Source organism: Diospyros lotus, chromosome 1 (assembly GCF_014633365.1).
Source record: "Diospyros lotus cultivar Yz01 chromosome 1, ASM1463336v1, whole genome shotgun sequence".
Lineage (NCBI taxonomy): Eukaryota > Viridiplantae > Streptophyta > Magnoliopsida > Ericales > Ebenaceae > Diospyros > Diospyros lotus.
This window is the reverse complement of record NC_068338.1, coordinates 49,256,069-49,469,543: the sequence shown is the minus strand read 5'-3', so window position 1 is coordinate 49,469,543 and position 213,475 is coordinate 49,256,069. Positions and strand designations below refer to the sequence as shown.

General features: G+C 36.5%; 12 protein-coding genes and 1 pseudogene across 23 annotated transcripts; 4 read left to right on the top strand and 9 right to left on the bottom strand.

Moving 5' to 3' along the window:
- Positions 1-633: 633 nt before the first annotated feature.
- Positions 634-60,189, top strand: LOC127810690 (protein ORANGE-GREEN, chloroplastic). Its single transcript, XM_052350293.1, has 8 exons — positions 634-964; positions 1,499-1,613; positions 4,979-5,095; positions 5,266-5,352; positions 34,221-34,297; positions 35,168-35,295; positions 58,928-59,064; positions 59,885-60,189. The coding sequence occupies exons 1-8, from the start codon at positions 765-767 to the stop codon at positions 59,960-59,962; spliced, it is 939 nt and encodes a 312-aa protein (XP_052206253.1). The 5' UTR covers positions 634-764; the 3' UTR covers positions 59,963-60,189.
- Positions 60,190-60,706: 517 nt separating this feature from the next.
- LOC127790751 (ATP-dependent DNA helicase SRS2-like protein At4g25120) lies at positions 60,707-107,928 on the bottom strand. Of its 4 annotated transcripts, none has more exons than XM_052320409.1 (29): positions 107,630-107,928; positions 106,331-107,135; positions 106,186-106,227; positions 105,851-106,014; positions 103,592-103,790; positions 102,077-102,133; positions 101,883-101,988; positions 101,667-101,800; positions 101,482-101,556; positions 101,206-101,331; positions 100,967-101,098; positions 100,794-100,877; positions 100,217-100,330; positions 99,958-100,058; positions 98,895-98,961; positions 98,435-98,485; positions 97,452-97,529; positions 85,175-85,381; positions 85,014-85,052; positions 83,864-83,935; positions 83,088-83,174; positions 82,951-83,007; positions 69,285-69,490; positions 69,058-69,151; positions 67,021-67,071; positions 62,934-62,996; positions 62,775-62,834; positions 62,071-62,227; positions 60,707-61,009 (listed from the first exon to the last, which is right to left on the bottom strand). In XM_052320409.1, exons 1-29 carry the CDS (start codon positions 107,791-107,793, stop codon positions 60,939-60,941), a joined length of 3,663 nt encoding a protein of 1,220 aa, XP_052176369.1. In that variant the 5' UTR covers positions 107,794-107,928; the 3' UTR covers positions 60,707-60,938. The 4 variants fall into 4 exon arrangements, with proteins under 4 accessions (XP_052176369.1, XP_052176387.1, XP_052176378.1 ...); XM_052320427.1 differs by having other exon boundaries at positions 62,165-62,227; XM_052320418.1 differs by lacking the exon at positions 67,021-67,071.
- Positions 107,929-108,176: 248 nt separating this feature from the next.
- On the top strand, positions 108,177-112,089 carry LOC127797023 (uncharacterized). The gene is made up of 6 exons (XM_052329481.1): positions 108,177-108,476; positions 108,576-108,671; positions 109,161-109,410; positions 109,525-109,621; positions 110,386-110,451; positions 111,750-112,089. The coding sequence occupies exons 1-6, from the start codon at positions 108,317-108,319 to the stop codon at positions 111,936-111,938; spliced, it is 858 nt and encodes a 285-aa protein (XP_052185441.1). The 5' UTR covers positions 108,177-108,316; the 3' UTR covers positions 111,939-112,089.
- A 10,477-nt stretch (positions 112,090-122,566) lies between these two features.
- LOC127795504 (glutamate dehydrogenase A) lies at positions 122,567-126,799 on the bottom strand. 2 transcript variants are annotated; one of them, XM_052327233.1, is made up of 8 exons: positions 126,590-126,793; positions 126,356-126,469; positions 125,225-125,521; positions 124,990-125,106; positions 124,414-124,664; positions 123,559-123,634; positions 123,396-123,482; positions 122,567-123,114 (listed from the first exon to the last, which is right to left on the bottom strand). In XM_052327233.1, the coding sequence occupies exons 1-8, from the start codon at positions 126,695-126,697 to the stop codon at positions 122,929-122,931; spliced, it is 1,236 nt and encodes a 411-aa protein (XP_052183193.1). In that variant the 5' UTR covers positions 126,698-126,793; the 3' UTR covers positions 122,567-122,928. The 2 variants fall into 2 exon arrangements, with proteins under 2 accessions (XP_052183193.1, XP_052183202.1); XM_052327242.1 differs by lacking the exons at positions 122,567-123,114; positions 123,396-123,482 and having other exon boundaries at positions 123,559-123,698; positions 126,590-126,799.
- Positions 126,800-130,986: 4,187 nt separating this feature from the next.
- Positions 130,987-133,709, bottom strand: LOC127794268 (uncharacterized; annotated as a pseudogene).
- A 250-nt stretch (positions 133,710-133,959) lies between these two features.
- On the bottom strand, positions 133,960-137,284 carry LOC127811161 (probable beta-D-xylosidase 5). Its single transcript, XM_052350869.1, has 7 exons — positions 136,902-137,284; positions 136,238-136,543; positions 135,889-136,058; positions 135,693-135,793; positions 135,264-135,617; positions 134,767-135,180; positions 133,960-134,678 (listed from the first exon to the last, which is right to left on the bottom strand). The coding sequence occupies exons 1-7, from the start codon at positions 137,202-137,204 to the stop codon at positions 134,068-134,070; spliced, it is 2,259 nt and encodes a 752-aa protein (XP_052206829.1). The 5' UTR covers positions 137,205-137,284; the 3' UTR covers positions 133,960-134,067.
- Positions 137,285-144,701: 7,417 nt separating this feature from the next.
- Positions 144,702-149,030, bottom strand: LOC127790717 (uncharacterized protein At1g28695-like). Its single transcript, XM_052320339.1, has 2 exons — positions 148,475-149,030; positions 144,702-145,349 (listed from the first exon to the last, which is right to left on the bottom strand). Exons 1-2 carry the CDS (start codon positions 149,000-149,002, stop codon positions 144,849-144,851), a joined length of 1,029 nt encoding a protein of 342 aa, XP_052176299.1. The 5' UTR covers positions 149,003-149,030; the 3' UTR covers positions 144,702-144,848.
- Positions 149,031-151,175: 2,145 nt separating this feature from the next.
- Positions 151,176-175,799, bottom strand: LOC127790692 (uncharacterized protein At1g28695-like). 6 transcript variants are annotated; one of them, XR_008020807.1, is made up of 4 exons: positions 175,251-175,799; positions 171,402-173,351; positions 151,886-151,970; positions 151,176-151,406 (listed from the first exon to the last, which is right to left on the bottom strand). XR_008020807.1 is itself a non-coding variant. In XM_052320325.1 (3 exons), exons 1-3 carry the CDS (start codon positions 175,797-175,799, stop codon positions 162,593-162,595), a joined length of 1,050 nt encoding a protein of 349 aa, XP_052176285.1. In that variant the 3' UTR covers positions 162,466-162,592. The 6 variants fall into 6 exon arrangements, 2 of the variants coding, with proteins under 2 accessions (XP_052176285.1, XP_052176266.1); XR_008020810.1 differs by lacking the exons at positions 151,176-151,406; positions 151,886-151,970 and adding an exon at positions 170,623-170,844 and having other exon boundaries at positions 171,317-171,847; positions 173,079-173,351; XR_008020806.1 differs by lacking the exon at positions 151,886-151,970 and having other exon boundaries at positions 171,317-173,351.
- Positions 175,800-177,558: 1,759 nt separating this feature from the next.
- Positions 177,559-182,650, bottom strand: LOC127791949 (metacaspase-1-like). Its single transcript, XM_052322175.1, has 5 exons — positions 181,961-182,650; positions 179,878-180,208; positions 179,605-179,725; positions 179,295-179,498; positions 177,559-177,848 (listed from the first exon to the last, which is right to left on the bottom strand). Exons 1-5 carry the CDS (start codon positions 182,631-182,633, stop codon positions 177,789-177,791), a joined length of 1,389 nt encoding a protein of 462 aa, XP_052178135.1. The 5' UTR covers positions 182,634-182,650; the 3' UTR covers positions 177,559-177,788.
- Positions 182,651-185,427: 2,777 nt separating this feature from the next.
- On the top strand, positions 185,428-189,178 carry LOC127808071 (probable pterin-4-alpha-carbinolamine dehydratase, chloroplastic). The gene is made up of 3 exons (XM_052346417.1): positions 185,428-185,915; positions 188,157-188,349; positions 188,805-189,178. Exons 1-3 carry the CDS (start codon positions 185,532-185,534, stop codon positions 188,894-188,896), a joined length of 669 nt encoding a protein of 222 aa, XP_052202377.1. The 5' UTR covers positions 185,428-185,531; the 3' UTR covers positions 188,897-189,178.
- A 926-nt stretch (positions 189,179-190,104) lies between these two features.
- LOC127808063 (superoxide dismutase [Fe], chloroplastic) lies at positions 190,105-194,805 on the top strand. The gene is made up of 9 exons (XM_052346405.1): positions 190,105-190,237; positions 190,315-190,352; positions 191,665-191,739; positions 192,809-192,997; positions 193,274-193,445; positions 193,618-193,736; positions 194,076-194,102; positions 194,227-194,250; positions 194,387-194,805. The coding sequence occupies exons 1-9, from the start codon at positions 190,126-190,128 to the stop codon at positions 194,483-194,485; spliced, it is 855 nt and encodes a 284-aa protein (XP_052202365.1). The 5' UTR covers positions 190,105-190,125; the 3' UTR covers positions 194,486-194,805.
- A 2,417-nt stretch (positions 194,806-197,222) lies between these two features.
- Positions 197,223-200,695, bottom strand: LOC127813283 (cell division cycle 20.2, cofactor of APC complex-like). 3 transcript variants are annotated; one of them, XM_052354182.1, is made up of 8 exons: positions 200,578-200,695; positions 200,329-200,427; positions 199,625-199,810; positions 198,847-199,116; positions 198,650-198,752; positions 198,226-198,548; positions 197,765-197,926; positions 197,223-197,671 (listed from the first exon to the last, which is right to left on the bottom strand). In XM_052354182.1, the coding sequence occupies exons 1-8, from the start codon at positions 200,665-200,667 to the stop codon at positions 197,528-197,530; spliced, it is 1,377 nt and encodes a 458-aa protein (XP_052210142.1). In that variant the 5' UTR covers positions 200,668-200,695; the 3' UTR covers positions 197,223-197,527. The 3 variants fall into 3 exon arrangements, with proteins under 3 accessions (XP_052210142.1, XP_052210157.1, XP_052210149.1); XM_052354189.1 differs by having other exon boundaries at positions 197,525-197,664; XM_052354197.1 differs by lacking the exons at positions 200,329-200,427; positions 200,578-200,695 and adding an exon at positions 199,978-200,095.
- A 958-nt stretch (positions 200,696-201,653) lies between these two features.
- LOC127793585 (translocase of chloroplast 34) lies at positions 201,654-205,766 on the bottom strand. The gene is made up of 8 exons (XM_052324366.1): positions 205,563-205,766; positions 205,192-205,293; positions 204,566-204,673; positions 204,364-204,488; positions 203,944-204,208; positions 202,553-202,621; positions 202,302-202,463; positions 201,654-202,145 (listed from the first exon to the last, which is right to left on the bottom strand). Exons 2-8 carry the CDS (start codon positions 205,288-205,290, stop codon positions 202,068-202,070), a joined length of 906 nt encoding a protein of 301 aa, XP_052180326.1. The 5' UTR covers positions 205,291-205,293; positions 205,563-205,766; the 3' UTR covers positions 201,654-202,067.
- Positions 205,767-213,475: the final 7,709 nt, after the last annotated feature.

Sequence of the window (213,475 nt, the reverse complement as noted above, 5' to 3'; positions counted from 1 at the left end):
ACTTTTATTTATAGATAATTTGTGTTTTTTCTTGTTTAATGAATTTTTATTTACAGGAAAAAAAAGATTTGAATCTTAATCTCAACAGAATTTATTTATTTATTTATTTTAAAGTTATTTACTTTGATTGTGAGTGTTTAATATTAAGATTATCCACACTCAAATATGTGAGATAATTAGTACACAAGGTGAGACCCACCTCATAATTTGCCAGTTGCCAAAAGCCAAAACCAAAATCACTGTCACTAAATTATACCAGATTGCATTATCTCTTTGGAGCTCCTCCACTCAAAATCTTTGCTTTATATAACTATTACTTATTTATGCTCATTTATAGTGGGTGGACCAAAGCATAAAAGGATTTTATTTTATCTCTACTTAGTTGAAATAAGTAATAATAATAATAAAACTAAAGTTAAAGGGATACTTGTTGTATATTGAAGCATATTCTCAATCCCCCATCACTCATTAAATTTTAATTAATAGAATTGTTTATATAATACCAAGTTGAAATTAATGGACTTTAAAAAATGTGGTTATATTTTTCATTTTGGTGGGAGAAATTGAAATTGAAAACTCAGTCCGAGTGGGCCTGGAAATAGCTAATTTGTGCCGAACAAACGCGTGGCAACCAACCAGAAAGATTCGAGCCGGCCTGAACGAACTCTAAAACGATACTCCTCCTCGTCTCCACTATCGAAGAAAGAGAAAGACATGCTTTTGTAGAGAGAGCCAGAGAAAGGGGGAGCTCTGTCTTCGCAGAGATGATTTGTTCAGGTCGAGTTTTGGCGGTTTCGTACCCGACGACGCCATTCTTCCCGCTCAGTTACCGGTTCTCGAACTCGAGATTCCTTGCGGGAAAGCTTAAGCCCAAGCACCGATGGCGATCGATGGCGTCGGAGGCCGAGGGCTCCTCCTTCGCTCCTTCCATTGATTCCGACTTGCCCGACATGAACGCCTCCGGGTATTCAACGTTTCTCGCTAAGAAACGCTTTTGATTTTGCAGACGTATGCTCAAACCTATTTGTTATCATGTTTTAATTTGAGCGTAAAACTGTTATTTTTCGCCAAGAGTAGAGAATTCAGTTATACACGGACTTGTATATGCATATTGTTTTATCAATATATGGAGGTCGTTGAGTAATAGTTAAACTGACTTCTTCTCGACACAATTAATAAAATTAGAACTAGTCCGTTGGGCACACGTGCAACAAAAGACATTCGAAAATTAATACAATGCAAAAGGAAAGTAGGTATAAGACAATGAGATGTAGTTACCTGTGTTTGTATCCTTATCCGTAACTAAATCAACGAGAGAGGAACTTCCTTGAGCGCAACTAAGAATTGTTTTGCGTAAATTAGGTATTCAAATTAGTGATAGGGTTTCAGGCAAGGCGGACGCCATACTGTTGTTTTTCCTTTATGTAATTGTATTGATAAGTATGATTGGGTAGAGCATTTAAGTTCTTGGCTGTGTGTCTTCTGTTATTGGATGCAGGTTTTGTATCATTGAAGGACCGGAAACCGTGCAGGATTTTGCCAAGATGGAACTGCGAGAAATTCAAGATAACATTCGCAGTCGGAGAAACAAAATCTTTTTAAATATGGAGGAGGTGAGTTTCAGGGCTACAACTTGCTGGTCATTGGTGGGTGGTGGTTTTTATAATACAGTCATTTTTTTGCAAGCTTTTTGCAGGTAAGATCAATGTTGGCTGATTTTAAATTCATTACCGACAATAAATAATGTCCTTTCCTGCATAATTTATCAAAGGCTTATTATGGTAGCATTATTCTTTTATCTTTCTTGAAGTTACTGAGTGGGTACATTTTATACATAGAAGCTAGCGCTACCATGAAATACATTACACTACATAATCATTCAACAACTAAGGACAATGTGTCGTTTATTGATGATATGGGTGCCTGGCTTAAAAGGGGAAGTCAAAAAGTAGTTGTGCACCAAATTAAACAATAAACTACCAAATTACATCTAGTAATAGCTATTCATATGAATATGTTATGCTGCATGGGTGTTTCAACATGTGGCGTGCTTGTACACTCGCCACTTGATGCTGGTACAAGTTCAGATATGTCGAATACGTATCTGTCATTGCTGATGTTGCTTTCCTTGGAAGGAATAAAGATACACAAGTTGATTCACTTGCGTCAGACACTTCAACATGCCACAGATATGTGTTGGACAGGCCCATGTGTCCCAACACTTTTTTTGTTTTTGTTTTTCTTAAAGGACACACGAGGGGACAAGTATAGAACACACGTATCCCCTCTGCAGACACTTTGAAGACATTAAAAACAAGGGTTTTTGTTAAATGATTCTTCAATATTTCGACTTGGCAACTGCATGGCTCTTCAGTTTTCCTACATTTCATGGTCATATCCTCTTTGTCTTTTGTTATAATTGGGAGCACCGACAGCCTTTAATCCTCTCAAGAAACCGATCAAACACCCCTCACAATCACTCACAACTCATCGGCCAACAAACCACAATACAAACAAATAATAAGGAATAGAAATTTGAAGGCATAAAACTGAACAAGAAAGAAATACGCAAACCACATGAGACAGCAGATTTATCCTCGTTCAAGCCAATTGAATTGGCTCTACATCCAGCCTCTAAAACCTCCCGAGAGCAGCCTTTGATTCAGAATGATCATTGTACAAATCCTCACTCTCATGATTACAAGACTTCAAGATTACAAAGACTATTTTAACACACACAGGCTTTTCTCTCTTTTCTTTGTCGTGAGAATGAATAATGCATCCCTATGCCTAGACTGCTGTCCTATTTATAGAAAATAGGGCGCGTTAACTTCTAGGAACTTATAATCGGCATAGACATTTTTGGTTTTGCCCCCCAACTTAAATCTATTTACAAAGCTAAAAAACCGCCTATCTATACCCCCTAAAATTCAATGCATCCTTATTGCAAATATGCTGGATTTACTCAAGACAACATTCTAACATCTTTGAACATTGATTGGATTTTGACATGCCTGTATCCACTTTCAGTTTGGGTCTATTTATTTCCGAGTTATAGTCTTTATTTTCTTTGAATCTTAAATACTTTCTTTGGCATTTTGGTGTCTGAGTTTGAAATGAGTAACGACTTGTAAGTTAGTTGCTAATTAGATTGGAGATATTCATTCGGAATTTTGAATTATGAATTTTAAATGCATATTTATGAGTTTGGAATATAGTTTTGATCCTTTATTATGCCATTAGAAATATAAAAAATTTATTTTATTAATTAACGTATTCCGATTTTGTTGTGTCTCACTTTTTTGAAAAAATATCATGTCCTTGTGTCCCCATGTCTGTGTTTCATAGTTCACTTGCATAAGGTAAAGGCTATTCCCCATAAATCATCCTTCCTAATTGCTGTAATGGGAAGAGCTGTTTGGAAACAAAACTAAGCTTTGGCTTGAAATGGACATTGAGATTCTTCATTTGCTATATTTGGCATCTTGAATTTACTATCCCAAGCTTTTGCATTGCAGTGAGCAACACCCTACAGGTTTGCATAAGAAACTTTATAGATTTGTGATTCCATGGAAATGAGTTTCCATGTTTTTAACATTGTATTAGCACATTTTATTCTATAAAGTTTGGTCTTGTTTGTTACTCAGTGAATGTTTTCCGTTGTTTTCTAAGATATAGGGTTTCATGAATCTGACTTTTGGGTCTACTCGCATCTAATATGGTACCACACTATAGATTAATATTGTCAGAGCTGATATGTCCTCTTCTATGAGTAGTTGATATGGTCTGTTAAGTACACTTCACTTGATCTAAGCTTACTTTCTTTATCTTTCTGAGTTCATAAGGTTATCTTTAGCGGATGGCATTTGGGCATCATTGGAGAATTTTTGAAAATATCTCCATGAACTATTTTACAATTATATGATATACGTGTGGACCCACAATTTTGCTGCATGAAATTTTAATTTATTTCCTACCTAGTTTCTTTGTTTCTTTGTCCTACTCAACTCTCTTTCCCACTTTACCTTGGAAGAGATAGTTCTCTTGTGTTGATGAGGTATTCTCCTGCAACTTGCTTTCTTATTGTTTTCTCTTTCTTTTCATGAGTTTCATGTAGTTCATATCTTGATTATTTGCCACAACCCTCACTTTTCCTTACCTAGTGGTATAGTTTGAGGCATTTCTAAGATATCAAAAGAATGTTATTCCTATAATGAGCCTTCTTTTATCTTTGCTAACTTGTTTTTTAAGAGCTCATTCTGCTGATCCCTGGGCATTTTCCTATTCTTGATATTGTGGTCTACAAAGTAGTCAATTGTTCTGTATCATTGCCTCTTAAACTAACAAGCCGTAGCGAGCATGTTATAAAATGCTTTAGCTCATAAGTTTCTAATTAACTAATATTGATTTGAGTTGAAGTTGTATTTTGTGATCGCCATTTCTTTTTCTCTCAATAATTTGTATCTTGTCTCTCTTGACTCTTGCTTCACCCTTCGTACTGTTAATTTTTTATAAGTAGCTTAATAATTGAAAGAGCTAGTAGATTCCAACCAGGTCCATATAAATAGAGACTGCTACCAGGTCCATACATCATGAGATTTACAGAATGAATTAAAGATGCTACCAGGAAGAGTGAATATATGAGATATGCAGCATCACAGTATGCTATTCTGGCCTGATTTGAGTAACGCTGGTGGATCACTGTTATTGTTGCAAAGTGCACTTCCCTTTGAAGTAATACAGAACCTAGCATTCTGTGCTTAAGCTAGATTTAACTTTACAGTTTCAGATTCTCCTAGAAGTGCAGTATGGTTATTATTCTAGTTCTATCATTTAAAAAATCTTATTACTAATTTGTGATCCTGATACTCGTGCTTTCAGAATTTACCATGAAAACGAAATATTTCAAATTATAACCTTCATCTTTTGTGCTGATGCAACATGTTGCTAATGCTTGCATCCTTGAAAACTTTTATAGGTCCGGCGGCTCCGGATACAACAGAGGATTAAAAATGCTGAACTTGGAATTCTAAAGGAAGAACAAGAAAATGAACTTCCAAATTTTCCTTCATTCATTCCATTCTTGCCTCCATTGGTACAACATAAATTCTATTTATTTTACAACAAACAGCTGAATGGCATGAATTGTGTTTCCCGTTTTATCTTTATCATTGCCTTTGAATCTTAAATTGAAAGTTTTGAGGTCATTTGCTTCCATTTAAGATATTCTTCTTATAATAATCATTAATTGTGTAATTCATGCAGACCTCAGCAAATCTTAAGCAGTACTATGCTAGTTGTTTCTCTCTTATTGCTGGAATTATCATTTTTGGTGGTCTTCTAGCACCTACTGTAAGTTTTCTTGCTCTTAGAGGTATTAAGATGCAAATCTGAATTAAGTAGTGTTTTGAGAACAGTATCCACTGACTCCTCTTTGTCTTTTGATTTTTGCCGTCTACTTCGGGTTTTGTTTCAGGCAAACAAACTATCAGCGAATTTCACAACCTTATCATTCTACAACTTTATCTGCTATTAGTTAGCCCCTGTGTGCTAGTTCACTTATTAATTTGGACGTGTATATTATTGTCGAAGATAGTGTGAAAAATGTTTGGCATGGAAGATCTGATCTATAATGACATTAGTCACAGATAAGAACTCTAGGTCTAGGATTTTTTGGTTTACGATCCAAGCTGTCTTTAGTTCCTTTTGCTATCATGGTTTCTACATTAGGCACTTGTCATTGTTTTGACCTCTCTCTTGAGTTTGAATTGTTTTTGCCATATTCTACCAAGTGACTTGGTTTACTGCAAGTCCACCAGATTAACTCCATAGGTTTCTTCCCATTTTCAGTTGGCACCTCGGTTTCTTGCACTGTGTAACTTAACTCTTTTGTAAAATTTGCACTGGAACTCTTTATTAATCAAATACATTCAACATCAACCTAAAGTATTATAATGGTAGTTACCTTGTACAAAATCTGGTTTGGCTAAATCTCTCAAGTTTTTCTTCAAGGCTCCTATTGAAGATAAGATATGTAAGATGCAATTAAGATGGTTTGTTCATGTGAGAAGCAATGAATAGAGACTCCTATGAGAAGAATGGATGAAATGAATGAGTCTTTTAGTCAAAAAGGTAGAGGAAGATGTCACAACCCTAGGGTTAGTTAGGGTTGTGATAGGAATTGGGGGAAGAAATCAGAATTGTAGGAAGGGGGAGAAAGAGGGAGAGATATTAAGAGAAAGGGGGAGAACTTGAGGGAGATTGGAGAGAGTCTTAGAGAGAAGTGAGAATTAAGAATTCATTCAAATCAAGCATGCCTTCCATCCTCTCTAGCTGTGGCTTATATAGCCTCACAGCCTTGCACATACCCATGTGCAGTTACAACAATGACTATAACTGCCTATAGCCAAAACAATTAGCTATAACAGAAAGAAGAAAGGAAATTACAAAGTATAGTAATGCATGTAAGCTAAATACTATTATATTTCCTATTCTATTCTTGGGGATTCTCGGGGTCATGACAATTCCCCCCTCCTTGAGAAAGTTTTTGTCCCCAAGAACTTCATCAATTGGTCACTGTTCTTACCCAATACCAGCTCTCTCAATTTGTTTCATTCCTGTTTCCTTCTTTCTCCTTCTAGACCTCTTCATCTTCATTCTTAGGTTTCCAAGATCAATTCCAGGCCCAAGTTGACCCAAAACTTCCATAGGAAAAACTTCATCGAGTTCAAGCCCAAAACAACCACTCCCGTTAATAGTTATCCAATCAAGCTTGGTCTCCCATCAATGGACATAATCAACAACTTTCGGACAAACATACTTAGTAGCTGAAACGTGGAGTCCAACGTAAAGACTATCCGTATCCGTGACCTCCATTAGTAGTTCATTATTGTCCAATACAAGTAAGGGTGACAGATGTACATCCATAGTTGCAGTTATTGTCTTCCCTTTCAACCCACAACCATGCTTTGTTGCAAAAATATCAACAACATCCTCAAAATGCAGCAATTGAGGATTGTAGACTTGCCTTGGATACTCATACCAAGGCTGTTTGTGAACATTAGCATTAGGAGCTATTGCAACTTCAATTCCAGCCAACGATTCATCCCTCAATGCAGTAGACAACAACTTGGATTTGCCAGTGGAAGTAAAAAATAGCATAGCAGCAAAAGTTTTGTTTCCTTTGGCAACCCCTTTGGCTTCTTTTGCTATATCCTTTAACTTTCCTCCTACTAGTGCTGTCTTCACCTTCTCGTTGTCCATTTTATCCCAAGTTAAGGACAGTTCAGCCTGCCTTGGAACCAAAATCCCATAGAAAGAATGCCTTTGCTTAACCTCCAGCTTCTTCCTTACTACCGGTCTAAGTTCATTAGCCTTAGGGTCAGTTTCCGTAGAGCCAATATAAGATTGTTTAGGTCCTAATTGTTCAATCAGTAGGTCCTAATTGTTCAATCAGACCTTCAATTGTATGTGGACCTTCACAATCTTGATCCCGCCTAGGGTAGATGTTACTAGCATTGCCATTCTCAGCTCTAGCCTGTTTTATAGTCAGCTTATCTAATGGATCCCTGTTTTGTTCCAAATTTGATTGTTCCTCAGATTTTGATAAGTCTAAAATCTGAGGAAAGGCTCCAACACCATCATCCGCACCGATGGGGTGGTTTTTCAATCGGATTTTCCTGATCCCATGTTGTTCCATCAGCATCTCTATCTCTCTGTTTCTTCTTCAGTGCTTCCAATGTTAATTCTTGGAGCTTGGCACTATCAACAACATGCTCAAGAGTCTTGAGCTGAAGCACCGTCACCATTGGTCTCAACTCTTCGTTCAAGCCAATTAAGAAGCTTGAAATGAAATAGGACTCTGTCAAATAGGGGTTATGAATGAGCATCAAGGCCATCAGCTTTTCAAACCTCAATTGGTACTCCATCATTGACCCTATGTGCCTAATTTTGTTGAACTCCTCCACCACATTGGACAAGCTTCGATCTCCAAACCTCTCCTTATGTTGCCTCATTTTAAGGGACTCATCTCGATTAGAACTTGTTGAATTATGACTTAAGACACTGCTAATTCTAGTTTGAATAAGTCAAGTGTCAGTTAGATTTGGTTTGAATAAGTCAAATATCAGTTAAACTATGACTTGTTATTTATGCTATTTTGTAGGAAAATATTTTTTGATTTGTTAGCAGATTATTCTATAGATTTGTTGATCTTTTGCTGTATAAATAAGTGATATCAATGCTCAATAAAATAATGAGATTCATCCCTTCTCCCAATCTATTCTTGTACGTTCCTTCCATTTTCTTCTTTCTCTATAAAAAACCAACAGATGGTATCAGAGCATATTTTCTTGAGGGACCTGTGAGTATGGAGAATCATCGAGAGCAAGACCAAGAGCAAGAGTATGAAGTGTACGGAGGAGAGATTCCAGACGAAGCAGAGATGGATGCCAATGTCGACATGCCTAGGGCTGAGGAAGAAGAAGACCCTAATGCTAAGGACTTGCAGGAGATGAAGAAGAGACTCAAGGAGATAGAAGAGGAAGTTGATGCCCTTCGCGAAATGCGGGCCAAAGTTGAAAAGGAAATGGGCGCTGTTCAAGATTCTTCTAGTGGGTCTGCTACACAGGTTGAGAAGGAAGAAGTGGACGCCTGGTCAATATATGTTGACAATGTTGACTATGCATGCACACTGGAAGAGGAGAAGTTATTTTAACCCTACTCAAAATCATATTCATGCTTATGCCCCCCAAAATGCCTATGCCCCAAACCATATCTATGCCTCATAGCCATAAACCATAAAATGCCCATATGCCTATATCTAAAACATGCCAAAATTAAAAATTTACATTTGCAGCCTCAAAATCAAGGAGGAGTGTTGAATTATGACTTAAGATACTGCTAATTCTAGTTTGAATAAGTCAAGTATCAGTTAGATCTGGGTTGAATAAGTCAAATATCAGTTAGACTATGACTTGTTATTTATGCTATTTTGTAGGAAAATATTTTTTGATTTGTTAGCAGATTATTTTGCAGATTTGTTGATCTTTTGCTGTATAAATAAGTGATATCAATGCTCAATAAAATAATGAGCTTCATCCTTTCTCCCAATCTATTCTTGTACGTTTCTTCCCTTTTCTTCTTTCTTCATAAAATACCAACAGAACTTTCGCCATAATCATCAAAGAATTCTGCCGGGAAGCTGTAATAATACTTCTGAAACAACATCACCCTAAAATTCTGCATCTCCTCGCGTATAACACTGCCTATCTCCTCACGCATTCGGCTGACCGCGCCCTCAAACTTCTTTTCCATCGCTCTTCAATAGTCAAATCTGAATTAGGCGCAAGTGAAGTTAATGGTCACAGAACAAGCAAAATTTGCTTTGGAACTGGCTTCTATGAGTTGGCGGAATCACAGCCAAGAAGCCTGTGCCAATGGACTACAGTGACTAAACCTAGATTAGCTCCAATTTTGCCTTCAATACTCGCCTAATCCAGCTGCTCCATTGCGCCTCCAAAATCCGAGCCTGACCATTAAGAAATTGTCGGAATCGCAATCAGAATCACCAAACCTTCTTCTCGCCTTCAAAATTTGTACAAGAGCTCGCTGCTGAGATCGCTTGGCTCATCTTGTTTAGAAATAGTCGGAATTTTCCGATGATCTACTATGACCTATTGTGATGATCACAATCGCTATCTGATTTCCGACCCAATCGATCTGTCCTGTTGAAATTGCCACAACGCCTCTGACAACGATTTTGTACCTCGCATTCGACAACCTAATTTGGCCTCCGAGATTCACTCGCCTTGCCTTCTAGATCGATTACAACAACAAATCACCCTGCTATTCCACCTTCAATGTCGCTCTGTTTTCGATCTCATACCTACTGCCCCTCTCTGATTTTGACTTCAAATTCAACTCGGTATCACCGTCGGCCTCTCTTGGCTTGTGTTGTCTTCAATTCTGCTGAGTCCTGATTCCAACACTAATCACCGTCCAACACTCCAAGTCAGCCAATTGTCCGCCTATGATAGCAATTGCCGTTGATCATCAATCGCTCAAGAATTTGGAATAGCCTCAATTGCACGTCTTCACAATCTGGATCTCACGCACTGATAACAAAACTTCTAGATCCTTGGCAAAAAATCATCGAAATCACTTACTGGAATTAATTGGAATTGTCGAACTCTAGAATTCCCTTGAATCGAATTCGCAATCACGACTCTGCTTCTCCTTCCTTGTTCGACTGCAACAACATTTCTTGTTTTGATTGCAAATTTGAACGCGGACTATCAGAAATTAGCCTAGCTCGCTTGGATCTACTTCGCCTAACAACCAACGTATACTCGCTTGGAACATAGGGATTGAATTCGCTAGACCTACTCCTGAGTCGCCCCCTTGGATCGCCAATTGCTCTATGCCTTCTTGAACTGCAACTGAAACAGTCGAAGTCCGTTGTTCCTATTGCGGCTAAGGAACTTTGCCGAAAATCAATTGGAATTGCCTGAATGTAATATCAGTGGAATCGACGATCGGAAATCTGCTAGTCCACCCTGCTTTTGAGTCTCAGATAAGAATTGCCAATGTCACAACCTAGAATTGATTGAAATCACAGCCAATGATTGACTGCTCTGATATCATTTATCAAAACCCTAGGGTTAGTTAGGGTTGTGATAGGAATCGGGGGAAGAAATCAGAATTGTAGGAAGGGGGAGAAAGAGGGAGAGATATTAAGAGAAAGGGGGAGAACTTGAGGGAGATTGGAGAGAGTCTTAGAGAGAAATGAGAATTAAGAATTCATTCAAATCAAGCGTGCCTTCCATCCTCTCTAGCTGTGGCTTATATAGCCTCACAGCCTTGCACATACCCATGTGCAGTTACAACAATGACTATAACTGCCTATAGCCAAAACAATTAGCTATAACAGAAAGAAGAAAGGAAATTACAAAGTATAGTAATGCATGTAAACTAAATACTATTATATTTCCTACTCTATCCTTGGGGATCCTCGGGGTTATGACAGAAGACCTACAAAAACTTGGTGGGAAACTCTTAGGTACAGTAAGAGTTATGAGGGCGTTATAGAAGATATGATCATAGATAGAAATGATTGGTTAGGTAAAATTCATGTATCTAACCCCATCTAGTGGGATTAAGGCTTGATGTGTTGTTGTTGATGATACTTTCGAATGAAAGAATTTTGTAGCTTAAGAGGTAGAGGAAGACCAAAAGAAACAATTTGTGGGAAATTCTTAGGCATGATGCCGGATATACTGGCCTTGTAGAATATATGTTCATGGATAGAGCTAAGTGAAGAGTTAAAATTCATGTTAAGGCTTTGGATGTTGATGCTTTGGAATGTCCATTATCTGTTCTCAAACTTGATGAAATTGGATTCTTTTTTTTTTTTTTTTGGTGTGTGTGTGTGGAAAGAAGCTATTTCTGTGATTTTAGCATCTTTGAGAGCATCACTCCAATATCCACGTATCTGTTCTTCAAATTCATTAGGAAGTATTGAAATATTGCTTTTGAGTTATGCCTGAATATTTTAAGAAGTATTCATTTCTTATGCTAATTTATGAACTACATTGGGCACAGATCATCTAGGAAGATTGTCTTGTCAAAACCTTTGTACTTTGAAACTTTCTATTGGGATCACTTGTGTTTTAAAATAACTTTACTCTCTCAAGTATATGTTTAATTGGGGATTAACTATATTGTGTCATGTACCTAGACTACTAGACTGTAATAAGGAAAATATTGTAAGGGCAAGATAGTAATTGGGGAGGTAGTTAGGCGAAACAAGTTGTATGGCTTGTAACTGTTTGTGGAGCCTATTTTTAGCCGTGGAACTTTTTAAAAGCAAAGTCCCGACTCATTTGAAAGGCATCTAATAACATTTGAATTGCCTTTTCTCTCAATTTCCCTTTGAATTTCTCTCTCTTTTCCTCTCCTTCTTTGTTCTTCACCCTTAATTCTTCAATTCCCTTCCCCCCATCTATAATTCTCGCCTAGTTCTCCTCTAAATAGACGAGAATTCCCTCAGTTAGATCCGTGATCTGACAAATTAGTATCAGAGCTCCTTCCTGGCCAACGTTCCAGTGACCTTCTACGATGGCAGACGGTACTTGCATGAAGCAGATGGAAATGCAGCTGCAGCAAGTGTCTGCTATGGTGATGGAGGTGTAGTGGCGAATGGGATCCATGGAGGATACAATTGGAGCCGTGGTGGATAAGAGGTTGGAGGTGGTGGCGGATCGGTTGCAAGGGGACATGCACAACCAGATTCGCATAGAAATGCGAGAGCAAAGTAATATGGTTCGAGAACAAATGCAACAATTCATGCTGATGTTCTCGAACTAGGCTCAGGTACGAATATCCCCCGATTTTCCTGCTCTGGAACACTCAGATCCGATACTCCTAAGTATTGGAGCGAGCCAGAGAGTGGTGGAGTCTTTGGAATTGGGGGGGGTGATCCGATAGATATGGGAGAAATTGGAGTCGAAAGAAGACCAAAAGCTCCGGCGAATTTTGGACATACGCACTTCCCGATAATGAAGTTGGAATTGCATGTTTTTGATGAAATGAAGCCATGGTGGTGGATCAGAAGGTGTGAAAAATTGTTCAACATCCATTGGGTAGCTGACGACTAGAAAGTTACTTTGGTCGCCACCTTCCTGAATGATGTGGGAGATATTTGGTTCCAAGGATGGTCGGGCATGAGAGGTGATTACAATTGGGAGGAATTTGCGAGGAATCCATCGGTTTGGAGAAAGAAGAACGGTGGATATCATGGAAGAATTTAATTAGCTGAAGCAGAGAGGCACGATGCATGTGTATTGGCTCAGGTTTGAGGAGCTGAAATCGTTAATGCTCAACCGGAAGCCATATATAGCAGAGGGATATTTCGTATTGAGCTTCATTAGCGGTTTGAGCAATGATCTTAGATCTATGGTGAAGATGATGAGGCCTCAGACAATACAGAAGGCTGTGGAGGATGCCTTGTTGCAGGAACTAACAGTTGAGGGCTTGATGAGAAAACGGAGCCCAAGGAAAAGGAGGTGTTTACGGAGTAAATTCCCTAGGAGGGAAGGTGCAGGGGAATGAGATAGTTAGATTCGAGACAAGATCTAAATTTCCAGTAAACCCTTCCCCGGGGCAACAAGGAGTTGGGCAGTGGGAACACCGGAGGCCAGTAGGGTTATGCTACTGGTGGGAGATAATACCTTCCGTGGCACTAGTGCAAGAGGCAACTTCTCTTGCTAGGAGGGGGGGGGGGGGGGGGGAGATTGACGAAGATGCATAAGGAGACATAGTAGCCATAGCTGATGAATTAGAAGAAGAAGACAATGGGGTTATTTCGTTGCATGCAATTAAGGGGATGGCAGGCAGCAAGATCATTAAGGTGGAGGGAAAGTCTCAAGAGAGCACTCTCATGGTGCTGATTGATAGTGGGAGTACCCACAGTTTCATTGATGAGGGAATCGCCAGGAAGTTGAATTGTGAACTATCTAATACTCAATCACTCTCGGTGACAATTGCTAACAGGAGTAAGGTCCTAAGCTAGTTGGCTTGCTTGGGATTTTGTTGGACGATGCAGGGGGAGGCTTTTATGGCTGATTAGAGATTGCTAAAACTTGGGGGGTGCCACATAGTTCTAGGGGTCAATTGGATGAAAGGAGTGAGCCTGATTAGTTTTGATTTCAACAAAATGGAGTTGACGTTGGAGAATGAAGGCCGAAGGGTAACCTTACAGGGGAATGTGGAGAATGGAATTTGTAAGATGATCAAGGGCAAGAAGCTTCAGAAGCTGTTCAAGTACAAAATAGCCCAAGTAACCCAGCTATTCTTGATTGAGGCCCGTGAAGAAGAAGAAAATCAAGAGGGGTTGGGAAGACAATGCATGATGCCTAACAACAGTTAGAAACCATTGCCATGGTAGGTACATGAATTGGAATTGCTAGATATATTGCTGATTGAATTCCAAGACTTATTTGCAGAACCTAGGGAGCTACCTCCTACCAGACCCTTTGATCATTCTATAAACCTCCAACCCAATTCAGCACCCATTAATGTTAGATCCTATCAATACCCACCAAAACTCAAATCCGAGATTAAGAAAATGGTGAAAGATATGCTAGCCAATTCTATCATTAGGCCCAACAAGAGCCCTTTTGCATCACCCGTCCTTCTAGTTAAAAGGAAGGATGGCACCTGACGCTTTTGCATCGATTATCGTTAGCTTAATACCATCACTATCAAAGATAAATTTCCCATCCCCATTATTGAAGTTCTATTAGATGAACTTAGATATGCTATAATCTTTTCCAAACTTGACTTAAGGTCCCGTTATCATTAGGTCCGGATGAATCCAAATGACTGCCTTCAAAACCCATTATGATCGCTATGAATTCACAGTCATGCCCTTCGAATTGATCAATGCACTAGCCACATTCCAAGCCTTAATGAACCACATATTTGAACCCTATCTTAGAAAGTTTGTGTTGGTGTTTTTGGATGATATTCTAATCTATAGCCCTATAGTTTCTAAACACCTAGACCACCTTAGGGCTTCATTCCAAGTCCTTCAATTCAATCAGCTATACATCAAAAGATCCAAATATGCCTTTGCCCAGTAGATAAAGTGCATGGGGCATATTATTTCTAATGTTGGAGTTAGCACAGATCCAAAGAAAATAGCTGCAATGATTGCTTGGCCGAGACCCACTAGTGTCAAGGCCCTGTGAGGCTTCTTGGGTTTAATCGGATACTACAAACATTTTGTGAGGAATTACGGAGTAATAAGCAAGCCCCTCATGGAATTGTTGAAGAAATATGAGTTCAAGTGGGGATGAGAAGGCTGACAGAGCTTTTGAATAGTTGAAAAAGGCAGTAAGTGAGGTTCCTATCTTGGGACTTCCTGATTTTAACAAGCTGTTTATTTTGGAGACAGATGCTAGTAACACAGGGGTGGGAGCGATCCTAGTTCAAGATGGCTAACCATTAGCCTTTTTAAGTCAAGCATTAGCCCCAAGACACCAAGGCCTCAGCATCTACGACAAGGAGTTACTAGTAGTACTTATGGCAATAGAGAAGTGGAGGCACTACTTAGAAGGAGGACAATTTATATTTAAAATAGATCATGAGAGCCTTAAGTTCCTCCTTTAACAATGGCTGCACACACACCTCCAAAGAAAAGGGATGGCAAAGTTGATGGGTCTCAATTATGTGATCTAATTTAGAAGGGGGAAGGAAAACGTGGCAGCTGATGCCCTCTCACGATGCTTTGAAGAGGGATCAAACGCAGCCATCATTGTAGTGGTACCGGACTGGTATCAAGAAGTGGCTGCTAGTTATGAAATGGGGGAGTGGATACGACAGCTAGTGGAGCAACTAAACATAGATGGAAACAACAGACCAGGGTATACTGTAGAATAGGAGAAAGGGAAGCGGTATTCCCACATGTTTTATTGATATGAATCAGAAATATTTATACAAGTAGTTTCCTAAGAATTCTCCTAAGATTTAGGACTAGATTACATCCCTATTATCTAGATTACAACACTAAAAGATAAATCTAAGAAATAATACAAAGCAAGAAGTAAATAAAACAAAATAAATAGGAAGATGATAATGGATGATTATCTTGGAATCTTCAAAGCCCTGGCCCAGTCCTGTTTTTACTTCTTCAACACTCCCCCTCAAGCTGGGGAATAGATATTAGTCATCCCCAACTTGCTCACTAAGGCTTCAAACTGAGGACTATGGAGACCTTTGGTGAGGACATTTCCCACTTGTTGATTAGATGGAACATAGGTGATTTATAAAATACTTGAGTCCAACTTTTCTTTCAAGAAATGCCTGTCAATCTCTATATGCTTAGTCTTGCCATGTTGAACAGGATTATGAGTTATGCTGATAGCTGATTGATTATCTCCCAACAATTCGATTGGCTTTGTCACTAGAATCTTCAAGTCTTCTAGGATAATCCGAAGCTATAATAGTTTACACACACCCAGGGCCATGGCTCGAAATTCAGCTTCTGCACTTGATCTAGCAACCACCCCTTGCTTCTTACTCCTCCAAGAAATCAAATTTCCTACTAGGAATATGCAATATCCAGTTGTCGATCTCTTGTCCACAAGAGAGCCCTCATTATCAGCATCGGTATATCCTTGGATCCTTAGGTCTCCCCCTGAAGTGAATATAATCCCTTTGCCTGGAGTAGCTTTAAGATAACTTAGAATCTTTCTCACGGCATGCATGTGTTCTTCAGTAGAGTTATGCATAAATTGGCTTACTAGACTGATTGCAAAGGATATGTCAGGCCTAGTATATGAAAGATATATCAATCTCCCTCATAGGCATTGAAATTGTCCTTTATCTACTTCTTTGTTGCTTCCAGTATTAGCCCCCAATTTTATATTTGGATCAACTGGTATTTTTGACCCTTTTCCTCCTAGCAATCTTGTTTCAGAAAGTAGATCAAGTACATATTTTCTTTGGGATAAGAAGATACCTTCCTTTGAGTGCGCTATTTTAATGCCCAAGAAATACCTCAATGGACCAAGGTCTTTTATTTCAAATTCCCAGGCTAGATTTTCCTTAAGACATCCCTGTTCATGTAAATCATTCCCTGTTACCACTATATCATCCACATATACCAGTAGTGCTGTCACCTTATTTCCTGTGTGTTTGATGAATAAAGTCTGGTCCCCTCGACTCTGGTGATACCCCATAGATAATATGGCCTTTGAGAATCTACCAAACCATATATGTGGGGATTGTTTGAGGCCATACAAGGCCTTCTTGAGTTTACACACGTGGTTGGTTCTTATTTGCTCTTGCTTGAATTCGGGTGGTATATCCATGAAGACTTCTTCTTCAAAGTTGCCATGAAAGAATGCATTCTTAACATCAAGTTGTTGTAATTTCCATCCATAGGTAGATGCCAATGCTAAGAGGATTCTAACAGTTGTCGTCCGGGCAACAAGGGCAAATGTTTCCAAATAATCAATGCCATAGGATTGAGTATAGCCCTTGGCAACCAGTCGTGCTTTATACCTGTCAAGTGATCCATCAGATTTGTACTTTAAATTGAAGATCCATCTACATCCCACCGGTTCTACATCCTTTGGTCTAGTTACCAGTTCCCATGTATGGTTCTTTTCTAGTTCCTTCATCTCTTCCATCATGGCTGCTTTCCAGTTGACATCTGTCATGGCTTCCTCTACGGATTTGGGAATAGCAATTGCATCCAAAGAAGTCAAGAAGCTTTTATGGGCAGGTGATAGGCGATGGTAGGATAGTGTTTAGTACATACCCTAACCCTTTTTCGAATAGCAATGGGAAGGTCGAGGTCTGTATGCTCCAAGAACATTGAGTTTGGGTTAGGATTGCTGGATGTGGGGTTCTCACTCGGTGTGCTATCCAAACTCAGGTTCGGAGTTGATGTCAAGTGTGGTTGAGGATCATCAATGGGCTGCTGTCTCTTATAGACATAAGGAGAGCCTTTGTATTTAATAGTATCAACATGTTCAGAACCTTCCTCCTCCCTAGGAGAATTGGGTAAGATTGGAGAGGCAGGAACTGAAGGGTGAGAGAAATCAGTGCCTGATATAGAATAGTGTCGTGAACAGTAGCGGTGAACAGTGCGTCGGTGAGCAGTACGATGAACAGTGTCGTGAACAGTAGCGGTGAGCAGTGTCATGAATAGTAATTACAGCATAATTCTATTTAAGATTATGTCTATTTTAGTCTTTTTTCATGTTAGGATTTGCTATTATGATTGCTTGTTGCTAGGGTAGTATTTAAAGTCTTTTTCTTTTCTCTTAGTGGCAATTTTTCTAATAGAATTCTGGAAATTTCTTTAAACTTTCTGGTGGAATCTAGTTCCCTTTGATTTCTTAGAGATTTCGCTTGAAATCTTTTCTTCTTGCTGCGTCAAGTGGTATCAGAGCACGGTTTCTCCGTCTCCATATCGTTGACTGCTATCTTTCTCCATCAAATCGACCATGGGTGATGAGATTGCTGCCATGAAGGCTGAAATTAATGCCCAAAACCAACGGATTGACAATCTATCCACACAACTTGGAGAGATTCGCCAATTGCTGTTGCAGGTTGTTGGAAATAGCGGAGGAAACGATGTTGGAAACCCTCCACCAGCCAACATTGGCAATCCGCAACGTCCTAACCAAAGGAATCATCGCGATATAAATGCCCATGGTGAGAGACAATGAGGAAACAATAGGCGGCCTGCAATTGAAGACAGTGAATCAGATTTCAGAGAGGATTTTGAGGATCCGCCTCAATACCACAATCGTCAACACCAACACCGAGGCACCTGTGACGACTATAGGATTAAGGCGGATATCCCTCCTTTCTCGGGAAACTTGAGGATTGAAGAGTTCCTTGACTGGATGGTGGAAGTTGAGCGATTTGTGGAGATTATGGAGGTCCCTGAGGAGAAAATCGTTAAGATGGTAGCTTTTCGTTTGAAATCTGCAGCTGCTGTTTGGTGGGATCAGTTGCAGAAAACTCGCCAGAGACAGGGAAAGAATAGGGTTTGAATCTGGAGGAAGATGAAACAACTTATGATGGATCGGTTTTTACTCGCTAACTATGAGCAGATTTTATATCGCATGTATTTGGGATGCACACAGGGCAACCGATCAGTGTCGGACTACACTCATGAGTTCATGAAACTAGCCGAGCGCAACAATTGGACCGAATCTGAAAATCAGAAAGTAGCCAGGTATATTAATGGACTGAAAATTGCTTTACAAGATAAAATTGGGTTGCAGAATCTTTGGACTTTACAGGAAGCCATTAACATGGCATTAAAGGCTGAGATGATTGGAGTTGAGAGAGCGGCGACCAACTATCGTAGGGCTGCCACACCTATTGAACAACCACTAAACAGTGCTATTGACAAAGGAAAAGCGACTGCTAGCTCATCTAGTTCCCAGCACAAGGCTAATATAGAAGAAGGCAACACCAAATTTGCTAATAAAGGAACAGGGCGAGTTCCACCTCAAAGGGAGAATCCGTATGCCAGACCTTCAGTTGATATTTGCTACAGGTGTCAAAAATCTGGACATCGCTCCAATAATTATCCAGAACGAAGACAAGCTAACTTGGTGGAGCATGAGGCGTTTTCAGAGGTAGAAGAAGTGGCGGATGAAGGTGATTATGATGGAGTAGAGTTTGCTGTTGAGGAAGGATTGGAGAGACTAAACTTGGTGCTGCAACGAGTCCTCTTGTCACCAAAAGAAGAGGGACAGAGACATAACATATTCCGTTCGCTTTGTTCCATTAAGAATAAAGTGTGCGAAGTGATTGTGGATAATGGAAGCTGTGAGAACTTTGTATCAAAGAAATTAGTAAGTATGTTACAGCTACCAACTGAGAACCATCCCAATCCATATTCCCTTGGCTGGGTGAAGAGGGGGCCTTCTGTTCATGTTACTGAGACGTGTAAAGTATTGCTCTCCGTTGGAAAACGTTATAAGGATGAGGTGATATGTGATGTCATTGACATGGATGCATGCCATATTCTTTTGGGTTGCCCTTGGCAGTTTGATGTTGACTCTACTTTCCGGGGACGTGACAATGTGGTGTTATTTATGTGGGACAGCTATAAGATCGCTATGGCTCCTCTCAAACAGACGGGAAGTACGAACAAACAAAGGTCAGAAAGTTTTCTTACTCTCATAAGCAGCGAACAAGAAATTGTGAATTTTGCAAGGCACTCTGACTGCATCTGCCCAATAGTGGTAAAAGGGCTTATGGTGGTTGGGAAGGAAGGAGACATGGTTTCAGTTGAAGTACAACAAATATTAAATGATTTTCAGGTTTTGATTTCAGATGAGCTCCCAAATGAATTGCCTCCTATGCGAGATATTCAGCACCAGATTGACCTCATGCCAGGAGCTAGCCTTCCAAATTTGCCTCACTACAGAATGAGTCCGAAAGAGAATGAAATTTTGAGAGAGCAGCTTGAAAACTTATTGAAGAAGGGGTTTATCAGAGAGAGCATGAGTCCTTGTGCAGTCCCCGTTTTGTTGGTGCCTAAGAAAGGAGGGACTTGGCGCATGTGTGTTGATAGTTGCGCCATCAATAAAATAACTGTGAAGTACAGGTTTCCTATTCCACGACTTGAAGACATGCTGGATGTACTTTCGGGGTCTAGTATGTTTACAAAGATAGACCTTCGTAGTGGCTACCACCAAATTCGAATCAAGCTCGGGGACGAGTGGAAGACTGCATTCAAAAGTAAGGAGGGGCTCTACGAATGGTTGGTAATGCCCTTTGGGTTGACCAACGCTCCTAGCACCTTCATGAGATTAATGAACCAGGTACTTAGACCTTTCATTGGCTCTTTTGTTGTTGTGTATTTCGACGATATTCTCATTTACAGCAAGAACAAAGGAGAGCATCTCACCCATTTGAGACAAGTCCTGGACGTGTTGAAAGAAAATCAGCTTTACATCAACCTGAAGAAGTGCACGTTCTGCACCAATAAACTCCTATTCTTGGGCTATGTGGTTGGTGAGGATGGTATACATGTGGATGAAGAGAAGACAAAAGCAATCCGAGATTGGCCGACTCCAAAATCAGTGTCCGATGTGAGAAGCTTCCATGGCTTAGCCACTTTCTATAGGCGATTTGTACGACATTTCAGCACCATAGTGGCACCACTCACTGAATGTCTGAAGAAAGGAAGATTCAGTTGGGGAGAAGACCAAGATAAGAGCTTCGCCCTCATCAAGGAAAAGTTGTGCACTGCCCCAGTACTAGCCTTGCCAAGTTTTGACAAGGTATTCGAGGTTGAATGTGATGCTAGTGGTGTAGGTGTTGGAGCAGTATTCTCTCAATAAAAGAGACCTGTGGCTTTCTTTTCTGAAAAATTGAGTGAGGCCAGACAAAAATGGAGCACTTATGATCAAGAATTCTATGCAGTTGTGAGAGCCTTGAAGCAATGGGAACACTATCTTGTGTAGAAGGAATTTGTGTTGTTCACTGATCACCAAGCCTTAAAGTTTATTAACAGACAGAAGCATGTTAATAAGATGCATGCTAGGTGGGTAGCTTTTCTACAGAAATTTCCTTTTATGCTCAAACACAAATTTGGGAGTTCGAATCAAGTTGCTGATGCCCTTAGCCGAAGAACCTCTCTATTAATCACACTTTCCCAAGAAATTGTGGGATTTGAATGCTTAAAGGAGTTGTATAGAGGTGATGGTCATTTTGGGCAGATTTGGAGCAAGTGTGTGAATCACGAGCCAATGGCAGATTTCCATATCAACGATGGGTATTTGTTTAAGGGCAATCAACTTTGTATTCCTACCTCTTCCTTGCGTGAGAAGTTGATTCGGGACCTACATGGTGGAGGTTTGAGCGAACATTTGGGGCGTGACCAAACCATAGCTACTTTGGAGGAACGATATTACTGGCCTCAGTTGAAGAGGGATGTTGGCAGCATAATCCGAAAATGTTATACGTGCCAAACGGCAAAGGGTCAGGCGAAGGCATATGGCAAGATCTCACAATGGATTTCGTGTTGGGATTACCACGGACTCAAAGAGGAGTTGACTCAGTATTTGTGATAGTCGATAGATTTTCCAAGATGGCTCACTTCATCGCTTGTCGAAAAACTTCTGATGCCTCGAATGTAGCCAAATTGTTTTTCAGGGAGGTTGTTCGCTTGCATGGGGTTCCCAAATCCATTACTTCTGACAGAGATACAAAGTTTTTGGGGCACTTTTGGATTACATTATGGAAATTGTTTGGGACGAAATTAAATAGAAGCAGCACTGCCCATCCTCAAACAGATGGACAGACAGAGGTCACAAATCGTACACTTGGGAATATGATTCGAAGTGTGTGTGGAGACAAACCAAAACAGTGGGATTATGCATTAGCTCAAATTGAGTTCGTGTATAACAGTGCAGTTCACATAGCTACATGTAGATCTCCATTTGCTATCGTGTATACCGAAGTTCCCCATCATGTTGTTGATTTGGCAAAGCTACCTAAGGGTAAGAGTACGAATAAAGCTGCTGAACAGTTGGCTGAAGAAGTGGTTTCTATTCGTGATGAGGTAAGACAAAAGCTGGAAAAGACTAATGCAAAGTATAAGACAACGACCGATTCTCACCGTCGAAATAAGCAGTTTCAGGAGGGCGATTCAGTGATGGTGTTCTTGAGGAAAGAGAGGTTTCCTGCTGGTACCTACAACAAGTTGAAGCCTCGAAAATATGGTCTTTTCAAGGTGCTTAAGCGGATTAACGGACAATGCCTATATCCTTGATTTGCCAGCCTCCATGGGAATTTCTAGTACCTTCAATGTGGCAGACTTGTATGAGTACCATGAAGATTCCGAACCCCTCTATCCAGAATATAACTCGAGGTTGAGTTCCTCAGAGGTGGAAGGGACTGATATAGAACAGTGTCGTGAACAGTAGCAGTGAACAGTGCGGCGGTGAACAGTACGATGAACAATAGCGGTGAGCAGTGTCGTGAACAGTAATTACAGCATAATTCTATTTTAGATTATGTCTATTTTAGTCTTTTTTCATGTTAGGGTTTGCTATTATGATAGCTTGTTGCTAGGGTAGTATTTAAAGTCTTTTTCTTTTCTCTTAGTGGCAGTTTTTCTAATAGAATTCTGGAAATTTCTTTAAACTTTCTGGTGGAATCCAGTTCCCTTTGATTTCTTAGAGATTTCGCTTGAAATCTTTTCTTCTTGCTGCGTCAGTGCCTAATGGTGTTGTTCCAAGGGTAGGGTTAAGATTTTCCCAATCTAGGTCAGGTTGATCAATGATGGCTGGTTTGATTGGGGTAGACTCAAAGAAAGGCTGTGATTCATTGAATGTGACATCCTTAGAGACATATAATTTTCGAGATTTAGGATGATAACACTTATACCCATTTTGAGTAGGAGAATACTCAAGAAACACACATTTAAGAGTTCTAGAGTCCAATTTATCCCTGTGAATTTTAAGAATGTGGACAAAGCAAGCACACCCGAACACCTTTAGGGGCAATAGTGTATGGTGATTTATTTTAGGAAAAAAATGTCATTAACTTTTGGAAAGGACTGAGGCCATTAATAACCCTAGAAGACACCCTATTGATGACATATGTGGCTGTCAGAACTGCTTCCCCCCAAAAATATTTGGGCACATGATGGTGATGAAGGATGCTTCGTGTGACATTGAGAAGATGCCTCATCTTTCTCTCTGCCACCCTATTTTGGTGAGGAGTATCAACACAAGATGACTCATGAATAATTATTTCTTTCTGAAAATAGTTATGCAAGTGGGTGTTAAAATAATCCCGGGCATTGTCAGTGCGAAATCGTTTGATAGGAGTGCCAAATTGGGTATGGATCATTTTACAAAATGAGGGTAACACTGATCCTATGACGGCCTTTTCTTTTAGAAATGCGCATGCAATCATCAATAAATGTAATGAACCACTTTGCTCTAGAATAATTAGGTATTTTGGATGGCCCTCAAACATCAGAATGAACCAAATGGAATGGCATAGAAGCCAATTTATTGCTAATAGAATAAGAAACTTGATGATGCTTTGCAATAATACATTCATCACATTGAAAATTGCTAGGATTTAAGGAATTGAATAAAGACGGAAATATTTGTTTTAACATAATAAATGAGGGATGCCCTAATCTAAAATGATGAAGCCATATAGCAGAAAGGTTAGAGGCAGACTGAGAGGAGGAGTAGGCCAAACTATGTTGCTTCCTCATAGAGCCTTCACCCTTCCTATCCAAGATGTAGAGCCCATTGTGAAACCCAGCCACACGAATCGTCTTCCCCGTGCCCTTGTCTTGAAACTTACACGTGTGGTGAGAAAACAACAAAACAATTTAAATCACTGGTTAGTTTGGTAATAGAGATCAAACTTGTTGTTAGGCTTGGGACATGAAGAACTTGGTTAAGTGGCAGCCAAAAAATTGATGATACTTTGCCTTTTCCTACGATAGGGATAGTAGTACCATCGGCAATTGTGATTTGTTTAGTGGGTCCAAGAGCTTTATATGTTTCAAAAAACTGAATGTTAGGGGTCATATGGTCGGTAGCTCTCGAATCTAGGATTCATATGCTATTCTTATCAGTTTTAGAAGCAATGAAAGACTCAAAGGAAAGGTTACCTTGCTGCACCAAGGAGCATGAGGCTCCATCTTGGAACGTCCGAAGGAAAGCTTTTAGTTTGCCTAATTCCTCTGGATTTAGTTGTGTAGATTCTTCCACTTCTGAAATATCTTTCTTTGTTGCCTCCTCTTCTGGATCTTTGTTAGATAAATAGCCTTGATGCTACCCCATGTTCTTGAATCCTCCTATCCTGCTTAACACGGCCTCCTTTTTATGTAGCTTAAAACAAGTTTCTCTAGTGTGCCTTGCCTTCCTACAAAACGTGCACCACTGTCCATCATGGTTAGAGGTTCGGTTCTGACCCCCAGGTCTATAATCCGACCTTCTAGGAGCCTGGTATGCTGTTTTTCCATATTTGTTGCCACCTCCATCTTGCTTGCTAACCAAGGCCGATCCTTCTGTGCTATGGACATAAAGCATGGCAGATCTTCTATTCTCTTCATTCCTATCAATAGAAAAAACTTCATTTAAATTAGATAACTTATCCTTACCAAGGACTTGTACTTGAACCTGATCAAAGTCGGGATTTAGTCTTGCTAGGAACTCTACTACATGGTCTCGTTAAAAAATTTGATTGAGAGTGGCAATGTCCTCTTGGCATACCATCTTAATGGCTTGATATTGATCAAGCTCTAACCAAAGATCTCTCATCAGATTGTAGTATTTGGTGACAGTTGCATGGCCTTGTTTGGTACCATTGATCTTTGTTTTAACATCAAAGATCACTGATGCATCCCTGACTTGCGAGTAGGTCTTCTGTACGGTCTCCCAAACTTCATGGGTAGTATTAAGGAACATGAAGTTCTTGCTGATCTCCGGCTGCATCGAACTCTACAACCATGACATGATGCGGGAATCTTTCACATCCCATGTATTGAAGCTGGGATCGTTAGCTGCTGGAGGGTTTGTTGATAGGTGGTTGCTTTTTCCTCGCCCTTTAAGAAGTGTCTTGACCAACTAAGACCATTGGAGGAAGTTCCTACCATCTAACCGATAGGATGGATGAATGCCTGGTAACTCTCCAGCAATAAGGGGCTGATCCAATGGAAGGATGTGTCCGGTGGTGACTGTCGGAGTTGGATTTGTTGTTGTTGAAGTGTTTGACATGATGGACGAGGGAAACAGACAATTGAACACAAAGGTACGAACATGAAGGAACACGAACACGAATGATTTTGACACTAGGGATGGGCTTAAAAGACGTTAGAGGATAAATCTGGAAGAGCTAGAAGCGAATGGCCGGCGGACAGGCCTTCACGTGCCGACGCATGGGGTCGAAGCGAGATTGGACAGCGGTGCGTGGCGACGTGTGGGGTTCCGGTCATCGGTGATTTTTTTGGGGCTTGCCGATTTGGAGATAGCGAACCCAATGGTGGTGGTGGTGATACAAGATGATGGCCGGATAAAGAAGTTCCGACTTGAACAGTGCAATGAAGGCACTTTGGACAGAACGAAGTGGCTGTGCAATGAAGGCACTAGGGTTTACTGTATCAACCTATTAACAAGGCTCTGATACCATGGAGAAGAGGAAACGGTATTCCCACACGTTTTATTGATACGAATCAGGAATATTTATACAAATAGTTTCCTAAGAATTCTCCTAAGATTTAGGACTAGATTACATCCCTATTATCTAGATTACAACACTAAAAGATAAATCTAAGAAATAATACAATATAATACAAAGAAAGAAATAAATAAAACAAAATAAATAGAAAGATGATAATGGATGATTATCTTGGAATCTTCAAGGCCCGGCTCGGTCCTGTTTTTATTTCTTCAACATATGCTATGACTAACAGATTACTAAGACACTAGGGCCGCTTGGTGATTGGAGAGTGTGAACCACTAAGGAAGAGAATACTCCAAACTTTACATGAGTCGCCTATAGGGGGGCACTTAGGCATCCAGAATACCTACAGGAAGGTGAATCAGGTATTCTACTGGCCTAATTTGAAGAAATTTGTCATGGAGTTTGTCCTTAATTGTGATTAAGGACTGTATTTTGGTAGTTGTGGATCGGCTCACGAAATTCAGCCATTTCTTAAGCCTTTCTCATCCATTATGTGCCCAAGAAGTAGCCAGACTCTTTGTGGATAAAATTGTTAGTTTACATGGAGTGCCATATACCATTATATCCGACAAAGATAAGGTGTTCACCAGTCTTTTTTGGCAAACATTTATGAAATTCCTAGGGTCCAAGTTACATATGTCTATGGCCTACTATCCAAAAATGGATGACCAATCAGAAAGAGTCAATTAATGCCTAGAAACGTACCTAAGATGCTTCTATTTCTTAAGGCCCAAGGAATGGCACAAATGGCTTGCATTGGCTCAATGGTGGTATAACTCAAGCCACCATAGCTCTATCAACATGACCCCTTTTGAAGCATTGTATGGTTACAAACATAATTTGCTACTGGCAGCCAATGGACCTATTACAGTGGCAACAGTGGATGATTACCTACACCATCGACAACACACCCTGCAGGCTCTCAAAATTGAGCTAGCCAAAGCTTAGAATCAAATGAAGCAGTTGGCAGATCGAAGACCAAGTGGTAGGGAGTTTGAACAAGGAGAACAGATGTACCTGAAACTCAACCCTACTCACCTCAAGTCACTATCGAGGCAAACGGTTTCCAAGCTGAGCCCTAAGTTCTATGGGCCCTATCTCATCATTTCTAGGGTAGGGAAGGTGGCCTACAGGCTACAATTGCCAAATGGAACACATATACACCTAGTGTTCCATGTCTCATTACTCAAAAAATCTGTCGGGAATAATGTGACAAGCCATGCCCTGCCCCCTATGATAGAAGACGAAGAACCTGTAGTGGTCCCGATAGCCATCTTGGATAAGAGGATCCTGTATCAACAAGGCATCCCCTTAACCCAAGTGTTGATGCAGTGATCGATCCTTCATCTGGATAACAACACCTGAGAGTATCTTCCAGATCTCCTTAGACGGTTCCCCAGCTCGACCAACCTATTGCCTATTTCTCGAGGACAAGAAATCATTCAAAGGGGGGGATAACTGTCATGTACCTAGACTACTAGACTGTAATAAGGAAGATATTGTAAGGGCAAGATAGTAATTGAGAAGGTAGTTAGGCGAAACAAGTTGTATGGCTTGTAATCGTTTGTGGCGCGTATTTTTAGTTGTGGAACTCTTTAAAAGCAGAGTCTCAGCTCATTTGAAAGGCATCAAATAACATTTGAATTTCCTTTTTTCTCAATTTTCCTCTGAATTTCTCTCTCCTTCTTCGTTCTTCACACTTAATTCTTCAATTCCCTTCCACCCATCTATAATTCCTGCCTAGTTCTCCTCTAAATAGATGAGAATTCCCTAAGTCAGATCCGTGATCTGACATATTGCTTTCCTATATTTTTAATTTGAAATGGTTGTATACTCCAACAAACTTCTCTCTACATGCTCGACAAATTGTCCTTTAATTTCTTTGAATTTTTTCAATGGTTTAATAATCACATTCCTGTGATGTCTAGAAATACAAGATACCAAGCCTTACTCCCTTCAGATGGGGTTGGTCTTATGGCTTATAGATCACCAATTATATCTATCTATGCCATATCTCTTGTTAAAGTCATTATACCTCTTGTCATGCTTTAAGGGTTTCCCACCAGTCTCTCTTTTACTGTAATCCTCTTTTACTTCATCCACTATCCTTACAAGAGTGTCTATTGATCTTCTTCTCATATAACCATACTATTAATTGCTTTAAATAAATGTATCTTATGCTCAATAATAGCCATTCTAACCTTATTATAGATAACCTTATTTCTAATCGTCATTTCTTGCGTGGTTGTACAACCACCATAACATTCTCATGGTAGATAGAAGGTCAACATCATAGGTGGAGTTGGCTATATAGATTCTAGCTTACTAGCCATCTCTATCTTTGGCCGTATCTTTCTTAAGGTCATTGTGATTCATGCTATGCTTGAAAGTTTCCACCAAGGTTTTTGGGTCTTTCCCTCTCTCTCCCCAAATTTCTTTCATTTTCATCAACTGCTCTTATAAAAGCATTTATTTGTCTTTTTATCACATGACCAAACAATTTTAATTGTGTATCGCCATCTTATCTTCAATAAAAGCCACTTTGTAACTTTGTTATGAATTACCTAATTCTAATTTTGCCATTTCTTGTATGGTCACACATTCACCATAACATCTTTATCTCAATTCATATTTTGTACGTGTTGGGTTTTTATTGTCCAATTAATCATGTCATATTATAGAGCTGGTCTTATAGCCATCCGATAGAATTTCCCTTTAGAACATGATGCCTGCAAATATTTAAAGTTTTCTTCCATATTTCTCTAAGGGCTTGTTTGATTGGTCATATTTTTCATGGTAAATGACCATTTTTCATCTAAATTCTAGTTTTTGAGGCGTTTGATTGGTTATATTTTTCAAGTAAATTAAATTCTAACTTTTGGTCACGTGATGGCCTCTCACTTTTGCTAGAAAAGAAATTCGGGGAGGGGGGGGGGGGGGAGAGAGCAATTTTTTTGGGCTATTCACTTAGTCTTTGACTCCCAACTGTTCTTTCATCCTCGAGGGTTTTTCTCTTCCATTCGGTGCTTGCTCTTGCCATGTCCACCGAAGACGAGCTCTAATTCTGAGTTCCAAACTGTTGTTCATCTTTTGATTTTCGACTTCCCTGAAGATCTGGAATCAGATTTGCAACGAGAGAGGGGCAGCGAGCGAGCGAGAGGCAACGACGGAGTGAGCGAGAGAGAGGCGGCGAGCGAGAGCGATGGTGAGCGGTCGAGGGGTTTGGATTGGGTTTGAAGGGCTCTCTGTCTCCTCCGTTTCCTCTCCATCATCCCCTTCCCCCTTACACGGCTCTAGAACAACCCTAAGACCCGACCCGACCCACAAACAAGCCATTGCTGGTCCTGTTCTTCCACTTTTCTTTCTTTCGCACGTACCAACTCATATTCTTATACTTTCTTATTGGAAGGTAAGTTGACTTTCTTTTGTTTGCGGTAATCATGTGTCTTATTTGGAGCACTTGTTTATGGGATAGATAGGACTGTTACTCCTCTGATAGTCTTGTTGCATTTGTGTCTTCTTGCTTGTGGGATGGATAGAACCATTTCTTCACAAGCACTTCACTTCATTATGGTGTTGTCTGTTTAATTAACTTGTTATTTGTCAAAAAAGAATAATGTAGGATAACGCATAGAGTTGTGATAGCCACGGGGCAGATGATGATAACATGTTCATATGTGCCACTTCTTTTCTTACTATATTCAACAGCCATACCTAGTTCATTTTTTATGCGATTCCATGCATACATTTCATTCATTTGTTGGAATATAGAGATTAGGCTCTTTGCTGAAGAGAGTTACAGAAAATCTGCTAGAATCTATATGAGGATTGGAACTTTTTTTTTTAAAGGAAATATATCTCTACTTCAGCTTTCTGCTCTGTATCTCAATGTTCCCATTCAGCTAGACTTGGCCCTTATAAACAAATATAAAGTGTTTACTTATGCTTGTCATAATTTGGCATTATGAAATTAAGTTTTGTAGAAGTGGCTCTGCATTGGTGAAAGGGCTATACAGAAAGGTTCTCATAAGCTTTTTTTTCTGTGCACCATGCTCATAAGCCTTGTATGGGAGGTTTTAAGATTTGCATAAAAGCAGTGGGAGGTTACTAAAGAAATATGGAGAATCTTTACAAATTATACTCCAAATTTGTATGACTCCTTTAATTTTTCTAGTTTAGTAAATCATTTCAGATTTTAGCTATACAGATTAATTAGGTGAGGGATTTAATGAGGTGAAATAGCAATGATCAGTCAAAGAATACCTGCTAGCTGTAAACGGTTGTGGAGTGTTTGTGTTTTAACTTGTGGGGTCATTGCAAGTTAATCTTAGGGTGCATTTGATTACTAGCATGGAAAGAAAATATTTTCTAGGCAATTGAATTGCTTATAATTAAATTTCAGGAAAAATGTCAATTGAAGGTGTTTGATTGGCTTAATTTTTTACCTAGAAATTGTTATACTTTTCTAACTTTTATTGTTTGATTGCTATTATTTTCCATAGAAATAGTCATTTTTTTTAGTTTTTAGTGTTTGATTGTTATTATTTCCCTTGGAAAATGGACATTTTCCATGGAAAGTGTACCTTTTTTACCTTGAAATTTTTCCATTTTTAGTATTAAATTTTTTATTAATACAATATATTAATAAATTATACACAATTATTTATCAAAATTTTATATTAATGCAATATATATATTGATGTCCAACTGATAAAATTTTATCATTGATGTTAATAAATTATACATAATTATTTATCAATATTTTATATTAATACAATATATATTGATGTCTAAATGATAAAATTTTATCATTAGATGTTGATAAATTATACATAATTATTTATCAAAATTTTAGAATGATGTTTGTAAATTTAAGAAGAATGGAAACAAATATCATTTGAAGTAATCATTGTCTATCGTTTAACAATGTATATAGTCTGAACTCCTCGTGTTGAGGTTGTCAACATCCAAACAAGTTATGAAAATAACATACATGTTACAAAATATATAAAAATACGTAGTTACGTTTTGCTTTACAAGTTAAACAGTGTTTTCAACAAACATACTAAACACCGTCCACTAATTAAGCGGAGGTGGATCATGACCAAGCTTCTCAAAAACCAAATCCCGCATAAATGCTTCATCAGTCAAGCTCATAAAGATTCTAGCAAAACTTTCATTCGCTTGAAATACCTTCATGACTTGCATGATATCATGCTTGTCTATCTTTATGCCTTGTAGTTTTTCTAGAACCAATTGCCAATTGATGCGATTTTATTTATCTAATGTTGCTTGAATCTCCATAGCATTAGCAATTCTATTCGATGATTCGGCAATGCTTGATGGGCAATAATACTCTCATCCATGGGTTGGGTACGTCTATGCCGGCTTTTGTTAGTTCCTCCTTCGACGTTACGCTTAGGAGCATGAATTTCTCTTGGATTTGTATCTTCATTTTGATTATCAACCTCATTCACATTTTCATCCATTACTAATAAAAAAAAAAAAAAAAGAACTTGTTAGAATCTTTTATATAAGGCATATTATGAATAATATATTTTTATTATTTACTTTTAAATACCATGAATGAGAGAGAAATCATCATTACCCGTTACCGAGCGCTCTCCTGTAGTAGCACCATTTCCAAATTTTGGTTTTCCTTAAAAAATTTTGGACCAAATTATGGTTTTCCCTAAAAAATTTTAGACCTAGATATGATGAGTTGGAGGCTATTCTTAGAAATGATGCTGCTACAAGAGAGCGCTCAATAACCAGCAATAACGATTTCTCCCCCATTCATGGTATTTAAAAGTAAATAATAAAAATAATTATTCATAATATGCCATGTATAAAAGATTCTAACAATTTTTATTTATTTATTAGTAATGGATGAAAGTTTGAATGAGGTTGACAGTCAAAATGAAGATACGAATCCAAGCAAAAGTTGTGCTCTAAGCATAACGCCGAAGGAGGAACTAATAAAAGTCGGCGTAGACGTACCCAACCCATGGATGAGAGTATTATTGCCCTATCAAGCATTGTCGAATCGTCGAATAGAATTGCTAATGCTATGGAGACTCAAGCAACATTAGATACACAAAATCACATCAATTGGTTCTAGAAAAACTACAAGACATGAAAATAGACAAGTGTGATATCAAGCAAGTCATGAAGGTATTTCAAGTGGATGAAAGTTTTACTAGAATCTTTATGAGTTTGATTGATGAAGCATTCATGCGGGATTTGGTTTTTGAGAAGCTTGGCTGTGATCCACTTCCGCTTAATTAGTGGATGGTGTTTAGTATGTTTGTTGAAAACACTGTTTAACTTGTAAGACAAAACGTAACTGTGTATTTTTATATATTTTATAACATTTATGTTATCTGCATGACTTGTTTGGATGTTGACAACTTCAACACGAGGAGTTAAGACTATATACATTGTTAAACAATAGATAGTGGTTGCTTCAGATGATATCTGTTTCCATTCTTCTTAAATTTACAAACATCATTCTAAAATTTTGATAAATAATTATGTATAATTTATCAATATCAAATGATAAAATTTTATTAGTTAGACATCAATATATATATTGTATTAATATAAAATATTGATAAATAATTATGTATAATTTATTAAAATCAATGATAAAATTTTATCAGTTGGACATCAATATATATTGTATTAATATAAAATTTTGATAAATAATTGTGTATAATTTATCAAAATGTAATGATAAAATAATTGTGTATAATTTATTAATATAAAATTTAATACTAAAAATGGACAAATTTCAAGGTAAAAAAGGTAAATTTTCCATGGAAAATGTCCATTTTTCAGGGAAAATAATGACAATCAAACACCAAAAGCTAGAAAAAATGACTATTTCTATGGAAAATAATAGCAATCAAACACCAAAAGTTAGAAAAGTATAACAATTTTTAGGTAGAAAATTAAGCCAATCAAATACCTTCAATTGACATTTTCCCTTAAATTTAATTCTAAGCAATTCAATTGCCTAGAAAATATTTTCTTTCCATGCTTGTAATCAAACGCACCCTAAGTTAACAACTTTACTGTCAATTTTATTTGAGAAAGAAGAAAAGAAAGAAAAATTAAGAGAGAACTGAGAAGAAAGAACTGGAGATTTTAAATTCTTAATCAGAATCTCAAATGATAAAATGAGACCAGTTGAGTTTATATACTACTCAACGGAATCTCTAACAAACTAACTGTTACTGACAGCTGGCAGTAACAAACAGCAGGTGACTGCTGTTTGTTAAAACAGAACAAACTAGCCACGTAAGCAACTGAAAATAAAGCTGTCTACTATTAATAACAAAACTGCATCATCTTCTCTTCTGTCCTTTTATTAGTACGCAGCAAGAAAGAAGTAGGACTATCCTTAACATTATTTTGACCATGACGTAAATTTATTAATTTTTCAATCACTATGCATTAGACTTCTATTGCTAATAAGTACCCAGGGTGGCTTTGAGTGCCAATAAAAATTGCTCTTTTTTTCTTGGCAATCATGGTTGTAAACAATAAAAACAGTCTTGGCAGTCATGGTTTTAAACTATATAAATAGCCTCCCTGCACACGAGGGTAAGGCTACTTACATCTCATCCTTGGTCCTTGCAATGGTGGGATCCTTAGGCAATTGAGTTGGCTTCTTTTTTCCCAAGGTCTGTTTTTAGTGGTTCTAGGCTTCATTACCTACTTTGAGAGCACACAGAGTCCCATACTAATTTCTTATAGGTAAAGTGTTACTTTTGTATGGCCGCAAATTGACCACAACCCATGTATTGGCAGTACTCCTTGCACGTATAGGATTATGTGTTACCCTGGACTTACAGATCGTATTGTGAATGGGCAATGTTACATCAGTAGGAAACAGCTGCAGGAAACTTTCAGGCTCAGATTGAGCTAAACTTGATTAATTAAGCTAGCAAGTTAATGTACAATTCTCTGCATTGTACTTTTCATTTTTACATGTGCTTCAAGTTTCTAATTATTTGTATAAAAGTAAAGTTTTACTTTGTGAAAAAAAAAAAAAGAGAGAGTAAAATTTAACCTTGTGAAACTGCATACAAACTCAATGTTGTGTGTTACCCTGGACATACAAATCTTAAAGTAAATGGGGAATGTTATATCAGTAGGACACAGCTGCAGGAACTTTTGAGGCTCAGATTGAGCCTAAACTTCATTAATTAAACAGCAAGTGAATGTACAATTCTCTGGTGCTTCAAGTATCTAATTGTGTGTATAAAAGTCAAGTTTTACTAAGTAAAAAAAAAAGAGAGTATAATTTAACCTTGTGAAACTGCATACAAACTCGTTGTTGAACTAGTATGGCTATTGAAGCTCTGTATGAAAAAAAAATTAATTTAATTTCTTTTTTATCACAAAGAGACTTCAGGCCAATCAAACTTCTTACCTCTTTTAAATGCTTATCTCAGTTGGAGCTAAAGTTGGGACTTGGAGGCACATCATATGCAGATTTTATCCACAGTATGCATCTGCCAATGCAGTTGAGGTATGTTTGTACTGTTCTGGTCTGTGTTTGATCGACAGCTCTTGTACCCAGTCATTTATCAATATGTTTGGCCCTGGATCTGAGTTCAAACTACCTGTTTAGTTTGAATAATTCGCTGGAGAAACTACAAGAAAGATGTATATCCTGTCACTCTCTCCTTTCAGAAAAATAAATAGATAAAAAAAATAAACTATCATTCACAGCATAATAATCATACAGGCATCTGTTGTTGTTCCTTTCATTTGGGCTAATAGAAAAAATGATGTAAAAAATAACTAAGACAAGGAACTGTTAGCTCACCTGTTAATACCATTCAGAAATCAAACTGCACTTTATCTTTGAATAATATCATTCTTTATTGACTGGGTGGCATGGGACTTTTATCTCACCCACAAAAGCCACATTATAAAAGTTTCAACTATCATGGAGGTTTATGTAATTAAATCACATGGTCAAACATGATGAACATGGTATGAACCTGATAAACTTGTAAAACCTAAAAACTTTTATGGCATACTATCCTTGGGATGTCTTTAAGTGCTAAATGGTCTCTAAGATGTGACCCCCCCTTTCCTATTTCTGCTTTGGCTTATCAGAGTATATTAATGGATGGAATCAATTGGAAGAAATGGTCTCATGTAGTTCAACCTTAGTGGTTGAGATCAGAACTCCTTTCCTCCTAAATTTGGGCACTATTCTTATCAATGCATGTGGAATTTGTAATTCGTTTATCAGTTTCTGGAGCTTCTAGAATGTCACATCTAAGATCTTTGTAGTTTGTACAACTTTTCCTGATATCATTTCTTTAACGAATGCAAATAGACCGTTGCTTCTTGTTTGTAATACTTGTAATTACTGGTCCAATTGCAGTCAGGTTGACCCTATTGTAGCATCATTCTCTGGGGGTGCAGTTGGAGTAATCTCAGCTTTGATGGTGGTTGAGATAAATAATGTAAAACAACAGGAGCACAAAAGATGCAAGTATTGTCTTGGAACCGGTATGCATTTAAACAAATCCTCTTGCTTTTAAGGTGTCGCCATCACTTTAATATCCGTTTTTGAATATTCTCTTTATCTAATACTTAATCAATAGCCTGACAAGCTTCAGTTTACCTTATTGGGATTTGAAGAAAAGGTTGAAAATGGTTGTTTTGCTTCAGTTCATTATTCCCATTTTCAAATTTTTATTTCATTTATGTTAAATCTAATTGGTGGGAGTCCAATTCCTTGCGGAAAACCCAAACTGAAAACCACTTCTCTTGGGTGATCTGACTGCTGTTGTGTGATTAGACAACGTTTTGTCCAATTTGAAAGCCTAAGATTATTGTCCTTGCAATGCCTAAGAAGAAGAAAAGTGTCCATGGTACTGTGTATGTTCTTGATCTTAGTTATGTGCACTTTACTTCTGGCAATTTTTGTTAACGTTTTCTTGTGTTTTGTGAGTCAAAGTTAGGTACTTTTTGGAATTTCTAGACACAGATTGTGTTTTTGCTTGCTTCTTTTTTTTTTTTTTTATCTCCTTTTTTAGGCAACTGAACCATACTGAACTTGAAACTCTCCATAGCCTAAACTGCTGGTTCAAGTAATAACATAGGTGAAGTTATTTTCGGCTTTTACTTCTGATCTACAGCTCTAAAATATTCTGTACTAAAGTTTTTCCTGCTTTGGGATATTAATTCTATTAGAATTAGTAGAGTAATCCTCTGTACGTATGCACAGCCCTTTCTTTCTCCACCGAAGAGTTGAGTTCAAGAAGCTTTTTGTTTATTTCTTCTGACAAATGAGATATGATCAGATTACTTTGAAGGTACCAAAGGGGTACCGTCCATTTGCAAAAAGAGGTACAAAAAACCTTTCTTAAGTCGATACTCAAAGGGAATTATATAGTTCAGGTAGTGCTCCAAAGAGGGATCAACTGACAAACCAACCATACAAGTGGGCAACATTTCAATTTGAAAATGGGCTCCTCATAAGCTATGAAAACTCTTCGTTATGCTGCTCCATACATGAAAACATGTGGTACCAATGGAGATAGCCTTTCTCCCTCTCGCACAAGCTTGTTGCTTTTTATGCCAGTGGTGTCTCTCACATACTTAATTGAGATGCCTGAAATTGAAATATCCACTCCATCCAAATTGTTTCAACACAAGAGTCTACAAATAATTTGCAACCGGACAATTTACAAGCAAATGATCAGCTGACTTCCCATTGGCTGCACACATGCAACACCAGCTCACAAGATCAGTGATCTAACTATGAGGTTATCTACAATGAGGATCTTTTCAAGACACTAGCCCATGCAGAAATGCAAACCTTAAAAGGGGCCATAGAAAATCTTTCAAAGAAGAGTAATGTCGCACTCTTCCACAAGAGCCTCATGGAACTAACTTGCTTCTAACTTCCCCAATCTCAAAAACATTCACAAATTGAACTCCAAAATACATTTTCCATCCAAGAAGTTTGACTTCGAAATACTAAAACATTAAATTTTATGCAACATATCATTCAATTTGGAAGCCCAAACCAAATAAGACCTCAAGGAGGTTCATCTCTGCTGTTCTGATTCTCCACGCCTTGACTCAGTAAGCATTCTTGTAATGCCTAAACATGCAAAACAAAGTGGAAATGTATTAGCATTCAGGAGGAAACTAATTTTAACTAACAAATCTAAGAGGAAAGGGAAGAAGAAAGGCAAGGTGATTACCGTGACAAAATTACGAAAAGAAAAAAATATCAACTAAGGGATGATTTCGTCCTATCACGATTTCTCATAAAAGAACAAGAAAAAAAAATGAAACTCTCTGTTTGATCTAGGTTCCAGTAATTATATTTTTTAACTAGAACCTTTAGCAGAAACAAATGAAAGCACTTGAGAAATGCCATCAATCACATCAAATACCTTGTGCACTTCTAGGCTTCTTCAGAATGTTCCGAGTAAGTTCAAGTTGCCCAGGTATCCTATTCAGTTGGAACATAAAGACCAATTTTCCATATGGCCCTCTTTGTTGTTTACAACTAGTCACGATGTATAACCCATCGTAAACATATGCAAAATTTCTCTGACTACTTGTCCCCGGAACATTAGAAGTTTGCAAAGTTTGGTGACCACGAATAACCCTCACTGGTGTTCGTTCATCCATACTGTTCTTCAGTGCAAGGTTACCTCGTCCAAGTTTTTGATCTTTGGGCTTCTTATCGACAACCAACGGATTTCCACCTTGACCAGAATACATGAGAACATCGGCAGATTCTGCATCATTTTCATACTTACCAGAGGCAACAATACTTGTGGCGAGAATCTTCCCATCTTTCTTCATGTAATCTATACCACCTTGAAATTGATGATGAAGCCCAATAATAACAAGTTCTACCCTGAATCGAAACTGGTCACCAACTTCAACACCAGGGACCGATCCTAACAGCTTCTCAGTGTTAATCCATTTGCGCTGCTCTTTGAGGCGCATTGCTGCTTTCGCATGAACTAACTTTCCAGAATTTCCCTTTCCCTTTGACTGTGCTTCATTTTCCGCCAAGAGCTTCTGAAAGATATCCTCAAACAGATCCAGTGCCTCCTTGACTTTATTCCGATGAACAAGAATGTTATCAAAAGGAATAACAGCAAGATTGTTCGACTCAGAATTTATATCCTTTGGCAATGAAATTCCAGTAGGCATGGCTACCACTCCTGAGACAACTTTGCTTGATATTGCAGTGGTTCTAGAGGCACGGGAACCAGCATTTTTTGGAAAGTGACTGATGGCGTCAACCTTTGGACACTTGAAGTTTTCTGGTGGACTGCTGGTATACTGACATCCACCATGGTCAATTGGTCTCTTCCCAAGTGGCTTAAAACGACTTGTATCAGTTAAGAATGTCATTGTTGGTAGTTCAGCTCCTACAGGATTCACCTCAACATAAAAGGGTATTAGTCCATGAACTAAATAAACAAAGAATCCAAAAGTCACAAGATTTCAACACACACACACACACACTGGTATGTGCATGCATATATATAAATCACAACCAGAATGTATGATAGGGATAGCTACACATCCATATAGACATAAACACAAACAACGAAGAAGACTATATACAGCAAAACAGACCCAAACCAACAGCAATCACTTTTCATCAGCAAATCAGAAACATAAACTACAGTTACATATACCCACAAGCATAAGGAGCAAAAACACAGTTATACACAAAAAGAGACTATATGCAGATGAAATAAGAACACCCCTAAACAGTACTGATAAAGGTGATGATACTATGGAGACAAGTACCGTGAGAAAATAAAATGCAATCGGATTATTAAAGGAGGAATGTAACTACAAGGCGCAAAAGAAGAGCTACTAATCAGCTCACTTGAAGTGGGTCTTCCAACCTTGGAGAGAGAAGCAACGAAAAATCCCTGAAAAGGAATTTGAGTCACTTGTGACGTTGGGGTTCCTGATTGTGAGAGAGAGAGAGAGAGAGAGAGAGCACGGTGCTGATGTGGGTGGGGGCCAAATGAGCAGGGAGTCCTAGTATGGGATGCTTGGGAGAAATTTCATATGAGAAATTAAAGTGGCTTGGGAGAAAATGTGGATTTTTTCTTTTCTTTCTAAAAAATCTAAGATACCAAATAAAGATAAACAAAAAAGGAGAAAGAGGTGGAGATTATTGTGGGAAAAGAGATTGGAGCATTAAATTAAGAGAACAACAAAAGGGAAGATTAAGAGGACAGAGGTCAAAGGAGAAGAAAAAATTAGAGAAGGGTGAAAAAATGGAGGGGAAAGATGATTGATATAACCAAAAGGAAATATTATTAAACTTCAACATAAATAGCTAAAATGACAGATTTTGAAGAACATAAATTGTTTCTAGTTTTTAGTTAATTTATATTGTCTTTAGGGATGATAAAATTGTTAGTAAATTCTATACGAGGGAGGAAAGTGAGTCAGGGTCAAATTCTGATAAAATCTATTTTTTTCTAACATTTAACCATATTAAATCCATGCTAAGAACTAGAAATTAAAAAAAAAAAAGGAATTAATTGCAAAAATAAAAAGCTGATGTAGATATGTGTCTTGTTCAGGTTCAGTCAAGTTGGGTCCAAGGAAATCCACCATGTATAAAATCTATTGTGATCCTTAAATCATTGTGTACCTTCTTTTCATGTTATTCATATTTCTTTTTATGTTTCATAACTACTTGCATGTTACCTTAATTTCTGTCTGATCAACACAAATTTACAATCTATATAGGTTACTGTTAGATCACCAATCTGATAGTAGGGGTTCTAGGTGAAGAAGGAAAAATGGAGGGAAAAGAAGAAGACGAGAGAGAGAGAGAGAAATTAAGAGGGAAATTTGAAGAATCAATGATTCGAATTTCATTAGATGTTTTCCCAAACAATCGGAACTTTGTTTTTAAGGAGTTCTTAGCTGAATTGGCGCCAAAGTCTATTATAGCAACCAAGCCATGCCAGCGCCTAAACACCTGCTATTTCCCTATTTACCCTTACAATCTCTTCTTTATTACAATCTGGTGACCTAGGTACCTGACATTTATTCCCCCCTTTGAGTGATTTCTTGTCCTCAAGAAATAGGTAACAAATTTGCTGAACCGGGAAATTGCTGCAGGAGGTCTGGAAGATACTCCCAGGTATTGTTATCCGGATGGAGAGACGACCATTGCACCAGCACTTGGGTCAAAGGCAGTCCTTGATGGTAGAGGACTCTCTTATCCAAGATGGCTACTGGTGCCACCGTAAGGGCTTCCTCGTCCACAATAGATGGTAACTCTGGACTGGCCACATGATTCCCAGCTGATGGCTTCAATAATGAAACATGGAATACTAGATGTATATGTGTTCTAGTCGGTAATTGTAGTTTGTAGGCAACCTTCCCAATTCTAGCGACGATGGGATAGGGCCCATAAAACTTCGGACTTAGCTTCGAAAGCGGTTGCTTGGACAGTGACTTTAGGTAGGCTGAATTGAGTTTCAAATACACTCGGTCCCCAAGTTCAAACTCCCTATCCGTTCTCCTCCGATCAGTCATTTGTTTCATACGATTCTGAGCTTTGGCAAGCTTGGTTTTGAGAACTTGCAGATTGTGTTGGCGGCTGTGCAAGTAATCATCCACGGCTGCGACTGTAATGGGGCCAGTGACTGCTGGAAGTAGATTAGGTTTGAACCCATACAAAGCTTCAATAGGAGTCATGTTAATGGAACTATGGTGGCTGGAGTTATATCACCATTGAGCCAACGCCAGCCATTTGTGCCATTCCTTGGGGCGGAGGAAGCAGAAGCATCTCAGATAGGTTTCAAGGCATTGGTTAACCCTTTCCGACTATCCATCCGTTTTAGGATGGTAGGCTGTCGACTTGTGAAGCTTGGACCCCAGAAACTTCATCAATGTTTGCCAAAAAAGACTGGTAAACACTTTGTCTTTGTCAGAAACAATAGACTGGGGAACTCCATATAAATTAACCACTCTGTCCACAAAAACTCTGGCTACTTCTTGAGCAGAAAATGGGTGAGAGAGACCTAAGAAATGGCTGAACTTTGTGAGACGATCCACCACCACCAAAATACAATCCTTACCTTCCGACCTTGGCAAACCCTCGACAAAGTCCATGGTAATGTCTGCCCATGCCTGAGTTGGTACTCCAAGTGGCTGTAGGAGTCCAGGTCGCGCAATGGTTTCATGTTTACACAGTTTGCATATATCACAATTAAGTACAAATTCCATGACATATTTCTTCAAGTTAGGCTAGTAATTCTTTGTCATAAACACTGAGGCCTTGGTGTCTTGAGGATAAAGCTTGGCTTAGGAACGCGAGTGGTCTGCCATCTTGAACAAGAACTGCCCCCACTCTTGAATTGCTAGCATTTGTCTTCAGAATAAATGGTTTGTTGAAATCAGGAAGTCCTAGTGTAGGAACCTCACTGACAGCCTTCTTCAGTTGTTCAAACACTCTGTCAGCCTTGTCGTCCCACTGGAAACCATCTTTCTTCAACAATTTGGTGAGAGGTTTGCTTATGACTCCATAGTTTCGTACAAAACGTCGATAATATCCTGTTAAACTAAGGAAGCCGCGCAAGGCCTTGACACTAACAGGTTTTGGCCAAGCAGTCATTGCCCCTATTTTCTTTGGGTCGGTACTAACCCCAGCTGCTGAAATAATATGCCCCAAATACTCTATCTGTTGTTGGGCAAAGGCACATTTGGATCCTTTGATATATAGCTGATTGAATTGAAGGACTTGAAATGCAATCCTAAGATGGTTCAAATGTTTAGAAAATGTTGGGCTATAGATGAGAATATCGTCAAAGGATACCAACACAAATTTTTTGAGATAGGGTTCAAATATGTGGTTCATCAAGATTTGAAATGTGGCTGGGGCGTTGGTTAGACCAAAAGGCATGATTGTAAATTCATAGTGGCCGTGGTGGGTTTGAAAAGCTATTTTGTAGATATCTTTTGGGTCCATCCGAATCTGATGGTAATCGGATCTTAGATCTAGCTTGGAAAAAATCGTGGCATATCTAAGTTCGTCTAGTAAATCTTCAATAATAGGGATGGGAAATTTGTCTTTGATAGTGATAGTGTTGAGCTGCCGATAATCAATGCAAAAGCACCATGTACCGTCTTTCTTTTTAACTAGAAGGATGGGAGAAGCAAAAGGGCTCTTGCTGGGTCGAATGATAGAATTGGCTAACATTTCCTTCACCATGTTCTCAATTTCAGATTTGAGTTTTGGTGGATATCAGTAGGGTCTAATATTGATGGAAATTGAGTTGGGCTGAAGGTTTATAGAGTGGTCAAAGGGTCGGAACGGAGGTAGTTTCTTAGGTTCTGCAAATAAGTCCTGGAATTCAATCAACAATAAATCTAGGGATTCCAGATCACGTACCTGCCACGGCAATGGATGCTCACTGCCATGGAACATCCTGCACTGCCCGCTCACCTTCTCATGGTCCTCGTCTTTGCAATAGGTCTCAATCAAAAACAGTTGGGCTACTTGGGCTATTTTATACTTGAACAGCTTTTGTAACTTCTTACCCGTGATCATCTTGCAAATTCCATTCTCCACATTCCCTTGTAGCGTCACTCTCCGACCATCCTTCTCCATTGTTACCTCCATTTTGTTGAAGTCAAAACTGATTGGACTCACACCTTTCATCCAATCGACTTCGAGCACTATGTGGCACCTTCCGAGTTTCTACAATCTCAAATCAGCTTTAAAGGTTTCGCCCTGCATCATCCAACAAAATCCTAAGCAAGCTGATCTACTTAGGACCTTACTCCCATTAGCAACTGTTACCGCAAGTGGTTGAGTGTTGGAGAGTTCGCATTTTAGCTTCCTCGCAATTTCCTCATCAATAAAACTGTGGGTACTCCCACTATCAATCAACACCACAAGAGTGCTGTCATGAGATCTTCCTTCAACCTTAATGATCTTACTACCTATCATTCCTTTAATTGCATGAAGCGAGATAGCCCCGTTATCTTCCTCTCCCAACTCCTCTACTAACGTGAGTGTGTCTCCTTCATCCTCATCATCCACATCCCCTCCTTCCAACAAGAGAAGTTGTCTCTTGCACTGATGCCTTGGAGTGTATCTGTCTCCACACCGATAGCAAAGTCCTGTCGGCCTCCGATGTTCCCATTGCTTAACACTTTGCGGTCTTGAGGAAGAACTAGCCGGAAACTTAACTCTCTCCTTCGATCTAACCATTTCCTTTCCCGGCACCCTTCCTCCTGAATAATTTGCTTCGTAGGCATTCCCTCTACCCTGAGTCCTCTGTTTTCTCAGCAAGGTCTCCACAGTTAATTCCTGCAGCAATGCATCTTCCGCAGCTTCTTACACGATACGGGGTCGCATCATCTTCACCATAGATCTAATATCACCATTCAGGCTGTTTATGAAACTAGATACAAAATATCCCTCCGTCATGTACGGATTCTGACTGAGCATTAACGACTTCAATTCCTCAAATCGAAGCTGATATTCTTGCACTGTACCTCTCTGCTTCAACTTATTAAATTCTTCTACTATATCCACGGTTCTTCTTTCGCCAAACCTCTTGCATAATTCTCTCGCAAATTCTTCCCAATTGTGATCACCTCGCACGCCGGACCATCCCTGGAACCAAATATCACCTACATTGTTCAAAAATGCAGCAGCCAAAGTGACTCGTTGGTCGTCCGCTACTCGGTGAATGTTAAACAATTTCTCGCACCTTCTAATCCACCACCGTGGCTTCGATTCATCAAAAACTGGCAATTCCAGCTTTGGCACTGGAAAATGCGTAAGTCCAAAATTGGCTGAAGCTTCTGGTCTCCTTTCCATTCCCAATTCTCCTACACTAATTGGATCACCTCCCAATTCCGAAGGCTCAACCACTCTCTGTCCCACTCCAATACTTGGTAATATTGGATCCGAATGTTCCCGAGGAGGAAAATCGGGTGAAATTCGTACCTGAGCTTGATTCGAAAACATCAGCATGAATTACTGCATTTGTTCTCGAACCATGTTACTCTGTTCTCGCATCTCCGTCCGGATCTGGTTGCGCATATCTCCTTGCAGCTGATCCGCCGTAACCTCCAATCTCTTATCTACAATGGTTCCAATGGTATCCTCCATGGATCCCATCCGCTGCTGTACTTCCAACACTGTCGCTGACACTTGCTGTAGCTATAGTTCCATCTGCTTCATGCGAGGTCCATCAGCCATCGTGATGATAATGGGCGAATGCGAGGAAAGTGCTTTGATACCACTTGTCAGATCACCGATTTGATAGTAGGGGTTTTAGGTGAAGAAAGAAAAATGGAGGGAAAAGAAGAAGATGAGAGAGAGGAGAGCGAGAGAGAGAATTTAAGAGGGAAATTTGAAGAATCAATGATTCGAATTTCATTAGATGATTTCCCAAACAATCGGAACTCTGTTTTTAAGGAGTTCTCAGCTGAATTGGCGCCAAAGTCTGTTACAGTAGTCAAGCCATGCCAGCGCCTAAACACTCGCTATTTCCCAATTTACCCTTACAATCTCTTCTTTATTGCAATCTGGTGACCTAGGTACATGACAGTTGCCAACAACACTGAAAATTTGGAAACAAAAGATGATTAAACCATAGAACATAATCTAAGAGTTAGAAGCTATGACTTACAAGAAAAAGAAGAACAAATGAAGAATGGTGACTCAATGCTTCTAGCTGACAAGAAGAAAGCCAAAACCATTCAGCCTCCCCCCCCCCCCCGCGTTTTCTCTCACCCACACCCCACACATTTATCCCGGCTTTGGAACTCATCTCTTGAAATCTCAATAGTAAGGATCAGTGTAGTCATTCAAGTCTTCCTATAGGGACAGAAAATATTTTCTGAGTACAAGAATCAAATTATAGGAGTCTGATTTTATGAATATGTTCAACCTAGTCATTAAATATGGTACATTACAGAATTGACTAGGATATGGATGACACAGTCCCGCCAATAGTAGTCTGGGTTTGGAACACAGCATGATCTATTATAATCTCAATGCTGTCAGACAAAGTGACAACAGTTTGATTTAATTACTTGTGATCTATCTATAGGGTTGTAAACAAGCCAAGCTAAGCTTGGCTATGAATTGGGCCTGGCTTGTTTTGTTAACATGTGCTCGGTTTATTAACATGTTTTTGTGTTAGGGCTCAGTTTGAACTTGGCTTTTTTAAGTTAAATGAGCTCAATTTAAGCTTGTTTATGAACAAGAAATGGGCCTATTAATAAACTTTTTTGTGAACAATAAATGATTTTATTTGTGAACAAAAATAAAATATATTTTATCATACCTTTGAAATTATCAAAATAAAATATAAACTAAAAAGCTACAATCTAAAATATAAACAAAATATATTTTGAGTAGGCTTTTGAAATTACCAAAATTAACTTTCAAGAATAAAAGATAAAATATAAATTAAAAAGTCCAAAAAAGCAAAAAATTTCTGGACTTTTAAAACAACCAAAATAAACTACTTAAAAGAAATAAATTGATGCCAAACAGAGCAAATCCAGAAGACTATACTGTGACTCGGAAAGCAGAAAAGGGCATCAGTTTGCTGCTTGCTCAAGAAGGTTTGGCCTTTAGATTGATTAGGCATGATATGGGGTTTCTTTAAAAGTTTCTTTGTTCCTGATGCGAACATAAATCAAGACCCGGCCCAAGCCAAGGCCGAGCCAATCACACTGGAACAGTAGCACCAGAACAATATTTTAATACTTCATATATTTTAGGATTCTATTTGATTTATGATTCTGCTTCATGTTTCTACTTGATTTAGGATTTTATTTCATGTTTAATTAGGATTTATTTCTATTAGGATTCTTGTTGGATTTTATTTACAGATATTAGATGGATTTGGATTAGCCAAATACTATAAATATGCCTAGGATCTAGAGTTTGTAATCAAATTTTTCTCAATTAAATTTCAGCAACCTATTTGGGTTTTCTTACCAAAACAGTCTTGTTTTTGTATTTTCTTGAAAGCCAAGTTTCGACTATTGAAGTTTGTTATTTCAAGGGTTTATTTTGGTGTATTTTTTCATACACGCGCTATGTGCTGCGTCAAGTGGTATCAGTCAGATAGCCAATCTTGAAGGAAACGATAGCAACCAGCCTCGTGATGGTGATCAGGGGTTGTCCACGGTTTGGAGAGCAATCGAAGAATAGCGAGAAGTAACTCGTACCATCCAACAACGATTGAAGCAAATCATCAACAAATTGAGCACCTTACTACGAGTTGATGATGACAGGAACCTAAATAATGGGGTGAATCAAGTTGGAGCGGGAAGACCACCCATTAATCATGTCCTTGTTAATCCTAGAAGACCAGTGATTGAAGATAGCGATGAAGAGGATGATTTTGATCTAGCAATAGCTAACCCTGGTGGTAGAGGGGTTAGAAGGAATGCGCATCAGTACAACCATTGGGGCAACGATGAGTATAAACTAAAAGTTGATATTCCTACCTTTAGTGGAGATCTTGATATTGAGGGTTTCTTGGATTGGATCACTGAGGTTGATCGTTTTTTCGAATACATGGAGATCCCAAATGAACGACAAGTGAAGTTAGTGGCTTACAGATTGAAGGGCGGTGCATCTGTTTGGTGGGAACAATTGAGAGAGACGAGATTGAGGGAAGGCCGACAGCCAATTCAGACATGGAGATGAATGAAGAAGCTGTTAAGAGGTAGGTTTTTACCCCCTGACTATGAATAATATATGTTTGAAGCTTATCAAAGATGTGCACAGGGAATGAAGAGTGTTAATGAATATACCTCCGAGTTTCTGCGATTGGTGGAGAGAAACCAATTGTCATAAAGTGACAATCAACAAGCAGCTCGTTACTTGAATGGATTGAAGTCTGCAATTTGTGATAAAATTGGGGTTCAGATGGTTTTGAGTGTGCAAGAAGCAAGAAACTTAGCTTTAAAGGTTGAGTTAATGTTGAGTGAGAGAGCTCGTAATGACAACTATTGTCGGTATAGTGAGAATGAAAATAAACAAGCAGCTTTTGAAAAAGGCAAGTTGGTTCAGGAAGCGTAACCCTCCAATCTACCTCATACAGTCAACCCTAATAAGGCTACAATGGGGGAAAACATTCGAGGTACTACTTTTAATCTTTCAAAATCCCCTAATTCTTATGCAAAACCTATTCTTTTAAAATGTTTCAAGTGCAGTGAGGTTGGGCATTAATCTAGTGATTGCCCAAGGAGGAAAACAGTTAACATTGTAGAAAGGGAGGAGGAAGATGTTGCTGAAGACGAAATATATTGCGGGCCTGATGGGAAGGATGATGAAGAAGATTATGGACATGGGAAATATACTTGTGTAGTGAGGAAGTTAATGTTATCTCAAAATAATGAAGATACTACTCAACGTCATGAGCTTTTTCGCACGAGGTGTACGGTGAAAGGAAAAATCTTTGAGTTGATTATTGATAGTGGAAGTCAGGAGAACATCATAGGAAGAGACGTGGTGGCAAAAATGTAGTTAACTCCTGAAAAACATCCAAGCCCTTACATGATTGGATGGATCAAAGAAGTTGGTGGCATACATGTGAATGAACGCTGCAGGGTGCCTTTCTCTATTAGTAAGTACTCCGACAAAGTCTATTGTGATATTGTTGATATGGATGCTTGCCATATTTTATTTGGGAGGCCTTATCAATTTGATGTGGATGCTAAGCACTCGGGTAGGAAAAACACATATCAGCTTGAGAAAGAAGGTGTGCGTTATACTTTGTTACTCATAGTGGAAAAGAATCAAACCAAAGCTTCTAAAGTGGAGGGGTGGAATTTTCTTACCATTACACATAAGTACACTGAGTTTGTGAGGGAGTGTAAAGATACTCGAGAGGTTCACTTATTGGTTGTCAAGGGAGAGAGCGTGAATGAGCCACTGAAGGTGAATCAAATTCCAGTAGAGGTGCAAGGATTGTTGGAGGAATTTCACAATGTGGTTCCTGAGGAGTTGCCTAATGAGCTACCTCCTATGAGGGATATTCAACACCACATTGACTTGATTTCTGGTGCTAGTTTGCCTAACCTACCACACTACAGGATGAGTCCTAGGGAGAATGAGATTTTGTGTGAGCAGTTAGAGGAATTGTTGAGAAAAGGGCACATTCAGACTAGCATGAGTCCATGTGCAGTGTCAGCATTATTGACACCAAAGAAAGATGGGAGTTAGAGGATGTGTGTTGTTGACAGTAGAGCCATCAACAAGATTACTATTGGGTACAAGTTTCCAATTCCTAGGCTCGATGACATGCTTGATCAACTTGATGGGGCTATGATTTTTACCAAAATTGATCTCAGAAGTGGTTATCATCATATCAGAATTCGACCTAGAGATGAGTGGAAGACAGCTTTCAAGACGAGAGATGGGTTGTTTGAGTGGTTAGTCATGCCCTTTGGACTAACCAATTCACCAAGCACTTTCATGAGACTAATGAATCAAGTATTATGTCATTTCATTGGTGAATTCGTTGTGGTGTATTTTGATGATATTTTGATGTACAATAAGTCTATTGATGAGCATGTGGGGCATATTCAGGATGTATTGAGTGTGTTGAGGGAAAACAAACTTTATGCTAATTTGAAGAAGTGTACTTTTATGAGTGAGCCAACCCTTAAAAATGTTAGTGATGTGCGGAGTTTCCATGGGTTAGCAACTTTCTATAGGCGATTTATCAAACACTTTAGTAATAATGTGGCTCCAATTATTGAGTGTTTAGAGAAGGGAAAGTTCCATTGGGATGAAGAACAAGAGCAAAGTTTCGCCTTGATAAAAGAGAAGTTATGTACCGCTCTTGTCTTAGTTTTGCCAAACTTTGACAAGTTGTTTGAAGTTGAGTGTGATGCAAGTGGAGTGGGTATAGGTGTTGTGTTGTCCCAAGAGAAGAGACCAATTGCATTTTTCAGTGAGAAGTTGTGTGAAACCAGAAGAAAGTGGTCTACTTATGATAAGGAGTTTTATGCAGTGGTGAGGGCTTTTAAGACATGGGAACATTACTTGATTGCTAAAGAATTTGTTCTTTACACAGATCACCAAGCTCTTAAGTACTTGAGTAGCCAAAGGCAGTTGAGGAGTGATATGCATGCTAGATGGTCTGCTTTTATTGATAAATTTCCATATTGTTATAAGATAATCACACAGCTCTCTCTTAAGACACTCACTTTCAATAGACCTACCCACAGAATCTCTCAAACCCTTACAGCAACAAGAATCAATGGAATACAGAAATAAAGAACATGAAACCGAAAACAAGAACAACACCAATTTATCCTGGTTAAGTCTTCTAAAGAAGACCTACATCTAGACTGCCTTAGGCACCTTATCTCCACTATCTTGAACGATCAAATCAAGGATTACATGCACTATATCTCTTCAACAGTCTTATGCCCAGAACTGTTAAGAGTTTCCCTACCCAAGAATACAAAGATATACCCTCTCTGATCTCAAGTAAAAACCTCATGCATGCTCCTCTCGCCCTCTCGAAACAAGACAGTACAATGCTCTGACTAAAGCTTCACACCCGACCTCTATTTATACAACATAGAGGTGGTAAAATAGAAAGCTATTTAAATCGGTAGTTACAACCAACTAACCGTACTAAAAACCGCTAACTAACCCTTCTAGAAACAATCCTTCTAGAATAACACAAGTGATATACAAATGCTAACAATATAAGAAACCCTCCCGAGATAACCAAAGCTAATCTAATACAAGTGATTACAACAAATTCTCCCCCCACTTGATTTGATTTGCTTCCTCGAGAATTCTTTTCTGCTACTTGTATCTTCACATGGTGTCTTGATTCTGCTTCAGATCTGACATAATCAATTTCAAAATATCCAAGCAATGCTTTAGCTTTGAAACTGGAACAACTTCTGTAAAAATATCTATTGCATTTTCCTCACCTGAAACTTTGGTTAGAATAACAGTTTTCTTTTCAATTACTTGTCTGATAAAATGATATCTTATGTCTATTTGCTTTGTTCTTTTATGATGAGCTTGGTTTTTAGACAAATGGATTGCACTTTGACTATCACACATCAAAGTAGTCTTAATATCTACTCCTAGAATCTCACCTACTAATCCTTTTAGCCACAAAGCCTCTTTAAATGCATCCAAAAGGGCTATGTATTTTGTTTCGGTAGTTGATAATGCTACCACATGTTGGAGACTCGATTTTCAACTAATAGTAGAGTTCCATAACCTGAACACATAGTTAGTTGTGGACCTTCGCTTATCTATATCAGCAACATAATTTGCATCAACATAACTTAGGATTTTAGGTTGATCTTCTAGACTTTCACCACTATAAGACAAAGCATAATCAATTGATCCTCTAAGATATCTGCACATCCATTTAATAGCTAACCAGTGAGGCTTACCTGGATTAGCCATGAATCGACTTATGACACTCATTCCATATGCCAAATCGGGTCTTGTGCAGACCATTCCATACATTAAGCTGCCTACTGCACCTGAGTATGGAATATTGGCCATTTCCTTCCTACTTTCCTCATCCTTTGGAGATTGATCCGAAGACAATTTAAAATGAGATGCAAAAGGCACACTAACAACCTTTGCATTTAACATTCCAAATCTTGATAACAATTTGCTAAGTATGATTTTTGAGATAGATAAATTTTCCTATGTTGCTTATCCCTAGAAATCTCCATCCCTAGAATTTTTTTTGCCTCACCTAATTCCTTCATCTCAAACTCAACTTTTAGCATTTGCTTAAGAAGCTGAATTTCTCTTGTGGATTGACTTGCAATAAGCATGTCATCCACATATAACAATAGATAGATAGAAATACTAGGTGTGACATGTTTAAAATATATACAACAATCATAGGAACTCCTTAGATAACCTTGATTTATCATAACTGAATCAAATTTTGTATACCACTGTCTTGGGGACTGTTTAAGTCCATACAGTGATTTCCTAAGGAGGCACACTTTCTCCACCTTTCCCTTAGCTTCAAAACCCTTTGGTTGGAGCATATAAATTCTCTCTTCAAGGTCTCCATGAAGGAAGGCAGTTGTGACTTCCAATTGCTCTAAATGAAGGTTCAATTTAGCTGTGATGGCCAGCAACACCCTTGTAGAAGAATGCCTTACTACAGGGGAAAAAACTTCATTAAAATCTATTCCTGGGACTTGGGTAAAGCCTCTAGCAACTAGCCTAGCTTTGTACCTAGGTTTAGAGTTTTCTCCAGCCCCTTCCTTGATTTTAAACAGCCATTTGCAGCCTACTACTAGCTGCCCTTTAGGTCTCTCCACCAGCTTCCAAGTTTGGTTTTTCTTAAGGGAAGCTATCTCGAATTGCATGGCTTCCACCCACTTATCAGCATCCTTAGCAGACACTACTTGCTCATATGACAGAGGTTCTTCGCCTGTTATTTCAAAAGCACTAAATAGGGCATAGGTTACTAAATCTGAGTAGCCATATCTTTGAGGTGGCCTGCAGACTCTAGGTTGATGGTCCCTAGCCACACTATACCTATCTGGGTTTGGTTGGTCTACTATGCTTGAGTCCACCTCAAATTGAGAAGATTCATGGACATGGTCATCTTCAAGATCTGGATCAGGGTTATGTTCAGGAGAGTCAAACTCAACTTCAGGGATGTTTTGGGGTAAATCTGGAGAGATTTATGAGATCTCCACCTGGACTGAATCTCTACTTTGATTCTCGTCTGGTTGAGGCTTATCTTTTCCTGCTTTCATGAGAGAATCCTCATCAAATGTCACATCCCTTGTTATTATAATCCTCAGCCCTTCTGATTCCAAATTCCAAAGCTTATAACCTTTTACACCAGATGGATACCCTATAAACAAGCATTTCTTGGCTCTAGACTCTAGTTTTCCTTATTTTATATGTGCATAGGCAAGACATCCGAACACTCTAAGGTGGTCAAGGTTTGGCTTATACCCTGTCCACCTTTCATATGAGGTTAGCAAATTTATAGCTGTAGATGGGGATCGGTTTATTACATGGGCTGCTGTTGTGACAGCTTCCCTCCAAAATGTTTTAGACAAATTTGCATAGTTCAACATACATCTAACCCTCTCTAAGAGGGTTCTATTCATCCTTTTTGCAACACCATTTTGCCTAGGATTTTCGGGTGCAGTTAGGTGTCTAATAATTCCCCCATCCTTACACATTTGGTTGAAATCCTTATTACAAAATTCTAACTTGTTATCCGTTCTAATAATTTTGATTTTCCTGCCTTTCTAGTTTTCCACCATAGCCTTCCATGCCCTAAAAGTTTCAAATGTGTTATCTTTTGACTTTAGGACATATACCCATAGCATTCTAGAAAAGTCATCTATAATTGATAGAAAGTATCTAGAGCCACCATGGGATTCAATTTGAGCTGGACCCCATAAATCTGAGTGAATATAATCTAAGGGTTCTTTTGATGAGTGTATGGCTGATTTACTAAATTTTACCTTTGCTGCCTTACCATATATACAAGACTCACACTTGCCTAAGCCTATGGTTTGACCTAAATCCAATATACCTTGCTTTGAGAGCTCTCTAAGAGCTCTCTAAGGCCTTGCTCACTGATATGAGACATTCGTAAATGCCATAGAGTTTCCTTAGATTTGGGTTTAGGGCTTATTGTTGCAGCTTCACCACATAATGTGGTAGCCTGCAAAAGGTAAATTCCATTTCTTAGTTTAGCCTTCATGCACACTAAGGACCCTTTAGTTATTTTAACAACTCCTCCTTCACCTTTAAACTTTAAGCCATTTCTATTTAGCTCCCCAAGAGAAACTAAGTTTCTCTTTAATTCTCGAATATACCTAACAGCTGTGAGGGTTTTATGGGAACCATCATGCAATTTTAGCCGAATGTCCCCTATCCCTTTTACCTCACATTCATGGTCATTACCCAGTAAGACCTTACCTCCATTAAAGTTTTTAAAGTTTTGCAACCAGTGACGTTTTGGAGTCATGTGGAAAGAGCAACCCGAGTCTAGAACCCACTCCTGGCTTTCTACATTTTCACTTGCAACTAAAGCTTCAGAACTATCATAACCACTATCACAAAAGTTCACCCCTCCTCCAGAACCTTCCTTCTCGGCTAGATCCTTCTTTCTTTTCGAACACATCCTCTTAATATGGCCTTCTTGTTGATAGTAATAACATTTTATTGGCCCTTTTCCATTCCTAGATTTAGACCTTGACTTACCCTTATTTTTTCGATCTCTTTTAGTGTTTCTTGATCTTGCTGTTAAGGCCTCACTGGGGTTAGATTTACTGTCCATCTTAATCCTTAATTCTTTAGAATTTAGAGCCCCTATAACATCTTCTAAGGAAAGTTTGTTCCTACCGTATTGGAGAATATCCACAAAGGTTTCATATGACTTAGGTAATGAATATAGAAGAACTAGGGCCTTGTCTTCGTCATCATACTTCACATCTATGTTTTTTTAAATCTAAACATAGTTTGTTAAAGTCATCTAAATGCTCTTGAAGTTTTTTATTATCATGCATTTTAAGATTAAAGAACTTGGCCTTGAGGAATAACCGACTAGATAGGGTCTTCTTGAGATAAAGATCTTCCAGTCTTTTCCAGATTTCGGCCGTTGACTTTAACTTTGATACCTCCCTTAGAACTTTGTCTCCAAGGCTTAGAATCAAAAGGCTGTAAGCCTTTTTCTTGATCTTCGCCTAAGCCTCTTTCTGCACACAGTTGGAGCTGGTGTCTCAGTCTCGCTCTCAGTTGATGTCTCGATTACCTCTATTTCCAGCGCCCCTTCCAGACCTTGACTGCAGAGGAATGCTTCCATCTTGATCCTCCATAGACCGAAGTCATTAGACCCTTCAAATTTGTTGATGTCGTATCTTGATGCAGTTGGTGCCATCGCGGTTGAAAGCCTTTGATTCTGTCTTCTTAGGTTTCTTGAAGAATCTTGAATTCCACAGAGATTATAGGCTCTGATATCAAGTTGTTATAGGATAGTCACATAGCTCCCTCTTAAGACACTCTCACTTTCAATAGACCTGCCCATAGAATCTCTTAAACCCTTACAACAACAAGAATCAATGGAATACAAAAATAAAGAACATGAAACCAAAAACAAGAACAACACTAATTTATCCTGGTTCAGTCTTCTAAAGAAGACCTACATCCAAACTGCCTTAGGCATCTTATCTCCACTATCTTGAACGATCAAATCAAGGATTACATGCACTATATCTCTTCAATAGTCTTATGTCCAGAACTGTTAAGAGTTTCCCTATCCAAGAATACAAAGATATACCCTCTCTGATCTCAAGTAAAAACCTCGTGTATACTCCTCTCACCCCTCTCGAAACAAGACAGTACAATGCTCTGACTAAAGCCTCACACCCAACCTCTATTTATACAACATTGAGTCGGTAAAACAGAAAGGTATTTAAACCGGTAGTTACAACCAACTAACCGGACTAAAAATCGCTAACTAACCCTTCTAGAAACAATCATTCTAAAATAACACAAGTGATATACAAATGCTAACAGGATAAGAAACCCTCTCGAGATAACCAAAGCTAATCTAATACAAGTGATTACAACACATAAAATTTTGCATAAGTCGGGATAGCATAATCGAGTGGCGGATACTTTGAATAGGCGTGTGGATTTGATCAAGACCCTTAGTGTTGAGATTGTTGGGTTTGAGTGCTTGAAAGAATTATATGCGACAGACGATGATTTCAAACATTACGTATAAATAACTATATCCAGATGCCCATGGAACAAAAATCTCAATTTTTCAAAGAAGAACAAAGACCCTATCTCTTAGATACCATAAAAATAAAAATTCAAAGCAGAGTATATGAAATACAACAGGAAGCAATAAAAGATTCCTTTCCTATTACTGGGTGGAGAAGGCAAATTGATAGCAGGAAAATCATATGAAATCAAAGTATCCAATAAACCAACACAACAAAATAAAAAATAGGGGCTGTGAGAAAGATAAGATGCAAAAAAGAGAAACACTTACCCCAATGTGGAACTCAGATTTGGGGGGTAAATCAGAACAAGATAACTGGAGTGAAAGAGGGAAGAGACTACGGTGGTCGTCAGTCACCGATCAGTCGCAGGCGAGGTAGAACGATGGTAGATGAGTGTCGGGTGTAGGGTTTTTTGAGAGAGAAGATTTGAGAGTGAATGAGGAATACCTAAAAAGCTATATATATGCCCCCTTTTGAACAAAGAACAAATGAGCTTTAAATAAATGAATTATAAAACAGCTAAAATATAAACAATAAAAGAGCTTGTTTATGAACATTATCAAATTGAACAAACCTATGTTTGACATTGGTTTGTTTAAACAACCTTTAAAATCTTGTTCAAATTCATTAAATTAATTAATAAATGAATATAAAACAAGTAAAAATCAAGTTTGTTCATGAGCTTTTCAGTAAGCGTATTGGATCATTTACGCCCTATCTATCTCAATCCCTTGAGAAAATTATGCTCAAATTTAAATATTATTATTATTATTTTTTTCATCCTCTGATTTCATCGTGACTAGATTTTATTGTATTTTCTATTTTTTTAAACAGCGAAGTAGAAACTTTTACCGGAGGGAGGTAGGTAGGTGATGGATGAGAGAATTTTTGCAGCCATGATGACATATATTTCTTTTTGGTGCTAGTTTTAGGAATCAATAATGAGTAGTATTCGATGAGTCAAGTAGATAGTTGAAAAAAGAAGACAAATTAAACACTTTTCATAAAGATTCATTCATTTCTATAATTGCTTTAAACGGAATGATTTTAATAAATCAGTTCAAATTTTATATTACCTTAAAAAAAATTTCTAGGTGACTAGAATACATGTACGTATAGAAATTTCTAGATGCATCTCTCCAGTGTAATATTATGCATTGATGGTTGTTGGAATATCTTGAGAAATTGTTAGAATATTTTATAGATCTTTTATGGTTATTTGGGGCCTTATTTTTCTTTCTTTAAAAGTAAAGGATCAGCCCAACGTGGCTGGCCCCTATCTCTCATTAGCCAAAGCCCATTAGAGTTCAGCATACTCACTATCTTCTCTAAGATCCCTGCACTTTGTTTATTCCGCTGCTTCTTCATTAGCTCCTTAGGAATGAATAAAAGGGGAAGGAATGCCTTAGCAAGGCACCCTCCTCATGATCTTGATTTGCCTATGGTTCTTTCCAAAGGTACTCGGTGGTTAATCAACATCCCATTTTGAATTTTGTCAGTTATCATTCTGTCCCTTGGATATACTGATTCTATTTCTTCTATTTATTCCCAAAACTGTTACAGAAGCCCTCTCATTTGAGGTGGCAAATTGCAATGGTTGAAGAAATGCCTGTCTTGCATTCCAATGGGACTTGGTACCTGGGAAAGTCTACTGGAGGGTGTGGCTGGATGTATACGGTTAAGGTTGATCAAAATGGCCAGTTTGATCAACTCAAGGCCTGACTTATTGCCAATTGGTACACTCTGATTTTTGGCCTTGATTATGGGGACACTTTTTCTCCTTTGGCCAAGATAACCTCTGTTCAGTCATTCTTATCTCTTGCTACCATGTTCCATTGTCCTCTCCATCAATTGAATATTGAAAATGCTTTTCTTCATGATGACTTAAAGGACGAGGTTTATATATGGAGCAACCTCCTAGTTTTGTTTATCGCCTTTGAAAATCCTTATATGGCCTAAAATATTCTCCTCAATCTTGCTTTAGTAGATTCAATTTAGTTGTCCTAGAGTTTGGGTTAACTCGAAAGGGCGGCTGATCATTCAAGCTTTTATCGCTCTCGTGTCTTCTTGTCACATTCTTTTGGTGGTCTATGTTGAAGATATAGTTATCATAGGGGATGATGATTTTTGTATCTCTGAGTTGAAGGCACATTTTCAACAACAATTTTAGACCTAGGATTTGGGTCAATTGAAATATTTTTATGGTATTCAGGTGGCATGATCAAAGTAGTGCATCTATATTCCTCAGAGGAAGTCTGCTTTGGATATGTTAGAAGAGATAGAGATGCTTGGATGCATGTCGGTAGATACCCCTATGGATTTGAATATCAAATTGTTACGGGGACATAGGGAGCCTATTTCTGACCCTAGGCACCATCTTTGATTGGTTTATTGGTTAACAAACTTAACTATCTCACAGTTACTTGTCCTAATATCTCATAACTATGAATGTTGCAGGTCAATATATATAGTCACCCTATGACAGTCATTGGGAGACATGGATTCATATCCTTCGGTATATTAAAGGTGCCCCTAGCCAAAGGGTGTTATATTGAGATCATGGACATAGTCAGATTGTGAGATATAGAAATGCTAATTGGGCAAGATCTTTGAGTGATAGATGGTCCACATCTGGATATTGAGTATTTGTTGGTGGCAATTTAGTCTCTTTGAAAAGCGAGAAACAAAGTGTCGTTATTGGGTCTAATGTAGAGGCTAAATCTAGGGCAATGACCCTAACAACATGTGAATTAATGTGGTTAAACCAATTTGTTGTGGAGTTAAAAGTCATTCAAATCAAGTCTATGTAGTTGGTTTGTGATAATCAGGTTGTAATGCATATTGTTTCTAATCTTGTGTCCAGTGAAAAAAACAAACACATTGAGATAATATCGCAACATTTGTGAATTCTGATGATCAGTTAGCTAACTTCTTCACTAAGTCGCTTAGAGGCCTCTTCTGTGAGCTATGTTTGTACCATGCTGGGCATGTTCAACATCTATGTCCCAACTTGAGGGAGAGTGTTAAGAGAAATATGATCTTTAGATTAGGAAACTATATATCTTGTATGTATTCTTAGATGTCTTGTATATCTTTAGAATGTATTCTTTCCCTTCATTAGAGTAGAACACAAGTATGTAATCCTTGTACACCCCATTCAAGAGACATGAAATATAAGTACATTCTTTTATATTTCCACAAAATTCTCTAACTTCAACAATGTTCATTCTTCATTTGCTTTATGTTTATATAACTTTTTTTAAAAATATTTTTAGTATTGTTTCTACCACTACAATAATGGCTTCTGAATATGTTTCATTAAGTGGAAGTGGAAGAAAGGGTCCAGCCTGGAACTATTACTTTCTGTAAGATTCCAAAGATGTTTGTATGAAAATTATCTATTTTTTGCAGGATCCCAAAGTCATTTCTTTGAACAAGGTTAATTACCAAAAAGTTACCTAGTTTTGGTTAGTTTATCAATTCTACAACTACAACAAAATCTAAGACTTACCAATTTTACATTTGAACTTTCAAGTTTGTATCAATTCTACAGCACCATTAAAACTTAAATAATTAATCATCTTTTGATTTATTAATTATTATTTTTCTTCCCATTTCCAAACTTGCCCGTGTACACAATTAGAGTTGGTCATTATGTGCATGGTCAAATTTGAAAAATAGGAAGAAAAATCAATAATTAATACATCAAAAGAGTATTATTATTTAAGTTTTAATGGTGTTTTACAATTGCTACAAAATTGAAAATTTAAATGTAAAATTGATAAGTTTTGAACTTTGTTGTAGGATTGATATGCTGGCCTAAGTTTGGTAATTGACCCTTTGAACAATATTAAAAGGATTTATAATTTAGAGTATTTACACATTATTTGATTATCTTTTTCACTTTTTATATGTTTATTATTATTATTTTTATGTATGACATTATAATTGAGAGTATCTTAGACCCTTCCTTTGCTTAGGTAGGTGTTACCTTGCCCAGGGATATAACGCCATAGTGCAATGTGTAATTTGGTGCTCGAAACCTGTCCCAATTTCAGTGACCAAAATCCTTTTTCCTTTTTGAACTGAAGTACCTCAAGTGAGGCATCCACTGCGTTTGAGCTGCTTCACCCATAAACTCAGCAAACTGATAGCTTTAGAGTAGAAAGGTAACGTGGTCCAAATCCTCCGTAAAGCTGATAATAGGCAGCTTATCCAAATATTTTAAAAGCTTTAACATTATGGTATGTTTGAAATGCTATTGAACTTTTTTCTAGTTTGAGCCTCCTACATTCTATTCTGTGACTCCTGCGTTATATATATATAATGTTCTTAACATGCTGTCATCTGACTGATGCAGGGTATCTTGCTTGTGCTCGCTGTTCAAGCACAGGTGCACTTGTCCTTATTGAACCATCATCGACAGTCAATGGCAGAGATCAACCCCTGGAACCACCAAAAACTGAACGGTGCTCAAACTGTTCAGGTTCTGGAAAGGTTTGACCCACCCCTGCCATTTTGATCTCCACATTTTTTCTTATGAGTATCCGTAGGCTATTTACTAGGGGTGGTAGTTTAGCCATTCCACTAGTCCACACAGCATGTAAAGCATAGTTAAAATCAATTCCATGGTTGACCACCTGAGGATTTACATTAGTTCCTAGAAGTCGCTTGTACCACTAGGAAAGATCATTAAGGCTCCATCAGTTTCAATGTAAAACAGTAAAATATTTTACCTAATTTTTGTCCGGTTACAAAAAATATGTAAAATATTTTTGTAGCAAAAATTATTTAAATAAAAAAGGGAAATGAATTTTGGTGAGTCATTTTTTTTTACGCATGAAAAACCATAAACTCACTTACCTTCCATCAAAACACCTTCATCTTTTCTTTATGCCAAACAATAATGACCAAAATGAATATTTTCTTCTTGAAACTCAAAAACACTAAGGGTTAAGAATGTGAAGTGTATTTTAATTTTGGTTTATTGAATATCTTATAAAAACTCCAAAGCTCTTATCAGGTTGGATTTAGCAAGTATTCTTAATTTGATTATTCTTTATGTAAATTCAAAGATAAAAACTGAGCCCATTTTTGGAAAATATTTTTCTTTATGCCAAATTTTCGTGTGAAACATTTTCATATGAATTTCTTTTTCCACTGTAAAATGTGTTTTGTTGAAACTAATGGAGCCTAAGATGCTTATTTAGCTTGTAAAAGCGACAGTGATACCGTGAACTTGAACCTGTGACCACGGAAATGTTTAAAGCTCCATGCTTTGGCCCAGGGGTTTCTCAAACATCTGTTCATTTTGCAGGTCATGTGCCCTACGTGCCTCTGTACAGGGATGGCGATGGCCAGCGAGCATGATCCACGGATCGATCCTTTTGATTAGAAAACCTGTTATTATTTTCCCGCCTAATTCTATCCTAAGATGTAAAGTTTCCTGCTACATTGGCATGGTAATGACATGGTAGCACTCTTGTTGTAACTGTATATAAAAAGTGCTGATAGCGCGACAAGAATAAGCACACGTTTGTAATTGTGGCTGTACCGCAAAGGGTCGACCCACCCTGTTTTCTAAGCATAAAATGATAAAATATTATTTGTTTCGAGATTGAATTTGCTTTCTAATCTTACATAGAGCTGATGAAGGAATTTTGGAAATGGGTCGTTCTTCCAATCGTTATTGTATTTTGAGATTCTCCAGCTGAGCAGTTCGGAACTCTATTTCTTGATTTCAGGATGGGAAAGAGCCCCTTAGGCCTGAAGTTGAAGTTGAACTGTTAAAAGAATCTTTAAAATTCTCCAGAAATGGCTAGAGAAACAAGCTATAGATAGAATGGTTTCCACCATGCTCTATCAAAACCGAGGACTATTCATTGGTATGAAAAGATTTAGTGGCTCAATTAGTAACTCCTCATGAATTTATTCGCATTTAAGAATGAAAAGATTTATAACAAGTCCCTGAAATTTAATAGATAAAACTGTTAATTTCATATGACTTTTGGGCACTCAGTGAAGAACCAACTCCCCAGGCCATTTAATTGGTGAGCCAAAAGGCTAAATGAATTACTCCTACACAAGGTAATTTTTAGAACATAGATGTACTTTTTTTAGTTAAAAAAAAAGGACAATTTAAAACTAGTGGAGAGAAATAAACAAATGTAATGTTAAAAAACAAATGTTATTTTTTCTTTTTTTACCAAGGTGAAAACCAATTGTTCTTTCACTGGTTTAAAAATGTTTAACAACATAAGTTATGTTGTAATTGTTTATTTATGCACATTGTAAACATGCACGCAGGCAAACTTATTGCAGGGACTGACCACCAAGAATGGCCGTCTCTTTGCTACAGTGATTTGTATTCCTCAATTAAACGAGAGGCATGGAGACGGGAAGAAGGGACCACTGTGCATCCCAAGTTCTGTAGATAAGCAATCTGCCATACATTAAGTAAAAAGCTTCTTGTTAGATTACCAGCAGTAGACAGGCAATGTTGATGAAGCTTTAATGCAGAAAAGTACAGCCATAAAACATCTTCCCTTGCAATCATCTATAAACCTAAAATTTATTTTTCGTTGCTAAGGGGAAGCTTATCGAAAAACAAAATGCAAAATAACATAAATTTATGGTAAAAATAAGTGTGGATAATTAGTGGGTAAGTGTGTGTGTGTATATATATAGAAGTGCAAATGATATGGTAAAATTTAAAATCAAGTTGTAATAAGAAAATAAAAAAAAAAACATTTAAAATTTTATGTAATAGTATTATGTTTAAATAAAGATGTGTGAGACATAATTAAAATGATTTGATTATGTGGAAAAAAAATTAATAAAAGCTCTTGTGAAAAAAAAAAAAAAAAAAGAAATGAAACAAGTATTCCACAAAAGAAACTAAGAAAAATTTGATGAGAAACTTTTAAGTATAATATGAATTATAAAAAATCTATAAAAGATAACCATAAATAAAAATCATTGAGGAGATAAAATTGATATAGCTAAAGTTACATGGAAAAATTAATGCTTGATGTGTTATTTTTCATAAAAAGTTGACAAATTTATACATATAAGTGGATTTTATCCTTCCAATAATAATGCCAAACAACTTTTCGTGTTCATCTAGCAAAGAAATCCAAAAGAAGGTTGACCTTAATAGGCAACTTTAAACTTTTAAATATAGTGAACCAAATGGGTGTCATAGAAAAATATCTTGAAACTACAAGGTGATATGGTTTGAGAGCAAAATACTAGACATCTTTTAATAAATCTTTTCAAGTGATATAGTCCTATTATTTTTTATTGTACGAGCTCATTGCTTAAAAATTAAATTAAAGGACCATCTTCTGATAAATGTTCTATTTATATGAAGTTACTCAAACACATCATAATAACACCTACAATTGGGCTTAATCAAAACAGAACAATGCATCAATTATGTAATTGGTTTGCATGGATTCTCATGGTTTTAGACATGTATAAAGTAAGGAGGAGGGCATGTACCACAGAACCTGAACTCGGTGATGATTACGCCCATTATTTGCCATGAAAGGAGAACTAATGCGAGACAGATAATCCAGCAGCAACTGTATATTACCTGTTTGGAGGTGGGGGCGGATGAACTCATAGCGTTCTCAATCCTTAGTTTCTGAAAATGTTCCTAGAAGATAAAAGCAAGGCAATTTAGTTCAGAACAATAATGACGAAAAAAAAAAAAAATCTTATACAAAATGCAAAAGGTCAACAGCCATTTTTTTGGAAGGACATACTGTGGCACTTCATTCAATCCATAGAAACAAGATATAAAAGTTTATGACAATGGTTACAACACATGCTCATCTGCATGTGAGTGCATGTTTGTACAAGCATGGATGCTGTAATCCGGATAATTATGTTCTATCATGTATCATTGTGGACTCAATTACTTGAATATCTTTTGGAAATCCACTGGCATCAGTATATGGAGAATTACATTAAACACCAAAGGTTTTATTATGGCTCTTCATTGCCGATCAATGATACACTGTAATAAGCCTGAAGAAGTCTCGGAAAGTCGGTAAAATACCTACGAAAAGCGTGGCATGGATTTGTAATAAACCATATCTGACATACAGTCTGAAGTTCCCAATCTTAGTAATCTAAACACTTAAACTGCACATGCATATGCTTCAGAGATACTGCAGTGTGTTACTAACAGAAAGTCATACCTGTTTCTCCCTCATCAAAAGGGCACGCTTATCAGCAGGAATTTTCTCCCACATCAGAATCTGTTTCAACAAACAATATAATAATGAAAAAACAAGAATATTCTCCTTTTGACATTATATGGCAAAGCTGATATTTTCTGGAACTAAAAACGAACTTACATAGTTTGCATATTGAAATGCCTCATCACACCCCAAGCAGGTCCTCAGCACACGCATGACATCCTGGCATGTTTCATGAGTCATTTTGCTGATGCTATCTACCAAAATATCTATTCATGAGTAGATACATCATACTTGTGCTCCTATCAAGTGCATTTATGTGCGTATAATAGTTCAACACAAGCTTTAGATGATCCATAATGTGATTCTTCTCCTTGCCGAGGACCACTGACTAACAATCCACATTATATTCCAGAGTTTTCACCCTCTATAAACTAGTCTTATACTATTAAATGTGTTAAACCTGAGAATTTATTTTCTCACATTTCTTTCCCCTTTAGAATGGCCGAGGACAGCCAAAATAATTGCCTGGAAAAACAAATAACTCGATCACAGAAAGATTCCTTTCCCTATGCTCTCTCTCCAGTTTTGTTTAGAGACCATCCTTTGCAGCCATAAAGGAGAAAGCCAGAATCTGAGTAATGATTTCTGAAAATGGACAAACCAATGCACAAGTTAAGGAATTCTATCTCAGGTAAAAGTCTCTGCTTGAAACCCTGCCTCGTAAACTTCTCTTTTTGTGCAGTTCTTTAAATGGCACCATTGTCATATGTGAAGGCAATTGTTTCTAATCGTATTTTTCTCTTGTACAAAAAAAAAAAAAAATTCCACAAGCAAATACAAAGATTAGTGGCTTGCTTTCAGATTTTTATACCTATTGTTTCAGAAAAATACAACAGCCAACGAAGTCTTATTTGGGCACTGGCACATAATTTTTGAAGCTGAAGTCTCATTGTCATGACTCCAAATTTTCCTTGATGCAGTTTATTTCTTCATTTCGTATGTAATAAACACTGCCACAAATTAATACCCTTAATAAGCTAATAAAGATAAACATTCAGAAGCACTTAAGAATAGCAATTCAACATTCATTACCTTGACACTGACAAATGACATTTACAGTAAATCTCATAAGGGGTAATCTTCAGAAGAACAGAAGTCATCTTGTTAATTCATATGATAAACCCTTTCTTAAAACAACGAGAAGAGCACATTCTGTTAACTTTTTGCTGTCTGAATATACCCTGTTGGCAAATTATTAGTATGGAATCTATGGACTTTTACCAATTAACTGCTGTTCAGTGTTCTAAAAGGTGACCTAGGGTGCTAGGTGGCCCTTGGCGCCGGGCCCGATAAATAGGGTCTGATTGGCGCCTAGCTGCCTGGGCCGATTATCATTCCCTCTCTCTCTCTCTCATCATTACTCTCTCTCATTGCTTTCCCATTCTCTCTCGTTTTCCCGTTCACTCTCTCTCGTCGGACTTGTCGTCATCTCCAATCTCGTCGTTTCTCTCTCTCGCCGCCGATCGGGCCATTCTCTCCCTACAAGTTCTCGCTCTTCTTCCTCCAGTACGTATGGCCATCTTCCTCCTTGCTCTTTGCTGCACCATCTTCGTCCAAGCCAACAAGCCATCTTCCTCGCAAAAATTACAAAAAAAAAAAAAAGACAACATTTTTCCTAGGCGCTAGGTCCCCGTCTGACACTCAACTAGCGCTTAGCGCGTTTTAGAACATTGTTGCTATTGTCAAACACCATAGCATTGTGCTTCATAAGGTGCATTTGTTGTTCCAGGAGAACATGATCTTTGGCTATTGTACAACAGTAAGCTCTCTTAGCACATGTGAATAGTTATCTAGCTTCTCAATACATCATAACTTTTAAAGTAGCAGTTCTTGTTGTTGATATATAGAGACCAACCAAAGAAACCTTCAACTCACAGGCCATGAACTCTCCTTCATCATATTATTTCTCTTTCCCAGGATTTGTGCTAGAATTTTAGGGTGCGTTCTCTTTGCTTTTCAATTTTTAGTTTTGAGTTTTGAATTCATTTTCAGTTTTCTGTTTTGGTAATCTATTTTTAGAAAATTAAAAACGCGTTCTCTTTATCATTTTGAAAAACTATTTCTCAAAACAGAAAATTAGAAAACGCGTTCTATTTGAAATTTTAAAAATAATTTTTTAATGATATTTTATTCAATAAATTTGATTATTTAGTAAATTAAAAATATTTAATGTTTATAAGTTATTAAAAAAATTCTACATTTAAAAGTTAATGAATTTTGTAATATTTTTTTTCATTATAATAATAAAATATGAATAAATAAATGTGTTTTGAATTTTGAGTTTGTTTTGGATGAAAACACTCAAAACAACTTTTTGTTGTTTTGAGTTTTCTTTATAAATATGTTTTTTGTTTTCAAAAATACATTTTTAAAAACAGTAAAGAGAACGCGTTTTCATTATTTTAGAAAATTAAAAACTAAAAATGACTTGAAAACAGCGAAGAGAACGCAACCTTATTCTTTTGGGTACATGTCCACCAGGAGACTTCTACTAGCCAAGTCTTACGTGTGTATGTTCACGAGCAAGTAGCCAAGGGTCCATGAAATAATAGCTGGCTAGAACTCCTAAAGCATAATATTAAACAGGTTTCATCCTATAGAGTAGTAGAACCCATTCTGATTACGTTTAAATTAGGTCTCCAACTCAAAGTAAACCTTTCTCTTAAACCTCTAAACCACTAAAGCTCAAGATTGCCACGATAAACTTTGAAAACTTAAGGGGTTGTTCTATTTGTGTTTCAGTTTTTAATTTTGTGTTTCAGTTGTTCTATTCGTTTTGAGTGTCTGTTTTGAGATTGCTGAAAACGTGTTCTTTTTTTCTGTAGTGTTTTGAAAATTTTGAGCGTGTTTGTAATGAAAACAACTAAAATGACTTTTCGTTGTTTTGAGTTTTCTTTATAAAAATTTTCCTTGTTTTCGAAAATGCATTTTTAAAAATATGAAAGTAAACACATCTTCACTATTTTGAAAAAATTGAAAACTAAAAATGACCTGAAAACAACAAAGAGAACATGGCCTAAAACAACAACAACAACAACATATCCAGCCTTTATCCCACTATGTGGGGTCGGCTATATGAATTCTAGACTTCCATGTATTTCTATCTTTTGTCATATCTTCATTGAGATCCATACACTTCATATCAAACTTTAATGTCTCCCTCAAAGTCTTCTTAGATCTGCCTCTACCTCTTTTTTTGATTAATTGTTCTATTTCATCAACTCTCCTCACAGGAGCGTCTCTTGGTCTCCTTCTCACATGACCAAACCATCTTAGTATAGTCTCTCTCATCTTCTCCTCTATTGGCACTATTCCTATCTTATTACGAATAACTTTATTTCTTATTTTATCTTTTCTTGTATGGCCGCACATCCATCTTAACATCCTCATCTCCGCTACACTCGTCTTTTGCTCATGTTGGTATTTGACTGCCCAACATTCTGAGCCGTACAACAAAACTGGTCTTATAACTGTCCTATAGAATTTTCCTTTCAATTTTAATGGGATTTTATCATCACATAACACCCTCGATGCATTTCTCCATTTTAGCCAACCTGCCTTAATTCTATGTGTGACATCCTCGTGAATTTCTCCATCTTTTTGAATCACTGATCCCAAATATCGAAAATGGTCTTTTCTTTGTAAGATTTGGTCTTCCAATTTTATTATAACATCCTCCACTCTTGCATTCTTACTAAATTTACGTTCCATATATTCTGTTTTCTTTCTGCTTAATTTAAATCCCTTAGATTCTAAATTGTTTCTCCATAACTCAAGCTTAGTGTTCACTCCTTCTTTTGTTTCATCCACCAACACTATGTCGTCTGCAAATAGCATACACCATGGCACAATTTTTCCCAATTTTTCTCCAGGAGACCAAGTTATGAGTTGATTGCTCAAAGTTGCCCAACTAATGAACATGTACAACCATTAACCAAATGGCAGAACACTAATGCAATCCAAAAACCTAATACAGGTTACCACAAATACCTGCCACCTAATGGAATGATGGTAACCTTTACATGTGTATCCCTTAGGCTAACATATGAATATCCATCTTAATGTCACATGATACGTACATGATAGATTCTTATGATCCCACACTCAAAGAAAAAAGCATATTCAAAGAGCAAGAAGAAGAGATAGAGAGAGAAAAAAAAAAAAAACTAATAAGATGAATAACCTTGTGCGTGCTTTTCTTCACTCTTAGGCGCTCATCAATTGCAAAGGCAACCTATATCTCAGCAGGGTGAAATGTAAAAGATAAACCATGAGTAAATGTAAAGTAAAAAAAAACATAAATAAGTTAACTCGTGTATCACAATGTGAGAATCAAGAAAGACATAAGAGAGACTCAAGTGTTAAGGTATTTGGGGGGGGGGGGGGGGGGGGGGGTTGCGCAGGGATAATAAGATCATGGAGAAGATGTAGCACAATAGACCGGAGCCAAATTCTTGGTGTGAAAATGTAGCACACATTATGAGCCAAAATCAACAAGAAACACTTCAAGGTTTTACAAAACTTGAAATGGAATTCAATATGCTACATCAAATGCCAATATATGGAAGCTGAAACAGGGGATTGACTAAAGACATTAGTAATCCAGCCCCCAAAACACCAATGTAATAGGATAATGAACTAATGAAGTCAAAATCTTTCTTAAAATGCCACAACTGTCAACAAAAATATGAACTAGCAACGCTGCTCAGCACCATATAGTGTAACTTTAGTCAAAGGGAAATGAAGCAAGAAAGAATGTTGAGGAAACCCATCAAGTGAGAAGAAAAGATAAATGGGTAACTATTGAAGCAAGGCAGTAGACAAGCACCTACAAAGAATCATGGTGGAGATCTCAAGACTATGCAATTACTTGGAATAGTCTGAAGAAAATGTGAACAAAGTTCTTATATGAAAGAACTGTTGATAAGCAATAATGAGGTCACAAAAGCTAGAAGAGAGTGAAAACTAGAGGCAGAAGAAGTTGGGTGATGGAGGAAAAAGAGGAAGCTGGTGAGTCGAAGAAGACAGTGGGAACGGGAGAGAAAGTTAAATCAAGTGGGAAGATAATCAGATACTTTTTCGAACTCAACAATATCTTTTTTTACATAGAATAACTTCTAATAGACTAAAATCCTATCACAAAATCTATTCAAATCCAAACTACTTATTCAAACAAAAATGTACTAAAACCCTATAATGGAAAGTAATCAAATCTAAATTGCACAACATATAAAGCCTTTATCCAACTATGTGGAGTCAGTTATATGAATTCTATACTTTCATTCATTTCTACGTATGGCCTCATCTCTTATAAGGCCCATATAATTAACATCAAACCCAAGTTTTTTTAATCTTCCTCTACCTCTTTTGCTACATACTAAATTTCTATTTGTGGTCCTCTCACATCTTAATCTCTTTCTACTTCTCCAAGACACTCTTATTTAGAAGTTTGATCACTGGTTCAAACCAGTGAGAATTCTGGTATCAAAGATAATCAGATAATATCTTTCAAACTCAACAATATCTTTTTGTTGGATCAAGAATACCTTACTACAGATTATAATCTTATTACAAAAGCTATTTTATTGCAAACTACAAAATCACACAAAAGCTACTAAAATCCTTTCACAAAAAGTTATCAAATCTAAATTATAAATTAAAAAAAATTAATACCAGGAATTGTGATTCAGTAATTCAAAATTTCTTACAAATTATCAGTCTACTACCAAAGGGCAATAGGTTAGTTCAAGGCTGCTCAAAGGAATAGTAACCTTCAACAATACAAACTAAAACAATAAAATTCCATTTGAAGATAGCAACCTAACCCACAGTAATCACTGCATGAACTATGAATGATTTCAACGTTAAGGCCAAAGTCATAATCTTAGACATAATCTATTCTATTTAAAAATATTTCTGCCAGGTTCTGCAAGCTCAGCATAAACCACATAATATTGACACGTAAGAGTTTTCATGCAAATTCAAAATTGTTGGTTCGTCTCTTATGTTTCCTTAATTACAGGGAAATGCCAAAGAAATTTGAACAAAATAGCATAAAATAAACATTATATTAAATAAGCATACTGTGTGCATCACGTGTGAGAAAAATCTTAAATGGATATAAATGAAGATAGTTCAAAATTTTCTCAAGTTCTGGACTTGAACAGAATTCTTCCTAGAAATTGAAAAGAAGCATACAGAAAGAAAATAAATAAGTCACCTTGTCAAGTAATCTCTTTGGGTCTTGAAATGCTGGCTTCCTGGCCCATTGACGAAACAAATGGGAAACAACTGCTCGGTCATCCACACTGAACCTGTGTACCAATTATATTTCAGCACCAAAAAGAAAAGAAAAGAAGATATTAATCAATATAGAATTCTTATCAAAATGTTGTGATTGGTAGACAAATATTAATCTATGAATCCCACCACCACTTGGAAAAACACCTTTTCAAAAAACTAGTCCCATTGCATGTCACATATGATTCCGTAGGCACTCTAGAAGTTTCATGCGCCACAATCTTGACAGTATCACTCGGCTCCATATCTGCTTCCAAAGATAACATTTCTTTTCGAAGGCCAACAGTTAAATCAGAAGTTACGTTCTGAATTTGTTGGTCCTTTCTTTGAGGGTCTTCTGAATTCAGCTCAGCCTTAAAACCCAAGAAGGAAAAAGGAATAGAGAAAGAATGAATGACAGATATAGCAAAACTAGGAAGCATTTAAACACAATACACAAATCACCATCAAATGAAAACGAACACATTCTTCTCAACTACAAATACATATTATAGATAAAAGATAACTCTTAACTTGTATGCATGTATCAGAAACAATCTGGAGTAAGGATTGAAGGTCTGTAAATCCAAAATAATCACAATGTTCTATCAAAATTTGAAAGCACAAAATCCAGACACCAATAAGTACCATGATGTCATGTACCACCTAAATAACTGATTGTAATTTGGGAAATTAGGAGGGAAAGAGAATAACAACATGCACATGCTTGTTGCAAGTGGCGCTGGGCAGTTAGGATGCAAGTGGTCGTTGGGCAGGAGAATTTCCATTTGATTGTGTGACGATCAATATAAATGGAGACTGATCTCACCCGAGAAAGGCATGGATGAATTGAATCTTGAAATTCCCTCTAAATTCTCTCTCTCTCTCTTCTTATTCTCTCTCTTCGATCAAGTCTCTTCTACACAATTCTCCATAATTCCTTGTGGAATTCTTGAGAAATACTTGTTAGATCCGTTGGACCTGACACATGAGCCCATTACAGCTTGAAACCATCCTTTACTATTTTACGATGATGCTTTTCTCATTGGTAATAATAAAATGTGAGTCACTTGCTAACTCCATAATCCTCCATAATGGGAGTCACATGAGCCCATTACAGCTTGAAACCATCCTTTACACTTGCTAACTCCATAATCCTCTCCCCTAAAGGCTAAAGAGCAAATAAGCCAATATTTGAGCCACGAAAATTCATTGAGTAATAAACCTTTCAATTTACTTTTACATGCATAAGAAGGAATTTCTGTTGATTACTAAAATGGGAGGTCATCATACTTCCAAAGAAAGAAATGTCACAGCACCAAGGCCAAATTTTGCTACGGATTTATTTACCTGTTATGTCTCTTTATTATTCCATAGTAATTCTCTTTTGTTCCAACTGTTAGTTAGTTAGAGAGAATGTCCAGCTATAAAGGTGTCTGCGATAAGACAAAATAATTGGTTATGAGGGCTGCAATCTGCTGTGACAACACCCTAGGACAGCTATATAAGCCCAAACGGCTCCTGTAAGTTGGCATCGATTATCAATTAACCAATTCCAGATTCCTACTCTCTGCATTCTCTCTACCTCTCAACTCTTCCTTCTTTCTTTCTTCTCTAAACCTTTCGCTTCTCTTACAATTCTCTAGCGAATTCTAATTCACACCGTAACGGAAGGTTGACAGCAGTCACAGCGCAACTATGACATTTGGTATAAGAGCATCGATTCCGACAGCAGAGTAACAACGCGAAGTAATGACCGAAGGAACTCGCATGAAGAATATGGAGTCACAACTCCAGCAAGTCACCTCGACCATGGGGGAGTTCCAACGTCGCGTGGATCATTTGGAACTGGGATCTGAGAAGAACAACGAGGCTATCGGAGGACTGGAGTGTAGGCTTGAAAATGGGTTGAATCAAATGAGGGAAGATCTCAACCAGATGAGAGAGGAGATGGGAAATCAGCTTCAGCGATTCATGCTGATGTTCACCCAACAAAACCAGGTAAGAATAGCCCCTGACTTCCCTCCTAGAACTAGAACATAACCTATTTTACATAATGAAAGGATGAACTGAGGAAATGGGACCTCAGAGGTTGAGGTTGAGCAGGACGATGAGATCGAACTGAAACAAGGAGAGGAAGAGAGGACAGACTTACTTCACCCCAACTAGGATTTCCAATGCCTAGAATGGAGATCCCGGTATTTGAAGGAACTAATCCTAGGTGGTGGATTAGGAAGTGTGAACGGATGTTCGAATGGTATAATGTACCAGCAGAAATAAGGGTGGCCCAAGCTGCGGCTTACTTTGACGATACGGTGGATGCATGGTTCTAAGGATGGACCCGAACGAGGGAGAATTATACTTGGAGGGAGTTTTCAGAAAAGCTATGTGAAAGGTTCTGGGAGAGGACCATGTCGGACACTATAGAGGAATTCATTAAGTTAAGACAAGCGGGAAATGTTGGGTCTTACTTGAGACGTTTTGAGGAGTTGAGGTCATTGATGAGTAACAATGACCCCCACCTATCGAAAGCTTACTTTGTTTCCAGCTTCCTCAGCGGCCTCAATGAGGATTTGTGACCGATGGTGAAAATGATAAGGCCTCAGACGGTGGAACAAGCGGCAGAGAGTGCCAAACTGCAGGAGCTAGTGGTTGAAGCCCTTATGAAAAAGCAGAGACAGCAACAGAAAGTGATAACTGGGGCAAATTGGCAGCAAAGGGTGAGCAGTAAAGGGACTTATAGAGACTCGGTGAAAGGAAATACAGGAGGGAGAAATATAGGTGGTCCGTATCAAGGGGGACGGGTGGAGGAGACTAAGAAGCTTCCTGGCGCATGTTACAGGTGCGGGGATAAGTACTATCCTGGGCACCAATGCAAACGCCAACTATTACTGCCAGAAAGAGATAAGGAGGGTGAACTAGAGGCGGAAGAAGGAGATGAAGATTTCAGAGAGATTAGAGGGGAGAATGATGGAGAAATATCCCTCCATGCCCTCAAGGGGATCACCAACAACAAGATAATTAAGGTTGAAGGGAAGGTGAAGGAAGGCAGCTTGTCAATTCTAATTGACAGTGGGAGCACCCATAGTTTCCTTGATAATAGCACCGCTAGGAAGCTAAAGTGCCAACTCATTGGGACACCGCCCTTGAGTGTGGTAGTTGCTAATGGAAACTGGGTAATGAGCAATTTGGCCTGCCTGGGTTTCATATGGGAAATGCAGGAAGAAAAATTTGAGGCAAACCTTAGATTGTTGCAGCTAGGAGGGTGTGATGTGGTGTTAGGAGTGGATTGGATGAAGGGAGTGAGTCCCATAAGCTTTGATTTCAACCGAATGGAAGTCTCATTTGAAAAAGAAGGGAAGAGGATGACGCTTACCAGTGGGCAAGAAGTTGCGACCAGCAAGATGATCACGGGAAAGAGGCCGCAAAGGGTCCTCAAGAGAAAATGGAGTCAGTTCACACAGTTGTTCTCCATTGTGGAAGTGGAAGAGAATCCTAATGGGAGAGGGTTGGGGGAGCTACAACTCACTGTCAGCCACAAGCGTAAAGGTGTCGACCAGGTATGCACATTACCCTTTATTGATGAATTGCTGGCAGACTTTAAGGACCTCTTTGTGGAACCAAAGACCCTTCCTCCTAACCGAACTTTGGACCATGCCATTAACCTAAAACCGAATGTAGAGCCCATCAATGTCAGGTCATACTGTTATGCTCCCATCCAAAACACTGAAATCGAAAGGATGGTAAAAGAGATGTTGAGCCAATCCTTCATTAAACCAAGCCAAAGCCCATTTGCTTCCCCCATCCTATTGGTAAAGAAAAAAGATGACAGTTGGCGTTTTTGTGTAGATTATTGCCAACTTAACTCTCTAACCATCAAAGACAAGTTTCCCATACCCCTTGTTGAAGACCTTATGGATGAGCTACACCAAGCCAAGTTCTTTTCCAAGCTAGATTTGCGCTCGGGCTATCACCAAATAAGGATGAAGCCCGAGGACATCCACAAAACGGCCTTCCAAACACACCATGGTCATTTTGAGTTCTTAGTGATGCTCTTTGGGCTCACTAACGCCCCAGTCACTTTCCAATCTCTAATGAACCAAATATTTGAACCCTATTTAAGGAAGTTCATCCTTGTGTTCTTTGATGACATCCTTGTATACAGCCCCACCTTGAACCAACACCTCATCCACCTAAGAATCACTCTTGAGGTCCTTAGAAGAAACCAGCTATTTATCAAAAAATCTAAATGTGCATTTGGCCAGAACCAAGTGGAATACTTGGGACACTTAATTTCAGAAGAAGGAATTAGCATCGATCCCAGCAAGGTGGAGGCCATGCTCAGCTGGCCAAAACCCACTACAATCAGAGCTCTTAGGGGATTTTTGGGGCTAACTGGTTACTACCGCAGGTTTGTTAAAGGGTATGAGGTCATGAGCAAACCACTTACAAACCTGTTAAAGAAAGGAAACTTTCAGTGGGGGCCGGAGGTAGATTCTGCTTTCGAAGGGCTGAAGTTAGCAATAAGCAGGGTACCCACACTAGGACTGTCAGACTTCAACAAGCCCTTCGTGCTTGAGACCGATGCTTGTGGAGTCAGGATAGGTGCGGTGTTGATGCAAGATGGAAGACCATTGGCTTTTCTAAGCTAAGCCCTCAATCCTAGACACCTTGGGCTTAGTGTTTATGAGGAGTTCTTGCTGTCCTAATGGCTGTGGAAAAGTGGCGCCATTAGTTGGAGGCAGGAAGGTTTGTTATCAAAACAGATCACGAGTGCTTGAAGTTTCTACTCCAACAAAAGCTTCAATTTCAACTCCAAAAGAAGGGGATGCCCAAACTAATGGGCTTGGACTACTCTATTCAATACAAGAAAGGGAAAGAGAACCTAGCAGCGGATGCATTGTCCCGGTGCCAAGAAGAAGTAAGAGCCGTCACCATGACTGTGGTAATTCTCGAATGGTGTAAAGAGGTGGTGCACAGCTATGAGGGAGATGACCAAATTAAAGGCCTGTTGGAAAAATTGGCTCTGGGAAGTGGGAAGGCAGAAGGATACACGATGGTGGATGGGCTGTTGACGTATAAAGGCCGAATAGTAATAGGCCACAAGGAGGAGCTTAAGAGGAAAATTCTGCAGTCACTTCATGAGTCCCCCTTAGGGGGACATTCGGGCATCCAAAACACCTACTTGAGGGTGCGACAGCTTATTCCACTAGCCCGGGCTAAGGGGAACGATCAAGGACTTTGTTTTGGGATGTGATACATGTAAGAGATGCAAACATGAGAACGTGCCATACCCAGCGCTTCTACAACCACTGCCCATTCCAGAACAGTCATGGACAAGTGTGTCCATGGATTTCATTGAAGGACTGCCACGTTCTGAGGGCAAGGATTGCGTAATGGTGATTGTCGACAGGCTGACTAAGTTTGCGCACTGTGGGGCTAGCACACCCTTACACAGCCAAAGAAGTGGCTAGGGCATTCACTGACCAGGTAGTAAATGCACGGGGTCCCTAAGACTATCATATCAGATCGGGATAAGATTTTTACCAGCCACTTTTGGAGGGAGTTGATGAAAAACATGGGCACGGAACTCAACCTATCGACTGCCTATAACCCTCAATCGGATGGGCAAACAAAAAGGGTGAACCAAAGTCTCGAAACCTACCTCCGCTGCGTGTGTTTGCTGCAACCTAAGAGTTGGCATAGGTGGCTAGCTCTAGCACAGTGGTGGTACAATTCCAGCCACCATGCATCAATTAAGATGTCACCCTTTGAAGCTGTATTCGGGTTTAAACCTCCCATTCTACTGGCCATCAAAGAGTGCACCTCAGTTGCTGCAGTTGAGGAGTATTTTCAGCAAAGGAGAAGGGTGATACAGCAGCTCAAGCAGGAGTTGGCATCAGCCCAAAACCGGATGAAGCAGCAGCCCGATAAGAGGAGGACTGACTGAGAATTTGGAGTAGGAGAGAATGTTTATCTACGGTTGAGATACCCCCATCTTAAATCCATTTCTCAAGGACCAGTCTTTAAACTCAGCCCTAAATACTTCAGGCCCTTCCCCATAATGGCTAAAGAACGAGTGAACCCAAATTTGCCCGTTTTACCTAGGGAGAAGGAAGTCACAAAGGAGCCCGAGACTATATTGGACAGAAAAGTCATCTACCATCAAGGGGCTCCTCTTATTCAGGTGCTAGTCAAATGGCAAGGAGGATCCGTGAGGGAGGACACCTGGGAGTACCTTCCCCAACTACTACGACAATTTCCCCGAACCGCCAGCCTCCTAAACATTTCTTAAGCACAAGAAATCGCTGAAGGGAGGGGTATTGTCACGGCACCAAGGCCAAATTTTGCTGCGGATTTATTTACCTATTATGTCTCTTTATTATTCCATAGTAATTCTCTTTTGTTCCAGCTGTTAGTTAGTTAGAGAGAATGTCCAGCTGTAAAGGTGTCTAGGATAAGACAAAATAGTTGGTTATGAGGGCTGCAATCTACTGTGACAGCACCCTAAGACAGCTATATAAGCCCAAACGGCTCCTATAAGTTGGCATCGATTATCAATTAACCAATTCCAGATTCATACTCTCTGCATTCTCTCTACCTCTCAACTCTTCCTTCTTTCTTTCTTCTCCTTCTTCTCTAAACCTTTCTCTTCTCTTACAATTCTCTAGCGGATTCTAATTCATATCGGAACGGAAGGTTGACAGCGATCACAGTGCAACTGTGACAAGAAACTCCAAGTAAAAGTTCAGAATGAAATTTCATAGAGTTTACATGGTGGAAAACTCGAAATTTCATAGGTTTTGAGGATGTACTTATCCTAGAAATGAATGATTTACTCGAATTGCAGAATAGATATTCTATCTAAAAGACAGAGATGAGGAAGATTGTAGAAGGATTCATGAAGGACTCAAAAACCCACTTGAAATTTGCAGTGAAGCTAGCTGTAGATTTTGCAAGTTATACGGCTCCCATTAGTGAGGCAAAATCATATTCATGTTCCATGTGTAAGAACTCAATAAACCCTAGGATAGATGAACAAACAAAAGAGAAGAAAACTGCACTAACTTCATAATTCTGATTAGAGAAAGAAAAACCACACACGAATTAGTTAGCTTTGCTGTTTATATGTAAGACAACTAAAGCTCTTACACCGACATAATGAAATAAGCCTATACAACTTAACTTAAAAACACAACACAAGTTACAGAAAACAAACATGCTACTGTATGCCACAGTACAATACTTAAGAGGCATATGAGAATGAGCTAGTATAGTTAATCCAATTTCAACTATATGACAATGTTTTTTCTCAGCCACACCATTTTGTTGGTGTGTGTAGGGACATGAAAACCGAGATTGAATCCCAGAGCTTCTAAGATAAGTTAAAAAGGCCTTAAATTCTACCCCATTATCAGTTTGTAAAGCTTTGAGTTTGTGTCGGTAGTGCAGTTCAACAAATTTGTGAAAGGTTACAAACATAGGTAGAGCATCTGATTTGAGTTTCAAGGGATATAGCCAAGTGTATCGGGTATATGCATCCACAAATATCATGCAATATCTATAACCCTCAATTGAAAGAACAGGTGATGGTCCCAATAAATCAGAATAGACTAGTTCTAAAGGTTTAATTTGATTTGATCTCAGAATGAACAAATGGCAATTGACTTAATTTCCCAAGCTTGCAGGAATCACAAAAAGGAATAGAAGAAAATGGAACTTGTATTTTATTCAATATAAGCTGCAGTACACGAGTTCATGGATGCCCCAAGCGAGCATGCCATTGTTTACAGACATCAGAATTAGTTTGAACTACATTGACACAAAGATTTGGCAACTCATGACAAAATGAGTGCTTATTACATGTATTTTTGTATTGTTTATTACATGTAGAAAAAGAAGTAGACTGAATAGAATCAATAGGCTCAATAGGATGAACAGAGTGACTGGGTGTAGCTAGAACAAAAGTTGAATTCAGTCAGTAGAGTCCATTCTTAAGATGTCCTTGAAGTAGCACCTATTTGGAATCCTTGTCCTTGACAATACATGAATGTGAATCAAATTCAGTAACAACATTATTATCTCGAGTTAATTGAGAAACACTAATCAAGTTTTTCTTCATTTGACGAACATAAGGTAAAGAGACAAAAGATTTAGGATCAGAAACGGAAGAAATTTGTGCAATACCAATAGCTAAGATAGGTAAAGACTTACCATTACCAATTGTTACTTTGTCACTACCATGATAAGGTGAATGAATGGACAGATTGTTAACACTGGAAGTAATGTGGTTAGTGGCTCCAGAGTCCACAAACCATGAAGGATCAGACTAAACATAAGGTAAGAATGAAGGTTCAAATGGTTGAGGTGTGGTGCCATAAGCAGTGCCATGATATCAATCTAAATCAGCCATGTAGCTTGAGAATTGCTAGAGTCACAAACAGAAGCTCGGTATGCTTAAGAATCACGAAAATTGATTTGACCAACAAAACTTCCTCTTCCAAAATTAGAACCAGAACTCCAATGAAATTTTTTATCAAATCTGTGGTAACATTTATCCACAAAATGCCCTGGTATTCTGCAAAGTTAATAATAAATTCTTTTGCCAGCTGATCTACCTCTCTCTCTACCTCCTCTAGTGCCAAAATGACCTCCTCGATTATTATAACCTCCTCTAGTGTTTGTAACAAATCCATTTCCATTTTGTGAGGAATAAGAAGCAACTTTAACTGACGTTGAAAGTGACATAGGTGAATCAACAGCAGTTGTCAAATGTGGCACATTTTGTGTGACTAACCGCTCTTCATGCAACAAAAGAAGATATTGCACCTTTTCTAAACCTATTTCATCCATCTGGTATGTTATGAGACTAACAACAGTCTCATAGTCATGATCTAAACCGTTTAAGATAGCTAGTACCAGCTCCTTATCAGGAAGAGGTTCTCCTATGACTGCAAGAGCATGGCCTATTGTTTTGATCTTTAAGATATAGTCATTAACAGATAGAGATTCCTTCTTGATTGAACGTAATTGTTGCTTTAATTGAAAAGGTTTTGCAACAATTTGTCTAGAATATAGCTTCTCCAAGGTAGACCATACCTCAACAGATGATTCACAATGAATCACCTGCGCTAGAACATCTCTATCAATGGTCGAGAAAAGCCAGCCAAGAAGAAGCTGGTCTGACCGCAACCAATCCATATAGTCATCATTCAATTTTGTAGCTTCAGCATCGCCACTGTCTGGATCCATAATAAACTTTGGAGGAGGTGTCAAATTGTTTAGAAATTAAATCAGATCACACGCTCAGTAAACCCTAGGATAGATGAACAAACCAAAACCAATACCAATATGCAAAGTCGGTACATAATACCCAAGGATAGATGAACAAACCAAATTAAATCAAGCTTGATCGGTACATAATTCAAAGCTTTCGCAACTGCACCAAAACCAAAATGTGAAGTCGAAGAAAGAGAGGAAGACGAACGAGGAGGAATCGACGAGGAGGTACAGTGATTTGAATCGGATGCCATGACTTACGTCGAAGGCTCTGATACCATGTAAGAACTCAATAAACCCTACGATAGATGAACAAACAGAAGAGAAGAAAACTGCACTAACTTCGTAATTTTGATTAGAGAAAGAAAAAAAAACACACACACACGAATTAGTTAGCTTTGTTGTTTATATATAACAGCTAAAGCTCTTACATCGAAATAATGAAATAGGCCTATACAACTTAACTTAAAAACACAACACAAGCTACAGCTAACAAACACGCTACTGTACACTACAGTACAATATGCTTTTAACACCAAGCACAATGCACCCATTGGAGTTGTACCAGGAGGGCTTGAAGATCTTCTGGTATTTTCTAGAAGATCCCAAAAAAACATCAAAACTTCTACATGTCAAAATCAACAGGCTAAATGTGCACCCTTATTGATCAATGCTCAAGACTGAATCATTGTACTGCTTGAATTCTGATGCAAACCTGTACATAGTTTTTATTTTCATGTGTTTTCTCTAATTGGGTAGGGGCATTTTGGTAATTTCCATCTTTTAGGGGGCATATTTTGGTGTAAGTTAATTTTGGGGTGTCTTTTTGTAAGATCAAGTGTTTTGTTGGGGTTCCTAAAGATTAGTGACTTTTAGGGGGAGTTATTTGCAAAATGGGAGTTGGCTTCTCTTGGAAGCTTGAAGAGATAGAAGTTGGCTTCCCTTCGAAGCTTGAGGTCTAGTATAAATAAAGGGTCTCCCAACCACTGTGGGCACTTTTTCAGCAACTTGAAGACAGAATCCTCCGTAGGGAGTTTTAGCTCCAAACCAACCAGGGTTTTGAAGATTTGGAGGCTTGGGTTTTGAGGAGTAGTGCAGCGCCTACCAATCCCTCCACCACTGCTATAGGCACGAGAGGCTAGCAAGAAGCTGCTGCTACTCAGCTGTTCTAGGACTGAAGAGGTGTGATCTCAGTTATTTAAGTGTGTTATTTGTTGTCCATTGTTTCAACACTACATCCTTCTTGTGTTTGTGCTATTCATTGTATCATGTCATATAAGGCGTGACACACCACATTCCCATCGGTATCCCCATACCGAACGAGGTAGTAACACATGTACTAGTCCATACTCGATTAATCAGAGTCCCTATCCAAAGAATTTAAGGACTAAAACTAGTTTAAGAAGTTCTGTTACTAGAGAATCTTGTCACAAAGTCTCAACAACTTGAGAATAAGATTCTCACACAGAAGATCTAAGTACTCATTCATATAATGAATTGGAGAAAATATGAATGAAAAAACTTTGCCTTTTATAAAATTATACAAAGATACAATGAATGCATAAAAACAAACCTGCTAAATGTCATCCAAATCTAGCATTAGGGCACACAACACTAACAGTAGAGACATTGGATATCATTTGTGTAAAAAGATTTAGCCTTTGTCCACACCTGAACACAAGTCTTGTATGCCTTGTAAATAACATATAGTTTGGGTTCAATGGTTTGCGATAACATATTCCAAAGAAGAGCGTCGGTTTTCTTCCACATTACTCTCTCAACAACGAGAATTGTATCAGCTTTTGTACTTAGGTGATTTTCTATTCCTTGACCCATGAACTATGGCTCAACAAAGGCAACCCAAGACATGTAATTGGTACTTTCAACCAGTTATTTACAAGTAATGATAGGTGTAGAAGAAAAATGCGAAGAGAAACCTACTGATTTAGATCCAGAGGCGACTGAAGATGTTGAACTCTGCATAATTTGGATGGAAGGTAGTTTTGAAGCATCTTCAATGGTAGATCTGTCGGAAGGACTTTCCATATTTTGGATGGAAGTCACTTTTGAAGTGTCTTTAATGGCAGATTTGTTGGACGTGGAGTGGGATTTGGTTCATTTCAGTCTATAGATCTAGATAGCGGTAAAAGCGGACGTGGAGTGGATCTAGATAGCGGCAAAAGCGGCGGAGGGCCCAAATCTGGACAAGACAACCACAGACTGTGACGGTGCAAAGCGGGTCTATAGATCGGCAATCAAGATGGCAGTCAAAAGTAGCAGATTTGAGCCGCTTTGGGTCGGCCAATGATTGGAAGCAGTGAAGGAGATGACTGGAGCGGCAGAGCTTGGTGACAACAATGTTCGATCTGTAAGCAGGCAGTAGCAATTTCGCAGACATTGATGACACCGAAGCAGTGGCTGTTGAGAAGAAAGGCACTACCAGAGGGATAGCATAATGAAAAAAAGAAGAAAGGCACTGTTGGAGAGATAACACAGCAGGAAAGTATTTTCCTACAGAGGCTCTGATTGAAGCAAGAGCTTCACAATGGAAGAAAAAAAGCAAGAAGGAAAAGAAACTCGCTGAAAATTCAATTGAATGAAATCAACTTGAATTTTAGAAAATACAACAGTACATCCTAAGCTTAACTACCTCTCATACACTGCACCACCTATCTAACAATTACATACAACAACACTTAAATATAAGCTCGATCCTCTACATCTGTAAACGCAAGCTAATAGTACAATCAACTAATCACAAACACAAGAGACTACACAAAGGCACCGTCTGGCAATAGCAGCAGCTATGCCTACACAATCTCTTCCTTATGCACCCTCAAGCTAGACTTTCCTGAAGTAATCTTTGTAGTTGCTGATGTATAGGAGTCACTTTAAGAGCAAGCTTATCACACAAGAACAAAAATCTATCTTTAGGCAGCCCCTTAGTGAATATATCAGCCATTTGATGCAATGTAGGAACATATCGAATTTCAATATCACTACGTTCAACCTTCTCTCTAACAAAGTGCATTTCAATTTCTATATGTTTAGTTCTTGAGTGAAAAACAGGATTCTCAAATATACACTTGGCTGTCAGATTATCACACCAAATAATAGGAGTATTAGTGCACAAAAACCCAATCTCATAAAAGAGTGATTTCAACCACAAAACTTTTGCGTTTTGCCACCCCTTGTGCCACAACACGATATTCAGCTTCAGCAACAAACCTTGCAACAACTGTTTGTTTCTTAGAGCCCCAAACAAGTAGATTATTTCCAAGAAAAACACACAACCGTGAGTGGATCGTCTTGTGACCTTGCAATCCACATAATTAGCATCAATATACACATTTAGAGGCAAACCAGGAGATGAAGGAGTGAAGACCAGACCTAAGCCAATTGTTCCTTTAAGATATTGCAATAATCTTTTACATGCTAGCCAATGTTGATCCTTAGGAGAAGTCGAAAATTGAATTTGTTCACCGCAAAGGCTACATCAGGCTTGGTGTATGTTAGATATTAAAGAGAACCAACGATGGTTTGATAAAGAAAGGGGTTAGAAAATAGATCTCTTTCATCAGTTAAAGAGGTGGTTGCACTCATAAGGATGGCACAAGGCTTGCAATCTTGCATTGAAGTCTTTTTAAGCAAATCTAGGGTACATTCGGACTGAGTCAAGTGAAGTCTTGTAGAATCCTGATAAGCCTCAAACCCTAGAAAATAATTCACTGAACCAAGGGTCTTCAGAGCAAAATAAGTGTCTAAATCCTAGATACAAGCATGCAAAGCAATAGAATCTGACCCAGTGATCAAAATATCATCAACATAAACCAACACAAACAACACAAACTCAAAGGTTTTTTTAATGAATAGAGATGCATCTAAAACTGCCCTCATAAATCCCCAATCCTGTAAGGCTAATCTCAACTTAGTGTACCAAGCTCTCAGGGCCTGCTTGAGGCCATAGAGAGATTTTCTCTGATACCATGAAGCAAGAGTTTCACAATGGAAGAAAGAAAGAAAGTGAGAAGGAAAAGAAACTCGCTGAAAATTCAATTGAATGAAATCAACTTCAATTTCAGAAAATACAATAGAGGTTAGCTTATATACTAACCTTAACCACCTCTCCTACACTGCACCACTTGTCTAACAATTACATACAACAACACTTAAATATAAGCTTGATCCTCTACATTTGTAAACACAAGCTAATAGTACAATCAACTAATCACTAACACAAGAGACAACACAAAGGTACTGTCTAGCAACAACAGCAACTATGCCTACAAAATCTCTTCCTCACTAATACCATGTTGAATCAGATGACTTAATTAAGGTCTAGCCATTTTATTTAGATTTTATAGTAGTAATGTACAATAATTTACTCCTAAAAATAAGGCCTAATTGATAACTCATTGACAACTAATTACATTTATTCCAACAAGTAGTTTTTATCTCCTAGATACCTTCAAAATTGACAACACAATTACTAGAAAACACACTTGGATCTTTTTTTTTTTAAATAAGCACAATTATATTAAGGAAGGAAACACACCTGGATCTCTTGAAGATGATCGGGAATTTCTTTTAAAAATCGGGATGGCTGAAGCATCTGGAAAGATAAAATGTGTTGCTTAGAAAAAAGAATAAGTGAAGAACCAAAGTAGAAAAGATATTTTATGCAAATTAAACCTGCCAATTTGAGTCCATAATAACATAAAGTATGAAAAGTTTTTTCCGAGCACGAGTCATTGCCACATATAGCAGCCGCCGCTCTTCCTAATATCATAACAAGAAGTAAGCATCCTAGAAACCAAAAGATAGCATGAATACTAAGCATGAACTACAGAGAGGACTTTAGACTCCAAAGGGTTCAAGTTGAGTTGATCAAAATCCAAATATATGGAATGAAAATTTAGTAAAAATAGGAGTACAAATAAAGTGTTGGTGAGACATGAAAATTGAGTTATTTCTGAAAAAGATTAGGTTGAATATATTGGATCAATTATCGAAACGAGAGGCAGATTATTGAGTATGTTACTCATAGAACAAGGCAGGATAGTTAAAGTGAAGAATTGTGTCCAATATTTTATGCGTTGTAAAATTGCTTGAAAGTTACAAAATTTTATAGGACAAATAAAACACCATCTTTATCATACAAACGTATACAAAGTATAAGAGTAACTAAGATGACTTTTATGGTAGATGTGCAAACATACAAGAAAAGACAAATAAGAAATGAAATCATACATGGTTAGAGTGGTGCCTATTGAGATAAGATGTGTAGGACACAATTAACAAAGTTAGGCCATATAAGAAGAAGACCAATGACAACGGCTTAGCAAGTGAATAGGATTGAAGCAGTTTGTAAAAAAAGGAGAGTAAGATCAAAGAAACTCGGTAGTGAACCCTTAGGTATAATATGGGATATAATAGAATGAAAAATTCCCAGAATAGAACATGTTTACCTCAATTGCAGTGCAATTTTCCTTCATGACACCATTGCATTCATGCAACAAAGGGATTTCAGATTCATTTGCCTGTGGCCATCTTTAAGCATTAGATCAATGCTTGACAACTTCCAACAGAAAGTTAAAATGATTTCATCCATATTAAGCCAACAAGCTCACCCTTTTACAAGTAACTTTAAAAAATTGTCCAAAGTTCATGATGCTTGCATGTGTCTTCTAAATATGTTTATCTAACATTGGAATAAATATCAGTATATTCTCTGACAAAAAATGTTGCACTGCAGCCACCAGTAGAATCCTGTTACCACTGTAATTGAGTTCACTGTTGCCAGTGACCTTCCAAGAAAACTAATCAGGTGTAGCACACAGATTTTTCAGATGCATCTGTAACCATTCAACAAGAGGTTCACAAGCACATCCAAGAGTTTCTATTCATACTTAATGTATATGTTGTCTTGCTTTCTAATATGAATTATTCTTTCAATCCATGTGTCATAATAATCCAGCTAATTTTCTTCATCTGGTTTGTGAATAAAGATACACATGTAACCTTCTTCCAACAAGGTTCCCAGGGCACATAATAAATGTTAGCATGAGGTTTGTTGCAACAGTTCTATTTATCCTCTTCCATTCTCAGAAGCCCCAATCACCACATTACCCCTGTAATCAAGAACACAAACCAGATTTAACCCATATAATCAAGGGCCAAAAAGTGCCCACACATGTAGAGGCACTCCTAGACAGCATTGATGTCCTTGTCATGTGCTTTAATAACAAATAACAAGATACAATCAATTTGAGAGATAGATTGTTCATCTCATCTAAGAAAAGCATAGTAAAAAATTCATGAAGCAGGTGGTGGCAGCAATTACCATGCTCTGTGGTAAAGGGCATCATCATTCAGATAACTTAATTTCATTTTGCTTTCCTAAATGGCCATTTTGTCTATTTCACATTAACTCATGAGAAATCTTGCAATTATCTGAAATACTCAATTTAGCAGATAGAAATAAAATTTTGATAAATTAACCACCTAAAAAGATAATAAGAAGAAATAGCAAAAAGCAACCATGATATAATCCAAATATTTTTTATTAAATTTATGCAAAATAAAGGTTAGTTCAACATGTTTCTTTTTACACAATACCTTTACTATGAAAACTGTATCCCACTCAAGGCCCTTTGACTGCACAAAACGTAAAGGGAGAAGAGAAAAAAGTTAAACTAGGGGCATTTTCAAACATCTAGATTGGTCTCAACAAATTCCTAAGAAATAAATCACGTTTTTCTGTTTAGAAAGAGGAGAACCTGATGAATGGTTGTAAGGGTAACAGCATTTTCATTATCATGCCTCCTTGAACAAAAATTTTCCCGCTCCCGTTCAGATATAGAATCAATGAACTTTTTAAGTACATGAGTGCAGCCTTTATCTTCTGCTATAATATCGCTTTCTCCTTCTGGCATGGTAAATCTAGATAAAAACTCAGAGACATCATCAAGTAGATACTGAAGCACCTGCATGGGGAAGCATCCAGGTTCCAGCACATCACATATTGAGTATAGTAAAGGTATAAATTAAGTGCCAAAAGTAAATAAGCTGAAACTGTAAAAAATTGAGGGGAAAGACACAATAGTCTCTTTGTTTTCAAAAAGTTTAATGCAATTTATGGGTCAGATCAAAAGATAAGAGTGATAGCATATCATTTCATTTATGTCGAAAAAGCTTTCATTCACTAATAGGTTTTCCTAACAGATTGATTGTATCCCGTAAAGAAACTCAAGATATAAACAACAACAACAACATATCCAGCCTTTATCCCACTATGTGGGGTCGGCTACATGAATTCTAGACTTCCATGTATTTCTGTCTTTTGTCATATCCTCATTTAGATCCATATATTTCATATCAAATTTTAATGTCTCTCCCAAAGTCTTCTTGGGTCTACCTCTACCTCTTTTTGTGACTAATTGTTCCATTTCATCAACTCTCTTAACATGAGCGTCTCTTAGTCTCCTTCTCACATGACCAAACCATCTTAGTCTAGTCTCTCTCATCTTCTCCTCGATTGGCACTATTCCTACCTTATTACGAATAACTTCATTTTTAATTTTATCCTTTCTTGTATGTCCGCACATTCATCTTAATATCCTCATCTCCGCTACACTCGTCTTTTGCTCATGTTGGTATTTGACTGCCCAACATTCTAAGCCATACAACAAGACTGGTCTTATAGCTGTCCTATAGAATTTTCCTTTCAATTTTAATGGGATTTTACCATCACATAACACCCCCGAAGCATTTCTCCATTTTAGCCAACCTGCCTTAATTCTATGTGCGACATCCTCGTGGAATTCTCCATCTTTTTGAATCACTGATCCCAAATATCGAAAATGGTCTTTTCTTTGTAAGATTTGGTCTTCTAATTTTATTATAACATCATCCACTCTTGCATTTTTACTAAGTTTGCATTTCATATATTCTGTTTTCTTTCTACTTAATTTAAATCCCTTAGATTCTAAATTGTTTTTCCACAACTCAAGCTTAGTGTTCACTCCTTCTTTTGTTTCATCCACCAACACTATGTCGTCTGCAAATAGCATACACCATGGCACATCTGTCTGAATATCTTTAGTGAGTTCATCCATTACTAGGGCAAATAAGTATGGGCTTAGTGCAGAACCTTGATGCAGTCCTATTGTAGTTGTAAATGGTTCAATATCCCCTCCGCATGTTCTGACCCTTGCCTCTACACCATGATACATGTCCTTAAGGACTTGTATACAGACTATTTTGACTCCTTTCTTCTCTAAAACCCTCCATAATACTTCTCTAGATCTATAAACACCATATGTAGGTCCTTCTGATGATCTCGATACCTTTCCATTAGACGCCTCAGTAAATATATAGCTTCCATTGTTGACCTACCAGGCATGAAACCAAACTGATTTTCTGACACCTTTGTTTCCTTTCTGAGCCTCTGCTCTATTACTCTCTCCCAGAGTTTCATGGTATGACTCATTAACTTAATTCCTCTATAATTTTCACAGTTTTGAACATCTCCTTTGTTCTTATATATAGGAACCAAAGTACTCTTCCTCCACTCATCTGGCATCTTTTTTGATTTAAGGATAACGTTAAATAGTTGCGTTAGCCAGGAGATGCCCTCTTCTCCCATGCATTTCCATGCTTCTATTGGTATATTATCTGGTCCCACTGCCTTATGATTTTTCATCTTTTTTAATGCTTGCCTTATTTCATTTGAACTTATGCGTCGATAGAATGTATAGCTCACATTCCCTTCGGAATTACTAAGATGTCCAAACCTAACTCTTGTGTCACCACCATCATTGAATAATTTTGTGAAATACTCCTTCCATCTCTCCTTAATCGCTCGCTCATTTACTAAAACATTTTGATTGTCATCTTTTATGCATTTCACTTGATTTAAATCCCGTGTTTTTCTTTCTCTTGCTTTAGCTAATTTATATATATCCCTTTCTCCATCATTTGTATCAAGTCGTTTATATAGATTCTCATATGCTTTTGACCTTGTTTCACTAACAGCTCTTTTTGCTGCCTTTTTTGCTTCTTTATAATTTTTTTGATTTTCTTCATTGTTGCATTGATATACCGCCTTATAGCAAGTTTTCTTATTTTTAATTTTCAATTGTACCTCTTCATTCCACCACCAAGACTCCTTAAGGTTAGAGGCTCCACCATTTGTCTCTCCAAGGACTACCTTTGCCGTGCTTCTCAGAGCATTAACCATTTCTTTCCACATTTGGTTTGTTTGTCTTTCTCCATTCCATTCTCTTCTACCCCTTAATTTTTCTTTGAAGATTAGTTGTTTCTCCCCTTTTAAATTCCACCACCTGATTCTTGGATTTTGTTTTATGTGATTTTTTCTCTTCCAATTTGTTACTTGGACGTCAAGTACTAGAAGTCTATGTTGAGTAGTCAAACACTCTCCCGGTATTACCTTACAATTCCTACAACATAACCGATCCTCTTGTCTCATGAGGAAGTAATCTATTTGGGTGCTTGAGGTGATATTTTTATATGTGATTAAGTGTTCGTCTCGTTTTTTGAACCTAGTATTGGTTATAATGAGCCCATATGCCATAGCAAAATCTAGGATAGATTTACCCTCATTATTAATTTCCCCGAATCCATACCCTCCATGTACCTCTCTATACCCGTTTCCGTCTCTACCCACGTGCCCATTTAAGTCACCTCCTATAATCACTTTCTCTCCTCTTGGTATCATTTGTATGAGTCCTTCTAGGTCCTCCCAGAATTTTGCTTTTATCTCATCACCTAACCCCGCTTGTGGTGCATATGTACTAAAGATATTCATAGTCATTCTTCCTAGACTAATCTTCACCATAATAATCATATCCCCTATTCTCTTTACATCCACTACCTCATCTATTAAGCTTTTATCCATAATAATCCCCACTCCATTTTTCGCTCGATCAGTTCCTGTGTACCATATTTTATATCCAACTTCTGATAAAGTTTTTGCTTTTTTCCCTACCCATCTCGTCTCTTGAAGGCACATAATATTAATTTTTCTCCTAATCATCACATCCACCACTTCCATAGCTTTGCCTGTTAATGTTCCTATGTTCCATGACCCAATCCTCAATCTATGATTTTGTTTTTGGCCTTGACTTTAGATTTGATTTTGTTTTTGGCCTTGACTTTGAATTTGATTTTGGTTTTTGTTTTGATTTTGATTTTGATTTTGATTTTGGACTAGCTTCTTTACCCACATCCGTCCAAGCAAATGCGGGAACCCTTGCTCATTTATCACTACATCCGAGCACCGATGCAGCGGCCCTAGCTCACTTGTCACTACACGAGGGCAGTGTAGCGCGTCGCTATGAAAGGGTTACGCCCACGCCCAAACGATTTTTTATAATTTGTCTAGAGTTCATGTTTTGGATCCGACTAAGTTTTACGTTGGCAGTTTGTACCTTTCAGTTGTAAAGGATAAAGTAGCCTATATGTAATACCCAAAACTTTTTGGTTACTTTTTGAAATAAGTGTATGGAAAGAAATACGAAGTTTCAAAGGAATCGGTATCAATATAACCCGAGAAAACGAAAAAATCAGCTTGAGGGAATGCCCGGGAACTTAGATACCTAAGGAAATAAGTATGTCCCTAACGAACATCTCAAGATATGATTTATGACATTGAAAGAAATCAGATCAGAGACAATTTTCGATACAGCTTCAGATCAAGCTGAAAAACCAAATTATCGTTAGGGGCATCCAAAAAATCAATAGAACCCTTAAAAGAGTCAAACTTGGCTTGATAAACAATCCTTAAATGGTTTCGGGTCAAAACGACAGGAATTACAGTCAAATCATTCATTTGGGCCTAAGTGTAATTTTTCAATTTTACCCAAGGGGGGGATCAAAAAGATATTTTTTCTAAAATTTCGAGAATGAAATGAAGAATCTAGAACTCGTGGACCTTAATGGTATACTTAGAAACCCAAGGGGTTGCCCGAAAAGGGCCAAAATGAAATTTCTAAAGTTGAGAGGGGGCGAAACTGGAAATTTGCAAGAACTTCCACAACCATGGCCGACCACACTCGTCCCATCACCGAATTAGGCTATCGGAGACCCGAGGAAGTGGATCGAGGGCCTCGGAGCAAGGCCTAGACCGTTTCTTGGTCAACAAAAGGCCATGTCAACGGCAATCACAACCGAAATTTCATCCAGAAGTCGTTGGAATTCCGGGCCACTGTAATGGGATTTTTGGGGGCTCTCTTTGAGGTTTTGGACCGACCTAGGGCAAATGGGTGCATTAGTGGCCTTGAATTAAGCGAGATTCGACATTTGGAGGGTCGATTTTGAGTATAAAAGGAGATCGAATTGGCTGAAAATTTTCAAGTTTGAAGCCTGAAATCGAGCATGTTAGAGGACAAATCCAGTAACAAGGATAAAGGGCTTTTAATCCTTGACAGCGGTAGAGTGTTACTGGAAGTTTTGGAGAGCTTTCGTGTAGTGTGGAGCAAGAATCGAAGCCTCACCGAAAACCTAGACGGGTGATTTGGTTGAACTTGTAATCGGCTGGTTGGGGTGCTTTCGTTAATCCTTTCGAGCATCCAAACCCACCATAGGATCGACTGAAGGAGTAGAGCAAAATGGCATCAAATTCCAACATTGCTGGTGTACCAGCGCCGGAGAAGACAACTGGCGCATGAAGCTCACGCGTCAATCTCAATTTCATGCCCAGAGCGTGTAGGTGTAGGGCCCAAGTATTTTTTGATTTTTTTTTTTTAAATTGTTAGAAAAATATTTTAGGAATTTTGGTGCAAAAATAATTGGAAAAATATTTGAGTAGGTATTTATTTTGGAATAATATAGAAGAAAAATAAAAGGAAAATACAGAAAAATACAAAAAAAAGAGTTTTAATGATTATTTGAATAAATATAATGGATAGGGTGCTTCGGGCTTGTGGTGACGTGATTTGTGCAAATTTTGAGGTTTGACACAAAAATTGAGGCAGTGCACGTTTTTCGAGTTGTTCCAAACTTTGTGGGGAAAAAAAGTGAGTGGTTCCTCTCATAAGCTTACACATAGATATGTATTAGAATTATTAGTATAATTAGATATATTGCATATTGTTGTATGTGTTTTTTATTTATTTATTTATTTGTTGTAACTATGTGTAATTAGGTCAAGCCCGTAGGTTATTAGGTCCGTTGTGCCTATTATAAATAACACACTAAGAGACTAATCTCTTAGGTTTTTCTCGCATAATTGTTTTCTCACATGGTATTAGAGCCACCAATGAGAAAAACCCTAACCACCACTATGTATCTTTTTCCAGCGACCTTCAAACCCTAGTTTTCTCTCTTCATAATCATTGTTTACGCCAGAACATCATTGTTCAGCCGTTGTTTGCTGGAACCGACCCCACCCTAGGGTTCACTGCCTTCAGGCCAAGTTGCGGCCAAAAAATTGCAGCCGCCGGAGCTCCAACGAGTAGCCGTCCGCCCCCACTGGTCAACGCGTGAAGGCGCGTCCACCAACCGTTTTCTCCCAGCTCCTCCAAATCAGCTCGCCTCCCTTCCCTAGACTTATTCCCGATGTCAAATCCTCGCTATGTCTGACCTCAATGACGTAGTTTCTGTTGATGCAACTCCCGCAACTGCACTTGTTGCCCCTACTGCTTCTCAGTCCTTTACTGTCTCTAATCTTGGAACAGCCAATATCACCACTGTCAAGTTGATAGGGTCTGTCAATTATCTCTCATGGGCAGCCTCTGTCAAAATGTGGTTCAAAGGGCAAGGCCAAGCCGATCATCTTATCACAAAGGTTGAAAGTGTGCCGAAAGCCAATCAGCCTAGATGGGAATAAGTTGATGCCAGTTATGCAGCCTCCTATGGCAGTATATTGATCCATCGATCATGCAGCCCTTTCGCCCATTTGAAACTTGTGTTGATGTGTGGAAGGAAGCTGGAGAATGTTATACGAATGACATCCAGCGTTTGTACACCGTGGTCCCTAATATCAAGAATCTGAAGCAAGAGTCGTCCATAGAATCTTCTTTGGGACAAGTTCAGCCTCTCATGCAAGAATTTGATGCTCTTCTTCCCACTACTACGATCAAGACCAAAGAGGTTGCTCAAAGAGTAGTCTTTTATGGTTATTGCTCTTTCCGGTCTAAAACCAGAATTTGACGCCATCAGGCATCAAATCTTGACTAGCTCCACTAATCCTACTATGAAGTACTCTTTTAAAAGGTTGTTGAACATAACCGATACACATGGTATGTCCTCTTCTTCCCATGTTCTTCCTCCAGTCAAATCTTCAACCCTTGTGTCTTAGGCTTCTCACTCAGCAGGAAATAGAGGCCGTAATAATAATCGGTCACATCCACAGTGTACCTTTTGTAAAAAACTGGGTCATCTTGAGGAAAGGTGTTGGAAGAAACATGGTCGGCCAACTGCTTTGCCTACCTCATCTACCAGTGCAGCTCATGCATTCCAGAGTGATCTTAGTTCTGCCCAATTTGCATCGGGTTCACAGTTGATACCTATGTCTGCAGTTGAGTATGATATCTTCTAGAAATTTCAAACCACCCAATAGTCTCATCCTAGTAATCTTGTTGCTTGCGTCACTAAAAGCCCATTTCTTGGTCCTTGGATTATAGATTCTGGCACCACTAATCATATGTGTGGTAATGAACTTCTTTTCTCTTCACTTACTTATTTTGATACCTTGCCTACAGTTACCCTGGCTGATGGCACCAAAACTGCAGTTAAAGGGATAGGCCAAACCACACCCACTTCGTCTTTATCTTTAAATTTGATTTTATGTCCCTAGCAATCTTTTCAATTTGATTTCAGTTAGCAGCTTACTAAAACCCTTAACTGCTCACTCACTTTCACTCCTACCTCTATTTGTGTACAGGACCAAGGTACGAGGCGGACGATTGGCGTCGGGCTTGAGTCACAAGGTCACTATCATCTTGATGTGCCGATGGCTTGCACCAGTGTTGCTTCCCCAGATCTTCTCCACTCTCGTCTTGCTCATCCCAGCCTCTCCAAATTGAAGAAATTAGTTCCTAGTTTGTCATCGTTGTTTATTTTTTATTGTGAGTCATGTCAGCGTGGTAAACACACACGCAGTTCTTTTTCCAATCGTATCAATAATAGGGTTGAGGCTCCCTTTTCTCTTGTGCACTCTGATGCATGGGGGCCCAGTCATGTCAATTTTACTCTTGGTTTCTCATATTTTGTTACTTTCGTTGATGACTTTTCTCGCTGCACTTGGTTGTTTCTCATGAAGAGTCAATCAAAGTTGTTTTCTGTCTTTTAGATATTCACTCCTGAAATAAAAACACAGTTTGGAGTTTCTATATGTGCTTTACGTAGTGATAATGCCCCTGAGTACTTTTCTTCTCAATTTACTACTTTCATGACTACTCATGGCATTTTGCATCAATCTTCTTGTCCTTATACACCTTAACAAAATGGTATTGCCGAGCATAAAAATCGTCATCTTATTAAAACTACACAAACACTACTTTTACATGCCAATCTTCCCACAAAATTCTAGGGAGATGTTCTTGCTGCGTGTTATCTGATCAATCGCATGTCATCTTCAGTGTTAAAGGACAACATTCATCACTCTCTTTTGTTCCCCTCCCAGCACCTTTATTCCGTTCCCCTTCGTGTATTTGGATGTATCTGTTTTGTGAATTCCTTTTTACCGGGACAAGATAAACTTCATGCTAAATCCCTCAAGTGTATTTTCCTCGGTTACTCCCAGTTGCAGAAAGGCTATAAGAGTTACTCTCCTGAGTTGAACCGTTATCTTATGTCTGCTAATGTCGCATTCTTTGAAAAACAATCCTTCTTCTCGGATGCTCAGCCTGATTCACAACGTCTTAACCAGGTATTGCCTATTCCTTCTCTTCCAATCCCCTTATCAGATCCGTCTATCTCCTCCTCGGTGGACCCTCCACTTCCATCTTTTGGTCCACACTCCCCGGATCCTCCACTCCTTAATTATCACTGTCGTCCTCATCCTGCTCCTGGCACCGGCATTCCTATTGACTACGACTCTCCTTACTTACTCTCTCCGTCAGTGGTCACTCCTGCCATGGATCTTAAGCCAGACAGCCTTCATATTACACTTCGCAAAGGTACACGGTCTACTCGCAATCCACTTTCTCTTTATAACTTTTTGTGTTATGACCGTTTGTCACCTGCTTATAGTGTTTTTGTTTCAGGCCTTTCTTCTGTTTCTATTCCTAAAACCACAAGTGAAGCCATGTCCCATCCTGGTTGGTGCCAAGCTATGTTAAATGAGATGGGTGCTTTGCATTCTACTGGCACTTGGGATTTGGTGCATTTGCCACCAAGAAAGACTCTCGTTGGTTGTCGGTGGGTGTTCACCCCTAAAGTGGGCCCGACGAACAGGTGGAACATCCTAAAACCCATTTAGTTGTCAAAGGCTTTACACAGATCTATGGGCTGGATTACAGTGACACCTTCTCTCCAGTTGCTAAGATGGCCTCTATTGGCCTATTTCTCTCTATAGCCGCCACACATCATTGACCGCTCTATTAATTGGACATTAAAAATGCCTTTATTCACGGTGATTTGCAAGAGAAGGTTTATCTGGAGCAACCACCTAGTTTTGTTTCCCAAGGGGAGTCCAATGTAGTCTGTAAACTCAAGAAGTCTCTCTATGGCTTGAAATAATCTCCACGAGTGTGGTTCGGCAGATTCAACACTGTGGTTTAAGCCTTTGGTCTCACTCGAAGTGAAACTGATCATTCAATTTTCTATCGATATTCTTCTTCTTTATGTATCTATCTCGTTGTTTATGTAGATGACATTGTTATCACATGGAGCAATCAACTTGGTATACAAAATCTGAAGAAGTATCTCCATCGGCACTTTCAGATGAAAGACCTAGGCAAACTCCGGTATTTCATGGATATTGAAGTTGCTCAATCAAGAGATGGGATCTCAATCTCTCAGATGAAGTATGCACTTGACATCTTAGAAGAAACTAGTATGGTGAACTACAAACCAATTGACACCCCAATGGACCCAAATGTCAAACTCTTGCCGGGACAGGGGGAGTCTTGCTCAGATCCTGGAAGGTATAGAAGATTGGTAGGCAAACTAAACTATCTCACGGTCACTTGTCCCGACATTGCTTTTGTTGTGAGTGTAGTGAGTCAGTTTCTTAGTTCTCCATGTGATTCTCACTGGGATGTTGTCATCTGGATTCTGAGATATATCAAACGAGCACCGAGTAAAGGGCTACTCTATGAGGATAAGGAGCACATAAATATTTGTTCTTATACAGATGCAGATTGGACCGGCTCTCCTTCTGATCGTCGGTCAACCTCTGGATCTTGTGTTCTTGTGGGAGGAAATCTGATTTCTTGAAAAAGTAAGAAACATAATGTAGTAGCTAGATCCAGTATAGAGGCAGAGTATCGGGCTATGGCTAATGCAACTTGTGAGCTCATCTGGCTTAAGCAACTCCTGGAGGAACTCAAGTTTTGTGAAGTATCCCCTATGAAGCTTGTTTGTGATAATCAGGCTGCCTTGCACAATGCTTCCAATCCAATGTTCCATGAGCGGACTAAGCATATTGAAATCAACTGTCACTTTATTAGAGAAAAGTTGGTTGAAGGTGTTATTGTTACAGAGTTTGTTAACGCCAGTGATCAACTTGCCGATGTCTTTACCAAATCTCTAAATGGTCCTCAGATAGAATATATCTGCAACAAGCTTGGTGCATATGATATCTATGCTCCAGCTTAAGGGGGAGTATTAGAATTATTAGTATAATTAGATATATTGCATATTGTTGTATGTGTTTTTTATTTATTTATTTGTTGTAACTATGTGTAATTAGGCTAAGCCCATAGGTTAAGCCCGTAGGTTATTAGCCCTGTTGTGCCTATTATAAATAACAAACTAATAAACTAATCTCTTAAGTTTTTCTCTCATAATTGTTTTCTCACAATATGATTGCCTATGTTAAGCATGATAGTCACGAAAGTGGCTAAGTTATATGAGTATTTTTGTCACATCTATGCATGTATTGTTGCATCGTTATTCGTGATACTTCATTCGACATGATATTATTGGCATATCAATACTTGTGTCGAGATGGGATGTCGCCCTGATAGTGTAGCCGGAATTTCCTCAGGGCAATTGATAGAACAACATTAGGCATACCCCGTAAGCAGGTCGGGATTACTGCCTAGGATTTCGTGCCGAGCTGGAGGGCCAAGGAAGTTACACTAAGGCATATGTTTGTTCATGTCCATGCATTACTCATTCATGATTATTTTAACCCTCTCTTAGAAGATTCATTTTCTAATGTTGGACATCTGTCCCTGGAATATTCCACGTTCCAGGCAAGATTAGCAGTAGGAAGGGCAAAGGGGTGGTCGAGGCATGAGTACGATGGAGGTTTTGTTGTCAGGGCCAGGACCAGATAATTAGATGATGTTCTGTTTAGTTTATATCTATTGTCATGTGATTTTAACTGTTATTGTAATATTATGTTGGGCGAACAATATGTACAAACTCATGTACATTATGATTTTCGAGGCTTCTTAAGGTTCTGATCTTGCTTCCGCATATGTTTAAGTATTTCATTTCCTTAGTTCTATTTTGAGAGTTTTATTCTTATATGATATGTTGAGGATTTTAGCATGATTCGTATGTATAAAAAAAAAAAATCCTAGCATATAATAAATGCAACGCCCTGAAAAGGCGGGGCATTACACTATAAATAGATTAGATCAATTCAAGAATGACAGATGAATGATAATTTGAATTCTAATTTCTCTCTCAACTTTTCAGATCTCTCACTCGTTTCCCTTTGATTGTCTCGCTTGTTATGTTCTGTCTACATTTCTATTCTATCTGCTATCTCCCTCTTTCTGTCCAATTTCCCCTCCAATCCTCTCTATTCTTGATATTTTCCTATTAAAACCCTAGCAAAACCCTCTATTCTTGATATTTTCCTATTAAAACCCTAGCAAAACCCTAGGTTCCTAACACTGCCACGTCAATGTGTAAAGAATCTATTACCTTAACATATGTACCAATATGGTTTAGCACAAAGACATAATGAAAATTTAACACTAGTGGATAAAGATTTTTATTTTTCAAATATTCAACCGATAACACTTTGAGCAATACAATGAGGTACATGTTTTAGCATGGCACCATCCTCTCCCTCCCTCTGGCACATGCTCAAAGCAGAAAGGTAACAAATGTGCAAGTATGACAAAAAATAAGGGAATTTCAATCTATAAACTTTAAATTGTAAAACAAAAACAACAAAAAGCATGAAAGTCAACATATTTTGGACACAGCGAACCTCAAACTTGTATTGGTGAGTCACAAGAACCTCAAACTTATTATCAAGAACCCAAACCTGACTAAGGATTTCTTCGAAGATAGAATTGAGAGAGAGGGAGAAAGAGAGAAATGAGGGAGTGACAGGGAGAAAGTAGGGAGAGAATTGAAGAGAAAAGAGAGAACTTGAATTCTGTTATTCCTAAAACACTCCAAACAGTTTCTCAAGTGGCTTATATAGCCACTCTTACAGGCAGTTACTAATTAAATTACAGTTATCAACTCTATAACTGAAAATTAAAAACTCCTGCAAAATAATCTGCTGCATTCAAGAGCTTGGACTTCTGCCTACATCTGGGTTGTGACACTTATCAGGAAAAATGTTCCATCAAGAACATGTTCCTTATATTTTCTTTTCTGATTTTTTTTTTTTTTTTGGCAGGGGGGGGGTGGGGGGAGAGAGAGAGAGTACTTTGATATAATCTACATTATAAATTAAGGCAGTACATCCTGAGGATCCTATCTTTAAGCATTCAAAAATTTAAATTCATGCACCACAAAAGGTACAAACTCGGTACATTGTCAACAGCATAGTGAAAAGAAAACCAAAATAAACAAATAGCAAAGATAGATATGAAAGAAAATGTTTCTACTTCAGCAAGGTGTCAACATTACAAAAAGACACTAACTTCAATTACTCAAAAAGTAGAAACTTACTGATCTTAGATCATTGTCTTCATTTAGCAATTTTCCACCATCAACATCAAGAACTGCCCGCTGTTCAAGAAGGTATTTCTACAAATCAAAAGCCATGTCAGTTTGCCAGTAAAAGTATATAGCATTGCAATTACTATGCAATTACGATGACAGGGAAGCTAAATCAATGGAATATGAAATATGGACACCTGTAATACCAAATTGTTGCCATAATGAGAAAATTATACAAAAAAGTTATTTTTTTATGCCACCTAAACGTTCGTAAAAAAAAAAAAGAAAACTGATTAGTGAACAAGAAAGGACACAGCCAGCATAAACAGAGCAACACAAAATTGAAAAATGAATAACATTAACACATAACAGGGGTGAAGCAACGGATGCATATATTTGTTCATTCTTTAACTAATTAATCCTTGAATTAGAAAGACCATGTCTAATTTCACATTAAGAACTAAGTACTAAATGCAAATCCATACTCTTCTTACTCAACAACTCAAGCAGACATAAGTAAATTGCCTAGTGTCTCTCCAAACCTTGCTACATATTAAAACAACCAACTCGGAAAAAAAAAAAAAAAAAAAGAACAGAGTCTTCATCACAAGTCATGAACTAGTCACATGGACTCGACGACATTATTAAATCAACTGATATATGAAATACATAGGCCCATACTTCACACTGTTTCACAGTTGCACCAAGTCAAGATCATTAAAAGAATTACAAACTTCCATCTACAAGTAGAAGGTCCACATACATGTATGGATGTGTAAATTCATATAATTGAACTAACAATATTTGTAGCCTGCATATTTCCTTAGAAGTCATATCATATATCATTCTAGGATTACCAAATTAGCGTATCCAAAATACCAAAATGACTTGCTACCAGCATTTACACAAATTTAGCAACCAAAAGCATTTACAGACTTGTTAAACTTTACACTGTTTCTTCTGAGGATATCCTGATGGAAGAAAAGACCAACCTGTGGTATCATGTTAGCCACTGAAGTTATGACAGCTGAGATTGAATGTTCCTGCAAGCATCAAGAAGTAAGATGGACTCTTCAAAGATTTTGCCAGGAAAAATTTTGAATAAAATGGAAGAAATATTCTCTGCTATTGGTATGAGTCAAAAAAGGACTACAAGAATAAGCAGATCCACTTCTCTCTTTCTCCCTATGAGAAAACCCTTATATTAGGCAGCAAAGGGCATACTGAACATGTCTGTGCCAAGCATTGAAGTTGCATAAAACCATGCCAAGTTCAAGTATTTTGGGAAATAGACGTTAATGTATAGGAATTCCTTAAAAAAAGTATCTGGCTTCAAATGTTTTCCTATTTAAAACCACATTTTTTCAAATTAATGAATTGCAAACAGAAGTCTCCACCAATTAGTTGCATCTACTATTTGAACAAATTGATAATACAAGATAATATATTTACCCTGTGAACAAGTTTTGATATCATGTCAAGTGTAAGCAACACCTTACGTCCTTGCGTAAGTTGACTCCTACAGCATGCAATAAGAGTAATAAGTAAACGGTTTAGGGATTCAACAAGACAATCAAAAAAGTAGAGCATGCATATTTTAAATAATAAAGATTGCACGTTGAGAAATCAAATACTTGTTTCAATGTCATCAATAGTCCAGTACCTCAAGGCTCTCAACAATTTGCTGAAGCCCAAGATAAAAAAGGCATGTCTAATGTCTGTACCCAGAATGATTGAGATCAATGCTATCTCTTCTAGAAAAACTGCTTCATAAAAGAAACATCTTTACAATAAACACATTTCCAATTATCACCTTCCGCTTCTCCATCTCCAGCAGCACAACTCTATTGATTATTCCAGGTGTCAATGAACTATGAAAATTTTACTTTCTTCTATTTAACAATTTTAGTTATACTGAAACATAAGACTAGGGTGGTTCTGTTTCCTGTTTTGAAATTCTCTGGTTGACTGAGCTAAATAAACAGTTTGCAAGATGAATAGGAACTAACTTGACCATTGCACATTCATGCACATCAACAATGAGCATCAATTCCCACAATGTGTTTATATTCTAGTGCATAAAGTTAGGATATAAACTTCTGTACTCAAGGAAGGATTATACAAGAAATGGAGTGTGAATTAAACAATCTGTATATGTTTGAACCTTGAACTGGGCTTTACAAGCTTCAATTCTTTAATATTATGCTCCAGAATTTTCTTATATATTATTTTTGTACTTCTCAATTCAAATTCAGAAACAATAGAATTTGTTATGGCCATAATCTAAGAGCAAAAAAGAAATTAGAGGATTACCAAGAAAAAAATTGTAGGTAAAAATATCACGGGATCAAGCAAAAGACTCAATTATCTGGTTAGTTAATAAAGGAGAAAGACAATCACAACTGGATCATATTCTTTCTACAAATTGGCTGCAAATCATGCAGTCTGATATGAACTTGCTTCCATGAAGCTACCTACTGAAGGAACATTCCCAGGGAAGATTTTCTGAACAAACCTTTTAAAGGTCCCTGAAATCTTTGCACTGAATATGTCACATGCAGCTGACATGTAGCTGCATCTCCTAACAGTTGAAACTTTATCAACATGAGCAATTACCTGCAATAAATAAATAGACAAGAATTATGGCATCAATGTACTCAGATATTAAAGTTCCACGCTTACCTAGCAGTTATTATGGGGAGGGGGAATAACAGATTCATGAACAACCCAACCAAGGATGAATCAGCTAACAGAATAGTGATTAAACTAATTACCTTTTTCTTCTCCACTTTATCAAAAGGGAGTAAAGCCTTGAAAACTCGACGAAATGAACCATCATCACAACCAGGCAAAGTTGTTCTAAGCATAGCAATTATGGCTCTGACAACCTAGTGTGAAATCAAGGATAAAGGAACAACATATGCATGTATATTAGAAAGGAATAGTGTAGCAAGATCACAAGTGTAGTTTCAGAAATAGGTATTGGCATTACAGACAGCTGAAGCACTATGCATTTTTGTGTTCAACAATAAAAAGAAATCTCAGTTTGCATTTCAATGCTCTAACGACGGAATTACTCAAATTCAATACAGCCCTACATTGTAATTCACTTAAAAGTTCTACTCTAACATCAAAAGTTGATGTTTTTAAAAGAGTATGAACATTGCATCAACTGGTGCCTAACGAAGAAAAAAAGTAGCAACATGAAAATCTATACAAATATACAATTAATGGAATCAGTACAGATAATTAAGAATTCAGAATGCTAAATTCCATATAGCAGCAACCAGAAGAAAAATTATGATTTCAAAGAGCCAAAGGAACTTGATGAACAAGAGAAAAATTATCAACCTTTTTTCTGTAGAAAGCCACACCATGAATGTTGAATGGTATTTTCCTGTCACGGAAGACTGTTTGGAATACTTTCCCTGTTACCTGATGCACCAAAAAAAGCAACCAGCTGTTCAGCAGAAGTCTTGAGAGATTTTGCATTGAAACCCAACATTATGCAATGTAACTTTCACCTGCCTCCGGTAAAGAACAGCAACACTTCCAAAATTGTTCTTAGCAGACGAAGCATCAGAAGTAATTTCTATGATCTTATCAACAATGTATGCACACTGTGCATCCTCATTACAACATTCCCTGACAATGATCTACAGATGGACAAAAAATACAGAATCACCAACCAGCTTCCACAGAGTTAATTGTTTTGTTCTATTAATTTCAATTGCGTTATTTTTTCCAACTTCAACAATACTACCTTAGATCCACAGGAATTCTCAGTGATAACATTCTTTAGCTGGCATCGCTTCAAATTATTTTTTATTAGAAATGATGCAGCTTCAACAATACAACGGGTGGACCGATAGTTTTTAACTAATCTAACCTGCATGATTGAAAATAATCAATAAAAGGAAACACATTAAATAACTCCCCTTCCAGAAGATTTACTGCAAGTAGTGAAATTTAGACTTCTGCATGAACCAAAAAAGCACATAAGATCACAACAATAGCTCAATTAAAAAAAAAAACATACTTCTTTATGGTCTGGGAAATCTTTACGGAAAGAATCAAATCCAGATACATCAGCACCATTGAAACTGAAAATTGACTGGAGTAATATGTACAAATATTTGGAACAGAAAAGAGAAGAAATTATGAAAGGAAAAAAGGAAAAATCAAAACAATTGTAATATACATGTAACAAACATAAAAAAAAACCTGATCTTCATCACCAACAACAGTTAGGCGCTTATGAGATGCAAGAGCCCGCAGCAAACTATATTGCATTGCACTTGTATCTTGAAATTCATCTATCACCATAGCTTTCCATGACTCCTGGCATTCCTTAAATACTTCAAACAAAAGAATATTAGCTTAGACAGAAAAAAGTCTTGCAAGCCATAAGTTGATTAAGCATGCATTGATGATATGAACCTTCAGGAAAATCACTTAGCAGCTTCACTGAACAATTGATTAAGTCATGGTAATCCAAAGCATTACAAGATCTTAATATGTCGTTGTAGTTTTGGAGAATTGCAGCCTAAGTAAACACTTATGAAAGATTAGTAAAACATAAGGAAAATATCAGCAAAAGACCACATATAAGAGAAACTTCATAAAGTGCTTACTCCTGTAGCATCAGCTGCTTTATGGTAATCTTCATGTGTCTTTCCAGAAGCTTTAGCCTGATGATGGATAGCATCAAGGCAACCATAAGAAACATAAGTGACAAAGAAAACCACAACAAAAATCAAGTACAGGATAACCTGGCCAAACTCATACCAATGTACCAGCTTGGCACAACCAATAACCAACTTGGCTTGATTTGTTCTAGGTCTAGAATGAAATGGAAGTGCATCAACCCATGTATTTACTAATAATAGTAGCAAGTAGTTTTGATATATATTCATGAGGCAATGGTATTTGGAAAAACCAACTTCTGAATTCTAGGGTAAAGGGTGAATACTTGCAATCTAATGCTTTTTCCATTTAAGTGAGGTTACATCAAGTACAGCAAAACTACCTGGGATGGTAAAAATATGGCTGTAAATTTTACAGATAGACGAGATAAAATCTCTGGAGTTCTGTAAATATGGTTGAATATCTATACAGTTAGTGCAACTGTGCAAATTAATTATACTTTTGACCTTTTCTCAGACATAGGCAATATTGTCAAACCAGCATAACCCATTATGGATGACCCACAAAAACCTGTCTTTACTTTTTATTCTCCATTCCATTTCATATTAGATCCAAGGGATGGATTTAAGATAAAGATGGCCTTACTGCTATCTCTAAACTATTGCATCATCATCATCATCATCAACTGCACCTTATCCTAACTAAATTAGGGTTGGTGGCATGGCATTCATACTATCAATTGACTTCTAAAAGTCACATTGACATTACAAATCTACTACATATAGGGTTATATTATATATTCAATCAAAGTGAATGAAATAGGACCTAACCATTATGGTTGAATCATATAAATCCACTTATTTTTACATCAGCCATTCTCTCTCTCTCTCTCTCTCTCTCTCCTCACTTCTATGTCACAATTCCAACTTATTGATTTCTATATTTTAACAATAACTTCATGTAGCTCATCTTTAATTATTAAAAAAAGGGTGTCGCCTAAGAACGAGGTTCCTGGCTTTTGCCCTTGCTCTAAAAGGGGGCTCATCTTTAATCATCAACAAAAAGAAAAACAATCTGTCCTTAATCCAATCTAGCATACACCCCAACGTTCAAAAATCCACTAGACAAAGTAATAATTGATATGCACCAACATTGCACAGGCATGAATGAACAAATAGGAGGAGAAACAAAATGTTCAACTTTGACTTTTGCATCAATACCAGAGTCCACACTAAATATTAAAGTGAAAATGTGCATTATTTATTCATGAAAATTTTGAATGCACGGGCTTAAAACACATTGATCAAGTGATAACAACAAAAATGTGTTGTAGTATTTATTGCAATAAATAGATAATTAAGTAAGGTTGATTTAAGTTGATTATAGAAAATTGGGGGAAGAGAAGGAAAATCACAACAGAATTATCTAGCTTGGAACAAGAAGCACAATTTGCAAGCTAATAAAAAACAGCAAAGTGTTGAACATGCAGTTGAATCACTCACTTGAACAACAAACTTCTGCCACTTCTTTGACTTGTCTTTGAAATATTGTGGAGAATTTATGCCATTTAACTCTTCATCAAGTCTGCCAGCCTCTTGGTTTTGCTTATTGTTTCCAGTTTCCAATAGCCTCACAGCCTCAATAATTGCTCTTCTTTGTTGTCCATGCCCATATATCAAAAATTCTGGCGTGCGACCTAACCTATTGCATGATTACACATTATTCTTATTCATTTAAAAGTGATGAAGAAAAAAAAAATGTCTTCTTGTCTTCAAATAGAGAGAGAAATGGATATGCCTATGAGATAGGTCTAGCAACCTTACCTCTGTCTTTATAGAATAATCAATGAAATGAATCATAAAAGTGTTCACTAACATGAACAGATAATAGAACTATCCGATCTCCATGGATAGGACACCACAAACAAACCAAGTAAAGCTTGTTGCCTTCTCTCCGTTATCTCTTCTGGTCAGTGGTTATATATTTTTTTTTCCATTTCCGTTCCACCAGAAATGGTCTATTGGGCCCAGTCATAAAAGCTCTCTTCATCTAACCATGAATTAGTTGCTCTTATGCTTACTAAAACTTACACTGCAACCAATTAATTGTATTTTAAACAACATATCAAGCCTTTTATCCAACTATGTGGCATCTGCTACATGACTTCCACGATTGCCAATCATTTCTATCTATGAGCATATTGATAGGACACTAATAATTGAAGGAACTACAAGCTGGAAATTAACAAAATGAAAAGAAAGTGGACTTTCGAGAGGTCCACACTCTCCCTCTATATTCACCAGAAAATTCCCCCCTTCTACTCTATTTGCTTCTCTATTTAAAGGAATTTGTTGCCCTCACATGTCTCTCCCTCTTTGCTCTTCCCATTCTACCCCTTAACTGAATTTGTTGGCTGCACATGCGCCACTTGCCTTCTCCCATTTCAATATCTCTATTATGCCCTTATTTCTTAGGTCTTGGGTAGGGAAATGTTATGGGCTGCCTATTACATATCTTCTGTAAGAACCTTATAATTCATATCATATTTGTCTCTCCCAACAATTCATTGTATTTTCAGGAAAAAATAAATCATACAATAGTTATGTGACAGTTAAAACACTCCATGATACCTGTTTCTTGACTTTTTATGCCAAGCTTCCTGACCAAAATTGTTAGGCCACATCTTTACTCCTTATTGTGCCTAAAAAAGCATAATGCACTTAGTAACATTCTCTTATTTACGGTGAAAAAGCATAAGGCATTAATTTCTTTACAGTTTATATTATAGGTTCAGTTTGAAGAATTAGTTGCTGCTTGCATTTTGATATTTAATAGTTCAATAGAAGTTAAAATTTAGTTGTATAGTTTCTTCTCGTTTATTTTGTTGGGAAAATTACATGTGGTACCCCAAATGTTTAAGTTAATTGCAAAAACTACCCCTAACATTTGAGAAATACGAGTACCCCTAAGATTTAATACTATATTGCAATTTCCCCCTTGTCATGTTAACCCCAATTAAATATTCTAAAATGACCAAAATACATTTATATTTAAAAACTTTTTTCTCCTTTCTCATCCCCCCCTTTCTCTCGGTCTGCCAATGGCAGTGGCAATCTATCCTCTCCAACGACGGTGTCTCTTCACCACCCCTTTCTTTCTCCTTATTTCTCTCTCTCTCTGTGCAAATCAAGCCATTTACAGAGAGATCTAAGGGTTTGCGACCCTTCAATTTGCAGAAGGGTTTTCTTTGATGGCAACAAGAGTCTCTCTCTCTCTCTCTCTCTCTCTCTCTCACACACACACACACACAGAGCTTCAAACTCAGATCTGGGTTCATTGTTGTTATTTCCCAAACATCATAGGTGGTTCTTGCAATTTTGTCAAACCTCAAGGGTGTTCTTTGCAATTTACAATTTTTTTTGTTTTATGAAGAAATAAGATAAAGTTAAAAAAAGAAGAAGACAGAGGAAGATAGATCAAAAATAACTTATAAGATAAGCACTACTCTCTTATCCATTCCCTCTTGAATATTATTAAGCACACTATATTTTCTCAACCATAAAGACAGGGATATAGTCATATAAATATTAGCATTTTCTTATCAGATTAGGGGTAACAACTAATAGTAATGCATAATGCAAAATTTCCAATTAATTTGCTTTTTGACTATATGGTCACAAGTAAGCTTGATAAGAAAGAACAAAGAATAAAATAAATTTTCTAAGTAAGGATTACTTTAAAGGGTATAAAAATATGCATACTTTTCAGCATGTGAACGGCAAAGTTGTAGAGAAAAAGAGTGGAATGTACTGATTATAAGCTCTTTTGCTGTTCCTTTCCCAGTCACTGCTCCAATTCGATCTCTCATTTCAGAGGCAGCTGCTGTTGTGAAAGTCATAGCCAGAATGTTGGATGGAGCAAAGCCCTAATAATATTTGCAGGAAAGAGTGGAACTAAAATGTTGATATGCACAATAAATAAAACATACAAGACAACATTAACAATAAGTGGAAAGAAACATAAAAAACCAAGTTCTCAGAGGAGAAAACAGTGGATTCTTAGAAACATTTGAAGAGCGCAAAATGGACGGCATTACCTCATTAAGCAACATGAGAACACGTCCAACTATAGTAGAAGTCTGACATCATACAAGAGAAAGCAAGTTAGAAACATGGCAAAAGAATCAACTTAGAGGTTCAAGAGAACAAAGAAGTGGTAAATGAATGTTGTAAGATGCAAACCTTTCCACTTCCTGGTCCAGCAACAATCATCAATGGGACAGAAGTATCACTGCAAGCAGCTTCCCGCTGCTGGTCGTTCAGGGAAACCATATATTTCACATATTCCTTGGACATGCTTCCATTTTCTGCATCCTCACAAGTTTTCAATCCCCCAACTTTTTCTTGATTATCACTTGAATTCAAATCTCCATCACTTTTTGACAACTCTGGGAAAACGGAGCTCAAATTGATCTCACACTTCAAAGAGTTCTCTTCAATAGATAGAATATCTGTTCTAAAACTACCACTGCATCCCTCCAATTTGGTTTTTACAATTGCCTTTTGCTCACATAAAGCATCAATTTCTTCGAAAATGAAATCGTCAAAATCATCACCAAAAGCACTAGATAGTGAAGAAGACTTAAATGATCTCACTGGGGTTATGAAAGAATTGGACCCAGGTTCTTCTTCAATCTGAACATCTTTTTTCCCTTCCCTCAAACTACCTTCATGCAACTCAGTTACGTTGACAGATTTTTCATCAAAGCATGACATGTTGCATTCTACTTGTGCAGTTTGAGTGTCAAATGAACTCGGAATTGCCTCATTCCTGAAAGTAATATTCTTTTTGCTTATAGCTGAAGTTTCATCAGCCTCGCTATCAGAGATACCCCTAGAACATGAACTGCTGTTACATTGAAGTTCTGCTAACTTCAACCCCTTAGCAGAAGCTGGAGAAGGCACGTTCGGGGGAATCTCTAAAAGAGGGAGCCTTTTGATACTAGATATCTGAGACAGAACTTCAATTCTCTTTGCATCCGCATGCCTACCACAAGAAATGGCGAGAACTACCATACATGTTAGACTTGTTATATTGGGTGTAAATTGCATCTAATTCCAACAAGTACAGAAAGGAGATAAGACATTTTAACCTGAAACTGAATTCTATGTGCACTTTCACACTCTAAAACATGCACGCGCACACACACACACACAGAGGACCAATTTAAAATGCCACCAAATAAGAGGCTGAATATAAATTGCATTTGTATTCAAGATTTGCAGAATTGCGGTACTGGAAGTGGAAAAAATAAAAAAAATAATAAAATGAAAGCATAGCAACCACGAGTAAAAGCCCTAGGTTTTCCATCACTCGACACCCAAGGACAACAGTAAGTAAGAATTTTTAACTGGCGTTATCGACCAAAACAAGTAGCAAATTGAGGTTTGATTTTTACTTTTTAGTCCTGAATAAACCAAACGAATTTTCTTTCTTTGTTTTCCACTTTTTCCTTGATCTTGTGGGAGAACAAAACTTACGAAGGCGAAAAGGCGTAGTTTCGAGGAAACTGGCCGGAGGCGTTGGCTGATTGGCGAGGCCTTTTGCGGTCAAGGAGGGCCTTTGCCGCTCTAAAATTCTGCGAAATCCGAAATCTCTGTTCCTCCGATATGTCTCCTCCTGCGCGAGCATTTTCCTTGTTCATCAAAGCGACTGTCTCTGAAACCCTAGGAGGAAGAAGGATGCGTAGCTCTCGTTTCTTGTGGGTGAAGACTTGACGCCCAAGTTTCCCTCCTATCGTCGATTTCAAATTTTGCGGATCCGGACTCCGGGCCTGGATGGTTTTATAACTCCATGAAAGGACCCGGTTTGATAAATGAGGAATATTTTTTAATTTGCGAGGGCGGATGATAAAATGTTTGACGTACATTTGTTTACTTTAAAGTTAATCTAATTAGGTTTTAATTTAAATTAATTAAATTTTAATTAATATAAAGTGTCTGTATTAAAGATATAAATTATAAAATTTACTAAAACTATTTTTAAATTATAAAAAAAACTTTAGATAAATGACTCAAAACCATAGGCACTTTAATCGTTACCTGTCGCCTCCACTCCACGCCAAGCCAAGCAAGTCTCGTCTTACCTGGCCAGCGCGCGGCATTGTGCTTGCAGTCTTGCGGAAAGAGGACGAGCTACCAGCCGACATATTCTGGTGACTGAGAGAGATGGAGGCGCTGAGAGCATCTTACGGCGCCGCCTCCTCCGACTCCGATTCCGATGCCGATCCTCCGCCGCCGCCATCAGCTTCCACTTCCGAGAATATTCGAGCGTTGAGTCCTTTGCCTCCTCCTCCTCTCGATCTCCTCAATCCTCCTAATTCTCTCGGTAAGCTAAAACTCTTTTATCCATTCGATTCTCAAGCTTACGTGCTTCCGATTTGAGAATGCCTATGACCGCCAACTGTTTGATGTTTTGTCAATGAAGGGAGTACATTGGACTGCTTGCAAGGTGGTCAGGCGAGTAGGGTTCGAAGCTTCCCTCACGTTGAAGGGAATTATTCGTTGCATGTCTACATCCCGGGTGGGTAATTGTTGGAAAATGTTAAACGTTTTTTTTCTTCTGGGAATCCGGTATTTCCACAGATTTGTAGTTATAGGATGGAAACCCTAAAGCCCTTTTCCATCGAATGTTTCAAATGCTGTACTTAGCTCAAACTTAAGCACTAGCTTCTGCATCTATGGAATAATGATTCAAACTCTTGTTGCTTATTAAGAAATTAAGAAATTTTGTGCATTTTCACATTCCCCTGTCTCTTAAAGAACCATTTTAGGATTATGAGTGTGTCCTATTGCTGTTCCATTTAGTCAGATGGGGGACTGGACAATAGAAGTTATGGTGTTTTGCTAGTGTGGAGAGAATTGAATTTGGGAGGCAAATAATGTAGTTTGCGCCACTGACCTTTACCAGCAAGTTCCTTGAATTGGTAGTGTCTAAAGCATTGTTAGGTTGCATTTGAGTTCCTGGACTGAACTGTGTTGACTGAGTTATAATGTTATATGCCCATTGTAGTTCGGATACCTCTTGCATCAAAGAAGGAGATGGCACAGTTTCTGAAGAAGGTCTCGCATCTTGTGCCTGGTCTAAATGTTATTGACATTGACATCCCACTCAACATGCTATGCATTGATGACCTGAAGCTCGAACAAGTTGTCTTGGGGAGAGAATTCCACATAAGTCTGGGGAGAACTGTTCCAATCCGTGTGCACCAAATTGACTCAGTGGTGGCAATGCTTCGTCAGAAGCTTCAGTTTCAGAGGAGGTCAGATATTTGTACACTCATGATATTCCATTTTAATCCATAAGCATGACAATGTAATGGCATGGAAATCTGTTTTACAGCATTGCTTTCAGCTAATGTTGTGATGCAGTGCAGGTACTGGATTGATTTTAGTGAGTGGGAGGTTTTTGTCAATGATGATCACACACGTTCCTTCCTTTCAATTGAAGTTATAACAGGAGGATTGGCAGAGGTATGCTTTTTATTACCCTTTCTCACCACTTTGTTCGTGGTTTGTTTTCCTCCTTAAAGTGAAATGAACATTGGTTTTGCAGCTATGCTTTTTGTGTAAGGATGGCAATGGGTCACCCATTTACCCATTGGCGTACTTGTTTTAATAAATTTTCAAATAAACAGTATGCCTGTATCTTGATTTTTATGCTTGTTTTAATGTTAAATGGGTAATTATTGGGGGACCATTATGGGACCCATTGCCATCCCTATTTTTGTGTGCTATTTTAGAGTGGCAGATAGATGTATAAGCTTTTTTCTGCCACTGGGGGGGGGGTATTTATTTCCCTGACTTATCAGCACATGTTGGTAGTGATACTATCTTATCTTTGGTGTGAAAACAGCCGTTCATATCCTTGCCATACATGTCTTTTATGTTCTCATCTCTATGAAAACTTACCAATTTATGCTGTCATTCATATATTACGGTGGTCAACAGTACATCAATTAGATCTGCCGCTTAAAGAGAGTTCTTTAATACATGGAGTACGGAGTACCTTTTGGTTTTGGACCAATATTTTCCTTTTTGGCTTCTAAGCTTAATACTATGGGACAAATGGTGCCCCCCTCCCCCTAAAAGAAAAAAATTAATACGTTAAACTAGTGAAAGGATAATATGTTCTTAATTTAATTTATTCATCAATCACTTAATTTTACTGTGCTATTCATGCATCACTGTGCTATTGAAACTGTGAATTTTTAAATTGACATTTCAATTGATTTCAGATAGCTAAGCAGATTCAAGCTGTTAATGAGGTTTATAAGCTTCACAATCTTCCTGAATTTTATAAGGTAAGGCTTGTTACTTCTCACAGTTTTTAAGGAGATACTACTCTTCTGCATGTCATTTCGCTCAATTTGTTGAAGTAATATTGTTTTGGTTTTTGACAGATAACAAAAACACGCTAAAAGCACTACCTTAATGGGCAAAATCCTTAAGCCCCAAAGAAATTATTTACCATGACATATTATCAAGAAACTGCACAAAAGCCTCTGAAGAGGGATGCAAAACTCTTAGCCACAAAAAAGAAGGGGGCAAAAAATGGAAATGAGTATAGCTCCCTTAAGACAATAATGCCAATTCTCTACATTCTCAAAACCCATCCTATTTCTCTCGTGCCACAATATGCCCTCTCCCACAGAAAGGAATCATGCTTCGAAACTCTTTCTTTCTCCTTGAACAAGCCATACTCCAGTGGCACAAAAAAATCCATCAGAGATCCTGGAATCCCCCACTAATACCCCATAAAAAGGAAAAGAAAATATCACGGGCAACACTATGACGGAGGAATAAATGATCTTTGTAGACAAGCAGTAGCTAGTTACAATCTAGCTCTGTTTCTTTGTATTATTAGCAGTTAAAATGGCTCCAAGTGAGCCCGTTCAGACAAAAATGGCCCACCCCGGGTGGCACTCTCGACTTCTGCTAAAATGTCTTGAGTAAAATCCAACCTTTCTTTATCACTAAAATCCTTATGGAACAGAACGATCCAAAAAGATTCCCTAATCTGATGATGTGCTGCACTCCTATCTTTCCTTCTCACGGCCAACCTTTGAATGAACGTGAAGAAATTAAGAAAAGCTAGAGCAAGATCACTTTCCTAGTCATGAAAATTTCATCATCTGGGACCCCTTTACCAGATTCATTCAGATAGCAAATGTGAATACAATGCACGAGGCTCCTGCATTCCGGGCTTTGGGGAAGGTCCATTGTACTCAGCCTTGCATGGGGCCGTTTCCCGACTTTCCCATATTCTGATAGCAAGTAGAAATAATCATTTCACCGTAGCCAACCTACTGGTAGCCAGACAAGAAAGTTCTAGACATAAGGTGTGGAAAGGACTGGAGCTGCAACGAGTCCAAAATCTAACCCTACTTTCATTCCCAAATTTAAAGGAAATGAATTTGAAGAAATCAACCCAATTCTTCATAATTCTGTTCTCCCTGAGAACAGGTCATCAATCCCATTGACCAATCCCCCCAAAGAGAACCATAAAAACTAACAATTATATTTCCTCCAAAAGTAGATTAATTTATGTTTCCACATTATCTTTAATTGCCCCCTCTGTATTGGCTGTTGTTGACTACAGGATCCTCGGCCTCATATATCTGTAGCTTGGGCATTGGGTGACAGAAGCGATTTATTGAAGGAAGAAGTGAAGAGATGCACTGCGGCTGGGGGATATGCACATAAACGAATATTTAGCTGTAAATTTAGTGGTATCGACTGTAAGGTAGGCAATAAAACCTATAGAATATGTAGATTTCAAGAGGATTAATCAAAGGATAAAAGCTAATATTTGCTTTTGAATTTCCCAAGTGTTGTATCCATCGGAGCGTCTCTCTAGTCTCAACCAAGCAGGCTCTTTATATCTTGCCTTGAAGACACATTTAAGTTGATATTTTAATGTGCATAATGTCTTTAACACACTTTTTTGTTTCTGTCATATATGTCCAATCTAAAATGATGATGTTTTTTACCTCCCATAATAGCTAATAATTCCACATACATGATATGAATGGGATTAAATGTATTTAAAGTGTAATTACACAAAATTATATTTTCCAGAGTAAGAAGGGGTAATAGGAGGTAATTAAATTAGTTTTTCATCGCGACGAGCTTTTTTTAAATAATATATTAACAAGTAAACGATAAGAGTACCAGATCAAGTTGGGGCATACCCGAGCTAAGCCAAACAACTAGCCTTACTCGAGTGTAACATGAAAGTACCTAGAGAGGAACAATCTAAGACCAAACAAGAAGTAGGTCAAGAGAGATATGGGGAAACATACTTGAGATAATCGTAAGTCATTGCAAACCCCAACCGAGTAACTAGGGCCATTCCCTGAATAGTTCAAGGAAAAGATAGACACCAGAGTTCAAACAATCTGGTAAATCTAATGGGCTACTTGGCTCTCAGATTGAATTTCATGTGAAAAGTATCACTGGTTCCACTCCCTCCATAACCAAGTAGACCGAGACTTGAAGGACTAAACAATGTAACATATGTTGTTTTGCTCTTTGTTTTAATTTTGATGATAAAAAATAATATTATTTTTATAATAAAAATTTAGTCAAAATATTTCTTACTTGGTGCACCTAAGTCTCTTTACAAGTCCTGCACACACCAAAATGAAAATCAATTTCACATCATAAAAATCAATTGCAACCAATGCCAATAAAGATGTGTTTGATTGCATTATCTAGAATTTAATTTTAAGTAATGATTGTCTAGAAAATAAAAATCACCCCACCCCTTTAGAAAATGAATTCCATGAAAAGAAGTTTTAAATACTTGTACCATATACATATTTTTCATAGAAAATTAAGAGTATTTGATTACTTTCATAAAAAATATATGTAATAATTACACATTTTCTATGATAAATGCGTGCAATCAAACACACTCTAATTTCATTCTCAAACCTTTTCGTGGCATTTGGAAAAATCAGATTTTATGTCAAAAATCATTTAAATTTATCTCATCAAAATCGATTTTGAAGCACTTAAAAACTTGAAACAAAGGTTTTAAAACGCAAAGGACAAATTGTTGACCGCTCAAGGCCTTATTGTCAACCAGTTAATTGCATGCTCTCGGCCAAGAACGATCGATAACCACTGCATAAAAATCGATCGACCGTTTTGTCTCTCATGTCGATTGTTTCCTTAGGGTTTGGCCAAATCAGTCGACTATTTCTTAATCTTATCAATTGTTTTCGTCACAAATCACCTTAATGGCTAGTTTTGCATATCATTTATGGCAACCAATGGCTATTAAATTCAAAGGGTCGATGAAGTCTATAAATACCAAGTTGTTGGTGCATTTAATAGTTAGATAATTGATTACAAGTTTCAAGTGTTCAAATCTATTATTTATTATTATTATATTATATAAAACTACTGAGATGTATGGGTCCCGCTAACACTTTTTCCTGCCTAAAACTCTATTCCTAAAGCTTTTTTTTTTTTTTGTGACAAATACATTCTACATCATTGATTTCACATAGGACATTGGACACTGTTGAACATTGTATTTAATACAAGCATTTTTAAATTTTTACCCCCTTTTTTTTTTTTTGGCCTAGCATTTTTGTATCCCATGCTTTGCTCTCACTGCATTGATCCTGTTTAGTGCCTGCATTAATTTATTTTTTCCCCATGAATCTGATTATGTATCCTCAATAATTTGTGTCCCATCAAAAAACTAAATCATTGGTCTCTATATATTTTGAAAAACTCACCATCTTTAACCAATTCAAAATATCTTTATATATATAAAAGTAAAATGATTTTGAAAAAAGAAATTTCTCCCCAAAACTTACATTAATAATTTGTAATTAATATTTATTGCATTAATAATTTGTATTTTGTAATTTGCATTAATAATTTAAATCTTTCAATTGCTTTGAAATAATAAGTAGTAATAAAATTTTCCCCAAAACTTGCATTAATGATTTGCATTTAGTACTTATTGCATTAATAATTTACATTTTATAATTTGCATTAATAATTTAAATCTTTCAATTGTTTTGAAATAATCTTTATATATATAAAAGTAAAATAGTCTTGAAAAAAGAAATTTCTGCTCAAAACTTGCATTAATGATTTGTAATTAATATATTGCATTAATAATTTACATTTTGTAATTTACGTTAATAATTTAAATCTTTCAATTGTTTTGAAATAATAAGTAGTAATAAAATTTTCCCCCAAAACTTGCATTAATGATTTGCATTTAGTACTTATTGCATAAATAATTTACATTTTGTAATTTGTATTAATAATTTAAATCTTTCAATTGTTTTGAAATAATATGAACTAATTATTGTAAAATTAATAATGAATTTTAAATACACGAGTTTTTCAATACTAATCATGGGTTTTCTAATACATTATTATGTGAATATTAAATATTTAATTAATCCATCAATCAATCAAAAATAAATATTATTTATGAGAAATATGAATAGACACTTAAACTATTAATTAAGTCACAAAAAATTATTCATTTATATAAAATTCTATCTTTATATAATATAATATAAATATTATATATTATAGTAGAATAGTATAATATATAGTAGAATAGTATGCAAATATTTCTTCCCTCCAAAAATTTGCCAAACTATTTTTTACATCTAAGATTTGTATTAAACTTGCATGAATTTTTCAATGATATTAATTAATCAAAAATAATTATTATTTATGAGAAATATGAATAGACACTTAAAGTATTAATTAAGTCACAAAAAATTATTCATTAAATAAAATTTTATTTTTGCATAATATAATAATATATAATATATTATATTAAAGTATTATAGTTTGCAAATTTTTTTTCCCTCCAAAAATCTGCCAAGCTATTTTTTGCCTCTAAAATTTGTATTAAATTTGCATGAATTTTATGAGAAATATTAATAGACAACTTAAACTATTAATTAAGTCATAAAAAATTATCCATTTATTTAAAATTTTATCTTTATAACTTTATTCTATATATATATAATATTAAAATATGATAATCAAATAAAGTATTTTGCCAAGCGTCAATCATTGATGAATTTTTTCCCTCAAAAACTTGCATTAAATCAAAGGTAGTGATTAATTAATTATTAATTACTTTAATAATTATATTATAGTCTTGAAAATTTGATATCTTAACAAATTCATAAAAAATCATTTAAGGTTGTCAAATGCTAGGGTTTTTCAATGTTAATTAATATTTAAGGTATCACATTTTTAAGACTACGGAAGAAATCAAAATTCTTATTTTTAAAATTTTGTTATTATTGAAAAAACTTATTCTTACTCATATTTAAGAGTTTTAATTTATATTTATAATTATAATATAATCAATAAAAAATAACGAATATCTTTGAGTGAATATATTATAGATTTTATAATATTTATTTATAAATAAATATAACATAATAAATAAAAAACATTATAAGTATTTTGTAAAGTGACCTACTTAATGTATTAATTATTCTTTAGCACATTAAATGACAATACATTGAATTAAAAGTGTTCTTCATTAGCATATTGAATAGCGAATAATTAATTAAACTTAAATTTTGATAAATAATTAAAAATTAAAAAAAACTATAATCATCAATTCTGTTAAAATTATTTAAAATAACAAGTTTATTTTTAAATTAAATTCTCCCGTGTATCACACGGGTTCACCACTAGTTTATCAAAGCAACAACTCAACCCTATATATGCACTAAAAAAAAAATACTCAGTAAATCAGAAAAAAAAAACTTTGGAATTGCATTATTTTGTCTCCCATTTCATTTCATGTTATGGCTCCTTACTTTACCTTATTGAAAGATATTAACAAAAACTGGGGAGATTAGCGTATACTGTTAGAACAGGTAGGTGCTATGGCACACACCAAGAGGGGGGGTGAATTGGTTATTTTAAAAATTTAATTGATAGAACTTAAAATAAAAACTTTTTGATACAGATTGAGGTTTTAGAGTTTTAAAACGTAAACCATAAAAATGACAAATGAACAAAGATAAATATGAGAACTGAGTGAGGAATAAAGAAATGCTTGGAAAGATAAATATATCAAAGAACACAAGTATAAGAAAACACAAGGATTTATAGTGGTTCGGCTTAACCAAGCCTAATCCACTACCTTAGCTCCTCACTAAGGATTTTTCAAACCATCCACTAAAACCCCCTACTTAAACCAAGTAGATCCTCTAGTCCAAGACTAGGAATTACAACCTCTTGCTTATACAAGCAAGCCCTCTAGCACCTAGCTAGGAATTACAGCCACTTGCTTTAACGAGCAAGTCTTCTAGCACAAAGCTAGGAAAATAAGAGTGATACAAATGTAAACAAGATGCTAAGAGTTGGCACTCTTAGTTACAAGTTCTCTCACAATAAAAATAAGGCTTGAATGAATTAATACAAGTTAAAATCAAAGCCTTGAAGAGAGAAAAAATTGAAACACAATCACTGTAAATACAAACGAGAGTAACAGTAAACTCAAATTAATTCATTCCCATCCATTAGCCTTCTCTTGATCTCCTTGATATGTATATATAATCTTCCCACAAGATTGAAGAGAAATGAAGTCGTTTGTGACTGTTGGAGAATGAGAAACTAGCCATTGGAGATTGAAAAACTAACCGTTGTAATTTTCTGTGAAACACATAGTCGACAGATCAAATAGGTTAGTCGACTATTTTATCAAATAAAACTAGCCATAGTCGACAGACAAAAAAGCATAGTCGACTATCTTATAACACAAAAAATCCCATAGTCGACAGATCATTTTACATAGTCGACAGATCAAAATTTACAAAGAAAATTTTGAAATTCATGAACAAACATAGTCGACAGATGAAATAGCATAGTCGACTATCCTTTCACAATAGTCGACAGATGCAAAAATAGTCGACAGATGCAAGATATAGTCGATAGACTGAACAAGCATAGTCGACTATCCTTATGCGTAGTCGACAGCACTAAACAACATAGTCGACTATCTTCTTGGAAAATCTGAAAACTTGACAGATAACATGAGAAGCACACTTGATTAATACAAAACATCACCACATACTTACATTTCTTTAGTTAAAGTAAATGTCCTCATTTTGTTTAATTTATATTTTACCTTCCATTTACTTTAATACATAAATGTAAATAAGAAAGTACCCTCCATTTGGATTCAATAAAAATATCTAAAAAATCAAAATCCATAAGAATAAAAAAGTAGAATTTGGATTTTAGTAAGAATTTAGGATTTTGCGATTTTATCATCTCCAAGATATACACTTTTCATTTCTTGAAAAATTTGTTAAAAATCATTTTATCACTAATGAATGTTAGTTATTGAATTACCGGGAATTAGTTTTCTAAAAAGAAAACATTTTCATATATGTCTCCTTATAAGGTGCTAGGCTTCCAGACTTAGAAAAATATTGAAGCGTTATCAAAACGAGTTTCAAGACATGATGCATGAACTAAAGGATTTTTCATACGATTAAGTTTCAAGCCAAAACCTTTCATGCATGTTTCAAAATATGAAAAACTTATATTGAAAACCTTTCATTTGAATTTCTAGTTGGTCTTTTGCTTTAGAACAATTTTAGCTCTATGTTGACCAACGACTTCAAAGCTAATTCGAAAAACATTTTAGGAGATTTTATCATAATACATGTTTATTCACATCTCCATGTATAAGAATATAAATCATTTGGTTTTCATTTTAACAAAGTATTAGAAATTGATTTTTGTTGAAAACCATAAACTTGACTCATGACTTGGGAATAAAACATGATATTGTTTTTCATCATCAAAACCAAACACAAGGGTAGAACATCATATACAAGTCCAATGTGCCCGTAAATGGACTGTTTCTCCCTATGGAAGGTATGGAAAAAAACTTGAATACGTTTTTATTGACAAAAAAGTATTTTTTCTATATTCAATCTTTGTATGTTATTTATCAAAATTTTTAAATTTTAATTTCTTCTTTCTAAAATTTTTCAAATGATTAAAATGATTTGTTTATCGAGTTCTTGATGCAAGGGACACGGATTCAAGCAACAGTAAAAGATTTTTTGATTCAAAAATTTGAAAACTTAATCGAAGAAAACGGACTATATTGCATAAAATGCATATCTGTGGAAACAAACAAAGGAGTATACCCAGTTACCGGTCACGATTACCATCTTATTTCAATAATGGAACTTATGTCAGATCTACAAATGACATTTATTTTCCAACAACTATTTTCAGTTTTAAGACATTTTCGGAGATAAAGGATTCGCCTCATTCCGATCAAACACCACTGTTCGGTAAAGACACTTTCTTATATACCACTAATATCTTCAATCACTAATCATTATTTTTTTTTGTTTCAGATGTAATTTGACACATCGTAGAGTTCAACAGCTCAAACATGAAGAATTCCACCTTGAGAAAAGGCAACAGAAATCTGGAAGTTGTACTTTAAGATCTAGAGTATGTACTACTTTCTATCCTACAAATTATAAATATATAAATTTTTTAATCAAACTAATTATTTATTAGTTATGTTCTTTATAGTAAAAATCAACTATTATGCACTCTTCGGGAGACCTACGCAGACAAGATGCAACAATATCTATAAGGTGATCGAAATGAGGCGTTGATTGTCATCATGTAGTTTTGCAAAACTAAATATTTCAAAGGTCCATTTCCTAAACTATTTAAGATTTTTTTTAATACAATAACAAACCGTGCAATTTTGCAAATCCAAATATTTCAAATGTTCATTTCCTAAACTATTTAAGATTTTTTTTAATATAGTAACAAACCGTGCAGTTTTGCAAGATCAAATATTTCAAAGGTCATTCCTAAATTATTTACAATTTTTTTTAATACAATAACAAACCAAAAATGAATCGATTTTGACAATTTATACTAATACAAATAATTTCTTTTTGTGCAGGAACAGTTGGAATCTCAAACACGTTTAACACAACAAAACTTTATGTTAACGCCAATATTCCAGAGATCGTGGAATTCAAAAATAGGTGCAATGTACAATTAGCTTTTGTTCTTAAAAAATTACGTATCAAATTGAAATTAAACCTAGACTACCATCCAATGTCTATGCTTAATTAAACGTTCAAGTAGATGCCTAATGAATTTCTAATAATTTCAAAATTCAACCTATCTTTGGGCCAAGAGCATTCGATGCAAATTAATCAAATTTCAACATCTTCTTAGCCAACTATCACATAGGAAATTGAAACTAAAATGTTTAAGGTTAGAACTCTATAGCAAATTGTTGGGAGTGATCACGTAATTAGTTTAAATGTTAGTATTTTTTTGATTCACTACTTAATGATTTACAATTCCATTTAATCTAAATCAGAAATTTATTTATTCATTACATTTCGATTATAGGCAGAATATGTTTGTATGTCGTGTGTGATCTCTGCAATAATTCCATAAAGGGGATGGTATTTCATGAGTTACAAGAAATGTGTTCAAAAGGTTAAAGAGAAAGATAGAAACTATTACTGTATTCATTGTAAGGAGTACTGAAATTCGTTACAAGCTTAATTTTAACGTTGTGGATAGAACGAAGTGTGCTACGTTACTTCTTTGGGACACCTAGTCCCTTGAGTTGATTGGAAAAATAGCTCGAGAGTTAAAAGACAAAATTGCCAAGGTAAAATAATTCATTTTTTACAAAAATATTATAAAGTTGTTTCATGTGTTACTTAACATTTTTTTTTTCATGCTTCATAGGACACAATTGGAAATGATATTGACCCAAAAATTATTCCCATGGAAATCAAGTGCATTGTTGGTCAAGAATACCTTTTCAAAATAAATGTGAACCAAAAAAAATGTTGACAAGCAAGATAGTGTTTATACACTGGTGAGTGTTTCAAAGGATGTTGACTTAATCAAAAGATTTAAACGGATTGATCATATCATCAACATAAGCAATGATAGTGAGAATGGAAATAATGAAACAAATACCACTGAATAGGATTCAATTTTGGATAATGAAGTAACGTCTCCTGACAAAACACCAAGGAAGGCTACAAAGGACACTATTGGCAAAACACAAATCAATGAAAGTGATTGCGGTTCAACGGTGCTATCTTCTATGAAATTGCAGAAAGTTAAAGTTGAAAAGAATTGAGTTGTTATATTATTATTACTTCGACCTTTTTAATATTTTCTTGTGATTTTTTTAAGTTCTTTGGTTATGTCTTTAACATATGACTTTTGATATTGATGTTTAATGAATTATATTCTTATCCAAATAACAATATCTCTTCTCTCTATTACTTATGCCTTATATTACTCATGAACCTTATTTTGAAAACGAAATTTAACCTTTTTTTCACGTCATGCCACATAGATACACAATATGTTGTCAAGTGGTAATGCAAGTGACAAGGTTTTTATCCCACGTATGTCATTAATTTTTTTAGATGTGCGGTTACCTTTTAAATTTTAAAGAAGATAATTTCCACTTATTATTTTTTATGACATGACCATAAACAAGAGTCAAGGTTAGTCACTGTCACACGTTGGACTGTACTTAAGGAGGCCAATGTTTGCTCACGGTCAACTTTACGTTGCACTTTCTAAAGTTACAAGTCGACAAGGATTGAAAATTCTCATACGTGATTGTGAAAAAAAATAAATTGATTCGACAACAAATGTCGTGTATAAAGAAGTGTTCCAAAAATTGTAACAATACTTTATATGTCAATTTATTCATATTACATTTGAATTAGCTCATTTTACTTTTATTATAATATTTTTCAATTAAAATTTATTTTTTTAATATTTTATGCCCGTGCAACGCATGGTTGTGAAACTAGTTATTCTCAAGTGCTCAAGTGTTTTTAAATTTTTCTCTCAAAAGACTTTGTTCTTCATTGTATTATTTTGTTCTAGACCTTATATTTAATTTTTGAGATATCTTGTAACTAAGAGACTTATTTCTCAGATCCTTTCTTATTATAATCTCATTGTATTTGCCTAGTAAGATTAATAGAAGACCTACTTTGCAAAATAGGAGATTATATTCTCTGTCTTGGAACTAAAAGGCTTACTTAGAAACAAATAAAAAATTTTAGTCGGTGCTTTAAAATCCATAATGAGAAGTTAAGGTAATGAATTAGACTATTTGATTGAATCATTTTAAATTACTTATGTTTCTTTTGCATTTATTTTTTATTTCATTAATCTTGATAAGCATTATTTTCAAATACAATCATTTTGTACTTACAAAACTTAAGAAGATTGAATAAACCATGGCTATAAAACCTCCCTACCAAAGTGAGAGGGGAGAGAGTGCAAATTAAATTTGTACCCCTTGAGAAATAATGTTCTTATCAATTCTACTTGTTAATTTTTCCAAGAAAGAAAAAAAAAATTACACTTGTTTCAACATGCTATCACCTAGAGTGCTTATTTATTTGTGTAGGATTGGATAGTCAACCTAAACTATGGCTATTGAATAGTTTAGGTTTTTTTTTTCTAATTAGATTCAGGTCTACATCTAATTTTTAGATTAGAGTCTATATCTAATTTTTATATTTGGGTCTACATCTAATTTTTTAGATCCAATTAACATTAGGGACTTTGTATTTGGGTTCAAATTTTTCGGCCTATAAACTTGACCTACACCAATTATCTTATAATAAGATCTCTCAATTTTTTTTTTATCTTATCTTATACTAATATAAAAAAAAAAGTTGAATTTCTTTTTTTATTTATTTAGAGAGTGGATTTATTTCTAGTATAACAATTTATTAATGGGTAAGTTACTCAATATAAAAATTTATTATATGCATTTTGGTTTTCAAATGAGCTGTATATTATTTTTCCGCGCACATTTTTGACAATGAAACAATGTAGAGGGTAATTTTTATTTTAACCATACAAGTCTTGTAACTGAGATGCAACTCAATCAATCATACCTAATTTTGATTTTGACCCATTTGAGTTGATTTAGATTGTTTTATGATTTGATCGATTTTAGGAGCAAATTTATAGATATAATTATGAATTGAGTTAGGTTTGAGCAGAAATTAATATTTCAGCCAAAAATATATATATATATAATTAAGATAAATGCATAAACATAATAAGCCATATATACATACATTTATCAAGTTGTAGTTATGCATATTTAGAATTAGAACAATGTACATGTTGAGAGAGTGCTCTAAATTGGAGGGTTACCGAAGTGAAATATCCAATTTGCTCCTCCTTTGCTTTTAAGGGTTAGAAGCAAGAAAGAGAGAGAGACCTAGTATTTCTCCCAGTTGCCCCTTGAATTCAACACACTCTCTCAACATCAAATTTATTATCCTTAACTATTCAAAACAAGTCCGAACAACATGTAGCATGAAATATCCAGACTAAAGTAAAATTCATAATATTATTGTTGTATAAATAATTCAAAACACACCAACAATGAGCAACAGCATCCTAATTCATTTTCCCATCCCTAACAAGGATATAATTTGCCCATTAATCTATGGCTTCTAAGGAACTTTGGAACTGAACTCACTGTATATTTCACAATCTGTGATGTCAAGATTGAAGATGAATAAGACAAGAGTAAGATTGCTGAATTAGCAAACCCCCCCCGCCCCCCCAAAAAAAAGGAAGAAAAAGGGGAAGGTTGTTGGGAGATCGATAAGAATGGATATCAAACTGCAGTTTTCAGCTATAAGAAAGGAATGCATTTCAAGAAGAACAATAAGGGGAAGTTAATTTAGTTATGCTTCCCAACCCCTTAACACAGTGGCTCGAGCAACACGATTCACCCCCAGCGTGAAGGCGCCCATTCGAAGGTTGCAGCCATGTGTCTGACACATGTTCTTGATGTTACGAAAAGCTTTCGTCATGTATCTATGGAGCTCCCTATTCACCTTCTCTTCTTCCCACATAAATCCTTGAATGTTCTGCAAGAATAACACAAATTATAATAGATCTTGTATACACTACCATTGATTCTTTATAAACTTGTAAGTGCAAACACGGCATACTGATGGTTATGGACAGATAAGTGTAGTTTAAAAAAACTCGAAATATAATTTCACCAAGTCAACACCAACCACGACTGATACTTCCTTTAGGATCAACATCTTTTATTGCATGTTTTTCAATGAAAAACAGCACATAATAGTCCAGAAAACAGAATTAATGACAAAATGTCACAGGGAAAAGTTGATTTCTTTGATACCTGAACCCACTCAAAATAGCTGACCGTGACACCTCCAGAATTTGCATATATATCGGGTAGAATTATAACTCCCTTCTCAGATAGAATCTGCAGTAGCAATAGATAGAGTTTCAGAGGGGAAATGTTTATCCAAGAGAAGTTAAAAAGTAGGAATCCAATATACCTCATCTGCGTCTGGATCAGTAGGATGATTTGCAGCTTCGATGATATACTTGGCCCTTACGCTCCCGGCATTTTCTCTTTGCATTTCAAAGTTAAAATGGCAAGAGAAAATGAGCAAAGATATATTGCAGAAAACAAGTTCTGATTCAATAGCATGACCAAAATATCATTATATGTGCTGTAAATTCCAGAAATCTCTCTCTTCATAAGACTCATCGTTCATTTACAGAAACTACAATTTAGACATTTCTTTCGACTGGATCCAAGCCCTCAATCCACAACTGGAATGGGCTGGGCATTTTGTATTTGAGGAATGTATCATTTACAATATGCATGAATTCTCCACACACTTCACCTTCCAAACTATACCCTCAACTTCACATACATATTTGTATCGAATCTTGGTTGAGTTCTGATGCATTCATGCAGATATGCAACTTGACTGAGTTCTGTCATGCTTTTGCTTAATAGAAGGTAAGCCCACAATTGCGGTAGTTATTTCTATCAGAAGTGTATGGCAAAAGAATTAAGAGCCTTTTCAAAGCAAGGGAAAAGAACAAGAAAAAGTACAAGTGTTTTGAGTGCAGATGTGTAATTTAAAGGTTTATTTCAAGCTTTAAAAATCAAGCCTTGTTTCCAATCCAAATAACCTATGAAATTAAACAACAATTAGAACAGAAATTTTCTTTCTCTTCTGGAGAGGGGAAGAGGGATTGGTAGACTAAGTAAAAGAACATAAAAGCAAGAAAGATTTACTCTGCATCATAGTAACAATAGCAGTTATAAACGACAAGAAGCCATAAATTTATGATATATTTCAATTAAAACAAGTTTTTGGGAAAAACAAGAGACAAACCTGTTCAGGACTCCTCCTAAAGCACATGGAATGAGGACATCACACTCATGTACAAGCAGTTCGTTTGGATCCATGGCATCTCCACCGCTAAAATTAACCAAGCTGCCTGTTGCTTCTTTATGACTAAGCAAAGCTGGTATATCAATTCCATTTGGGTTCTTAACTGCTCCAGTGATGTCACTTACTACAATTACCTTGCCACCTCTCTCATGAACGAGCCTTGCAGCCCAGGAACCCACATTCCCGAAACCCTAAAAAGACTTACTTCAATAACTTTATTTACAAAAGAATTAGTACGCTTGACTCATTAAAAGACTAACAGATGCTTTTGTGAGGAGAGTAGAAGAAGTGGAATAAGTATTTAGTAAAATATGTAGAGTAAGACCAAGAAAATACTTGGTGGAAAATGCTTAGGCTTGATATGAGTTTTAAGGGCCTTGGAATATATAAGGGCATTGATAGAAATGACAAGCGAATTAGATTCATGTAACCGGCTCTACATAGAGGGATAAATGTTTGATATGTTGTTGTTTTGTTGACACGAAATAGACAAAGAAGCATCAATATGAGATATACCTGTATGACAAATGTCAAATCCTTGATCGACTTTTTGTATTCAGCAAGTAAAGCCTCTGTGGCATAAACAACTCCACGTCCAGTTGCAGCCTCTCTACCCAGTGATCCACCAAGATCCTAATGTTGAAAAGATAATAGTGAGGGGAAAATAAGAAGTTCTTTCCTTTTAAGTTGCCGATTGTTTTTTCAAATAGATATAGAAAATACACTTGGACCCTTTTTCTTGAGTACTCACAATGGGCTTTCCGGTCACAACAGCTGGTGAGTGGCCATGGAACTTTGAGTATTCATCCAACATCCAGGCCATGGTCTGGGCATTTGTTCCCATGTCTGGAGCAGGGACATCCATATTAACCCCAATAAGATCATGAATCTTTTGAGTGAAGACTCGAGTGAGGCGTTCCAGCTCGCTCTTGCTTAAATCCCTTGGAGAACACCCGATTCCACCCTTAGCTCCACCATAAGGAATATCAGCCACGGCAGTCTTCCAGGTCATTAGCTGAGCCAGCGCATTTACCTCATCAGGATCAACCTGTACAAGAAAATAAGAAGCTTTTGATTCCACAATTCAAAATCATATATTGATTCTGTGTAGTCTTAAAGCTATAGAACCGGGATTCATGGACGAATTGTTCAGAATGCAGAAGAGGGTCTATACTAGAAGACCATATACAGAAGCCCCTTGGTTCTTCAAATAATCCTCTATAGTTCTATCTATTCTGAATCACTCCTTGATCTGAAAAAGTACCACAATTTTCCGCAAAATATCTCATATAACATGCTGCAATCAGGACTTTTAGGATCTCTTAGATCTTAATTGATTCACAATTACACCCCCAATGACGCTTCAAATTTCGCTATTTTGATTTTATTCTGATCGTCATACGAACATCATATGTATCACCTAGTTCAGCTAGACCAAGCTCTGTGACAGATACAGGACAAATTGGAAGAGCATCAAATTCTAGTACAGCAGATTAACCCTTTTTCCGTTCTCAGACACAGAGTTTTAAATTTGCACTGTTACAAGGCTTTAGAGACGAGCCTTCGTACAATGGTAAAATTGTTTCTTTGGGACGAAAGGGCCGTCTCAGCTTTAAGGTGTGGAAACAACTACTTAGCAAGAAAAACTAAGAAAAAGGCTATGCACAGATAGGATGCTCCCCTACCCTCACAAAGTGAGGAACTCGTGTAACTCTGTTTTGAGTTCAATGAATGGATTCGAACAATAATATTGTATTCCCAAAGGGAATCGAAACTCAACACCAAGTAAAATCAAAGCATATCAACCAAGACCTGCAAAGATCAAAAACACAGAATCTCCTGAAAGAAGATGCAACTCAAAACAACCAAATTAAAAAATAACCTCGGGATGGTATCTGATCCCCCCTTTCATGGGGCCGCGAGAATTATCGTGCTGGACTCTGAATCCAACGTAGGACACCAGAGTGCCATCGTCCTTAGGAAGGGTGCACTCCACCTGATCAAAACCCAAGGCAGCAAAAAATCACGAACCCATCCACAAATTCCCAAGTTACACATTTACACAAACAAACAACCCATAACTCAAAATCTAAAACGAAAATAAGAACAATCTTGCCTTGATTTCTCTGAATGGGATCAAGAGACTCTTCTCGATTCGGGAGTCCAGCCCGAGAATGCGAGCCGCATGGCGGAAATTACGGTTTGTGGCGGCGAGAGCATTCATGCTTTGTGGGAAAATCACCCGGATGCCCAAACGAATCGAACAGCAGAAGAAGACTTGAAAAAGAAATGGAGCTGTTTACGTATCGGGTCGGGACATAGAAAGCCAAGTTATTTATAAATTATAGGGAGGAACAGACGAAGGGGGGAGGCCAGGCCACTGGCGTCAGATAATATTTTTGTATTAAAAATAATAATTTTTAATTAATATTACCCCTTACTTTATTTGACAAATGGAATTTGACATATTACCGGAACTTTTTTAACTTACGTTTTAAAGTTACGCGGCGTACAGTCGAGGGATGTAACCACGTCCATAAGCAGCGGAACAAATCTTTCCACGTGCCCACCACGCATTGATTACGGTACTCCAGCTGGCGATTCTATCCCTTTCGGGTGACGTGGGTCTGCGTTGACATTTGCTAACGCCTTTCGCCGCGTCCACGGCAATGGACATTGCATATAAAGTAATCGTGAATACATACCATGGTGAATATCAAATCATTACCATCTTCTCTCAACTTTACAAATCAAACCATTCATCTCTTTTTAAGTTAGTAAGAAATAATTCCGCTTAGGATTACATTTGGCCTAATAATAAATTACAACTCATTCTTCTCTTAAAAAGGCACAAATCATTCTTATCTCAATTTGACCTGCACAATAAAATAGAAGACTTTACATGCGATTTATTTTTTTTGACAAAATCAAGGATACGAACGATAGATGACCGCTTAAGAACAATAATTTTAAGCTAGGACAAGACTAATTTTTATTTTTATTTTTATTTTTGTATGAAAATGAGATTTATAAATGCATGTTTGTTATATTATAAATATATAAATAAAATTGAGTTTAAGTTATTATACTTGTGGATAAAGTATAAACCATTATACCTTCAAATCTTGTGTCACCTTAATTATTAAGTTGATTTTTTTAATCTCTTTTAATAATATTTTAATTTTATTAATAATATTAATTCGATCACCATTCAAAATAATTCTTTGTAATCATACGATTCATCATCCAATAGCAGTTTATGTCTTTTTAAAATGAAATAACTAATTTGACCCCAACTCTTACAATACAATGATTTATTTGGCCTTTTAAAAAGCATGGCCACCAATTTGACTCCGATACAATCACTTATTTTGTCTTTTAACGCCATAAAAATATAATTGTGAACATTTTTTTAATTTCAATTTCATAAATAAATATATCCTAATATTTTATGTTTAAAAAATTAATAACGTTCATTTTGGAGGAAAAATTAAAAATATTTCTCACAACTGAATTGGCTAATTAATGAAAGTAGAAAAACTATATTGACTATTACCTTAAATACAATATAAGTGTACATTATTTTTTCAAAACCCAATTTCATTCTTATATATATAAAGTTTTGATCTCCTAAATAGCATTACTTAATTAATATTAAGTAACACTAATGTGACAATTCAAATATAATAATATATGAGTCATCTTATCAAGTTTTTGTATTAAATGACTGAATTTTATATAATCATTATATTTAAAGTGTCACATCAACGTTGATAAGTTTGAAATGTTATGGCACACACTCAAAAAGGGGTTGAATTGCGTAATTTAAAAATATAATAAAACTCGAAAACTTTTTTATCCAAATAAGATTTTAGTGATTTAAAACATAAAACATATAAAATGATAAATACAAAGCTTAAAGAATATAAAGCAAGAAAGATAAAAAAATACAAATAATTTATAATGATTCGGCTTAAATCAAGTCTAATCCAATACCTTAACTCATCACTAAAGATTGTAACTAATTCACTAAAACCTCATACTTGATCCCATATAAGATCTCTTGTCCAACAATATGAAATTATAAATCTTCTATTTATACATAAGTAGACTTTTTAACTTACAAATTAAGAAATACAAAAAATGAATAATAAAGATAAAATTTGAGAGATAAATCTCTTAGTTACAAAGTCTCTCAAAATAATATAATGTTTAAAACAAATAAATACAAATGAAAATCAAACTATTTGAGAGAAAATTATGAAATTATAAATACAATTGAGAAGTATAAAAATATTGTGTAATCTCACTTCAGTTCATTCTCATCCATTATATTCTTCAAGATCATTATTGATTTGTATTTATAGGTATCCTATAAGCTTCAAATAAAAACTAGCAGTTTTGAACCGTTGAAAGCTTTTTGCGAATTAATCGATAGACAAATGACTTATATCAGTTGACAGATTGAGTTCAAGAATTCTGTAGAAGACAAATTAAATGCATTAGTTGACAAATGAAAATGAGTAAGTCGATAAATTGCTATATATATATATATATTAGTTTGTGCATATAATTAAATAAGTTAGCTTATAAAGAAATAGTTTCTTGTTTTTGCTAAAGTCTTAGACTTCGCTAGTGATAAGGTTCAAAACTTGGAGGTAACAATTACACTTGTTTTATTTTTAACCCCTTTAAAAAAATTTTGGTACAACATTTTTAATCAAATAAAAATACAACACTTCAAATATCATCAAAAAATTTATCACAACCTTTTTAGCATTAAATTGCTGAAAGTAATTTTTATTTAACATTTTTAATTAATTAAAAATATAATATTCTAAAATGTCATAAAAAATTTATCACACGATATTTTGACATTAGATTTAATTTTTATTCAATAATTTTAGTCAAATAAAAACATAATATTTCAATTGTCATCAAGAAATTTATAACAAGATTTTTGACATTTAATATTTCAATAGTTCAAAACTAATTTGTAAAAAAATTATCTAGAATTTTTTTTAAATCTTAATATTTGTTTTTATAAATCTCCATACATGTAATTCATTTAATTTTCATTTTCACAAAAATACTTAAAATTGATTTTTATTTAAAAACCTAAAAATTATACATTTAACTTAAGATATAAATAATTTATTTATAAAAATGGGCTCACGTCACCTTATCAAGCTCAATTCACATTCGTTTCACTCCCAAACGAACCCTTAATATTTAAATTATAAATTAAAAAGAGAGTTAATAAATATATGATTGGTAATTATTAAAAAAAATAAAACAACATATTCTGTTCGAATTTTATAATTATAAACTACTTAAAAAAACACATAAAAGGTAGAAATTGCTGATTTCTACAGTTAGCAGCAGACAATAAAAGGATATTAATAATTCTAAATGTACTAATATACTAATAAAAACTTATATAAAATTTTGGTACCGAATAACCAGACTAATTAACGATAATACATTTAAAAAAATTACAAACTGATTTAAACTATAAAATTACCATTATTATGCCATAATAATCGTATTATTTGTACACAAGTTTGTTAAAAATATTATTGTCCCGTCCAAAGAATATGGGCACTAATAATGTCTAGCACAAAATTAATGTGACAAAAAGTTAAATATGGGGTAAATCACATTAAATGTCACAAAATTTTGGTGATTTTTTTATTTTGATCACTAAATTTTAATTTTTTATAATATAATTATTAACATTTAATATTTTTTTATAATGTGGTTATATTTAAAATTTCCCCACAAGCTCCCCATTAGAATTGGTGACCTGTCACTGATGTGGCAAGCAAAAAAAAATTCATGTGTTGATTGTGCAATCAAAACTAATGAAATTTTATCATTTGTCAATGCAAAACCCCATAAAATCCCTTTCCCCCCTTTCTCTCTATGTATTTGTCTTCTTGTCGCCATCAACGCCTCCATTACCGTTGCAGCGATCGTCGCCCTCTTCTTGGGATTACTGCCTCCCTCTTGCCCTCTTCTTGACTGTAAAAAGTGAATTCTCTCACCTTAAGTGCCCCACATACTGCTCTACGTACGTGGAAAAGGTAAATCATGATACACGGCGGCTCCCTAGACAAGAGGCACAGTGTATGGCCCCCACAAGGAGTTACCCTCACATAAGGGTGAAACTCTTATACTGCGGCTGTCATCACTTGAACTTGCATCATTGACTACAATCTGTTATCTAAATACCAACCGTGCTACGCTCGTGGAGCCTCTTCCTCTCTTCCATCTAAAAGTGATTCTTTCTGGTGCATTTTGTGTGTTTTGGGTTGCAAAAATACATGAATTGTTTATTTACTGTCTGCTTTTTGGGCTCTTCTCCATGTTATATTTTTCCGTTTTTCTTATTCTTGGCCCCTTTAGTTTTTTTTCGTTACATGTAATCTTCATGGTCTGGCTATGGAAGACAGTTATTGTGTTCGATGGTCTAACTAATGGATGGATCTCCATATTTGGATTTAATTTTCCTTAACCAGAAACATTTTGGGTATACTGGCTTGTAACCTGGCCCTTTTTATTCTTTACTTCAACACTCACTAGACCTTTTCTCTCAGAACCTCGTGTATATAGGGAATATAAGAAAACATCTTTTGCGTCGTAAAACTGGCTTCAAATTCTTTATCATGATACCTCCTCCTGAAATAACATATGCTCTCAAATCAGTCCCTGAAAGAGGAGCACCCATAACCTCAAGAATTCCAGCATTTATATTAAGCCTCGTCATGGCCATTCTATAAACTTTATCAGGATTGATTGTGAATATTGAACGGAGATACAAGCCCTTCACATAACAAAAACAAGGCAACAAAACACAGATAAAGGAAAAAGGCCACCATTAAAAAGAAAAAATGCTAAAAATGTTTGATCTATTCATGTTGGTTACAAAAATGCATATTTCTGGTACTACTTTATACCAAACTTCTCGGATACCTGAATCAACTAGACCCGCACCCCCCCCCCCCCCCCCCCCCCCCCCCCCCTCCCTCCTCCTCTCCACACACACACACACACACACACACGGGAGAGAGCGAGTCACTTGATGCTGGAGCAAAATGACAGGTGAGGAGAGTTAGTTACTCCTCTCTAGTATCACCACCACCACCAAGCCTTAATCCCTGTTGGATTTGTGTTTCTTAATAAGCCCAAGGCGATGGCAATTGTATAAGGTGAGCCTAAACTTCATAGGTTTTGGCCCGTGATTGAAGTAACAATCAAGTCCAAACACCACTTATTGGTTTGTGCCGTGCCTTTCTGCTCCCCTCTATATATATGTTCTAGCCGATCCTTTTGGAAGCAAGATTGCTTCGCCTCCTTAACTGATTCTCGACCCTCTCTGGTTCGCCTCTTTTATCCGTATATCTTGGTGATATTGCTGCTTTTTTGTGGAACTCCAGTCCGTGTAGTTGATTGGGTTTGGCGAAAGATTGATTTGGGGGTTGGGCTTGTTGAAGCTTGGCGAAAGTGGTGTTGGATACCCAGATCTGAGCCTTGATCTATAGTCTTAGTGACTGCCATTCGTTGGCTGAAGAGAGTTCTTTGATTATTTGTATATTTTCGGTATTCTGGTTAAGATTTAATTCTTGCACAAACCGTTGGTCTTGTAGGTATTTCCGCTCACAATCCCACTACATGAGATTAATTACATGAAGTCCAATTTGCTAATCATCTTTATCCACAAACATATCTATACAAATAGCAAAAAGACTAAAAGAAGGACCAAAAATTAGGAAGCTAATAGAAAGATCAATCAGAGGAAGCTAGTTAAGAATACATGAATATAAAGAATGCCAACCATTGAGCTTACTGCAAGTATAACAAAATTGCTTTGTTGCCATCTGGACAAACATGCAAGATAACTGCAGAATAAACATAATTTGGATAAGTGCAGGACTGGGCTGTTATCATTGCTACAATCAAATCAAGATTTACATGACAGAAGTTCCATGAAGAGACCTCCAGCAATCTAAGTTCAGGTTGGGACCAAAACTATGAGGAAGGCAAGCATAAAATAGCCCATCCAAATCTTTTAACGAGTCTAAATCTCCTATTATCATAAAAACTCTGTTTGAATTCCATCATCTAATCAATCAACATTCCTCTACAGAAAGGAAGTCTACCAAAAAGGAAAATGTAAATCTGATCATTTCAGGAAAAAAAAAAAAAAATCCCATCAAGCTGCCTTATTCATGAAAGTCATCGCCCCCACAACAATGTGAGGACTAATGCACAAAATTTAGGGTATACTTCCCATCCTTGTCAATTCTCACCGATCCACGATTTGCATAATTAGATCAGGAAATTATCAACAAGTCTCGATTTCTGTTAAGTCTGAACAAAACTAATAAACAGAGAGAAAATTCAGATAAAGAACTCACAGTGAATGCCACAATAGCACTTGAAAGAGCAAGAAACCCATACTTGGCCAGGCCCTCAGATATCCCAACAAACAGGTTGGCAATCCCAAACAAAATCCTCCACAGCAAAATGCAGGTCAAAACCCCTACTCCGCCCAACAAAACCAGCGAATTCCGCTTCCAGAAAGCCTCAACTTGCAGTCCAACCGCCTCCCGGTACCGCGCCAACGCATCCTGGACCGCCACGGCTGGATTCTTCACCACATTCTTACCAAAGTTCCCATTAATTTTACTGCCCAATCCCGAACTCTTGAAACTGAAGTACCTAAAACCCAGAAAGCTTCTGTTCAGCAACAAATCGGATTGGGGGCTCAATCGATTTGCCGGGTTCTGGAAGATTCTAGGCGATGATGAGAAGTAAGTTCGCGTTCTCTGGAAGGCGAAATCCATGGAGAGAGAAGCTGAGATATGCCACTGGAGGTATTTAAGTTTTTCGAGGGGTTTGGAGGGATTTGACGGAACTGGTAGATATTTCTCAGGATGAATCTTGCCGAGGGTGTTGACATCTCTCTCTCTCTTTCTCTCTGATTAGATTAGATTCACGAGTGCAAAAGCTCGGGGAGCTCAGAACAGCTTGATTCGTTTATTTAAGGAAACAGTAAAGCAAGCAAATCCTCACTATTCCAGCGGTCAAATATAAATATTCGCAAACAGTGTGTAAATATGATAAGACTTTCCCGTACCGATGCGTGGATGAATTGAAGACTGTCCTTGCTTGAGCCCTAATTTCCCTGGGCAAGAGGCAGCCGTGCTCTGCTCAGAATTGCCATCGCCCAGTATAAAAACAACGGCGGACTCAATTATGCCAGCCCGTATAAAAATTCATTCTTTTTCTACTAAATATTCTAATTTAGAAACTGAAACACGGCTTCAAACTACAAAGGAATCCAATAAAAATTATAGAAAGATCCCATTTTTTTTTTAATTTCTAGAGAATTTGAATAACTCATTTTAAGAATTTTCTAAGTTAAAAATAAAAAGTAAAGCATAAAATTACATGCCTCATTTTTTTTTCTATGCACTGATAGTGATAGTGATTGCATAAAAAAAAGTTCATTATGAACCTGAAAAAGATAGTTTAATATGGTGCTAACCGAAGAAAAAAAAAAATCACTAATCTATCTAAATCTTTCTTCTAATATTTGAAGTTAATGTTAACTGGAAACGAGACTGCTCCATCTCCAATCATGATAGTGTGCCTCCCTGCTGGCAAAAGATGGTTGGCTGTGTAGTCCACAATGCCAAGGCTCTTGCAGGCATTCACCACAAACTTAATAGTCTTGCTTCGTCCTGCTGCCACGGAAACCCTCTTGAAGGTGATTAGCTCCTTCATAGGGGCCCCGACAATGCCTTCGGGGGGTACTCTGTAAACCATCACAACCTCACTTCCATCCCTCCTCCCCACGTTCTTGACCTGAACCTCAAACTCGATGTTGTCATGGCATTTCAAGTCCTCGATCAGAACTGCAGGGCACATGGGCTTGTATGCGCTTGCGCTGTAATTCACATTGCGACAATGTTGCAGCTTGTGGAGCTTGATGTTGAGTGACCTTTTGGAGTACTTGAGGTTGTAGTTGAACTGGGTGTAACTGAGTCCGTGCCCAAATGGATAGACTGTGGAGCCATTGAAGAATTTGTACGTTCTGCCGGGGTAGCCCAAGCTCTCAATTGGTCTAAATGCCATGGATGTCATTGGCAACATATCAACATAGTCGGCTCCGTACCATGTGAGGGGCAATCTTCCTCCTGAAAGTGTAGTAAAATGGAATGGTTACATCGAGATCATACAGATTTCTAAATGAATGCGGACTACAGATGATAATAGGAAGCATACCAGGATTGTACTTCCCAAATACAACATCAGCTATGGCTCGACCACCTTCTCCACCGGGATAACCAACCCACAAGACAGCCTTGATCTTTGGGTCGTTCTTGACAAAAGAGATGTCAACTGGACCACCAGACATGACTACAAGAACGACGGGTCCTTTGGAGACACTGGCAACTTGTTTGATGAGCTGATTTTGGTAGCCCGGAAGCAACAGATCCACTCTGTCTGAGCCCTCAGCCTCAACCGACAAGTCCAACCCCACTATAATTGCAGTAGCATCAGCTTTCTTTGCAGCTCTCATGGCTGGGAATATCAAGCTCTCATTCTTGCAAGCAACATCAGCACAACCGGTTTCATATCTCGCGTTTCCAAATGCAGAGAAGCCGTCCACGGGGGATACATATCGACAAGGGATACCTATACACAAAAAAAGATTTAATTTGATTTTGACTAATTTCTTCCTTAGAGAAAAAAATCAAATTATATATATAAGCAGGTACCTGCATAGTTTCCAATCATGACTTCGGTGGCATTGGCATGAGGCCCTACGACTGCTATGCTCTTAATTTCACCATAGTTCAAAGGCAAAGTTTGATTGTCATTCTTGAGAAGAACAATCCCTTGCCTTGCTGCTTCGGCTGCCAATTCCACGTGTTCTTCAGAGCAGACATCGGCCTTCCCCAGGGATTTAAACTGAGGGATGCCATCAAAATAGCCAAGTCTCATTAGCACAGTGTAGAGGTTTTTGAGGGCTTTGTCTACCTCTGCCTCCCCAACTTTCCCTTGTTCTACTGCACTGCCTGCATAGTTGCCATAGTAACTCCCGATTTTGTACCCACAATCCAAATCCAAACCTGAACACCAAAGAGATACGATTTAAATATATTAATCTGTGGAGGCAACAAACAAACAGATGAGAGAATACTAGCCTGCTTTGAGTGTTTGTGCAACAGCATCCTCTGGTGTGTCCCCTAACCATTTGTGACCATCTATCATTACTTCTATTGAATCACAGTCTGAAACTATGTACCTGAAAGCCAAAATTAGTGATTTGAGTTTTTGATTGTCATTAATTAAGATGTTTGATTTCTCATTCTCAAATTAAACTCGACCGATCTTACACACCCGTGAAGGTCCCATTCTCCTCTAATGGTGTCTTTCAAGAGTTGTGGATCAGCACAAATAGGTATGCCGTTGATGCGGTTAAAGGAACACATTACACTGGAAACATCTCCATCTTTAACACACATCTCAAAAGGTTTAAGGAATGTCTCTCTCATATCTTGCTCCATAACCTGCGAAATTAATACAAAAATAATTTAGCATAAAAACGACTTATATACTAAGATAGTATTTGTTAAAATATTATCTAATTAAACCTTTATTGCACTATACATGTGTCGTGACAACTCTTAAGTAAAAATCTTGAATATAGTGATCATCATCATCATGCACTTACTTAATTACAACTTACCTTTGAATCAAAATGGAACCTATCGGATCCAAGCCAGCTCTCAAGATCATATGCAGCATAGTGCTTGCAACAAGCAGCAACCTTGAGAGGCCTAGAGTTTAAATCTGTGATGTTTTCGGTGCCTTCAACATCTTGCAGGCCTCTGACATAGTTTACAGCATATTTTCCAACCACCAGAGGGTCTTCGCCAGGCGTTTCTTGGCTTCTTCCCCACCTGGGATCCCTCACCACATTGATATTTGGGCTCCAGAATGTTAACCCAGCATGCCCCATGTTATACATGGCTCTTGCCTCAGTTGAAACAACCTACAATAATAGTGCAACAAAAAAACAAATTGAAGATTTGCTATACAAGTATATATCTAGTACAAGGCTTTAACAAAAATATATATGATTCATAGTTCAAAGTGACAAAATCTAATTAATTAGCTATATATCTTTTCAAAATATTTAAGACTACGTACTACTAGTGAGATCCAAATTGGAAACGTATTTTTTATATTTTTTAATATTAAAAAATAACTATATATAAAAGGTTCTTGAAATTGTAAAAGTAACCTAAAAACTTTTTCTTTAACCTTTCAGAAACAAAAGCGTTTCAAAAATTTCAAAATCACGCACTAGATAAGTTCCCCTCCCTGTATCACAGAAGGGTACTACTGACCTGGCCAATGGTCTTCCAGAGGGACTCATTGAAACTTGCAGCGGTGAGAATAACGGTGGGGAAGCTGGTGGCGCCGGGGATTTGGTCGTCGAAGAAGGTGGCCTTACTGCCCGGTTGGCCGGTGTCGGCGACGCCATGCAGCGCCTCCGACCACCACTCGTACGCAGGCAGGCCAATCCTGGGCACCCCAGTCGCCGTGTCTCCCAGCTGCTGCGCCTTCTCCTGCAGCGTCATCCGGTCCACTAAGTCCTTCACCCTCACTGGGTATGGCAGCGACGAGTCGCAGAACCCGAAATCCTCCATCTTCAGCCCCAGTTCTCTGAACCTGGAAGCATCGCAGACGTGGCCGAAGCTTCTGGCGGCCGAGATTGAACTGGCATGGAAGGCGATAGAGAGAGCCAGAGAGAACCAGACAACAAAGCTTGGTTTCGCCATTGTTGGTACTTGGTGCTAATAATATGCTGAATATTAATAATGCTAGCTGCAATCAATTAATAACCATCAGACGTATGTATATGTATATATAGGGAAAGAGACGAGGACCAACAGATTTAGTTTATTATTGATTATTTGTTGGATATATATATATATATATATATCAGAAGTCTAGTTCTGATCAAACTTGAACTACCTTAATCTCCTCAAAACCTAATATAATTGTGATTTTCTTAATTAAAGATAAGTTTATGATCACCTTGGGAAGTTTATCTAAACTCGTGTATTATGGTTATGATTTGTCCTCGTCTATGGGTACATTTTGAATATTATTGTTCTAGATTAATAATTAAGCTAATTACTAAAACACACACAGACACACATATATATATAAATATATGCTGACAAACAAAAAAAATCAAGTTAAGGGCAGACATTGAAATAAGAAGTAGAAACCCTAAAATACATCAGTTATACTTTTAATAAATGACGATAAAGATAATATAGTTACTACACAAATTACAAGTACAATGAGATAGGCATATCTATTACCTTTTATCCGTATCAAATTAAGATAAGAAGTTGGTTGGAATTGAGTATCTTAATGGATAACAACAAACAATTCCATAGCTATATATTTTCTTTCCTTTTTTTTTAAAAAAAAAAATCATTCAAATCCCATGGCTATTTTCTTCCAACGTAAAGTCATAATTAAATTATGAATTTTTCTCTTATAATTATCATTACATTAATTTGTGTTTACCCAATGATATGATATTTTTATACATTTTGTATCAATCATTCGCATGAAATTTAATGGTGGAAGCCATATATATATATATATTTGCATTTTGTTCCTTAGATTCAAATTGGTGTCACCTCCCTGTTAAATTAAATGGGTAATTTATGTATATATTAGTTTTGTAGGATATCTTGATTGAAACAGATAAATTTGTGTTTATAAATTAATTTGGTTTTATATATAGACACACAAATTTGTGTTTTTATCCCATGTTAGATAAATTAACCACATGCATGCTCTCTTCCTATTAACTCCCTTGCTTTAGCCCATTATAGATAATTAAGTTCATGATGAAAGAGCGTTTAAATTAATTCTAGAAAGATTAGAGTTCGTCTCTCTATTGATTATAAAATCTATATATACATGTTTTTGGTTCCAAAATTAATTAGATAAATTGAAAAGCACATGTCATGCTTATAATTTTACATTATTAAAAAAACATAAAATACTTAATACTTGTGATCGTTACATTTGTGAAATGACCTCTTAACAACATTACATTTTGTGATGCGATCGTAGCTAAAAGATATTTACCTGATATTGTAAGATTTTGAATTAATGCTATTATTAATGTTTAAGAATCGGAGTGTCGACAATGGATTTTGAATTCCTTTCCTTTTTGCAACATTAATTATTATCACGACAAACGATTTGCTTGGTTCTTAATTAATTTGCTGATTTTGAAATTGGGTGGTGCAAGATATGAAATTAATTAATTAGACATTTAAAAGTTGGCAAAGCAATAACTTCCAAGTATGGATGAAATATTTATTGTATATACGATCAATTATAGGCATTTGTGATGACTTGTGGAAATGGTATCAATTACCCAGTATACCCAAAATGGGATCAAAATGCGGTTCTTGATTTAAATTCTCCTACCATACTAAGGGGTCGGTAAGTGGAGGCATTCGTGATGGAGCATCACTCCAAAAAAGTATGGAGATCCATCCATTAATCGGCCCATCCAACATAAGAATTGTTCCATATATAGCTAGATGATCAAGATTACAAGCAACAAAAAAAACAAAAATAGAAGGGGCAAGAAAAAAAAAAAGAAGAGAAAAATAAAACATCGAGAAGAGTCAAAAAGGCAAACAATAAATAAACAAATTACTATAAAAAAATCAACATTTTAGTGACGAAAAATTCCGTCACTAAAAAATTTAGCGACGGATTTAGTGACGGGTATCTTTACGTCGCTAAAACGGGCGTTGTTGAAATTTAGCGACAGGATTAGGGAGTATTTTAGCTATGGAATCAGCTACGAGGGTTGTAATTTTTTTATTTTTTATTTTTTAGCGACAGGGTCAACCCTATCACTAAATTAAAATTTTTTATTTATTTATTTTTATTTTTTAGCGACGAGATCGATCTCGTCGCTAAATTTTAATTAAATTATTTTTTATTTTTTAGCAATGGGATTGACTCCATTGCTAATTCAATCACTAAATTCAAAATTCAATGCGCGCTAGGCCCAGCCACCCCTTATGTGCGCCACGTGGCCATTTCTCTACTTGCCACGTGGCAACGCTGAGATAATACTCTTAGCAATTATCTCATGCTCTCAACCAGATTCGAATCCCCAATCTCTCATGATCAAGTTTTGCGCGCGAGCCAACCAATCTGAAAGTCTCATTGTTCATTGATGTATATAAAATATATTTATACTATTCTCTTTCAAATATTTTAGAATTATATTTATACACCAAAATTTCTCAAAACTTATTTAATGATATTAATTTTAATATTTAATGTTAGTAAAGGAAATGAATATTAATTTTAATTTTATTTTGTTATTAATTTAAATAAAATGTTATTAATTATTATATTAGTAGTGAAAAATTATATTTTTATTTTGATTTAAATTTTAATATATTTAAAAAATTAAATAAAAAAATTTAATTTAGCGACAAGGTCAACCCCGTCGCTAAAATATAAAAAAAATTAAAATTTAGCGACGGATATTCCATCCCTAATTCCGTCGCCAAATTAAAAAAATATTTAAAAAAATTAGCGACAGAATAATTCCGTCACTAAATATGATTTTTCTTGTAATGAATCATGTTCTTTTGCAGCCCAAAACACAAAAAATGCACCAAAAAGAACCAATTTTATAGGGAAGAAAAAGAGGGCAACATTGGTGGCGGCAACATTAGGTTCAAACAACGATGGGGGCATCAATGGCGATCACTCCAACAACGACGACAATGAATTGTAATGACGATGCAGAAAGAGAGAAGTGGAGAAGTTGCAGGCGAGCGACGAGAAGGCAAATACAAAGAAATAGGGGTGCATTGACACATGACAAAATCTTATTGGTTTTCATTGGACAATCAGCATATCGATTTTATTCTTTGCCATATCAGGGCCACGTCATCAATTCCAGTGGAGCCTTTCGAAAAATTTTAAATGTGACCACCCTACAAAAAAATTTCAAACATCAGTAATCACATTGCAAATAAATAAAATTTAGTGATCAAAATAGAAAAGGCAGCAAAATATGTGAAGTGTCCTCCTAAACTTATCCTCGTTCAACCACCCAAGTTGAAAACAAGACAATTCATTAGGTTGCTCAACTCCCTACCCATCCCATGTCTGTCTCCTCATTTATAAGTTGCTTATTAGCTTCCAAGTTCTCCTAATAAATTGATTAATTATTTAGTCTTGGCACTCACAATATATTTTTAACTCTACTACCCCATATGCCTATTGCCCATTAGTAGTTGTAGACAATAGACGATAATTTTGATAAGATCAAGCTTACTATCAATGTCTCTGTCTCTCTCTCTCTTAAACATAGAATATAATTGCTATGAGAAAAATTCTCAACCAAATATACTTACCATATTAGTTCACAAGCACCCATATTTCCATCTAGATAGAAAACTAGCAAATTATCTAACAAAATCAATGAAAATATAACCAAATACCTAGCATGAGTCATTGTGTGCAACCCAGATGATCACTCCTTCTTACCTTTTTACTCCCAACCGAAACTCTCAACATCAAATACAGACTATCAATTTCATTTTATAAGCCTAATTTATATTTTAAAAGTATAATTAATTCCAATAATAAAGTATTGAAGCATAAATTGTCAAAGTACAGTAATACAGAACGAATACACTCAACAAGGAGTTGAAGAAAAATTCTAATAAAATCGATACACAACAAAGCTATTGCTTGCACTCCTAATTAGCAATTCTAAGATTATCGCCGATTCTAAGATTATCGTCGGCCTCCTTGAGTAATTCTTAAAGCTAGTAAGTAATACATAAAACATAAATGCATGTTTATATATATATATATATATATATTTGATGGACGGTATAATTTATGATTTTTGAATGTACTTTAAAAAAGTAATTAAAACGACTTACATTTATATAAAACTATCACCATTACCGTATCTTTTACAAAAAAAGAAAAAAGAAAAAAATATAAGAATATGATTTTTCAATTCCAAAAACAAGAGATTTTCGAATCCAACATAGATATGTGAGACAACCATCGATTAAAGATCAAGTAGACTTATCTGGCAAATACCCAATAATTAAAAATGAAATAAAATAGAGAAAGTTTAGTCATAAAAATTATATAATTCAAAGTTTTATATGAGAAAGTAGATAGTCTAGCCATAAAGTGATTTCTTTACATCTAATTATTCATAGTCGAGAACTTTCAAGTTGGTCACAGTAAAAAATAATTATACTTACAGTCTGGAATTTTTCCCTTTTTCACTCTTTCAGATAGAAGACAAGGGAAGACCATAACATACAAGATGCATTGGCGCCTCCTTTTGACTTGTAGCTCAACATATACGCAAAATACACTTGATAAGTTTATATGTTATTGGTTTGATGAGTTTATAGGTAGGGTGAGTGCTAATAAACAAATATTGACAAATGCAATCAATCAAAGATTAAGTGGAACGGAGACGCCCCAGGAGACATCTCTACCGGCAAAGGCAGGGCCTCACGAATGTCTAACAGTCATTGTCACGTGTTCGAGTCTTGTCAGTGGGGGTATATTCACAATTTACATACTCAGTATAGTTTCAAGAACAGGGTGGATGAGGACACAAGTAATGGAGCTTAATAAAAAAAAAAAGTTGAACGGACGGTTGCAAAACGAGATACATTTTATCTCCAATATGTAGTGTCTAGTTCGCAAAGACAACTATTCCAAGAAAAAAAAAGAGCTAAATATGCCCCCTAAGACACAGATCAAATAGTTGGACCATTATAAGTTGAGATTCGCAATAGTAGATTATGGGTTCGACTACTGATCTTGCGCTGTAAGAAAAAATTTTCATCTATAATTTATTTCTTCTGTTAAAACTAAGAGTATGAATAACGAAAGATTATGCAAAAACGATAATTCCAAAAAAAATAGCCAAAGGTGAGTCGAAAGGCTCAAGCCAAGTATGGATGAGTTGGGATGCACCAGGTGATTGACATCCAATGGGGTCTCCTCCAATAATCAAAGAGAAAGAGTAAAATCCTAACAGGGCCATGGAATTTATTAGTTATAATACTCATTTTCACTTTTCATATAATAAATAATATTTTCCCAATTAATCCATTGTTAATATTCTTACAGAGATTTAAAGTTGCATTAATGGAATTTTCAAGGCCTTCGTATTTGGAACTTCTCTTCATTTTTCATCACTTAAATTCTAAATTTAGGGACAAACTTGTACACTGTAGGATCATCGCTGATGCTTTGTGTCCTTGAACAATTTTCACTACAAATTTTTATAACTGAAGATTTTTTAAAGCAACTTCATTGACCTAAAACCATAAATGAATCCTGAACAACGTTGAAAGATTGGTATTCGGATTCCATGCTCAGATTCTAATACATGTCAATTCAAAAGGGGTATAAACCATCCAAGATCCAAACAATAAATTCGTGTATAAATGCCTATGCGACTGTTACTTCTTCTCCTCCGGTTCATATCTCAGCACACTTTTGAACAAAAACAAAATTAGGACAAAAATATACAACAGAAAAAATGAGAACTTGTCAGTTAGGGTTTCCCTGTTCTCTTCCCCACCCTAATCTCTTCAAAATCGGCTTCCTAATTCTCATCCCCTGCATGTATTGCTGCTGCCAATTCACCTAGTTTGTCTTTGGGTTAATTAATTGGTCTAATTAGTAATTTCCCTCTAAGTATGATCGACTTTCACTTAACGCCCCTTAACTTAAAACTATTTCACTTTTATTCTTCTTTTTAGGGAAATATCCATTCGGTTCCATGATTAAAATAAAAAGGAGCAGGATATTGAAATGCTGAACTGAAAGAGGATTGAACCATAATATATATATATATATATATATTGAATTATATATTATGGGCTGCTTTATTTATTATTAAAAAAATTTAACTAGAAAGAGTACTTATACACACAATACTCTCTTCCTCTCCGTAATAATAACGTGCAGAAACATTTAAAACACATTCATAATTTATGAAATTGAAGCTAATCCACAATGTGTGTCGTTATGTGCTCATGGTGGGGTGGTGATACCTGCAACAAAATAAACAGCCAAATAATGATCATCAGTTTAACTTCATTACCATACGTTATCCTTATATAAATGCCCTCATCTTGCAAATTTACTTTTCCCGCCCCTGTTCCCTCTAACAAGTCTCTACAGTTATTACATCGCCTCTTCGACCGCCACTGCAAGACGAAGACAGCGAGATGGCTAGGCAATAAAGCGGTGGTCAACGCTTGTTAGAGGTGGCCCTGGAAGGAGAGAGAGACAAGGTAAGGGCATGGGAAGCAAATTTATTATTTAAGTGAGGGCATTTCAATCATTTTGCACCCTTCGATTAGCCTCTCGGTAAGGTGCTCAGGCACTATGTTGTATGGAAATATCTCATAGGAGTCGTTTCTCTGTTTTCAAAATATTTTCGAAATGTTTCGTATTCCCGTTTCAGACCATATTTATGTCTATTTTTTAGGAAAATATCTATTTTTACGTTTCCGTTTCCTATCAGAAACGTTTTCCGTTTCTATTTTCATGCAACATAAGGCAATGAATTGCATAGCCACCGCTAACAAGCCCCGTTTTCGTTTTCGTTTCCATGGCCACCTCTAACAAGCCCCGTTTCCGTTTCCTGCAACTTCTATTAATTCGTTGCCTTATGTTAATTCGTTGCCTCGTTTATAAATTTCTTAAAATTAAACAGATAAAATATTAAACACTATTATATATATTTGTATTTTTAAAAGTATTATGAATCTTTCTATCTATCAATAGTCCATCAGAATGGATCGTTTTACTCTTATTTCCAATTAATAATAAAGTCATTTTGATTTTAAGATGATCCCAATTAATGAGATTCTAAATTTATTATTAATTAGTTATCCTTTGATTTTATGTGCCCACCTTAGACATATATAGGTTGGGCGAAATGACTTGGGGATCAACATAGGCTTAATTAATTAATTCGATTGACTTTTCTGGATATTAGCCAGCTTTTATGTAGTCACTAGCAAATTAAGACTTCTTGGGCTAAGTTGAAAGATTTGTGCAGGGTTGGGAACTTGGGGATCATGTCTCCACCTTAAATTCACTTATTCATACGCAACTTTAAGAAAAAAATATGTCTGACCTTGTTCCTTACATCTACTTAATTATATCATACATATCCAATTAGAAAGTATCTCCGCCTCTCAAAAATCTTAAAATCTTTAATATCTCCAAGACTTGATACATGCAGTATGACTTGACCACTGAAAGGTGGTTGTCTGATTAGACGACAAATTCTTCGATCTCTTCCAATCATGAATAGTGGCCGTTAGATCAACCAACTTTGCACTTATACTTCTACAACAGTTGGCATGGACAGTCACCACAGCTTTGACATCTCTACTATTCTGGCAAAACCCACTGAAAAAGCAAGTGTCAAGAAATCGAACCCTAATCCTTAAGTCTCCAACCACGCCGCTGTGAAAGAGCTTTGCCAAAACATCTTGCTCTTTAAGCCCAGTGGAGTTGGCTTTCATGGAATACCAAGTGTCGAAAAGGGCAATGGTCTTGTTGTTGGATCTGATCATGTACAGGCCAGTGTTGATGGGATTCCTTGTGGACCATTCATCGCCATTGAAATGGTCGCAGCTGATTTGCATGTCTATGGTTTCATCTAGAGAGAATCTTGTAAATGGGTTTCTAAACCACATTACATCTGTATCCTGCCGAGAAAAAACATCAATCCACTCGATATAATGGAGAAAATAGTCAATTTATCATGATACCATGTTATTACGTCGATGAATAATTATATAATTCAATCATTGTTACTATGTATTAAAATTGTAAGCATATAATAAATTAATGAACACATACAAAATTTATAATTTTGTCATGTTATCGTTGAATAACATAACATTTGTTCTATGTAGACAAATTGAGAGAGAGGGGACCCACAAATCCATCTTTTGTGCGCGTCATCCGACTTAGACAACAAATCATTCTTGATAAACTTTTTATTTTGACTATAAGAGAATATAAATCTTTGACTCAATTAATTTTCAAAACTCCTTACCAACTATCCCATCTATATGCATCGGACAAGTTTCCATTAACAACGGTGAACATGGCCCCAAGAAGCCCTTTTAATTAAGCTATTTAGATATAATTAGGATTTGGTACTTTTCAATAGGGCTTCTAAGTACAATCTAAAACTCTACAATTTGGACAATCCATTAGGATTAATATCAATATACTATCATTAAAAACTAACGTAACATACATTAACATCAATTCAAAAATTACTTAATATTAAAATTAATATAAACTTCAAAATCAAAATTTAATAATTGTAGTCATAAAAACTAATACATGACTATAATCATTAATAAATTACATCTTATACTAATTAAATTAGAATTCTCTCACAATATTTATATCATAAATTATCTTTTAAAAGTCATATTAATAATAAAACTATGAAGTAATAAAATAAGGTTTAAATACTATCTTGAAAAGTTTTATTAGAAATGGTAACATATTTTTTGGTCTTCTTTGGTGAATTGAATAGGTTAGGCTGACAGTAAAATGTCAAATATACTCTATACTTTAGTTTTAACTATCATTATGATGGTTGAACTAATCAATTCTACCTAAAAGAATACTAGACAAAATATTTGATATTTTATATTACACTTAGTATTAATAATAAAAAATTATCATGAATAATAATAATCAGTAAGTTAATAATCACTTATAAATTTTTAATTATTAATATTAATGTGATGTAAAATATCAAAATTCCACCAGTCTATGTAACATTTTAGAAAATATAATTTTAATTTTATAAAGAAAATTGCATTGGAAATAGGAGAGGCAAATATATATCTTAATCATGTAGTTGCATGTTTCTATTATTTAGATATTTTATTTTTTATTATTTTAAAAATACTCTTGAACTATATAATTTTGACTTAATTACATTCATAAATTTTTTATTATTTCAATCAAGATATTGAATTATATAATTTTAAGTAATTGAATGTCTTGATAAATTTGTCAAAAATAATAAATTTAGGAGTGTCATTAAAATAATAAAAAATTTAGGAGTGCAATTAATTCAAAATTATAAATTTAGGAGTATGTTTGGAATAAGAAAAAAATTTAAATATTTAAATGGAAAAAACGTGTGATTAAAATATTTTATTAATAAAAACTAACGTAACATACATTAACATCAATTCAAAAATTACTTAATATTAAATTTAATATAAACTTCACAATCAAAATTTAAGGATTGTAGTCATAAAAACTAATACATGACTATATATAATCATTAATAAATCTGATCCATTATATTTTTTCAGGCAGTATCATTGTCAATTACATCTTGGGGTGTGTTTGACAGCATGGAATTTCCATAAAAAATATCATATCTAAGAAATTTATTTCCATCTTTGACACAACATTTTCCATGGAATTCAATTCCATGGTACAACCATTTAAAACATATTTTGACCTAATTTCTATGAAAAATTGATTCCAAAGGGGTGGTGGTTTTTATTTTCCATGGAAGACTTTTGAAAATATTTTTCATTTTCCATGGAAAATAGAAACCACCACCCTTTGGAATCAATTTTTCATAGAAATTAAGTTAAAATATATTTTAAATGGTTGTACCATAGAATTGAATTTCATGAAAAATATTGTGTGTCAAACAACAAGGATGGAATTAAATTTTTTAGATATGACATTTTTCATGAAAATTTCATTCTATCAAACACACCCTAAAAGTGTGTTTGATTGCATTACCTAGAATTTAATTCTAGGTAATATTGCCTAGAAAATAAAAACCATCTCACCCCCTTAGAAAATAAATTTCATGGAAATAATCTTTAAATGGTTGTACCATACATATTTTTCATGAAAAAATTAAAAGTGTTTGATTATTTTTCATAAAAAATGTGTAATAATTACATATTTTCCATAAAAAATATATGCAATCAAACACACCCTAATACTAATTAAGTTAGAATTGTCTCACAATGGTTATATCATGAATTATCTTTTAAAAGTCATATTAATAATAAAACTATAAAGTAATAAAATAAAGTTTAAATACTATCTTAAAATGTTTTATTATTGGAAACGGTAACATATTTTTTGGTGAATAGAATAGGTTAGGTTAGGTTAGGTTTTTTTGGTGAATATATAAATAGGTTAGGCTGATAGTGAAATGTCAAATGTAATCTAACTTTAGTTTTAATCAATCCTACCTAAAAGAATACTAGTTAAAAGATTTGTATTAATAATAAAAAATGATCATAAATAATAATTATCAGTAAATTAATAATCACTTATAAATTTTTAGTTATTAATATTAATGTGACGTAAAATATCAAAATTCCAGTCTATGTAGCATTTTAGAAAATATAATTTTAATTTTGTAAAGAAACTTGCATTGGAAATAGAAGAGGTAAATATATATTTTAATCCATGTACTTGCATGTTTTTATTATTTAAATATTTTAATTTTATTATTTTAAAAATAAGCTTGAACTATATAATTATGAGTTAATTACATTCATAATTTTTTTATTATTTTAATTACAATCATAAATTATATAATTTTGAATCAATTATATATCTCGATAAATTTATTAAAAATAATAAATTCAAAAATATAATTAAAATAACAAAAAATTTAAGAGTGTAATTAAGCAAAAATTACATGTTTAAGAATATGTTTGAAATAACAAAAAAAACAATTAAATATTTAAATGTAAAAAACGGGAGATTAAAATATATATTTTGGCGAAAGGAGATATGGAAAAGCATAAGCACGTACCGTGAAGATGAAGTTGTAGCCACGCCTGAGAACGTCGCCGAGAAACAGCGTTCTCCTCCACATCATGTCGATGAAGCCCGCCGACATGTACAGCTTCTCCCCGGCGAGATCCTCGCCGGCGAAGTTCTCCAGTCTGTAGCAGTGCAGCCGGAGGAACTTGCAGCGGTCGTACGATGTCTGATCGGCGGCCACCACCAGAAGATGATCCCTCAAGCCCTGCGTCCCTTCTCCCAGCCAGAAGGCGTCCATGAACAGGTCGAGCATTGCCTTGTCACCTTCCACGTAAGCTTCGTTCACGACGGCGATGATCACCGTCCTGTTCTCCGTGGCCGTCTCCGCCAATACTCTCTCGAGTTCGTCCTCCTCGTATACCTCCGTGCTCATAAAGTTGAAGAGGCATTGGGATTTGGGAGAGAAGAAACAGGGTTTGTTGGAGACGAAGACGTAAAACAAGGCGACCATAAGAAGAGCCCCGTAAAGAGCAAAATCTAGAAGACGGTTCCTGAATAAATGGGAGCTCCCCATCATCTCTATCTCTATGAGAATGGGATACTTAGGATGTTTAGGATGCTTGAGGTGATTAAACCTTATGAAAACGGGAGTATTTATGCTTGAAGTTCACTCCTCATTTTATCATATATATATTTTTTAAATATTTATTATCAAATGTTGTAGCTTATTTAATTTTTTATTGTCAAAAGTCATGACTTGCCTAATTTTTTATTTTAACTTTTCACATTCAACATGTCTCTGCCTCTCTTTCTTAAACATAGAATAGAATTGCTACGAGAAAAATTCTCACCCAAATATACTTACCATATTAGTTCACATGCATCCATTTCCATCTAGATAGAAAACTGTCAAATTATCTAACAAAATGAATGAAAATATAACTAAATACTTAGCATGAGTCATTGTGTAACCCAATCCAGATGATCACTCTTCCTTAACTTTTACTCCGAACCGAAACTTTGAACATCAAATGTAGACTAACAATTTATTTTTATGAGTCTAAAGTATATTTTAAGAGTATAATTAATTTCAAGAATAAAGTATTGAAGCATGTATAAATTGTCAAAGTATAATAATACAGAACGAATACACCCTACAAGGAGTTGAAGAAAAATCCTAATAAAACCGATACACAACAAAACACTCCTAATTAGCAATTCTAAAATAAGATTATCGGCCGGCCTCCTTGAGTAATTCTTAAAGCTAGTAAGTAATACATAAAATATAAATGCATGTTTTATATATATATATATATATATATTGAAGGATGGTATAATTTATGATTATTGAATGCACTTTAAAAAACCAATTAAAACGACTAACATTTTTAAACTAATCACCATTATAGTATCTTTTACAACAACAAAAAAAAAGAAAAGAAAAGAAATAAAATACAGGAATATGATTTTTCAATTCCAAAAACAAGAGATTTTCACGAAGTTGCTTCTCAATCTCAGGTTGACTTGACTTGACTTGACTATATGAACTTGTCATATCACATGATTTGCCTTTTTATAAAATTCAATAAAAAAAATTATATAATTCAAAGTTTAGTATGAGAAAGTAGATTGCCTAGCCATAAGGTGATTTCTTTACATTCAATTATTCACAGTCAAGAAGTTAATTTATAGGTAGGGTGAGTGCTAATAAGCAAATATTGGCTAATGCAATCAATCAAAGATTAAGTCGAACCGACAGTTGCAAGACGCGCGAGAAACATTTTATCTCCAACATGCAGCGTCTAGTTCACAAAGACAACTATATATTGCAAGAAAAAAGAAAGCAGCCAAATGTGAGCTAGGTGAAGGGCTCAAGCCAAGTACGGAAGAGTTGGGGTGATTGACATCCATTGGGGCCTCCTCCAATAATCAAAGAGAGGGAAGTAAAATCCTAAAATGGACATGGAATTTATCAGTTATAATACTCACTTTCACTTTTTCATATAATCAACTATATGTTTTCCCAATTATTAATCCATTGTTCATATTTTTACAGAGATTTAAAGTTGCATTAATGGAATTTTCAAGGCCTTCGTATTTGGAACTTCTCTTCATTTTTCATTACTTAAATTCTAAATTTAGGGACAAACTTGTACACTGTAGGATCATCGCTGATGCTTTGTGTCCTTGAACAATTTTCACTACAAATTTTTATAACTGAAGATTTTTTAAAGCAACTTCATTGACCTAAAACCATAAATGAATCCTGAACAACGTTGAAAGATTGGTATTCGGATTCCATGCTTGCATTCTAATACATCTCAGTTCAAAATGAGCATAAACCATCCAAGATCCAAACAATAAATTCATAAATTCGTGAATAAATGTTTATGCGCACGTTCCTTCTTCTCTTCCGGTTCATATCTCAGCACACTTTCGATCAAAAACAAAATTAAGGCAAAAATATACAACAGAAAGAGCAAGAACATGTCGATTAGGGTTTCCCTATTCTCTTCTTCGCCCTAATCTGTTCGAAATCGGCTTCTTAATTCTCCTCCCCTGCATATATTGCTGCTGCCAATTCACCTAGTCTGTCTTTGGGTTAATTAATTGGTCTAATTAGTAATTTCCCTCTAAGTATGATCAACTTTCACTTAACGCCCTTTAACTCAAAACTATTGTACTTTTATTCTTCTTTTTAGGGAAATATCCATTCGGTTCCCATGATTAAAATAAAAGGGGGCAAGATATTGAAATGCTCAACTGAAAGAGGATTAAACCATAATATATCTATATTGCATTACATATTATGGGCTGCTTTATTTATTATTAAATTTATTTCATTAGAAAGAGTTATACAGAATACTCTCTCTTTGTCTCCATAATAAGAACGGGCAGAAACACTTCAAACACATTCATAATTTATTGAATTGAAGCTAGTCCACGTGTGTAGTTATGTGCTCATGGTGGGGTGGTGATACCTGCAACAAAAAAAAAAAAAATCAAATAGTGATCATCAGTTTAACCTTATTATTATACGTTATCCTTATATACATATAGGACCCTTCTACACAATCTGACAACCTCACTCAAAGGCTTACTGAAGGGTGCCAAAATTACATAAATGCCCTCATTCTGCAAATTTATTTTTCCTGCCCCCGCCACCTTCAACAAGCGCCAACCGTCACTACAACGCATCGTTGACCGCCACTGCGAGGCGAAGACAGCGAGATGATCAGGCAATGCAGCAGTGGTTGATGCTCATTAGAGGTTGCCATGGAAGGATAGAAAGAGAAGGCCGGGGCAGGGGAAGCAAATTTATAATTTTGAACCGGGACATTTTTGTTATTTTGCACCCTTCAATCAGCCTCTCAGTAAGACTCTCGGACATAGTGGATTAATCCATATAACATAAGGCAATGAATTAATGTGTAATGAATTGGTTGAAGAGAGATCTTACTGCCACACTTGAAGTTGCGGGGAACGGTCCGGCCGCAGCCTTCAATCTGTTTGATGGTGCGGGGAACGTTGATGAGAGCAGCCACCTTGGGGGTAACGTAGGGGCAAACGCACTCAAAATTGGTTACTCTAACCCTCTGGCAACAAGCCGCCGACGGGTTCTGCCCGAAGATGATCGGCCGGCAGGCATTCACCAGCAGCCGCTTCTCCTCCTTGCACTGGCTGGGGCTGGTGTCGCCGCTCGCCACCCAACCGCCCATCGCCACCATAGCCAAAACCAGAACCACGAACGGCACCGACTGTGAACTAATGCCCCTCATTCTTCCTGCCATCCTAAACAATATATGTATGTATTCTTTCTCTCTGTTAATTAATCTTCAGTGGTGCAGCTCCACCACCGCCATGGATGCCTTTATATAGAGATGGCGGTTGAATATTGTACGTATAGAACCATCATATGGGCAAGTCGTCTCCATGTTGACTCAAAAATGTCTTTCTCCGCATTTTCAAGCATTCAAACCATAGCTAAGAGGAAGCTTCATCGAGACATGGACAAGTGTAGCTGCCCGGTAACTTGCAGGCACTAAGCCACGTTTGACAGCCAACTTTTTTCGAGGAGAAAAGACAAAATTTTCACCTAATTTTTAACTTATGCATTATTTGACAGTCATTTTTTTTTATAGAACTCATTTTCCCATTGGTCATTTGAGGGAGGGAAGGGGGAAGAGATGGAATTTTCTTGTCAATTGAAAACAGCAACTTACCGACCGAAAAAGTCGAGTGTGCCAGAGAGCTAACAAACAAGAGAACGAGGAAAGAGCTGGCAGCCGATGAGGGCGAGCAATGACGGAGGGCGAGGGGGTGACTGGCGAGAGCAAAGCCTAGGCTGAGTCGACGATAGCTAGCGACGAAGTCGGGCAGAGGCAAGATCGACTGAGCAAGGAGGGCGAGCGAGGCGAGCGACAATTCAAGGTCCGACGGAGGCAAGGAGGTCGGAGAAGGATAGGGGAATGAGGGGGAGTGAATGAGGGTTTACAAAATAATATATTTTTTATTTTTAATAATTAATAAATACAAATGTTTAAAAAAAATAGAAAATTGTATAAATTAATAAATTTGGAAAATAAAAACATTTTAATTTTATGATTTTATTTCTTTGAGGAAATAATTTAATTAACCTAAAATACGTTATTATTTTAATTTTTTTATATAAGATTCTTTTTCAAACACGAAATGCGAAGAAAATAATCAAATTCTATAGAAAATATTACTAATCAAATACCAAAAGATAAAAAAAAAAATTATCTTTTAGGTAGAAAATTAGACCAACCAAATAACTTGTGTTTGATTGCAATGGTGGAATTTGAGTGAAAAAAAATGAATTCTAGGGAATTGAATTGCAGGAAAAATGAATTCATAAAAATTGGATGTTTAATCTGTTTGATTGGTATAATTTTTTACCTGAAAAATAATATTATTTTTCATCTTTCAATGTTTGATTGATAATATTTTTCATAGAATTTTGTCATTTTTTATGGTATTCAAAGGTGAAAATGTATTCAAAAATATTAAATTTTACACAAAAAAATTAAAATAATAATGTATTTTAAATTAATTAAATTATTTTCTCAAAAAATAAAACTACAAAATTATTTTTTTTGTTTTCCAAAGAAATAATTTATATAGAATATTTTTTCTTTTTTCTTTTTATATATTTATATTTATTAATTATTAAAAATATAAAATATAAATAATTTGTAAACCCTCCCCACCCACTGCCCTTCTCTCTCATCCCCCCGCCACCATACATCCCCTATTTTCAATTGCCTAGAAAATTTCATCTCTTCCCTCCAAGGAATTCGATTTTCATGATTTGAAAAAAAATGGTCTCACGTGACCATTGAAAAATGATTTCTTGGGAAAAAAATTGTTGTCAAACAATGCACTAATAAGAAATTAGGTGAAAAATTTGCCTTTTCTATAGAAAAAATTAGCTATCAAACACATCAATTTCCTGAAATTCATTTTCTTTCCATCTAAGGGTGTGGGCCATGTAAAGTATAGTGCCAATTTTAAAATATTGTTCATAGAGGGAAGTTGATGGGAATGCCAAGATATTCAAACTAACTCAAAATAATTAAACTGTGTTTGATTGTACACATTTACTATAAAAAATGTGTAATTATTATACATATTTTTAATAGAAACAATCAAATATTCTTAACTTTTTTATAAAAAATATGTATATAGGACAAACATTTAAGGTATATTTGATTGTATTACCTAGAATTTAATTCTAGGTAATATTGATTAAAAAATAAAAATCACCCTACCCTTTGAAAAATGAATTTCATAGAAAAAAAAAATTTAATATTTGTATCATATATACTTTTTAATAAAAAATATAAAAATATTTAATTATTTTTCATAAAAAATATGTAACAATCAAACGCTATTTAGTCAAGTCGTTGCAACCCAACTACAAGTCAATGAAGATATTAACTAATGCTTGGTGGAAGCTGCCCACAGGCCACCGCTGCGTGCACGACTTGCCTTCGCTTAAGTATGAAACCATAAACAAAAATTTTCATCATATGTATACAGATCCCATTTCACACAATACCATTCAGTTGTTTAAAAAAAAAAAAAACTTTAATCCAATATTTTCCTTGTTCTACTAATTAATTTAATTCTCATTTATAAATTTCGTAAAATTAAAAAGATAAAATATTAAACGCCCTTATATTTGTATTTTTAAAAGTATTACAAATCTTTCTATCTATTAATAGTCATTGAGAATGGATCGTTTTACTCTTATTTTCAATTAATAATAAAGTCACTTTGATTTTATGATGATCCCAATTAATGAGATTCTAAATTTATTATTAATTAGTTATCCTTTAATTTTATGTGCCCACCTTAGACATATATAGGTTGGGCGAAATGACTTAGGGATCAACATAGGATTAATTAATTAATTCGATTGACTTTTCTGGACATTAGCTAGCTTTTATGTAGTGATTAGCAAATTAAGGCCTCTTGGGCTAAGTTGAAAGATTTGTGTAGGGTTGGGGAACTTGGGGATCATGTCTCTACCTTAAATTAAGAATCATAACATGGCCGACTTTCTCAGTGTGCTACGAAAAGTTTGACACATGATCGGGTCCGAACTTCCGCTTATCAACATGGAAGTGCTGAAGGTAGTAAGGTGATCTTGGGGTTCGTGGTGCCGTTGTAGGGTTCTAGGGCGTAAGGAAGACGAAAACCGTTGGGCAAGGAAATGATCATGATGAACTCGAAGAAGGGATGGCTATGAGAGTATAGGGACGTGGAAGGTGAGGAGGTTAGAGTGTGAGTAGCCTAATGGTGTTTGTGACAACTGCCCCTGGCATCGCGGTCAGCCCATTCGTTGGGTTGGTCACGCTATTGATTTTTTGTTAATTCGTCCATTCGATTATGGAGCCTCTCGACTGTCGGGAGTAGAACTATAACGACCCGCTCTCACTTACAAGCGCCACCAGTAAATAATCGATCGGATTACTCACATGACAAACCACAACTGAAGGGTTGGACAATGTTTCAACAGGAAACGCCCTAGGTGGGAACTAGGCTTCGTCCTTCCCTTCGCTCCACTCAAGAATTGGTCTCAACTCAAACAAGAAAACACAGCGAACCGAGACTCGAAACCCAAGTGAGCTTCACCTCTCTTCAGCTCGCCTCACAGCAAGCCAAAGGTTACCCAGGCACAAAGGTAGCATAACAAACACTTCGCTGAGTATTGGGGATTTATGAGAACATACCTCGCTGATCTTTACTCGGTCCGAACTTAGCTTCAACAACTAAAGCCACATATACGTCACACAGACTCACAATCATCTATCACACTATTATGATTACAACAACTAGATATCTCTAGTGCTCAATACGCTTACATTCAAACACATGAATACATACAAGAAAATACAGGAGAATACACATCCACACATCTCGGGCAACGATGCTAGTTGCCACAACAGTCTCCCAGTACCATCCCTGCTTGCATTTGGTCTTGCATCATCTACAACATGAGATAAAACCTCATGAGTCATAAAGACTCAGTAAGGGTGCAATGCATGTAAATATGAATATAACCATGTTTATGTATGCCCAATGCATGCAAATGAGGCTAGGCCCATTTATCCTCACAACCCACCAAGGTTTGAGGCATCAACCCATCAGCCCCCACAACACTAGTCCTCCATATGGCCATAGGTCCACTAGATCTCACATCACGCAAGTGTTAACCACTACATGCAAATGTAACATAAAAACATTATCAAACATATTTACCAACTTGCAAGGCCACCTCCACATGGGGCCATCCCTTACCTGGATCGAAGCTTCAACTCTGTCTCAGGTGAGAACGTCAGCTCGAACTCCGAGAACTACTAGGATCACCGCCTCCCCGATCGAACCTAGATGCAACCACACACAAAAACCCAACCATACATTAGGCGCTAAACCACGGCCTATATTTTACCCTACACTGCACAATGCCCAACCATAACTTCCAATCAACCTCAACCAATGGTATAAACCAATCATCAATAATTTCCAAACAACCCCAACCCAGGGTTTAATCCAACAAATAATTATTCTACATTAACTCCCTTAATGCAAATAATTTGGGAAGAAAATATTAATTTATCTCAACTCATCTAGGGAGAAATTAGGAAAACGCCAATGCCGACGCTTCTTCCCGAGCTGCCACTTGTGCCCAAAATCTCATTTTTGAGTTTCTGACACGCTCTTCAAGCCCCAATTTAATTTCAAAATTTTTCCCCATTTTTCTGGAATTTTTCCCATTTTTCCATATTTTCATTATTTTTTTTTCTTTTCTTTTTACATCCTTTCTTCTCCAGCTTCCCGCGCGCGCACTGTTCATAGTCTTCCTCGCATGTCTGGGCAGCCTTGTGCATGGCCGTCTGCTGCCCACTGGCCGCCGCTGCTCGCCACGAGCCCACCGCTACTCACCACGAGCCCACCGCTGGTTGCCACTAGCCGCTGCACGGTCGCTGCCGCCATGGCCTCCCGCGCGCAACCTCCACCGCTACAACTCCAGCGACCACCGCCGCCCAAGACGGCCCCTGCCGTCACTTCCACAGCGACCATCGCCTCCGATCGATGCTGCCACCATCTCTTGTGCGCAGAGCCACCGACCGGCCTCACCCGCGCGTTGCTGCTGCTACTGCCGCTGCAACGCGTCTGGCCGCGGCTGCCATGCCTGATCGGCCCTCTCTCTCGCCTCCGATCTCTCTCTCTCTCTTTCTCTCAAAATCTCTCGGCCCAGCTCCCTCTCTCTCGGCAATGCTCTCTCCCGAGCTTTGCTTTCTCTCCCTCACTCTTTAATTCAGCCATTTCAAATTTTAAAAAAGCACACGAATCTTCCAAGAAGCTTCTCACACACACTCACATATGCACAAATATATATTTATAATTTACACATTAATCCCACTAATACTCCATAATTCCACTTAGAGACTATTAATTGCACTTTAGTATTTTACTAATAGCACTTGGACCCTCCAATGCTTTAATTATTCTTGATTTCTCCCAAAATTAATTACCGGCATTTGCTCAAAAATATCGATTTCGTTCCTGCGCCTACACGAGACATTTATTCCATTCGAAAATGCCTAATGGTTGTCTTATTCGCCAAACCAGATCACTCCTATGGTCCCCCTTAACTTCCCGAAAGTCCCCTACGACCATTCGGTATTAGCACCCACTCGGCTTATACAGAATTTATTCCGAATATTATTCCCGATCAGACCGCTTCCAGTGTCATTATCCTTATCTCGAGATGCTCACCAATCTTTTGCCCTCTTCCCTGGACATCCAAGTGCCGAGGTACTCCCTGCCGTCAATTCGGCAAATTTCATTAATTAATTTCTTGAAACCGACTTTCGGGCTTCCCGGACCACCCGAGAGGTCCCTTCAAATAATTGAAATTTATTTTTCAATACCATGTAATACCGGGTATTACAATAAGATCTCTATGATAGATGGATTCTACGGAGGGTGACCAGGGTTGTTTGGCTCCTAGGTCGGGGCGCTTCTGGTTCGCACCATGGTGCAGTCACGGGCAGATCGGTTCGAAAGGATTTGGTGAGCTTATAGGGTAGGTAAGTTTTACCGAGCCCTACGGTGGGCGCCAAATGTTCCTTCCTGACCAAATAGGGGGACGATCGAAGGCGGGGCACGAGCTCTGGCGATGGGTCTGTCCGGGGGGTGGTTGGCACCTGCAAGGACTCCAATGGTCGATTGAGTAAGAGAGTTAGATAAGGCAGTGTATCAGTAGGTTAGAGGCGAAAACATACCTTGTCTCTGAAGAGAACTGGTTGATATAGGAGGAGGAGATGTCCTCCTGATGCATGAGACGTGCGCCTACAAGTGATGGGACTAGCTATCCGGCGCCGGTGGTGGTTCCCAGGTGGAAGCATGGTGGCGACGGCACCCTCATTAATGTGGAGACGATTGCACCTAAAGCATCGAGGGATGGGCGTCTGAGCAAGGCATTGTATGGGGTCTAGCAATCAACAACCAGATATTTCACGTTGATGGTCCTGAACAGGGGAGTTGTCTCAAATATGGTCCACAACTCAATGTACTTGTTGACATGCACTTGTTCTCTAAAAAAGACGACCAAGACTCCCATGGAACGGCTTGGGTTCTTCTTCAAGGATTCTTAGCTTTTTCAAGGTTAACAAGTACAGTAAGTCATTTGAACTTCCCTCGTTAATGAGTATCTTTTTAATGATGTAGTTGGCAGCCACTACGGATATCACTATGGGATTGTCTAGGCTTTGGTCAATTCTCTCGAAGTCTCTTTCGGTGAAAGAGATCACCGAGTGCTGGACCATCATTTTCTACTTGGTACTACTGACCGACATCACTACCCGGAGAGATTTTTTTCTTATCGAGTTGGAGTCCTCTCCCCCTGCAAAACCTCCAAAAATGGTGTCTTTGACTCCCCTTATCTAATTAGCAAGAGTTATCCCGTTGCCCTAGCCTTCAGCTACTCTCGGCCTCCTCTATGGCTACGGCTCTTTCTTTGGCCCCGATCTCACTACAGCTCCTTGCTTTGACTTCTTCTTCTATAGACATACTAGTCGAGGTGGCCTTGTTTGAGCAATCGCTTTATCTAGTCTTTTAGTGCGACACACTCCTTAATTGTGTGGCCATACATTTGATGGTAGTCACAACGCTTACTTGTATCGACTTAGGTGTTGGGCTTCTATTGTCCTCAATTGTCAGGGATTCGAATGATTCTCGAGTTATAGACTTCTTTGAGGATCCGATCTCTACCAGTCATCAACGGGGCGTATGTGTCGTATTTCAAACGGGAAGGTTCGAGCATCCGTTCTTGTTCCCCTGTATAACCTCCTGATTGAACTGGTTCAAAAAAGCCTGTAGCGGCTCGTTCTCCCCCTGCTTGAGGTTGATAAGGATGGTTGAGATCTTATGGTGAGCTCTTCTGGTGGAGAAATGGGTGAGGAAGCAGGTAGTAAGCTTGGTGAAGTCATGAATGGAATCTGGCTTGAGGGTAGAGAACCGTAGTAAAGCAAATTTCTTAAGGGTGTTGGGGAATGCTCAGCCCATGATAGGGTCAGTGCCTTCGCTCAATAGCATTAAGAAATTAAACATAGGTAGGTGCTTTTGGGGGTCACTGGTTCTGTCGTATAGCTCTAGAGTGGCTGGGAGACAAAAATTGTCCAACAGGGGCACGAACATGATAAACTTCAACGATATGTGTTGCTTTAGGTTGGTGTTTGATGATGGCTTCTTCATCATCGTTGGCCCGCCCATTGCACTGGTTCCTTTAATGATTGCAGGTCAATTCGACGACTTGGTTCTCAAGCCGTTGAGTGGTCTGGAGAAGGATCTCCATGGTTGCAGGGTTTTCTAGTGGATAGGTTTTCTCAATTCAGGGCCATGTTGTTCTAGCTTCTGGTTTTGGTCATGGATAACTATTAAGTATGGCTTGGGATGCTTTGGTGAGTTATGGGACATGCACATTTTATTAGGCCCCATGCAAGACGTCAAATGTTTCTTTCAGCCCATAAGGTGATTGGACGGAGGGCTAGCTTGAGGTAACAACGATTCATATAGTGAGGGATGACTAGCACCTGCAAGCACTCTGACACTCGAGTAAGTAATAATTCAAAATAATAGAGTTTTTGTAAACTAAAAAAGAACATACCTTAGTCGATGGTTGGCTAGCTTATTATGAGAGAAGATGATGGTTCCTTGTGTGACACTAGTTGTTGTAGGTGAGTTAGGAGCCAAGAATCCCGAGATAGTTGAGGGATGATATGGGCGCAGGTGATCTAGGTATGACATTGAAGGAATGGAGAATGTTGTTGAGCTGACATTGACGGGATAGACCCTAAGGACTAGGCCCAATATCAAGCTATGGGCTTACGATTAGACTGGGCCCAAATATGGCCACCATAGACATATTTATTATTAAATGTTTATCCTTTGATTTTATGTGGCCACCTTAGACATAGCTAGGGCGAAATAATTTTGGGATGAAGAGGGGCTTAATTAATTAATTAATTCGATCGACTTTTTTTTTTGGATATTAGCTTTTATGTAGTGACTCGCAAATTAAGGCTTCCAATTTAGCCCATATAGACAAGTCGTCTATCTGTTGACTCAATAAAGTTTTTCGTCTTCTTGTTGACTCAATAAAGTCTTTTTCCTCATTTTCATCCGTATTTTCATGCATTCAATTCAAATCATAACTGAGAGGAAACTTTATCGAGCCGCCCTAACGAGACGTTTGATATAGAAAAAGTTTTTAAATTATTAAAATTTATAATTTTTTAAAATATTTAATTTTCAAGATTTATGTAATTTTATATTTAATTAATTTTAAATATTTTTAAAAATATTAAATATTTTTAAAAAAAATACATTTCTATGTAAATATTGACGGCGACGACGACCACCCGACTCATATTTATAAAATTCTCCAAAGTCTAAATGCTGGTCATCTCAAAATCCAAATTTATTGCTGTCAAATTGCTTCAATCAAGCCACTAATTTGCATAATCCGATCTGTAAAATTTTTGTAAAGAAATTATCACTGAAATGATATTACACTCTTTAACTGTTTAAATATATATGATTATTGTTTTATTTTAATATAGAAATGGAGGTACGTAGACCACTTACCAAATACTAACACTGCAACAAAAATCACTTGTTAAGGCATTAGTTTTAGGGCCTTTTTTGAAAATTGAAAATTGCCCCCTTATAAAGGGCATTAATTACTTAAAAAAGATTAATTTTTCTTCATATGTATAGAGTGTTCTACTGCCACAGCTGTTATACAGTCGTGCACGCAGAACACAGTTGTTATATAGTCGTGGGCCACTGCTGCGTGCAAGACTTGCCTTTGCTTACGTATGGAACTATGAACAAAAATATCTTCTCTTTGGTCATACTAACTCACATTGTCATATTTGGGTTTTTTGGCTTCTGAGGCAAAATATAAAAAAATAGGCTCCCAAATGTAATTGTTGAAAGTTGAAGCAAATTTGAAAGAGTGAATCTAATGAGCCAATCAAAAACCAAGAGGCAGCGAGCAATGGAACAAGAGGCAGCGAGCCACCGACCGACCACAACCCACAAGGGCGAGCGATCGAGCAGAGCAGCGAAAAACGATGCTTGCTAGGCCAACGACTGAGCAGCGAGCCACCAGCCACGAGCGCGATACGAGCCGGTGAGGACGAGCGACCGCCGACCAAGCAGCGAGAGACGAGAAAGCGAGGGTGAGGGCGAGGTCGAGGGCGAAGGGCGACGACTCAGCAAGAAGAGAGAGAGGCAGCGAGCAACCGGCGACGGAGCAGCAGCGAGAGGCGAGAGTGAGGGCGAGGCGCGACGGAGCGAGAGAGGTAGGGCTAGGGCGCGCAGTGAGCGAATGAGAGAGATGGAGAAACTTTGCAGACGAGAAGAGGGTGGGCAACTGCTGGGCTGGACTGGGAAATAGGCCCTTACAAATGGGAATATTTTTTATTTATGGGCCCCTAAGTAATAAAGTTTCCATGAAATTTTTATGAGCCCTGAGTCAACTGGCTCATGGGCCTCATGGAAGGTCCAGCCCTACTAACTCAATATTATTCAATTGTTTAAAAAAAAAACTTTAATCCAATATAATTTTCCTTGTTCTTCTAATCTAATTCTCATTTATAAATTTCGTGAAAATAGACAGATAAAAGATTAAATGCCCTTATACTTGTATTTTTAAAAGTATTACAAGTCTCCAATCTATCTATTAATAGAGCATGAGAATATACATAGTTTAATTTACTCTTATTTTTAATTAATAAGAATGTTTCTTTGATTTTATGATGATCTTTATTATTAACTGGTTATCTTTTAGTTTAGTGGTCAGCTTAGACATAGCTAGGGCGATATGATTTTGGGATCATGAGAGGCTTAATTAATTAAATTTGATTGGCAAATTAAGACTTCTTGGACAAAGATCAAAGATTTGTGTAGGGCTGGGGAACTTGGGGTCATGTCTCCACCTTAAATTCAATTATTCAAATGCAACTTTAAGAAAAAAATTGTCCCACCTTGTTCCTTACATCTACTTAATTACATCATACATATCAAATTAGAAAAGTATCTCCGCCTCTCAAAAGTCTTAAAATCCTTAATATTTCCAAGACTTGATACATGCAGTATGATTTGACCATTGAAAGGTCGTTGTCTGATTAGATGGCAAATTCTTTGACCTCTTCCAATCATGAATAATGGCCGTTAGATCGGCCAACTTTGCACTTATACTTCTACAACAGTTGGCATGGAAAGTCACCACAGATTTGATATCTCTATTATTCTGGCAAAACCCACTGAAAAAGCAGGTGTCAAGAAATCGAACCCTAACCCCTAAATCTCCAACCACGCCGTTGTGAAAGAGCTTTGCCAAAACATCTTGCTCTTTGAGCCCAATGGAGTTGGCTTTCATGGAATACCAAGCATCGAAAAGGGCAATGGTCTTGTTGTTGGATCTGATCATGTATAAGCCAGTGTTGATGGGATTCCTTGTGGACCATTCGTCGCCATTGAAATGGTCGCAGCTGATTTGCATGTCTATGGTTTCATCTAGAGAGAATCTTGTAAATGGGTTTCTAAACCACATTACATCTGTATCCTATCGAGAAAAACATCAATTCACTCGTTATTATGGAGAAAATGGTCAATCCACACTAGATTTTTTAAAAAATTATTATATATATAATAATTTAATATTTTTTATTTTTTTTTTCTAAATGTCAATGGATTTTTAAAAAATTCTGAATTTTAGGTATATTGGTCGATGGGGATAAGAGTGTCGGATGATCGCTTCTAATTGTCGAAAACCACTAGACATGGTGGCTGGTGACAACTGTCAATGCATTAACACGCGTTGGGTTTGGCCAAAAGTTTAAGTTTATATTTACAAAACTTAGTCGTTAGATTTTACTGGTTTTGGGGTATATTGGTTGATGGGAATAAGAGTGTCGGGTGGTTGTCTCTGATCGTCAAAAACCACCTATCACGGTGGTTGGTGGCGACTGCCAATGTTTTTTTCAGTATTGGCCGAAAATTAAAAATAAGATATATGAAAATTTGGCCCATTTTTCTTTTATGTACGTTAACCCTCATTGACCGTTTATTTAACTGTGTTTTAATTAAAGGGACTATTTTTTTTCATCTTTTGTTACAAATTTGTTAAATACATATATTTGAAACTATGGCAGAAAATATATTTATTGTCATGAAGTTTGTCAAGACTCAATTACGTAATTGAATTAGAGATTAATAATAGAACGACAGTCTATCATGAAACTTATCATGACTCGGTTGCGTAATCGAATGAGAGATTAATGAATGAAAGACAATTTAGCTGTGTATATTGAAAAATAGATATTTAATAAAATTGATAATTATGTTATTATGCGACGTTATTAAAATATGAAAATGCGTCAATTGTATAATTTATTGATATATATTTTCTAATATTATATTATTTTAATTTTAAATAAAATTTAAAGTTTAAGGTTTAACTTTTACCCACCATACCTAAAATTTTTGACTCCGCCCCTGTTTTCATTAACCATGGTGAGCATGCCCTAAGAAGCCTTTTTAATTAAGTAGTTTTGTAGATATTAGGATTTAAAAATTTGTATTGAAGCACCTAACTAAAATAATATTGACTAAATCAACAAGTATGCAAGCTGGAACAAGTTATGGACTTTTGGCAAGTTCATGTGTCTATTACACCTTGCTAAGAGAGGACCAAATCAAACAAAGACTCTGAAGATTGGATAATTTTAATATGTAAATATAAGAATTTAACCCAAGTGTGACCTAATTATAAAAATAGGTACATTACATTATTAGTTTATAAATTTTATATTTTGTAATAAATTGAATAATATTGTACTTTAATTCTAATTACTATCAAAGTCACTAAATTTAAATTTTTATTATAATCTAGTCATTCTTTCGATTTTTTAACAAATTTTATTAATAAAATATAACGTAACATACATTAACATCAATTCAAAAATTACTTAATATTAAATTTAATATAAACTTCACAATCAAAATCTAACGATTGTAGTCATAAAAACTAATACATAACTATATATAATCATTAATAAATCTGATCAATTATATTTTTTCAGGCAATATCATTATCATCAATTACATTCTTATACTAATTAAGTTAGAATTGTCTCACAATAGCTAGTTATATCATAAATTATCTTTTAAAAGTCATATTAATAATAAAACTGTGAAGTAATAAAATAAAGTTTAAATACTATATATCTTAAAAAGGTTTATTGGAAACGGTAACATATTTTTTGGTGAATAGAATAGGTTAGGTTAGGTTAGGTTAGGTTTATTTGGTGAATATATAAATAGGTTTGGCTGATAGTGAAATATCAAATGTAATCTAACTTTAGTTTTAATTGTCATTATGATGATTCAAACTAATCAATCCTACCTAAAAGAATACTAGTTAAAAGATTTGTATTAATAATAAAAAATTATCATAAATAATAATTATCAGTAAATTAATATAATCAAAATAATAAAAAATTCAAATATTTAAATGAAAAAAATGTGAGATTAAAATATATATTTTGGCGAAAGGACTAGATATGGAAAAGCATAAGCACGTACCGTGAAGATGAAGTTGTAGCCACGCCTGAGAACGTCGCCGAGAAACTGCGTTCTCCTCCACATCATGTCGATGAAGCCCGCCGACATGTACAGCTTCTCCCCGGCGAGATCCTCGCCGGCGCTGTTCTCCAGTCTGTAGCAGTGCAGCCGGAGGAACTTGCAGCGGTCGTACGACGTCTGATCGGCGGCCACCACCAGAAGATGATCCCTCAAGCCCTGCGTCCCTTCTCCCAGCCAGAAGGCGTCCATGAACAGGTCGAGCATCGCGTTGTCGCCTTCCACGTACGCTTCGTTCACGACGGCGATGATCACCGTCCTGTTCTCCGTGGCCGTCTCCGCCAACGCTCTCTCGAGTTCGTCCTCCTCGTATACCTCCATGCTCATGAAGTTGGAGAGGCATTGGGATTTGGGAGAGAAGAAGCAGGGCTTGATGGAGAGGAAGACGTAAAACAAGGCGACCATAAGAAGAGCCCCGTAAAGAGCAAAATCTAGAAGACGGTTCCTGAATAAACGGGAGCTCCCCATCATCTCTATCTCTATGAGAATGGGATACCTAGGAGGTTTGAGATGCTTGGCATCATTAAACCTCATGAAGATGAAGATGGGAGTATTTATATTCATCCCTTATTTTATTATATTTTTTTTAAAAAATATTTCTTATCAAAAGTTATAGTTTACTTAATTTTTTATTATTAAAAGTTGTGACTTGCATAATTTTTTTTTTTTTTAACTTTTCACATTTAACATATCTCTTCTCTCTCTCTCTCTGAAACATAGAATATAATTGCCAGGGAAAAATTTTTCAATCAAATATACCCACGTACGTTTGGTAGGGGCGAAAAATGAGGATGAAATTTATTTTTTATCTAAATTTTAGAAAATTTCATCAAACAAACAGTTTTTCAATTCCATAGAATTTGAATTCTAAATGCGGGTTGAATTTTTTTTTTTAAATTTCAATTTTGTGAAAAGTTCCATAAAAAAGTAAAAAAATTTATTGAAATCAATGAATTGAAATTTCTAGGGGCGGGTGGAATTCCATGGAATTGGAAAGAATCCCGCCCCACTTTTCACCCCTAATCAAACACATCTATTAGTATTAGTTCACGAGCACCCATACTTTTCTTCCGGATAGAAAACTAGCAAATTATCTAACAAAATCAACAGAAATATAATCAAATACCTAGCATGAGTCATTATGTAACCCAACCCAGATAATCACTCTTCCTTACCTTTTACTCTGAACCGAAACTCTCAACATCAAATTAAATACAGACTAACAATTTATTTTTCTGAGTCTAATGTATATTTTAAGAGTATAATTAATTTGAAGAATAAAGTATTGAAGCATAAATTGTCAAAGTACAATAATACAGAACGAATACACCCGACAAGGAGTTGAAAAAAAAAATCCTAATAAAGTCCATACACAACAAAACTATTGCTTGCACTTCTAAGATATCGGCTCCCTTGAGTAATTCTTAAAGCTAGTAAGTAATACATAAAACATAAATGCATGTTTATATATATCTATATATATTTTAAGGATGGTTTAATTTATGATTGTTGAAGGTACTTTAAAAAATCAATTAAAACGACTTACATTTATAAAATTGTCACCATTATAGTATCTTTTACAAAAATAGAAAAGAAGAAAAAATATAGGAATATGAATTTTCAATTACAAACCGAATTGGCCCTACAGTGAAGCGAAATAGACGCCTGGCTAAGGACTCCAAATTAAGGAGGCCAAACAATTTTAAAAATTTATAATTTATATATTTTTTATTTTTTTTAATAATAAATATTTAATTAAAAAATTAAATATAAAATACCAAATTTTTATCTTCCACGTCCTCTTCTGTAACATCCTGCATCGAGCAATAAGAAAGACCGGAACAACTTACCCTAACTGGCTTACGCAAACCTCCCAGGGGGTCACCCATCCTTGAGCTTTCCCAGCTTAAGCATGCTTAACCCCAGAGTTCTTTGTCTACATTCAGCTCAAAAGGTATTCAACTGGTGTTATTTCCTTTCTTACACTATCATCGATATATACTAACATCTCTGGGCTCTCGGGGTATTACATTTCCCCCCTTAAGCACATGATGTCCTCGTCATGCGACCTTACAACTGGTCCCAGATCTACTCCCTTTGCATGGCCGATGTGAAATTCACCTAAAATGCTTACACGTACCCCCCTCGGGGACTCATCATCCTCATTGAGGTTTACCCCACCACCGCGTTCAGAGGCTCGGGAGTCGACTCTGATACCACCAGTAACATCCCATATCGAGCAATAGGAATTATCGGAACAATTTACCCGGATAGGCCTACGCGAACTTCTCAGGGCGTCACTCATCCTTGAGCTTCCCCAGCTCAAACACGCTTAATCCCGGAGTTCTTTACCTATATTCAGCTCAAAATGTATCCAACTGGGGTTATTTCCTTCCTTACTTATCCTGGATATATACTACTCTTCTCTAAGCTCTTGGAGTATTACATTCTCCCCCTCCCCCCTTAAGCACATGACATCCTCATCATGCGACCTTACAACCGATCACAGATCTCCCCCTTTTGTATGGCCGATGTGGGATTTGCCTAAGGTGCCTACACGCACCCCCCTTAGGGACTCAGCGTCCTCGCTGAGGTTTACCCCACCACCGCGCTTAGAGGCTCGGGGGTCGGCTCTTATACCACTTGTAACATCCTGCATCGAGCGATAGGAATAATCGGAATAATTTACCCTAATGGACTTATGTGAACTTCCCAGGGGGTCACCCATCCTTGAGCTTTCCTAGCTCAAGTACGCTTAACCCCAAAATTTTTTGCCTACATTCAGGCCAAAAGGTATGCAATTGGTATTATTTTCTTCCTTACTTATCCTCGATATATACTAGCATTCTCTGCGCTCTTCGGGTACTACATCTTCCCAATAGTTTAACCGTTCTGAACCCACTTTTTCCTTCCCAATTAAACCCATTTTTCTCCTTCTCCCTCTCTCTCTCTTTGCAATCTGCGTCTTCTTAACTCTTTAGTTCATTTGCTTCTTCTCAATGCCTCTCTCTCTATATCGCGCACGCTTCAGGCTTCATTGGCTCAGCATCTGTGCGATTCGCAGCCTTGTTTCAACTTTCAGACTTCAGCAAAGAGTAGCATCTCAATTCAATACACCGACCAAACTGACAAATGGAGACCAAAAGAGATGGCACACACGAGAAAGAAGGCCGATAAGACGCGATTGCCCGTGCACGAGAAAGAGCCTACGCCGCTGGCATTGCCGACGTCGACTGTTGGCCATTGGAGTTGTCGGACTGCTACTGCAAGCCCCTTCCCTGCGATGGCCATAAATGTGGGTGAAGGCCCTAAACTAGTTACCGCCTAGGGCTCAGAACCCCTTGAGCCGACTCTAATTCCAAAAACAAAGAGATTTTTGAATCTAACATAGATATGAGAGAAAGCCATGGATTAAAGATCAAGAAGGCTAACCTGGCGAATACCCACAACCAATTAAAAATTAAATAAAATGGAGAGCCGGTGGAGGAATATCTCGGAGTGGCCATGGGCAACCTCAACCTGTACATAATTACATCCAAAAATCAAGCTTCAAATGGCATGGCCATACAACAAATACATTTCCACATAATTTATTTTCCCATAATTAAAACAACTCTATAATTGCTTCATTAATTCCACGTGGTATGTTTTATTGCTGGAGGAATACAAATTGAACACCATTATGTTCATGCCTTTTATCATTTTATACTCCCTTCTTCATACATGAATTTTTATAGTTTTAGTTGGTATATACATCTTTATTCATTCAATGTATGTACACTTTTTACTACGTGTACTGTTATGGAAATCCCATTAATTTGTATATGAAATTTGTACACTTAGCCATTGGTACAATGTACACGATCGATCCATGGATTGACTTGATCTATTCCTGACAGTACACAGAAAAAACGTCTATTGAACTATTAATTACAAAAACTTATAGAAAAAAAAGGGTCATTTTCCAATTCTAGAAGTACCTGTGGGAAATCAATGAGGATAGGATTTGGCTGATTGTGTGACAAATTAAGGTCTCTAATAAGGGGCAATATTCATGAAGTTGCTTCTCGATCTCAGGTTGACTTGACTTGACTAATATCTGAACTTGTCATATCACATGATTTGCCTTTTTATAAAATTCAATAAAAAAAAACTATATATATAATTCAATGTTTTATATGAGAAAGTAGATTGCCTCGCCATAAGGTGATTTCTTTACCTTCAATTATTCACAGTCAAGAAGTTAATTTATAGGTAGGGTGAGTGCTAATAAGGAAATATTGGCTAATGAAATCAATCAAAGATTAAGTAGAACCGACAGTTGCAAGACGATATACATTTTATCTCCAACATGCAGCGTCTAGTTCACAAAGACAACTATATATTGCAAGAAAAAAGAAAACAGCCAAATGTGAGCTAGGTGAAGGGCTCAAGCCAAGTATGGAAGAGTTGAGGTGATTGACATCCATTGGGGCCTCCTCCAATAATCAAAGAGAGAGAAGTAAAATCCTAAAATGGACATGGAATTTATTAGTTATAATACTCATTTTCACTTTTCATATAATAAACAATATGTTTTCCCAATTATTAATCCATTGTTCATATTTTTACAGAGATTTAAAGTTGCCTTCATGGAATTTTCAAGGCCTTCGTATCTGGTACTTCTCTTCATTTTTCATTACTTAAATTCTAAATTTAGGGCAAAGCTTGTACACTGTAGGATCATCGCTGACGCTTTGCAATTTTAACTAAAAAATTTTACAACTAAATATTTTTTAAAGCAACTTCATTGACCTAAAACCACAACATTGAAAGACTGGTATTCGGATTCCATGCTCGGATTCTAATACATCTCAGTTCAAAATGGGCATGAACCATCCAAGATCTAAACAATATATAAATTCATAAATCAGTTGTGCGCAGTGTGCACTGGTCTAGCCGCTGTTGGTTGGCTGAGTCACAATGATTAACCTCCCTTCACATTCCTGTCGGGCCGGGGGTGGGGGCGCCCGGGGTGAGCGATTTCACCTTTTGGAACAAATAAATTCATAAATCAGTGTATAAATGCCTATGCGCACGGTATTTCTTCTCTTCCAGTTCATATCTCAGCACACTTTTGAACAAAAATAAAATTAGGGCAAAAATATACAACAGAGAGAGCAAGAACCTATCGGTTAGGGTTTCCCTATTCTCTTGCCCGCCTTAATCTCTTCGAAATCCACTTCCTAATTCTATTCTCCTCCCCTGCGCATTGCTGCTGCCAATTCACCTAGTTTGTCTTTGGGTTAATTAATTGGTCTAATTAGTAATTTCCCTCTAAGTATGGTCGATTTTAAGTTAACGCCCCTTAACTTAAAACTATTACACTTTTATTCTTCTTTTTAGGGAAATTAATATTCATTGGGTTCTCGTGATTAAAATAAAAGGGAGCAAGATATTGAAATGCTCAACTGAAACAGGATTAAACCATAATATATATATATGTATATATATTATGGGCTGATTTATTTATTATTAAATTTATTTAATTAGAAAGAGTTATACACAATACTCTCTCTTTCTCTCCATAATAATAACGTGCAGAAACACTTAAAACACATCCATATATAATTTATTGAATTGAAGCTGATCCACAATGTGTGTAGTTATGTGCTCATGGTGGGGTGGTGATACCTGCATCAAAATAAACAGTTAAATAGTGATCATCATACGTTATCCTTATATACATATAGGACCTTTCTACGTACATAAGTTGACAACCTCACGGAGAAGCTTATCGAAGGATGCCAAAATTACATAAATGCCTTCATCCTGTAAATTTATTTCCCCTACCCCCGTTGCCTCCAGCAAGCGTCGACTGTCATTGCATCGCCTCTTCTCCTCTCTTCGTCGACCACCGCCGGAAGGCGAAGAAGTGACTAAGCAATGCAATCGCGGTCGACGCTTGTTAGAAGTGGTCACGGAAAGAGAGAAAGAAGAGGCAAGGGAGGAAAAAGAAATTTGTAATTTGAACGAGGACATTTCTGTTATTTTGTGCCCTTCGATCAGTCTCACGGTGAGGCTCTCGGCCATAGTACGTAGACTAATCCATATAACATAAGGCAATGAATTAATGTGTAATGAATTGGTTGAAGAGAGATCTTACTGCCACACTTGAAGTTGCGGGGAACGGTCCGGCCGCAGCCTTCAATCTGCTTGATGGTGCGTGGAACGTTGATGAGAGCAGCCACCTTGGGGGTAACGTAGGGGCAAACGCACTCCGCATTGGTTACTCTAACCCTCTGGCAACAAGCCGCCGACGGGTTCTGCCCAAAGATGATCGGCCGGCAGGCATTCACCAGCAGCCGCTTCTCCTCCTTGCACTGGCTGGGGCTGGTGTCGCCGCTCGCCACCCAACCGCCCATCGCCACCGCCAAAACCAGAACCACAAACGGTGCCGACTGTGAACTAATGCCCCTCATTCTTCCTGCCATCCTAAACAATATATGTATGTATGTATTCTTTCTCTCTGTTAATTAATCTTCAGTGGTGCAGCTCCACCACCGCCATAGATGCCTTTATATAGAGATGGTGGTGGAATACCGTACGTACAGAACCATCATATGGGCAAGTCGTCTGCCCGTCGACTCAATAAAGTCTTTCTCCGCAATTTGTTGAGAGGAAGCTTCATCGAGACCTGGACGAGTGTAGCTGCCCGGTAATTTGCAGGCACAAGGGGTGTGGGCCATGTAAAGTACAGTGCCAACAGGCAGATTTTATAGTTCACAAACTCAAGTTGATGGGAATGTCAAGATATTCAAGCTAACTCCAGATAATTAGAGTAATCAAATTTATCCGTATTATCATGATCTAAAATTGCTTATTTTTATTGTTGATTAAGATTATTATTGTCCTATTAATAGAATTTGTACACGATTAATCTTATGTTTATCTTTTTAAGGATATAAATAAATCTTATATCACATTCGTATATACTCTATTTAGTCAAGTGATTGGAACCAAACTACAAATCAACAAAGGCATTAGGTCTCCTGTCATTGCCTCAATGGTCAGTAAAAAAGTGGTAGACGGCTTACATTCCCAAATTCAAATTCATTTCTTGCACAATCACCATGGATCATACATAAATTTATTTTAATTATTAAAAATTATGGGATCGGGGGACAGATGGCAGGAGGGCAGCCCAAGTCAATGAAGGCATTAATGCTTTGTGGAAGCCGCCCACAGGCCAGAGCTGCGTGCACGACATGCCTTCTCTTACGTATGAAACCATGACCAAATTTTTTTCTCTTTGGTCAGTCTACTCAATTTTCATTTTATTTGACCAAAAATTTCTTCTCTTTGGTCAGATAAAATATTGAAAATGTATTACGCCACCTTAAACACAGCTAGGGCGAAATTATTTTGGGATCAAGAGAGGCTTAATTAATTAATTTGATTGGCTTTTTTGGATATTAGCTAGCTTTTATGTAGTGATTAGCAAATTAAGGCTTCTTGGGGTAAGTTCAAAGATTTGTGCAGAGTTGGGAACTTGACGATTATTGTCTCCACCTTAAATTCACTTATTCAAATGCAACTTTAAGAAAAAAATATGTCCCACCTTGCTCCTTACATCTACTTAATTACATCATACATACCTAATTAGAAAGTATCTTCACCTCTCAAATATCTTAAAATTCTTAATATCTCCAAGACTTGGTACATGCAGTATGATTTGACCACTGAAAGGTAGTTGTTTGATTAGGCGACAAATTCTTCGACCTCTTCCAATCATGAATAATAGCCGTTAGATCAGCCAACTTTGCACTTATACTTCTACAACAGTTGGCATGGACAGTCACCACAGCTTTTACATCTCTACTATTCTGGCAAAACCCACTGAAAAAGCAAGTGTCAAGAAATCGAACCTTAACCCCTAAGTCTCCAACCACACCGTTGTGGAAGAGCTTTGCCAAAACATCTTGCTCTTTGAGCCTAGTGGAGTTGGCTTTCATGGAATACCAAGTGTCGAAAAGGGCAATGGTCTTGTTGTTGGATCTAATCATGTACAGGCCAGTGTTGATGGGATTCCTTGTGGACCATTCGTCGCCATTGAAATGGTCGCAGCTGATTTGCATGTCTATTGTTTCATCTAGAGAGAATCTTGTAAATGGGTTTCTAAACCACATTACATCTGTATCCTGTCGAGAAAAAACATCAATCCACTCGTTATAATGGAGAAAATGGTCAATTTATCGTGATACCATGTTATTACTTAGACAGATAATTATATAATTCAACCATTGCTATTATGTATTAAGATTGTAAGCATATAATAAATTAATGAACACGTATAAGCTTTACGATTTTGTTATGTTACCGTTGAATAACATAACATTTGTTCGATACGGGCAAATTGAGAGGGGATGACCCACACACCCACTCTTTTTGCTAGCCCATGTCGAGGGAAGAGGCAACAAATAATTCCTTATAAACTCTATTGTTCTTTTAATAAAAAAATTATAAATCTTTGACACAATTAATTTTCGCAACTTCTCACAAACTATCCCGAGAAGCCTTTTTCATTAAACATGGTGGGCATGGCCCATGAAGCCTTTTTAATTAAGCTGTGTAGATATTAGGATTTGAAACTTTTAAATAGAGTTTCTAAGTACTCCATGACTTTATTATTTGGACAATCTATTAGGATTAACATCAATCTACTATCATTAGTATTTTTTTTTTTTTTTAATTAAAACTGCAATGCATGTCACCTGACAATGAAACGTTTTGACTAAAATTTGAATTGAAGCATCTAACTAAAATAATATTGACTAAATCAACAACTATATATGCAAGTTGGAACAAGTTATGGACTTTTGGCAAGTTCATGTGTCTATTAGTCCTGACTAAAATTTGTATTGAATTTAACCCAAGTGTGACCTAATTATAAAAATAGGTATATTACATTATTAGTTTATAAATTTTATATTTTGTAATAAATTGAATATTATACTTTAATTCTTAGTATCAAAGTCACTAAATTTTAATTTTTATTATAATCTAGTCACTCTTTTGATTTTTTAACAAATTTTATTAATAAAAACTAACGTAACATACATTAACATCAATCAAAAATCATTTAATAGTATAATTAATATAAACTTCACAATCAAAATTTAATGATTGTAGTCATAAAAACTAATACATGACTATAATCATTAATAAACCTGATTAATTATATTTGTTCAGATAGTATCATTATCAATTACATCTTATACTAATTAAGTTAGAATTCTGTCACAATATTTATATCATAAATTATCTTTTAAAAGTCATATTAATAATAAAACTATGAAGTAATAAAATAAAGTTTAAATACTATCTTGAAAAGTTTTATTGGAAATGGTAACATATATATTTGGTCTTCTTTGGTGAATTGAAAGGTTAGGCTGGTAGTGAAATGTCAAATCTACTCGATACTTTAGTTTTAACTGCCATTATGATGGTTGAAACTAATCAATCCTACCTAATAGAATACTAGTCAAAAGATTTGATAATATTTTATATTACACTTAGTATTAATAATCAAAAATTATCATGAATAATAATCATCAGTAAATTAATAATCACTTATAAATTTTTAATCATCAATATTAATGTGACTTAAAATATCAAAATTCCGAGTCTATGTAATATTTTTGAAAATATAATTTAATTTTGTAAAGAAAATTGCATTGGAAATAGGAGAGGTAAATACATATTTTAATCCATATACTTTATTTAGATACTCTATTTTTTATTATTTTAAAAATATCTTTGAACTATGTAATTTTAAGTTAATTATATTCATAAAATTTTTATTATTTCAATTACAATCTTGAATTATATAATTTTGAGTTAATTGCATATCTTAATAAATTTGTCGAAAATAATGAATTTATGACTGTAATTGAAATAATAAAAAATTTAAGAATTTAATTAATTGAAAATTATAAGTTTAGAGTATGTTTGAAATAATTAAATATTTAATTGGAAAAAACGTGAGATCAAAATATATATTTTGGCGATAGGAGATATGGAAAAGCAGAAGCACGTACCGTGAAGATGAAGTTGTAGCCACGCCTGAGAACGTCGCCGAGAAACTGCGTTCTCCTCCACATCATGTCGATGAAGCCCGCCGACATGTACAGCTTCTCCCCGGAGAGATCCTCGCCGGCGCCGTTCTCCAGTCTGTAGCAGTGCAGCCGGAGGAACTTGCAGCGGTCGTACGACATCTGATCGGCGGCCACCACCAGAAGATGATCCCTCAAGCCCTGCGTCCCTTCTCCCAGCCAGAAGGCGTCCAGGAACAGGTCGAGCATCGCCTTGTCGCCTTCCACGTACGCTTCGTTCACGACGGCGATGATCACCGTCCTGTTCTCCGTGGCCGTCTCCTTCAACGCTCTCTCGAGTTCGTCCTCCTCGTGTACCTCCATGCTGATAAAGTTGGAGAGGCATTGGGATTTGGGGGAGAAGAAGCAGGGCTTATTGGAGACGAAGACGTAAAACAAGGCGACCAGAAGAAGAGCCCCGTAAAGAGAAAAATCAAGAAGACGGTTCCTGAATAAATGGGAGCTCCCCATCATCTCTATCATATTCTCTCTCATTAATAGGGTTTTGAGTTTCAGGGCATATCCATGGTATATATATGCTTCAATATTTCTCCTTCTTTCTTCTTCCACTCAAACTACAATACAATTGGCTCATTATATAAATATAAATATATATATATATATATATATATATTAGATAAGGTTTATTGGATAAGGTTTTATGATAAATTCAGCTCATATAAATTCATAATAATTTTATACAAATTTGAATCCCAAAATTATCTCTAAATATGGTTATTAATTTTGTATTTTATCTTTTCTAAATGTTGAATCAAAATCTAAAGAGAGTGAGAAGAATATCAGTTTGGGACACCAAATAAAGTTTTTTATTTTTATTTTCTTCATATATGCAAAAGAATATTTGTCACAGAATTATTAAATATTTGAAGGATCAAAATAATATATATATATTGTCATGAAAGAAACAAATAAAAAATAAAACTAGAACAAAATATAAAAGAGATAAAGGAATGTACATCAAAACGAAAATATAAATAAAATCCTTATATATTTATTATTGGGATATAGGGAGGGACGGGAATTGAAACCATGACGAGACATTGTCTTCTGGGTCCCCTTAGAGGCCAACGGACTAAGCCCAATATCGCTGACAAAAGGCCCGCATCGAACGCCTACGCCTAATGTTATCATCATTATTAAGATCTGTTTGATTTTGATTGTATGAAAAATATATAAAAAATATTTTATTTAAAAAATTGAATTTCATGTTATTTGACACATTATATTTTTTATAAAATTAAATTTCATGGTACAATTATTAAAACATCATTTAGTCTCTTTTTCAAAAAAAATTTCATCTGATGGGGTGATTTTTGTTTTTCATACAAATTAGAAAATATTTTTTTTCTAACTAAATACTATTTAACACACCCTTACTTCAAAAGGTGAAATTCCTCACCTTAAGAGTTTTCTCTCCGCCAACCCCACAGAGAGAGAGGAGGTAAATTACGGAATCCAGCAGCCAAGAATTGAACATGAGACCTCTCGCCAGGTATATAACGACTATAGTCAAAGATTCTTCAATCGTATTCGCCGTCAACCACTGTGCTATGCCCACGAGGGCACGCACACACCCTTACTTGATTGGAAGAGACAAAGTATAAGTGTAAGGGTTCAGTTCTTGTTTAATTTTGCTGTTTGTTTTTATTTATTTATTTTTTATCAAATAAAAATTAAATAATTATTTCTTATATTGTTGCCATTTCTATAAAAATTATTTTATTTTGACAGAACCCCTAAAATAAATAGGTTTCCTATGAAGAAATAAACAAAGAAAGTGAGTAGTGGATCGAATAAATGCACAAATATGAACCTTTTTTTTTTTTTTGAAAAAGTAACGCTTGGCAAAATATTGTGCTTTTGAAGCATAGCATTTTCCCAAAAAGCAAGTGAAGTTGATTTTAAGCAAAAACAGTAACAACGCATATTCTTGCCAGATTACATTTGGCCTAAAAGGTTCAAATTTCCTATGTTAAAGTCTGTTTAAGAAAAAGGATTTAGATATGTTGGTTCTATAAGCTACATCTTTGCTCTGTATCCCATGCTGCAGCATTAGGGTAACTTTTGATTTAAGAAAATGATTATAAGATCATAGCAAATTTTGAACCAAAATCAGCCAAATCCCGGGAAATAACCACAATTAAACTAGTCTTTCCAAAGAAACTAGAGATACAGGCTTGTGTGACCATGAGGTCATAGATTTGAACTTTTCCACACCCTCCTCTCTCAATAGTTACATAATAATCAATCTAAGCGTGGAATTTACTATTCTCATAAAAAAGAAAAGTTGCATAGTAATGGGGAATATTGCACAATAAAACAATATTACTATACAACTGGTTAAGAAGCAATACAATTAAACTTCAAATAGCTCATGGAAATGTCTCCTCCTTTCGTAACTGCACCCGATTAGCAGAAGAGAATCAAACAATAAGACATGAGGTGAGACGGTGGTTTTACAAGTTATAGGGAGAAAGGCTTCGAGTACACATCAAACGGTTCATTAGACGTCAATTGTGGTTCCTGCAGCCAAAAAGAAAGTTTCATTGTAAGATTACATCCGGGCGGTAACAAAAGCAGGAATTCTGTTGAGATAAGAATCAAAATAGAGTTTTCTTAGATTTGACAGGAGCCAAACAAATTTTTTGCAAGACCAATAGATAGTTTCTTATAAAGATACTACAAATATCATAGGCTACAAGGGAAGTTTGGAGACTCATTGATGGGCTTTGGATGCCTACTTCCGCTAGGGCATCTGAGTAAGCAAATATAAAATCCTCATATAGTACTGTTAACGCTTTAAGGAAAAATATGCATGGATGCTTGCTCACATTTCTTTCAATAATTCAAAAAGTCCTTTTCAGGTTCTGTAGAAAATAGAAATAACACAAGCTCCTAGGTAGGGGAAATAACAGAAATATTTTGGATTTACTAGAACAAAATAATGATATACGAGACGGGTTTACATTGGAAACACACCAGTCCAACTGGAAAACATAACGAAATAACTCAAAGTATACATAGCAGCACATAAGTTGCATCCAAGAAAGGTGGGCTGCATGGTCCAATAATACGAGTATTTCCATTTGATTTCCATATCAAAAAGTACAAAAGAAAAAATTATAATGAGTTATATTATGATCTTGGACCATGTATGAAGGATATAATTTTAACTAAATTTTCTTAATTTTTAGAGCGAGAAGGTTGATCTTCCGCATATTCTACTATGACCATAGTTGCTAACACAATTCATTGCCTTATTTTGGTGTGTGACATTAAAATCATAATCCTAAACTAACTGATTCGGCTGTAAGCAAATGATAACTAAAAGAACTAAGCCCGCATTAGCAATTTTTTTCATGTTCATTATGATTATATAGATAACAGTTGGATAAGCTTTTGGCATAATAATCATGATCTCTGGCAAAACAAGGCTACAAGTTGCAAGGACTCTGCTGGAGAGAGACCACTCTAGAGCCCAACCTAGGAGGACATCAGGCTAACTACTGCCCTAGCTAACCATAGTAGATTACCAAAAAGATAGTAGATTTTCTCTTTAAATGTTAACAGAGCCAAGACATGTAGATGGTAAGTAACTCTAGTAAGTAGGTGAACAAAAGATAGTAGAATTCTCTTTAAATATAAAGAAAAAAGCTATCAATCAGGAAGTAACCCCAGTATCATCTCCATTCTCCAATATGGCTATGATTATATAATAAAGAATCACCCAATACATTTCATGTAGACATATTCGAGTTAATTAAGGCCCATATGCTTGTTAATTAACATCCAGCATGATGAGTACTGTCAATAAATTAATTGAGGGAATCTGCTGTTTATTTGGTTCCTTATTCCAAAAACTATTTCTTTTCACAATTTGCCTACATGACTGCATCAAATATAAAAATTTACAGCATTAAGCTATCTTATAATAGATACCGGGTCTCTGTGTTGTAAAAATAGTGATACCTGTCTCATGGAACCTAAGCTCCCTCCTGTCAGAAGCATAGTAAGCAGTGTTGTGACAACACCACCGCCTGCATTGCTTTCCCTATTAGAAATGGTAGACCGCATTGATGTTAGCATATTCCCATACGTAGTTGCTTGCTCTCGTTCAATTGCCTGAATGAAAGAAAAGGTCATAGCACCAGTTGAAGTGACCTTGGATAGAGCCTGTCAGCACAAAAGATTTATTACGCCGTTCATTCTTCAATGAAAGCCAATGAAAATTATGCTTATGGACAAAAGAGGAAGAAGTTAACAAATCATGGAACATTACAGCTGTATCTGCAGAGGTTTGATCGTCATCACAGCCACTAAAGGAAATGACTTCCCCACCATTCGTTCCTTTCCACATGCCTGATGGAGGACGATGGTCCTCCCACACATACCGCCCACTCCTACATCCCCAAGGAATACATGGATATCAGTTGAGCACCAATATGTTTTGAAGGCAGAGGAGAGGCGGACAGCAGTAAAGGTACTTAGTCTTCTTAGAAGATAGAAAGTAAAATATATTAAAGCCCATGGCCTTCAGTTTTCATCAACTTACCTGTCCATCCTACAAAGGAATGGTAAATCTAACATGGTGCCACTATGACAAGCATCTATGATTGCATGAAGTTTGACCCCATGTGGGAGAGGCTTGACAATTGTTGCATTGATTTCATCATCAACAATCATTCCCTGCGTTTCAAAATCCAGAGGACAGAGTGTTTCATCATATCCATCTATCTCATCCCCTGTGTAGTTTCTTTGCTGTGAACCATGGCCAGAAAAATGGAAAACTAGTGAATCTCCAGGCCGACAACCTTGTACAAGCCAAAACATTGCCATTCTGATGCTGTGCTTTGTTGGTCGTCTGAAGGGATCAGTTTCTTCTTCTGAAACATAGCTTTGAAAAAGTAGCTCATGTTAGAAGTGAGGAAGTGAAACACATCATAGAATTGAAGAACTTGAAAAGAGCCTGAAAATCTTCACGATGCATCAATCAAACCTCCTGCTGCTTACAAAATGGCATGGGACCATTTTTAATTAATTCAAAAAATCATAAAATCCATCATAAGTTGAAATAGGGGAGAACCATAACTAAAAACCACACGAAGAGGCTGTGCTCATCAGTGAGTTGAAAGCAAAAATAATTGTATTTCATAATCAACTGTCCCCATGTAACCCATATATTGGAACGAATTGACTTTAGTGCTTGAAATTAGAGCCCCTAAATCTTTAGTTTCTATTATAGCAATATTTCCTTTCAGAAATTAGGTTTTACATGTGCTTCATTATTTTGTAAAAGCTAAAGACATTAACTGAGCCTTCCTTTCAAGCAATTGCATCCTGAGCAGGAATCACACACAACAGTTATATGGCATGAGACCCCAACATGGATTCCATCTTCCGTAACATATTCCATTTATGAAGGGAGTTGAGATATATATTCCAAAGCAAACTCCCATGCCACTAAATTCACAGCACATGAAGCCATGTTTATGAAATATATTCATTTGCTAAGAACCCAATTGTAAAGTTTGATGCAGAATAGTCTGATAAGTAAAAGTGATGCGTTAAAAATTACCACTATGGATGTGAAAATTTTTAAAAGAAAAGTAAAGAAAAAGGGAAAAAGAAAGTGCAGCAGTCAGTAGTCCTACAACGTGAAGTAAAAGGTTTGGCATACAAACAAACCAATACAACTGTAAAACCATAAGACACAAGCAAACAATGATGTGATTTGTGAATGAGTAGAGAGATTTCTAGGAACCTACTTTGACAAAATTGGATGAGATGACCAATACAATACTGAAGAACGTAGAGAAATAAAAATCTTCCAAGAACCGACCAAAAATGCAAACTGTTTGTGCAAAATATTATAAAGGCTAAAAACTAATAAGAGGTTTGCTAAAGAACTCTTTTCCTCTTTCAAGGCTGAAAACATATAGAATTCCGTTTAGCAACAAAATCAAATGCCAAACGTGCATCCAGAATTTATGAGAAACGTAACCTCACCAACTTCTTTAATAAATAAAGGAAAAAAAACACACTGACAAGTCATATGGAATATGAAAGCAAACAAAATAGACAATGAGGGAGCATAAAGAGAACAGTGATGACAGATAAAATCAAGCGATAAATGATCGTGAATTAGAACAACCCAAGGGACAAATTACAGATTTTTTGACCAAATGCATTTCGTACAAAAACAATTTTCTGTAATTAGACACTTTTCCACCGAAATTCCCAAACCCATTTTGCTTATCGAGGTCATGTTTCTATTTATCCGTGTTTGATGTACTCAGACCTCCAAAGTTGAAAATTTAAACAAGGAAATGATGTTATGGAAAGAACTAATTAACTTAATGGCACGGTTTTGGGAAGAATAAATCCCCGAAACAACAGGGCTTGCTTTACCAAAAAAGAAGAATGAGCGGAATCTCATACGGTTTGCATATTCTAGATCAAAGCAATTATCCAAAACCGTGGTGCGAATTTTCGAATTTTATAACTTGGTGCTGCGAATTAAAAGAACCGTGAGGAAATAATTAAGCAAGTTTCATCAATGAGAATTAACATGTGAAACTCAGGTAGAGAGAGAATCGATCAAGCAATTGAAGTAGCGGGAGATCGAAGGGAGTTACCAGTGAGCATGATAATGGAGGACTCGGGGAACTTGAACCGGTTGATGAGCAAGAACTTCATGCACTTGGCGTCATTAATACAGCCTTTGAGCTCGTGCCGCGTGTTCCGGTACGAGATCCCGCAGATCACGGCCTTCTTGCGGCCGTGCACTGGCGGCAGTTGACCGGCCGGCGACTGGCCGTACGGCGACGGAGCCGGCGGCGGAGGATAGAGGTGGTGGTAGCTGGAAGAGGTCGCCGGCGGTGGCGGCGGCGGCTGCTGAGGAAAGCCGCGGGAGCAATCGGCGATGGGAGTGACGGCCTGGCAGAGGGCGCAGCGGATGGACCTGGCGCCCGGCGGGAGCTGCAGCGGGGTCCGGCAGTTGGAGCAGTCGACTAGCATCAACATCGTGGTTGTGCGAAGAGAGAGAAAGGTTTGGAGATGGAGATTGGGAATCGAATTGGAGAAATTAGGTTTTATATGTTGATAGTGGGCAATGATGAAAGAGTCAATATTCAATTTCGATGAAGAAATGGAGAAGTTGGGAGTCAGAAGAATGAGAGAGAGAGAGAGAGAGAGGCTTCGGAGGGGCTGAGAAAAAGAGAGGGAAATAAAAAAAAGGAAAGGCTGGAAAGCGCGTGCCCGCCTGCCGAGCGGAGGCTTACTATTCTCTCCGGTTAGATTGCCTGCCATGCCACTACTGCTACTACATCTGTGTGCAGATGACCGGCCCCGTGATCCAACCGATTCAAATTTACTAATCTATTAAGCTAAATCGATAAGTGAAATTGAATCAAATTAATTGATTAATTTAAAAAAATTTAATTAAAAAATACAAATTCCAAATAACCGTCAAAAAAACGCATAAAACCAAAAAAATTGCATCGTTTTTTAAACATAAAAGCATCGTTTTAAATTTATGTTAATTTGATTCTTCCGATTAAAAAATCAAATTGAAAACTAAAACTAAATTTTTGAGAAAATTAATCGAATTGAACTAATATAAGAAAAAAAAATTAAATCAAATCGACAAATTCAATCAATTCGATTTTGATTAGTTTTGGTAATCGGATCTCATATTATGTTTTTTTTTTCTATTTTCTTTTTCTAGACTTATTTAGTCAAAGAAACTTTTGTACACAAAATTGTGGTATTTAAGATTGAGTTGACTTTTATCAGATACCCGTTATTCTTTTTTGGAAGTAATTTGAAAAGGTAAATTTATCTAAATATCATTCAACTCAAATAAATTGAATTTATAAATAAATTTAAAATAACTTGTCAATGCCAAATTGATAACAAATAATTGTGACCGACTTATGTGTAACAAACGAAACCATGGAACCAACCTAAAAGAAAATAAAGGAAATGTCCAAGTTAAGTGAATTGGGGGGGGGGGAGGAAAGTGTTGATTTGACTTGATTAATAAAACTTATTTTTTTTATGGAAGGTGAAGTGGAGGGTTTGGATTGGTGGGTTTAAGTCAAAAGGCGAAGTTGCCAGGGTGGATTGCATAGTTGCAGGACATCATCAATCAATATTATGATTCTTTGGAACATTAATATCTGCCCACTTTAGAAAAATGGCCACGGCATCTTTAGATTCTAAACAATAATTTAAAGTGTTTGTGGGGGGAAGCACACGTTTAGATTGCAAACTGCATCTTAATCTTTAATAAGTTCTTGAAACAAAGAAACATGATTCAGATTAAAAAAAAAGAAAAAAAGAAGAAGCCCAGAATCATTGTTTGGTTAATTCTATAGCAGGGCCAGTGGAGGTCTAGAATTAGGACCATCTTAATTTCAAGATTCGCCCACAAAATTCAAACTTCAAAGGATGATCGATGGAAATGGGGGCACCGACACTGATTTGATTCGGGGCCAAGCATTTAGCAATGGATTTTTCATGTTTGATGAATTAAACTGAGAAATATCTGGATCTGGTTTATATTTTCATACAGTTGACTGTGATTGATGTGATTTTGTACAAGCCCTTGTAGCTACGTTTGGATATGTTTGGCTTTGTAAAAGGTTGTCTTAGCATGTCACGTCATTCATTGGTGGAAAAATTTGATAATCTTTTTTCTTTTTGGGTGGTTTTAGGGCTAATAGTGATAGCCCAACTGAATTACCAAAGACTTTTGGGGGCCGAGACCTCTGTCTCTCTTCCCATTAGTTTGTTTACGTGCTACAACCCAAAAACAAAAGCTTTTTTATGGTACCAAATAAATTTAAACCTTTGAAATGCAAGTAATTGTTGCTTCGAGTTTCCATCTAGGACCTTGGGGCAAAGCCAGGCCCAGACCTATAGTGTAATTTAAGAGCCTATTGTCTCAGGATCCACAAATTATGTTAATTTAAAAAAATCATAAAATTGAGACAAAATGACTATTTTATTCATGTGTCTAAATAATGATTTTGCCCCAATATAAATCACTCCCCCAATCTAAAATTTGCAGAATGAACTCTCTCTCTCTCTTCTCTGTGTCTAAATGAATATTTGTTTATTTTTTACCCTTGTGTCAATATAAATATTTGTAAATCACTATTTTGTCCTTGTGTTTAAATGAATATTTATTTATTTTTTATATTTTACTATAAAAACAAAATTTTAATGTGATTTAGGAGACTATTTTTACATTTCAACTCAAGATCCCAAAATCTCAGGTACAGCACTAAGCAAAGCTTTTAAAAGTCATTTTAAAGTGAGTAGCTCTCTTAAGATATATTTATGCGCGTGCATGAGTGCTTGGGTTAAAATGTTAGAAAATATGGATTGAGATTTTTTCTATATTTTTACGTATTTTTTTAAGTAATATTTATTAAAATAAGTAATATAAAATTATATTTAAAAAAATTTCACATCAATATATAAAATAATCAAGATAATTCTAAAAATATTTTAAAATTTCTATCAAACTATTTCTTAAAATTATTAAAATACACTAAGAATTGTATTTTTTTTTTCATATGTTTGTTTAAAAACATATGATAAATATCGAGATAAGATTTTTTTTATCAAAATAATCATATTTTTAAATTCATTCAAAATTATTTACAGTAGAGACAACAATGACACTGAAACAGGTTTCAGTGAAGATAACGACAAAAAACAAAGTAGGCTATGTAAGGGGCGACTTACAAAACAGGAAGATAAAAGAAATAAAGATGAAAAGGAAAAAAAATAAAAAATGTAAAAATTTTACGAGATGGATGGCATATTAATCATTTTTTATTATATGTATAATTTTAAATAAATTTATTTTCAAAATCTAAGATAAAAAGTCCTAACTTCTTTTAAATAGTTTATCAAATAAATTTAATAAAAAATTATTTTTATTTAAAATACAATATATTACTTTTTTTGGACCCATTAATATCTTAATTACTAAAGATCACCTAAGTCTACACGCCGTGAGCCTGAAGTTTTGCACAAACCAAAGAGTCAAATGCAATTGAACCGCTTCTCGAACCAGTTCCGCTTTAACCAGGCCGGACCAGCCTGGTTTAACTCGCTTAGAATTCCCGATTCCGACCATCGCTAACTCGATAACAGCCACAAGTCCCATCTCTCTCTCTCTCTCTCTCGCTAATGGCGGTTCCTAGCCATCTCTGCTTCTCTTTCTCTCACCCTTCGTTCCTTTCTTCATCTCAAACTACTAACCTTTGCAGTCCGTACAAGCTCTCACAATTGTCAGCGCTTCTTCCGGCCGCTCCTCCTCATCAAAGACAGACGACGCCCCGCAAAATTCGGGCCGCCGGCGGGGACTTTCTGGGCGATTTCGGGGCGCGAGACCCATTTCCGGCAGAGTTGGAAAGTGGGTTTGCCGAGAAAGTGTTGGGCAGCGTCGACACTGAGCACCGGATTCTCATCCCCAATATCTCCGCTCTGTCTCTTGCCCAGCAAAAGTGTTCTCCAGTTTCTCCTTTGCAGCCTCCCATGCAGCCAGAGGACGCTCAAAAGCTGTTAAAGAAGGTGATTGTATACATCTTTGCTGCTTTTTCAGGTTACTACTTGAGCACTTGCCTGTTTGTTGTATACTTGGTTGTTGTTTGCTTGCTATTGCAAGCGGAAAGGGTTTTGCTGTTCTGGGTTCTCCCAGGCCTGTATAAGTTCTCTGGCTTAGAATTCTTCTTAAAGATGTTAAAGAAGGTGATATATGAACCTTTCTTGCTGCTTTCTGCAGTTTACTACTGATCCGTTTGCTTTATCTGATGGTGTCGTTGCTTGTCATGGACAAGTGTAAAGGTTTTTGATTGTTTTAGGCTTCGTTTGGGAGAGGTTTAATGATGGAATGGGATGGAAGTGAATGGATATAGGATGTAAAACAGTTTTTCTCCATTTGGGAAAGTCAGGAAAGTAATTGAAAATGTTTCACCTTGTTTGAGAGAGAAATGGAAATGGATGAAATTGAAGGATACAAAACAATAAATGGCCGTTAATATCCTTTTAACAAAAAGATAAAATGTTATAAAGTCAATGGCAAATTTGAACTTTTAAAAAATGATTAAGGTTAATGTTGTGAAGACACAAAAAGTAAGTTTTTCATACATTCTCCCCCAATTTGGAGGAGACATAGAATAGCGCATTGGATGGAAATGGATGGAAAGTGTTTTCATGCATTTCCTTTCCATTCTGTTAGTATTGTCTCTTCAAAGCGAGTGGAACACTCTTCTATCTATTTTCATTTTCTTTCCATTCTGTTAGTATTGCTGATTCCTGCTGTTTACCGATTATTTACCTATTTGCTGTACAAGGAGGTGTTACTTTTCTGTTACGTACAGGTGTATAGGATTTTGGTTGTTTTACGTTTATCTGGTTTGGAATTCTTCTTAAAGATGTTGAAGAAGATGATTTTGGTCATATATTTGCTGCTCCCTGCATTTCACTGCTTATCTTGTCTCAGGAGCTGTTGTTGGCTTGTTATGTACAAATGTAACGGATTTTAGTCATTTCAAGTCTGGTTTAAAATCTTAAATCTGTTAAATAAGATCATTTTATGCATCTAATTGCTGTCCTTTTCTATTATCTACTTATCTATTCTTGTATAATGAAGCGTCATTTTCTCTTAATGTACAAGTATGAAGGGTTTTGGCTGTTTTATGTTCTCTGGTTTTGAGTTCTTAAATCCATGCAAATGGAAAAATACCTGAACTTGTTATCTCTTGTGTGTGCCTGACTGTAGCTTATGTTGAATGGAGAAGTGAACTATACCCATTTCCAAGTACATTTGGTTCTCTGTTTTAAAAGAATCACCTCCCTGTTTACTGTGATGACAAGAAGTTTGGGTGTTTATTTCCTTGTTATTTTCTGGAGATCTAGCATTTTGGTTCTCTTTCTTATGAATGTTATGTTCATGCATCCAGTTGCAATTTTGTTCTTAAGGCTTTTAGAAATTGGAATCCATGTTTCAAAAACTTTCGCATCATAAGGTGTTCAAATCTTACCTGTCCAACAAGTGCTTTTTGATGGATTATATCATGAGAAGCTGTGCTTGTTCTTTCCAGTGGCCTTACGAAAGAATGATGTTTTTATGTATTACAAGCAATTACAATAGCATAGCAAGCCTTAATCCCACTAGGTGGGTCGGCTACATGAATGTTAACTCTGCACGCATTTTTATCTATGGTCATATCTTCTATAAGGTTCTTACATTATAACTAACAGTCTCCCACCATGTTTTTCTTAGGTTCCTTTACTTTTTTTTTGTTAAAAACTTGTTCCCTTCCATCCTCTTTTCCCATAGGAGCCTCTATTGGTCTCTTTCTTACATAGCTAAACCATTTTAACTGTATCTTGCTCATCTTATCTAGAATAGAAATCACTACAACATTATGATGGAATGACGAATGACCTGATTTGTAATTTTGAGCTTTTTTGATTTCTTGTATTGCCGCACATCCATCTTAACATCCTCATTTCCGAACACTCATATTTTCTTCTCCATTAGAAAGGCAAAAATTTTCTACGGGTACTTCAGAATTTTCTTCTCCTAACATTATAAATGCTTAGAGGAGGAACTGTCTGCAGTGAGGAAACTATTAGAATTCGAAGTTGAGGTCATGGCTCGTTGGTTTTTCAGTTTTCTATTGCCTTTAAGCTACGAAGGTTCTCCACTTACTAGTGATTGCAAAAATTTGTCTCCGGGGTAAAAGAATTTTGATGCCCTAAATAATTGCCTACTTTGTAACTCTTAATCTGAGGAATAAACTGCAGGTTGTCGGCTGGCGACTGTTGGATGAAGAAGGGGGACTTAAATTGCAATGTTTGTGGAAGCTAAGAGATTTTAAATGCGGTGTTGAACTCATCAATAGAATATTCAAGGTCGTAGAAGGTGCTGATCACTTCCCAAACCTACATTTGGAGCAACCTAACCAAGTGAGAGCCGAATTGTGGAGTGCATCCATTGGTGAGTAAGGTTTACTAAACAGTAATCAATTATTGTTGATTATGTAAGTGCTGAGTTTCTTTTGACAACAAATACCATTTAGCCATATACTCTTCTAAATTCGTTAAAATGAGACTATGAGAGTAAGACCAAGTTTAGTACCCCCAGTATGTGCACAAAATCCTCTTGGTTATCAAAATCCACGTGGTCCTGGGAAAAAAGAAGAGGTGATGAAAAGGAAAACTGATCAAATCAATGAATGCAGGCAGACTGCTTGTGTTGGATAGTTTCTGTTTACTTTCTCTCTTTCCTTTTTATTTCTTCTTTTTGGTTACAAAGTAGCTCTGTTTCTCATTTCCTATTCCTAATTCCTAAAAGCTTAGCTATCAGAAATCAATTACCACCTTTGCTGTCTCTTATGCGGCACAGTCCACGTTCAATATTTACTTCCATAAAACTTGTTATCTGCCTTGCAGGAGGATTGAGCATGAATGATTTCATTGTAGCTGCCAAAATAGATGAAATAAAGACCTCCGATCTTGCTCCCAAGAAAAGAATTTGGGCATAGTAGCTGTGTGCGCTTATGGGGACCATCCAGTTGCTGTAATTGATGGATTCTCTGCTCTTGATCCTCATTCTTCCTCTACCCTTCCATTCATTAATCATTTGTTGTCCTGCTGTATTGATATCCATTTTGCCTTGAAAAAGAATCTGGCCATAAAATGGGTCATTGTCTGATCTTCTTGAAGACAGATCTGTATGTTCCTTAGGTCATCATCATCTTCACCCAGAAAGAACTGAATTTCAAGCTGGTTACTGAGCTATAGTTTACTGAATCTCATGCTACCTCCTCCTCCTTCCTTTTTAAGTAAATGTAATATGTTATATTACCTTTTAATGGGTAGAGATTTAAAACACTGATGATTTGGGACATTCAAGAAAACTTCTTATACTCTATGAATTCGAACTTAACAGGGATTAGCACGTTAATTATTCAGGGATTAGCTTTCTTGATTTTAAATCCGAGAGTCATGATATAACATGCTATTATCCAAATAATTAAACTTTGAAATCTTTGTTTGAGAGATATGATTAGCCAAGTTATCATCATGAATGATACTTAATATTGTTATACAGTGTCAATTTAGGTTTCTTATTAAAAGAAAATTTAAATAAAATAAGAAAAAAATATCGAATTTTAGTTCAATCTTAGGAGACACGTGTCGACCATCGGCTTGGATGAAATTAGGAAAAATTCCTGACAAAACCACGGGGTACTACAATCTGGACGTGTACTACTCCAACTGTGTACTACACCGATATTTTATATTTTTTGTTTGGGGGTCACCCGTACGACGTTAGTGTCTGTTAATTACCTTCAGGTCCTTAAATTGTCATTTAATTCCTCTTATTTATAAAATATGTCACTTTGTTCCTCGTTTTAATAAAAAAAAATGTCGTGTTTACCTTTTTAATTTAAGCTCGTTAATTGAAATAATTAAAGTGCCATCAACGATGCATTATAGACCATTTTTATAGATATTTCATATTATTTAATAATTTTTATGGTTTTATTTTTAATTAAAATCTAAAATAAAAGGTCTATTCCAGAATAATCAAAAAGTGTTTGTAAAAACAATTCAAACATAAATATAAAATAGGATTTTGAATAAAAAAATTGGGATAAAGTGATGTAACTTTTAGCTGAGGGGCTAAATGAGACTGCACGCTAATTTAGGGCGTTCGTGTAATTACCCCTTTTTGGTTATCTAAGCTATAGGGCTCGTGCCATCGGCGATGCGCCACGCGCCATTCTCTTCGGAAGTTTCAGGAAATAGCCAGACGGATATGGCTGCGATTGCAGCTTCTGCTGCTGCTTCCCTCTCGAGCTCGTTTCTCCCGGTCCAAGGTACGATTCGATCGATAGAGCTCTGAATTCTTCCGTTCATTCTCTCTTTTCTGATTGTTTTTGTTATTTGATGGCAGGCGGGTCCACTCGGGGGCTGGTTGCGAGGAAGACCAAGGTCAGCTTTTACATACTGCACTGCATTTAGTTTTCATTGTTTGTGGGTGTCTTTGCTTCGGGATATACGGAAAATTCAACTTCCAGTTACTCTGTTCTAAGTTCTTACTGTATGATGGATAAAATTGTGTTACGTGGCAGAGGTGCAACTATGGTGTTTGATGAAATGTGCCGTTTGGTAATGATAAATTGGATTGAACTGCGATATCCCAAATTTTATCGTAAGCTCTCTGTTTAAGTAGTTTGTTGTTTCATTTTTTTGGGGAAAGCAATATTCAAGAGTCAGAGGGCAAGAGTAAATCAACCAAACCGAGGATTTCTTTTTTGGGGGGGGGGTATGGTTGTTAATGGATTGCATGTTGGGGCTGAAATATAAATATTAAAAGCGTTGAAAACAACTTGATAACGGATCTGAGTTAAAAGGGTCACAGAACATTAGCTTGTTGACTTGTGACTATTAGAGTTTAAAATTTTCTTTCATGTTTGAACTTTGAAATATAATGAGATATGCTTGACGAAATAGTGGATATGGCCATCGATAAGATGATTAAAGATTTAGAATTCATGTAACTGACACCACGTAGTGGAATTAAGACTTGTGATTATTGTTATTGTTATATATATGCTTGATAAAGTTGTAAGGGCAAGCTTTAGTAGCAGCAGTAAGATTGCTCCTTTTTAATTGGAAAGTCAAAGGTTTGAGTTGCGGAAACCACCTCTACCCTCCCCTGATCGTTGGAAAGTGCGGAGCCTTGTGTGCTAGAGACACCCTCTATGCTTGATGAGACTGTGTTACATTTACATGTGGAGTGAGGTTTAAAGTTACGAATTGCTTAATTCTCTTCAATTTTGATAGCACTGGCAGCAAATGTGCTAGTAATTTTGCAAGACAATGACAGAAACAGAAGATAGAATCTGGGAACAGGCAAAGGTCAACAAATATGAGACTCAACCACAAGCATTTGAGCTTCAAGAACCAAGCTGTCATGTATGCTAGTTAATGTGCCTAAATCAGGCATTTCATCCTTATTCTCTGTCGCTGCAAAATAGATGAACCCCCCAATCTCTGGAGAAACAGCAAAACCAGAACCCTAGTCAGAGAATTGAACCAGAAATCTACTGAAATCTGAATGAATGTACAAGAACCAAGAGCCAGATTTCCAAATGTGATAATTTGGGGAAATCCACATTCTGTATATTTAAAATCCAAATTTATCCTTTGATTACTTTGCACTTCCGTATAAGAAAAGAAAGGGGCATATTTACTTGTTCTTTGAAAGTTGCCAGTGATCATTCTTACATATCTTTTGCAGAGACAATATCTACTAAAGGCTGGTCCAGTTAAAATAACTGCCAAATTTGAACTGAAGCCTCCTCCATATCCCATGGTAAGATTTGAAAGTTCTCTTTGTATATCATCTTGAAATATTAAAGGCTCTTTGTACCTATTTGTCTGAATATTGGTAATAGGTATAAGAAACTAAGTGAATGTGTTCTTTTTCATCATGTGTATAGCATTTTAGGGGCTAAATTTTTCTTCAGATCCCAATGAAATTCTCAATTAGACCAAGTTCTGGCTGGTTTTACAGTTGTTGGGGATAGACTTGAGTTAGTAATGTAACACTGCACTCTCTTAGCTCAGGTATCAAAGCCCTAAGGAGTTCAATTTGTTACTTCTTGCCCTTTTTTCCTCAATAAAGATGGACAATTCCAGAGTTTTGTTTTATGATAGACTTACTCAACTTGATTAGCGGGACTGAGCGAATGCAGAAGGATCTTTCTCTAAGACAAAACCAAAATGACCAAAAAATAAGATAAAAGATGCTCAAATAGATTCACTATAGTCCTTGAAATTTTAATAGCTTTAATGAAGCAACCTTTGGAAATTTTTCAAAGCCTCCCTGAGTCTCTTAACAGATGTGTATGTCAGATGGAAGACAGAACTTCAGTGTCACCTCTATATAATAAGGAAATTGACCTTCAAAAAAAAAAGATGTGTATGTCAGATTTTCATGTTTACTACCACAAGTAACTGTACATTGTATTAGGAGGGGGTAAACTAATTGAATTGAATGGTGTGTATGGAGGATTCAGTTTTGCATCAACGGACTTGGATTAAAGTTGGAGCTAGGACCAAGTTTGCTTTCTTGAATCTTGAGTATATTCCCAGCAGCCAGCTTCCAAAGCAAGGTTTGCTTTTAATTTGACCAGTCTGGCAATGCTAGACAGATCTCAGTCAGCCGTTTGGTTATGCTCTAAATATGTCATGTGGTTAGATAAAACCTACACTAACTAAAGCTTTTTATGCAAAGCGAGGCAGGCAGTAGAGATGAAACTTCAGTTGCTTATCTTCACTTCAGTTTTGTGCTGGATTTTCAAACATTTCAAGATTTTGGGCTACTTTGACTGATTTTTTTTGTCATGGTTGTAATTCATTTCTTGATGGATACGTGGTAGGATGCCCTGGAACCGCATATGAGCCGTGATACACTGGAGTACCACTGGGGAAAACATCACCGAGCTTATGTGGATAACTTAAATAAGCAAATAGTGGGAACAGAATTGGATGGAAAGACATTAGAAGACGTAATCCTTGCTACATACAACAAGGGCGATCTCCTACCTCCCTTCAATAATGCTGCACAAGTATGATACAAGTGCCCATTATTCTTATGTGCTTTTTTTTAAGCTATTCATGCCCATTTTCTTCTTGTCACTCTTTTGGATCTCTTACCATCATGTGAGAGATGTTGTGAGGAATTGTTCCTCTCTGATTACTAAAGACATTTTTATGACATTGTTATCCTGGTTTTTGTGAAACCCATACATATTCATTAAATTATCTCCCGTTGATGTTGATCTTTATAATGTACTATCATGGACTTCTTTGTAACATCAGGTAGAATTTTTACTCTTTTGCAGGCATGGAATCATGAGTTCTTCTGGGAGTCCATGAAGCCAGGTGGTGGAGGAGAGCCTTCTGGAGAACTACTACAGCTTATTAAGAGAGACTTTGGTTCTTTTGAAGAATTTGTTAAAGAGTTAAAAGCAGCTGCAGCCACACAATTTGGCTCCGGTTGGGCTTGGCTTGCATGTGAGTTACAACACCCTGCCCCCTCTTTCCTCCCTCCCAACCAAAAGACCAGTGACCAAAAATCCCACTGAAAGATAACAATCATCTCTCTTCTTCTTCCAATTTCTTCAATTATGTCTCTATAATTCCTAGATTTCATATTGACTGACAACCCTGCTATGTTTTCTTCTAGATAAATCAAATAAACTTGATGTGGGTAATGCAGAAAATCCTCTCCCATCAGAGGAGGACAAGAAGCTAGTAGTGGTGAAGAGTCCTAATGCTGTGAACCCCCTTGTCTGGAATTACTCAGTAAGTCTTCACAGCTGGTTAAACTTCTCCTTTTGTCTTTTGAGGGTTGTAGCCTCCTATACATTGCTGAGTCATGCTATCTAGCACCCTGTTTTTCGGTGGGTGGGGTGGGTGCTATGGGGGAAGTCGCACATGCACTCACACCCCATACTGCTTCACCTCATATGGTGTTGATAGGAGATACTACTCTAGTTACCTGTTGGTATTTATCATACTTCATAATATTTGATCAACCTTAGTGTTGTGATTTTTTATATATGTGATGCTTTTTGATATATGAAAATAAATAACACCTCATTGGCAATGAGAACTGATGATATTATCATTTGCTTACTGCAGCCACTTCTTACCATTGATGTCTGGGAGGTAACCTACCTACACTCTGTTTCATACCTCTCTCTCTCTCTCTCACACACACACACACGAGCGCACGCAGATTAAGAATGATTATTAGCTGAATACTAATTTATTCTGAAATATGACGCTGCAGCATGCTTACTACCTTGACTTTCAGGTATGGCCCCAGTTGATCAAATATGAATATATGATTAATGCTCTTTTTTTTCCTTTTGGCCACTTATCCGTTGTTCTCTTGCTTTAATACTGTCGAGCATACAATACAATAACAGCGTTCCCAATGTCTCACACAGAACCGACGACCTGATTATATATCAACGTTTCTGGAGAAGCTTGTATCCTGGGAAGCAGTCAGTTCTAGACTAGTAAAGGCAAAGTCTGGAGCTGCTTAAAGATGAAAAGGAGCCAAAAGGAAGAATTGAGAACAAGGAGAGAAGAAAACGGCAGGTATTGAACCTGCGGGGATTATATGCAAGGACAATGGCAAGTATGATTCTTGCTATCTTCATCTTGTCATTGTTTTCCATAGTGTAAACTTGGAGTTGAGTGGTGTAGTACACGATCTGAATAATGTTGATTATGTATCAAGTAGCTTTCTTTGCCTATAGTAGCTATGAACATTAAGTAGTTCTGTTTTACCCCAAAGTTTCACGCATTGGAAGTTCCATTGTTAATGTAACAAATATTTGAGAGGGTTCCAAGGGCCATGAAACTAGTGTCCAAAATGCTCGATGGCTTTTCATTGTCCAAAATGCTCACTGAAGCAATTTTCAGTGAGCAGAAATAAGGAGCATTCCGAAAATAGCGAGTTTATGGAATAATTTCCTATTATCAAAATATTTCCAGGGACGACTAGAAACATTTCTAGAAAGACACAAAACATCCAATGTTATGTCCAGCAACAGGCATCATGAAAGGACCTGCACTTTAGAATGTACATTTTTGAAAGATCTGTGAAGGAAACTAGCATTTACAGCACAGGCAGCCTATGACCAAGAATGCCGCTATAAGTATTCTTCTGCCTCTTCACAGTTTGCTAGAAAGCCTCACAAGAAAGGGTATTGGGCTGTTGGTATGCCATATTCACCAAATTCATCTTGAAAACAGAGTATTCTAATCCTTATGTACAACACCAAAATCAGTTGTAAGTAGAGAAGGATACCCGGTACCGTGTCCCATCATCCTAAGTAGGATGTCCCAAAGGGAAACATTCTATCCAGATCCAAAACCCAGGAGTTGCTGGTCTGTGCTGGTGCAAAGATCTCCCATAAACGAAGGATCTCGTCTGATCCAGCAGATGCCACCGTTGGTCCATCCGGGCTCTGCAACAGATCAGTTTAACGGGAGCTAGGATTCAAGCACTTGAACGTTCAGTTAAATTCAAGCTACATCTGGTTATGGACGACTAGTATATACTTGCGAAATGTAGAGGACTCTGGATGAATGCCTCGCTACGCCTCCTATTTTTGACATGGAAGGATACTTCCAGGAGCACAGTTGGTTCCGTTGCTCACCTTCACAGAAGCCATGGCTGCTCAGTATTTGATTGTGACGCCTGTTCCATTCCAAGCCGCAAACCTGCCCTTGAAACACCAAATTACTAAATGCAGTGAAAAACCAATTTCGTGTTCGTGCAGTTCAGCATCTAGACTATTACTAACTTCTACCAAAAATGTGATCGGCTAATGACACAAGAAATTAAGGAACAGTTCACTGGATTTGCTATCTACTGTCTGGAAGAAAAAGCTGCCCGAGAACTGAGTACCAAATGGAATGAGCCATTAAGTAGTTTAGAACCAATGGGAGAAAAATTGGTTTCTCGAACTGAAAGTCAATAAGAGACTCCACTGGAGCCTGTGGCGCAAAGAGCGCATATGCCATAAAGGGCATTCTTCATTCCTATTTATTTAGCTTTAATAATATCTTAAAAAGAGGAGCTCTTTCAAACTTGCCTGTGCTTTGGTGTCGATGCTGTTAGCACATCGTCCTGTTTTGAAATTCCATCTTTTGATACATTCATCTGTTGTACCCCATCATAGAGATCATGATCTCTACTAGTTGAAAGAAATGTTAAAATAGAGATCATGAAACTCAAAGGAGTTGACAAACAACCTCTTGATTTTAGAGTCTTAGGTCATTATTAATTTAAGAACTCTTTAAAAAGTAATAAAAAAATTTCTTTTATTTTTTAATTTTTTATAATTATTTTTCTTTCTTTCTTTTTAATTATTAATTAAAAATAAACAAATTTCAATCAGCAGCCTCCTTTTTGGATATCAATCAGGGCTGATTTTGAAAACTTTTTGGACCCCTATTTTTTGGGGGCCCTAGACATAGGCTATAGTGACCTTCCCCTTGAACTGACTCTACTTAATTTTACGACTACAAATATTCTGATCTAATATTATATGTAGAATGAAACTTGGATTCTTTAGATTCCAAATTTAATAAATGATTTCTATATGAATATAATAATAGGTTAGGAGAATCAACATTCTAGGGTTTGATCTATCCTTAGAAACGTTCAATTGTCAAGAAAAGTGAAGAAAAAGAAGAATTATCTCACACTGACCAAAGAAAAGTGGTCGGTGGCAATGGTTGCACGGACAATGGCAAGAGTAGAAGCAATTGGATTGCAGGGGAAAAAGGAAAAAAGAGAGCAACAGTTCAATCAAAAGTGCAAGCCAAAAGAGAGCAACAGTTCGGTCGCCAAAGAAGAGGTGGGGAGAGAGAGAAAGACATAAGCATTTTAAATATATATAGAGTGAGAAGTTTTTTAAATACAAGGGTATTTTAGTCATTAATGAGTATTTAATTGGGGGTTAATTAATTTTAGGGAAAAAATTGTAACACAACATCAAACCTCAAAGTGTATTTTCTCAAATGTCAAGAATAATTCTTGCAATTACTTTAAACCTCAAGAGTACTATATGTAATTTTTCTTAAAATAAAATGGAAAATTTTAGCAAAAATGATAATGATAATAATAAATTAGTAAATTGGAAACCCTTTCCTGCAAGAACATCAAAGTTTAAGAGTGAATCTGATGAGTTATTTCCAAGGAGTCCTCCAATTGACAAAAAAAATCCGAAGTTATATCCAGCAACAAGCATCATGAAAGAATCTGCACTTTTGACTGTTCATATTGATCTGAGGGAAACTAGCATTTACAGGCAGCCTATGACTAAGAGTGCTACTATAAGGATTTTTGTGCCTTTTCACAGTTTGTAAAGATGGATAATTATGTCCGAGCATTAGAATTCTAGACATATATGCTACAAAATCTTACAAAGGCATCGGGCATTTGATATGCAGGAACCAAAAACCAAATGGCATATTTGCCAAATTTATCTAGGAAACAGACTATTCTCATCCTTATGCACAAAACTAACATCAGTTGCAAATAGAAAAGATACCCAGTATTCCATTTCCTTTCATCTTAATGGGAATGCCCTCAAGGACAACATGCCATCCAGATGTGAAATCCTAGAGTTGCTGTTCTGTGGAGGTCCAAAAATCTCCCATAACCGAAGGGTCTCGTCTGCTCCAGCTGATACTACTGTCAGTCCATCTGGGCTCTGCAAAAGACCAGTTTAATAGGAGCAAGGATTCAAGCATTAGAAATTTCAGTTAAGTTCAAACTCGATCTTGTTTTGAAGGACTAGTTTTACCTGTGAAAGTTGGAGGACTCTAGATGAATGCCTCATTACCCCTTCTGTTTTAGACATGGAAGGATACTTCCACAAGCACAGTTGGTTCCCGTGCTCACCTTCACTGAAGCCATGGCCGCTCAGTATTTCCTTGTGATGCCTGTTCCATTCCAAGCCGCAAACCTGTCCTTCAAACACCAAATTACTATATGCAGTGAAAAACTAAATTTGTAATGTGCACGTTCAGAATCTTGACTATATATATGCAGCGTAATGACTGGAACAAAAAGCTCCAGAGAACCAAGTACCAATGAAGTGATTAGACCAATAAGAGAAGAACTGGTTGCCAAACTGAGTCAATAAGACATCACCGGAGTTACTGTGTGGCAAGACCACCTTTGCTATCAGGGGCATTTTTTATTCATACGTTATTTAGTTTTATGAGTATCTTTGAGGAAGGGAGAGGGCTCTTTTAAACTTGCCTGTGCTTTGGTGTCAATGCTGTTAATGCATTGTCCTGTCATCACATTCCATATCTTGATACATTTATCTGCTGTACCGCCTCCAGAAGCTAGTACATCAGAAGCAGAGTAATATGGGCACCAAGCAAGGGCCTTAACTGCACCATGATGATCCTTCAGCCTCTGCAAGAAATGGGACGAACTTATCTTGGAAGCTTCCCAGACGTATACAAGATTGTCATTTCCACCACTTGCCAATTTGCTGCTATCAATTGACCATTTCAAACCACATACTTCATCAGTATGTGTTCTTGTACGAGAAATGGAATTGGTCCTCACTCGTACTGTCAAAAAGAGCAAGCATGTAATTAAAAACCATCTTGGTCGTTAGATTTGGAGTGTTAATACAGAGAGCAAAAAGGCTTAGAAAACATGTTTCCATTACCATCATGATTAATAATAGATTTATCTTGGCTGCCAGATGTTAGAATGTGGCCATTCCACGCGAGGGTGCCTACTCTTTTTTCATGACCACCTAAGCTTCTGATCTGAATATAAAGGGAGTCAAATTCCCCAAGGAAGTCTTAACAAATTATTTTATTGGAGCAGGTTAAAATAGAAGGACAAAACAGAGGGCTGTACAAGTTTGTGAGCCTCGGCATCCCAGAGCTGAATTTCTGAGCACATGAATCCAACTGCTACTGTTTTAGCATCTTCAGACCAGGCTACGCTACGAGGATGATCAAGTTCGTGATCTACTTGCAGCAACTTTTGCGTTTTTCTGTTTCCAGCATTCCACAGGTATATCTCTGATCCTAAAGCAACCGCAAGAGTGTTGGTTTTCCCCCAGTCCATGATATTCATATAGTAATCATCCATTAAATTTGGCGCATCGAGGACACTAGCTTCACTCTGCATAAATATTAGATCAGAACATTTTTAATAGTAGAATCAAGAGGTTGTTCATCGTTGATTAAATAGTTTGGAATTGATTACATATGGTCAAACGAAAAATAAAAAAGAAGAAGAAAGTCAGCGGTTAGTGTTCAGGATACGCAAGGCTCAGACTTACACAAGTGTGAGGACAAGGTTCTCAACACTCAGACCACTTCAGCTAAACATTAATGGAAATGCCAAAAATAGGAACCGCTAAAACTACTGCAATCACAATCAACCCGGAGCTAGTTACTACTACCTGCTACCCAAATCAATACGTTGTCAAAATCAAATGAGCAAGAAGTCTTGTCTGATCATAGAAAGCTCACAACTTTAGGATTTAAGAGTTTAAAACACTTCCAAGAAGAAAATCCACCTAAAATCATTCTCTCTAAACAAGAGAATTTCTATGATCGAAGCAAGCTCATGACTACCGGCAATATGAAAGTAACTATTAAGAAGAAAAAGCACAGTGACCATGTACCTTCGGGAATCGCCGGTATTGCTTATTTGAACAATGTAAAGCCTCCTCCTCACTATGCCTCATTTCATCAATATGACGAAGAGACTTTCTACTTGATTTTGGGCTACCCCTGAAAACCAGCATCCTGAATGGCCTTCCTTCAGAATCTAAATTTATATTCTCCTCCAGCTTCTGCCGGTACTTTTCCTGCCACCCAAAATATAAAACACCCATTTAAAGATTTCAGAAAATTCTTCCAAACCTCTAAGATCAATACGTAAACTCCAAAATACGAATAAAATAATGTAACATAGTCTTCATGCCACAATTAGAAACACTTGCAGCCCAAAAAAACCTTAGAACCAGAACATTACTTCAGAAAAGCCCCAATTCCATTTGCATATTCTTCTTTCCACAACCACGAAGTTCAAAAACTTGGACAAATCCAATAAGACCCATGTGCAATAATTCAAGAAATCGAGAGAGAGAGAGAGAGAACATTTCTTCAAAGGAAAATAAGAAACCAATTTCATTTGCATATCCTTAATGCTTACGACAGATTTTAACAAGTTGGTACAATCCAAGAAACCATATGCCAGAGTCCAAGAGATCACGTGCACGCACGCACGCACACACACGCACGCACACACACACACACACACACACACACACACATATATATATATATATATATAGAGAGAGAGAGAGAGAGAGAGAGAGCTAACATTGAATTTAGGGCTGGGGGCAACTTCCGCCCTGGTTGTGAGCAAAGAATGAGCATGATCAAGATCCATCAGGCTCCTACTGGGTATAAACCGATCGCCCTTTTATCCACAAAAATCGACGCATCCATTATTAACATGTACAGGTCAAACTACAAAAAGAGAAACATAAAACGGGAAAAAAAAAAAAAAAGACGAATAAAGATTGTCTGTTTTTCCTAGATCGAAGAAACAAAAGTCCATGCATGCTACCGGGAAATCGTACTGAACGGGACTGCTACGGAGGCGAGTCGGAGAGAACAAATCGCTCTGTGGTCTCTTCCACTCGGCGTCTGGATCCATCGATGATGCTGATTCGCCAAGCCCAGCAGTCTACACTTTTCTTGAATTTCTGCGTATTAACAGTTTCCCGCCAAAACTGTCCGTTTCGTTTTAATAGTGACGGTTGATTGATTTCCTATCCTCTAGCCAACCCCAACCGTCGCGAGGCTTCCAGACGTTTTATAGGAAAATCAGGAAAAGGAAGATGTTTTTTGAGTTTTTCAAATAATAATATTACTAAATTAGATTAGAGGCTTTAAAATTAAAATTAGTTAGTTTCTATTTAATTTTTTACACTAGCACTAGCATTGGGTGTTTGCAAAGGATTAACTTAAGTTAATTTAGCTGGTTTTATTCTTCTAATCAAATCATCAAATTTTAAATCAATTTACAGGAGAAATCACTATTCTTTATAATTTATAATTTTGTACAATTTATACCTGAAAAGTTAAGAAGAGTAGTAGTAAAAGAATATTCAAACACATTGTGTTAAAGAAATAATAAAGGTCTTAAGAATATTGTTCTTATATTTTTAAATTTAAAATAGTGAATAATTAGAATTTTAGAATAAATGATAGATTTTAATGCAATTATTTAGTTACTCTTAAAGTCAGCCGTCAGCAGCACAGAACAGCACATCACATCAAACACCATAAAATGAAAACCTCTGAACAGTATAATCTGAACTCATCAATTAAGGATGAAAATCAAGTTCCAACTGAACATAACTGACTGGAATAAAAGAAAATGAGAAGAAAACAATTAAAAGGAACAATAATAAAGACACAGAGATAGAGGAAGTACTGGGTTTCTTCTGCATCAGATCGAGAGACTTAAGGAAATAGGGTTTTTCATCCAAAAAAAAAAACTATATTCACAACTTAAAACTAATAAACTTTTCGATAAAAGCAAAACCACCTTACTACTATATATTATTATCAATTACCGTTATTATCAAGACTCGCCGCATTTAATCACGAAAATGCATAAAAAGCAACCCCAGCATACGTTAAAAGACCTTCCCCTCCACATCTATAAATTAATTTTAACACCAGTACATGCTAGACTCAACAGGCTGTCTACTACAAGAGTCTATTTATGGCAATCTAATCTAACAAGATGGGCTCAGTAAACACAAAGTTGGCACTTTATAGGAAATGAGAGCAAGCAAACACAAAAACAGTACATAAAATGTTCAGCAATCCTGGAGCCCAAAAAAAGAAAAGGCGTGCTCAGCAACACTAGAAAAAGGTTGATGCAAAGGGAAGTATGAAGGAACATAGTACAAAACTGGTTCTCTCTAAACACTGAACAAACAGCCGCAGATTAATACTGCCACTAACTGTAAGAACCACCAAGATGTAACAAAACCAACAACCAAGCAGGTGGAGCTTCTTCACGTTAGCCAAACCCATGTTCCACTACTCCCACGCAGATTTACTTTCTCTTGCAATGTCATCCTTAATCCATCTTTGTATCCGTTTGACAACGAAGAAGTACTGTTAAAAAGAGAAAACAATTTATCCGAAATTGTATAAATATCACATTAAAGGATGAGAGGATTTTAAAGTATGGAGGACTATTAATGAGAAATTATATAATAATCCGCATTAAATAACAACGGCATGCACAGTAACGCAAGTTTTGAAGCATACTTGAAATGCCAAAATGAAAGGAATCAATATCTTTCCCCTTTCATTTGGGTTTGGCCCCTCGATCAACTTTTTATCAATCAAAATGCCCTTACTCCCATTTGAAACAACACTTGTTATTGTTTCGACTAGATTCGGAATCCAGGCAATCCCATTTGGAATAATCTGCGAGGCAAAGGTCAATCAACCATCTCCATATCAGATTACATCAATAAAATAAAAAGCAATTGGATGACACAACAGAGGATACCAACCTTTTCATCATTCTCATTCCTATTACATCTCCCGGTGTTCTCAACCAAAACAACGGGAATAGAAGAAGCCTGGGACCAGCAATTAAGACAAAATTAGATCCCTAAAAGAATGTCAGACAACCGTGCAGAAAGACCAAGGTATGAAGCCCAAAAATATTGTTAAGAAACAAATTATCATGAGAAAACAACCCGACCAAAGAAGATATGAGAGCCCATGTCAGAATAAATCAAGACAAGCACTATTACATGGAACCAAGTCCCATAATAAGTATTGACTATTTATAATTCCATAAATTCCAGTTCCAAGTTCCAACATAACTTTTTAGAGGCAAAGCTCAGAGGAAATTGATAACATGTGAGCACATGAACAAAGAGTGCTTATAAGAAATCTAACAGAAAACTAAAATTGGTGTTACATCCATGTCAATCATTTCCCAATACATGCCAAGATGTCTTGATGCTTAATATTTACTCGGAACCAGACGTTTGGAGTGTACACATGCTTGTCTTGGACATGCACAGTTTGTTGCTTAATAAGAACACATTAGAAACTTCACTACCCTGGAATGGGTGAGAGGAAAGCCATTGGGCACATGGGTACAAAAATATAGTAGGCATATGCAGCTGAATCTGAGATCCTTTTACAGGTAGGAACATACTGAAAATGTATGGCCAGATATCCATGTGAGTTAACTTTTGAATCTGGGTTCTGTCAGAATGTGGGTATCATTCCTACCAAATTCTCAGTAAGCCTTAGGCCTATATGAGCAGTTGTTGGGCCAAAAACTTGGACACTAGCTAGGCACGCATGCAATCTAACCTCGAGAGTCTATACAATCACCATTCTATGAGGTTGCATGCTTCTTATAAAAACACAATCCACCACGAGTTCAGGAACTTGTATAACTAGGATTAAATACAAAATTCACTCAGTTGAAGCATATTGAATCAATAGATGATACAACTATAAATATAAAAACTATACTTATATTTAGAGAATATTCTACACACACTTAACCTTCATGTTTGGAGATGGAGACATTGATGGACTGTAGCAGAATACAAGTCCCCCTTTTCATCAACATAAAAAACAGAAGCAACAACTACATAATATCATATATGAGTGTGTCCCTGATCTTTGTTGACAGTTTTTTTGCCAAGCCACACCCTTGCACTTCCTTCCCCTTCATTTGAATAGCAATATATGATCACTAGGGAACATCATGAGCTCCCCTCGGTTTTTTTCCCTAGCGGTGTTGTTACTATAATTTATTCTCGAATGCAACATTTACACTTCTTTTATTGCAATACCATCCTGCCCCAATTCGCAACCCACCTCACCTAACTACAGATTAATCACCCTCCAAGTGAATTAATAGAGAAAGAAATACCTGGACATCTTGCTTCTTTATCCGAGCCCCAAGACGAACAACTTTTAGAAGAGCTTCTGATCTTCTAGAAAAGAAACCCTCATAACTCAAACCATCTGGAGGGGAGAGCTGAGCATGTGTCAGGACAACCACTCCTCTGCGCCATATTTCTTTACCAAAACTATCACTTATAGCTCTGACAACTTGCCTATCCAAGTTATCCACTCTATATGCATCCAGCCGGTCAACATAAAGCAAAACATCAATGGTCCTATTCAAAAGGAACCTATTCATAAAGACCCATCAGAATGAGATCAAAGTCATTTGAGCATAGAATCTTTCAGAAATTTAAATTTCAAATTGAAAATATCACATATGTAAATGGGTTGTAGATAAATCTTGTATTTATAATATAATTACAATTTTTTAGCTTATACAAACCTTTTTATCAAGTCAAGAACCTGATCATTGACATATCCTCCTTCAACAAGTCCTGGAGTGTCAATTATGTTCAATGTAAATCCTGCTCGTGACCGTGAAACCATGACAGGTCTTGGTCCTTCTGACTGCAAAGTCATACAAGAAATGTATCCAGTACCAAATGACCAGCTATGGGTCCGTAATAAAAGTTAAAAACATATACCTGGAAAGCACTGACGGCCACTACTTTCTCCCCTATGATAGAGTTCACAGTTGAAGATTTTCCAACACCTCCTTTCCCCATCACGAGAATTGTCAAGGTGTTTACATCCTATAATAAAACATTCAGCTATCAATAATAGCATTATCCCTTTGACTGTTGAGGAGAATTTACAAATGTGGTAAGACATCAGCATCTGGTATTGATTTAATACTTCCCATGTTTGTTTTTAATTTCTCTTCTCAAAAATTTCAAACAGAAATTATGAGAAATTCATGAATTAGTTAGTTTAGTCCCATTCAGCGTCATTTATGAATGTGAACTAGCCTGCTGTATGGAAATTTATTTCAAAAATACTTCAAATTGAATGCCCTGAACCCCATTCACATTTTCTATTACAGGGGAATTCGTGAATATGGTCCTGCCAATTGCACTCTGTATTGTTTTCACATTTCCTGTTTCCGACAGAAGACTACACATCTCTACAACTTGAAAACAACTCCAAATGGGCACTCCCTTCTCAATAGTCCGCAAACAACACTCAAAGTGGTTGCTCCTGTTCTCGGCGACAACAACAATAAGGGCTTCAAGTAATGAAATTTAATGCAATCAATAGAACAACAATGGACCTCCTGTTTGAGTTTCCCAAGCAATTCAAGCAATTTGTTCAGGGTAGCCGGCGGGAACGTCTGAATTCCGGTCCATTCTCGGGTTATTTGAGCCGCCATCGACTGTAAGAAGAAAACCCCAAGCAAAAAAATTGAAACAAACGCACAGAAACATAAAATGCCACAAAAACTAAAACAAATCACCATAGTTAGGGTTTCCTTCGTTCAACTCTTCAATATCTGATAATTAAAGCACGGATACCTCCAAGTAGGACAAAAATAAGTGAAAATTGAGATAAACCCCAGAGAAAGGTCCTAAAAGAACGAGTGTTGGGTTGTGCGTGGCATGCAATGCGTAAATGGAAGAGATGAGATAGAGTTAGGGACCCTACCTAGCTCGCAATCCAGAGAGAAAGGAGGCAATTGGAATTAGGTCACGAAGAAACGAAACGGTGATGCTGGAGTACAGTTCAGCCACGCTCAGGCTTCGGCAACAGAAAGACCAGCTGGCCTTATCGCCCTGGATTTTATGTCCCCCTCCCTCTCTTTCTCTGTCCCCCCTTTTTTGTTTTGTGGTGTTTGTTTAGGGTTTGCCTTTCCCCTAAATTACACTCCGGCACCCGCTTCTTTATCCATTCTGACAAAATGGATCATCCAGCTTCTGATGACCCGACCCGACCCGACCCGATGTTTCAGGGGAGTTTAGTTCTAACTTCTCGTAAGATTGGACTTCGGGAGCGAATTTGATACTCTCTCTATATATATTTTTAATTTTATATAGTTGTCATATATATAAATAATAATACGTGAATAAATTGTTTTATATTTTGTAATAAATTATTCATTATAACTTAATCTTTATTATCACAGTTATTAAATTTTAATTTGTTATCAATTTTTGTTAACAAAAAAAACTGACTTGATATACATTAATATATAATAAAAAAATTATTTGATGTTCAAATTTATTTATTATATCTTATTTTTAATATCCAAGCAATTTTATTAATTGATTATAAATGTATTATATTTTATATATTTAATTAATAAATAAAATTATTTAAATATAAAAAATAAGACACAATAAATATAAATTATTCAAAAATAAAAAATATCATCCTTTTTATGAATTTTAATTATTTGATTTGGACAAATTTTAAATTAGCCTAATAAATTCATTTTTTAAAAATTAATCACAACATCTCATTTATTATTAGGTTATGTAAATTGACCATTTATACTTATATTTTAGATTTTTTATCAAGACATCTCTTAAAATTTAGGTTCTTATGTTAGAGATGTTGAATGGTTCTTCTGTTATCCTTAATTGCTGTTGAATAATTCCTGATTATTAGGAAATATTTGAATTATTGTTGAGAGAATCCGTGTTTCTAGAGGATATTTTTTCTGTTTTCCTTTGTTATCCATTGTAGGCTATAAAGCCAACATCTTTCTCTTAATAAAGTAGTGTAGTACGACTTCTCTCTACATTAAGTTTTATTTGCAGTTCTCTTGAAAATTAACATCTGGTATCAGAGCTCCATTGGGGGCCTGACAATTGAAGAAGCAGCAGCTTTCACTTGAAGCAGCAAAGATCCATGGCATCAGAAAATGGAAGTGGCTTTGTGCAACCGGCAATTCCTCGCTTCGATGGTCACTATGACCACTGGAGTATGCTAATGGAGAATTTTCTTCGTTCAAAAGAGTACTGGGGGCTAATTGAGAATGGGATAAAAGAGCCAAAAAAGGACGAAGTGCTGACGGAGGTGCAACTCAAGAATCTTGAAGCCGAGAAGCTGAAGGACTTGAAAGCTAAGAACTACCTGTTTCAGGCTATTGACCGTGCAATTCTTGAGACAATTCTCAAGAAAGATACAGCAAAAGACATATGGGACTCTCTCAAGAAGAAATACCAAGGCACAGCCAGAGTTAAGCGTGCTCAATTGCAAGCTCTTCGCAAGGAGTTTGAAATCCTTCACATGAAAATTGGAGAGACAGTGAATGAGTTCTTTGCAAGAACATTGGCCATTGCAAATCGGATGAGGATTCATGGAGAAACTCTGGAAGATGTGACTGTGATTGAGAAGATTCTTCGATCAATGACACCAAAGTTTGATTATGTTGTGTGTTCTATTGAGGAATCAAAGGATATTGACAATCTTTCAATAGATGAATTACAGAGCTCACTCCTAGTTCATGAACAACGAATGCTCAGTCATGTGGAGGAAGAGCATGTTCTAAAAGTGACTACTGCTGGTGAATCATCTCTAGGGAGAGGCAGAGGTCATGGAGGTTTTCGAGGTAGATGAAGGGGTCGAGGCCGAGGCTTATTTGACAAGTCAAAATTGGAGTGTTATAATTGTCACAAGTTGGGGCATTACCAGTGGGAATGTCCTGAAAAAGAGAAAGATACAAAGGCAAATCTTGCTGAAACCGAAGAGGAGCTGCTCTTGATGGCTTACGTGGATGGCAAAGAAGCTTATGAAAACCATGCAGCGAAAGATTATGCAAAAGAAGTATGGTATCTTGACTCCGGATGTAGTAACCACATGAGTGGTAATCGAACATTGTTCTCCGAGCTTGATGAAACATTTCGAGAAACTGTGAAGCTGGCCAATAATTCGAGCATTAATGTTATGGGGAAAGGAGATGTGAAAATCATGATGAACAAAGTCGTGCAAATCATTAGTGGAGTGTTCTATGTCCCCGAGCTCAAAAGCAATTTGATAAGCTTGGGTCAGTTGCAAGAAAATGGCTTTGCTATTATAATACAGAAGCATAGTTGTCAAATATATGATCCAAGGAATGAACTGGTAGCAATGGTCAAGATGGCTGGTAATCGCATGTTTACTTTGGAAACTCAAACTGCAAGTAAAGATCAAGGTTGTTTTCAGTCAACTGTGCAAGATTCTACATGGCTTTGGCACCATAGATACGGACATCTCAACTTTAATGGATTGAAAACTCTGGAGGAAAAACAGATGGTGAGAGGGCTTCCAAAAATCCAATCTCCTTCGCGTATGTGTGAAGAATGTATCTTAAGCAAGCAGCAAAGAGAATCATTTCCAAAGAGTAGCACCTGGAGAGCTGATCAGCCATTACAACTCATTCATTCAGACATTTGTGGACCTATAAATCCTACCTCAAATAGTGGGAAAAGGTATTTTATTACTTTTACGGATGATTTTAGTAGAAAAACTTGGGTATATTTTTTGTTTGAAAAATCTGAAGCCATTATGATGTTCAAGAAATTTCAAGTTTTTGTTGAAAAAGAAACAGGAAAGTTTATCAAAGCACTGCGCACTGACCGTGGGGGTGAATTCATGTCAAAAGAGTTCACAACCTGGTGTGAAATGAAGGGAATTAGGAGGCAGTTAACAGCTGCATACTCACCCCATCAGAATGGTGTATCAGAAAGAAAAAATAGAACCATAATGAACATGGTTCGAAGCATGATGTCTAAGAAGAAAGTTCCCAAAGAATTTTGGCCTGAAGCTGTCAATTGGAGTGTGCATGTGCTTAATAGAAGTCCCACTTTTGCTGTAAAAAATATGACTCCACAGGAAGCATGGTCTGGAAATAAACCTGTAGTGAACTACTTCAAAATATTTGGAAGTATAGCCTATGCACGAGTTCCAGATGAAAGAAGGAAGAAACTTGATGACAAGGGGGTCAAGTGTGTGCTTCTTGGAGTAAGTGAAGAATCAAAGGCCTATAGACTCTATAATCCTTTGACAAAGAAAATTATCATTTCTCGAGATGTTGTCTTTGATGAGGAAAGCTGTTGGGATTGGAGTGGTAATAAAATCAATGAAAGTGCTGTAGACCTTGCAGAAAATAGTGATGAACAGTCACACCAGGAGATGCAACAAGCTGATGACAGTACAAGCACTGACTCAAGTGACATCAATGAAGTACCAGAAACATTTGTTGAGCCTCTGCCACGTCAAGGAAGAAGACCAGCATGAATGGAGGATTATACAAGTGGAGGAGAGCTGTCTGATGAGGACCCTCAAGTCTATCTTGCACTCTTTGCAGACAGTGATCCAATTTTCTTTAACGAAGCAGTCAAGAACAAAAAGTGGAGACAAGCAATGGATGCTGAGATTGAAGCCATAAAGAAAAATGACACCTGGGAGTTAGTTGATCTTCCTAAAGGAGAAAAGGCAATAGGTGTCAAATGGATCTATAAAACCAAACTCAATGAGAAGGGAGAGGTTGACAAATTCAAGGCTCGGCTTGTGGCAAAAGGGTACACACAAGAGTATGGAGTTGATTATTCTGAGGTATTTGCACCAGTTGCAAGACATGATACAATTCAATTAGTGATTTCTTTGGCGGCACTCAATGATTGGATCTTGTTTCAGCTTGATGTAAAATCAGCTTTCCTGCATGGAGAGCTGAAAGAGCAAGTTTTCATCGAACAACCACAAGGATATGTGAGCAAAGGGAATGAACACAAGGTTTACAAATTGAGAAAGGCTTTGTATGGGTTAAAACAAGCACCCAGAGCGTGGTACATCCGAATAGAAGGGTACTTCACAAGGGTTGGGTTCAGGAAATGTCCTTATGAGCACACACTATTCATCAAAACAGAAGAAGGAGGTAAATTATTAATCGTATGTTTATATGTGGATGATTTAATATTCACAGGGAATGATGAATCAATGATTAGAGAATTTAAATTCTCTATGAAGGAGGAGTTTGAAATGACAGATTTAGGGAAGATGAGATAATTCCTTGGAATAGAAGTTGTGCAATCTGCTGCAGGCATCTTCATTAATCAAAAGAAGTATGCACAAGAAGTCTTAGAGAGATTCAAAATGAAGAATTGCAATCCTTCTCACAACCCAATTGTCCCTGGTTTCAAGATTTTAAAGGATGAGGGAGGAGTAAAAGTTGATCAGACCTTCTACAGGCAGTTGACTGGTAGCTTGATGTACTTATCAGCTACGAGGCCAGATATGATGTTTGTCATAAGCTTAATTAGCAGGTTTATGGAGAGCCCTACAGAGCTTCATTTGCAAGCTGCAAAGAGGGTCCTTCGATATCTAAAAGGAACATGTGATTATGGGGTTTTTTACAAGAGGGGTGGCAGTGATAAGTTGATTGGTTTTAGTGATAGTGATTTTGCAGGAGACTTGAATGATCGAAAGAGCACATCAGGTCATGTTTTTTTCTTAAGTGATGCAGCTATTTCCTGGTCCTCAAGAAAACAACCAGTGGTCACTTTGTCCACAACTAAAGCTGAATTTATTGCATCTGCATCCTGTGCATGTCAAGGAGTATGGTTGAGGAGGTTACTTGAAGAAGTTCATCATACTCAAAAGGGACCAACAGTGTTGTATTGTGACAATACTTCTACTATCAAGCTGTCTAAAAATCCTGTGCAACATGGTAGGAGTAAACATATTGATATCAGGTTTCATTTCCTTCGTGATCTGACAAAAGATGAGGTTGTGGAGCTGGTTTACTGCAAAAGTCAAGATCAGGTTGCTGATATCTTGACTAAGCCATTGAAATTAGAGACCTTTGTGAAGCATAGAGGACTGTTGGGTGTTTGTTCAATGTCAGAAGTAAACTAAATGCATCTAGATCATTTAGTTTAAGGGAGAGTGTTGAATGGTTCTTCTGTTATCCTTAATTGTTGTTGAATAATCCCTGATTATTAGGAAATATTTGAATTATTGTTGAGAGAATCCGTGTTTCTAGAGGATATTTTTTCTGTTTTCCTTTGTTATCCATTGTAGGCTATAAAGCCAACATCTTTCTCTGAATAAAGTAGTGTAGTACGATTTCTCTCTACATTGAGTTTTATTTACAGTTCTCTTGAAAATTAACAAGAGACCCCAAAACGATTATTAAACGAGATTTGATAATTTTAACAAACCATTAATGTTAAACCCATGCCATGCGTAATCAAAATAGATTTATAAATTTAAAAATAAAAAATTAAACTTATTATTTTAAATGACTTTAGCATAATTGATAATTATGATTTTTTTTTCTTTTAATACTCAGTCTTTTATTAAAATTTAAGTTTAATTAATTATTCGTTGTTCAATGTGTTAATAGATAACATCCTTAATTCAATATACGATAATTTAATATGTTAAAGAATAATTAACACATTAAGTAGATTATCACATTTTCTCACTTGTCATTCTACAAGATTCTTGGCACTTAGTATTATCTTTGCCAACGACCTCTTCAACTATATATTTAATAAAATTAAAAAATATATCAATTATAAATGCATAAATAATTATATAATCAATTTTATATTTACCAAACAAATTATTTTCATCAAGTTCAACTGCACTCAAAATATTAGTAAATAATTTAAAGATAAAATTTTGTATTAAAAAACTTTTATTCATAACATATAGAATAATAGTCATTAATATTAAGTTTAATTTGTACTTGTGACTTATAGTCTTATATTTCATATTGTTGTATATAAATATAAAATTGGACATAAAATACAATTATCATTCACAAATCAATGTTTTGAAAGACTAAGTCAATTAATGTTTGATTGTTGCATGAATTCTTCTACTCTATAATTTTGATGGCAAAATCTATACAAATAATTAATAATAAATTTATAAGGAACAAAAAGACATGTCCATCAATTAAAATCATCTCAATAACAATGTTACAAGTTTATAATTTATCTTCAAAGTATGGAATCTCCCAAAATCTGATGACTCAAACCTTCAATGTTCATTGTGTTTTGCTAGGTTTGATTTAATTGACAAAATCAACTATTTCATTTATATTTTAAAAAGTTACTTTAAATTTTGTTTTGTTAAATTGCATAGTATTATATAAAATAAAAAAATCTTAACAAGAACTTCTTATTTATACACAAAAGCTATTACATTGAAACAACAAATTATTAAATATTTATATTAAATTAAAGGTAGTGATTAATTAATTATAAAAGTAAAATTATTTATTATAGTATATATTTATTTATAAATATAAATTAAAACTCCTTAACTCAAGGAAGTATGGGTTTTTTTAATGTTTTTTTGCTCTTTAAAGTTAATTTATGCGATGATAACAAAATATTAAAAATATAGATTTTGATTTATTTTTCTTTTACAATGTATTAATTTTTCTTTCATAGTTTTGAAAATATGATATATTAAATTTTAATTAACATTGAAAAGCTCATACTATTGAGCTCGCATAACAACATTATTGTTGAATAATCGGAGGCAGGGACCTATTTACTTTATCTGATGCAAACCAGATCCCTGGTAATACGGAGCCCCACTCTCGATTTTATGGAGATGATAAGGACATATTGTCTCCCATGATATCATCTCTATACTTTTGTATTTTATGCAATTGTAAACAACCCTCATTATAAATAGAGGTCAAGAATATCACTGTAAAATAGAGAGAACAACCATAATAGTATACTGTTACTCTGTCGGAATATCCAGAGAACAGTCATGGAGTAGGCATCATTTTGGCCGAACTACGTAAAAACTTCATGTGTACATTATATTCTGTTCATCCTCATTGCATTTGGACTTATTTACTCATTGCGGATCTACGAATCACGGTCGGCTACTAGATATACATTTCCATAATTCTTAAAAAAAATAAGAAAATAATGTGGAAGATATGAAGATAGAGATTGGATTAAGAAGAAACATAAGATAGAGAAGAAATATAAGTTGGACTTGGACTCAAACGAAGAAGAATAACATAAAATCTTTTTGGAGAAGGCCATTATTAATATTTATATTCTTAAAATTTATTAAATAAAGCGAGTGATTAAAATTTAAAATTTAAAATTAATAAGAAATATAGATAATGAAATTTTGACTTAGATGAAGAAGAAGCACATAATAGCTTATTACAGAAAGCCACACCGATACATGAGATTCTAAAAAGTCATTAAATAAGGTGAGAGACTAAAATTTAAATTTTAAATTAACAAGAAAGATAGAGAAATAAATTTTGAGTTGTGACAAGAAAGAGCATTGGTGGTAAATAAAATGATAAATAACATAATTATCCTAACATCAATAATTGAAATAACAAAAAAATACAGTTCTATTTGGATAGATTATATCCAAACAGATTTATTGATTTTGAAAATATGATATTTTAAATTATAATTAATATTAAAAAACTCATGCATTAGTTTTGAAAATAAAGAGAAAATAATTTATATTTTCAAGACTATGAAAGAAAATTAATACGTAGTTACTGATTTATTTGACTATGCAAGTTTTTTTGTGGAATTATTACCATGCAATGCATGAGTTTGGGGTAAGTTCAT

Coding starts and splice junctions, on each gene's coding strand:
- LOC127810690 (XM_052350293.1), top strand. CDS start 765: ATGATTTGTTCAGGTCGAGTTTTGGCGGTTTCGTACCCGACGACGCCA. Junction 1,614..4,978: donor TCTTTTTAAATATGGAGGAG/GTGAGTTTCAGG, acceptor AAACTTTTATAG/GTCCGGCGGCTCCGGATACA. Junction 5,096..5,265: donor TTCCATTCTTGCCTCCATTG/GTACAACATAAA, acceptor TAATTCATGCAG/ACCTCAGCAAATCTTAAGCA.
- LOC127790751 (XM_052320409.1), bottom strand. CDS start 107,793: ATGAACAAGGAAAATGCTCGCGCAGGAGGAGACATATCGGAGGAACAG. Junction 102,134..103,591: donor GGCAGAAGTTTGTTGTTCAA/GTGAGTGATTCA, acceptor ATCCATCATCAG/GCTAAAGCTTCTGGAAAGAC. Junction 100,059..100,216: donor ATAAAGTGGAGAAGAAAAAG/GTAATTAGTTTA, acceptor TATTTATTGCAG/GTAATTGCTCATGTTGATAA.
- LOC127797023 (XM_052329481.1), top strand. CDS start 108,317: ATGGAGGCGCTGAGAGCATCTTACGGCGCCGCCTCCTCCGACTCCGAT. Junction 108,672..109,160: donor GTTGCATGTCTACATCCCGG/GTGGGTAATTGT, acceptor TGCCCATTGTAG/TTCGGATACCTCTTGCATCA. Junction 110,452..111,749: donor ATCTTCCTGAATTTTATAAG/GTAAGGCTTGTT, acceptor TGTTGACTACAG/GATCCTCGGCCTCATATATC.
- LOC127795504 (XM_052327233.1), bottom strand. CDS start 126,697: ATGAATGCTCTCGCCGCCACAAACCGTAATTTCCGCCATGCGGCTCGC. Junction 123,635..124,413: donor TTAGGAGGAGTCCTGAACAG/GTTTGTCTCTTG, acceptor TGAAATGCAAAG/AGAAAATGCCGGGAGCGTAA. Junction 123,115..123,395: donor GCTATTTTGAGTGGGTTCAG/GTATCAAAGAAA, acceptor TTATTCTTGCAG/AACATTCAAGGATTTATGTG.
- LOC127811161 (XM_052350869.1), bottom strand. CDS start 137,204: ATGGAGGATTTCGGGTTCTGCGACTCGTCGCTGCCATACCCAGTGAGG. Junction 135,794..135,888: donor GGAGAATGGGACCTTCACGG/GTGTGTAAGATC, acceptor TTTGGCTTTCAG/GTACATAGTTTCAGACTGTG. Junction 135,618..135,692: donor TGCACAAACACTCAAAGCAG/GCTAGTATTCTC, acceptor TTTGGTGTTCAG/GTTTGGATTTGGATTGTGGG.
- LOC127790717 (XM_052320339.1), bottom strand. CDS start 149,002: ATGATGGGGAGCTCCCATTTATTCAGGAACCGTCTTCTAGATTTTGCT. Junction 145,350..148,474: donor GCTACAACTTCATCTTCACG/GTACGTGCTTAT, acceptor TTTTCTCGGCAG/GATACAGATGTAATGTGGTT.
- LOC127790692 (XM_052320325.1), bottom strand. CDS start 175,799: ATGAGAGAGAATATGATAGAGATGATGGGGAGCTCCCATTTATTCAGG. Junction 165,370..175,505: donor GCGACAAGGCGATGCTCGAC/CTGTTCCTGGAC, acceptor GCGATGCTCGAC/CTGTTCATGGACGCCTTCTG. Junction 163,094..165,114: donor GCTACAACTTCATCTTCACG/GTACGTGCTTAT, acceptor TTTTCTCGATAG/GATACAGATGTAATGTGGTT.
- LOC127791949 (XM_052322175.1), bottom strand. CDS start 182,633: ATGGCAGGCAATCTAACCGGAGAGAATAGTAAGCCTCCGCTCGGCAGG. Junction 179,726..179,877: donor TTCCTTTGTAGGATGGACAG/GTAAGTTGATGA, acceptor TTGGGGATGTAG/GAGTGGGCGGTATGTGTGGG. Junction 177,849..179,294: donor GCTTAGGTTCCATGAGACAG/GTATCACTATTT, acceptor TTTTGGCTGCAG/GAACCACAATTGACGTCTAA.
- LOC127808071 (XM_052346417.1), top strand. CDS start 185,532: ATGGCGGTTCCTAGCCATCTCTGCTTCTCTTTCTCTCACCCTTCGTTC. Junction 185,916..188,156: donor CTCAAAAGCTGTTAAAGAAG/GTGATTGTATAC, acceptor AATAAACTGCAG/GTTGTCGGCTGGCGACTGTT. Junction 188,350..188,804: donor ATTGTGGAGTGCATCCATTG/GTGAGTAAGGTT, acceptor TCTGCCTTGCAG/GAGGATTGAGCATGAATGAT.
- LOC127808063 (XM_052346405.1), top strand. CDS start 190,126: ATGCGCCACGCGCCATTCTCTTCGGAAGTTTCAGGAAATAGCCAGACG. Junction 193,737..194,075: donor CCCTTGTCTGGAATTACTCA/GTAAGTCTTCAC, acceptor TGCTTACTGCAG/CCACTTCTTACCATTGATGT. Junction 194,103..194,226: donor TTACCATTGATGTCTGGGAG/GTAACCTACCTA, acceptor ATGACGCTGCAG/CATGCTTACTACCTTGACTT.
- LOC127813283 (XM_052354182.1), bottom strand. CDS start 200,667: ATGGATCCAGACGCCGAGTGGAAGAGACCACAGAGCGATTTGTTCTCT. Junction 197,927..198,225: donor GCATTGACACCAAAGCACAG/GCAAGTTTAAAA, acceptor TTTGAAGGACAG/GTTTGCGGCTTGGAATGGAA. Junction 197,672..197,764: donor GAGTCCTCCAACTTTCACAG/GTAAAACTAGTC, acceptor GGTCTTTTGCAG/AGCCCAGATGGACTGACAGT.
- LOC127793585 (XM_052324366.1), bottom strand. CDS start 205,290: ATGGCGGCTCAAATAACCCGAGAATGGACCGGAATTCAGACGTTCCCG. Junction 202,622..203,943: donor TAAAGAAGCAAGATGTCCAG/GTATTTCTTTCT, acceptor TGCTGGTCCCAG/GCTTCTTCTATTCCCGTTGT. Junction 202,464..202,552: donor GGAATGAGAATGATGAAAAG/GTTGGTATCCTC, acceptor TTTGCCTCGCAG/ATTATTCCAAATGGGATTGC.